At 40.2% G+C, this 227,498-nt stretch overlaps 2 protein-coding genes across 5 annotated transcripts; both read right to left on the bottom strand.

Annotated features, from left to right (window-relative positions):
• Window positions 1-8,294: 8,294 nt before the first annotated feature.
• Window positions 8,295-19,456, bottom strand: angel2 (angel homolog 2 (Drosophila)). Of its 3 annotated transcripts, none has more exons than XM_049589769.1 (9): window positions 19,279-19,456; window positions 16,428-17,452; window positions 14,872-15,092; window positions 14,061-14,130; window positions 13,460-13,890; window positions 13,199-13,334; window positions 11,166-11,235; window positions 10,698-10,828; window positions 8,295-10,199 (listed from the first exon to the last, which is right to left on the bottom strand). In XM_049589769.1, exons 2-9 carry the CDS (start codon window positions 17,443-17,445, stop codon window positions 10,036-10,038), a joined length of 2,241 nt encoding a protein of 746 aa, XP_049445726.1. In that variant the 5' UTR covers window positions 17,446-17,452; window positions 19,279-19,456; the 3' UTR covers window positions 8,295-10,035. The 3 variants fall into 3 exon arrangements, with proteins under 3 accessions (XP_049445726.1, XP_049445724.1, XP_049445725.1); XM_049589767.1 differs by lacking the exon at window positions 19,279-19,456 and adding an exon at window positions 18,352-18,491; XM_049589768.1 differs by lacking the exon at window positions 19,279-19,456 and adding an exon at window positions 18,352-18,491 and having other exon boundaries at window positions 11,166-11,232.
• A 1,457-nt stretch (window positions 19,457-20,913) lies between these two features.
• Window positions 20,914-224,366, bottom strand: galnt14 (UDP-N-acetyl-alpha-D-galactosamine:polypeptide N-acetylgalactosaminyltransferase 14 (GalNAc-T14)). Of its 2 annotated transcripts, XM_049589775.1 has the most exons (16): window positions 224,116-224,366; window positions 223,541-223,685; window positions 177,747-177,916; window positions 99,638-99,736; window positions 87,166-87,233; window positions 80,620-80,685; window positions 71,475-71,596; window positions 63,841-63,928; window positions 59,879-59,963; window positions 55,695-55,798; window positions 52,349-52,475; window positions 45,625-45,717; window positions 44,405-44,488; window positions 40,824-40,968; window positions 30,528-30,647; window positions 20,914-23,761 (listed from the first exon to the last, which is right to left on the bottom strand). In XM_049589775.1, the coding sequence occupies exons 3-16, from the start codon at window positions 177,890-177,892 to the stop codon at window positions 23,603-23,605; spliced, it is 1,506 nt and encodes a 501-aa protein (XP_049445732.1). In that variant the 5' UTR covers window positions 177,893-177,916; window positions 223,541-223,685; window positions 224,116-224,366; the 3' UTR covers window positions 20,914-23,602. The 2 variants fall into 2 exon arrangements, with proteins under 2 accessions (XP_049445732.1, XP_049445731.1); XM_049589774.1 differs by lacking the exons at window positions 223,541-223,685; window positions 224,116-224,366 and adding an exon at window positions 220,389-220,788 and having other exon boundaries at window positions 20,915-23,761.
• Between the last annotated feature and the right edge of the window lie 3,132 nt (window positions 224,367-227,498).

Here is a 227,498-nt window from a genome sequence, read left to right as displayed (position 1 = left end):
ACTTCTAGCAACACAACTCCTTACTTTAACTTCCAGCTGCTACAAACAAAAACAGCAACTTATTTTAAAGGCACTCTGTGAAGTTTTTGGCCACTGGTAGTGCTGTGGAGCAATGTTTTTAAAAGTGGGTGCTTGTTTTGTTAGTATCTCATGTATGCTAACTATTATGTGCCTAGGAATGCCAACAAAGGCAGGAAGGCTGCTAGCAAGCCAACAGGATGTTAACTGTGTGATTTAAAGTGATGTCAAAGGGTGCAGTTTTAACTTCACACCTAATGGAACAAAGATAATCTTACATATCTGTAAAGTTTAGGAGAAAACACTCCTCATTTTACTTTTGGTGTTTTGGTCACATCAGTCATCAGCAGGAGGGTTTCAGGAGTCTGTGTACAGATTGTTTGTGAATATTGTCATTTGATTGTTTTATCACTTTCCTTTGAATGTTTCACAGTGTCTTCTCGCTCACAGAACAAGTATGTTTTGTTGCCAACTGAACGTTTTATCCTAGCTTTTTGTTCCAACAATGAGCTATGCACACGCCGCATGGAGAGCAGGTGATGACAAAAATCCTAGTCTTCCAATTCAAACAGTGGAGGAGAAAGGTGTTTGTGGCTCAGTCTACAAAAAAAATCTAAAACATCTGTACAGAAAAACAAATCTTGGTTATTAAGAATAACTCGCCAAGAACCCACAGCTTTCCCTCTGTGCAGCTCCAGCCTGAGCCATTACCACTAAATCAAGGTGCTGTGAGAAAAAAGCAGAATATTTTTACATATTTCTGATGTTTGGCCAGCAGTGGACCATAGCACAGCCCAGAGACAGAGATCTGACACTCTGGCACAAAGCAACCAGCTCACCATGTTAATATTTGTATTGAAGCTTCAGTGTTGATAACTTTCTAAAGGCTCGATGTTTGTAGGCATACAGACGAAGCACAACGCTGCTTTTGCTTTTTGAGTATTCAAAATCCTGTTTCACACCGGGGTTGTGGACGAAACAAGACGGGGAATTGGTGCATTTTCACACTGAAGAAGCAACATATCTTGGAGTACATCTTTCAGGAAAGACGATTTTCTGACGTGTTTTTGGAACTATACAAAACGGAGATTCAACAGTTACCAAGGACCTAAAGTTCACAAATATCTCAATGCACAAATTATAATGGAAACTTTGGATTTAAAGACAAACATCAACACTGCAGTTGTAAGAATTTGACCCAAATGCAGTGACAAGCTCCCTGACTGCTCAGCAGGGACACGGGAACTGCGACAAGTCACGACAAAATACAACAACCCCAAACAGTGATACTCAATGTAGCAACTAAAATCTGTTTGTATGTTTGTTTGCAATAGAGACGTTTGTGCTTGACGGTTTTATTGAATGTTTTGTTTTTGGTTTTTTTTTTAATAAGATTCTGTTTGTTGTTTAACTTCTTGAAGACATTTGGGTTTGATTCACTGATTGTACACTATCATTTTGAATGAGACCATTTGTTTAAAAACCAAAAAAAGAACAGTAGTGTAGCCGATGTTCTTTTTTTATGGCCTTTGATTTGTTTCCAAAGTGCTGATACCACATTTCTCAACTCCATCCTGGTCCTGATCTTTCTGTACTGTAAAATGTACTGTGTGTTTGGAAATCAGCAATTAATGAGGAAACTTCTTGAGGCTCTGCTGTGGCTTGCGGCAAGCCCATCTGTGTAACTTCATGAGTTTGACATGAGTGAGTTCTATAAAAACTTTACACACTGAGGTTGCTCATCAGTTAAATCTCAAAGTTCCCCACTACATATGATAATGAAATTCTACTTTCGCAGTGTCTGCTGAATTGACAAAAAAAAAAAGCCGAACCAAATTCAGAGCAACATATCTCGACGATGTTTGACATATAAATATTTATTAGACATTAAAAATGTCCGTGTGAAGCTTCCAGTGCCTCAGCAGTGTGGGTTTAATCAGATAAGACTGTCCTTAAGTTTTGACTTTGTGTCTTTGGTGTGTTGTTCGGAGGAGTTGCCCATGTGCATTGTGCAAAAAAAAACTTAGAGTCTGTCAGCTATCCGCTTCTGTTCTTTATTTTCCTGATCACACATGCTCTGAAGTTCTTGACAAGAAAGAAAATGTTCTGTTGCAGTTTTTTGCCTGTTTCTGGAAACAATTTAAAAGCAGACTGATCTGCTCTGTGCTGCGAAGAACAAACTCTCAAATCTGAGGCGGCAGAAGACGAGCAAAAAATCAGTGTGATGTGTGTGTGTGTGTGTAAATCAGTATTTAAGTGTCTTCAACTGTGAGTGACTTTAATATGTGGAAACACCACAGAGCCCTGAGGAGCCCACACACACATACACACTATAATTATTATGATTATTATTGTTTCTAAAGAGAGCTGTTGAGGCTCCCTGTGTGAGGACGTGGTGTGGTTTTGTATTCCTTGTGGAGCTCTATAGTAGGAGAAGATGTGACCCTCAGTAAATATTATTATGTAACTTTCCTACTGTTACAGTATCAGTGGTCTGACAGCAGCTGTTTCTATCAACAACTGTAGCAGCATGTCTTCTTTTAATAAATGATCTATGTTTTTAACTCTGTGTCCTTTTACTTTTCACATCGACTTATAAGATTGATTTACTAATGGTTGAAAGTTGAAAGTATAAATATATTAGATATTTTTTTAACTGCTGGTGTGGGAGCAGTTTTATTTTGGGACTTAATTTTTCTGATGATTCAGCTACTTGTTACTCAGCGAGTTTATTTAACATAATATAGCTTATTACAAGCTCTTAATTTGAATGAGCCAGTTGCACATTAGAGCCTGATCATTAAATGGACAGGACCAATATTACTGGCTGATTTTATCTTATCACAAATATACTGGTGATGGCGTACATATCAGCTGGTAAGCAACAAGAAACTTGGGTACAGAAACACTAAAGATGGGGCACCCACTAGCTCACCCAGTAGAACAGATGTCCCATGTGCAAAGGCCCTGTCCTTGCTGCAATGGCCACAGGATCGACTCCAACCCATGGCCATGGATCTGTCTTGTCTAATAAAGAAAAAAATTAAACAAAAAAGGTCACTAAGAGGTCACAAAGTTGTTTAACTATTTGCCTGACATAGCGGTTCACCAGAGAGCACAGCCAAAATTATTTTAAGACTGTAAAATCATGTGCTTAGTACACTAAATAATTAGTTCACAAATCTGTTAATGTTTACTTTAATCTAAAAACACACAAAAAATGCTGACATTATGTCAGACTTCTGAACAAAAAACAACAACTAAATAACACAAAGTCAGACTTTTTATATTGTGGTAATACTACTAGAGTTTGTTTACTTTTTACAGTGTGACATTAATGTAATATTACATCGTAACTGATGCAAACATCACGTTTTTTCTGAAAGGATTTAAGTATTATGAAGCTCAGCGGTCTGGTCGGTTAGTTTGTTGGCTGCTGACTGAGTGATGAGCTGATGGGCTGATTTGGGGGGAATTCATCACATCAAACACAACATAAAGCCTGGCTCTGCTGTCAGCAGCAAACAGCTCAGGATCAACATGACGCAGTGCTCAGACTGCAGATCAGGAAGATGAGAGGGGAAAACTCAGGTGAACATTGAAAATGTAAATCAGTCACGTCTGACTGCCAGCTGAGAAACAGTCAGTGGTGGAAGACGTATGATTTTTGTATCATATGTTGTGTTTGATGCATTTTAATGTGTTTTGATTGGCTGCTACCTCGGCCTGGTCTCTCTTGTAAAAGGGATTTCCAATCTCAATGGCACTTCCTGGTTAAATAACAGTTAAATAAACAAATAAAATATAATGTTAGAAGTAAAAGTCCTGTATTCAAAAGTTCTCATGCAGAATGGCCCATGTCAGAATAATGTAGAATTACTGATGCATTAATGTGTACTATGTATTAATGTTGCAGCTGCTTTAGATGGAGCTATTACTTTATATACTGCTGAGTAGCTTATTAATAATATATATCATTAAGATAATATGTCTATGTAATAACTGATTTATATTTTGTTTAATTAATCTAATCTGCAAAGTAACTGAAGCTTTAAAATAAATGTAGTGGAGCAAGAAGTACAATATCTGCCTCAAAAATGCAGCAGAGTGGCATAAAATGGAAATACTCAAGTACAAGTGTCTCAAAACTGTGCATAAGTACAGTACTGGAGTAAATGTACTTAGTTACTTTCCACCACTAGAAACAGTTAAAGAAACAATGCATAGGCAGTGTGTTAGAGAAACACGTGGAAGCTGCAGTGACACTGCGATGCGAATGATGTTATTCCTTTTCAGATGACAGTCCTGTGTACACTCACATCACACAACAGCCTGGCTTCTGATAAAGTAATCTGCTTATGCCCCACTGCAGTGTGTGTGTGTGTGTGTGTGTGTGTGTGTGTGTGTGTGTGTTTGAGACAAGCACATGGAGGCAGCAGATTTACGGAAATAATCCTTCATTTCTCATCTATGCAGCAGCTTAGGGATTGAAAGGCAGGGGAGGCTCACCTCGCTCTGTGTGTGTGTGTGTGTACAGATGATTTCCGCCTCCCTCTCTGCTGTGTGTGAGGATCAAGCTGTTGACCGAGCTGTCAAGGTGAGACAGCGCAAGAGGCCACCGGAGCTTTTCAAAACACATTTAAAAACAGAACAATAATTCAGTCTTTCATTTGATGTGATTCATTCTTTAAGCTGTCAAAATTATAATTCATTACAAATCTTGTCTGCGGGGGTTGATAAACACAAAAACTAATTTTCCACCTCATGCTGTGCTGCAGACCCTGACCACTGCAGTTTTAACCTGCTCCCAGTCCTTCTTTCAGCAATAAAAGCTAAAAACACCTCGGTTTCAAAACCACAAAAGAATTACAGGATGACATCATTCCACTGGTCAGGGGAGTGGTCTGTTGCACCTGTCACCACACCCAACAGTGATGTCACAGTGTCCTGGAGACACCTGTGCACCACTGTGGCAAGTAATGAAGTTAAACCACTAGATGGCAGCAGAAACAAGATTTCACCTCCCCACAATCCTCCTCTCCTCAAACAATAAAGTTACAGAGAAAACAAAAATACAGTTACGTCGTGTATATAATGATGCATTACATTGCTTTACATCTGACATTGTGGATTTGTATGGAAGCACATTTCTGCCAGTGTGATGACTAATGAGAAACCTGCCTGAAGTACTCAGTAGGCTATTGTGTGTCATTACTTTGAGATACTGAGTTATTATTATTTCGAGATAAACTCATTATGTTGAGAAAGTTTTCCATTATTTCTAGACAAGGAAAGTGTTATTTTAAGATACTAAGTCTTTTTGTTTATTTTATTTTACTTATTTTTATTTTAAAGAAATTCAGTGCAGTCATTATGTTCACAGATTCAGCCCATGTGTAAATATCTTTTCAATGTCCGCAGACACAAACAAACAAACAAAACAGTCAAAAAGTATTATTTAACTATTAACTATTAACTATAAACTAACATATTAATAGTGTCTAAATTGGAGGTTAAATAGTCTGGTAGATCACATAATTTAAAAAGGTATGAAATAACAGGTGCTCATTTAGTTAGAAATATATCTGTTTTTCATTTTAGATGAGATACCAAGTCATTATTTTGAGATAAAATCATTATTTTGAAAAGTTTTTTCATTTTATTTGGATAAAGAAGTCATTATTTTGAGTTAAAATTGCTATGTTGAGAAAAGTTTTCCATTACTTTTAGATAAAGTCAATATTTTTGAGATAAAATTGTTATTTAGAGAAAGTTTTTCATTATTTTTAGATAAGCAAGTCACTATTTTGAGATACAAAATTGCTGTGTTGAAAGTTTTGTCATTGTTGAGAAAGTTTTTCATTATTTATCTATTTTTTTTTTTTCATTTCTTATTTAGAGAAAGTTTTTCATTGTTTTTAAATACTTACAGGATATTTTTTCCACAGGCTTAAATGTGTTTCCATAGCTTTGTTGTGTCAGTTGACAGGTAAAATCCCACACTGAGCTGCAACTCAGTTCCTACACCTGAGGCATGTACAGTGTAATACTGACAAAGAAAAATAATTTGGGCTTATCTTATTACAATTTGATATTTGTAAAACATGTGAGGAGGGGTTGGAGTGTAGCAGCCAGACATCCACAGAAACTGCTCCGCTGTTCACTCATGTGTTCAGTACTTATCAGTACCTATTTCACCAAACTTCCAGCTGTTGAGCAGTCAGAACACATCTACTCCTACTGCTCCATTACCCATTAACACAAAGTCCACTGCTGCCATCTAGTGTTCACCCACTGAACAACAACAAATAATTATTTCTCTGATTTACCTGCTGCAGGATGTGAGCTGAGCTCTGATAAGCACATTCACAGACATCACATAGTTACTATCTAATAATCTGGACAGAAACTAGTGGGATGTGATAGTGCATCTGTCTACACAGTGATACACGGGGGTGGACAAAATAATAGAAATACCTTACAATACAACAGCACAACACCAATGTCAATTTGGAAGTAAGTTAGAAGTGCTATACTTACTATAGAAATCACTACGACATTAAGTACTGCCTAATTAGTTTTACTTGATGAGAACTGAGCATTATCTGGGGAAGAAGGCCATGAAATGCACCAGTAAAAGCCAGTAAGTGGACCTTGAGTACTTTTCATTTTTACTACAAAATCTGGGATTTTTTTGTGTTGCTTCCATAATTTGTGTATTAAGGTCTACTGGTGTTTTAACTTAACAGCAGACATCAGACACTCAGGTGGGATTAGGACCATTGATGACACCCATAATTATTACAATTACAAGCAATCTTTTCTTCTAAGATGCTGATCACAGTCTGGACTAAATGACGAATATAAGTACGATTGCCATCAATCAAACTAGTGTTGTGTTTGCAAAATTAGCATCTCTTTAAGGATTAGGGAGAATGGTTGGCTGCATACTCAGGTGTTTTTTCCTCATTTTTCCTCATATTGTCCACTTTATTTTCAACATTTGCTTAAGTGTGTAAGATTTAGGGGATTAAGTGGCATCTAGTGGTGAGGACTGCAGGTTGCAACCAGCTGAACATTCTCCTGGTTTGAATTCCTTCAGTGTTCATTGTTCAGAAAGTTTTTACCTTGAGCCAAATTGTCCACAAAACAAATGGATCCAGTGATAAAAAGTGGCCAACGGTGGCTAAAGCGAAACTATGGATGGTACTATCTGGAGCCACAGTTTGGTTTGTCCTTTCTGGGCTATTGCAGAAACACGGCGGTGCAACATGGTGATATCCATAGATGAGGACCTGCTTCCTATGTAGATATAAAAATATCATTCTAAAACAAAAACATAATTCTTATTTTCTGGTGATTATACACTGAAGAAAACACACTTATTACATCATATTCCATCTCTGCCAATAAAAATCCTACACACTGGACCTTTGAGTTTACTAAGCTCAAATCACAGAGTGCAGGTCACACTAAGTCCCCAGTTAATGTTATTTCCTGTGTGTGAGGACGACAGTAACAAAAGGTATCGAGTCTGGCCCCAGAGTATAAGAACAGACATAAGGGAGCCTGTGAGGCCTGTTGAGAACCAGCCGGGTGTCTTGCTGCAGTGCAGAGGGATGCACAGAATGCCAAGAGGTCCTGAGTAGATTGTGTTTGTGAGGGGAGACGAGGTAAACGGTGCAACCATCTGTCACCATCACACACATGCGCTCACGCTGAAGAAGCCCGTTTCAGAGATGCATGCACTTTTCTGAGACATACAGAGGAAAAATCCTGTACGTCCTTTAAGAAAATACAGCTGCTTCCATTTAGACTAAACACAAAAACAGTAGTGTCTAATTATGCATGGCGATGAGAAAGAAACAGCTCTATCCCATCAGACTGAAGAGGACAAACAGTTGACTCCCTGCAGAACAATAAATGGGAATAAAACAACCATCTGCTGGTTTTAACAGCTATTTCTCTGATGACAAACGAACAGAGGACACCAGCCAACTCCCATTATACAGGAGCAAGACAAACAGCCATCTAAATTTAGGAACAAATACAACATTTTCTAAGAAACAGTGAATGCACACAGGAGCGAGGGGCGGCGGGAAGATCTTGGAGCCAAAGTCTTCCTCTGTCTGTCTGTGGGACAAAGACACCAAACTCCTCTAAAAAAAAAAAAAAATCACTGTATGAGCGTATGTTCTAGTTACATGTTGAATGACATCATCACTGATGCCAACATTAAATCAAACGCAGCCAGGTGTAGAAACAAATGTCCTTTATTTACAAACTATCAAAAAATGGCAGATTTTTCCTCAAAATGTTAGAAAAATACATCGACTCCTTGTTATTTATTGATTATGTATAAGTCTAAAACTATAGCACAATGTTCACGAGTACTGTACATTAACTTAAGACTGATGGCACTAAATTCATACTCCTGTTCCATTTGAGTCTGCAGGTGAAATGTACAGTGATGTGGTATTATAAATTATAAACATAAAAAACAATTTCCGTGGCAATGATACAGAAGCAACGTTCATAGACTGTTTTAAGAGGAATTTAACTACATAGCCAAATATGTTAACTGTTATTTCATGCATCTTGTTTACTTGTTCAAAGCTTCAAAAGACAAGTTAAACGCTCTAATTTTCAGAAACCAAATCTTTGGTTATGTCTTAAGCCCCCCAGGCTATGAATGATTTGGGGGTGATGTGAGTTGCGTTGCTCCTCCATCATGGCCAACAAAGATATCAAGTAGTTGTTCTCATCAGCAGCACTTTAACTTAAAGTGATAATGTTCAGGCTTTAAAAAAATAGATTTAAAATCTGTCCCTTCATAGATTCACCTCTCAGGAGAACACGGTTGTATGTTAAAAGGGAAGTACTGAACTTCAAGAACTTTTTTCCGCAAACAAAAAAAAATAATTAAATCTTCTCAACAGCAACACAATTGCAAATTGAAATATTTGTTTTCGTAGTGCGTACAAGCCATGTTCATAAAATCTTTACCTGATGCTTTTAGTTTCTTTTAGAGAAATGCATGACAGATAAAAAGGGACTTTGAATGTAAAATGATATTCATCTGCCCTGTAAAAATTATGAATACTGTAGATTTTCTTTTCTTCTTTAAAAAAAAAAAACTGTTTTAAACATTTCATCAAATGCAAAAAAATTATGCAAAATGTCCAACATGGACACATTTCAGCCATCAGCATCGTCTAAAATCTGAGCATTTAAAAAACATTTTGGGCACGCTTCATCAAAGTATTTGGATTTTACCTTGGACTTTTACACTTTGGGGTTTCCGGCTGTTACTGAGGTGTGTTTAGGATTTTACAGAGTGTTCAAGTGAATCAAGGTTCTTCTTGACTGCCACAGTTTTGGGAAAAATACTCTAAAAGAAGGTTCTTCCTGCAGAGAAGTAACTCACATACCTGCGCTACATGGCTGTGTGGTGGATAACTGACTTTAACAGTATTTCAGGCAACATGTATGAAAGTGTAGAGCTGCCACACCAGGAAAAACAAAAACTAATATGTATCATATAATAACATGAAAAGTTTCTTCTTATAGCAAAACATTTTTCGCAAGATATTTTCACATTATAACAAGAAACTTTTCTTGTATAGAAAGGAAACTTAATGTGAAGCGTTTCATGTTAATCAGGTTGTGTAGATGAACTATATTCCTCAATTTAGCCATTATCCAACAAGAGTTAAACATGAGTTTCATACGGTAACTTGAAATGTTTCATGATACAATATAAATAGTGTATTGTTATAACAACAGTTTTTTTTTCTTCTTTTACAAGAGAAGTTTCTTGTTGCTACATGAAAATATCTTGTAAAATTGTGAAAAACATTTATTGTTATAACAAGAAACTTTTCATGATCAGTTTTTGTTTTCCTGGCGTGGCAGCGCCACACTTCAGTAAACGTGTGAGAAAACAACTCCAATCGACATCTTGAACTCTTCCCTGAGCTACAGTGCTGAGGCGTCCCGCCGTGCGATCCACCTGGGTCAGTGGCGGAGGCGGAAGCGAGCAAGGAGAGGGAGGTGATCGGACGAATGATAGTGATTGGGCAGGCCGTTGACTTCCTCGAGCTCTGACTCGCCAACCAATGACAGCCTGCCCAGCAGCTGGAGGCCCTGCCCACCAGGAAATGAAGGAGGTGCGACGAAATCTGTGAAGAAGGAGAACAGGGGAAAACAAGAGAGCGAGATGGAGCAATAGCAGTGTGACAAGATTAAAGAAGACATAAAAAAAGGAAGGGGAGGAAAAAAGAAAAAAGGGAAGAAGAGAAAAAGAAAGACAGAAGATAAGTTATAAGATAAGAGATGGTGAAGAACAGCAGATGGTGACCATAATACTTTTTGAAAACTGTCTCACAGTTTAAATCAGATTCTTAATCTTCTTTAGTTTAAATCACATATGTCCTGAGCTTGTACTTTATTTAGTTAGTGTTAAAACAGCTATAATAAGGCATACATTTTAATTTGTTTAAATATTTTTCTCAATCGCAGACAGAAGGTTTGTAAGAGCAGTAAGGTATCTACAAAAAGCATTATTTTAGTACTGATGTCTAAACTTAGGCATCCAGATCAGTATCAATAATGGTAACACTGTGGTGAGGCATCGAGAAAGTGATTCTGCGTGTGTGTTTGTGTGTGTGTGTCAGTACCGGGAGTATACAGGATGTAATCCACTGTCAAGGCAGTGCGGGAGTGAGAGGTGGTGATCTCAGGTCTCCCATCAGCCTTCAGGTAGTGCTGGTAGGACGACTGCAGCTTCAAGCTGTGCTCGATTGTAGCTCTAAATACACACACAGAAACACAAACAGGGTTAGAGAAGACTGCAGAGTCTGCTTTACATTTATACTTCAGAGGTATTTATTCCACATTATTAAATCAAAATGATCAGAAACTTCTGAATGAGACTAATAAACTTTTGACGCCTGCCTGAGGCACAGACAGATTTTGCTGATATAAAAGTGAATGAGCAAATTGTGATGGAGGCACATTTTCATGGGGAGATTAGACTTTTAATTTACAGGTTTTTGCAACCAGATGATGTGAGAATTCAACAATGGGTTCAAACTCTGAGAGGAATGAAGGGAGGAGAGAGAGGAGGAGAGAAAGAAAGCTGTTACCTGTGAAAAGCAGCAGCAGCTTTAGTGGCGAGATCTTCTACAGTCAGATTAGAGATCGCTCCTTCTACTGCTGAGAGAGAAAGAGAGTTGATCAGCCATGCCGCTCGACATTCAGCTGACACACTTTACAATAAACTAAACTCGAGTTAAACTGAGCATCCGACCTAAACTGGATTAAATCACAACAAAACTCTAAACCACTCTTATTCTTAACAGGCCAGGAAACAGTCCGGTGCATAACCTACGAGTAATGTGCCGTTTTCTCCGCTTCAGTCGCTTTAGAGGGGCTGTTAGGCAGATTTTGCTCCTCTGAACAGAGCTAGGCTATCAGTTACCCTCAGTTTCCAGTCTTCGTGCTAAGATAGGCTAACCCCTGCTGTCTGTGGCTTCATATTTACTGTACAAACCTCAGAGTGATAATGGACTAAATTAGACTGCACAAGTAATAATCTGAAAGAATCTTGTCCTGAGCTTGAGTCTAACAAAAACACTACTAACTGAGCAGGCCACAATGTCAAGCTCAGCTGATCTCAAACAGCCCAATGAACTGATGGAGCAGCTGACTGATGGAAGGGAGTCAGCTGATAGATCACATGATTCCTGTCTATGCAACCAATTGGTGAATCTCATTCAGGACGCCCTATTTAAACTGCTCTGACCTGCCTACTGTTGTTGCTTCCTCTGCAAGCTGCTTTGCAACCTGCCTCCACCCCAAAAGGTATGAACCTGGCTAAAATGTTTTGGCTGGACACGTTGTGACTAATCTTTCAAGACAGATTCTGCAATTTACATTGTAGAATCTGTCGGCAGCCCTGTGTGAAAGACGACCACGGGGGGGAGGGCGGGGCTTTGAGTTTGAATGATGCTGTGCTTTAGCCAATCACAATGGAGGGGGCGTGGCCGAGACGTGCAGGTGTCCCCAGGAAATGTGTACCTACAGAAACAGCAAGCTCCGCGTCCATGGCAACTGCTCCACCCAAAACGCCATCTCGTCAACGTGAAAAAAAGAATTTTTTTCCAGCGGGTGTCTGAGTTACAGCATGACTGAGCTAACTGGAGTAGTTTCATGTCGTATCCGACAACGGGAGGCTTTTAACAGATGACGTCCTAATGTTAGCTTTGCTAACTGTCCCTGTCAGCTGCAGCCACTGCTGCTTTATCGTGATTTCCCATAACTGAGTAAATACCACACATAGCAACACAAAGCTGCTTTGCTAGCTCAATCATGTTGTAACTAAGACATCCGCTGGAAAAAATGTTTTGTTTTTTTTCACGGACCATTTATTGAGTTACTGAGTTACTACAGACACCGCTAACGGGGCTAACAGATTAGCCCAGCTAATCTACGATAATCATGTTATTAATTACAAAACGTGCACACAGAAATAGTAACGTTTGTTCAATTACTGTGTTTATAGACTTAACAAACATCAGATTAGTCTACACGGTGATATAGTGATGTGAAAAATGTGATATATAGCTAAAGTCTGCTGTTTTTCTACCCGAAGTATTTGTAAACAACACGGCGAAGTGAAGGGGTTGAGCAATCACCGAGGCCCCTGCACTTCCGTTAGTCGAAAAACTCCGGGCTGTGCCTCCAGAGGTAAAGGAAGAAAAAAAAGTGTTGTTTTTTTTTTTTTTTTTTTACATGGATGGATTTCCAGAATGCATTGTGACTGGTAAGACCCAATCAGAAAGCGAACATGAGTGTGTGCGTCATCATTTCCATAAGTCTCTATTTCCACCCATGTTCAAACTAAAATAGGGTCAGCAGTATTTTCAAAGGTGTCTATTTTAGTGGGTCCAAAATGCCACGCAGTGTGGACGCTTGGCTTAAATGTAGCGACAGTTTCAAAACAAAAATGTATTAGTGTGAATGTAGCCTCACACTGAACAAAGCTTAAATGTGTGCTTAGCTAAACTGCCTCCACTACATTAAAATAAATGAGTTTAAACAAGTGTTGGACTGTGAGCTGTGAGGTCTTAAATAAACTAAACCCTACAGTAAGTTGAGTTTAGTTCAGTGAGTGCACCTGTGGGGCTGCTGCAGGACTCAGCTGTGGGTTTCTCCTCGTACTGACACTTATAATTGATTCCCAACCTGTGAGACCAGGGTGGAGATGTGAGGAGACGAGGCTGACCTCTGGGAATGCTTTCCTGACCAGAGACCTGAAGACACAAACAACTAAGTCAGGCTTCGCTTTCACATACGATAAGTAAGCTCTTACAAACTTTGTTAACTGATTAACCAACTAATCACTTATTCTGTTAACAGTAATGTGTGTGTATCTCACCATGCTGCTCTGCAGTCCTCTGTACTCCAGGCAGCCTTTGGTCAGGAAGCTGTACAGCGGACTCCAAGGTGTGGAGTTAAAATCCCCACACAGCACAACCGGATTGGTCAACCCGTCCTGACGGTGGGACAGCCGGCTGATCTCTGCCAATAGGATCGCCAGCTGGGCCAGTTTGATATCCCCACGGCGAGGGTTGTACAGGAGGTGAGTGTTGGCAACACAGATGGAGGAGGAGGGATCTGACTGGCCCATCATGTTGTTGGGCTGCAGCAGCACAACCAATCCCACGTTGTCTCGGTCAAGGAGAGCATCACCAGGGCGGAAGAACTCGACGGGATGAGAGGAGAGGAGCGACAGGCGGGAGGTTTTGAAGATAACGGCACAACCGTCGGGTTTCCTTCCTGTGCGCTTCTTGTACTCGCACTGGTAACCTGACACACACCCATACAAACACACACACTTTAATGAATATACAAATAAATAGTAAAGGCAGAAAACACTAAGTCATAGTGTGTATCATTTTAAAGTAGAAGAATATTTACAGAAAAGGTTACAAATAAGAAAATACATTTGTGTACTTTAAACACACACACACACCTACCTAGTGCCTGAAGAGCAGGTTTGAGCTGGTTTTCATAGTGATCCTCCTGGACTTCTTGAAGACACAGGATCTAGAAAAAGAGATTTAACATCAAATCTTAGGTCTTTATCATCAAAGGTATATATTGATGCTCTTCTGTATACTTTTGGTCTGGGACTGTCGTTCATGGTTTGGGTAGACCCTCTATATACTTTAATGTGACCTGCCGAGGGACTACAAATGCAAATTAGCTTAAAGGTCCAGGTTGTAGGATTTTAGTGGCATCTAGTGGTGGGGCTGCAGATTGCAACAAACTGAAATCTCTCGTGTGTGCCAAGTCTGTAGCAGAACTACAGCGGCCAACCTAAAACACAAAAACGCAAATGGTCCTATCTAGAGCCAGTGTTTGGCTTGTCTGCTCTGGGCTACTGTGGCAGACACTGTGGGAGAAGACCTTAGCGATATGTAGATACAAACAGCTCAGATACAAGGTAAGGAAAGAACAACGACTCTTACTTTCAGGTGGACCTGAATGAAACATTGAACTAATGAATGAACTAATGAAAACATTATTATAAACATGATATATCATTTTGCCAATAGATGCCCCTAAATCTGTCGCACTGGACCTTTAAATCTACAATCTGGCACAGTGACATGTAGGTTTTAAACCATGCCTGGTCCCTTTTAAATTAATGAAAACAGTAGTCTGTCCACATACTTTTGACCACATAGTACATATCCTCCTGAATACAGTATGCTACATTCTGCTTTAACAGCCATCTTATTCCCACAGGGATCATCAAAGTGTCTTGTGCTCTAACTCACTCACATCAGCATTGTACTGCTTGATCTCAGCCAGCAGGTTGGGCAGCCGGTGTTTCCACGGCAGGACGCCAGGGTTACAGTGTCTGTACAGGTAGGTGTTGTCCTCCAGCAGCTCCTGAGACAAGATGTTGTAGGACATCACTGAGAAGTCAAATGCTGTGTTGTCCCCTGGTGGCTGGATGTCAGTACTGCAGGCAGGTGAGGCCTCCCAGTGTCTCTGAAGAGCTGAGGAGAGGAAGATAAAAGGAAATAATTCAACCTCAGACTCATTAAATACCAGAAAACCCAGGAGGCTTCATGTTCTAATGATTTACTAGATGTTATTTAATGATAAACTAATGTCAACAGCGTCACAATAGTGTCCTCCTGATATATGTTTATGACATTCAGGTAGACATTAAAAATAAGCCCTTGACTCTAAGGATTTAAAGCCACTATGTGTAGATCTTTTATGTGATTTTATTTCATTGTTTTCTGAAGGCCTCAGACTGGCTTGTAGGAAAATGACAGTTCCTCATCATAGAAGGTTCTTAATTAAACACACAGTAGTAAAAAATTACAATTACCACGGGATTTGATCGTATGTCTCCCTATCTGTTCCTGAGATATGACGGCCAAAAACAGCCAGAAAGGTGTTTCATGCTAAATGACGTGATGTCACAGTGAATTTAATTGTTTACCTTTGGGAAATAAAATGTCATCACTTCATTGTTTTATCCTACTAGACATTTATGTGAAGTTTTGTCATTGTAAGTGTAAGAATTCTTGAGTTATGGTCAAAAACATTTTTTGTAATGTCTCACTGACCTTGACTTTTGACCTTCAACAACCAAAATTTGAGGTATCGTGTTCACAAGAATAAGACAAAATCACAGTGACCTTGACCTTTGACTTATGACCACTAAAATCTTAACAGTTTATCGTCGAGTACAAGGGGACATTTGTGCCAAAATTCCCTCAATGTGTTCATGAGATACTGCGTTCACAAGAATAGGATGGACAACCCAAAAACATTATGCCTCCAGCTACAGCTATCGCCAGCTCTGAGGCATAAAAATATTTGTGAACATGTATCCCTGTGTTTCCTGTCTCTCTGTACTGTCAAACTTACAGATAAGGGCAAAGTCACCAAACAAAAAAAAATCTCTAAAATGTTTCCTGAACTGAGGCTTTTCAAGAGCTTTACGGTTTCAGACTTGGACATTCACAGTGTTCATTCATTTTTCATTCACGTAACCCCTTTTCCTGTTAGGGGTCTTGAGGGTATCTCAGCTGACATTGGGTGAGAGGCAGGGTACACCCTGGACAGGTCGCCAGACTATCACAGGGCTGACACATAGAGACAGACAACCATTTGCATATTTTTTGACATTTTTTTATGTCCACTGAAATGGATTATTTATTTAAAAACACCCAGAACAAAATGAACTAAAACCAAAGACTGCCTGTAAGGTGAAACTAAAAAACATTTAATCTGCTCAGTAAATGGTCAGCACTGTAGCAAACAGTATACAGATTGTAGTGAATAGTTGAAATGATGCCTTAGAAGAGTGACCTTACATTTCACTGGTTTAACATCTTCCTGTTTTCTGACAGGCGGGCAGGTTCCAGGTGGAGGAGGCTGCCTGTCGGCTCCTGCAACCTGCCACGGGTTTGGGGGATGAGTGGTGCTGCAGGGCTGGGATGGAAGGCCCATCCGCTGCCCTCCATCATTGGCTCTGTCCTTTACCTGTCCCTGTGGTGGTGGTGGTGGTGGTTTCGCAGTCCTCCCACACCACCCTCCCTGCTGCTCTGCACCCCTGCCTTTGAACCAGGGGTTGGGTTTGTGCACTGGAACTTTATCCTGTTCAGGGTTTGATTTGGGGGTTTGAGTCCTCAAGCTCACAGGCTGTGAATCTTTATGTCCTCCTTGCTGATGTGTACACCTCCCTCTGCTCGAGGTTTCATCTTGACTAGCACTGTCTTTTCTCAGTCTGTCTTTACTCCCAGCTTTAGTCCTTTCTACAACTTTATCTCTGCTGTTTTCCAAACTGACACCTTTTCCAGCTCCATTCTTCCCTCTGTCTCGACTTCCATCTTTGTTGTGGTAGTTTGGTCGAGGGCGGCTGCCTGCGCTGGAATCCTGGTGATGGTGCTCCTTCTTGGAGCCTCCATCCTTGGCCTTGCCACCACTTGCGCCTGCTGCTCCTCCTCTGTTTTCCCTCTCTTGAGCGCCCCTCCTCTCCTCTGCACTTTTTCTCCGTTTGAGAGGAGGCTCTCTGTCAGGCCGCTCCATCATGAGACCAGCAGAGGTGGAGAACGAACACCGACTTCCACCAAAGTTACCTGGGCTAATGCTCTGAGGGTGTAACGTCCTACCAGAAAAGATCTGTTGGGCTGCTGGGTAGGAGTGGGGGAGTCGAGGAGGCCAGGGGAAAAAACCCCGCACCAACCACCATGGAGGAGGAGCGGGGGTAAATTGGGGACGGTAGGAGGAGAAAGGGGAGGCACTGCTGCTCCTGAAGCCAGCCCTGCACAGAGCGGGACGGCTGCGAGAAAGAAAGGAGGAGCTGAAGGAGCTCAGCTGATGAAGGAACATCGGGTGGCTGAAGGGGGGAAAAGAAAGATATTAGAGGAGAGTCGATACAGAGAAAGACACTTCAATCTGCACAGCTTAAACAATAAGTTAATAAACATTTTGCAAACATTCAGGGCAGTAGCATATAATTGTAATATCTGTCAATATGTCAGTTTACTTTAAAAGTAACTGATTACTATTATTATTATTATTATACTCTAAACATTAGAAAATGGTAAAAGATTGTCACCACAAGCTCCCAAAGGCCAAGGTGTCAATTTCCAATAGCTTTTTGTGTCGATCAACACTCATAAACCACAAAGATACTCAGCTATAATTATATAAAAAAAGAAGAGCAGCAAATCCTCACATTTAAAAGCCTGAAACAAGTGAATTTATGATATTTTGGCTTGTTAAAATTGTTGTGTATTGATTTTCTATAGGATGACTAATGATGGATTGACTAAGCCTTTCAGCCCTGTGACTACAGAAACAGTGGCGAGGAAGGTGATGGAATAAAGACAGAAGCGATGGAATAAACTACTGATAAAGGAGATGCTGTATTTTGCTTTCTTTTTTTCTATTTTATTGACCCTCTTCAAGTTGGTGCCGCAGGATAGCGGTCAAATAAGCTAAATTAGCAGCTTATTTTCGGCTATGTGGAGTTTAACAAGTTGAAACAACACACATGTAACGTTATTTAAAATGTGAATTTCGCTACAACAATGTTGACAATAAGGCTCAAACCCTCAGGTGACAAGACAAGGTTACGTTTGCGATAAATACTGTCGTGCTGTGAGAGTTGGTTGTTTTGAAAACATCAGTCAGTTTACTACCGTCAGCTGTTTTCTGCCCCATTGAACATGAACACAACTCTAATAATGCCGTTATTATTTGACCCTGAGCAGCTAGCTCACATTAACTTACTTCTCTCCGGAGGTAAAAGAGACATTCTTTATGTTTCCGCTTGGATACATCTACACAAATTATTATCAGTGAACATTATCGATGATTTGACTCGGTGCGGCGCTGAATTCAAAACAAGCAGCAGATTCAGAGTCCCTTTCAAATGACGTAACAGCAAACGTAAACTGAGCGCCGCGAAAACGGGTGCTGCGTTCAGGGACTATGGCTATGCTCGTGTTTTCCAGAATATTCAATAAAATGGAGATTCACGTGCGACTGGACTGTAACGCCGGACTTAACACAGGCATTATACCATAAAACAGGCAGCATACACCACTCAGTGATACCTAGAACAAAATGAAGAAGAGGAAAAACATACCAATATCAACATAAGCAACTATAGTTGCCGTTATAAACTGTTACGTAAAGCTAAAGACATACAACACCAATAGTGGTTTTCTTTACCAGCGGCTTGCCTGCTAGTAACATACACAAAAAAGAAGCAATATGCTGTTTCATTTTTCCTTACTGTAAAGTCCAAGAAACGTCTCCTTTTGCGAATTTCCCGACGTATGGGCTTTTAAAGTAACTAATTCCAACATTTCTGTAAGCTTTTAAAAGCAGCATCCTGTTCTCCCTCTCGCTGGAAGTTGTAGTCTTTTTGTTCGTTCCCTAGACTCGAATGCATCGATGCGAAATAGTAAACGGACTACATCCAAGCCGGTACAGCGGAAATAGTGCCTGACTGGAAACGAACCTCACGACTACATTTTTTTTTTTTTAAATTCAAGAGCATCCTAAAATGTCACGACTTCATTTGTCGTTACGGCAAAAATCCACAAAATGCGTAATTAGATTAGAAATGAGTGTCGCTGCGCTCTTTTTCCATTTTAAAGAGCTGCTGTGTTGAAGATAAGGATGGCGAAGTGAAAAGGTCATTGTACTTACGTAAAAGAGACCCTCTTCTAGAAGACGACGGTGCCGTTACAAAAACGGTTTCAAGAGAAAGGTCAGCTTAAAACAAAGAGTAGCCTTGTAAAGCTGGGAAACAGGGTTATTATCCGGATCGGTGGTGTTACAGAGGAGGGGAGTCTGTACACATCCCCTCTCTCTCTCTCTCTGTCGCCTGTACAGTATGTGTATGTGTGTGTGTATGTGTGTGTGTGAGAGAGAGATCCAGCCCCTCTCCCACATCAGTTTATTATGCTTTACTTAGCATGAAACCAAAACACATGAGCTCCCCACATCTTAATTATCACATTCCCATAGAAGATCAAAAATAAAGGGAGTGCAGGTTCCTAAGAACATAACTTGCACTTGCTTTAGCTTCCTCTTTATGAGCATTGTTTTGGTACTTGAAATAGTAACAGTAATAGATTACATTAGTGGTAGCTGTATTAATAACAGCAGTATCGAAGAAGTAAAATAGCTGTAGCTATACAAGCATTAGTGGTAGTACTAGTGATAGTAGCTGTAGTAATATAATGACAACAGACAGTTACAGCAGTAGTAACAGTATCATTAGAGATAAGAGAAGCTGTTGCTTGTAGCAGTGAAGGTAGTACTAAGTACTGCACTAAGTAGAGTTACCTACTGTAGTAGTGACATTACCTATAGTGTCAGTAGTGGAGGTGGTTAGCAATACTGTAAGTATAATATTTTTTACTTCATATTGTGTTTAACTAACATGAAATGGTGTTATTACAACATAATGAAACAATGAAATACCCTAAAAGTTCAAGAAGTAGCCTGAGCTATTATATTCTTAAATAGCTGAAGTCAACAGGCTAATATGTGGGACAGGTTTTTAATTCCTTTCACGCAAAACTGTCTAAAAATTAGACTTTGAATAACAAATCAGTTACAAATCATTCATCTAATCTAGCTCTGACAGACAAAATTAATTTTTATGAAAAACCCTTTTCATTCTTTTCGTCAGAGGACCCTTAGACTAAACAAATATGAATAATTTACACGGTTATCGAGGATTGGACACGTAGGCTGGCATTGTGACAGCCTCAAAGGAAGAGAGTCATCACTTTTTCTCGTTTTGCCCGTAAATCTGAATTAGTAACTGTCTTTTCTGCTGCTCATGGTGTCAGTAAAATGAACTGAACGATTGAACTGTGAAGAACCTGAGCTAACAATGTGCAGCATGTCCATATTGACTAAAAGTTAAATATTTATATTCGTATGTGCGATCTAAACAGTTATCCATTGTTAGCTCAACAGGGTAGCCAACAACCTGGTTTTATACATCCAAAGAACTCCTCTAAAAATTAACTGCTAAGCAACTAGGCCAGGCCTCTGATTGAGACAGGCTTTTATTTGTCAAATTGTGTAGCCACACCAGGCTAGTAAAAGGGACTGGGTGTTTAACTGGGACTAGGCTTTTAATTTAAGTTTTACGATATACATTTTGACTTTTAGTTTACTGATTTAAAATGAAGTGTGTGTCTGCAATTTCTGTACCGGTTGCAGCTTCCAGTTTGCAGAATTATACCTGCACGTAAACACCACAGCCATTTCAATAAAATAGAAACAGCCATTATAAAACCTTTATTCAGGAGTCAAACAGGATATCAAAATGATGCAGTGGACGATGTCAAACACAGGAGAGCAGGAAACCATCTGCGGAGAATTTGTGTCTGAAATTAGAAATCCATCTTGTGAAAAACTGACTTGCAAAATGACTGTTAGGGAAGTTGAGAGAAGAATACTTCCACATAGGTCTGTAGTTCAGTTGAGTTGTGTTTTGACTCTGTTGGAATTTGAAAGAAGGCTGACATATGACTGGAGGATCGCAGGTTTGACCTCTACAGCAGCTGCAGTTTGTCCATCAGCAACAACCCCAGGTCCTGTCAGTGTGCTCAGAAATAAAACAAAAGGGTTGGTTGCTTCATCTATCATCAGGATTGTGAAAAGTAAAGAGTAAACACCTTTTCCTTGAGAAATAAACCCATAATAATTTATATAAATCCTCCAAAACTTGCACGAAAACATGACAGATGCTAACACCATAACTGCATTTAGGACTGAAAGAACAGTATGAATGAAGCTTCCCTCCAGTTTGATAAAGTTAACGTGAGAAAGAAAAAACAGACTTGTGTAAATTCTCACATGCACAGCAGCATTTCATGGGGGGCGTGCGATGTGAAGCTGCTGCAGCAGCTGCATCCTTGCTGCCACAGGAAACACTGGAATCTGCCAACTGTCCCCCAAAACATACAGAATGAGATGTGCTGCAGACATGCTGTTCTTTATTTATATGTTACCTCTGATTGTGCCTGTTTGTCTCTATGTACACCATAGCCCTTTTTACAATCTGTATTTGTGCTAATCCTTCTGTGTCAAACTGACGTCTTTTTGCACCGGGAGCTCAGCCAGGGCCTGTTAGCGTCACCTAAAATCCAGCTTTGTGTTCCCTCCTCTGTGTCTTTCCTTCTCCTCCATGCTCCGTCTTTCTTCCGCTGACACAGCCAAGGAAGCTGCAGCATGCAAAAGTTTTACAGAGGAAATTATGGTCATATGATCAACAAAATGTCTTGTCCACTTCTTTGCGTACTTCAAAACAGTAAAGGGACATATCTCCAGTCGAAGAATAGATAATCATAGAATAAGAAACCATCCCAAACAGTAATGAGTGAGGACTTATCCAGACTTACCAGCGTTAGATCATTTGGTCATCCTTATACGTCTTTTTTTGGTATGAAGCAATCTACGAGTCTGTCTTACAAAGCAGGGTTACTAATAATGTGTTCACATCGAACGCGAAGCAAGCACACAGCAAGACTACATAGCAAGTCAATGCAAAGACACAAATAGACACAAACTTGTGCCGGGCGGTGGCAATGACACCACACGAATGATGCAAAGACATGAAATTCGAGTATATTCGTGTATCTGTGCGGGTTGAAAAGTTTTTAACTTTCAATATTTGAACACAGGAAATTTGTGTGATTCACGGAAGCCTATCGGAGTACAGATGTTGCTGAAAAAATACAAAGAAAAAATTAATGTCACCATCTGTGGGCAACCAGAGCTCTTTGACTCAACGTCAGCACTGTACAGAGAAAGATCGAAAAAGCAGAGGACTGAGTGATTGTACGTTTTTATGTTGAGTTGCTTCTGAGCAAAATGCTCTAAGTAATTTAAGTTGGTCTTTTACTGTGAAAGATACACAACAGAAGGTGTGAAACGGGAATGTGCTGCTGGGACATTATGAGACATAATGAGCAATCTTGGTTCATGCTGGTTCAGAACACGAAGCCTTCATTTTTACCATGTTTAACGTCATTTGATTCCAGCTATCAGTTGTACTTTACTCCAAACCAAGTTAGCCGTAAGCTGCCCTCCTCAGTTAGCTAGCACAGCTGCTCAGGTAGAATATTTGCGAGTTGTGAAACACTCCAGCAGCCATGTTCGCATGAGTAACACGATGTGAAAATTCGCTTTGTGTTTGGTGTGAATATATCATGAAATCTGATGAATAAAATTGCAAAAAAAAATTTTTTGTTTGGTCAGCTGGGTTGAAAGACGTGAGTGAACTGGAACGGTGTGCTGTTCATCAAGTCATATGGTCACTGTACTAAGGTGCTAGCGTCACCACAAGTCATTAAGAACAAGAAGAGACATCACAGATTCTGTTCTGTGCTTTCAGTCACAGGTGAGTTCCTGATCAGGTCCCAAGAAGAATGACTTTCTCATCCGACAATCTGATCTAGATGCTTCTACTGCAGCAAAGACAGTGACAGTTATTTGACCAAGTAAACTAAGAACTTGAGTTGTGCTTGGTTTTAATTCCCAGATTCTTAAACATCCTCAAAAACAGACACTTTCAATGCAAAAGATTACAAGACACATTCTGATATTTTTTCTGTCCAACTGGAGTCTGTGACAGGTCAGGGTTTTAAGGTGCACTTGGTTTGACTCTTCCCCGAACTTCTCGTCAGCCTCTAACATACACACTTTGAGATAAAATAAACCAGACATTTCTGATGTGTCTCTTCCTTTCAGTGATGTTCTGATCCAGCACGGATCCTTAGTAAATCAGTATTTTAGATCCCACCGATCTGCACTTTTTTTTTCTCACGATCAACAGTGAAGAGGCGTCAAAAAGTCTTAAAAAACATTCCATTCAGCTGCAGCACTTTGACACGACGTGCTCATGCATCTTCACTCTGTCAGAGCAGCTGTCTCTGCGCAGGCCTTTGAGGCTGTGAATGGGTGACCGGGTAGGTTTGTGGGAGTCGAAAGGTTAGGGGGCCAGGGGTCAGGAGAAGGGGACTTCCCATCTCTGTGTGTACGCACTCAGTTCACAGGGGCTGATGACCAGCATTCGAGAGGAGTCCATCCCGTCCAGAGCCATCTCAGAGTCCAGACAGAACCGAGAGACGAGATGCTCCAGGTGAGTCCCCGACTTCTGCCATCGCTGGAGGCAGAAAAAGAGCAAATACTGTCAATAAACTGCTTCATGCCATCACATGTTCTCTCTTTGTATGTGAACTTATAATAAAACATTAATTAGAAGACATTTAGCAAAATGTAAAGAGTTTAGCAGAGATCAAACCAACAATTTGCAATTTGCAATCTATGCTTGCCATTGATCCCAAAATTGTCATAGCAGGAGGCAACGCTGCAGTATGCAAAAGCCGTAATTAAAGTTTTTATTAAGGTGCTGCTTGGAGGATCTTATTGATGCTGCAACCTGCAGTCAGCCGAGACCATCTCTGAAGAGGTCTTCAAGTCATGCTCTGCAGGGCAGGTACAGTGCTGTCTGACAAATGTGCGGAATGCAATGAAACATGAATCTGTCACAATCCGCAGTGAGATTTGATGTCACACTCAGTTAGTCATAATGGCCGTCTCAGGCGGCTTCTTTCTGTGTTTACTTTCAGTCCGACTCAGACACAAACATCTGAAATGATTCATGTAAGAACCATGTTTGTTTTGGAGAGCTGTACAAAAGATATATGTTGTTTTGCTCAAGTATTTGTGTCGTTGAATCTCTGCAATGGAGTGCAAAGTATATCATACACAGAATACACAGAGAAAGAGGTGGATATAGCGCAGCATTAACAGTCACAACCACCACAGATGAGATCAAACCTCACCAGCAGAAACTACAAGGAAAAAGACTGCAGCAGTGCAGAAACACTGCACACAGTAATCAGAGTAATTAGTGGGGTTAATTACACAGGACTTGGCCTAAACTGCATGTGTATAGAATTACAAAAAAAGAGGTTTATCAAGGAACGTGTAAAAGAAAAACGTGCTAAGGCAGACACCCTGAATGAGACATGTTTGTTGTTGATAAAACTGTTGTTATTCCATTTATGTTGTTTTTTCTAGTATTCTAGTCAAACAGCGTAATAGCTTATGTCAGATGCCTTTATTTTGGGCAGTATTTGAGGGTTGAATGTCAGGAGGTCAGGTGCAAAGCATCCTGGTGCATGTAGGCACTGTAATAATGGCTGTGCAAGAGGGAAAACTCAGCTTGTACAGAGGAATTTATTTGCTCCATTGATTATATTTATCATCAACATCAACATTTGTTATCAGACTTCTCCTTTAATGTGGTCATGAATACTAGTGACCAACTAACTGGTGATTCCTATCAAACACCACTAGATGGAGGCCTCTCCTGACTTTTTGCTTTGATCCAGTAGTTCTCTGACCAAACAGAGTTTGTAGAGAGCGTGTGTGTGTGTGTGTGTGTGTGTGTGTGTGTGTGTGTGAGAGTGTGTGTCTTTGTGTTTGCATGCATGTGCATTATTCATAGCTGGATAACAAAGCGGCAGATATGATCAGACATGAAAAGAGGCTTTCATCCAGCTGTGGGTGTGAAACCCAGTCATCAGAGACAGAGAGAGAGAGAGAGAGAGAGAGAGAGAGAGCAGAGATTGATAGATGAGAGAAGAGAACAAGAGAAAGTGAGGGAAATAAAAGAGAAAAGAGACAATCTGGGTGCGAGCATATGATATTTGTAAGTGTTTCTTTGTGTCTGTAATCTGAGCGTGCGCACGGATTAATGTGTGTTAAAAAATTTTTGCATTAGTGTGTGTATTGGCAGAAAGCGGCCATGTTGTGTTTGCTGGGCCTCTGAAGCGTTTCGCCGTCATGTATCTTGATCTTGTAAGGCCTTGTAACAACATGTACACACATGCACATGCGCGCACACACACACACACTGGCTTTGTTCTGTAGAGTCGCATTGTTGGTCCATTGCGGTGTTGTCAAGATGACACGCTCATCACAGTGTAGCGATGGGCCGCGGAGCTTTTTAATTGAAAAAAAAAAAAAAAAAAAAAGACGGAGGGATAATTAAAAGTAAATCAATTAGTATTCACCTCATTACTGAGCGCTGCAGCAATGCTGATGTCGGCCTGTGAGAGTAACACTTTGCATCTGTCCTTCTCCACACATCACTATCCCTCTTTTATATACCATTCTGTACATACATTAAAGCTTCTCAGTCCTTTTGTTCCTCTGCAGGGTGACAGCGGAGGAGACGGGATCCCAGGATGCACTGCGATCAGGTCATCACAGGGTGAACACAGATAGACCTGAAATCCCCTCCTTTGGAGCTTTTGCGGGTATTAAAATTTCATGACTACTTGGCTTTCCTACTTCAGGGGAATTCCGTGAGTTAGGGATTTGACTCATTGTTGTTTTGCATAAAAGAAGTTGACTACACTCCATTTGGTGCAGGAAACAGCAGTACAAGTGAAAGTTACACAATCAAGACGTTGTATTGTTGTTAAGTGGCCCATGTATAAATTACCCTGATCTTCAGTAACTAGAATGCACTGCTCAACATGCCTTGAATTCTACGGCAAATCTCTGGAGGATATGACAGAGATACCAGCATGTCCCAATGTTTGCTACCAACATGCTCTGTGATGCCATGGTTGTTGACATTCCCAGAAGTCTGTCTCTAGCTCCTGCTATCTCAATCGTGTTTGCACGTCATGAAAGTCGAGAAAGACCACATGAATTGATTGGACAGGGTTCAACATTTCTGATGTGTCTCTTGGCCAAGTCACATCAGGAATTTAAGCCATCTCCAAACACATGAATGCCATGTATGTCTTCCCGGGCTCAGAAAATCATGTTTGCTCAGCTTGGTGATGTGGCTCACACAAAACTGACTGGCGAGTTACAAGGTCTACAGCACTGCATCATTGTGTCGGAGAAATCATTTCTGTACAGCAGGTAACCCCGAGAGGTGAAGACAAGAGGCAACAACATGATAGAGATAGCTGTTCCTGATCCAGCTCAAGCTCTGTAATTATAGACTGCACACACACAGACAGAGGTAACAGAGCACAAAAACAGGCAACTCGGGAAATGTAGCCTTCACTGCATTTGACAGAGAAAGTGTTTGACAGTAAGTGCGTGTAACAGGAAGTTACACACACATTGTGCTACTTTTAAATTTTAATGAGTGGATACTGGCAGGAGTCTTTGTACATGACTAAGCAATGTGTCTTCATACAACAGTGCGTATATCTAATGAATTAGCTTCATGATATCTTGCAAATAACTAGCGCCCCTACCAGTTAGGTTTGAGAAAAGAATCATGGTTGGACGCTGTAATGTGAAGATATGATGCAACATACATACATAACTCAAAGTAAACTTTGAGCCACAGTCACGTTAAAAGTTTTTTCACTATGACTTTACTTCTTTTCCTCTATTCCCGCGCTCGCTGTGTCTGTTGTGGTCTGTTTAGTTATACTGTCTCCTCAACTTTCTGTCTCTTTTTGTCTTTCCCAGTGTCTCTTGTCCAATCTCCCTCCCCATCTCTCTCTCTAGCCTTAATTTAACCTCACTCTGCATTTTTCCCCTCTTTCTCTCTGTTTCTCTCAGCAGTGTGTGTCAGTATCTCTACCAGTCAGCTCTGGGCTGTGTTTCGCCAGTGGATCTTCACTCTAATTAGCTATCATCGCTCTACTTCCTGCCTCCTGACACACACACACACACACACACACACACACACACACACACACACACACACACTCTCAACTGGGACATGTTACAGCACTCTGTGTGTGTGTGTTTGTGTTGGTACAAAGGTTCACTAGTTTCAGTTACATGACAGTGATGTGCTTCAGTGGCTTAGCTTAAGAACAAACATAGCACACACACACAGGCTCTGGTGTGCGTGTATATATATGTATATGTATATTTGTGTTCTCTGTGCTATGCCTGGTAATACCCTGGTATCTTTACCAGTCACTTTACTAGACACACCTAGAAAGAGAAATAGCTAATCGGCCAAACATGTGGCAGCAACTCAATGCATTTCGCCATGTAGACATGGTGAAGACGACCTGCTGAAGTTCAAACCGAGCAACAGAATGGGGAAGAAAGGTGATTTAAGTGACTTTGAACGTGGCATGGTTGCTGGTGCCAGATGGGCTGGACTAGGTATTTCAGAAACTGCTGATCTACTGGGATTTTCACCTTCATTTTAAGAGGATGGTCTGAATAAGAGAAAACATCCAGTGAGCAGTAGTTCTCTGGGTGAAAATGCCTTGTTGATGGCAGAGGTCAGAGGAGAATGGCCAGACTGGTTCAAGATGATAGAAAGGCAACAGTAACTCAAATAACCACCGGTTACAACCAAGGTATGCAGAAGACCATCTCTGAACCAACAACACGTCGAACCTTGAAGCAGATGGGCTACAGCAGCAGAAGACCACACCAGGTGCCACTCCTGTCAGCTAACAACAGGAAACTGAGGCTACAGTTCACACAGCCTCACCAAAACTGGACAATAGAAGATTGGAAAAACGTTGCCTGGTCTGATGAGTCTGGATTTCTGCTGCCACATTCAGATGGTAGGGTCAGAATTTGGTGTAAACAACATGAAAGCATGGATCCATCCTGCCTTGTATCAACGGTTCAGGCTGGTGGTGGAGGTGTAATGGTGTGGGGGATATTTTCTTGGCACACTTTGGGCCCCTTAGTACCAACTGAGCATGGTTTAAACACCACAGCCTACCTGAGTATTGTTGCTGACCGTGTCCATCCCTTTATGACCACAGTGCACCCATCTTCTGATGGCTACTTCCAGCAGGATAACGCACCATGGCACAAAGCTCAAATCAACTCAAACTAATTTCATGAACATGACAATGAGTTCACTGTACTCCAGTGGCCTCCACAGTCACCAGATCTCAGTCCAATAGAGCACCTTTGGGATGTGGTGGAACGGGAGATTGGCATCATGGATGTGCAGCCGACAAATCTGCAGCAATGTGTGATGCTATCATGTCAATATGGACCAAAATCTCTGAGGAATGTTTCCAGCACCTTGTTCAATCTATGCCATGAAGAATCAAGACAGCTCTGAAGGCAAAAAGGGGTCTTACCCAGTACTAGCAAGGTGTACCTAGTAAAGTGGCCAGTGAGTGAGTGTCTGTCTGTCTGTCTGTCTGTCTCTCTCTCTCTCTCTCTATATATATATGTATATCAGTATGTGTGTGTGTGTGTTGTGTAGTACATCTCTCACATTTCTCTTTCTGCTCCTTTCCTTCACTTCCTTCCTTTGTTTTCTCCCCCTCACTCTCCCTCTAGCCTTGTTTTTCTTCCCTCCCTGTTCCTTCCCCTCATTATTTACCCCTTCCCAACCCACTTTCTTTTCTTTCCTACCTCTTCCTTCCTTTCCTCATTTCGTCCTGTCTGTCAGACACCTGCTCAGAGAGAAAGACACCATGGTCCTAATTTTCAGCTCTGACGCTGGTCGACATATTTTTCCTCCTACTCCCTTCTCTCAACTGGCATGTCTACCGCACCTTGACTTCTTGTCTTGTGTGGTGATAGCACATCTTCTTCTGTGTTTTTGTTGCTGCCATGGGGAAACCTATTCTCGAGGTATAAAAATATCCAGAGCCAGAGCAGGGAGAACTGGCTGGAGTAATACACAAAAGGCTCCTGAATCCAGAGTCCAGAGTCGCTGTGTTTGATGTATTATGCTGCTTATTTCGCTTTGAGGTCCTGTTGACGTGCTGCTGTGTATTCGCTGTGTGCTGCTGTTGTGCGTTATATGACGCATTACAGGCCAGTTTGTTTAGGATGTGACTTCCCTTTTCTCTTATTATCATCTCCTCCTCCTTTATCTTTATCTTATCTTTATCTCAGCTCCTGCTTTCCTCTTCACCATGTCATTCTTTCCATCCTGCTTTTCATTTCCTTGTCTTATTTCTTCTACCCTTTCATCTTATCACTCTCCTTGCCTTTTCTGTCCCTCTTTACTTCTTTATCTCTGTTTTTGTTTCTCTGCCCCTACTCCATTGTATTTATATGCCATCTAACCATGTCTTTTCTTTCAGGCTACTTCATCTTTCTCACCCGTCACCGATGACTCATAGATCAAATAATTGATAATAACAGTGATGACAAACACACACACACACTAACACACACTAGTACGCACTCTTTTCACGTCTGTTCATGTCCAGTAGATTTGTTTTACAATGCAAGAATACAGATTGGAACAAACACATTAATACACACACACACACACACACACACACACACACACACACACATCAGCACATATTTCCTCCCAGACTGAACAGTTGGTGAGGTGTAATGAGCTAATCTTCAGCTACCTCTCTCTCTCTCTCCCTTGACTCCCCTCCCCCTTCTGCTCTCCCATCTCTCCTTCTCTCCTCCCTCCCTCCCTTCCTCCCTTCCTCTCCTCTCCTCCTTTGTCTGTCTTGCTTCACCTTTCCACCTGTGCCTCTCCTCCTCTCCTCCTCTCCTCCTCGCTCTCTCTCTCAGGTGATTTATTGGTTGTCAGGTTGTTCTCTGCTGCAGGGGCTTCTGGGACACCGTCAAGGTGCCCAGTGGTCAGGTAATGACAAGTGTGTGTGTGTGTGTGTGGGTGTGTGTGTGTGTGTGTGTGTAAAAAGTATTTCAAGCTGGCTGTCCAAAAAAGTGTCAAGCATCTGCCCCTGCAGCGTGAATGTGTGTGTGTGTGTGTGTGTGTGTGTGTGTGTGTGTGTGTGTGTGTGTGTGTGTTTGAGTGTAACGATCATCTTTAGACAAATTTAGCTTAAGATTAATTAACATTTAGATTAATTTATCAGCCATATGATATACGGTAGTGACTCGCCTGCAGCTACACACCACAATAAATGGGTGTCTGTCCAAGTGTATATGTGTGTGTGGGTGAGTGTGCAGACCTGCTTGCCGTCAGCCATGTTGCAGGGCATCAGCAGGACCTGGGAGGCAGGGAAAGTGGTGGACAGAGACAGACAGTGCTGCTGCTGACGGATCTGCTGCCCGTGAGTGTACACCCACTCCTGGAGACAGAGAGAGAGACAAAGAGAGTTATGATTTTATATCAGTTCAGTGATTCAAATGTTGTTTGTCAGCTTTTGAAAATTGACATTTCCAAGTGCTTTGTTGGCTTGGTTTCTAATGAGCGGTCATGAAAGTAAGCAAGAAATGTAGTAAAGACACATTTAGTTAAATTGCAATTCACTTTATAGGTACTCTACTGGTGTATTCCTATTTCTTGTTCCTATACGTTTAGACCACTAGTCCGCTCCTGTAACAGCCTCTTCTCCTCTGGTTGCAGCCTTTCCACCACATGATGAGCCTGCTGCAGGGATTTCCTGACAATCAGACACAAAAGCATCAGTGAAGTCCGACACTGATGTTGAGTGATAAGGTCTGGCTCACTGTCGGCTTTATAGTTCATCCCAGACGGTGCTGGATGGGGTTGAGGTCAGGGCTCTGTGCACACCAGTGAAGTTCCTCCACACCAAACTTGGGAAACCATGTTTTTATGGGCTTGACTTTGTGTAAGAGACACTGACATGTTGAAACAAAATGGAAAAAAAAAATCTTCCCCTACTGGGTAGCAGGGCTCTATGCTGTACTTCACACTACGTGACTCTTCATATCAGAGGTGCTCGAGTGCTGTGTGTGACCTGTCCAAAGATGCAAAACAAGAGGCTCACCGGTGCATCACAGGCGCTTCCAAGATATCTAGTGTGCTAAATATTTGGACCAGTCAGCAGGGGTGTGGCACCGAATTATGGGTCCAACGCATAAGCCACCTCTGTGGCACCCTGCTCTTCCTCTCTTGATCCATGTCAGTGTGTCTTCTTTACCTTTTCTTTTTCTTTCTTTCTTTCCCTCCCTTTTTGAAGCCCAGTGTACGTTGGTACTCCAGCAGCATAATTCAATTCAATTCAATTCATTCATTCATTCATCTTCTAACCGCTTCATCCTCTTGAGGGTCGCGGGGGGGCTGGAGCCTATCCCAGCTGACATTGGGTAAGAGGCAGAGCACACCCTGGACAGGTCACCGGACTATCACAGGGCTGACACATAGAGACAGACAACCATTCACACCTATAATCACACCTACGGACAATTTAGAGTCACCAATTAACCTGTATGTCTTTGGACTGTGGGAGGAAGCTGGAGTACCTGGAGAAAACCCACAAGAACATGCAAACTCCGCACAGAAGGGCTGCTTTTCATGGGCTTCCCTTCCATTGGGGTCCTGTGTAATCAGTCCCACTTTTCCCCCAACTACAACGCCCCTAGTAGTCAGGGATCTTGTCAGCGAACTACAGCCAATTAGAGCGTAAGACACAGGTGGAGGCAAGCGGCACTTTCCAAGGTTTGTGTGTGTGTGTGTGTGTGTGTGTGTGTGTGTGTGTGTGTGTGCGTTTGTGTTGAGAGAGAGAAAGAGTGAAAGAGACATGAGACGAAAAGGTGGAAGGTGGACTATTGTATGCAATGTTTCTGTATGTTCCCAGTAAGTTATTAACCTAATGACTTGTCACTTTGTCACTTTTTTGACTTTGATATTTTCTTGTAAGCAACCCCCCAACCCTGGGCTGTGGTTAGACCCTCGCATCACTTGACACACCAATCAGGGATTCCTCCTGAGGAACAATCTTGTGGTGTGTGGCCCCCTGTCACCAGTCAGTCATGTAGTTCGAAAACCACAATGACTTCAAGCCTCCTGATTATTAGACAGCAGGTTGTGTGAACAGTGTGGCAATCTGACAACTTTGTCAGAGTAACATGGGGGCACTAGAGACATAGTTGGGGCTAACAAAACTGAGAGGGAAAGAGAGTGGAAAGAGCAATATTGAGAAGAGGAAATAAGGAAAACAGATTTAAACTTGAAAAAAGAGCTCACTATCCATGGTCCATTGTAAAGCTTATTTTAAAACCTAACACATTTAAAAAGAAAAAGGGAAAATAAAATTTTTCTAGCATAAAGTTACAGTATGCTATAATATCTTAGCCTATGACAGTGTAGAAAACACAATACATGTAGAGATGCAACCTCAAATGTTCAAACACACACAGGCACAGTGTCGTGGTAGCAGCAGCACTGATGTTATTCATAACCACCCTGACAGTCTGACATCTCTCTCTGTCTCTCTTTCATGCACATGTACACACACACACACACACACACACACACAGTTACAGGCAACACATACTAAGGAGGTCAAGGTTTAAAGGAACAGAGGCCTGATGTATTAATAATCATGTAGGAGAAAAACGTGTTGGGAAAGAAAATAAGGGCTGGGAGGAGAAACAAAGAGACACACATAAGCACACGCATGCACGCACACACATACACACAACATGTAACTAGGTCAGGGTTATTATAGTAGCTAGCAAGATGGTAAATTCAACCTGTCCAGTGTTTGTGTGTCTATGTGTTTTAAGGGCTTTCCACACCCTCAGGGGACAGACAGTATAAAGGTCAAACCAAAGTGAACCACATCTTGACACATCTAGAACACACACATGCACACATGCACTTCAATAGTCAGTATTATTACATTATTCATGATTAATATTGCTCATGATGACTAATGATTATTCTTTGTTTGTTGTTATTTTGTCTGACTGGGAGCCAAACATATGAAATACGTGATAACGTGAAACACATAAAAGCAGCAATGTCATATTTAAGAAGTTGTCACAAGTAGTGGAATGTGACAAAGTACATTTACTCATGTAAGCACTAATTTCAGGTCCCTCACTTCAGAGGAAATTGCCGTCCTTTTTTTTTTTTTTTTTTTTTTTTGGAACTCCATTGCCATTTACTTGACAGCTTCAGATTCTTCATTTTAAGTAAGGAGTTTGTATAATATAATGCAATGTTATAGATTTATAGCTAACTGCATACACAGCAATATACAGCAACACTCTGGGCCATTACTCTTAATTATGAGCACTTTTACTTTGACACTTTTAGAACATTTTGCTCATAATAGTCCGGCACTTTGAGTTGAGTAACATTATCAGTACAGAATTTGTATTGGACTATTTTCACATCATTACAGTATTGTTATTTTTACTTCGCTTGAGTAAAGGCTGGCCAGCTGGGGCCCTTCTGTGTGGAGTTTGCACATTCTTCTCGTGTCAGCGTGGGTTTTCTCCGAGGTCTCCAGCTTCCTCCCACAGTCCAAAGACATGCAGGTTACATTAATTAGTGACTCTAAATTGCCCGTAGGTCTGAATATGAGCATGTATGGCTGTTTGTCTATAGCCTCGTTTTCACCAAGCAGCATGGTACGGTACAGTTCAGTACGCTTTTTTGCATTTCCACTGTAAAAAGTTATGGATGGTACCAATGGAACTGTTCCGTACCGTCCCCATTTTTGGTCCCCTCTCTGTTGGGGTACCTAGCACACAGATCTGGTACTAAAAGGTGGAGCTGTGAACACTGCAGTCCATTGACTGGTCAACAGCAGACGGTCACTCTGCTCAGGGCTGAGCTGTGGCTGGTTTTAAAGCTTGTGTAACCACTGTTCATACCGTGGATAGTTATACATACGGTGCGTCATTCCTGTGGGCTACGGCAACACTAAACCCCTGAGCTTGCCTTAGAGGGACTAAATGCACAAACTTACTATCTTTAAATATCCCATGGAGAGAGACTCTCACTGCAGCCTGTTATATTTGTTCTGAAAATGTCAGTGTGCAACCTCGTTCTGTGGACGATAAATAAGGCGCAGATTGATAAAGAAGGAAATACAATGAGTGTGTGTGAGTGTGAGTATGTGTCAGCCCTGTTAAAGTCTGGCGATCTATCCAGGGTGTACCTCGTCTCTTACCCAGTGTCAGCTGGAAAAGGCTCCAGCACCCCTGCAACCCTGATTAGAACAAGTGAACATGGATAATGAATGAATTGAGTAAAGAATCTGAATACCTCCTTCACCACTGGGCATCACCAGCAAACTGTTTGGCTTGTTTACTTGATAAACAACTTAATAGACTAATCCATTATCAAAATAGCAACTGTTAATTTAATCAACTCATTTCAGTGTATAATGATGAGTGATCTCTTATGAGGAGATAATCAACAATTATTACATTCCTGGTGTTTCATCCTGCATTTCGAGGGACATATCAGTGCATCTTTACAAGTTATGACCATAATTACACTACTATAAGGCTGCTCATATGAAGTAATGGAGTGTGAGGGTTGGTTGGTGAAGGGACAGTGACAGTGGGAGGACCTTTTAAAGCAGCTCTATGATTTATGGAGTTTTATCCTGAATAACTCGTCGCTGCAGGGTTTATTTCACCGTATGATTGATTTATTGAACTGCAGCAAAGAGAATGACATTAGAGGTTAATTGGTGCTGTAGCTCAATATATCTTCTCTGCTGGAGCCTCCTGGGGAGCAACCTCGCTACTGAGGCTGTCGTGTGAACACATTTTAGGGAACATAATCAGTTTGTTACATTAAAATATTCACGAACGTGAATGTCTTTGTTTGGTTCCTTTTTAAACTTTAAATTTGTCTATGTTATTATTAATTTTATTCATCATCTTTAGTGCACACCACACCATAAAAGCACCTTTCTTGCTGCATACTATATAAAATTATCTTAATATATTCACATCTCATATAGTCAAATCAATATATTATTATATTGTTTCTATTTTCTTTCTATTATATGCATTGTATAGACATGTTCTACAAAATATATCATTAACTGTATGTTAATATAACCATATTAACTTATATCTTTATGTAAAGAGATATTGTTATGTGCGTGATAAACACTTAATTGCACTGTTGGTTTTACATAATGGCATTTTAACTCATTTTTTAAAATCTTTTTGTATATTTTTTCCATGTATCTGTATCCTGCTCCTACTTCCTATCTCCCCTCTTGTGCTGCTGTAATATTTAATATCCCAGGAGGTAAAAAAGTAGCCTTTTGTTATCTTATTCAGACACATCGAGCCGCAGTATTGTATTTCTAAACTAAAAAACACGACCAAATGTAGCGGACTGATGAGAGGCAGTGAAAGTGTTAAGTGAAAACACGATATGAACAAAGCTTTAAGAGGAATGAGGCTTTTTTTTCTGCCGATCACTTAGTGTAATCAGAGTTGTTGGTTTGTAGGTAACAATGCTCAGTGGTTGAAGCAGGTCAGTGCTGAACCGAAGCCTGTGTGCTCAGCAGAAATGTTCCCCGGCTGAATAAAGGTTAAAACAAAGTGCACTTGTGCTGAAAATAATGTTGACACCTGCGGCCCCGTCTACAGAGATGTGAATGTAAGCGATTTTTTCTTCTCTTTTGGACAAAGTTGACTGAGCTGCCTCGTACTCATGTTCACAGCCAGCAGTAGAAACGATACAGCGTCATGCTTTCACACTCATTACATTTGGGCCAAATTGTGTTCAGAATGATGTTTTTGTGGCTCAGTGGGTCGCATTTCATGCCCGTCACTCTCCTACTCCTTCATCTCTGCTATACACAGCTGACGCCCTTACATTTTGTGAAACTTGTAGAAACTTGTAATGGAACAGTAGAATATATCTGAATCCTAGATGACTGACATTACAAGCGTTCTGGTCTGTTTTCTGCTGGTATGGGTTTACAAATTGGTCTCTCTGCTTCTCTGCTATTGATTTCTCCCTGTATGTACATGCTGCAGCAATGTGGCGGCTTTAAAGAAATTCTGTCTTTGTTTCTGAGGGACTGAAACCAAAATCTTTATGTTTACAATGAATGTGTTGGATCACATATAAATGCTCTGCTTCTAGACTTGATTGTAGCTGCTAGAAATGTCTCCATAGGATCAATATGGTCTCTATGAAGCTATAAAGTATATTTTGCTGTTTTTACTACTTTTAAAAACTTGTAACTTGTTATCTTGAGCTTTCACCTCCAACTCAGTGGTTTAGATTAATATGGTTTAGGATTTATGTGCTGTGTATAATGCCCTGAGAAGCTCATTTTTCTTTAACCTTTAGTTCAGGTAAGCAATGCAAGCTCAGGGGGTCCTGTGGAGTGTAGCTTTAACCACTCACACACTTCATCCTTTGCTAGACGTAGGAGATGGAACCAGAGGCTTATTATCTAAGATACATTAACGCTTTATTTCTGTCTGCAAACCTCTGGCTATTCATCAGACCTGGTGTTGTGATCTTGGCTCGTCTGTGGATAACATTTGCTGGTTAATAGTCTGGAAGAATTTAGATGATTCTCAAAAAAATCCCAACAACAAACTGATACACTTCAAATTTCTGTATAGGATGCATCTTTCTCCTGAGAGGCTCCATGATGAAGCTCATATCCTCTCTTAAATGGGAGCTCTGCCATAATGGCGACACAAGCACATGTACTGGCATTGCCTAGGGGTAGTACATTTCTAGAAATGTTATCTACGGCCTCATCTGACCTACTTGATACTGAAGTACCATATTTTCCAAAGCTGCTCTTATTGAAGGATACCTCCTCTTTAGGTCTCCAATTTGACTAGAAGCTTTTTGTTGGTCTGACAGCAGCAACAAAAATGGTAGCACTTTTTCTCCCAGAATGAATGACTACAATCTTTATTAGCTATAATATATATGGAGATGTCAATAGCAGGGATGCACAATGCCAGTCAACCAAACATCTGTGCCTGGGTTTCCTTTACTGACAAGGTGAAAGACAAAAAAACAACAAAAAAAGTTGATAACCAAAAAAGATAATGGCCACGTTTCCCAGTTAAGAGCAATCTGGGAAACATGTTTTTCTTTCACGGGAGGCTTAAGAGCGCTCTTGAGAAGCTCTTAGCGCTAAGATCGATCTGGGAAACACGGCCAATATGGCTAGTTAGTTTGTGATACTTTTTTTACTATAACCACAGATACATGTGTTTATAGGGAAATACATGTCACACATTAATTGTCCAGGACAACACAATAATGTTGTAGTTTGTAGTTGTAGTTGTAGTTTGGTCCTACTTTTGATATCAAGGCTGGCAGGAAAATCTAAGCATTGTTGACATGTCACTTAATAGTTTAACACAGCAGTATAAAAATTCAACATCTTAAACTATAATTAACATTTAATTCTTGAAAAATCCAACAGGTAATTACCCAAATTCCCATTACAAAAATGCATCCTTCACAGATTAACAAACCCTGTTGATCCGATTACATTAATTACCAGTTTGACTCTAAAACTACTTTCCTCTTAAATGGACTGGGATTTTGTTTGCCACCTGTATGAACATATAAAAGTTCAGATTAGTCTTCATATCTAAACGTCCTGTTCACTCAAAAACACTGTAAATTAATTTCAAAATGATTCATTTAAGGAATACAAAAATGACTCAGGCGCGTTTTCTGAACTGTCGCCTCCATGGTTAAGTTTTGGTTCAGTTTAATCAACTAAAACTACTTGGGCTAACTTCATGTAAGACTGTGGGAATGGTTAAAAGAACTAGCACTGACTGTAGGTAGTAGACGTGATGCATACATCTGCCTCAAATGTAAAAGTCAAACACTGTGTACACCCCAAAAAACCCCTGCAACATGCTACTGTCACTTTTGCTTCAGGGATAGAATGGTTGATATTAGCACAGCTGCAAGAGGACCAAAAATGAAAATAGGTAATTTTACAGTATGTATTTGACAGCACATGTTGCTGTCCTGTCGGACTGTGTCTCAGTTTTGTTGCCAGTGATCAGCAATTAACTTGATGATTATAATTATACCTTGATAGTAATGATGGCCAAAACTGTAAGACACTAAGGATGTAAAAAAAAAAAAAATCTTTTAATGTGGATTTCTTCTTTTAATTAGATTGGCTAAGGATATTTACAAACACCAGGGGAGAAAAACTCACTTTTCAAGGCAAAAACCAACCGAAGAGAAAAATTAATTTAATTCTTTATGTTGAAAAACATTCCCACCTGGGAGCCACTCGGTTCAAACCAGACTTCTGAACATGAACAAACAGGGATTAAGAGCCTTCCTTCAGGGCTTCCACAGAAGCTGATAAGGGAGAGTTTCTCATTCACATACTCACACACACGCACACACACATCTCGGTGGTTCTCACTGTCAGTTCAGGGATTTGAACCCGCAACCTCCCAGCCAGAGGCCAGCCTCTCCAGCCTTCAGGCATTTCAGTTGCTGACATGTTCGCTCTCTGCAAGGCGGCTTGTTAGAGCGGATCACAGCCTCCACACTCGCTCTAAACACAGAATAATGAGAATCCTACGGGTATTAATTATGGCTGTGAGAAGGCAGGATGCACACACACATGCACGGACACAAGCACACACACACACACACACACACACACACACACACACACACACACACACACACACACACATTCCTGTATTACCAACAGTGGACTATCGTTCCACACCAACCACTTTTTTGGTCTTTTTGAAAAAACAATAAATTTTCATTAAAGTTTTCTTTTCATAAAATAAATGAAAATATATTTACTAATATTTATCTTTTATAGCTAAGAGGAGACTAGACCAGCCGGAGGATGTTTACCTATCGCAGAGGGAACCGCCAGCCTGCGGTGGAACTGTGTTTGTGGAACACAAACTTAATAATAAATACTTCAGATATATAAATGGGTGCAAAAACTTTCTTGAAGTCTTTCAAAATGAATAGTTTAATTGTATTGTTTTTAATATTTGAACATCTTCCTGTGGCACAAAATCACAGCCACTTCAAGTTAGAAAAAAAATTATATTTTAACAGTAAATCCTTAGTTACTTATCTTCATGCAGTATTATCTTAAACTTACTGAGAACTACAATATCAATTATATCCTAAAAATACATTGCACCAGTGACTTCTTTTTTTCTATTAGACGTATTCACATTTTTGCTGTGTTGCTGTATGTAAACATTATGACCTCTGTGGAGTGCTGGAGAATGTAACTTTGATTATTACATCTTATTTTTTCTATTTGATCTTAATTAATATAGTCTTTGTTTAAGGGGAACAACTTTTCACAAGTCTCAGGGTGTGGTTTCAATCATGCCTGGAGTCAAGGTGGTTGTAGTTATTTGAGCATCTCCTGAGCATTAATTTTAACCTCATCCATGAGTCAATATTCAGAGAAAGGATCCTGAATTAATCTTTCTTTAATAAAGACTATTCATAATTCTGATTTGATCTTCTGTCTCTTTGCATCCATACTGGAGTATTAATATCACTTCATGCTGGAGGGAACCTGTATCACATCTCACACACACAAACACACACGCCTTCTGCTGTAACCACATTATGTTATAGTCTGACGACTCTCTCTTACAGGAGTCTTGTTTACACCTGCTTATGACCAATGAGAGAGAGAGAGAAAGACGGAGAGAGGAGAGGTGAGCTGAGGTGAGTAATATTGCCTCATCCATCTTAATAGATATGTTGTTGTTTTTTTCCAGGAACCCACGACTACACATTCACACTTCCTACTTCTCATTACAGGCAGAGGCAGGTAGAAGCTCTTATGTGTCAAATCTTTCATGCAATTCTAACTGAATATGTTGTGTTAGCAAAAAATAACATTTAGGAGTCACTGAAGTCAGAAATGTTCTTGGGATGAACATGCCGGATGTTTCAGGCAGCTGGGAACTTGACAGCTGCATTCGAGGTGTCCCCCCTCCCCAGATCTCATCTTTTGGAACAGACTAGTTGATACAAGGTATCAATAGTAAATGTAGTAAAGTAAAAAGTATTTTACAGGTTTAAAAATATGCTTGAGTAAAGAGTAAAGTACAGTGGGCGTCAGTGGCTTAGTGGTAGAGCAGGCGCCCCATGTACAAGGCTATTGCCGCAGCGGCCTGGGTTCGACTCCAGCCTGTGGCTCTTTGCTGCATGTCTCTCCCTCTCTCTCTCTCTACCCATTTCACACTTCACTATCCTATCAATTAAAGGCAAAAAAATGCCCTAAAAAATATCTTAAAAAAAAAAAAAAGAGTAAAGTAGTTTCAAAACATGAAAATTACTTGTTGCAAAAAACTACCTGCCTTTGCTTCCTCCAAAAGTGAATTTTCTATGTCCATAATAGTTAATAATATATAAAATGAGGGACATTTCTTTTTATCGTGTCTCTAGATGTCTTCACCCTATATGTCTTCACTATATCCCGGATTTATCTGTCTCCCACTGGTTTGGAGTGAGGAGAGCTACAACACTTAATTGTCTTTCTAACTCTGAATTGACCCACCTGGTTGGGGGCAGGGACCCCCTCCTTTCCTATGCAGGGAGCCAGTGTAAGGACTGGCAGCTCCTGGCCCTCCACCCTGCGAGACTCCAGACAGTTCTGCCGCTGTTTGATCACCCCGGACTGAGAGTCAGAGTCGTCTGGGACCCTGATGGAGGAAGGACAACATAGAATTCATACAGCCAAGGGTTGATGGTATTGGAGAGACAGATATTGCAAACCTTAAAATAAAACCAAAACTGCATAGACACCACTAGAGGTAAGAGAGAAAATGTGATTTGAAATGACCCTTTAATCTCCAAAACCACATTCATCTAAAGTGGAAGCAACAGGATTTAGAGGATATATCGTCTTAATTTTAAGATACACTAACAGCCTCGCTGAAATGAGACAGAGGACCCCAATCATCTCCACCATGGTCTCATTAACTACATCAAGATATCACAGTTAATTTGACAGTGATTTATCAGCGTTTTCAAGAATGATGCGCTGCACCTTTAACAAATCCGCTGAAGGCCTCTAAACTCATTACTTTGGAAAGTTTCTTCCCAATCTTCCGCTTTGATAAACTTTCTCAGTCTTTCTTGTTAAATTCTCGGCCATGCTATAAACTCGGGCTTAAGCCCTGTAGCATTAATTCAATCTGCTATCTCTCTCTGTTTTAATAACCCGTTAAAGGTTATTCTGCGTTTTAAGGGTCAGGTCTGTCCTCCCTTGAGAGCAAGCCTGTTAATTCCATTCTGGGGGATTAACACCAGCCTCCAGTGGATAAATGGGTATTTAAGTGTGTGTGAGTGTGTGTGTATTGAAGTGTGTTTGAAAGAAAATGAGAGACAGTGTTTAAATGAGAGTGCTTATGTGTGTTAAGATTTGTATTAGCATGTTTGTGTGAATGTAGGTAGTAAATGTCTGTACTGTTTGTGTATAAAAGAGTCATCGCGCCAAGGCTTGTGATGTTATTAAGTGTTACTGTGTGTTTATGTGTGAGAGAATGTCCAGTGTGTGTGTGTGTGTGTGTGTGTGTGTGTGTGTGTGTGTGTGTGTGCAGACAGGGCAAGTCAGTCTAAAGAACCAGGGCCCTTGGGAGCTCAGCCAATCAGGACAGAGGGAGAGAGTTAAGACACTCAACGAGGTGCTCAAAAAGACAAACATGGACTGAGTGTGTGTGTTTGTGGTTAAAGGTTGGTGAACACTCACTGTGGATGAATTTCGACAAACAAAACACTGCATGCATTTGCGGACAACACAAAGCATTGCGCAGGTGTGCAGTGTTTGAAAAAAAAAAAAAAGTCAAATTTACAACCATTCCCACACTCTTCCCTTCCTGTGTGCTTTTCGCCTTAAAGTGTGAGTATATTTTGCCAGACAAAATACGTTTTGACCACATCATGAAATCTGCAAATTAACTAAACACAGGTTTGAAATCAAAGCTCTTGGTTCCCCTCTGCACCACTTGTATTGTTGCCTATGACAGAGTCCTATTTCAGGGTTTAGTACCCAATGGATGACCCGCAAAACAGGTTGATTCGTGGGTGGTATTTTGTCTTAATTTTACTTATAGGTTCAGTTATGGGTGAAAAAAAAAAAAAAAAAAGAATATATCCAAATAAACTACAACTAAGTTATAAAGTTTTAACCCTCTGACTGCACCAGCTGGAACATGACAGCCACTGTAACCTGAGGAGATGCACTGCTTAATATTATGAGAGTAAGCTGTCAAGTAGGGCTGTCAGCATTTACATGTTAATCGTGATGAAGGTCAAATCATAATGCGTTGGGTTTTTTTAAATTGCGTGTGCTGCTTTTTTTTACCCTAATCAAGCAGCTGCAGCGGCTCTCTGCTTCCTGCTGCCGCAGTGATGGGAAATAAAACCACTGTGCTTTTTTAATGGCTCATTCCACTTCAAAAACTTGACAGTTCAGTTGACAAGTCAAAAATAAAATGTACCTGCAGAGAAAAGGCTATGTGTGTTGCAGGGCCGCCACCGCTGTTGGTCAATTAAGTACGCCAGCTTTACCCTCGGCATCAGAGCGTGATGTAAGTCCATGTTGTTTAGTGCACTCATGGAAAGTTAGTTTCTCTCGGAGTTGCAGTCTTGAAAGAGTTAAGTCCGATAATGCAAACAGGACCGACTAACTGATTTACTGACTGGTCAGCGGTACTGTGAGAACCAGCTGTATCTTGTAAATCATTTCCTGTTGTTGAATTGTGAATATAGATGCTATTTTGTGTTTTGAGTTTCTGATTTGCTTTGTGGACTGGACTTCTGAGTTGTATTTTATTTTGGTGGTTAAAAACTGGATTGTGGGACAATTTTTCACCAAGATTGCTTTGTTTGTTTGCTGATTGAATACACCTTTTGAACTGAACTGAGCTGTGGTCTATTTGTTTGTGCTTTGCCTGTTTTCGGAGATGTATTTCACCATTTGCTGTGTGCTTTATTGTTTTGTGGCCTATGGTTAGACAGAGGTATTTTCTATTTTATAATTATTTGTCAGGCGTGACTCTGACTGGTTCCCAACTTTATTTAAAAGCATCAAACCTTGCATTAATTTGATTCCTAATCAAGACACACTAGTAAGAATTTCTTTACCTTGTTAATATTAACTTCAAAACTGTTATGAAATGTAAAATAACAGAATCTTAAACATGGCAAAAATGTGAATAATTGAGATAAACCATCCAAATTCTGTGATAAATTGCAATTTCACAAAAATATAATTTGACAGTCCTAATATTAACTGTATTTCCTGAATTACCTTTGTTTTAAAATCTATTACTTTAGTTTCACATGTATGAAATGTCAGAATTTTTTGAACAGCTCATGGGTATTAGCCTATAGGAATTTCTGTTTCAGGTTGTGCTGTGGATCTTGTGTCAACAGATCTGGTTGCAGGACTAATTGGTCATATGTGCAGGTGGCAGATGTGGTACTGCACATCACAGTTCCAGTCTGTGAGCAGGTCTTGATAAGCAGACCTTTGCAGGACTATGGCCTATCATTTATTATACCTAGTTTTCTTTTGAGGTCCCTGGGGACGTTGGGGGCATAAACCTGGAGGACAGAGCCAAAACCCAAGAGACAGATTAAAAACAGAATATAGACTTATAGAAACTTTGCAAAACTTGACTGTGTCACATCTTTCGAACACCAGTTCATTACGCTGGTTTTGCAGACATGATATAGCTCTTCCAGAGCCAGAAGACATCATACATATAACTGTTTTCACAGGCTGAGTAGTCCTCCCAATCATGAATACACTGACCTGATGTGTAAAGTCAGTGGCATTCCCCTTTAAAAGTTAGAAAACAAACAGACACAAACACCAAAAAAAGTAATAAAAATGATCTTATCTTTAAAACACTCCAGACAATAATAAAGCCAGATTTGGTGTCAGTCTTGAAATTTCTCTCTCTGTTGTGTGCTCAGCAGAAGCACTCCCTGGACAGATAAGACACACACAAACACACACAGACACAGAGACACAGACACAGACACAGACACAGAGACACAGACACAGACACAGACACAGACACACACACACACACACACACACACACACACACACACACACACTCTTACTTTAGCTCTGGATAGACGTTGTCCAAGTACCACTTAAAGGATTTGCACTTGAGCTTCTTGCGGAGTTCCACTCTGCCTCGGATGCTGGTGACACACACACAAATACACACACAAACACACAAACGCAGACAGTCAGATAAAGAGAAAAGCAGACAGATAGACAGTCAATCAGATAGACAGAAGCCTTTTCACTAATACTCAGACCTGGAGAAGTATCCAAAGACAGAAGAAAATTGTCTTAGATAGGGAAAAACGAACGTACAACCAGGACAAATAATGGAGTGTGTGATGTGAAAAGGCAGGTAAAACCTTACAGCTGTGTTTAAATGTCAATGTTTACCTGTGTCTGATAGATAAACACTGACATTTAAGCACTGCTGTGGGCTTTAATGTCTATTCCTGCTGTGTTTGCATGAGTCTTGTATTAAATCACATTGTGGGGACTTTCCTCCCATTTGGGGACAAAACACTGAACCGAGGTAAATCATTTATTTAAGACTTAAGACTTTCTGTTTAAAGAGTAACAAAATAAAAGCAATGTTTCAGTTAAACTTAAACTGGACATCAGCAAAAACATAATTTTCAGGGGCATTTAAGTTAACTCTTTAACGTTAGGGTAAATGTTCAGGGATTGAATTATGGCTCCCTATTCACTCCTGTTAGTATCTCTGGTTATATTAGTCCATTGTGAGCACTGTTGCAAATCAATATACAGGGCTACTTTATGGCCCTATTTGAGTCACAGGATTTTTGCATCATTGTGATGGAGTACAGCTGCAGAAGCTGTTAGGAGCACTTAACTCCTTTTAGGAGTTTATATTTCTGTCACCTTCAGCAAGTTGCAACAATCTGTATAGCCGTGCCAATCCACCCTTGTTTCAGATGAAAAAGGCAATTTATTAAAGTCTGTTTCTTTCATTACAAACAACAAATAAAGAACATAAAGGAGGACAACAAAGGAACCCAGCCAGAAACAAAGTGGGACTGTTGCAGTTAAATGGTATGCACCTTAAACCACTAGACATGGCAATTTGGCAATCAATCAAAAGCATCGCCACCAACATTACCTACAAAGCGCAGATTGGCACGTGTTTTTCCAACTGGACAGTCAGCCTTTAACAAGAACAACACCAGTCCTGATTAAGATGGGCAGAGAGGTCTGGAATCAGGCCAGTCACCAGTCTGAATATCAAGTGTGTGTCTATTGTGTGTGTTCTTACTCTCCGTAGGATTTCCCTCGTGCTGCAGGCCGAGCAGAGTAGTAAAAGAGACGAAAGTCATCCATCCACACCTCAGCTGTGCGACGTGTGTTCCTGTAACCACACACATGTAGAGTTAAGACCGTGGTACCTTGCAATCTAATTTCGTGCTACAGTATTTCCACCTCGTGTCATATTTGGACTGAAACTCATTCATGCTGGTGGCAATATTAGGGATGCACCGAATATTCAGTAACCGAATATATTCGGCCGAATATTGCAAAAAAACACACTTTCGGTATTCGGTGGAATAAGTGAAAAGCAAGGCCGAATAATAGTGCCGTGTTTTGATAATGCAATCAAACAGCGTGCGGTGTAAAATGTCGGCAGTGTGGCGATATTTTACTCCGTCCGTCACCACACTTGCATTTGCGACTAAAAATAGTTTTGTGCGAGCAAAATAAATCATTCAGCACACTGTACAAGTACAGATTTCAACCAGCAGCAGCAATACGGCAGCCATAGTGCTCTGCAGCGCAAGATAAGACTTACTGGCGACGGAGAAGTCCGGCTCCAATAATGTCCTCTTCTTGGCGTCATGACTGCCCAGTAGTACCTGCATGGCTGTTTCAAGACACTCTGGGGGCCCCAGGCAAGAGGCACCTTGGAGGCCCCCCCCCCTGCCTCTAGGGTGACTAGGTCCCAATAAACCAAATGTGGGACAAGGAGTAGGTTTGTGAGGGACAATGTGGGACACCCGCCCCAGCGCAAAGTTTAGTCATCAGAGACTTGTCCCGGACCCACGGTACGATACCAGTGAAATCATGGTTCTGAGTAGTATAACGATGCCACAACGAAAATGAGGCAGATGTGCCTTTTGTCATTTATAAAAAGATAAATCACTTTTCTATAATACATCAATGATATTTCAATAGAATAACTTACTTATTGACTTATTCATACTTCAAAAACAGCATCAATAAGTGATTAACATAGGGGGGATCAAAATAAAATAAATAAATAAAATAAAAATCAACCAGCCAAGTGCGGTGAGGTTTGTGTGCCGTTACCTGCCACAAAGAGAAAAATGTGAACGGCTCGTTTCTCCTCTGACACAACACATACCTGTGTGCCGCCACGGCTCGGCTGTTCAGGTATTTCTGGGCAGTCATGAAAGCAGCATATTGAGTGCCAGGTGGCCAGCGCATGCCGTTATTGACCAGCGCACGCTGTTATTGGATGGCGCATGGACACGCACCCTCTTGCGATTGGACTTTGAATTTATCCCACAGTAGTGGTACCGTGAGGTACCGTAGTACTATGGTACTCCAACAATGCTAGCGCGGGTGGCAACCAATCATGCGGGACATGGTCTCAATTTGCGTGATGCGTGAAAAGAGACAGAAATGCTGTGCAGTCCCGCACAATGCGGGGCGTCTGGTCACCCTTCTTCCACTGCCACTCGCAAGCAGCAGCTAGTAGGGGGCCCCATTAGGGGGGATTCCAACGTGTTGTCGTTGTTGCAGTGTCTATAGGGGTTCCATCATATTGTCATTGATATGGACCAATGTTAGCCGTCTCTGGGGGCCCCCTTCCAGCTCGGGGCCCTAGGCAATTACCTAGTTTGCCTGTCCGGTTGCGATAGCCCTGAGTACCTGGACAGCCGAGCCGTGGCGGCACACAGGTATGTGACGTGTCAGAGGAGAAACGAGCCATTCACATTTCTCTCTTTGTGTCAGTAACGGCCCACAAACCTCACCGCACTTTAGGGACTGTTCTTTACTTATGAAGGGACTGTTCTTTACTTATCAGGGGAGGAGGGTGGCTGGTTGATTTTTATTTCATTTATTTATTTTATTTTGATCCCCCCTATGTTAATCACTTATTGATGCTGTTTTTGAAGTATGAATAAGTCAATAATTTATTCCATTGAAATATTATTGATGTATTATAGAAAAGTAATTTATCTTTTTTTAAATGACAAAAGGCACATCTGCCTCATTTTCGCTGTGGTATCGTGATACTACTCAGAACCGTGATACTTTCACTGGTATCGTACCGTGGGTCCCAATTTTGGTACCGTGACAACACTAATCTGGAGGGGGTTCATCTGCAAAAACGAATGAAAAACTACACAACGGTACTCGGTATTCGGCCAAGCGTTTAATTTTATTCGGCTTCGGCCACAAATTTTCATTTCGGTGCATCCCTAAAAAACATAGGAAACTTTGCCATAATTTCATGATGCAGGTGTGAATGTGTTTGATGAAATGCAGTTTGGGACACTGAGGTAATTCATTAATCACACATGAGTACGAAAACAGAGTATGAAAACCAACAGAACAGCTTCATCACAAATAGAAAAAAAAAAAAAAAACTTTCGCTCCCTGTCAATGTTTGGGGATGATATGTGATGTTGGGTTAGGCAGTTTTACTTACACTGGTAACACTGTGCAACAATCCTATAATAACCTTTTAGCATGTTGTACTTCAAGTGGTCTGAGAAAAAACTAGACTCCTGCACCTCCTCTTGGCACGGTTTTCACAGGTCATTTCAGAGAGAGGGCATTTCTGTTAGCTGTTATTCAAATGCAGATGTACATGCACGTCCCTTCAGTGAAGGCCTGATTTGGCAGAGAATCCTGCAGACAACGTGGCTGTACCAGCATTGGTAACAACCGCTACACAGCAAAGCAACCCAAAAAAGGAAGACAGACTTATCAAAAATAAAATCTAAAAGAGAGTCTGACAATAAACAAAATGAAACACGTGTCAACATCGGAGAAGGAGTTCAGAGATAGAGAGAATATGTTGCTAATACTTTAACATTCTGCTAACCAGAGCCAAAGACTCAACACTGCGGCTTCAAGTTCATGTTTATGTAGCTAATTTTAACTAGAGCTTCGAATCAGTGTGTTCTCTGCCTCACTCCCTGCCACTACAGACCAACTTGCTGGGAGGAAAGCGGACAGCAGCTCTGGAGACAGACACCCAGTCAGCGGCTGCAGCAACCTGAATCCAGCCAGGACCGAAGGGACCCCACCACTCTGACTCCCCGCTGGATCACCAAACGTTCTGTTGCTGCTGTTACACAGGTTAGACCTGGTGCTGCTGCTGGCCACCAGTCCACTGTTACACTCATTCCTGTGGGGGGTGCGCTGGCCAAATTGAGCCGCTACAGCTGCCGACTGACGGTCTGTTTCCAGAGCTGCTACTCACTGTCCTTCCAGTGAAACAGTCCACAGTGGTAGGGAGCAAGGCAAAGAGACTGGGGTGGTTAGCTAGCTGATTCTTGTCTCAATTCTAGTCTGATGAACAGAGAAAGAGAGGGCGGGGCAAGGGGAGACTGAGTGAATGCTCTATGCACAACTTTACAATGACATAACATTAAATAAATAAATGTATGTGAAACACTGGGTTACTTTATGAAGCATGTGCATATGCCCATGCTCATCTGGTGTGAGGGGTTTAGGGCTTCAGCTTTAAATGCTGAAATGAGAAACAAGTGATACATGTGTGATGTGAGATGTGATGTAAGTCAGGTCTGTCCTCTCCATCAACAGTTTGGACCCAGCTGAATCACAGTGAGGTGGAGGAGAGGCTGCAGGAGGGAGGAGGGAAGGAAACAAGTAAAATCAGACATCAACAGTCATCACCTGCTGCCTTTAAGCACACAGCTCTGGTGCAGGGACAACAGTCTCGCTGATCTGATTGCATTCGATCACAACTCCTACCATTTACTAGTGTTTGTCCTTGCTCAGACAGGATATTCAGATACAGACTGCACGTTTATACCTGATGTAAATCCCGCCGACTGCTGTATCTCTCATTCGATTCAGATCTGTTCAACTCAGTGCGCTTTATTCACCCACATTGCACAAACAGCGGGGCACTATTTCTCTATCTCTCGCTCTTATTCACTCCTTTTTCCCCTCATTCTCTTTTTCTCTCTCTGTCTCTGTAGTAATTAGCTATTAGCTGAGTTTCTCTGAGCTGTGAACTATCTCATTGAAATGACAGAAACCCTCCATTACAGGCATTACACACGCTGGCTGTGGCGGTTTAATGAAAGGGGAAGAGAGAGAGGATATGAGATGCTTGTGGGCGTATAAACATAAATACGTGTCACACACAGGCTTACAATTAAAAAATCACTCATTGCACACACACATATACACACATACACATGAGGACACAGCAGCAGGCCTCTGCGAGGGAGGAAACAGCATAATCTTTGTAATCGAATTATTAAGCAGCTCTTTTTATTTAGCATATTCATAACCCAGACTGCCAGCGACGAGCCTCCAGCTAATTAACCGGCAGAGCAACACGCGAGCAGACAACTGCAGCTTTGTTTGGGAGATCGGCGCTGATCACAAACATCAGGCCATCGTGATACGAATAAAAGCCATCATCATTCGCACAGAACAGATGTTGCCTCGGTAACGGCCAAAAGGGAGCGGAATGAGCAACTGAACAGCCCAAAAAAAAAAGAAAAAAGAAAAAAGAAAAGTCTCAGTGTTGGTGTGGATTAGCTGGTTGACACAAAACAATAAGTTTATATGAGCCGTTTGCGGAAGCTTTGCTCCAAAGTGCTGTTCAGCAGCAGGGGCCCTCATTTTGGGAGCTGAACCCCTCCAACCTGGCAGCATTAGTGCCTTGCTCCGCCCATTAAGCCACAAAGGGAATGAAACTTCCAACCTCTGGCGGTGTTAATGCCTTGCTCACATGCTGAGGTTTAGGAATTACTGAACTGTTAAAGGAATAATACGCCGGATAAATCGTCGGTCTGTGGCTCTCTGTGGATCCCGGGAGTTATTTTGTGATGAAGTGCTGTAATTTAGTTTTCTGTGAACTCACTCTCTCCATCTTCTGCTACAGTTTGTCATTTACAGTGTTTCCCAGGATGCTTTTCAATACATGCCTCGGCTTGATATTGGTTTTTCTGGGTATATTCACCAACAAAAGGAGGAGCAATTTATAAAACATACTTTGAATATTAAAGAATGTATTTTTTCTTGTGTGACCTCGTGGAAGACACAAGTATTGTCTTCCAATTCCATACCATTTCTGTTCTTCTTCCTTACTATAAAACACTTTGATGAATACACCACACAACGATGTTGAAAGTGCACTCAATTTTGTAATCTGAATGGGACCAGCATCCTTATTGTAGCCATGATTAATCTATTTATATGAGATCAATTCACATGCAGTCTGAGCACATTAGTCCTGTTAATGGATTATTGGACTGCCTGTAAACATCTTTCTGTTTGAACTGTTTGAAAGGGGCAGAGAACAGAATACAGCTTATGCTAATAGGATAATATTGTACTTGCAGCTCAAAGGCTCCCAGGCAGCTGTAAATCCACTTTAACAATGATGTGAACAGCTTTCCGTGGCTGTGACACACAGCTCAGAGTGCAAACGCTGCACGTCTGTTTCCTGCGTATTATATCAGTCAAACTGAATCAGTGAGCAGGACAGTTAGTGGGATTATGACTTACGTCAGTAGGTTAGTGTGTGAGTGCACACCAAGTGATTTTTAAATATTGACAGACACGTCTGACCAATAGTTTGTTAGTTTAGTTCTAAAGTTAGTAAATCACGGGTTAATTTAGGACTCATGTCAGCTAATATGGGATCCACAAAATTATTAAAACTTAAAAGACACCTAAAGACTCTGATCTATTTCAAAAACTAGAGCTGCAATAACAATTGTGTTAATTCAGGAAAAAAGAGCTGACCTTTTTTGTTTTTCCTCAGGTGAATGCATTATGCTTCCAAGTAACTAGACCAGAAGGCAATGATCAGAGTCCTTAAAGGGGAACTATGCCCATTTACAAAATCCATACATGTTATTTCTATGGCTAAGATGGTCCAAATGTGTAAACAAACAACTCTGTCGCATATCCAAAACCTAGAGTGCTAAAACTTAAATGTGTGATGTCATAGGGTATAAAGTCTGGAGCTGCTCCATAAACAATGAATTGGGAAAGATGGTCTGGGTGACACTGAGAGCATCCAGGGGAGTGTTCTGAGAATATGGGTACAGTTTCTGTGTCAGAACTGAGATCAGTACAATAGAAGAAAGCTTATTAAAGTATAAAAAAGAGAGCAAACATTTGGTGGGTCCACAAAATCCGTCTCCCATTTACTGTGCATGAAACAGCTCCAGACTTTGTAACCTGTGACATCAGAAGTTTGAGACTTTCCTCTGGTTTCTAGCTTTGAGAGACAGCAGCTCAAGTTCACCTAAACTGACTGAACTTTCCTCGACCATAGAAATAACATAGTCAAATTCTTAATTTAGGTGGTGTTCCTCTGTAATCACCACGCACTGTATGAATTCAACTCAGAACTGTAAACACCAACTGACCCAGACTTGGTCAAACGTGGTCTGATCAGATGTGTACCTCAAATCAAGTAGGCACTCCTGGTCAAACTTCACTTACTTCCAAGGTGCATAGGCACAAGAAGTCAAAACTTGCAACACTTGCAGTATAGGGACAATGCAGATCACCCGCTGAAATATGTTGATCTCTAATACACTTGATTTTTTGTACTACAAGTTTTGCTGGAGTATAGACCTTTCCTGTGTGCTTTAAAGTGACAGAAATCAAGTAGACGTCTAATATAGATTCATTTATCAGCATATGTAAAAAATACCAAAAACAAAACAAAAAAAGAACTTAAAATGGAAATTCTGACATTATAATTAGTCAAAACACATCCAGAGACTTACTTAATGTACGTGTTGGCGTTACCCTCAGGGAAGACGTACGGGTGTTTCTTCCTGAAGACGTGACCCACTCTGCTGCAGGGCAGGATCTCCAAACTGCCGCCACACTGCCACACCCGGAACGAGATCTCTGCAATCAATTAAACACCCAACATTCAACCTGTATATTGTCTGTATGTTGTTATTTATTCTACATTTTTCCCAAGCCTCATTCTGGTGAATATAAATGGTGTTCTTCCTGCAACATATCATTGTTTCTTTTAATAGTCCAACAAAATGACAAACATCTCAACAAATCTCATCTCTGACACCATGTCAAGCATGTAGCTATAACCCTTTTTATGTAACAATATCTGCGTTTTTATTCTGATCTTTTTAAGTCTGTATTTTAGGGCTATCTTTACTTTGTGACACTCTGCTCTTACTCTTTCAACTAACTTGCTTATTTAAGATCATGGCAACTGGGTAACTTTACCTGCTCCCTTTGTGTGTAACCAGGATTGTTTGTTTGAGGCTTTGTCTTTTTCGTTCTGCGTCTCCTCGTTAGTTTCTTATCCTGCACATCACGGTTAAGTGGGCCAAACCTCCCTGAATATTTGATCATATGCTGACGGACTCTGATTTGTTTGTCTGATACTCTGTGTGTGTATGTTTGTGCAAGAATGCATATGTGTGTTGCATTACTGCTGTATATGCATGCATGTGTATTAGCCGACATGCATGTGTGTTCATCTGACCTGCTTACACTGTGCTCATTCTGTACATATCGTGTGTGTGTGTGTGTGTGAGTGTGTGTGTGGTAGATGTTAGTGTGGTGTAATTGACAGAGCTGCTGTCTGTCTGTGAGCTCAGAGGAGAGAAAGAGCAAAGTAAGAGTTTCCCCAAAGAACGAGATGCTGAGAACTTTACAAAGTTTAACAGCGACTGCGAGGGAGACAGAGAGAGCAGGAGGGAGGAAGTGAAAATGAGAGCATGGACTGAGTTTGATGAGGAAGAGGAGAGATGGAAGTAAAGATGAAACACCAGAGAGTACAAAGGAGAACAAGAAAAGTCAGTGAGATGCTGAGATACTGACACAGAGCCTGTGAGACTGACAGAAACATGACTGAGAGCAAATGAGTGTGTGTGTGTGTGTGTGTGTGCGTCAGAGACACACAGAGAGAGAGAGAGGGGGGAAAAAACAGGCTAACAGTCTTTCATTGATCTGAGAAAAGCAGCAGTACAGCAACCAGCAAACTGACTCCAACACTCTATTACTGAGCAACCACACACACACACACACACACACACACACACACACACACACACACACACACACACACACACACACACAGATGACTGCAGGCAGGTAGCAGCAGGAGAGCCAGATGTTGCTGCTGGATGGTTGTCAGACTGCTTAAAGACTTTTCCTGCTGAATGAAAAGTTCACCTTTATTCAGCTGTTACTGAAATACTAACATTAATGGCTGATATTAAATAACCTTTAGATTCTTATCAGTTAAGTGACCAGCATAATCATTCCTTCCTTTTTTGTTATCTTCTCAGCTGCTCTCAAGCCATTAGTGCTCTGTCTTATCGTAGCTGATCTGAAAACCAACCCTCCCTCTTACAAATTATCATAACAGTTTAATTCTGATTTGTTTTGTAAAATGTGTTTTAGAGGAAACATAACTGTTGAAAAGAAACTTATGTCCACAGTCTGTGCTCATGTCTTGTTTGGTTTAAGCCAAAACTAAGGTTAAAACACTTGGTTAAAGGAGCTTTGCAAGATTCAGAGCGTTTGAGGTTTGACACAGCTCTCATGGAGGTGGTTGAGCTGGCGGCTAGCAGCTAACTGTGCTAACTTTGTAAACAAACTCAGATTACAACACACACAGATGTAGTGTGACTTCATTCTCTGCTCTGGACCCCATTACTCCACTATATCTTTACATAGCCATAGTGGTTTGCTGCTATATTAATGCTTTGAATGTTGCACACAGAACAGAATTTAAGACTAATGATTGCAGATTTGGTTAAATGTTAGCTGGCCTCTTACCTGTGTCGAATTTTTCAATATTTAAGACAATGATCTGTTCCTGGACTTAATCAAGAACTTTGTGGTGCCTAATAACAACTATAAAAACATGAGTCTTGCATAAAGACATAGTGTCAGCGGTGTAGTAATTGCAGAAGTCACATTCCTGACAAGACTTTTAGCTAATGTAAAATATGAATGTAAATTTTAGAAGACAGGGTTGCTAAAATTGTAATGAACAAATTAGAAATTCTTACCACCAAAATTAGCATTTCTTATAGCTGCACTGAGCTCATGAGGGCTTTGTGTACAAGTATGAGCATGTTGTTAAAATATAATCAGAATCAAATCCTCAAAAATAATTGAATACAAGACTTTGATTGAGTCAAATAAATATAAGTTTGCGATACTGTTTATATTGAGGAATCTTTCTCTTAAATAATATCTCTAATTGAACTGGAACTTTGTCCAAATTAATGATCCTTTTCTATTGATGTATCAAAGTAAATTATTTAGATACTGAAGTCACCAGATTAACCAAAAGCAAATTAACCCATATGGTAATTTTATCCATTGATAATTTCTCAATTGATTTTTCATAACATCTACAGCGTCACAATATATGCTTATACTATGATTTAAAACTACACATACTGTGATAGAGGATTGTATTGCACTGTAAACCATTAACATTAATATTAGGATTTATTTGGTGATTATATTTCAGTCAGCATATCTTCCAATAGATTCCTCAGAAATGTTAAAACTGATTTAAGTGAAAACAAGTGACTCATGGTGGTATCTGGTGTCTCTCAGCTTACAACGTTTTTAACTAGTAAAATCAATTAAAACATTTCTGCTTTTGGATGCACTGTGTGGTGACATGGTGAGATTAGTGCAATTTTTTTTTTAAACTTTTACCAGCTCTGGCAGAACGATGAGGAAAACATACTGTCGGACTATCAAAGTTGCTGAAGCCAAAAAAAAAAAAAAAAAAAAAAAATCAATTACAGCTCAGTATATATTTAAACCTTTTGAATTCTGGCTCAGAGAACGTAATTCTGATGTAATCATCCTACAACTCCAAAGTGAGACTTTGTTCTTTTATTCTGAGTAAACCGAAAAGAGAGATGAGAGAAATAAAGAGGGAGAGGATGGATCCATTGATTTTCTTTTTGGTAAATAAAACTGTAACACTGAAACATAACTGCTGACATGCTTTGATGCAAAGAGAAGACTAATGACTACATCCCAACCACTACATTTTCCTGGTCTCCTGTGTAATGATTTGTCAAGAGTGGTCAGCAATAAGGCACGCTGCCACTGACTTACCGAAGTTCTCCCCGCCCCAGATGTCCATAGCAGTGTCGTATTTGCCAAGGTGATTGAACCAGGACCTGTCAATCACAAAGAGGCCACCCGCAATGATGGGAGTCCTGTCAGAGAGAAAGAGACAGAAACAGAAAGAGACAGTTTGTGTGGTTTCACATTGGAAAACACAGTAACAAAGTCTCAGTTGTGTCATTGTATTGAACAATAAATCTTTTCTCACTGACGTTTGTGCTTGAATTTATCCAGACTGCAATCAAATCGAAAAGCAGACAGCCTCATTTACTAATTTTGTTGCTCTCTGTGTTTTCCAGAATAGACAAGAGCTTGTTGGTTTGCTGCCACAAACACACATGCACACAATCACAAACACACTCATATAAAACTGAGGCTGAATCATGATCTGGACAATGTCACAAGTGAATAGCTGAGGGCCAGCATGTGTCATCAAATACCCTCTGTTTATCATCAATTATCCCTGTCACCGCCTGCAAATAGCACTCTGTGTGTGTGCGTGTGTGTGAGTGTGTGAGATTGTGTGTCTGTATGTGGGTGGAAGCACATAAAACCTTTTCAAGCTCAATTTGTCCTTGTGTGTTTAAAGGAGTAGGCTATGGATGTATGTAACACGTTGTGCTTTGTATGCGACTGAGGGAATTAAATAGCATAAAATAACTTGGCAAATAAATGAAATGAGACAAGACTGGTGCGTATTTGTGTGTGTGTGTGTGTGTGTGTGTGTGTGTGTGTGTGTGTGTGTGTTCCTATACAGTACTTCTATCTTTGTGAAGACTGATCCACAAAGGCCGTTTTCAAGGTACAACTCTGGAAATCTATTCATGGTAGGGCTGGGCAATATGGCCACCCATGTTCTCAGGATAACATTTTCACATCAGACTGTAAAGATAATCAGTCCATTATCAGAATTATCACGATAAATGGCTGAGCTTTGATCCTGAGTGAAAGTTGAAGAAACTAAATGGTTAATTGTGATTTAAAACTATTCTTTATTGTCAAAACATGAGAAATATTTGCCAAACAGCAGAACATTTCACAAGTATGAGGTAGGTTCAAAACAATTATGATCTAATAATGTCAATAAATAGAAGAATGAATAAACAAAGACCGACTTTGATGATGCTGTGAAGTTGCATTATGTCATTTCATTTTGAGGAAGTAACAACCACAAGTGAGGTAAGCCAATGAAATGTTAACTTGCTAATTTACCAATAGATATGTCGACTGCCTGTACTGCTACAGTAGCTAACGTTATTTGGTGAATTCAATCGTGGGTTAGCCCAGTACTGTTACCCATCGTCAAGGCAATCATGTTAGAAGTAACTTAAAAAACGAGAGAGTTTGTGACACTGCTGCTATGTTGGATACACTTAAATGGAGTACCTAGCAATGCCCACTGGCTGCAACTATATTTCTGAAAACATTTGATGCCAGAAATAGACAATGCAGTGACAGAATCTTAACTCATATTTGACAGTTTGACCACAGTGCATGAGCAGAATGACATGACTGACAGCTGCGTTAGAGACTCCTTGACTGACTGGTTGTTTACATTCATGTAAACCACTGTAGATACAGTGACAGTTCTAGCCAGTTAACATCTATGGCTTGTTTTTTTTAGTAGATGATGCAGGCACACAACAATTGAGAGACATGACAGGAACAACACAATGTGGGAGACAAGACAGGTGTAAAAAATAATTGACACAAAAGACAAACACAGGCATATTGGCTGATTGGTACAATGTATGTAAACAGTGTACCAAAAGTGCCAATTTTATTATATTATAAGGTGCAATTACATTTTAAGGAAATTCTGACATTATTAGGAGCTAATGTCTTCACAAATGTAGTTTACAAATGTGTGTGTGTGTGTGTGTGTGTGTGTGTGTGTGTGTGTGTGTTCCCAGATGGACATGGTTAGTCAGTCTAGCCCCCGCAGATTGACACTGTGCAGACATTGCAGCACACTGGCATCCAGGTCAAGACAGACCATAGTAATAAACAAGTTACAACATGACAAACACACACACACACACACACACACACACACACACACCACCACCCGTCCATCTGGAAGCGTTTAACACTCCATCACCACTAAAAAAAACATGCACAAAGTCAGACAGTCACAAGTTGGCACAGCAGTAAATCTGGGTTTCTGCCACCAATCTGACTTATGAGGAAGGAACAGAGCCAAAGTTTATTATTTATAAATCACTGTGTGTGTGTGTGTGTGTGTGTGTGTGTGTGTGTGTGTGTGTGTGTGTGTGTGTGTGAGTTAAGGCGGAGGCTAAGACTCCTGCCTTCCTTTGTGTCTTCCTTGCCCAGCAGGTGGCGCTGCAGTAATGACAGGGGGATATATTTGTTTGTTACTGATTGTTGCAGAAAGGATTTGCACCATTTGTCATTTTAGCAGCAGTCGGTTGCCACAGCCCTGCAATTAACCACCACAGCCACAGAAAATGAGACATAGTGGATTTATATATTATCTTCACAGGTTCATTTCTGTTTTTATGCTCTGCTGTAATAGTCTATGATTGTGGGTTATGCCTGCCACATTCACATACAGGTGTAATACTTTGCAATGCATAAGTATACAGCAGCTGATGTTTATGGATCATAGAGTTTTCTTTAGTGCATTTTTGATGCATTGGAAATAGAGAATGATTTATCATGAAAATGTGAGATACACCTGTGCAGAAACAGGTAAACTCTACATATGGACGTACATGGTTGGATATAACTTTGAAACCTAATGTGAGCAAACATTCATTTGGGAGCTGTACGACAGTGACTGGTACATTTAAAACAGTTTGGCCTGCTCCTCAGTCTCAATGATCTGTGCAGCTCTTTGCTACCGTAAGGCCCTGACACACCCAACCGACTGTCAGTCGTCGTACAAAGTTGGGCTATTGGCGAGTGTCTGTCGCCCTCGTTAGTATAATGCGCCCCTCACCGTAACTCCTAGTTGCCCCCCTTTGGCCCTTTTTGGCCGATTCAACATATTGAATCGGACCAAACGACACAGCGAAATGAAATCACTCTGATTGGCAGTTCAGCTGAGCACACGAGACGAGAAACGGAAGTGAGGAAAGTAAACAAAGAGAGGGAGTGAGACCAAAACAAACTTGTTACATAAGGTAAGATTATTTTTTTTAAACAACTGAGCACTTTAGCAGAAACACTTCGTGATGGTTTCTGTTACTGTTCACTGGTGGACAATAAATATGCTCTGTTCTTTCAACATTGGATTGGATTGTTAATGTGCTTACTGGCTAATTAACGTCAAGACCCTCTTCCGGTTTCAGATTCTGAATGAGGATTATAGATGACCGACATCTGTTGGTGTGGAAAGTTATTTACTCTCTGTCGACTGTAGTCTCTGCCATGTGTTCATGTCAACTTGTTTGGCTGAGACATGGTGACATCAGGCAATGTTGCAGGAAGCCTTCATCGCTGCTAGTGTTCTGAAGTCAGTGTGGTGTGTCAGGGCCTTTATGGACACTCAGTGCAGATAAAGACTGGTCAATGTATAATAAAAGAATATTGTGAAATGATTTCAGTGGATATCAATTTAAGAGAAATGCATAGCGTTTGTATATCTTGAAACACTGTTAGCTCAGTATTATTAGTTATATTTTTTCCTCCCTCTGCAGACTGCTCAAAACTACTTGTCTGTACAGAATGGATCAAGTGCACGTACGCGCACCCACACACACACACACACACACACACACACACACACTTTGTGCACGCAGAAACACTCAGACCACATATAGCAGCAATTAAAACTCTCCACTCAAGCTTGAAAACTGGAAGTAAGGATCGGGGTTAAACGCCCACGTCAAACTTTCTCAGGCAAGTTTTCATGTATTTTCAGTATCTACTGAACTTAACGAACATAAGGGTAACTTCCTCACTTTTTCTGTGAATAGTTGGAGGAACTTTACATGTTAGAAACCAGCTTGATCTTTCAGATTTTAAAGAACCATCAGCAGAGGTGTCGATTCTTCTGTGTAACCATCAGGATTGGATTCTATCCCCTTTCCCTCTTTCTCCCTCACTCCTTGCCTCCTTCTCTCCTTTCTGTTCTTCTAATTGGATATGTACACTCTCTATACGCACTGGCATAATAGTGTATGTTTGTGTATATGTCAGTACGTTACTTGATTGGCTGGGTCGGGTCAGTCCGAATGGCTCTTTGTTCAGGCGACAGCTGCTCCCACTTAAAATGGAGACTCCAATCAAAACCTGAGGGAGACAAATATATACATACACATTATACTGTAGATCATGCTGTGCTATACCAAGGCTTTACTAAATTAAGATAAATGATGTATGATGAGGGAAGCAGTGGTGAAATACCATGACAGAATGGAATTCTGGTAGATTCACAAGTGTACTGATTGGTTTTCTAATTTTGTTAGAATATTTATACTGAACAAAAATTTTAACACTTTTGTCTTTGATCAATTTTTCAAAGGTTTAAATTAAAGAGCTAAGCCTTTTAATGATCTAAATAAATATAGTTCTCTCAATTTTTGGTTACAAATTTGTTAAAATCTACATTTGTGAGCACTTTTCCTTTTCCAAGATAATCCATCCACCGTGACATATCAAGATGCTGATTAAATGGCATCATGACTAGACAGATGTGCACTGAGATGTTTACAATAAAAGGTCATGTGCAGTTTGATCACACAACACAATGCCACAGATGTTGCAAGTTTTGACGGAGTGTGCCATTGGCTTTCTGACTGCAGGAATGTCCACCAGAGCTGTGGCCTGAGAACTTTATGTTCATTTTACTACCCTAAGCCATATTCATGTTGCTTCTTTGAATTTGGCAGTACATCCAAACATCCTCACAACACCAGAGCACATGTAACCACATCAGCTAAGGACCTCCACATCCAGCGTCTTCACCTGCAAGATCGTTTAAGTGTCCAATATAGCTCATACAACTACTAGTTTGCACAACCAAAGAATTTCTGCAAAAACTATCAAATTCGTGACCAAAATTTGAGAGAAATATATCTATTGAGTGCATGAAAAAAGTCTTAGATCTCTACCTCAAACCTTTGAAAAATGGGAACAAAAAAACCCAAAGTGTTGCATTTAAATTTTATTCCGTATACATAACAAATAAAAATAATAATAAAATAATAGATAACACACATCCAGCCATATTTCCCTTTGCTGATATTGTGGAAAATACTCAAAATGTACATAGCAACATTCACAGTTAAAAAAGGGGTAGGATTTATTGATTTATTTATTGAGACCATCAGATAACTTAAATTTACTTTGATTTCTGTCTTTTGAATTATTATGTACTTCCTTTGTCAATAATTCATCTGTTTCAGTGTGTGTGGAAGTACGAACAAGCAAACAAACGTGTGTGCACGTGTGTGTGGGCTTGTGTAGGTGAGTGTATGTGTGTGTGTTTGCTGATAAGGCAGTCCAGCAGGCCAAGGAGTTGCTACCACAGCACTCCCATCCCCCATCTGTGAGTGTGTGTGTGTGTGTGTGTGTGTGTGTGTGTGTGTGTGTGTGAGTGTGTCTCAACATGCGTGTGTGAGTGTCTGGATCAATGAAAGTCCATCTTATAACCATCTTTTTTATGTTATGAGCGACAGCTTCATCTATAATTAAAATGTCCTTCGTGAGCCCGACTATCACCATCGATTTCGACAACCCCTTTGTGAGCATCTGTGTGTGCAAGAGAGAGAAAGCGGGAGAGAGCCACAGACAGGGCTATTATCAGCATTGATTGGCGGATCGCTGTTACCAGGAGAAGAAGATCAGAATAAGACAGGCTAATGGAAAGAGAGAAGGACGATGAAGCTCTCAGGAGAGACTGGCTTCAGAAAAAAAGTGAGGGATGACAGACAGGCGGAGAACACTGTTGTGTGTTGTTCTGGTGCGTTATCAGACCATTTGGTTTTAGCTCATCTGTAACTGCAGAATCTTGTCGAGCTTAAGAGGAAAAGGCCCTCCTCAGATTGTCTGTTCTACATCATCAATCTGTGATGCTCTGTGCATTAGAGGACAAGTTACTGATTCAGCCACAAAAACCTGCGTCCTCCACTTCCTCTGCTATTAGCGATTATTTGGTATAAAGCTTTCAAAACTGCATTTCAGCAACGCACAAATAATTATCCTTGAACTGGCATTTTCAAATAGAGGACACTGGCATATAAGTCATCTTTAAGTGGACAGCAATTTCTGATATGGTGGGCGAGCATAAAATGGAGGAGCATTTATATACACTCCCTGATTTTGCTATATATCTGTCTCAAGCTGCAAAGTGAGAGAAGCTTTTGCTGATGTCCAGGTTTTTGGAGGTGCAGTTCCTGTTCATTGTTCGTATAGGCAGGTGACTGACAGCTGGAGCACATCGACGGATGGTTTCTCTTGTTTTGTTTTATTTCAGGTGTAATGTCAAAATTCCTGTACATTAATAAAGTAAATTATGACAGACTTTGGCAGAGATAAAATGGATAGAATGGGATGGGTTTTTTTTCATTGTTATTTCTGTTGTTTTTACAGTCAAATAGATGTTGAACATTTAAAACAAATTAATAAACACAAAGAAATAGTAAAAAAATAATGCACTTTTGCAGGGTTTAAATCTTCAGTACAAAAGATGAGCAATGGTGTTAGAAATATCTAGAAAGGTATCAGACTGTGTACATAAAAACAGGTGCAAAGTCAGTAATGATTTACAACAAAGTTCTAATTTCAAACTCATCAAATACTGCCACTTTGTCAGTGATTTTGGCATCAGATACCACTTAAAGGCACCTTTTGCGGCAATGTGGTATGCCGCCGGGCGGCGGCAGGTTGTAACGCCACCAGCGACAACGTGATATAATGAGCTGAAAAGTCACTGTTGAGCAGGGAGGAGGTGGATGGGTCCCAAAACCTCTGGACTTTCACCCAAGAACCTGCTGTTTGGTTTCTGTAAGTCTGTTTTTTTCTAAACCTAATCACATGCTTTTGTTGTACAAGGAAATAAACAGAAAAATTAGGGGTTTTACTGGCATTTTAAGTTTATTTTGAAAAAGACTTTATGCATGTAACAAGCAGAAACTGTACATTTCATGTGAAAACAGAAATGTATTTTGAAAAGTTACAATGCATGTAACAAGTGTAAATTGAAACACCGTCTGTGAACATCAACAACAGACACAGGAAGTTAACTAGCACGTCATATTTAGATGTGAAAGTCCACTCACAAAGCGGCGATATTTGACAAGTTGGGATGAGAATGTTAAGTATTTTGATATGACACATTACATCACTAAACTTAAAATTCTGGACTTAAGATTATGCTTTATAGACATATAAAACAATCAGCATTTTAAATAAGTGTATTTTGGGATTCTTGGTAAGGTTAAGATACATTTCGCAACTTTTGTTTTGTTTCCACCTTTTTCACTGATTCATGCCTCTAAAGAATTTGTCATGACAACAGCAGCTGAGGTTGATATTGTATGGTACTGTAGTATTTTCAGCCACCTGTGACACCAAACTGATGGATTGAAATATGATTTTTGGGGGAAAAAAAACAGTTCCTTGACTTGTGTTTGTATGTTGAGGAATCATCAAAGGCAAACTATACAGTGGAAAAAAGCAGTAGTTTGTTCCAGTGAACAGCTCTATGTTTCCCTCCCAGCTCAATGGTGATGACTTTTGAAAGCCAACACAGTTCAAAATCAAGTTTCAAAGCATTAGCGTTGACCTGGGTGGAAATTTGGGGATTCTGGGGTGCTTAAAGCTGCCGTTACAAAATCAGAAAATGAATATATAGTTACATATAGTACAGTCTGGATATTTTTCTGTATTTTTCTGTATCCAGTAATAATAGAAATAAGATGATACTTCAGTAAAAGACTACTCAGGGTCCCTCAGAGATCCAACTTGAGGTTCACTGCTAGAAGCAAATGCCTTAAAGTGTTCTTGTTTGAGGTTCATGGCAGAGAAAACATGAACACATCATGAAGGCCTCCTTCATAAATCAGGAACCCTCAGGGGTTTCTCTCTGTCATCAAAAGACAGCCTGAAGATGCCTCAGAGCCATTTTTATTTCTGACAGTTTAGATAGAGTAAAGTATTTCCATACCTCCACGGAGATCAGCGGAGGCCGCCACATAGGCAAAAGTGTCCATGTTAATGATGTCAATAACCGGGCTGACCACACAAGTTGGGTCCTGCATACAAAGACATGGAAAATACACACACATTCATGGGTTAGAGGTGTTAAGCAAATTAAAATAACAAGAAAGAGCGTCAAAGAAATAAATGAGAAGGGAAAAAAGAGACCATAAACCTTGGAAAACAAAAATGCCGCAGAGAATGGCAGAGAGGAAAAAGAAGGCAAGAAACAAAGAGGCCGAGAAGGTGAATGTGTTTCTGTGTGCAGACCATCAATTTTCATTGCAATTAATTCATTTTACAGTCCAATGTGCGCGCACGTGTGTGTATGTGAAACAGCCTGTGTATTCCAAGGTCATCATACTGCACCACATTAAAAGGAATTTCAGTCATTCGGCACCAATCATGCACACAGCACATTTAGTGAGGTGAAAGTGACCTCTACCTCTGTTCACTTGAATTCAGTTCCATTTGATTCATTTTGCCGGCATTACTGTCAGACTGTTGAGCCATATGAAAATATAAAATGCTGAAAACTCTTCTAAATGAAAGGAGACTTCATCAGGACGCAGGAGAAAAAAATTAATAACTGTGAATACGGAGCCAGTGAATGTAAGCACACAAGAACATTGGCAAATCGGCTTTTCATTTTATTAGTGTCAGGGATATGAAGGGTAAGGAGATAAGATCAGAGCTGATATCTCAAGGATATTGAAGTCCTGACAGCTTATTGGTCTGATGGGAAACAACTACAGGGTCCTTTAGATGTTCTATGAACTTTTAACTGGATTTTATTGGAAAAAAAGAGGCACAGAAATGTTGAGAATTCTTCAGAAGTACATGATCACTGATTGAGTGATTTTTTTTTTTTCATTATTGTATAATGCATAAATAATATGCCCAACCCAGACAGGCTTACAAGACACCATTATTTAGAAAAGAGACAACTTTTAAGCACTGAATTTAACAACCACTTCATTCTGTCATTGTCACTGCACCAAAACACTTTGACATTATTTTAAATATAAATATTCTTACATGATCTTAATAAGGACACTACAGAAGAAAATGTCAGTAATTTGCAACTTCTTTTTGAAAGGCTAGGTGTCCTGACACATCCCCAAGCTTTACACTGCAGAGACACGAGATACTGAATAATCTTATTTCAGTCTACGCAAAAAAAGCAGATAACTACGTTCTTGTTCAGACTGCCAATCCAAATCTGTTTTTTGACATACTCAGATTGTATCTGGGTTGATTTTAAAAAGCTTGGGAGAGCAAAACATGGCATTAAAATAACTTTTGCAAATTGGAGTTATACATTTGGGGGTGGTTTGAAATGTGATCCAGTTGGATTTTTGTACAGAAGTATCTCAGTCCAGGCACTTCAGCTCCTCAAATCCAATTTTAAAATGTCTTTAAACACGACAGACATCGATAAAATCATATCCAGAGTGGCGGATGTGCAACATAGAAATCATGCTACTAGCAGAGCGCTATGTAGGACAACATCTAGAATCACAATTCATAGAGACACTGAAATAAATTTAAATAAATAGCGGCAGACTGACAGAGCGATTGTTGGAGGGTGAGATGATGGCCCTCCATTTTTCACGCTTCTGCACTGTAAAGCCATGTCTCCAGTGATGCTACATAGTTACCTCTCTCTGACTGTTCTCATACACTGTTTGTATGTTTCTCTACGAAAAGTAACGCACCCAAATTCATACATATCCCATGTAATCATGAGCCAGTAATTTATGCATAACCCAGATATTCTGGAAGGCTGTGATCACGTGAGCAATGTGCTGATGGGAGTAAACAAGGAAGTGGATCCAAGTGGTCCAGTAAGGAGGCTGGATGTGGTGGTGGATGGATCACAAAACACAGGACTTTCCCCTGGGACTTTTCCCAGAACACAGGTGTTGTTCATAACTGTGTGAACTCAGAGTCATTTTAAGGTACATCCTCACCATGTTTCTTTTCCTATACCTAACCTCCATAACCTCACTTGCCTAAACCTAACCTCCGTAACTTTACGTTAAGGATGTGACGTCATACGTGGGTTGCTAATTTGTAGGACATACGACCCGTTGTGTGCACATTTTCGTAGGATATTATACAAACTGCTTTATGAGGATACGTTGCGTCTTTAGTACAGCAACCCAGCAATCTGATCACTTGCAAATAACAGTGAGGACAGTCTGCCTTCAAGTCTGATTAGCCTGCAGTCTGAATGTAGCCTAAATTTCCAATAAAACGTATGCATTCAATTAGTGTCTAAAAAAAATACTATTTATAAGATAAAACCACGTCAGCAGGGTAAAGAAGAGAGAGGCTGGTGTATGAAGTGGCTTACATTTTAAATATATATGAGCACTTCTAAGTTGTTCACAAAAGTAATGCTTAACATTTGTGGATGGTAGAAATATAACTATACTAAAATTTAAGTTCACAGATTCACGATGACTTACACATCACTAAGTATATATACAAGTGAAAAAATATTAAATATTGATGCTTATCACTGCCCATATTGCTCATATCCCCCCTCACTGTTTAACCATCCATAGGGCCATACAAGTCTTATGGATTTAGCTTAGTTATTGCCTCCTTAACCCTTAAGCAGAGTCCAAAACCCCTGTAAAAGTAAGAACTGGCAAAATGTCTGCACTTGATTTCCCTCATATTTCTTTCTTTATGGCACCATTTGCTTTTTACAAGGATAGAAGTACAACACACACACACACACACACACACACACACACACACAAAAGCATGCCAGACTCCAGGTCCCTGTTAAATCATGGTGTGTCCCTCTATTAGTTTGGTCAAACGGCTGGATGCATCTTCAGCCAGTGATATTACAGAGCAGGTGGAGCGGTTCTGGACCATTAGCTGCAGGGTCAGTGCAAGGGGACACAGACTGCATCCCTCTACGGCTCCAGCCACATTACAAAGCACTGCGTCTGCTTTAATAGCTGTTACGGTAATGACACTGTGCAGCACTCAGGGTGAAGCATTCACGACATTACTGTTGTAATTGGATGAGTGTTATTCTCAAATCGCTTGGGAGCAGTTTCTTAATTTCAGCCATTTCTTCCTTTTTTTTCCACTTGATTTGAAATGAGAACATTTGATGACCGAGCAGAGAGGAAAACTGACCCCCCCAAACATCCTGCATCATCATCATCATCATCATCCTTCATGCATGTCCCCTGCATTTGTGCTGGGTTACACAGTTCTGCACTAAACATTGGGCATTATGACCACAAAAGATTATATAACAATGATTCAGGAGGTATAAACTCTCAGCTTCCATGTCCAAACTGCAGCACAAGAACAAGTGCCTCCAAACAGCAGTAAACTGGTTTAAGACTGCTCTTAGTTTGGAAATAACTTAACGTAACTTAAAGACAATTTCATATTGAAAGAGTGGTTGAGCGAAAGAGATTGCTATTTGTTCTAAGTCTGTAACCCATTGTAACTCAGTGAGGCTTTCAATGAGGCAGGTTAAAATGTGCTCAACTAAAAGACAGGATAAACATGTCAAGAATTAAAAAATGAAACTGATAATCTGCAAGCCTAATATCATGATGTTGGCTTCTGTGTTAAGAACTCCACATTGCACTCCTGTACAGGTTTATCTGTGGGTGTGGGGGTTTTTTTATCTTGAAAGGGCAGCGTACGTGTTTGCTGTAATTTTGGCTCACAGATACTCTTTGGGTTCACCTCTGTGCAGCTGAAATGACTCTGTTTCATTTTCTTTTATTCTGTAAATGAAATTGAATTTCTGTAAGTGGCATTTTCTTTGTTCATTAAATCCCGACACCTCTGCTGCTCAGGTTAATTATTCCAATCAAAGTTAAAACACGAAACATATCTCTTACTTACTCGCTTACAGACAAGATGTTTCCAGGGAAACTTCTGAAATCACTCACTATTATCAATCAACCTCTATATATTTTTTCTGTCTTTGTTTTTGAGACTTCTAAAACCTTATATCATGGAGTTAAATTATCTTACAGCACAACAGTGAACAAGCAATGTCACTGTACAAACCACGGTTATTGTCATCTCTTGATCATGACAAAAACTGTGCACTACTGTTTTGACAGATTACTTTAAGAATTCCACATATGCTATAGTGGGGGAAAAAAATCAAATTATTACAGTTTTTCCTCGACCACTGGGACACGCTTAATAAAACTGGAAGCCACCTCATCTTAATCATCACCATCGCAACAAAGTAAGAATCTTTTCTTGTAAATATGTTCAACACTTTTTCATTGGTTTCATACATTTTTTCATTCTTTTCAAAACAGTTGACGCAGATCTTGTATGAATCTCTGGTGTACCTGTATGAAACTCTACAGAGGATGCCACCTCTGTGTTGCTATTTGCAAGCATTGAACAAGGACGCCAAGGACACATAGCAAGGCTGTTATCTCTAGTAAAATCATCTTTGGAGAAAAGAAAAAATTTCATGCTTTGATATACTTGCTTGCCCTTTTTGGCACATACTTTACAGTTTTTCTCGTCTGCTTGAAAACATTTGTCCATTCAGAAATTACATTTTCAAAACAGTTCACACACACTTCTGCACAAAAGAACCAGTAAAGAATGTCAAACTTAGACATACTCAGAAAGATTTTTTCTATTGTACTCAATCAGCCTTCTTGTTTTCATACTTTTTAATTCAAAAAAGCTAAATGGTCTCTTCCTCTCCTTACATGCCCTTTCCCTCTTTGATCCATGATTGAAAATAGCAACACAAAGGTGGCATCCTTTACAGATGGATAATGACTGATGGCTGGCTGAAGAGTTGTGCAAAGTAGTTTCATGCAGATGCATCATAGATCATAATTCATTTCAAGTCATTTTTTCAAGTCACTTCATACTGATAGCTGTATTTTGTTGTCCATTGTGTATTGATTGAAAGAATATTTTAATTTGACCATATGTTGTGTTGCTTGATGGAAATATTTGCTTTTGTTGCATGTTTGTAATGTTGTGAGTGTCACAAAATGCGTCATTTTGGCCAGCGACTTTGACTCAACTCAATGATGCAAGCAGAACAGAAGTTCACCTGGAAGTTGGGCAGGACTTTAGCTCTCTATATCAACGAGACAGACTATTATTTTGAGAGGAATACAACTTTATGATGGTGTGGAGCTCTGCCTGTGTGTGTGTGTGTTTACCTCGATCAATACCTCATACATTTAAATCTAAATATATGACTACAAAATGACCGGGCAGACAGTGACAGATGACTCTCCTGCGCAAACACACAGGCACACACTTAAAGCGTGAGTATGAATATGGATGATGTTGGTACAGCTGCAGAATCTGATCAGACTCTGTGGTTTACTTATTGATCGCTGCTCTATAGATGGAGATCAAAGGTCTTTAATATCAGCAGAAACAACTGTTGACTTGATGCATTGGAGGAGGAGGAGAGACAGGTGAGAAAATGAGGAGATGAAAAGAAATAAGAGGACAGATGGTGTGAGGAGAGGAGAGGAGTCAGATAAGGTGATAAAAGAGGGGATGGTGGCAGGAGAGGAGAAATGGGAAAGGCGGAAATGTGAAGGGATCAGAGGACAGACGAGGAAAGGAGGTGATTGGTGGAGGAAAGATGGGAGGGAGTGTGTGAAGAGACAAAGGAAGATTAGAGGAGACAAGGGAAGGTAAAAAGAAAGACAATAAAATGAGAGAAGAAGAAAAGAGGAGAGAAGGGGAGTAAAAGGAGGAGGTCACATGTGAGGAAAGGAGAGGCGAAAGGAGAGAGCAAGTATGAGCAGTGTGGGAGGAAGATAAGGAGACGGGGGAGGTAAAAGGAAATACCAACAGGAGAGGAGGAAAAGTGGTAGAACAGAGGAAAAAGAAAAGAACAGTAATAGTAAAGAAAGACAGACAGAGGTGAATGGAGAGGTAGACAGAGACAGTAGAAAAAGAGAAGAGGGAAAGGGTTGTAAAAGAGGAGACAAGGAGAGGAGGTGTAAAGAGCAATAAAGGTAAAAGGATGTGAAAGGCGAGGTGAGGCCAGGAGGAAATGGGAAGAGAAAAGATGTGAAAAGGTTCAAGGAGAGGAATCACATAAGGTGATAAGATGGGAAGACAGGGAGGTGTAAAGAGAGAGGAGAAAAAAGGTGTGAAGAGAGAGCTGGTGAGGAAAGGAGGAGAGTACTGGAAGGAGAGACAGCAAGGTGGCAGGAAATGGGATGAGGAAGGGGCAGGGAGGACTCAAATAAGATGACAGTGGAAGACAGAGATGAGAATAGAAAGAGGCGAAGAGGTGAAAGGAGAGGACACAAAAGGAGGGAAGAGAAAGGTGTGTGAAAGAAGAGAAAAAGAGAAGATGTGTCTAGACAGCTGAATGAAAAGTAAAAGGAGAGAAATGATGAGAAAAATGAAGTGAGGTGGCGAGAGGGCAAGAGCAAATAAGAGGAGAGAGGACTTGATGAGAGGGGAGATAAAAGAGGTGGTAAATCACTAGTTTCATCATGATACGATATCATATGGATTAATTGGACAATGATACGATATTTGACAATATTACAAAGTCTGCAATGATACGATTTTAATGCAATGCGGGCCTGTGATCGATATGTACAACTAATGTTGCTGTGCTGCTGCAAGAAGTTGGTGTATTCAGATGCCAGGCCAGGCATGCCGTCTTTTATCTTGTAACAACATTGTTTACATATGGCATGTGCTTTGTCTGTTGACCCCTATTTTCTCCAAAATCTAAAGTATTTCCACACAGATAACGTTATCGTCATCATCTTTCTCTTGGCTGCTTGCCATAGTCGGCCTGCTGCTGTTCAAGGTGACACAGAATTTCAAAATAAAGATGATGAAATGGATCAATGTTTTCACTTTGCATCAATGTTCCTGGGTTGTTGATCGATATATCGATGCAGACTGATGTATCATTACACCCCAAGTATAGAGGGAACCAATGAAAAAGAAAGGAGGAGGTGAATAAAGACGTAAGAAAAGAGGAAAGGAAACATCAAATGAAGGCCAAAAAGAAGGTGAGAGGAGATGTGAGGGGAGGTAAGGACAGAAACGGAAGAAAGGTGAGAAAAGGGAGGATAAGCTGTCAAGCAGTAAAGAGTGGTGTGGGGAGGAGAGGAAGAGGAAGGCAGACGAAGAGCAGAAACAAACAGAGGAGAGCAGAGGGGAGTGGCGGGGTGAAGGAGAGAGTGCAGCACTTATTTCTTAATGAGAGGCAATCAGACCGACAGCTATTTTCTCCCATGGTGCTATTTCACCTCGACCACTGGAGTCATCTCAAACACACACACACACACACACACACACACACACACTCACACTTTTTGTAGTGCAGTGAAGTGCTCCATATTTTTGAAGTGGCTTTGCTGAAGTTACTGACACTCATGATCCCATTCACACACAAGTATAACGCTTACACACAAACACACACATGATCACACACACCCTTCTTCAAGGTTAGACATGAAAAGTGATCTGAATTATGTAGGATTTAACAGTAAAGCTACACACACACACACACACACACACACACACACACACACACACACACACAGATGTCAGAGCGGGGCTGGGATCTACCTGTTTGATCCTCTGCAGCAGAGGCGGCAGCCAGTCCTTGTTGACCTCACAGTGGCTGTCCAGGAAGGTGAGGACCCCGGCCCTCGCAGCGTCGGCCCCGCGCACTCTGGACCTGATCAGACCTGATGCACAAACAGAAATATGTTTTGGAGTGCTTATTACACACATAAAAAAATTATTCCCTTTGTAATATTCTGCTTCTCATTTTGACAAACAGCTCCACATATTTCCCGCATCTGTTTGAACTTATGTTACAATAATGTTCAGTTCTCGAGGCCTTGTGAACAACTGTTGACATTTTTAAAGCAATTGCAACAGTTCTTATCTCATAAGGGACTCAATAAAAATATCTTATGAAAGAGTCACACTATATATCATCATGTAAAACGAATCGAAATGTATCATTTGTTTTGATTGACATAAAAACATGTAGCAGCTTCTGGTAGTAGCATCCTTCTTTGATAAGCAGATAAACATGAGGCAGTAGACCAGCACAGTACGCTGCTCGTTGTGCTACAAAAATAGAACAAACAGCTTTGATTTTACTTTTTTTTATGACAGCTATGTATTTTAAAGTTTGTCCACTGAGGTTCTGAACAGTTTCTAAAAGAACAAGTTTAGTCTGTTTTAAATTAAATTGAACTTCACATTTTTACTAGTGTTTTCGCTGACTCCCATAGGGTGATCTATAGTATACTGGATAGCACTGCCGAGAAATTGTACAGAGATTATGTGATGTTGTTTGTAATGAACACAAATTATAAATACAGTTGTCACAAGTCCGCACTATGATTCGGAAACACCAGATGGCACATGATTGTTTATTGTCCAAGCTTATCAGAACAGCAACAGACTGCAGGTGCAAATTTGGACTTCCTGTCTTCAGTGGCTCTTTTGTGACAAGTTACCATATTAGTGAGGAAATTCTCTGTGATTTGCATTGTGATGTTCTTCTCCTCTAATTAATCTTTTATGGACTATTATAATTTTTCTGTAGGAATCAAAGAAATGTGAAAACGGAGAAAGAGGAACTATACATCGGTGAAAGTGTAAGGCCATTTACCACCGAAATTCAATTCATAATAAAAATTCAACAACTAATGCATCTGCTATTACTACTACTCCTAATCATCATCATCATTCTCTGAATAAAAATCAACATTATAATTAATGTAACAATCTTGTAAAATTATAATTTTTGTTTAAGTTTACATGCAGCCAATGATAGAAGAAGTAATCTCATTATGTACTTGAGCAAAATCAGCAATACCACTCTGCCAAAATACTTCCTCAGAAGTAAAAGTCCTGCATTTCTAACTGAACTTCAGTACAGAAGTATCATCAGCTAAATTTACTTAAAGTATAAAAGAACAATTTCCAACTATGCAGGCAAAATTGCTGTCGGAGATCTGTTGTTGTATATTCTACCACTGGATAATAATTACTGTGTTGCATTACTATCTAAACAGCATTTACATGTGGTAGGTGACTGATGTGGAGCTGATTCTATTTCATGGACTACTGTGTGGTTTAATATGCTATGGCAATGGTTCCCAACTGGTCCAGCCATAGGGTCTAGATTTCTCCTTAGTCGTTAGTTTAAGGCCCAGACAGTTCCAGTATCCCAGCTGACATTGGGTGAGAGGCAGGATACACCCTGGACAGGTCACCAGACTGTCACAGGGCTGACACATAGAGACAGACAGCCATTCACACACACATTCACACCTACACATAATTTAGAGTCACCAATTAACCTGCATGTCTTTGGACTGTGGGAGGAAGCCGGTGTACCTGGAGAAAACCCACACCTACACGTGGAGAACATGCAGAGTTCACCGTGCTGCCATGTTTATGCACAGTATTTGTGTAAATTTGATAATTTACTTTCCACCCCTGCATGCAGCTTGTTTTGTGGTAGCTGACTAGAGTTGCAGGTTTGAATCCCTCTTTTGACAAGTAGTCTTGATTCTTGTTAACTCTCCCAGTGACTCATTATCCTTAATACACTGCATGCATACATACATTCATCCATATTTTAACACCAAACCTTGCAGTATCCATATAGAACACATGCACTCTGATACAGCTGAAATCCAACATACAGCCCCAGAGCGGTCAGAGCTGCTCTCTGCTGAATTGAAATGCTCCTCTTTGCCTGCTGAAATTGATTCTTTTCAGAGCGGCAGATCGGATAAGACAGTATATATTCAACTTTCACGCTCTTGAGCTGTGACTATCAGTTACACACACACACATACACACACACACCCTCCAACCTCCTCCCACACACGCAGACATACACAGAATACTTTTAGACACTGGAAGGGCATGGAACCCTTCACCTTGGTATTGTTAGTGCCTTGCTCTTCCGATTGACATCCCCTATCTCTCTCCCTCGCTCACTTTCTCTCTCGCTGGCTCTCTCTCACAGTCAGTCAGCAAAAGGGAAAATCGATGCAAGGCTCTTAGAGGCCCTGTCAGACATGGACACAACCTTTTAACAGGCCCATCACACTCTGCATGTGTGTGTTAGAGGAAAGGTTTCTGTGTGTGTGTGTGTATGTGTGTGTGTGAAAGAGAGAGGAAGGGAGTGCAAGTGAAGAAGAGAGAATGTGTGTGTGTTGGCTGGTTGTGTTGTAGAAAGACAGAGAAAGACAGAGTGTGTGTGTGAGTGTGTGTGTGTGTGTGTGTGTGTGTGTGGGTTTAAATGAGCCTGTTAGGGAGGTCTCCCTGATGGGGGCCAGTGTTCTCCTCTATTTGGACTAAATGGTCTAATCAATACTCCCTGACATGGAGATGTACACTGTGTGCGTGTGTGTGTGCGTGCCTTTTTGTGTGATGTGTACACACGTGCACAAGGCTGGTCGTGCAATACTGTGTGTTTGTGTGTAACCGTGACTGTGCACTGGGCCCGTTGTGAGTGTGTGTGTGTGTGTGTCGGTGACATTGTACGAGGGGCCGTGAAGTCTCACGCTGCGCTGTTAGGCCGAGGCTCAGCCAATTAAAAATCCCATTTCATCCTCAATAAGGCTTTATTTTCTGGATGGATGGACACATGCGCACACATACACACACAAACTGGACCCACATGCAAGCATGCACACAGATACACGGGCACACTCACACAAGTGGACATTTACTCAGATACACACACTCACACACACACACACACACACACACACACACACACACACACACACACACACACACACACACACACACAGCGCAGGACAGGCTGACATTGTACAAGAGAGAGTTAATATACACTGATGACTCTTAACTGTCCCTACCTATCACACCTTTGTGCATGAGTGTGTGTGTGTGCGTGTGTGTGTTACTGTACTATTGCATGCTTGTGAGGACAAATTTGTTTTAGACCTACCCTGCATAAAGTAGTTAGGTATGTTCAACTCGCTGTTCTCAAAAGTAACACAAATTGTCAATACCAACACCAGAAAGGTGTCGGTTTTGTTCAGCAATCTATCAAGCACTTTGTTTGAATCACAGCAAAGCCTTTAAGTCTTGAGGATTAAAGGAATAGTCCACCAAGACTCTTTGAACAAATACTCACTGACTGAATTTGAAGTTTTGTAGGTGGCCCCTTAATTGGATGATGGCAGTTATAATGGATTTTAAGTTGTGACCTAGACTCACATCATAAAAAAATTATCTTTATGCTCCAAGCTGATCAGTATGCTCCAAACACATCTTTACACAAAGACATAGACAAACATAGACTACCTCTGGGCTGCCAAGCAGCCTCCTCATAGCTTTAAAGCTCTGCTGGTATAGCATATTTATTAGCAAAGCAACAGTTGTTTGGAACAAAATGCAGATGGACAGCAGAGAGAAGACTCCTCTAGGAAACTGATCGGGGATGCAACAGCTTGAATTGAAATTATTTAAACAAAAGTTTTTTGTTTTTTTTAATCTACAACTACTGTCTCGTGTTTGTATGCCTCCATGAACACTTCAGTTTGCAGTTACTGTTTACATCCATGTCTGTCCAGACTCATATGTAGTCATGACAGCTTACAATCAAATATGAATGATGCTACAAAGCAGCTACATATTCTAAAACATGGATGCTTCACACACACCTTTAACCCAACACCTCAGGAGATCTATACAATGGTGTTAAATAATGGCAAGAAAAGAGTTTTTGCAGAACATTATGATGTCACAGTGAAACTGACCTTTGACCTTTTGGATATAAAACGTTATCATTTTATTCTATTAGACATTTGTGTGAAATTGTTGGCATAATTAGAATATGAATTATTGAGTTATGGCCAAAAACATGTTTTGTGATTTCACAGTGACCATTGACCACCAAAATCTAATCAGTTCATTGTTGAGTCCAAGTGGACAGTTATGCCAAATTTAAAGACATTCCCTCAAGGAGTTCTTAAGATATGACATTCACAAGAATGGGACAGACAGATGAACATTTCAGAAACATAGGGCCTCAGGCCATGGATGTCACTGGGGTGGAGGTTTAAAAATCACAGCTATTCCGAAGCTGTAGGACTCTTTTTACTGAATGTACTTAGAAAAAAAATCACAAAACCAGACAGTCTGGTGGGGAAAAAGAGATAAAGACCTAAAGGTCCCAGTAGGTTTTGAGTTGAGACAGACAGCAAACAGATAAACACGCACATGAAACACAAACACACATAGTCAGTGGATTTGTGGCCGTTGCCATCTTGATTTTTTGACCATATTTGGGTGAGAGGGTGGAGCTGTGGAGGAGCAAGAGGTGGATCTGACATCCCCATGGTAGCAACTCTGAAATCAAAAAGTAGCCATGCCCTAAAACGAATCCTGCTTTATCATGTATTTTACTCCAAATGGGACCATAATTTACAAAATGATTATAATATTGTTTTGAGGAGGACTTCAAACTAGCAATTGAGATCACAAACTCATTAATAAAATGTTTACTGAGCTAATAAATAAAGTGAGAAGTTGGGCCATTTTCCCATAGCCTTAAATGTAATACAATTGTACTTCTTTTTACAACTACTGTAGTTGCCCTCTGATGGCCTTTAGAAAGAATGCAGGTTTTTGGCACTTCAGCACTGGCTTCACTTTTCAGACCCGGAGGTTGCCGCTTTATCTAAACTAGATTTGGCTTACGGCCCTGACACACCAAACTGACTTCAGGCAACAAGCGGCGACAAAGGCTCCCCTGCTACATCGCCTGATCTGGCTTGGTCTCGGCCAACAAAGTTGCACATGAACACACTGCAAGGACTACAGCCAACAGTCAACTAACTTGTATGTTCTGTACCTATGTAAGGATAAATAACTTTCAACACCAGCAGACAGCAGTTGTCTGTAATTCTAATTCAAGATGGGAAACCAGAAGACAGTCTTGACGCTAGTTAGCCATTTAGGACATTAACAACACAATCCAATATTGAAAGAACAAAGCATATTTATCATGCCCCAGTGAATAATAACACAAACTATCACAAAACCTTTCTGCTAAAGAGCTCAATGGCTCAAGAAAAATAATCTTATGTAACAAGTTTGTTTTGGTCTCACTTTAGCTATTTGTTTTCATTCCTGACTTCTGTTTCTCTTCTCGTACGCTGAGCTGAACTGCCAGTCAGAGTGATTTTATTCACCGATGGGCTCCGAAACCTGTCAGCCCCTGACCACTGATTCAACATGTTGAATCAGTGGTCAGGGGCTGACAGGGTCCAATGAAGGCCAACTGTGCAGGACTCACCACACCAAGGAGGGCGGCAGACGCTCTCCAACAGGCCAACTTTGAGCGGCCGCCGACCATCGGCTTGGTGTGTTGGGGCCTTTAGGCTAATGTTAGGAGTTGCATTATGCCTGTGATGGTCCTCACAAGTATAGGAAGTAAGTGCTTATGTGTGCGTGTGTGTGTTAGACAAGACATATAGTATCAGCCTAGTGAGTTTTTATGGGCATTAAAAAGACAATCAAGTCAGAAGGCCTGAAGCAATAAACTATTAACTAGCCGAACTGATGAACCCTGCCTGTGTGTGTGTGAGTGTGTGTGTGTCTGTGTCTGTGTGTGTCTGTGTGTGTATCTGTGTGTTTGCCAGTGTGTGATCAGCATGACTGTGCTATAATGAAATCCTTCAGTGACAGCATGTAGGACAAGTGTTCCTGTTGTTAAAGAGAGAGAGGCAGACGGCGAGGTGAGTGAGAGGATGGGAATGACTATGAAATACCCAGAACAAAGAGAAAGAAAGAAAATATGAGAAGGACAAAGAAAGTATGAGACATGCAGAGAGGAAGAAAGAAAGGTCCTTGCAGAAACAAGAGAGATATTAGTGAAGCAAGACTCGTACTTTGATTGTTCCTGTGCAGTAATCTGAGTTCAAATGGCACTGCTCTCAGCGAGTCGACAACAAGCACGTTAGAAGTGGTTTCTAAGTGTTTTCTACTTTAGTTTGCCCCAGTGAGAACAGTGCTATTTGAACTCAGGCAGCATCAAAATAACAGCAATGAGGCATCTGAAAATGTCTTTGTCTTCTTGCAGGAGAACTCTGCAGAGGTTAGTTCAGAGTGGGATGGTAATCCGAACCATCCAGAGAAGATGACGCTCAAACGGAAGGGTTACTCTGAAGGTTTAAGTGTAGGTGTGTCCACACTCGTACTTTAGACCTGGATCACAACGACAGCTTTGAACTTTGAAAGCCAAAGTTATTAGCTGAAATGGCTTTAAGTGTCTGTGTTTCCACAGGATATAAAAGACTGTTGGTCTGGTACTTATGTTCACTTGAATGAAGGAGTTCAGCTCCAGCAATTACACAGCTGTCAGAAAGTTTGGAACACTGTGATGCATGTTCTGTAGGTAAATCTTATGTTTCAGTAGTAACTAACAGGTTTCAAAAAGAGCTTTTATTGTACCAGTGGGTTTTCATGTTCTTTATGTCCATGTCAAATATGACAAGAAAAAAGGGTCATGCAATCAGAGATGGGGACTACATCCAGGTGCTACTTCAGCCAGAGGTGAAATATATATATTTTTAAATGTTAACACAAAATCTACAAAGGCTGACTTTATATACAGTACATAAGTTATTTGCACTCTTATGTTCGGGTTGCCTTTCCACATATATTTAAACCTACCAATGAGAAAATGTGTTGAAACAGCCCCTGCTGGCCACTGCACCATCAAGTGACAAAAGCCTATACCTTTCAAAAAAGGAGGACCACAAAAATTACTGCAAATGGATAAAAAAGTTTCACTTCTGAAGGATTACATTTTTATATCTTGCAGAATTAACTGAAACCAAGATTTATGAGGGAAGTGGAGAGACACTTAACCTTTACGGTAGGTCTTAGTAAATGGCTAAAAAAAGATCTTAGTTAGGCTGTTTTCTAACCTTTTAACACTCAACTTACTTTTAGGGATGGTCTGGCTAATCGAAAGGAATAAAATAGTTATTTATTTTAATTAATCCTGATACCCTTCTAATGAATTTGGACAAAAGTTTTCATAGATTTATTACAGAATTTCTTACAAAAAAGGTGAAAAATTAAGTAGTCCTATATTCAAAGCAGCTGCCATTCATATAATTTGTTGTACCTGGATTATTTTTACAACAGTGCATTCTTTTTGAAAATGACTACAATGACCAAAAAGGTCTTTGAGTCTTCAACTGTTGCATAAAGTCAGAAGTGTAACATAATTGTGATTGGCCCCATTTGCACTTCCATCTTTTCTTGGGGTCTCGTCTCATCCCAAACAAAAATGCACGCACTTTTCCAGAGGGCTGGTGGCCAGCGGCAGCACTGTGTCTAACCTGTGTAATGGCAGCAACAGAAAGTCTGCTGATCCAGCAGGGAGTCAGGGTGGTCTGGGATTAGACACCCTCCAAGGTTTGCACTCTAGGTAAGACTTAAATACACCGGTGCCGAATGGAGTGCATCAAAACAGCCGCCCCTATTACTGAAGTGAAGTTCATCCCTACCATCCTGCAAACCAGCCTCTAATCAGCCCCATGGACAGCAGCCGAAGTGCCAAATTATTTAATAATAAACTAACAGCCTGCCACGGAATTAAACCACCACAGCTGGTTTCTCCAAGCAGCAAAAAATCACCTTCATACATGGGATCCTGACAGCTTCTAGGCCCCAGCGCTCTGCACCTGTTGCACCATTGATGTTTACATCATTGCATAAAGTACGTTTATTAAAAATTAGAAATGTTGGGCAGTAGAATATTAGTGGATTAACACACCTGAAATCATCCACCTGCCTGTTTTAAATAACAACTTAACTGTCTGCGAGTCCTGACCATCAAATCGTACTTTCAACTCACAACTAAGAATCATGTGCAGTGGAGTAATAGTCCCTCAACCATGTGTTTAGTTCTCAAAATGTTCACGACCCCATCACATCGTCAAAGTGCCATGTTAATTCATGTATTGCATTCATTTGTATTCTATATTTGAGAGCATGGAGGCTGCTCCAAATGGATTACATAGAAAAATGATGTGCATAGCCATGACGCACAACTGTATTAAAAACTAAAATGAGGGACATCATCCATATTTAGTGTGATTGAGGCATTCACTCTCACTGGTTGTTGTTCATGCATTTTGCCGCTTTTATGCAGCTTTTCTGGCATTTTACGAAGTAAGAAGTCACATTTTAGGTTGTGGTCTTTTGCTTTTGAATTCGTGGTATATTTGGTTTTCAGCTGATGGAAGACATTTTCTGTTCAGTAACATTTCTTTTATGACAGTCTGCGTCTCTCCCTGCCTCTCTGTGGCTCTATTTCAGTAGCAGCTCCTGTCACTTCAATTCACTTCAGGTCATTTCAGTTCTGCAGCTCCATATGTAGCCAAAGATGAATGAATCAATTTTACTTCACTCACTGTCTGTCTGTCTGTCTGAGTGTGTGTATACATATGGAAATATTTAGGCGAAGGGATGCAAGGGCCAATTTATTCTATACTCACACATGCACACACTCAGTATACTGCTGACAAATTTATGGAGAGACATAAACAAAAGCATGCTGATAATTAAACATGCAAATCTGTTCACAGACAAACATTACAAATGCGAATGTAAATTATCACGTAGACATATGTATATAAAAACGTACACACACACACACACACACACACACAAACACTCTTCCTACCTTCCCTCTTGTTGTTGCGAAGACATCTGACTTTAGGCAGTTTGGTGAGAAGCTGGCAGTCACTTTCTGATAAAAAACAAAACAAAAATTCAAATAAACAGAATAATAATAATATAGAATTGAATAGAATATTGTATGCTGTGTAATATATGCTGATAATTTCTTTACTCTGGGGGGAAATTAGCTGCTTGTTGAAAAGCTCTGCAGCAGCAGGACAGCAATTCAAAGCTTTCAGTTTGACAACTCAGACATTTGTTTAGCTGCTGTTCAGCCGACGGTGTGCTCCCTGCTGAATTTTAGAGTTGAATTAATATATTATCTTAAATATAACTGTCTGCTGTAATACATGTTCAAAAAATACTCTGGTGGAAAAGTGTCAGAATGACACGAAGAAAGGGAAAAGGGGAAAAAAACAGAATAGCTGAGATATGAGTCATATACAGAAGTGAAATTAATACATGTTTTTAAACAACAATGGGTTTGGAAAATGTTGCCTGTTCTTACAACATGGAAATTAAATTTTCCAATTCCATTATTTCTGAAATACATACAAATAATAACAAAAGAGTTCTTGAAACCATTAACAACTGAGAATTAAAGTAACAAGAGATAAGTAAACCTGATTACAGTTTACCTCCAAGAGAAGGGCTGCAGATAACAGTTATTTTCTTAATTGATTAGCTAGATCAGCTCTATTACAATCGATATATTATTATCTGACAATTACACATACCAGAAAAAAACTTATTATACATATTATATCAATATCAGGATATGAGACTAGATATCGTCTAAGATTTTGATTGTAATATCTTAAGTTTTGTTTTTTCCTGGTCTTAAAGGCTGAATTACAGTAAAGTGATGTAATTTTCTGAGCTTACTAGACTGTTCTAGCTGTTCTATTATTTGCTTTTAACCACTTAGTCATTATATCTACATTACTGATGATTATTTATCAAAAATCTCACTGTGTAAATTCAAGTGTTTTGTGAAAGCACCAATAGTCAACCCCACAATATCACTGATTGCAGTATAAATATCAATATTGATAAAGGTATTTTGTCAAAAACACTGTGATATTTGATTTTCTCAGTATTGCCCAGTCCTATGTGCAAACACGATCCATCACCCCATTTTCATCCGCTCATCTGGGGTCAGGTCTCGGGGGCAACAGGCACCCCAGAGTCCCTCTCCCCAGCAATACTTTCCAGCTCCTCCTTGGGGTCCCCAAGGTGTTTCAAAGCCAGATATGTAATCCCTCCAGCATGCCCTGCGTCTGTCCCGGGGCCTCCTACCAGTAGGATGTGCTCGGAACACCTCTAATGGTAGGTACCCGGGGCATCCTAATCAAAAGCCTGAACCACATCAACTGACCCCTTTCAACGCTCTACAAACACAATGCTTTTAATAAATTGCTAACTGATACTTTTACTTAGTGTTATACTCAATTCTATTAACATTTAATGATCATTGAGGCCACAGGGAGATAAACAGTGACCACAGAAGTCCAAGTACTTATAACTCTTACTACTACTGCTTCTGCTCTCTCTACGATTGTGATATGAAAAGAACAAATATAAGAAAAAAATCTTTTGAAAAAAAAACAAAAAAACCTTCAGTCACACTGTGTCAAATTTTAGTTGCCCTGAATGACTGAAGACCTCCATCAGAGCCCTTTGACCCGGACGGGACGCCTGGTCGCTCTCCCCTCCACTGAACTTCTCCCTTCAAGTGAGAAAGTGTGAGCTCTTTGTGAAAAAGGCCAGAAAATACTTTGACCCAGACAGAAATCTTTTCACCCATTATATGGATTAATTCTTTGAAAACATTGTTTTTTTGACCTAGGATTCAAAAACAACAATTTTTCTCTCTAAAACTAAAAGTTGAGTTTGGGACACTCAATATCAAGGTTTCAACCATTTATTGCAACTACGTCCATTTTAATTCGGCAGTGTGGCCCATTGAAACACATTTAAAAAACATTTAAAACTGACAAGAAACTAAATGCTCAAACAGAAGGAGGAGGCTGGGGCATTAGGGAGTTAGCAGTAGCATCAGTTATGTCAGACCTGGAGAGTATCTCCTCATTGAGTGAGAGCAAAGAATGGCACTGAACAGTTTCTCAACAGAAATTTTTTTTTGCTCTTCGCCCATCTGGCTTGTGATAGATGCTGACAGACAGATGGTTCATCCAATGACCTGCCAAGTTTTTTTTGAAAGCCCCTGCCCCTTTCCAAACAGTTTCCAATGACAGCTTCTCTGATTCTGTATAGCAATCCATCTGGTATGTCAGGTTAGCAGCGAGGATGCAGAGCTCAGAGTTGTTGAGAGCAGTCTACAGAATGCTCAAAGGACAACTTTTTTGCTGTAGGGTAATGCTGAAGTTAGCATAGTTAGGTTCCCTTCTTAAAAAGCCTATGGGATTTTGAAATATGACAGAAAATAAGCTCTGAGGCAAATAAAGGTTCATGAAACATTTATGTGTTGTTTAGCAAGATATTATGATTTCTGAAGCCTAAATTAATCACCAGAAGTAAAAAGCTAATGTTAGGCTATCAATAAACTTTACGTTTGTACAACGACTTAACGTTGCCTCCACACAAGGCTGTAGAGTCGTGTTTGATATGATGACGTTCTGTAGTTTACTTGTTAGTAACCACCTTTTTTAAGGCACATAAAGCATTAAAATTCACAGTGGGATATTTCCTGATGTATTTTATGTCTTAGAACAAAACATGAAAGTCTCTTAAAGGGGCAATAAGTGGAAATTCATCCTTTCTAGATTGAAGGAATTAAAAAATCACTATGTGAAGAACTAGAGGTGTAATTTCATCTGGAGTATAGCATGACATCACACACCCTCTCTCTGTGTTGATCTCCAGCCCCTTGTTTACAAGCCGGTCCGGCTGCGCATTCATGTCCGTTCATGTGAATCACCGCCTCCTCCCTCCTCTCGGAACCCTTGGCCTTCCCTCCCTATAAAAGGCTACAGCCAGTGAGCAATGGCAGCGTGTATTTTCGAAGGGAAATGGCAGAGAGCGGAACGAAACGTTCACCTGAAGACGACCAGGGTCCGACATCACCTCTAAAAAAACAACAGTCGGTGGCAAAGAAGCTGTCGGATAAAGAAAGGGACAGAACCCGGAGTAACATTAGCCTTGCATTTCCAAGGTGGAGAGCACTGTGAAAGCTAAGGGGGCCGTCAGGCTAAAACATTGCTCTCACTCACGGAGAAGAGTAGGAATGTTAGCATTAGCTCCGGGTGTTAGTACTAGCCGGCAATGGATCCGACAATGGATGGCTCTAGCCGAGTCGGCTGGCACTGGCTACTGGAGTAACTTAAAGCTATGAAGCGCTTCTACCAGCTCTTCTAGTCACTGAGCCTCGCCTCCATCTCAGCAAATATATTAAATTTATCACAGGTACCATCATCATTGAAGTAGGCAAGGGAATAGCTAAACACAGCAGAGACCGAGAGTGAGTGAAAGACATCGCTAGACGAGGCGAGTGGGGGGTGGGAGGGATGGGGGTGGAGAGCAGAAGTAGAGGGAGGAGTGGCTCATGGCACACTTTGTTTTGGTCTACAGGCAGTGCACAACAGCAAACCTAGCGGTGAAATGATTTTGCTTTTTGCCCCTTTAAGATCATGTTAACCACAGACTTACTTCAGTAATCTTACCCAGAACCCATTCAACCCACTGACTTTGATGAGAGAATTGTGAGTGGTAAAATGCTAACTCATTTCCAGGCTTTAGGACTCTTGAGGACAGAAAATGGATATTTGTGATTAAACAAAATGACACGTGATGAAAAAATGACATCTATCTATCTCTCTATCTATCTATCTATCTAGATGTATAGATATAGATAATAACTACTTAATGTAAACTTAACTGAAGATGAAGGTCAGTTTTTACTAAACACATAAGGAACATGCTAGGTGGTGTCAATAAACGGCTACTTGAACTCATCTGATAGGACTGTAAGGGTCATGTTGTATGTCAGACAACAGAAAGTTAGCAACCATTTAAATAAAAAAAATTACATACATGCATACATTTTTCATAGCAGCAATATTAATAATCATGATCAACAGTTTTTCTGCTTGAGGCAGAAACATTCTACAGCAGCGAGGAAAAAAGTATTCATGCTAGGTCAAATATCCTAAAATAAATCACTGCAAGAAATTAGGATTGTAGCCAAAGGCAGGATATAAACGTTATTAAATGACACACTGCTGTGTGGGAGGAAATGAAGTTCTTGAACAATTTTTGTTGCTCAGCCTTTGCACTCAGTTGTGGGGCGACATGTTTCAAGTGTACATACAGTATCATTTACACTGTTAATAATGTTGCTGCTCATTTGCACATATTCTATCTTTGGTTGTTTACTTGCATATATCAGTCTCCAGTGCTGATTGCATCTCTCCACTGCCTCCTCATCCGTCTTGATCATTTCTTCATAGTCTAAATCTGGCACTATTTAACCTTCATCGCTTGAATATTCACTTCTGTACATGTGCGCGCGGCACCATCTGTCCAGATTGGCTGTCAGGTCGACTCAGCAGGTGTCTTTGATAACAGGTTGCTGTGAAAGCTTTGGAGAATCGTCAGCGGATAGCACTGAGCCACCAGTATCAGAGTGCATGTTCTGCAAAGTTGAGTTTCCTTTACTGAAATAATTGGTGCTGAAGTTTTTGTTGCATTCTCTGATCTTTCCTTGAAAACATTTAAACTGTAACTTAAAGTTACTGTGAGGAGGATGAATACACTTGCAACATCTGAGCAACCCTGAACAAACTATGTGTCGCTGAAGTTAGATAAAGTTCCAGAAACAAATAAAATCTTATAATCGGGTATTTGGTTCCACTGCTCCAGACACTGCTGTTTCGCTGTACTTCTATACACTGTCATTGACTTCTGTGTTGCGTGTTTTTCTTATCACTGCTGTACTCCCTCGCCATAAAAAGCAAAGCGCAGGCATATTGTTTTTGATCGTATCAAGGTCAGCTCAGCAGATATGGAGAACTTATTTTCTGGCAAGAGTGGAAAGAAAATTGGAAACTACAGCAGATCGGAATAATTTCTGTGACTGCTCCTCTTGTCCAAGTGTTCAAGGCTTTTACTGTCTATGAAGAAAAAAACTTTAATTGACTGTCTCTGTTCATTAGTGATAGAATGTTACTCACTACATTTACTCAAGTACTGTATTTAAATTCAATTTAGAGGCACACCCACTTAACTCCACTTGTTATATGTTGGTTTTAGTAACTTCTGACTTCCCTTATCTTGTCAGTCCCAAGCTCATTGGTTCCTACTGAATATATATATATATATATATATATATATATAAAGTTAAATGGTTTTAGGTCCAGTAACTTTCTAGTTAAGTTACTCAAACAGGAGGAAATAGTGCATTCGTTGGGGGCTATTTTCAGCAGTGATTTCACTGAAATTTGGTGCTCTGGTGAATATTTGGGGCAGTCGGATGGTGCATGTGGGACTGAGTCAAAATAAACTACAGTGTGTGTGTCCATGGTAATGAAGGAGCATGTCACCCAGTGCAACAGTGTGGCTCATTGATGTGTTTTTAGTAGTTTTATGACAACAATTGAGCTCTATGGCGCAGAGGAAGAAGATATATCAGGCTCTGATACACACACAATACTTCTTAGTAGGCACTGTTGATTTTGGCCAATGTCTGTACATAAGGATGGACAACATGTCTCCCACTGTAAAAAAAATTAAAGCCAAAATATCCCGAATATGGTCACGGTTATCTTGCGCTGGGGACGTCTTTTGGAGCTAGAGTCTGCACAGTAGCGATCACCGCACACGCAGCTGTCAATCGTGATGTCACATCACCCTTTTTATAACAACAAATGACTAATTCAAACCAAACTTATCAGCAAAACAAACACTTGAACATAAATAGCATGTTGGAAACTACCTAAAATGACAGAAATCAACTTTGGCAAAAATGTATCGATGTTTTAGTTTGGCCCACATCTCATCCACTAACACGTAGGGGTGGAGTTTATGTCCTATACTGCAGCCACCAGGGGGCAATTGAGATGTTTTGGCTTCAATCTGGGGATGCTGTCACATCATAAACCTTATCTACAGTCTATGGTTTTTGTCTTTTAGTGAGATTTGCCAGGCAATCACAAAAAAAATTGATTTGTTGACAGAAAAAACCCCCACTATCTAATCTAAAAAGAATCTAATGTTCAATCTTAACTTCCTTTTCTTTTGGGTCTATTTGGTCCATTTCACCTTGACTTTGTGTCTCTTTGGAGACAGAGAAGACACAGCTGCAGGCGAGACAGTGTTCACAAACAGCTTGTTAGTGTCTTTGACCCAGAATGGAGGTCTCTTTTCATCTTCATTGTATTCCTGAAACTGTGGACCCAGCTGTCGTGGACACATTCCTTCCTCTGACCTGTTATGTAGGTCTCATCTCTGTTATCTCTGACCTGGAAGAGACCTGGAATGTGTGTGTTTGTATATGAGTGTGAGCGTGTATGTGTGCCCAGCCGCAGCTCACCATCGTCACTGAAGTCATCCACCAGAATGATCTCGTGGATGAGATGAACTGGAGTTCTGTTCAAAACGCTGGAGAGACAAAAGAAAATATTAGTCTCACATATGCATAAACACGAGTATACAGTCAAGAAAAAAGGGATGTGCAATATACTGAAAGCTGACACGTAAATGCCAACTTACACACACAGACACTTGCGCGCGCGCACACACACACTCAGGTGCTCATGAATTCATTATGTACGCACTGCACGCCATATGAAACAACATATTGAAAATGTCAGCCCAAATTCCTGTTATGAAAATGTATGACGTGTCGCCTCTAAGAAACTATTTCATTAAAGAGGAAGATTGAAACATAAAAAATTCATAACTTTTACTGGAGGAAAATAAGAAAACGTGTTTTGTCCTGGGTGTTCTGCTCTATTTTATTTCATTATTTCTGCTATTCAATAACCTCTGTGTTCATCATCCCCTCGGGATAAGGCTGAGGAGGCGAGAAGGAGGAGGGAGGAAGTGAGGGTGGGAGGAAGGAGAGAGGTAGGGAGGACAGAGGAAAGATAGGTAGAGAAAGGGGCAAGACAATAGACGGGGGGGAAAAGGATGAAGGCAGGTGGAGAAAGAGACAGAGGAGGAATGACTGGAAGGAGTGTTGGAGGAAAGACAGACACATGAGAGGAAGAGGAGATTGAAGGGAAGCGGGAAGAAAGGGAGGAGAGAAGGCAGTGTAGAAGAAAACAAAGAAAGAGAAAAGACAAAGAAACGAAGCAAAAATATGGAAATGAGAGGAGTAACGCAAAAGAGAACAAATGACAGGGAGGGGAGAAGGAAGGAGGAGAAGGAGAGGTGGCAGGATAAAAAGAAGAGAAGAAGAAAAGATGGATGCCAGGGATAATTGGACACAATAAAGTGGACAGGAAAGGATGGAGGAGACTGGGATGAAATGAGATGGATGGAAGCAGAGATGGAGGCAAGAAAGAATGAGTAAGAGTAAGAAAAGGAAGGGTGGAGATAAGGGGAGGAAAACTACCATGTGTTATACTGTATACTGTGGCATTATTTATTGGTGGATGTCCACTGTACTATTTGGTGCATATCTATTATGTATATGAATTCTATAAGATGTGCTGTTTTATTCTGTTTCAGAGGACCTTTTCAACATACGGCCAGCAGCTCATTTACACTTCTTTTTTCCTACTTTCTGATGATAAATGAGCACTGTGTCCTTCAAATAAACTAATAAAACAAAACAAAATGTAAAAAACATTGAGAATATGTGAACAAAGGCGCAAGGGATCAGTGTACAGAGTTGAAATCTACAGGAGAGAGAAAGGAAAAAGAAAGGAGGTAAGGAGGAAAGGTGGGAGTGAGGGCAGACCGTTGGCTGATTGAGACAGATCAAGGGAAGGAAATGTGAGCGGAGAAGGATGGATGAAATTTGGGAGAGGTGGAAGTGAAGAAGGGAGCGAGGGAGGGGTGGAAGGAGTTGAAGCTGATAATGCAGAAGGAGGGGACGTGGAGCAAAGCTATGAGTCTCTGAGGCACCGGACCCCATCAGGAGAAGTGATGGATGCAGGGAGGGGGAGGAGGAGGAGGGGGAGGTGGAGCGAGATGAAAGAGTGAAGGATGATAAAGGAGGAGAGAGAGAGAGAGAGAGAGAGAGAGAGAGAGAGAGATGGCAGGCTAGTAAGGGAGACAAATAACCCTGATTGTAACTCTCCCTCGCTCTGTGTGAGTCGAGGGCCGATCAGGAGAGGTGGATGAATTGGATTGATGGATGAGATGGAGGGAAGAAGAGAGGGCAGGAGGAGGAGGAGAGAAGGTGTAGGGCAAGCAAATAAGAAAAGAGGGAGGAGCCAAGATGGAGGAAGGGATAAAGATGGACAGATGAGGTGATCAAGTAGAAAGATAATAGTGTGTTATTGTCATTACATCACATTAAATCCTCCACTGAATCTATCTATCTATCTATCTATTGGTCCGTCTGTCTATCGATCTATCTGTATTACAGTGGGGCAGAAAGACATGGATGGATGGACACAATCTCCTTTCATTCTTTTACTTTCTCTCCACCTCCTCTTCTACCTTTCAACACCTTCTCTCTCTCTCTCTCTCTCTCTCTCTCTCTGTTACACACACACTCACACACACAGGGGCTCCCATTCTCTGGTTCACAGGCCACTAGCTATGAGGCTTAACCTCCCCTCAGGCGTGCTGAGGGAGAAGCTATCTGCAGCTCACAGAAAATATTATCACCGCTGACAATACCGCAGTCGGCTGCCACAGAATAGCAGCTCTGTATCTGCGCCGCTCATTTCCAACAGCCGTATATCAATTTTAGGGGGGGAATTTTTTGAAAAATTTTCATTACCTACAGCTGCCATTTGGAGAGCGCTTTCATCCAAAGCGCCTTAAGAGCGTGCATTTTTAGAGCTGCGTGTGTGTGTGGGCCCCGGTGGGAATTGAACCCCACTCTCTGGCAGCCACAGCGCTGATGCTAAATGGGTGCTTCTGTAAGACTGCCAGGGTGAGGGGTTCAATTCCCTCGAGAGCTGCCCATGCTCTACACTAACAGTAGAGTGGGGCAATTTGGATGAAAGCGATAAAAGCGGATGCAAAAATAGTCCTTCAAAGACCAGAACCAAAACAACAGAGGTAATGTTACACCCTCCTTTCGGCCATGTTGCTCTTTGGTAGCAGCGAGGAGCGGTGGCTGTATCATCAAATGGACAACTACACCATCTCATCAGAATGAAACAGTCATAGAGAATTTCTTTCTGTTTGATTAATATCTGATATGTTTAATTGATTTTGTGTCTTGTCATTTGGCTAACGCTGGCAACCTGTCTATTGTGCGCCCAACTTCTTGCCAAGTGCATGCTGGGACAGGATCCAGCCCCCACACAAGCCCAAACAGGGTAAGCAGTTTCGAAAATGGACAGATGGATAGATTGTCAATTAGCTTGCTAACTATAGCATAAGGCTTGCTAAATGTGAAACAGGTGTGGACAGAACTCAAGTAGCAGATTTTATCATTTGCCGACACTCGACTAGAGTTAGGACTGTAGGCTGATGTCAAAGTCAGAAGCAGTTTTTATGTGACTTTGAATGAGGGATTTTAACTATATGGCAAAGTAAGCCAGAAGTGTCTGCAGCATCTAAGAAAGATGGAGAAGAAAGAGAAACATGAGATACTGTGAGATGAGAGCTTGGTATAAAAAGATGATTTATTCCACTACTTGTTTCATCACTACTGCTTTCATTTCTTTTATCTTAAGTTGTAACCCAAGGGGCACCTGTTATTTTGTTTCACAAGTAACTGTACTATCATTTTTTATCACATTTTTTAACAACAGCAGCAGCACGGCTCCATGGATGGCAGCGTCAGTGTTTCTACCACTTTTGTCCAGACAGAACAACTCAAAAACTTTTGGATGGATTGCCATGACATTTCCTACAGATATCCATAGTGCCCGGAGGATTAAGCCTAATGACTTTGGCAATCCCTTCACTTTTCCTGTAGAGACACAAGGAGGTCAAAGCTTTCACTTATCCGGTGAAATATCCAAGTGGCTGCCTCCGGGGCTTGAATGTGATGCCAATGTGGGAGTGCCAAAAAACTGTGATTCCTTGAGTGGAGCACTTGAGGCTGGCTCCCACAGTGAATCAATCCCCATGGACCCCTATGTTAAAAGGCCCAACTTTACAGCAGAAATAAACATATTTACAGCCTGGTACAAAAATGGTATGATCTCTATAGCTAATTTCAACATTATGACAACTGTACAGGGGGTAAATTTCCATATAACTCACCCATATAAATGTTACTAAGGTTTAAAGTTATGCATAATTAAGAGCATGGCCACTTTGAGTGACAAATGGGTGCAGTCTTTTGATAAATTGCTACCACTGTGACATCATTGGTCAGGTATTGTAACCATGGTGAAACCTCAGATCTACAGAGTATAGGCATAGCTCTCGCTATGTCAGTGTGTTTCCAGTTCATAACAGTTAATTGTAACATTTTGGTCGCCTATAAAGTCTTTTTTGGTGTTTAGTTGTACTACAAGACACTCTAAGGAGTGAGATATACAATATTTCCGGTAAGTACATTTAAAATAATTAAATAAATAAGTTTTAAGCTTGTTTTTCATGTGCAAAAAATAGCATGTTAATGCTATAAATGCACTGTGCTAGCCAAGCTAGCAGCTAGCATTAGGGTTATCTCCATCCTCTCATCCAAGTATGGTCACTTCTGCCTTCAAAATGCCAAACGTCTATGGAAATATCTCAAGATCTATACAGGTTTGACTGCCATTAAATTAGTACAAACATTCATGTCCTCCGCAGGATGAATGGTAAAGCATTCTGATGATCCCTTAGCTTTTCACTGAGCCCCATCAACAGGTCAAACTTAAATTTGTCCAGTGCTTTGCTATATGACCAAAATACCTGCAAAAACAAATGCCATTTGTTGTAATTCAATCTAGCTTGGAAATGATGAGATAAGGCTGTTTACTTGGAGTCCAAAAGTGGCAAATACAAAGTAACTACATCCAAATTCCTATCCCTTCTTATTCTTTACAGTCAATAAATTAACTTAAATGTATAATTGTCCTTTTAGCTCATTTCACATGTTAATGAAATAGTAACTTATTAATAACCCGTACATTAAACAAGCTCTAACTAAAATAAGTCACAACACCATTAACTAATGACATTTTATGTTGAAAAATGATGAAAAGCAGATTATGCCTTATAAAGACTGGAAGTCTGGAAGTTTGACTTGGTCTCAAGACTTAACTCGCTGATGACTTGTAAATGGATGGCCTGGTCCCACTTCTGAAAGTATCACTGGAATGTTGTGAAGATATACATATTAGCAAACACAATTCGTTGTTACTATCAGTCTGTTTTTAATGTTAACAGCTGATTTGCTTAATTAGCTTGCTAGCAACTGTAGCAAATAGCCAATATTAACAGTTTCCTCAGGCCTCAACAACCACTCAGACAACACCAGCTCCAGTTGTTAAACCATTTATTTCACCTTTGATTGTGCATCGACAACTCTCTGCTGGTCTTCCACTAAGGCAGTGGCTTTTGCTGAACATGTGATGCAGGTACAAAATCTCTATTACAGGTTTCAGATTGTCTTGCCACTCTGCTGCCCAAGATTTATGGATTTATTTACACCTGAGAAGTGATGCTTTCAACTGTTGTGAGCAAGATATCTTCTGCTCTGTTGGTTGCTGTAAAACACATTGCCACTCCCTCCTTTATGTGTATGTGGTGTTTTGTTTTACTTTTGATTGTAAATCAGCTGCAGAATTGTTTTTCACTAACACCACTCTCTACAGGTGAGGAGTCAAATTAGTTTCCACTGTTCATGCAGTATTTGTTCGGGGCACAATTTCTTTCTTTTTTTTATCCTCTCTAAAGCTTTCTCCCTTTCCATATTTCTCAATTTCGTACCTCAGCTTGCCCCCCCTTCCCCTCTTTCTTCCTCTCTCTCTCTGCCTGATTGGTTAGCTGACAGCCAGTTCTTCTATCCTGCACCTTGCTGGAGTAATTCATCACTCTTTTCTCACCACCTCTGCATCCACCGCTCTTCCCATTCATCCGCATCCCGCCATCTCTCTGCGACCAATTTAAATATCAAGACCTCTGACAGCTATGCAAGAATTCTACTGCAAAAATTAAATGTCCACTTTTTGGAAGAAAAAAAAAACCCTATTTATTCTTAAATGGATCTCAGGGTGACATGATTATTATTAAAAGTCCAGACATCTTAAAATGTGTAGCAATGAACATCATCCCTTACAAAACAGATTTTCATTGCTTGTTAAATCTTTCTTGCTTTGACAGAAAGCCTTTCCCAGCAGATCTGCAGAAACTGTTCTTGGAAAGAAATCCTGATTCAGCCACTCAATACGTTCTGTTCTGTCGAACCACCAGTGATGCATTATGTTATAGATCTGCAGCCAGTAAATACTGTCTCATCACTGCTGATCTACAGTGCTGTGCATCTACATTTATCAGTCCCAGTCCAGAGTTAAATGGTTAGTTTGTCCATGTTAAATACAGTCTTGTCGCTGCTAATTAACAATGATCTATATCTATATTCACTAATTGCTGTCTGATGATGTTTATTTAGTGGGTGCTGTATGTATGAGCTCATTAGAGATAATCTAATGCCTCTGACAAGCACTGAAAGGTACCTAGATAGAGTATGTAATGCTACACATCAGTATCCTGTAAACACTGTCAAATTTTGTTTTAACACAAGTGAAGCTGGATGCCAAATGTATGTATTTGGTGAATGCTAAGGTGACTATACGTTTTTGTGGACTGCATTCCATTGGCCAAAATCTGTCAAGAATCAGTATAAATAAATGTTTTAGTATGCAATATGTTTGCTGCAATGGTGTGCATAAAAGGTATAAAGGTTGAGATAGAAATGAGGAGGAGCAGGGTACAATAGAGTAGCACTGAATCCAATATAAAACAGTGAAACTTGCAGTAGAAAGCAAAAGCTATAAATCTACCTAATGACCTTCTCCTAATAAATCCTGAGTGATCAGTTGAAGAGGAAGAGATCCGGACTCTTTACTGTGCATTTTTAGGACCACTGAATCAGAAAGTGCTGAGCTGGTGCTGATCTAGAGCTCTCCCTCTCTCTTTTTTTTCCCATGACGCTCTTGTGGCTCCTCCATAATAATGGAACCTCTGCAGCTCAGGAAGCTGTTCTTACACACACACACACACACACATACACACACACACACACACACAGAAATATGAAGAACCAAAACAAACTAAACCGATTAAAACCAAACATGTCGTCAAAGGCTCCAGATCTCTTTTCTCTCCTTCTCCGCCTGCTTATCTCTCGCCCAACGGAGACGGAGAAGATGAGATCAATTTTCGGATCAGAGCTTGATTAAATATCGACAAGGCCCAGCTCCCCCTCAGAAAGCAACTCTTTGATCATGAGATGAAAAGCTTTCAAAGTGCCCATCATTGTCTCAGAAATCAAACTTATTAGTTTCGGCCTGCATATCGCAGAGCCCCAAAGGGCACAAAAACTCAGAATTATACCCTTTTATAATGTAATTGTAGGCAATACGCTTTCAGTGTTTTCAGAGTCCCCGGAGCAAAGCATGATTGCAGATACTAAAAAGAAAACTTATCTAGCTATTATCTAGCTATTCAAGGTTTTTTTTTTTCTCTCTGCTTGAAATCTGACGCTTGAAATTAGATTGCAATTTTTTGCTGTCTTTGACTAAATATCTTTAGAAGCCTCTAAGAAAAAGTTTTATGACACTGAATATCCTTTGTAAACTTTTTGGCTGTGATCCGAACACAATTGGAGAATAAGCAGATTGATATTTTCAAAAGTATTCACCCATAAAGAGTGATGATGAAGGTTTTTTCTCAGCCCAGTACTTCACTTCACATTATCATAGTTTCACATATTCACATTAAGGAGCGACAAACATTCTCTGATGTTGGTTGTTGTGCAAGTTAAATGCTGCTCAAGGGCATAGCTGTAGCATCTATGAGAACAGTAACATTGGTAGTATATAACACCTTTCTCAAGTTTGGGTCAGCCCTTCTTTCCTTTCTTTGAATAACATGAGTTTCTGATGAATTTATATGCTTGTGGGAATCTACAACACTAAAGATGTTTGAATTGGATTTGAATTGGATTTCTTGGAAGTCAGAGCATCTATTTTTACAGTGCCATGCAATTTTGTTCTGATGGCCCAAAATTACAAAGCACCGTCAGTCTCAAAAAGTCCCATTGGATGGAAAGTCTATAGCCTGTTATCCCAAAAACAAACACCCATTGCTCTGAAGTCCAGTTTCTCTGAAAATACACACTCCCTGCAGTTAGTTTCAATGTCCACTCAGCATCTGAGCCACCGATCTCACGTGTTTTTACTGACCCTTTGCGGCGTTTCAGCCATTGAACCCAAGTGTTTCTTTTATCAAACTGTCCCTGCTTTTCCAGCAGCTTTATTGCCAAAAATTTGAATGTTTTAAGCCAAAAACACAATCTTTTCCTAACCATAACCAAGTGGTTTTTGTGTCTAAACCTGATTTCACCACAGTGTTGTTGAGAAACGTCAAGTTTCAACGTATTCGCCACAAAATAATGTGCAAATGTAAGGTATCCATTGTCTACAGAAACATACAATGCTAACATTTTTTTCCGGTGACTAACCGCAAAGTATGTACTTTTGGAGAAAAAGGACTTCAGGGCATTGGGTGATAGTTTTTGGGATAACAGGCTTTAAGATAAATGGGGTTTTCAGTCCACGACATTTTTCGGACTAACATGGCTTTGGAATTTGGGCCGTCGAAACAATGGGTAGTTCCTATTTTTTTTTTACACGCCATAGAACAGTCTTAAAAATTATCCTTGCCCAAAACTGCAGCACCACAAGACAATAATATAACTTAAACAAAAAAATAAAGGTTAAAATTGTTCACTATGATAGATTACATATCTTAGATCATTTTCAAGTCTCTATACGTTTTATCTTGTAGTGCACTGCAATAAACTGAAACCACTGGTGGAAAATCAATCTAAAAATTGATAGTTTGCTTTGGCCCAGCAGCAATGTAAATTACACACAATTTGCAGTTAATGGGCCCAAACCTGCAAAACCACATGATGGTCCATTAAATGCCCTTAAGGAGGCATTAACACTTCCAAGTCCAGTCAAGTAACTCTAACTCTGACCTCTCTGTGGAGTCATCAAGTATAAAGGGACTTTCAGAACCAGTGAGTTCACTGTCTCTTAATGTAAGAAGAGGAAACACTGTCTCAGATTCTTACAAAAGCAACATTTTTGATAACTTTGTTTCCATATAAAGCCAACATCTCTATCAAAAAACAGTTGGATGTGCAGCTTTTGAACATTTCAAAACTCAACAAAACAAACAAGTTGTTCCACTCTTACGGGACCTTTACTCATTACATAACCATTTCTGTTGGCTGCTGCCTTTGTGTGATCCACTGATTCATGGAAAAACTGTAAATGTCAAGTGATTCTTGTAGCATTGTTAACTTTTTGTCATTAACTTTCTGTAAACCTGCTGCTCCTAACTCTGAAGTAAAACAGGAAATGAAAGCTTGGAAAAGTAAAATATATAGATAAAAATCTAAAATGTTCAAAAGCTGAGAGCTATACCAATCAGTTCCACACTGTCCAAATGCTGAATAGCATCTGAAACCAACTCCCCACACCTTTTCAGTCTGACACCTTTTTGGTGCTTCAGTCGGACTGTTGCCTCTCTCATGCACAACTGAGAGCAACAACATAAATGCAGGGAGAGACTGTCCAAAAGTTAGTGCCATTATGACTATTTGTACAAGTAATTACATTACCTTTCTCTATGAGGCCAGGCCTTTCACAATGAGTTTGAATGACGTTTTGTACTGTATAAACTAGTTTTTTAGTTTCAACAGGGTTCCTACACAATGTCCTTTTCAAAACTGCATAAAAAGTCCCAGACTTTTCTGCAAATATTTTACATTATATTTAACATCTGAGAGGGCGGCACGGTGGTGTGGTGGTTAGCACTCTCGCCTCACAGCAAGAGGGTTGCCGGTTCGATCCCGGGCGTGGGAGCCCTTCTGTGCGGAGTTTGCATGTTCTCCCCGTGTCAGCGTGGGTTCTCTCCGGGCACTCCGGCTTCCTCCCACAGTCCAAAGACATGCAGATTGGGGACTAGGTTAATTGGTAACTCTAAATTGTCCATAGGTGTGAATGTGAGCGTGAATGGTTGTTTGTCTCTATGTGTCAGCCCTGCGATAGTCTGGCAACCTGTCCAGGGTGTACCCTGCCTCTCGCCCGATGTAGCTGGGATAGGCTCCAGCCCCCCCGCGACCCTCAAGAGGATGAAGCGGTTAGAAGATGAATGAATGAATGAATGAACAGTACAATGAGTACAAATAGCTAGCTGTTCAGTCCACACACCTGTGCAGAAAGTTGAAGTTTCACTATCATACATCACTGCCCAAAGAGGAAGTAAACTTATTGGCGTTACCGACCCTTTTTTTTTTAGCCTTTTACAAATGATAACCAAAAATGACTTGAAAAATGTAGTAAGTAATTAATTTAGTAATTAGTTATTGGTCATGGCATCAGACACGCATTTCTCCACGCTGGTCGACAAGCGGTTCTGCTCCCAGCTGTTGTCTCCGTCACCCGGCTTGACACATTCACTCGCGGCTCGCGCAGAAAATAGACCAGACACCGAAACGATCGCTGCAGGGTGCGAGCCGGTCACAGTCCGGTGTTTTGAGGCTATTCGCAGCGCTTCCGCGGGCGGTGTGGTCACGGGTCAGAGAGGGGGGGCGAGCGAGAGGTCCACGGTCGTTTCTAACGTAATGTTATAGATAACTGTTTTATGTGTTTTAATGTGTAGGTATGTAAATGTTTTCAAAGACGTTTATGTTGAAATAAAAATACCTACAGGTAGTTGTGTTTCATATACAAGTATGTTTCCTTGTATTAGTTTGCCCTCTTGTGGACATAATGCGGAAAAAAAAATATTCGAATGGTTCGAACCTGAGTTATTTTTAGAAGGAATACTCGAACGTCATTTTTGAGCAATTTTGACAGCCTTAGAAGTCACAATGGCAAACAAGGCCACATATTACTCTTGACATTCATTTTAAATCCAGGAAGTTTTGAAAAGCTACAGTTTTTCATCTAGATGTAAAATCTTGTGCAACCCACTTTGTTGGTATGTACATCTGATAAGCAGCTTTAATAGGAATGATGAGGATGCCATTTTAGAATACCATATCCCAAAATACATCCATGGTAGACCTCCTTTCTTTCACTGCTCATCAGCCATGTAGCTGTAACGGTATGGTGCAGCGACCACTTTGTTTGTCACAAACTGTAGATATATAACACATATAAAGAGCATTTAACATTCAGAGAGCAGCGAGCATTCAGAACTGCAGGAGGAAAAATCTTGCTTTACTATTATTATTTTGTTATATCTATCTGCAGTCAAGGGCAGTAAAACAAACATAAAATGTCAAAATGAATGCATGATCTGCGGATTATCGCTGCCATCAATATCTTTTAAATAGAAGATATGTTCATCTCGAAATGTTTCCATGTCCAATAACGCTGTTTGCAGCAGTAATGGAACTCTCACCAGGATGCACAGAGGATTCTGTGCATCCTGGTGAGAGAAAATGTTCCAAATTCACAAACTAAAAATAAAAGGCAGCTAAACTACTTCCAGCTCCAAGTCACCACCGGCAAACACACACACACACACACACACACACACACACACACACACACACACTTACAGACAGAGAGCCAGAGCCAAAGGGAGCAGAGGGGCCCAGGGAGACAGATTGTCTTTTAATTGGTTGAAAACTGCAGAGCTTTGAGAAGGGCTGAAGGGGAGGATACACACACACTCATAGAAACACACGCACACACTTGCACACAAAACACACAATGTCCTCTGTGATAGTGAGGAGACGTAGCCGGTCCCTGCTGACTGACTGGTATAATGAGCTGAACCCCGGCCAAAACCTGGTGGTGTGTGTGTGTGTTTGTGCGTTTCTGTTTGTATTGTATGTGCGAGCGGCAACCTGCTGATATCATCAAACTAAAAGACAGAACGAAGGTTCAGAGATTGAGGGTCAGCAAAGTAAATGTGTGTGTGTGTGTTTGTGTGTGTGAAGGTTTGTTTTGCCGTACCATCACTGTATCTCTACTGTAACTTTTGGCAGCTCAGTGTTTCTTTGCTCTTCAGCCAACATTTACACTGACGCAGGTTCTCTGAAGACTGATACTCACAGAGGTAATTTAAAACTAAACATGCTGATAGCTAATATTTGGCCAGAATTCAATAATATTTTGCAATTTGCAATGCCAACTGCATCGTTTCCTTGCATAAAGAAATTGTACATGGCAATACAAACCAGACTTGGATGTACAAGCGTTGAATGTTAACATAAAATTATACCTTTTACCCCTTTAGGTGTTATAAATAATTAAGAGCCAAATCTATGTCTTTAAAATTACAATAAAATTAGAAAATTACATTTGGATGCATTATACACAATACCACTGTGACACCAGGTTTCCAACTGAATAAGGGAAGCAAAATTCAAATTGGAAGATGGCACCAGGGGCTGCTGCTGTGTCTCAAGCTTCTGCTGAACTTTGCTTTTTTTGTTTTATTTGTTGCTCATATTTTAACTTCTGCACAATTTCATATCCTACAGTCTCATTTTTTACCTGTGTAGTGTATTTTTTATACATATTTAATGAGCACTGTTGGAGAGAGCCTGAGATCTAAGATTTTCATTGCCCACAACTGTTTCTCTGCAATCGTTGTATAATAAATATACAATAAATAATAAATAATTTGAAGTTGTTGTGTGTGTGTGTGTGTGTGTGTGTGTGTGTGTGTGTGTGTGCTACCTCCTGATGGTGCGCAGCAGGGTGGATCTGGCCTCGTTGTGGAAGGTGATGATGATGGAAGTTGGAGGAAGATCAGAGTCATAATGAAGAATGGTGCACCTACAAAGAGGGAGAATAATTGAACGTGACATCAGACATCCATTGATCCAATAAAAGGCATATCAGATATTAAAGTAAAGTTACCACAATTGTAGTGAGTCATACTTCCAACATTTTGAAAAGAAATACATTAAAAAGCAGAATTAATGCTTACTGCTAAGCTTCTTTAGTGGCATTTCTTTTCGTTTTTCACTCTGTTTATAAGCTGCTTGTTTTATGCAACAGTTCCTGTATATATACACTTCACAATCAAATAAATGTGACTGTTTTCTAGAAACTAGAGAGAAAATGTATCCTGAATATAATTTCAACCTTTAAGATGTTGATGCTTATATGACAATATAAATGTCTATCTCAGTTTGAGCAGTTTACGTTTGTAAAGGTAGCTGGACGGAGCTTTCTATGAGGCGTCGAACACAATACGGTGTTGTACATGGTCAGTAAATCGGCATAAATGCAGGCTCTGTGGTTGAGGGTTTTATAGCTTACTTCCACTCCTTGCTGGTTGGTTTGAGCGGGCACTCAATGTGGCGGACCCTCTGTGTAAACTTGACTAAACTGAGTGGAAGTGGCTAGGGAGAGGGCAGTGGTTTGGGAAAGGCCCTATATGTTGTCAAATTAAAGACACTATTTTGCAAATTAGGCATTTTCTGATTGAATGTAGTTGGCAGAAGTTCTGAAATTAAGAATCCAAGATAAAGAACTGTTTTGACATGTGTGTACCACGTGTTAAATGAGCCGTGATGCTCTGTGCTGTGTGCGACCAAGTGATCAGACGAGACCTGTTGAAGATGAATTGCAGATAACCAGCGAGAGGCTCATTAAAATACACCACATAACAGTGTATGCGTGTGTGCTGCCTTCGCTGGGTCAGCAGCCTTTTCTTCTGAAAGAGCAGAGGCAGACACACACACACACACACACACACACAGTATAATGAGAAGACTGGCCTTTACCTATCAGATTGATGGATTGGTGACATTTTCAAACAGAAACAGGCTGCTTGCTCTCTTCTAGCCTTCATTTTTAAAAACCTCACCTTTCACAAATGTGTGTGTGTGTCCATGTAAAAGTTAACACAATGCACTGCACCATTAGCCAGCTTAACGCATAGTTCTCTGCTGCCTAAATCTCTACTCACAATGTGTGTTTCATTATTTGTTCACTGAAGGCACTGACAAGTTAGTGTTAGTGTTAGAAAGTGCCCTGTGTTACACTGCACCAACAGAAAAGTAAAAATACAAAATGTCAAATGTATTTGCACAACATAGGGAAACATGAAATATGAAGCATCATTTCCAAAGGTGAGAGGGCTAAAAGTAGCGAGTTCTGCCATTCAAAAACATTCATGACTAATTAATACAACAAATTACTATTGTTTTCTCACTGGAGTCATACAGCACTAAAACAACACGTGATCTTGTGACAAACAAAATGAATGTCAAATAATTTTACAAGTTATAAGACTAATCTTAAACTTAGATGAGCTTGATTTGCTGTTTGTAGGCACAAACACAAAAGTCTTTATTTACTTGCAGAAAGGTTTGGAAAGTTACAAACCCACATTTATAATAACCCCAACACATATCTCAGCTAGCCACTGACAAAATGTCAGGAAGCTCTTCTCTGTTGCTGCCACACTTTGTGGTTTAAAAAGATAAGATATATATATATATATATATATATATATTTTTTTTTTTTTTTTTTTTTTCACAGAAAGATTTTAGCTTTTGTAGGTCAGAGGAAAGAAAACCTGTCCTTCCACATCAAAGGACATCAAGAAAATGTTTGAACTGGCCAAACATTTTTGTGATTTCGCCAACCAGAATTCATACATGTAACTTCTTCTTCCACTGCTCGTATCATGTTAGGTTGGTTCTAATAATTCTGTATTAGATTCCCCAACTGCTGAATATGCACTCTAACAGATTTTTGGCTCAGAATATCCAACATTTTATGGCTCAGCTCCTGCAAAAACCCCCAGAGTGTGCAGTCGAAGTGTCCTTGAGCCAAACATTGAACCACCTCCTGTGATTTGCTGTAGGGTTAGAACACAAGCTCGGCTCCTAATTTGTTGTATTAACAGGTCGGCACGCAGGATCAGTCAGTGCACTCGAGCACCCGGCTGTGAAATAATACAATCAGCACCTCATTAACTCGCAATTTGATTTTTTTTAGTTTAGAGGCATGATGATTAAGTGGGGAAACAATATCGGCAAAGCAGATTACAGAATGTAAAAAAAAAAAAAAAGAATCAGAAACAAGTGTATGATTCACGCTCTTACAGCTGTAACGTGCACATGCAGTGTGGCTGCAAGGAGAGGGTTCAGTGTCCTGCTCAAGGGCATGTTGGCCAGTTTAAGTCGATGTTTGTTGGGCGGCTATTCCTTCCTTTCTTTGCATAATCTCTTCTTTCATCCTCATCTTTCTCATCCTGTCTTTCCTCTCCTTTTTTATTGCATCCAAATATCCCTGTCATTCTTTTTCTTCTTGCCTTCGTCTATATTTTCCTTGCAACCATCACTTCTTCCAGTCCTTCCCCTCTCTCTCTCTCTCTCTTCCTCCATTTTCTTCTGTCTCTTTACACTCACTCCTTCAGTTTTCGTCTTTCACCTTATCTTTCTTTTCTATCGGTCTATCCATCTATCATGATCAGTGTTGGGCTCGTTACTCTAAAAATGTAATATATTACTCATTGCTTCTTACTCTTAGAAAGTAATAATATTACTTTACTTATTACTCCCTGCCAACAGTAATTTGTTACACTACTCGTTATATTAGTTTTCCATTACACCCCATAAAATTGGTAATTGTGTATCTTCCCAAAATTCAGATGTGCCTCTATGTGAATGTCGAGGTAGTCAGCAGTAAGTGTAGCAAAGGCTAGAAAACTTTTTTATACCTGGGGTTTTCTGTTGCCTGAAACCAGTATTTTCCCAAGGTTCTGCCTGTAAGATTGAGAGTCACTCATGGTTTAACATTACATCCACCACATATCAAGGCACAAGCGTCATCACTTCTTTGTAGCTGCAACTGTCCACCAGTAAAATCCAGTTGTGGTTGTTTAGCCAGTGTAGGGCTACAGCCAACCTCTGCGGTTGAGAAAGGTTCACCTTTGGTAGGGTGTATTTTCTGGAGCTTCACATTGTTGTGCTGTCGGTCACAGTAGCCGAGGTGTTTCAGACCGGAGGTTTGAGAACGTGTATTTTTGTAGTAGAAAGAGTTTTAGTCCAACTACCTGCAGCAACAGTGTTCTTGTCATCTTTCCTTCTGACAAAATTATAGTAATGGGAATATTTCCAGCTGCTAAGGTAAGTGTTTTCAACTAGCTTGCTGCTTTATGACGTGCATGCACAGTACGACGATTACTAAAATTAGTCGACTGATGTGATTGCTGTATTTCAAGTCAGTAGTGATGTGATAACACAAGTAATGAGTTGTTTGGTCTGTGGTAACTGTAATATTATCACTGAAATCTTATTAGTAATTAGTTACAATATTTGTTAGTGGAAAAAGTAATATGATTGCCCAACACTAATCATGATTCTGACTGTCTTCCTTTCAATTTATTCTTTTCTCTCTTTCTTTTTCATCTTTTTCTTTCCTTTCATCCATCCTTTCTTTCACTTTCCTTATTGTTTTGTCTTTCATCCTTTATTTTGGTCACCTCTCTCACTTCAAATTCCTTGTCTTTGTCTTTTCCTTATTCCTATCATACTTTTTCTCCCTTCTGTCTTTCTTTCCTTTTCTCCGTCAGTCTGATATTTTACCATTTTTTGACTGCTGTCTTTTTCATTCCTCCTTTCTTTCTTGTCCTGCTTATTTTGTTTTTTCTTTCACATTTTCTATCATCAAAACATTTGATACATGAATAAAATTAAACACAATATGAGGACAGAAAGATATATAACATAAGATAGTATAAGTCTGGCTAATGGCACAGATTGTGAGTTTTAAATGCACACACACACACACACACACACACACACAGACACACAGACACACACACACACACACACACACACACACACACACACACACACTTTAGAAACCCGAGGTTCTTTAAATTGAAGGCCAGAGCAGGCTGCCAACAGGCTGTTGTCACTTTGCATTCAGATTTCTTTCCGTCTTTCATTGCTCCCTCCCATCTTCCGTTCTTCTTTGCCTTTCCGTTGTTTCCATCTTTCTTCAAGTGAGAATAGGAATATACACTGTATATATTTGTCATATCATATCCCATCATGCCCCTCTCTGCCTCCTCCATCCCTCTATCTCCTCGTCTCCACCTCTGGTTTTTCTGCAGTTGATTTATTCAGCAGCTCTACCAGAGAGGAACGATGAGAAGATAAAGACGAGCCGCTGCTGCTGTGTGTGTGAGTGTGTGTGTGTGAGAGAGAGAAAGAGAGAGAGAAGACCGAACGAGGCAGAGAGACACAGTGACAGACAGGCAGAGAGAGAGACAGACAGAGATGTACAGATAAAAGTTGTGCTGACAGATGACTGATGTTGGAGCTGATATGAACAAGCTTCCATACTCCCTGAGCGCATGTATGTTAGTGTGTGTGTGTGCGTGTGTGTGTGTGTGTGTGTGTGTGTGTGTGTGTGTTAACTTCCTGATACATCAAAGCTCAAGAGAGCACACACACCAGGAAGGAAGGAAACGAGAGGAAATATGGGAGAAAAACAGATCAAGAAGAGAATAGGGAAAGCAGGAAAAAGGGAAGATGGATATATAATGATGGAGGGAAGAAAAGGAGTCAAAAAAGGAAGTGAGAGGAGGTTTAAGGATTGAATAGAGAGAAGAGGAGGCGAGAAGAAGAATGGCAGGAAGATAAAAGGGAGGTGAGAGGGTAGGAGCAAATATGAGAAAGGGGAAGAGAAGAGAGATTTGAAGAGGATGTATGAAGGGAAAAGATGTGGAAAAGAGAGAGGTGTGAGGATGAGGAGTAAGGAGAGTGCCATGATGAGACAGGGGTGAGGACAGAGAAAGAGAGAATAGGAGTGGCAAAAATTCAGAAGAAAGGGGTAAATAAAGAAGATGGAAGAGGAGAAGAGACACGAACAGGGGGAAAATGTAGGAGAGAAGAGGAGAAAGTAAAGAGTTCAAGAAAAGAAGAAGAGAGGATGAGAGAAATGGGGATTAGAAAGAAGTGATTGGGGAACGGAAACAAAAAAGGGTAAGAGGAGAGGAGAAAACAAATGCTAGGGAGGAAGGACAAGGAGAAAAAATGTCTGCAAAATGAATAAAAGAACAAAAGACAGTGAGAAAGAACACTGGAGAAATTGTTAGGTAAATGAAATGAGGGGTAAATGTAGAAAAAGGGAGGAGAATACCAACAAAGAAAAGAGATAAACAAAGAGGAAATGGAAAACAGGTGTGAGATAGGAAGGAAAGAGGAAGTAGAAACATTGAGAGAAGATCAATGATGTCGCCAGAATAAAATGTTGGCACTTTATGTTACTGCAAACCACAGACAGGTTACATATCATACATGTTCATATCAACACGTCTGGCAATTTGACTTAAGATGAGGAGATAAAATGACACTAGGAGAAAGAAAAGAGAAAAAGAATAAGTGTCAAAATACATGAAAGAGAGTAGCTATCACTGATCATGTTTCAGTACAGCACTACCATAAATACCACAGAGGAATCTGAAGATACAAACAAAAAACAAACACAGCTACTCAATGAAAACCAGAGGAGAAACTGCTGTGTCTAATTTACTGCGGAAAAGCTTCTGCAGAGCGACAAAGAAGTTCGCAGAGAGCAGCAGAGATGCACACCTCCTGAAAAATGTGACTATGTGGCAGGCACCGCAAACACTGAAGAAGTCTGACTGGACATCAGGGCCTGAGGGTGGGATTTCCAGAGAAGTACCTCACATCCATTATAAAAACAACTAGAGCATGGAACAGTGGAAGTGTGGCTATAGGAGCAAGTTAGACGATACAATCACTTGTATGATCCCTATTCTAAATTTTATTTAAAGCAATCCTGGCATCTCCCTTTTATCATGCATAGGGAAATAGAGGATTGTTGTGGAGCTCAGTGGAAGTTAAGTTATGCAAACTTCAATAGCAAGTTTTGTTCTGTTGTTGTTACATGCTATGTGCAAACCGCTGTAGTGTAAGTTTGGCCCATGCAAGGGGTGCCCACCACACAGAATGCGTAGGTGCATAACCCTGGAAGTATAATTTAGACTTTATCTTTCACTAGTAATCAGAAGTACCTTTAGCATCTCCCAGAATACACAACACTACCTACTTTAAAGCCAAGAAAAGTGCATGTCTCCAAACTGCCCACAGGTTGGTAATAGACAGGAAATGAAGATAAGAAGAGGAGATGGAAACATGGAGGAGACAAAGAAGCAAAGAAAAGAAAGAGAAGAGCAAAAGGAGAAAGTGGGAAAGGAAAAGAAGAGGAAAAGATGGTGACAATAAAGGATACTGTAGGAGACGCGAAAGACAAAAAATAAGAGAAGAGAGATGAGTGTTTACTGTATTTCTGTCCAGATGGTGCGAAAATCATTCATATTTGATGAGCGGAGCCATTTGAGGAGTTGATGTTGTTTATCTGTGTGTGTGTGTGTGTGTGTGTGTGGTGGCTCATCAAAGTTCATGTGGAGGTGAGATAAACACATGAAAGGAGAGGTCAACACAAACGCACAGTCCCTCTCTGCGGGCGGTGCAGCAGACCTGTCAAAGTGTGTGTTCGTGCTACAAAATACTAATGGCCACTGATGTAGCCCTGAGATAGTGTCAGACCTTTTCTCACACACCCACACACACATACGCAGTACCTCCATACCTGCAGCCTCTGATTAACACCTCTAAAGCTCTCCTCCCGCTCCGTCCTTCACTTGTTCTGCCTCTCAGCTTTTTTTATTCCCTCTCTCCTCACTTTCTCTCTGTCTCCCTGTGCCCTGCCTCGCCCTCTCTCTGTCTCTCAGTTTCCTCTTGTTTTCTTTGTCCAGCTTTGTCTCACTCGTGGCTGAAAGGCTGGAAACATAAAGACAAAAAGACTTGGAGTTAATGTAACTGAGTAGTGAGTTACAGCGCTGGTTTGGGAGTAAATTCTCTCACAAAAGAGCTAAATGCTTCCACCTCTAAATCAAACCTCTACCTTAACAAAAGGAAAGGCTGTTTGCCATTGCATTCCAGAATAACCCGTAAGAGCAATTCCTGATCCAGAATGTCTATCATCAGGAAACATCAGTTTTAATTGCCTTTTAAAATATGTTATGGTCTGATTCAGTTTTGATAACGTTTATGGAAGTAAAACTGCTTGGTTATGGTTGGTTTCGTGAATTTTCACAGCTGGAAGAAACCAGTTGGTAAGAAACAGGATGTGAACAGCTGTCTCCAGTGTCAAGGACAGAAATGATCATTTCATAGCAAAGGCATGACCCACTCTACTCTGTCTTACTCTGCCTCTGATTGGCTTACAGTAGCATTCTTACCCTAACCAATCCTGCTCCTCTGCTTAAACCTAACCAACCCAACCAACCAAGGCAACACAACAAGTACTAGCCAATCAGAAAAAGAGTAGGGAGGGTCATGCATTTACTATCCTGGAAGACACAAATTTGTGTCAAGGGCACATGCTTTATAAAACCAACCATTCACTCCAACCCTCCTTCATGAGAAGTCTTGAGGAACTGCTCTTTTGTTGGACCAAACAACCAATGCAGCAGTTTTTCTGGTGAAGGTTATTCTCTACCAAGCATTGTGAAATCCACAAAAATAATTAGTTTTATGAGTTTAAAGTATATTTTCCAGTTATTTGAAAATGGTGCACATGTTTATTGTCATCTTTGGGGTCACAAAGATTGGATGAAATTTGGAAGATATGGGTGGTTCTACATTTTCAGTCATTTCAGTCCTCTGTGAGGTTTTAGCTGTTTTCCTTTGACATACAATAACTTTTCCAGCCACAAACACTTAAATGATAATTAAAACTATAACTGAGAGAAAAAGCCATTGTGTCAAATGTGATAATGTTGATCTGACTTGCTAGCCTTTGGAAGATCTGTAGACTTGAGACTGAATTTAACTTGAATCACAACAATTAAGACTCTATTTCACTTGATTCTCTGAATATGTGACTTAGCAGCAAAGGCCATGTGTAGTCTGAAACAGTAAGACTGAACTTAGGCCTACTTGGTACTTGACTCACTAATGACTTGAAAAACAGCTCAGGTCATTAGCATGTGGCTAACAGGATATTGATTTCTTCTCTTTGAGTTCAATTTTCTTAATTTCCTGGGTCCTGGTGTCATCCTGTGTATATCGCAAACTATGCATGAGTGGTGGAATTCACATGCAAAAATAGAAAATGAAAAAGTGCTTACAGTGTGCAAATACAGTACACACTGAAAAGATAATACAAAAAGGCGACTTAGGAAAGTATCACTTTTTTTTCAATGTGAAAATCTTCAAAATAAACATGTGCAACTGGAAGTAAAATATCATTTTGTTTTTACTTGGCCAGCGTGATATGAAACAATGTCAGTTTAAGCTGGGCAAAGTTGCAGCACGCCTGCTGGAGTAAGATATTTTGGTAAGCTTTTCACCTCTGGCCTTTCTTTCTCTTCCCACTATCTCTGTCTCGCTTCTATTCAGGTGTTCACAGAGGAGAAGATGGCCTAGTTTTGGCTGGTTAGGCAACATCCATTTACATATTTATATATATACACACACACACACACACACACACACACACACACACACACACACACACGTGCGCGCACACACACACACACACACACACACACACACACACACACACTTGCACACACACAGCTGGTGAATGAGGGAGCAAGGGATTTCTCTTCTCTTGATTGAGAGAAAGAAAAGAAAAGAAAAAAGAGACAGCGAGGGACAGTTGATAATACCTCATTTCTTCTTTTACTGGAAAATTCCATTAGGAAAATTTCCAAGCCAATGACTCCAATGAATGAATAGCTCAAATGAATAGTTCAGTGGATTCAACAATTTTAATTGAAGCAGGTTAAATCCCCAAAAGGAGAGAAGGAGTGTATGTATTCTGCAAAAGAAAAAAACCTGACCAGGCTGTGCCCTCAAATTCTTTGTATTCTGCTGCCAAAGTCAAGGTTTGAGTTTATTTTCTACTTTTATGAAGTCTATCACAATGTCGCTAACTCCCAGAACTCACACGCAGACCCATATAAACAGATTAAGGTACACTGAAACTTCAATTCTCGTTGCATTGCATCTCAGTACAACTGTTGGATCAACACAAAAATCTAATTACTGCATTAAAACAAGACTATGCAAGTTTTATATGATGACATAACACAAACTTTCTCTTACAAATAAAAAGTTGAATTCATAAGCAAGAAAGCACACCTCAGTTAATTCAGTTCAATACACTCAGTGGTTTTGCTTATACAGCCTTACTTGGTCTGGTACAAGGTTTTTTTTCTAGCTCTAAAAAGTAAAGCGAACACAGAGGGGCTTTAAACCTGCATTCTTTCTAATGGCCAGCAGGGGGCGACCCAACTTTATTACCTTAATAATCATTTTGATAATGAGTTTATGGTCTCAAGTCTTCTTAAATACAACATAATGTTCATTTTTTAAATTATGGTCCTGTCTGTCAGACAATAAAGCAGGGTATGCTTTAGGGAATGACTATTTTTGTGATTGAATAATCATTACGACAGTGGTGTCCTCTGGTTCTCTCGTTCAAATACGGTCACTTTTGGCTACAAAAACACAGGATGGCGACAGCCAAAATGCCAATCTCAAGGCTTCAGAACGTCAAAATGGTAGCCCAAAAACAACTGGGTGACATGATCACAGTGGCTACATCCACTTCTTTCAACAAGTCTATAATCTGATATTTTCATTAATGCTTGATGGCTAACGTGTGCAAATGTGAGCAAACTTCAGATATTGTTGTTTGACTGCCATTACTTTGACTCTTCACCAGTTATGGTACTGTTACAGTATACTGTAGCATGTACCATTATCAAATAACTGTCACTTTGCCACTGTTCCACAAATGCTATATGGTGTCACTTTAACTTTCCACCAGATCTTGCTGAAATCAATTAACAGAGGCTGTCCTCACCAGAAACATGTCAGCTCTGGTCATGGTTCAAACACTTTAACAAACCACAATCATAAAGGCTACAGATCAGAAGATGTGTATATGAGCTGTATAGGGAAGCAAAATAACATAGTTTGCTGCTTAGGTATGAGAAGTAGTCTTACAAACAGGCAGAATGAATGACTAAAAATAAAACTTCCTCAGGGACGTAGTGTGATATGGAAATATTCCATGAATATGTGATAGATGCAGCATTAGATAACTAGAAAAATATTTTTGTACAGTACATGCAGTACATAAATAACATATGAGATGCATGGTAAATGAGTACAGGAAGAAAAATCTAAATATTACTGCTTATTCAAGAGAAATTATAAGAGTGAAGAAGAGGAAACCCTATCTGGGTGGTGTGCCATTTCTCTCAATACTCTATGTGGTGTGCTGTACATCGCCTGAGACTACACTTACTTTATGTTTAAATGACTGTATAGAGGTAATTATTTCCATGTGTTTAAAAGACGGGATTGCCATCCTGTCTAAAATATTGGTTGTATTGCCCTTTACAGGACAACTGATGGACAACACTGCTGTCAGTTCAACTTCGACTCCCTCTGTGTGATCCTCTGAAGCATTTCCTCAAAATCAATTCTACTCAACACCTGATGTGTGTTCTTTGTAGCTGCTACAGGCTCAGTAGAGATGTAAGGCATAGACCTGCTTGCTAACTCTGATACAGGAGAAATACGTGTCTGACAGAACAGTGCCAAAAACAGATTGCAACTTTAGAAAACCCTAAAACCTACAGTACACTGTACAGTACAAACAACGCTGCAACTCTGAACTTTTAAAACACACCTTTAAATGTAACATAATAGGCCATTCAATAAAATCCATTTGAGAATTAGAAGAAGATTTCATATGAGCATTTTTGATTTGTGGTTTAGGCTTGGTGACATTTAGGTACGAGTACTTGTTAAACCTCTTCCACTCTGAGGACGCTGTCACCCTTGGCCAACATTACTGTCTTTCAGAGATTTAAAACGACAAGACCTAAGGAATCCATCGGGGCCAACCATGTCATGCTAGCTTAACAGGAAGGGGGTTAAATAACTCTCCATGTTAGGCTAAATTTTAGCGAGTGAAAAACTGGCAAGGCCATTTTCACAGGGGTCTCGTGATCTCTCACCTCAAGATATCTGAATGAAAACAGATTCTCTGGGTACCCACAAGTCTCCCCTTTACTGACATACCCACTTTATGCTAGTTTCTAGTGATAGTTTTTTCAATATCTATTTATCTAATATTAATTATACTTATTATTAAAAAATATGTAATATCTATCTCCCTAACCAGTGTTAGAATTACATGGATTGGGTATGTTAACCATTTCATTGTAGTGAGACCATCTCAACAGGGGCAGAGCACTTGCCACGGCAAGCAAACACGCCGTCTGCTGTCTTTTTGACTTGACCAATGGACTTTACTACAAGCCGACTGGATGTAGAAACAGGTGACGTGCTTTATGTTCTGAAAACCAGTCGTCAGCGATTTGACCAGCTGAGTTGCAGGTGACACCATCAGCCGCAACGTCTCTGCAACGTTCTAAAATGGTTTTGTCTCGTGGCAAATCTTTGGTCTGAATTGGGCTTTAATGTGGCATTTGAGAGGGATTTTTGACCATCTAATCAATTCCAGTGGTCAGAATCTTAAATCACATCTTCACAATCTTAAATCTTAAATTTAGCACCAAAACTGTAACAAATGGTATCAACTGAAACTGAATGCAACCACTTGTGAGAAATAATGGAGCATGGAATAGCCATCATACATTTCCATTATAATGTTCTAAGCCCCCATACACTCTAAACTTTCAAAGTTTGAATAGGTGTCTAATCAAAACACAATGTTTATTATATATTCAGAACTGCAAAAACTTGACACAGTGTTGAGCTCAAATTAATCTTCAGTTCCCAGCTTTCAGATGATGTTTACATGTATACCACTTCTACGTGGAAGTGGTATACATGTAAACTGTTGAAACTGAAGAGCAGACAAGGAGAGACAGAGAGCAACAACAGGCAGAGGAACATGTCCGAATCCAGCTAAAGGTAAACACAGACGTTAATTCCTCCTTTCCGTAATGTTTTTGGATAATTATACTAACAATCCGAGCCTATCTGTGTGAAAAAAATGCACTTTTAATGGACGTACATTGTTTGACGCTGTCTGAGTGCCCTATTATTTAATATAGCGTGCATCCACGGGCTGCAGGCAGGTCAGCCCAAGCTTCGTACTGGAGGAATGTCAAATATTGAACATCCTATCACTCATTTAGACAAAAGTAGATTGGAAAGTAGGGCCCAGGCTGAAAAAAACATTAGTTCCACGTAAACTGTTGGTAGCACTCAGTTTGTGTAAACCTGACCATCGACCCTGATGTCCTCCAAAGAGTTTTGTGTAGCAAAAAGCAATGCCATGCTACTTTCGTACCAAGTGAAATTGCTTGTCAGGAAAGTTTAAGGTCCCTGATTTGAACTCAACTGATCTGTATGACTTTTCTGGTAGAACAGTTTCTCAAACTGACATTAATGCCAACTATACAGTTTGCTAAAAAGTATAAACTGAGCCACCGGTTTGTCAAACTTGTGTAATCTAACCCAGTTGTAAAGTAAGGCGAATGAGGTTACAACAAAGAACAAACCCGAGGAAGCTATTTCATTCAAAATAAGAGTACAGCACTTTCTTTAAAATGACTTAGACTCTTACTTGCTGACACTCGCACGTCAGGATTTAGACAATGATGGTAAAGTCGTCAGAAAAGTCATCAGAAGTGTCATGGCTTTTAAGAAGTAGGAGATCTCATTTTGGATGCTTCATTATCATCACTCTACAACTGTCCTGCTGCATTATCACAACAGTTAAATATTCTTTCTGATGTGAGCTAAATTAGGCCAAGTAAACAGATTTCACTGCAGACTCTGATCTGATCCTTTTAAAAGGATTTCACCAAGAGACACCCTGTATGTTGTTTTTTGTTTCTGTGAGAGTGTCGTCATTTTATGCCTTTGTTGTTCAGATAAAAATATGAAACTTAAAATGAATAAATGAATAAAATGTTTAGGTGACATTATGCAGTCAGCAAATCACACGGAATCAAGCGCTCCAAATTAGTTCAGGATTTGTTTTATTTCCATCGTGATCTTTTTTAAAACTTTTCTTTTTGTTTTGACAGTATGCCATGAAGCAACTAAATTTAGCTGAGGAGGGGGCGTGATTGTCACACATACTGCAAATCCTAGCGAAGACTAAAGAGGGAGAGCATCATCCAAACTAACTCCAACACCCACTGTCAGATTAAAAAGAGAACGCTGTCACCCAGGAGGGCTCGTTTAGGTCGCTCCAACAGGCAAACCTGAGAAAGACGATGATCCCCACAGCGAGAGCGCTAAAAACGGCTTAAAGAGTAGACGCATGATGGCTTCAGAGCCAAGCAAAACTTGAGGACTAGTTGTTATTAGTGGAGTTAAGAAAGGGAAAGGGGAGTGTCAGAGATGAATAAAGGCAGAGATTTTCAGATACGACAGAAGATAGGATGCTTTTTTATTTTAACAACTCCCGGGGCTCCTCTGGTTCCTTGTTAGTGCTGCTGCGATTCCCCAGCGGAGCGAGAGAGGCTCGTGTTTTCCAGAGTTTTCTGACTGTTTAAAAAACATGAGGCTGGAACTGCTGGGAGAGATGCTTCACCCCTGTGCTACTTATATATTCATGCTTTACAGTTCCACAACTCTGACTGCCTCTGACTCTATGTGTGTGCAGCATTGGTGTTTATGCATAGGTATTCATACTTGTGAGAATACATATTTCATGAATTTGGGTTGGTGTATGTTGTCATATATATACACATATTGTGAGTGGTGGCGCACTTTTTAGTGGGTCTATATTTGAAGGTAAGTTTGTATATGTGGAAGTGTTTAACTGATATAATTGATGCATGCAGTGTTGAAACAAAAGATGTCTAAATTATCCAAACACTGAAGAACATGAAATTACCTGTTGTATCATATAATAATGCATATACAACCTGCACCATCTCTGACACTACAGGTATTTTTGGCGGTTTAATTGGCCGAAGACACAAAGGCGCTAAACCAGTCTCTCTGCGATCTCTTATTTTCTCTTCCACCTCTTGTGGGATCTAGTTAGCCGTCTTTCTTTTCTTTCCGTTTCATATTGTTATGTAAGTAAAGCTCTTTGAAGAAACTTTGCAGACAGACAGCACACATGAGTGGGCATCCGTGCCATGAAAGGAATCCCATGAGAACATTCTTCACTGGGATTTTGGCAACCGGTTTAAAGCAGAGCCAAGCTGCTGTATCAAATGAATACCTGTGATACTAATATGGTGATATAGTGAAGTAGATGCTTTTAATGTGTGCGGTATTTTATCTATACTACATTATTTTTGTACCTGCTGCTGTGAAGCTTCAAATTCCCTGTGTGGAGGAGAGAACGTGCATCTTATTACGTTACCGTTGCAACTTAACATCTGTTATTAAGTAAAGTGTGCTACTATCCCTTCTACAACTGATACTCATGTTACTTACTACAACTACTGCAATTACTTTCCTACTACTACAGCTATTTCTACAAATTCTAAAACAACTATAAACACAACTACTGCTTCTAGAACTGCAGCTACTGCTAAGGCTACTTTCATTACTTCAATACCCAGTAGTATTTATATCTGTTTTTTGAGAATGTGTGACAGTCACCTCTATGGCTACTGCTACAAGAACTATTATGACTACTGCTACTACTACTGCTTTTAACACCACTGCCAATACATTACCACTGCTGCTGCTTCAATCATGACTAATACAGCTTTTGTACGAACACTAAATAGCCTGCTACGACTATCACTACAACTACTACAGATACCAGTGCTTTTACGGGGTCTAAGAAAATACTGATTCACTTCAGTATCATGATGCTATGTTTTATGCTACTGTATCAATTTTAAAAACAACTGATTTCAAAGAATCTAGCGCTGTACCCGAGAATTATGTCAGTCCAACTGGATTTGGCTGTTCAATATGTATATTTCATATAATATAGTAAACAACCCAAGTTAGCCCTCTGAGCTAATGCCTTCTATCTACGCTAAAGACTGATGGGAAATGCTAAACAACTTTTTTTTTGCCGACACTAGATTTCAAACAAAAGCTAGAGACTATATTGTATTAAGCTGCAGTGAGCTGTATATTCACCACTTCTAGGCAGAAGGTAGAAGATAACGTTATCACCGAGCATAACTGGGCAAAGCTTCTCTTCCTCTGGGCAGCTGCATCCGTTTCACTCGGACTCACCCTGAATCTGGGTGCGCAGCGGCCTGTACCGGAAAGCAGAGCAGCATGAAAGTGAGGAGTGCTCACTCTGCAGCTAAATCTGGGGACCTAAACGTCTCCAGAAGTACAGTGCACACTTACGGACAAAAAACTAACAAAGAAAATTTGCTCAATTTGAAGGAATCTCAGTCTGAGGGGTTTCTGACTGGTGATTTGAATCTTCGAGTTTCAGAAACCAGCAAGCTTTTTTATTTGATATCCTTTTTACTGAAAAGACAAATGTTAATTATTTTGTTCAGATTGCACAAAAAGTAGTGGTATGATGTTTGATGTTACAGGGACTGTGATAAATACAAATGCTCCGCTCCACATGCAGACATAACGGGTGATTCTAAGGTAGCGAAAACACAAAGATTCTCACTTCCAGGTGATTATAAACTAATGAAAACACAGTCATGAATATTATATTTCATTTCTGCCAATAGATGCTCCTAAATCCTACACTGGACCTTTAAAACACACACTGCACAACTAACACTACCAATGCTAGTACTACTGCTCTTACTACAGGTGCAGCTGATACCAGTTCTACAACTACTCCTTCACAGTACAACTATTACTTCTACTAAATTAATAACAACATGGTATTAAGGCTACTACTGCTACCGGGTATACCACTGCTATTATTCACAAATGCACCACTGTGTACCGACATTCCTGCAGAGGGGTTGCTCAAGTATTCCAAGTTCTGGTGACAAAGTCTTTCTATATTCATGACAGGAACAAATGTAATTGGAAATTTCCACAGTACATGATCCTGTTTGTTAATGATAGAGCATGATTGATTGTTTGCTTTTGTTTTGTGTGCGCATTTGAGAGAGAACAGGACAGGGAAGAAGAACAAGAGCGAGAGCAGGGCATTAAAAGAGATAAGAAGTGACTGAACGAGTGAGTGCACAACACTAATGCTAACGGTACTATTGCTAATAACAATAATAATACCATAATGTCCCTGTTCACACACCCACCGTGTCCTTCCTTCTCTTTCTTTCCACCTTCTAATTCTTCCTTCCTTCCCTCTCACTGTCGCTGCACCTCGCCTCTGTCAATACCTTTGTCTCTATCTGTCTCCTTTCATCCTGTCATGTCAGTGCAAGGAGAAACCAGGATCCAAACTCAGACAAGGCTTTGAACAATAAAGCAGATGAAAGATCTGTCACTGAGAACGACAGAGAGAAAGAGGGAGTGTGTTCTGTTCTCTCCCTCTCTCTGTTTCACACCATTGTCTCTATTTCTGTCTCCGTATCAGCTGAATGGACTTCAGAGAGTCAATTTTGGGAGTTGGACGAAGAGAAAGACGGGTTGACAGCGGGTGGAGAGAGCAGGAATGACAGCAAAGGGAGATGAGAAAATGAAAGGCAGAAAAAGAGGAAGAGGAGGAGAATGATAAACTTGAATAAATCACATACAGGGGAGTGAGTCAGTCGAAGTGATAGAACACCAGAAAAAGAGAGTAAAAGGAGACAGGCAATGAAACAAAAGGAAAAACAACTGTAATATGATTTCATAATCACAGCTTAAATACCTTCACAGGACAGGAGTAAATGCTGGATGTTTGGCTTGTTTGTCATTTCAGTGCTTTATTTACTGAATAGTAACCACAGCAGAATTCTTTTTTTGTTGTTCTCAAATGTCTAAAAAAAATCTTCAGTATTATCATTCTGGGAGTGGTAGTCATTTCAGTGCTTGTAATAATCTAGTTCTCAACATGTATTTTTACACAGAGTGAACTGACATCTGTGAAGCTTACGCTTTACAGCTGGATATTACCATATTGTCAAAATGTCCTCTGTACTGCTCTCATTTAACAACATTAAAATGTTTAGTTTCTTGTCTCACCAATCTATTTCTGAGCTGTTAAAACAATACAGTTCAGACTCGGGTCATGAGACATCTCTGCAGTCTACCTTCTTGCAAGAACAAAGTGAAAGGTGACAGTTTTTCAGGTGAGATCAGCATGCCAGGTGGAGCCTGACGCGTAGCAGCAGCCTGCCATTTTTGTTGCCTGTGCACTCTTTTGTGCAGAGGAGTGAAGAAAAAAAAGTGCCAGAAACTGAATTTGGAGAAGAGCGCCTGGGAGGTTCAGACATTACAGGTTTACTGCAGCGAGGGCTGGAAGAAAACTTTGAAGCCCCACCTGTTCTATGTGTGTTGTTCATTGTTTATACTGGGTATGGTAATGCGCACATGCAGCTACAGCAGGAGACTCAAGAGTATCACATCTGTCAACATGTTTGTGGCTCGCCTTGCTAGTGCTGAGTCGAGCACATTTAAGAGTAAACATGCATTAGCATTCAGTCATGCTGCGATAGAGGATAAACTCAGTCTCTACTTTCAGTGTTAGGAGGCGCAGGTGCTACTCCATATTTACAGCACGTAATAAAAACAAAGTTTCTTATTCTGTGGAAAAATGCAGCAAAACATAACGACATGAAGTTACATATTCAGTGCAACGTGTCAGATTCATCTGTATGGTAATCTTGAACTTTTCTTGTCCTGTATAGACAGCTTCTGACACCTGTCTTCCTGTCTTTTTGCTGCTGTTGCTGCATCAACATGAACTCTAGATACAATTCTGACAGGATGACTCACTGAACTTCACCAGCCTGGAGACAAGGCCTGGGTATGAGGAATTGGTCTTGAAACAGATACGATTTATATTGTTTTCATTCTTCCTGGAGCCATAGGTGCATCAACGTATAAATGCATAGTTCAGTGCCTCTCAAAGGTCTGTATAGGACAAAGCATCTTTGCTGCAGCATGTTATAAAAACACAGCAGATTGAGGCAAGAGTCACCACCATTTACCATATCTTTTCTGTCATCATCCCATCATTTATTTTAAAAAGCTGAAACATATCTCTGTGGTTTTCTGTCTATACTCTGCTCTAAACGTGAATCTTATACTGCGCTGGGCAGTAAAAGTTAAACACAGTGACATTCAACAACTACAGCTCCCATGAGTTTTTGACATTATGCTGACAGCGGTGGGATAATGGGGCTTGTGGGATATGCTGTTAAATGTTTTCTTAACCACATTGCCCCAGATATGTGTAACAAAATTTTTGGATGTTGCATTTCAAAAAGTAGGGGTCATGTTATATCATCACTCCCAACTTGTCAAATATAGCAGCTTATTCAGTGGCCCTTATGCTTAAAACTATGACACTAGGTAGCCCTCTAGCATCAATTTTGGACTTGACATTTTCTGTGTCAATTTTCATTCGTTACATGCTACAGTTTCTGTCAAAATATACTTCCATCTTCACAGGAAAAGTAGGTTTTTCCACCAAAACTACTCAGGGTTTAGGCAATAAAACCACTTGTTTAGGTTTAGAAAAACCATCAAGGTTTGGGTCAAAATACTTAAGACTGTTAATGAATATGGTGCTTGATGAATATGTTATGTGACGTAAACCGGAAACTATGTTATGTGGTTGAAAAAGCTTAAGTTGACTTTTGGTTTCACACTGGACACAAACACTGGTCTCCTGGGTGAAGGTCCTGTATGTGTTTGACCTTTCCACCACCCCACCCTACCACCCTGCTCCGACTTTCTTGCTGTTTCTACTTGTTACTGGATTGGATCACACTGGATGCACACACAAGTTAGCTGAAAGCCCAATGCCTCTTACACAGATGCTGTAAGGTGCCTTGTGTGTCAGTCTGCTGGCCAGGCTGTCGTATCTGACATCCTGAGAATGACAAAGGGTTGGTAATATGCCTTATCTGGTGTGCAGGAGGCTTTGGCTCCAGAGGTAGAGCAGGTCATCATGGGTCTGCATGTTGAGGTGTCCTTGAGCAAGACGCTGAACCGCAAGCTGCTCCTGGGCCTTGCATGGCAACTTGCCACCACTGGTGTATCCACGTGTGTCAGTGGTTGAACGAGAGGCACATTATAAAGCGCTTTGTCTGGCAAGCTACTAAGGGGCTATATAAATGCAGTCCATTTACCATGGCTTTACTGCATTAATGAACCACTGGCCGTATCATCTGACCCAAGAATTACCACCATAATAAGGAATCCAAAAAGACAGTCTGAAAAATGTTACTTGCTGCAGAACACTATGCCGACTCCTTTCAAAAGACAGACAAGTATATGAGTGCGTGACTAAGCTAATGTGAGATGTATATTATACTTAAACTGAAGTATTTCCTGTGTTACTTTTATGAGAGAAAGGCTTAAAGGATGAGGACAACTTTAGAACATCATAAAATTGGACCAATGCATTTTTATTTGTAAGTCTGACAATATGTTCAAGTTTTACTCTTAAGTATAGTATCAGATACCGTCCATTTATCTTAGAGTACGGAGAGAAACCCTCAGCAACATGTTTTAATATTTAAAGACTAATAAAAGAAACGTGAACCCACTGAGTCATGAAAGCTAGTGAAATAAAGGCCTTCACTTTAATGTTTATGACTCCATACATATAGATGAAGTTATAAAAACCATTACATATTTCAATATTTCAAACATTTTTACCCCATATGTTTGCAAATGTGATGGCTGCCAGCAGCCTGACAATTTCCTCCTCTCAACTCCTGCTCACATTACAATATACGGAGGAGAGACTGTCAGCATCCATATATTCTATTACTATGCTCATGTGTGTGTGTCAGTTCTGACATAGCTGCAACTCTTAAGTCAGTTTGCTTCACACAAGCAGGAAACCATCACTCACTCTCTAGCCCCAGGTCGGACACACACACACACACACACACACACACACACACACACACACACACACACACCCTCTTACCCACATACAGTAGTAGATGAATGTTTGGAGGCAGGTTTTCCACATGGAGGGTTCTGTACAATGGATTTGTGGTCACTCTCCATCACACAAACACACACAAAATGCATGAGGAGACACACACAAAGTATACTGATGCAAAAAAAGTACACACACAGACACAGACACAAACACAAACACAAACACAAACACACACACACGCAGAGCGACGACAGTGTGTGTAGGTTCTGCTGGGTGATGAATGAAGCAATATTTTAGTCTAAACCAGCATCCCACCACAGATGGTGGTATAGAGAAATGCTTATACATTACACACACACGATGGCACACACACACTCACACACTAATTTCCTCTCTTTTTCCCTCTCCCTCTCTCTCAAACACACACATACACACACAATATGCTATGAAAACCCCATCTGTCAGAGTGCGACAGGGTCTGGAACAGAGAAGAATCACCTGTCTTACTACTACACACACGTACTCACTCGTGAATATGCCTATTAATGCACATCTATATGCAGACAGACACACAGAAAACATGGTCTCTCTCTCTCACACACACACACACACACACACACACACACACACACACACACACACACACGCAAACAGACAGACGGACACACTCATTAAACTCTGCAGAGGGTGTTGTGTTGTTTCATTGTGTTAGACGAAAGCCCAGAGGGTAAGAATCTCAGTGCCAGGCAAGTATTAGCAGTACCTCACACACACAAACACACACACACACACACACACACACACACAAAATTACGCTGATAAACACAGGCATACAAGCTAAGACACACGGGTAAACAGGATCAGACACACACCTTTACATTCTCACACAAACACACCTACAACTACACACTGACAAGTACGTTCACACACACACACTCACATGCAAAGACAGACACACACTGTCGGCTTAACAGCCTGTGTGATGCCAGGTTGCCTGCAGGTCTGGTAGCAAGGGCCTCTGCTGTCCTAGTTGTTTTCCATCCAAACCTCTCGCTCTCTCTCTCACACAAACACAAACACACACACACACACACACACACACACACACACACACACACACACACACACACACACACGCACACACACACACTGAAAACTGAGGGGTGGGATGTGCAGAAGCAGAAGCACAGACAGCTATTTTAGAATACCAGCATGTTTCATTAATAATTTTCATAAATGACTCTCAGTGAAATGAATTTTTGATAACACATACTCAGCAGCAGCAGCAGCACCAACAAACTAACATCTACCCTCTCGAGATGCCCTTGAGCAAAACACCAAATCTGCTCCCACACAAGAAACCGGAGCTTTAACTCCCAACATCTGACCTCGCGGTCCTTAATGGAAGAAGAAATAGGAACTCATCATCAACAAACTTAAAGCAGCACAAGACAGGAACTGTATGTCACTAATTAAGCGACTGTCGATTTGTCCACCGAAGACTTAACAGATGCAGTCAATCTTTTTTACGTACTGGATGTGATGAATCAAATCAAAACAAAACAAATATCAGCAGCAGGTGAATGCCTTGTCCATCTGGCCTCACCACTGGATGCTGCACCTCCTCAAGAACCAAAAGAATAAATCAAGTTTGCAGGTACCATATAAAGTACAAAAAACAAGTTAATCACAACTTCAGTCTTGTTGTTTTTTTAGTTTGGGCCATCTGTCAGTAATGAGAACATTGTACTCACACAGTTAATTAGTTAAATCTGAGAGCACAGTGACATCACTAAAAAACAGTTTCATGGGTCAAGAAGCAGTCACACAATTAGACAGATTGTAAAGGAACACCAAAAATATTCCTTATGAGAAAACAAAATCATACAGTGAAATGATTACTCAAACTGTCTGTGTGTATTTGCAGACAGTTTGAGTAATCATACAGTGAAATGATTACTCAAACTGTCTGCAAATAGTTTACAGACCAACTATGACAGAATATAGTGGTATAAGCAATTACCAACATTTTTTTGGGTGCAGTCACTGTCTGTTATATGTACAAATAAGCAAGTTCTGATCAAGAATTTCCGACCTATTCTGCCTAGACATTGTGACGTCAGCCTACTTAGGTAGAGTATCAATAATCATGGTATTGCTGTTGGGGACACGGCAGGGATTGATGAGAAAGCACAGACAGCTAGTTCGAGGTTATTTCTGGAAAAATATCCCATGACGTTTCATTATTATATTCCAGTCTCTGTTGTAAAAATTATATCGTTTTCTTGCAGCCCAGTACCAAATGTTCTGCGGCTTGTGGGAAACACTGGGTTAAATAATCTGGCTACCCTGGTTTGTTTGAAACCTGTCTGACTGTGTGACTGGTGGTGCCTCTTGACATGTCAAACTGTTGTAGCAGTGTCATCACAACAACTACTTAAATTATCATAAACAATCGAAATAAAGCTCAGTTCGGACCAAAGATTTAAGACGAGATATGCTGAAACAGGCAACTACTTAGGATACGCCGTTCTGCAACTTTCTAAAAACCTGCCGGTTCGCACCAATGCAACTAGATCAGATGGTTTATCATCTCTATGCAACACCTCTGTGCTTCTGTTCTGTTTTCCAGCTTTTCAGGCTTATTTTGTGGCTGAATATAATTTGTAGCTTCTTAAAATATGAATGAGGGTAGTGATAGTGAGATACTGGCTGCAGTTGAATTTGTAGTAGTGATGAAGTGGCAAAAAAAACAAATAATAAATAAATATTAAATAAATAAATATAAATAATCAGCATCCATTAATTAGTCATTGAGAATGTGTGTGTGGGGGGCATAAGCACATACAGCGAGCAGCAGCAGATACACCGTCTGACACCGACACTGTGAGGATGGAAACAGAGGACTCAACATTCTAAATCAGTTTTGTTTATTGCAAATCTTTGGTCTGAACTGGGCTTAACACAAAAACAACACCTAAGTTGTAATAAAATGGGACTTTCCATTACAGAGTTAAAACTTCAAACTAAACTTAAGTTTTAAAACTTTTCCCTGCTGTTACTAAAGTATGTAGTTACCTGGTGCACCCATAAATGCTGACAAAGTAAAGCATAAAGACTGTTGTTATAGAAAACATACTCAGTGCTGTGCTGTGTGTTTTTACCCACTTCAGGTTTGGTGTTTGGTGTTTTTTTTTTCCCCAAGTCTTGTTTCATTGCAGCAGTTTTTCTTCTTTAGAAATTCATTTCAATAACACATTTTTCACCATTATTTATGTATTTGTTGTTGTACCATTTGCTTCCTGGATGAGCTTTTATGTCATTTGGATCTGTTTTTCATTTTGATCTCTTGCGGCGAGATGCTTTTATGAAACCCTTGGGGAGGCTTTGTGTCTCATTTGCACTGTTTGTACATGATATCCTTTCATCTGTCTTCTTCCCGGCATAGATGCATGTTAGAAGCCATACTTTATAGCAATAACTGCTGTAACTGGTATAAAACTTGTCCAAGAAATTGTTTACGTGCTTTCATTTGGTCCAGTTCCTGTATTTACTGGCCTGTTTCTGCAGTAAGACATGCAAGGTGGAAAAAGTACACCAACCATCCAAATATTGCCAAATCTGGTCCAACTGCTTTGGCAGGTAACCAGCCAGGCTGTTCTCTGCTTGATTCAGCACTTTGTCTACTGAAATACTGAAAGATGTGGGTGGAATTCAGAACCTATTAACTTGACTGGTGGAAAAAAAAACAAGTCAAGGCTAAGAAAGTTGGGCAAAAGTAAATACAGGAAAAACCCTCTGTGGTGGGAAATAAGCTCAAGCTGCCAGGTATACATCCTAGGAAAATTTGACTTTCTTTTCTACCAACTACTATCATTATGAAGTTATTGGAAAATCTGTATTTGAACAGTTTTCTCTCCCAGTGTCACAAAAAATAATCTGAATGCAGCACTCTTGTTGAGTCTCAGATGTTGTTTTACTGTTTATGCAATGTTTGAATAAAATCAAATGCTTTTGCTGATATTTTAGTCCTGATCTGCCCAAGAAAGTGCACATAGTATGCATAAACATGTTCAACAACACCTGGATTCATAGTCTTTCACTATCACAGTATCCCTATCCAATAAGACCAGTCTTTCCCTTAACAGCACTACTGGAGCTAGTGGGTGTTAAGTAGCTTTGCTCAAGGACACATTTTTACCACATATTTACCAAAGAAACAGAGGACATTTTGTTATCCTCTGTTGCCGGCAACCAAATGGCAACCTCCAGGGCTGAAAAGTGAAGACAATGTGGAAGTGCCAAAAACTGCAGATCCTTAAATGGCGACTTGAGGCCGGTGCCAAAAGCAACTCAAAGTCCATGAAATCCAATGTTAAAATGCCCAACTTCACAGCAGAAATGAACATGTTTACAGCCTGGTACAAAAAAACCAGTTGTGGTCCCTATGGCTAATTTCCCTGTTCATGACGACAGTACGGAGGTGAAGATTAATATAACTCACTCATTTAAATATTACTAAGGCTTACAGTTATGTGTAATTACGGGTGTGGCCGCTTTGAGTGACAGGTGGGTGCAAGCTCAGATTGGCCATCGGGCAATTCTAGCAAATGCCAGATGGCCACCAAGGCTACCACCAGGAATGAAAAAGACCTGCCAAAAGCAGCCCACCTGATGTTGGAACAGCTTATCTGCTTAGGGGTTAAAGTAGACTGTTTCCTTATTTAATTTCAGAGGTCAGGCAGGAAATAAAAAAAATCAAGACAAAGTGGAGTATGCACTGAAAAACAAATTAGATGAATAAAAGAGCTAAAATGAATGACAAGGTGCGGCAGAAAAGGTCACAGACAAAAAGACAGAGTACTGAAGCAGCAAGCTGATAGAGGTGCAGTAACATTACAGACCAGAGGCAACAAAAGGAGGTCACTGCTCGCTGTTGAGAACGAGCAACAAGACAACTTCCCAGCAGATAATACTGCTACTGCTAGGTTAGCTCGTGTAGTGACAGTTAAGTGATTGGTAGCATTAGAGTCGGCCCAGAGGAAAAGTGGCAGGGCCGAATTCTGTTCCCAGTTCGACCCTGGGTGAGTGCTGTTCATTGACAAGGTGCAGCCACAGTGACAACAATGGCTAGATAACATAACCATGATGTATAAATGTAGCCATCGCTACTTCAGTGTTTTTTTCAGTTTCTGAAAGTCTATTGTGACATTATGGTCACCTAATAACATCTCATTCAGTGTTTGGTTGTACTAAGTGACCCTTTAAGAAGTCTGATGTTCAGTTTTTCCAATAAGTACATTTTGTTTTCATGGCTTTAAGCCTGTTTTTTGGTAGTAACAAATAGCATTAGCATTATAACAGTTAATCATAGCTGTAAAAGCACTGTGCTAACTATCTAGCAGCAAGTGTTAGGGTTAGCTCCATCCTCTTGTCCACATATCATCACTCTTGGCTCCAAATATCCAAGATGGCAACAGCCAAAATGCAAAATTCATGGTAGCTATGTTTATCATTTCATATAGTCTATGTCAGTGGCTCTAATTTGAAAATTCAACCTAAACTTACAGTTGATTTCAGAGAGGAAAATAAAAAATAACAACTTACAGGATAGTTTATGATGTCTGGATTGAGTTTTTGAAATGTTTTGAGCAGGGGCGAAAATCCCATTTCATAGTTGGGGGGACAAATAAACAGTAACATTTTAGAGAATAATTCCAGGAAAGGACAAGGAAAAAAAGTTGTAGTCTGTCTTTTATACAGCATCTTTTACCGCAGTTTAACGCATTAATCTTCTCTCTATCTCTCACAGGCAGGCATAGGACCTTCCTTAGCACTGGCTGAGTCCACTTGCACATGTCCAGATTTAAAACAAAATGACTGAAATCAAATTAACATGTACACGTCGACAACAGTCAGGTGCACCGTGCTGTCCAAGGTGCTGAGTGTGTCTGGAGCAGAGCAGGTCTCCCCGTGCACAGTAGTGTGAATATTTATGCTGTTAAGTAAACGGAGAAAACATGTCTCTCATTGTTTAATAGCAGCAAAACAATAAGACTACATTCATCAAAGACAGAAACTCGGATCTCTCTCCTTCTCTCCCTCTTTTTTCTCTAGCTCAGGTTTGTGGAATGGATCCTTTGTCTCTGGCTGGCTGGTTAGTTTTTTTTTTACCAGCAATGAGATCATAACTTTTAAAAATGTTTGAAAGAAAAGTAACCAAAGAAAATGTGAAATACTGAATATTTTGTTTGTTTACTGTTTAGACTATCACTAAACTCTGAGCCTAATCACCTTTTAGCTTAGCAGCACTCGTAATTGATTAGGCTTTTGAACAATGCAGGAGAAATGTTGCAGAAAGTTTATATTATCAGCCTGGGCCTGGGGCTTGTTGTAACAGTAAATGGGATGTGTTGTAACTAGGGTTGGGAATCTCTCTGTGATAGACGATTCGATACGTATCTAGATACATGGGTTACGATACGATTCAAAAACGATATATTTTTAATACAGAACAATTCGATATGATTCGATACAGTGTTGGACCGATACGATTCGATTCAATACGCTTCGATACGATTCTATGGTTAACATTTGTTGATGTAGACATTAATCATACATTATAAAATAAAGAAGCCAATTCTATTAAAGTGACATTCTTACAGTATTTTCAAATTTGTAAAAGACCACATCCCCAAGCATTGTTGCTGTATGGCCCTTGCAAAAATAAAATAAGAAGACATGGACCAAAAAAAGTCTTGCTGAATGAACATCATTTTGTTGGATGGGATCAATATAAAAATGAGAAGAAGTTTTAAATTTTAAGTGAAGTGAACTTTAAGTAAAATTTAAGTGTTTTAAACCTACTTGTTGTGTTGTTTTTATGGTATTGTCTGTGTTTTTGCATGTATCTTATATGGACTTGAGTCTGGAATAAAGTTTATCATAACGCTGTACAATATAAACATAAAGCAGAATAAAATAATAACATGCAATGTAGGGGCAGAATCTGACATCTCTTGTTATTAGTTGATATCATGGACTGTGATGACTAGCAGCTTATCACTGACAGCATTTCTCTGTGTTTGCTACACTCTGTGTTTGTCATTTATAAAAAGATAAATCACTTTTCTATAATACATCACTGATATTTCAATGGAATAAATTACTTATTGACTTATTCATACTTCAAAAACATCATCAATAAGTGATTAACATAGGGGGGATCAAAATAAAATAAATGAATAAAATAGAAATCAACCAGCCACCATCCTCCCCTGACAAGTAAAGAACAGTCCCTAAAGTGCGGTGAGGTTTGTGGAAATATGAACGGCTCATTTCTCCTCTGACATGCCACATACCTGTGTGCTGCTACGGCTCGGCTGTTCAGGTATTTCTGGGCAGTCATGACACCGACGAAGACTTCTTGGACCAGGCTTCTCGGTCGCCAGTAAGCCATTATCTTGCGCCGCGGAGCACTATGGCCACCGTATTTGACAGGAATACGTATTTCTGTCTGTCTCTGTGACCCCCGTTCAACCCACAACCGACAGGATTCGCCTTTAGTTTCTGCTGCGGCTTGGCTGCTCCCTCCTTTATCCAACCAGCATTAGCTTCTGTTCCTCATCTCCACCGGTCAAGCTGGCGCTGATGTTTACATCCATTATCGTTAATGCATGCTACGGTCTGGAGCATGCCACCGGCTCTCACGTTGTTTTAGAGATGCAAACTGTTAAAGCCAGTCAACCGATTGCTAGTCTCGCGATACCCGAATCCATGACTCTACAATCAATTCATCTAAGGATTCTTGGCTGACTCGTATCGATTGAGGAGGCTGCTACCAACGCAGCCGTATCTCTCGCTTGTCAAACCGGATATCCGATTGTATCGGTTATAATGTGTCTGTGTGAGTGTACATCTTACCCCGTGATGCGCGATGTGGGCAGCCGGGTCCAGCATAGCCCCGCCCGTTGGAAAGAGTGTGGGATATACCACTACTAGGAATGGGAGGGGAGGGGGACTAAATCTTTTAAGATTTAAATTGCACATTATTGCGCGATTATAATGAGCACCGCTCAATACATACTACTGCATTGTTCAAAAATTATTAATTGTGTCTCAAATTATTCTAGGGGGGACAGCTTTACTGCAGAGGGGGTCATGTCCCCCTGTCCCCCCCGGGATTTCCGCCCCTGGTTTTGAGTCAGTTTAGCCTCAAGCTTGTTAAACTATTTTGGGGATGAACTGGTTAACATGACCCAGTTTACTGTAGTAGAAACATGCCAACCAATCCTCCTCCTCTCTCTTGTTAATGCTAAAGTAGCTGAGGCCTGTTTTAAACTTCATCTGACAGTTTTTAAATAAGTTTTCCTATCAAGTGTCATATATAATAATAATTAACTTTTTTTTCTACACTTTGCTTAATTTTGGTAACTGAATGCCGACTGAACATGGATGCTGCTATCAGCATGACACTGCCTGACATTCACACAGTTTTGCACAGTTAACCCCAGGAGTACAACCAGTCCATTAATGATGCTGGTTGAGTGCCTTGCTCAAGGTTACTGCAGGAAAGGACGTGTTCATTTTTCTCCCGCCCAGCATGTCACATCCAATAAAGCAGGAGATGCCTTGACAATAACTTGTGCAAAATAAAACGACAGGGCTGGTGAGTTATTTTTGAGGAGGAGTGAGGGAGGTAACGACTCGCAGGGGGGTCTGAGGTACCTCAGTGCAACTGCGGATGTTTGAAGTCAAACTCATTTCACCTCCTGGGACGCTCAAGTTAATCTGACCCAGTTTGGTTGGAACATGCCAGTGAGTGATGATACCTTGTGAAAACCAATTAAAAAGCATGGATTCAAAACCAATTTTCACTTCAAATGCTCACGAGTGTCGCATTGTGATAATGATTTAGAAATAATATTTAGCTTTAATTTGTCCAGGGAACATCCACTGAGGCGCAGCCTTTATCAGAAAACTAATTCATTTCACTCAGTAACACACTCTTTACTCCTGAGAGTTGCTACTGTTGACATGAATATCTCTAGCTAAGCTGCAGAGGCTGCAGTGCCTTTCTCAGGGGCACTTCAGCAGTAGTTGAAAGGAAACAGGGAAAAAGTTCTGAAGCCTCTAAAAGTTTTAGAAAAAAGCTTTAAAGGGACAGTACAGCCCAAATTCAAAAGACTGTAGAGGTGTCTGCCCATTCTTGAACATAAAGGACTTTCATGGCACTCGGCTTGTAGAAAAGAAACAGTTTCAAAACTTAACAGCGATGTCTCTTTCCAAAAGTCATGTCCCAGTTACTCAAAATAACCCACAAACTATTTTATGAGCAGTTTTATGTAGGAACTATTTACTTTCTACTGGTCTATACCTGCTGAACATCGCTGCGCAGAAGTAAACGTACATCTACTCATGGACCAGAGGCTTCTCTTTGTGACAGCGCATGATGTAAACATTAATGGCGTCCTCCTCGGCTGAGCTGTAATGTTAGCTAGCTCAGTATTGCTAGGTCAGCTAGCAGTAGATGCACCCTTCCCTCTGCACAGTGATATCGTTTGTTCATGACAAGGTCTGTGGATTATCTTTAGTAACTTGGTCATGATTTCTGTAAAGAGACATTGCTGTTGAGTTGAGTTTCAAATGTAGTTTTTGGTGCTTTGAGCACCACAAGCTGAGTGTCATCTAGTTCCATTACATTTGAGGAAAGGCAGACATCTCTATGTCCGATATCTCCAACGCTTGGATTAATATGCATTAAAAAAAACATTTGAGATTTCTACCAACAGATAAAAGTAACGCCTGGCCTGCCAAAATGTGCTGAATAACAAAAATATACAGAACAATTTAAAAGCAAACCTTAGGGTGAATATTAGCTAAATAAATGAACACCATAATCCTTGATTTAAACACTACTACAATAAAAATTAAGTGTCTTTTGAAACAGTGCTCTTGAGCAGCATTTCTGAGTGCTGGGTCGCTCATTATCGACATACTCTCAAACACACACACACACACACACACACACACACACAGTGCAGTGTAAAGCAGCGCTTTCTAATATTTCTTGGATCTCCCATCTGTGATTCAGGTCTCGTCTAGTGATGCCTTGCGGCTGAATGTTGCAGGAAGTGATGCTGAAAAAGAGTTGTGTTTCTCCCTCTGGCCTTCTCCTCCTCTCATCTGTCTTACACACACACACACACACACACACGCACACACACACACACACCTCTACTGCTATACTCGTGAGGACAGTGTGTTGACTGCAACCATAACTGTGTACTCAGTTGACAGACGAGTCCTCACAATGGGATACACATAAACACACACACATATAGGGACATACACTTCATGTAAGTCTGAATTTTAAGTAGAATTTCCACGAGGATAATTAATTCCACATAATTAACAAAGACATGTAAGAACAGAAAATCTAACACACACAGTTGGCTGCAGGCTGAGAGCTGTGTGTTGTGATGAGAGTCACAGTGTGACCAGGCCACAGAGCTAAAAGTGGAACACCGCTGACGCTGATCTATGGCTAAACTCTGCAGCTCGCTCCAAAAGACCTGAACCTAATGAAAGTTAATGATATTCTTTACATTCACTGTTAGCTTTGAAAGTACTTGGATTTTTTTCCTAACTGCAGTACTCTGGTGATTTCTGCTAAGTCTTTCTCAGAAAACACGCAGTCGTAATTTGGGGTTCAGTATTTTGCTCATGGGCTCTGCGGAGAGGAAGAGCTGTGGATTGAACTACCAACCCACTCCACCACAAAACTACGTCCCTTTTGTGTTTCAGCAACCAAAAATAAAAAACTGAAGTCCTCACATGTAAATAATAAAATCTTATATATAATGCATCTGTCATGGTTGATAGTGTTGTTTAACATTATGAATAACTCAGCGATTACTCGTCCAGCTGCTCATTTTCCGGATCATGTATTCTGTTGTCAAACATGTGATGTTACGCATCCGAATGTGCTCACGGTAAGCCTTGGCATAGCTCAGCTGCACTTTGAGATTGATGCTAACATAGCATGTTAGCATGCAAACCGTAAGCATATTTACATGGTAGGCTGGGTTTAGGGCTGGAGGCACAGCTGAGCCTACAGCTGAGACTGACAAAAACAATACAGAGTCTGAGCTTGGCTTGTGCTGCTGTGGTGCTGCATTGCATGTTTGAAAAATACAATATAAAATGCAATTCATGTAAATCTGGCTTCATTTTTTAGGATGAAATGTTGATAAAAAGAAAATAGACGTGAATGAAGGTTGTGGCACCTCTGGTCGGTTTGTGATGAACTGCCTCTTGTGATCGCAAAGAAACTAACACCACTTTCAGACACTTTGGGTTGATCCCTGCAGGCCTTTCAAAGCATTTTCACAATAATTGACCCAATTTGAAGAGAGTACTCTGAACTCACAGTTCAAACTGGTACATGCGCTTTTGTGTACATATTGGTAACTATTTTGTGTGTTTGTATTCATGAAAGTGTGACTGTGTCATATGTAGCTGGGTCTTTGCACAGATTTTTAAATGTGTTTTTTCCCCCGTCTCATACCATAGTGGTCATGGTGCTTCTTCACATAGCCAGACATATACACACTCTCACTCACTCTCTTACACACACAGACACACAGACACACACTCACACATGTCCTCAGTTCTCTTGCAGCCAGCAGGCAGATGACCTTCTCTTCAAAGTGCTGATGTCCTGTTTCCTCCAAACCCCTCAACACTTAGCCAGCAGAGCTCTGCAGAGGAGCCGTCGCTGCTCCTGCTGTTGCTATGAGACAAATGGAAATCGGTCGGGTGAACAGTGCTCCCTTTCCCTCTCTGAAGGTCCAGTAAAATTAAATATTGGTGTGTTGTAAGATAAAGAATCCTTATCCAGGCAGAAAGTCTTACACAGCAGATACAGGGTCTTGTTATTCAAATTAAGCTAATGTGTGTTGCTGTTTATATTTACAGTTACATCTATTGATATCAGGACTATGCTTAATATGACTATTTGTACAGCTTCCATTTCAATGCACAAAACTGTCAAGCTCTGACAGCTCATCCATGGGCCACTGATTGAAAATGTTTCAGTAAACAAAATGGCACTACATGATTCTCTCTACCAAAAGGTATCATTGTCAGTGTTCAATTGCAGAATACTTAAGACCCCTGCTTAAACTGAGGCTCCAGTGTGTAGATTTAGTGGCATCTAGCCGTAAGGTTGCAGAGCTGAAACTTCTCCAGTGTGCCAAGCATGCAGGAGAACTATTGTGGCTGACACAAAAACATAAAAAACACAAACTGCCCTATCTAAAACCAGTGTCTGAATTGTTCATTCTGCTGCAGCTGAACTAGCATCCTGCTAACTATTGTACTATATACCTCGTTCAGGGGCTGCTGTAGTGTGGTGCCTCCTGTGTAGGGAGAAACGACCCTGCAGCCATCTTGTTGAGGTGGGGATGTGTGGACAGTTAAATCATTCCACAACCAGAAGCCATGGATTACCAGAACCTTCCAGATAAATGGACAACAATAAAGTAGCAGCCAATAATGTGAGAAGACACAAAAAGGACTAAACGATAGTACACAGGTTAAAGTAGCTGATGGGATCACATTTCACTAGAGTTTTACCTTGTATAATTCCATGTGACAAATAAATCAATCAATCAATGTATAAAAAATACACAATCTTCCATTATGTTAATTTATTAGTTTAAAATATGCTTTCATGTAAAAGTCTGGGTCTAAATACCACAAGTGTAAGTAAGAGTCTGGTTTATAGCAACACTTCATAAATATTATAGAAAATTAAACTGCTTTTAACACCTAAAAACTAAAATCGTCAAAGTAATTAGTGACATCAAAATAGAGTTGAAAGCACAATATTTTCCCCAAGAAATGTTCTTCTCTAAGAGGAAAAATGATAGTAGAAATATTTAACCTAAGTACAAAGTGCTGTAATTCATGCTATGCTATTATTACACAACCAGCTAGAGGGTTGAGAGTCTTGATCGGGGACATTTCAGCGGGGTAAAGTACTGCTGAACCCGTCACCTTCAAGGTTCAGGACAATTTTAGCCAGCACACGGCCATCTGGCTGCCAGTTTATAGAGCCATGTGAAGCTATTAGAACCTCCACCTCTGTGTCAGCCAAAGATCGTCTAATCAAATCTGATGGTGAGGAAAAGTGAGTGACAGTATGTGAGAGTGTTGACGTGTGTGTGTGTGTGTGTGTGTGTGTGTGTGGTCCTCCAAATTTAGTGGCAGCTATCTGAGGTAAACAGCTGGTGATTGGAGGGGGGACGTCCTATTTTGGAGAGCTTCCCAGACACTCATTCACTCACAAACACACACACACACACATACTCTCAGAGAGTGACAGTGAGAACAGAAAAAAAACTCTCCTCGTTCTAATATACTACATGCCTCATCACTTCCCTAAATACACACGTACACACTAAATCACACTCTGAACTGTGAACACACACTTCAGCCGAAGCACATGAATAAACAAAGACAAACACAATAACAGGCCACCAGAGTCCACTGTGGCTACACACACACACTCTGCCATTACAAAAGACTGCCATGTTCCCAAAAACAATATTTATCATTCAAGGCTTTCACTGAGCCTCACAATGACTGTCATATAATACAAAACATGTCATAACACAATACAATACCACAGCAACATTTCCAGGCTCATACTGAAAGTAAAAATTAGAAGCTGGAGGAATATTTTACCTTCACTGAACAAGACTCGCAATGTCTCCTCAGAGTAACTTTCCCCTTTAGATTTAAAGTCATACTTAACCCAAAATGATGTTAAAAGTTAAAAACAAACAAACACAGTACACAGCGTATATACAGTATATATTGTGCTGCTGAGTCACTGAATAAGCAGTGTTGAAACTTTAAAAGCACATTTTTTATGCAGTCCAGCAGACCAGCAGTTTCCAACCTGGGGCTGCACATGATTTATTGAATCCAAAACCGTATATTCCTAATATGCAAATGTCTCACCATGTTGTTAATCTTGGTGATAAATGCCCTTTTCCTGTGAAATAATAAATGCTCGCAGCCTCTAGGCTTCCTGCTTTTATTATTTGTACAAAAAAAGCAAATTGCAGTATTTGGTTTCTGTTCAATGCTTTGTGCAGCCGGTCAGTTCAGTCGTACAGTTGGTCCACCTGTCGTTAAATTAGTCATTAACCAACTCAGCAGGCTCCTTTCCAAAAACAGAAAATAAAACACAACTTCAACCTCATTGATTTTATTGTATTACTGTTGCCATGCCATCACTTAAAATCATCATCAGTCTAGTTTGCCTAATTTCCTTTCGATGTAGCGGAAACACAAACAAGATCAGGCCGAAGGAACTCTTAGCTCTTGCGGTTAAAAACTGGAAGACTGTGTGTTCGGCAGTCTGTTTCAACATTTTGGGTTAAACCCTCTTAAACATCATGTGAAATTCACCAACATTCACCTGAAATGCAGAACGTAATGTGGGACTAAAGAAGTGAACACAGGCCCTCGTTGGCTTACGCAGGCTATGGGGTGGGAATGGAGGCTCTTAGTGAGGTGTCAATCAAAAGGTCAGGAGTTTGCCAACATTTTGATACAGAGGAGTCAGCATACTTACATGCAATCAGAAGAAGTTATGGATGATGTGGAGAATTATAAAACTATGCTTGAAACTATGCAATGGCTTGTGCATATCCATGGATGTAATAATGTGTTTGGACTGAATATTTCACTGGGTTTAGATCCTCTGGACCTTTGGGAGTGTATGAGAATTCTGTCAGCACTTTTTTTTTTTTTTTTTTTTTTTTGGCATAATATCGATCGGTGCATTAAAATCACGCTTCCTTGGTGAGTTATAGCTTAATCGTTTTTTTTTTCTCTGACAGAAGCGTTTACTGATCATGCTGTGATTGTTGTATGACATAGTTTGCATCAATCGAATCTCAAGGAGCACAGCTTTAGAATCACAGGTTGAATCAGTAACAGCAGCTGTTTACCTATCATAATCATCAAATAAAACCTTACAAGGCCCATGGGCAGGCAGATTTCTCAAAGTTTATAGAGATAAAGAAAAGAGCCAATGTTAGGGTGTATTATATATTTGTTTGATGATTTCAGATGCAGCAACTGTGACTTGTTTTGCCGAGAGATGTCACAGAATTTACTGACACCAGACTGTGACCCAGTGTTTGACACAAAAACATTGGTTGCAGCATTCATGCCAATCAAATCCAGGTGATTTGAGTGGCAGCTTTTCCAGTTATGCTTTTCTGGCATCATCCATGGTCTTTTCTTAACCAGAGTAAGTAGCTTTGTTGCCTTAACCTAACTGCCGACTAGAGGCTGACATTTTTTTGGGAGTCCCACGGGTCACGTGATTCCCGTGGGATTCCCACAGGATGGGAATCAGCTTCACTATTCTTCACTTGATTGGGACGGGATGGGGAAAAAAAGTAAACGGGAGCGGGCGGGACTGGGAATCGTAATTAGGCCTGTCGCGTTATGCGAGTCGGTTAATTGCACAGTAAATTAAAAGGGATTAATTGCCATATTCATGCGTGTTTGTTTTCCTTGTCTCTCTCCACCAAAGAGACTGGACGACAAGAGCGTTCACTGCCGTGCATCGTCTGGCAGCCAGGTGAGTTGGTTCATTAGCGTAATGAACGGAGGGAAAGCTCTTGTCATCAAGTGTCTTTGTCTCTGTGGAGGAGGCGGGTCTATGGGCTACACACACACACAGTGCGATATCCATGAGGGGGAGACGAGGCGGAGAAGAAAACAGAGAGTTGAGCGTAAGAGAAAAACATGGAACTTGTTCCTAAACCAAATGCCACGGCCCCTGTGTGGGAGTGTTTTGGATTTAAACCAAATGGCAGAGGGGAGCCCAGTAATTTGGACGAGCCGCACACCTGCTACAACAGTAACATGCTGCTCTAACACTGATGCTTCAGTATTAATAATCTAATGATGTCATATATAATAATATCAGTCAGAGGAACCAAACACTACTTCTACTGCAATACTTTAACTACATTTTTCTCTCTCAGAACTGGTGCTTATGATGTGTTGTCTGACCACATCAGAAATCAAATGTGTTTATCATTCTGAACAGCCTCAAGGTGGAGTGAATGTTAAAATAATTAGGCAATAAACATCAAAACACAATATTAGATGTCATATTTGGGTTTATATTCAACTAAGGTAGGCATTGTGTGAGCCAGTAAGTCAGTCAGTTCACCAGTCAGCGAGTCAGTTCATTAGCCTTGGAGTGTCACTGTGTTCACTGTCACACTGCCTGGTCGGAATGAAATGGTTGTTCTGTTGTTAAGGAACATGCTCATTAGGCATAAAACACACACCCTGACACACACAGAAAACACTCACTCCCAAAAAGAAGCTGCAGTCCCTGTGGACCTATTAGTGCATCCCCTTGTCATCTATCTGGGCTTAAGTTCTCTATTGTCTGTGACAGACCAGACACACACACACACACACACACACTTACAGATGCTGAGATACAACTATGCAACTGCCCCCTTGACACACGCATGCACAAACACACACACACCCACAGCAAACACTGCGGCACCTGTCAGTGCCCCCTGGGAGCTACATCGGTGTTTAGGAGCAGCCGTTACAGAGGCATATAGGCTAATTAAAACACACTCCTTTCTCAACAGGCTACACACACACACACACACACACACACACATACCAACACACACTACAATCAGAAGAAGGTGTCTGTGAGAGAAGAGGAGAGCTGGAGAGGGTGAAAGACAAAAGTGTGTGTATGTGTGTGAGAGAGAGGTAAACCAAGAGAGACAGCAGTAGGTAGCTGAGGGCCACGCCAGGTGGTGGATGTGCCTGTTTGCTTAAATCACAACATGTTGATGTGTGTGTGTGTGTGTGTGTGTGTGTGTGTGTGTGTGTGTGTGTGTGTGTGTGTGTGTGTGTGTGTGCGCACGGCAGATGGTGCGTGACGACTGTATTGCTCCCAGCAACACAGCTGTCCGAGGCAATACAGCCTGGACACACACCTCTTCATCAAGTTAAATAACGGCTACACACACACAAACATACAAACACACACAGACACACAAAACAAACACACCACAGCCATACAATAATTTTATTTTTAGAGGATTCACCCCCAAAAATTTAGATAACAAAGGCAGGAAACGTTAGCTACATTTCCAACCACCTGTTTTTATGCACTTTTTAAATTTGTGAATACAAAGAGTGGAAATGACAACATGTATAAAAGCAAAAATACCACCATAAACGTTAAAGCTTGGCTGAGGTGGAAAAGTTGACATATCAAAAACAGAGAAAATATACCAATTACCAATGGCAACACATTTTGGGAATACACCTTGAGGTTTTGAATGCAACCACTAATTAATTCATTAATTCAATAATTAATTAATTCATATTGATTCTACCAGCGTTTCTAAAAGTTAGCATAAAACTTGTGCAACACTAATGAAAACGTAACTTTAGTTGTTGGTAACAGGAGCTTTGGGACACAGACACCGATATACATCAGAAGTGTGGCTGACAGTTCCAGAGACACAGCAGCCGACAGTGACTAAATTCATCTGATGAAGCGAGAGGCATACGGTGCGACTGCTTACGCTATTAAGTGGGATTATTTACTTGCAGTGTGAATCTCTGTGAATCATTTAACAGGCGAAGAGGGAGGAAAATGCTCACTGACACGCTCAATAACACACATTAAACATTTCACACCGACACATGAAAAATAAAAACATCACAAGATATTAAACAATCCAACAGCCCTGCTGCCACACAGAGGAGGAGGAGGAGGAGGAGGGAGAGAGGAAGAGCCAGCTGGAAGAACAACAGTGATTATGATAATAATAAGAGGGTGTATTAGTTCACTCGGTGCTGCCCACCTGCTCTCCTTTGACCACAGCTGGTGAGAAAGTATGATTTATTCTATTTTTAATTTTAACATTATGCTGGCATTGTGTGGGAGGGCTGCAGTCAAACCTGTATCGTCCTGTGTAACCAGCTGCTGAACCCACCTATGATTCAGGATCCAGAGGATAAAGTCAAAGTGTCACCATGACACTTTGAAACTACAGTTGTTTACCATCTGCAGCTGACCTCATCAACAAGGCCCATCCCACTTAATACACACCATGTTACATTAATGTGAAGTCTCAACATTTGTTCATTTTAAAAAAAACAAATGTTTCCTATTTTTTTTTTCTACTTGGCAATACACCTATATTTGATTTCTGATTCTGACTGCTCTGTAGCTATTTCAAACGATTCTCAAGTTCAAGAAGAAATGCAAAAAGTACCTATATTCTGAAGAAAAGAAATTACTGGAATTTCAAATTTGATGCCTCAGTATCCTGGTCTGAATTAAGAAACGGAAACATGAAGAAATTTAACAAATATTTAATTCTATTGTCTTGAAGTTCTCACAGTGCAGTCTCTCTTTTTCAGTTGTTTGAATCATTATGTGTATGTCACACTACAAGTGTCTGAGCGCACAAGGCCAACGCTCCACCAATTATTTCTTTCCAAGTAAGAAAATAGAACATTTTAGTTTGCATAATGACCTTTAAATTCATATAAATTTTCTTAAGGCTTGAAGATCCCATCATCACTAAAGCTTACTGTACGTCATGCAAGACAACCAATTAAAAATAAATGAATAAATATACATATATATATATATATATATATAAATAGTGATCAAGTTGTCATACTGACATTTAAGCTGCAGTGACTGTTCACTTTCACTCCCAGATCATCAAATAATGACACTTTGGGTTGGTGGTTTGGTCCGACTACCAATTCCTGTCGGTATTTGATGACCTGGGAATGAATTAATAATCTTTCTGCATACTGCACCTTTAAATCATGTTGACTGATTCAAGATGTCAGCTCGTGTACTGAGTAACATGCAAGAAACATTTCACCTTAAGTAGGCCGGTAGCCTTTGAACAGCACAATAAACTGAATTATTTTTTTCTCAGTCTATAGCTCGCCAACTGTATATGTAATATGCATCAGTGCATAACTCACAGTTGCTTTATTTATGATATATTTGCAAAGAAACATAACAAAGCCAGCCTGTTAAACTTGGCAAGCTTGTGCTGCATCCACAATGCTGGCAGGAAATAAGAGCTTGCTTCGCTTCATTTTCATTGTCTGGTCTATTAGATGAGTTTGAACTCTGCCTGCATTGCAACTTTTCCTCAGATAGGACGTTTCAAATGCAGCTCATTTGCTCAACACAAGTGAATGAAAGAAATCATTTAAAACACAAACTTGTGTTTATTCACCTATTCAGCTTAACGTCACTCTTGGTCCAACCACTACATACATGGTATCGCGTAATACTACTGAGCTAGATGTTGGTTGAGTGCCGCATAATGTTATACAGTCCATCAAATGTTGATGTTGTCGTTGATTTATTGTGATCAGTCACAGTTAACTTATGTGTGTTAATTTGCCAGCGTAGGAATAGCATTGCACCCTTGTACACCAAGTCTGGGACTGAACTCTATCCTTCAAGATGACAACGCTTGCCCCCACAGAGCAAGGTTTATCAGACACTACCTCCAGAATTTAGGAGAGGAGAAGATGGAATGGCCTGCCAGCAATCCTGACCTCAACCCTGACCTCAATCAGGCACCTGATTGTCAGCATCTGCGGGTACCAGAAGCTCAAAACAAGAGTCGATAGCAACAGCAAAAAAAAAAGCTGTGTGGCAGTGGCAGAGAAGATTTGGCAAATTTTTCATGGGCGCAACCCACATACTCAGCTCTGCCGCTCATCCCACAAATGCATGTTCCTTATAAATGTGGCACCATTTAAAGGGGAAATAAACAGGCTTTCCAACGTACAAGATTTATTGCCAGGAAGCATTGTTGCAACAAAGAAATAATCTACCCAACACAATTTTCCTTCCTTTAGTGAAATGCTTCTTCTTCATGTTGATAGCAGTTTAATATATCCCCACTTTATGTTTTAGCCCAGTCCCCCAAAAGCTTTGTGTATTCCTTTGGACTTAGAAAACATTCAGGTTCAGCAGAAGGATTCTCCAATATATTCACTCATTAACACATTGAGTCTTTTGCTCAGAGTTTAAACAAGACAGCAGAGCGTTTATTTCAACATGAAGCAAACAGACTTAAACTGGTGCAATTAACAGGGAGCAGAGGAGAACAAGTGGAAACAGCAAATGTTGTTGAACCGGGGTTGAGATATTGTTCTAATGCACATCCCGTCCTGAAAATTTAATTTCCATTTAAACATGAATAGAGTCAAAACTAATCTAATTTAATCTGCCCTCTCCTCTCATTTCCCCCGCCGTCTCTTCTCGTTGCCACCGCTGTCTCCACGGCTCCTCTCCATCCTTTCATATCCTCCTCTCCTCTCCTTTTATCTCCTTTCAACTCTTCACCTCTCTCCTCTGCTTTCATCTCTCTCCCCTCTCCCCTGTTCCTTTGCTTTCCTTCTCCTTTCCCTTTCCTCTTCTTTCCATCTTTCCAATCCTGTCCTCTCCTATTTTTACCTCGATGAGGCCTTTATTAATGAAGTAGAGATTTATAAATAGAGTGATGGAAAGTGAAGCAGAGATATAGATAAAGTCAGTGAGAGAAAGAGGGAGAGGTGGCCGTTGGGTTTTTATAATTGGCTGTCTGTGACTCAGGGAGGGTGACTACAGTATCCCCCTGCCTCCACACACACGGACGCACGCACGCACGCACGCACGCACGCACGCACACACACACACACACACACACACACACACTCACACACATACACACACTCTCAAAGAGATCACATTTCCTCCTCTTGCCTCCCCTAACATGACATGAAACCAGCTTCTGAAGCCTCGGGGCTCTGAACATTTAAATTATCTCCTATCTCCTCGACTCACTGTGGGCTAAAGATCACAGATTCAGCTTCACAGCAGCAGCACACACTGTCATTTCCTTCTGATTCGCCTAATTAGCGTCGCTAACGACTTCTCCGTACAATGTCCCCATTCTAACCTGCGTATTAATCCATGCAATATTGTGAGTAGCTTATTGATGGAGAGATACCACCGCTGTCAGCTGTGCATAGTGTTTTTACCTGTGTGTATTTACAGTCAACTTTTGAAAAGAACTGTAAGCAGTGTAGCGTAGTAATACTGCAATAATATCATGCAGGTGTATAGTGTCTGTCACTCATGAGGTTTTCACCTTGTAACCAATCATAACTTAGTACATTTACTCGCTGTACAGGGGGAGGGCTGCTGGCAGGAAGGACCTAGGTCCTTGTCACAGCAGAGCTGGATCAGTGTTACAGAAAGTGCTCCATTGTTTGATCAGGAGGTCGTAAAGAGGATGTGAGGTGTTGTCATCCTCATCTCCACCACTACCTCTATCAGCTCCAGGGTAGCTGTCAGGACAGAGTGTGCCTTTCTGATAAATTTGTTCAGTCTGCTTTGGTCGCTGGCTCTGATGCCACTGCCCTAGCACATTGCAGCACAAAATATTATACTTGCAACAAATGGTAAAAGATCTGCAACAACTTCCTGTATACATTAAAGGAGTTTCACACTAAGTCTGCTCTGTGTTCTCCCGTAAACAGACTTTTTCAGTCAGGTCTGTTGTCAAGGTGAGGTCTTGGATACTTTTATTTGTCCACCTCCACTTTCTCTCCTAGAATGTTGATGGGATCAGTAGGAGTCCTTGTTCTCCTGCAGTGTATGACCATCTCTTCGGTTTTGGTCACCGTGAGTTGAACTGAACGTTTGAGGTGTATAGGGTGAACAGAAGAGGTAACAAAGCGGTTCCCTGCAGTGCTCCTGTGCTGCAGATCATGGTGTCAGACAGCTTTGCAGCCACACAGACTGCAGCCTGTCTGTCTGGTATTCAGTAATCAGTAAGGAGATGGTGGAGGCTTCTATCTGCAACCCAGAAAGCTTCTCACTCAGTAGCTGGTGCTGGTAAATGATGGCATCATCAAGTCCAACGTGGGAGCAGTAGGCAAATTGTGGCAGGTCCAGAGGTCCATGATGGGACAAGACCAGCCTTTCCATGATATTCATGTCGTGCAATGTCAGTGCAACTGTCATTGAGGACTTGGGAAGACCTCTTCTTCAGCACCCGGACCGGGGCTGATTCAATCTCGGCCTGCAGCCTTGCGCTCCCACAAAGGTTATATGTAATGTAAATATGGTTTTCCTGGTAAGATAAAAAAATATGAATGCATCATTTTTGGTGTCTGTATTATTAAGAAACGTGATAAAATTTTAGAAACCTAAAACTGCGTTTTGATTCCAACTATACAAAAAGTCCTAAAGAAAGTCCTAAATAAAGGACACAAGGGACCTCATTTTTGTGGTGACTCAGTGCCAGTGGGAGAAGTGCAAATAATAAATTGATGATTAATATTCATCAATCTTATCACAATGTTCTGTTATGATTTAGGTGAAAAACATAGGAATTCTGGCTTAAATCTGAAATACGATTAAAAATCAAACCTTTAATGGAATGGAACCTTTCATCATTATTTAAACGTGTCAGTCAGAGTTACAGCCAATGAGGTACAACTCAGGTCTACAGGGAGTGACTGAGACAGAGTGATACGGACTTAAAGAGAGGGAGCAGAGAAAAAACTTGTGCTTGTGAAACATCCTACATACATCAGACTCAGTCTGCTAGGTAGCTGCTTCTTAATATTCCCAAGGTTTTCACAGATGTAACTAAAACTGGCTTTTCTTGTAATGGACCCTGGGCAATGGAAGGAAACATCTACAAGGCCTAATTAAACAAGACACACTACCTTCTGCTCAGGACTTTAAGAACCACATTAAAGTCACTTTCACAGGAAGTTGGTGACATTGTTTCTGATTCTCCCAGACAGAACCCTCCTCTTCCTTTATGTTCAGCTGGGATTGTTATTGATGACACTGCTGTCCTCATTTTGTCTGTATCTTGCGAACTCCCTTGTAAAATAAAGGTTAAATAAAAGTAATCGATAAAACAGAGAGAAACAAAGCAAACAAAAACAAATTCAACTCCCCAGGCAGTGAGAGGGAGGGTGTATATTATGACTGAAAGTTGGTGTTGTTTTGTCAGGGTGGAGCTGCTGTCGCTCTGTGGTCAGACAGAAATGTAGAGATACCGTATAGATGTTTAGCCCAGCCGTCTCTGTGGGTGGAGTGCATACTGTGGTTGATGTGAACTATATTAAAACTGACCAACAAAACTAGCCTGCTGCTTCTGGACAATACAAACTGCACATTTCAGGCATATTGTCAATTAGAAAAAATAAATAAAAACAAAAAAAGACAAATGTCAGTAACGTGATCTAACTTTCTACCATGTAAGACTCTGCCTTGTTGATGATTCTTTAACTGTAGCTTTTGCTTGTTTATACAAGGCAGGCACAGCGAATTGAGTAAAATGAACCTCATGAAGGCACATTGTAGCACGGCCCAGGCACTTTGACCATAATGTTTTGATTCAGTATCCTCTACAATGTAATGTACATGCTAGTGCAGTCAGATATTAGCAGTCATAAACACTCTATAGCTTTAGTTATTAATTGGCATGGTCCGAATCTGTCTTTTTTTGTCCTGTTATTGACACAATTAGGTGATGCCGTCATGTTTGAGATGTTAAGACCACCTCGGAACGTAACAGGCTGTTCTCATGCACTGTTTGTATGTATATGTATGAAAAGTAAAACACCAGAATTTGTATATAACTCACGTAATCATAGGGCAGTCATTTGTGTGTAACCCACTTATTTGGGAATGATACGATCATGTGACCAATGCGCTGATGGGAGGAAACAAAAAAGTAGTCCCTGTAAGGAGGCAGGTTCTGGTGGATGAGTCACAAAACATAGGACTTTACCCCAAGAGAGGTGTCCGGAACAATATGAAACCAAGTGAGCTTTGAGTTATCTTAAGGTACGATGTCAACACGTTTCTTTTCCTGAACCTAACCTACATTTTACATTTAGTACAATACCTTACATCAACTACGATGTGTTACATTAGCAAGTCGCCATGTTGGCAACACTGAGTGCACTACTGTCAAGGAAAGGGTTTACTATATTTATAACACAAGACGAAAACAAGAGCATCATTGTGAAACAGAATGCGGCACTGTAATCATTTTATCTTGTATATCCCGTAGTCTTTATCATTTTTGTTTGTCCCATCTGTGTTGTAAAAGCCGAAATCAAACAAAATATTCAGAACAGTCTGGAGCCTGAGGTTTTCCCACAGGAATTACGTTTTACATACATTTATTGTTTCAAAAATTAGCAACCTTTAATATGAACATCTACCACTGTAACCTTACATATTGAAAAAAAGAAAAGAATAATAGCTTCCCTTTAACAGTTTACTGAAACCTTAGAGAGGAGAGAAAATAGTTTCAACTTTTTTTTCCTAGTCTTCCCTGTCCACACTGGACTTACTGGAGTAACTTGATGGACCCCATGTGATGAAGGGGAGTGTTGCTGTTGCATTCACAGAAAAAAAGTCTATTTAGCCCAAATGGACTGTCCACATTCAAATGATTATCTGTAAATTTGATTAACACATAATGACTCACCATGCTGTGAAGCCAGAGAAGTGTCTGAACTGGCATCAGAAATACTATCAGAGGCCTCATTAATAATTTACACTGCAGCCTCCATAATTCTAGACCCAGAGGAAGAAGAAAAAGAAACCAAACAGATGCTAAGATACTGATTCACATGGGACTTATATTATGAGAAGACTGCTGTGTTTGGGGAAATATGGTCAGTAATTTGTGGTGGAATTTTTAATTCACGGATTAAGGCCATGGCAGATTTGCATTACATTAAAAACACAACCTCTGCAGTTATTAGATATCACTGAAGGACTCCGAGGAGGACTAGTCCCATGTGAGCAGGGATTTTATTTAGGAGAAGAGGCGCATTTGCTTCCTTTGTTGCTGTAATTATAAAGAAGTGGGTCATGAACAAAACTCTTTACAATCATATGTAAAGAGTCCGAACCACAACCAGCCTGAGCAGTTTGGCTGTAGTCTGAACAAATTCAGGTAATCCTTGACGCCAGAACTACATGTCAAGTTTTCTTACTGAGAGAGCCACAACTCCACAACTTCCCTACATCAAACCGCAAAGATTGGAAGCTGTGAAATGGCATTTCATTGAGTGCACACCGCACAGCCTTTCTTTTTCAAAGTCACGCTTTTCAACATGCACTGACACAACATCCAAGACTTTTTCTTTTTTACACTCTCAGTTTTTCTCACTCTACTTTTGCTTGGTAAATTCATTTCTTTGGTGAAATTGTTGACAAGGAGATGCTATAAATGGATTGCGGCAGAGCCAGCAGGCATCAGCCGATTCTGTCCTGTAAGACTGTTTTTTTGTAAATTGATTTCCTGATACAGTAACTGAAGATCATGGTTCAACAGGTGACTGGAGCTGTCCTGAAAACCAAAGACTGAGGAAAAGCTCAGAGTCAGATAAAAATCACAGAATGTGTTCATAGTGTTCACTTGTTATGTGTGGGTGTAATGTCAATTTTGTTATGAAGTTGTTTTTGCTTCCTTTTTTTTTTTGGGTATATGCTGTGGCATGTCATACGTACTTTGTGTTTGTGCGGGGGCCAATTTTGCAGCAGGATAAGGTGATGACAGAGTACTGGAGATAAATGCAACTCAAAATAACAAGGGACAAATCTACCAACAGAGTGGCTGTACAATAATAACTCATCGTAGATCAAGCTACTTGCAGAAACTTTAGAGTTCAGTTATTGACTGGGATACCACGTCTTCAACAAGGTATACCAAACTGGAATATTTAGTTGGTCAAACTTCTGAGAGGAATAAGTCCTCTCCCAACTTGCCCTTGCACGTTATGTGTTATGGTCTGCATGTTTATAGCTCCCCGTCTACCTTGTCTTGGCTCTGTAGTGACAGAGGTTACGCTAACAATCCGTAGCGTTACTTTGTACTGTGTTACTTTGCGTTGCGTTACTTTGCGTTGTGTTTCTTTGTACTGAGTTACTTTGTACTGCATTACTTTGCACCTCGTTACTTGGTGTTGCCTTAATGGGGGTTGCATCAATATGGGTGACTTTGCTTTGCGTTACTTTGCGTTTTGCATTTCTTTGTTGCATTACTAAACATTGTGTTCATTCACTTGCTGTGTATACATTATATTATGACTGGAAATGAATAGAAGGAAAGCGAACAAAACCCAACAAAATGAGAAAATCTAAAATGCTAACAGAAGGTAATCATGGCAAAGCTTAACACAAATCAATGCAAAACTTTTCTGTAAAGATATGATGGGCAAAACAAAAAGCAAACTACAAACTCTATCCCTAACACAACACATAGTATACAGTATATACATACAACGCCACAGTTTTCGATGTATATGTCTACCTATTGCCTGTTTATCTCCACTGTCTCGCTGCTCTGTGTCTGCCTGCAGCTGAAACAAAACTCTGGCCCGGCGGCGATCTCTGTAATTGATCCCTACAACGGAATAAATGACAGTAATTTTTCCTTTTCACATCTACATCATATTCAACCCTGCAGCATCCAACATGCCCCCTAGCATGTGGAATAATGTGTTCTCTCCCACACACATAGACACACACATACTGAGCAGAGAAATAATATCTTCCTGTCCTGAGGACGAGATATTGACTGTTGCGCGCTGAGCACAGAGTTTCGATTTACACATTTAGATTTTGACGACAGCCGTGTCGGCCATTTGCCTGTCGTTAGCAGCGAAATGCTCATAACTTACAACATAAATGGCTCAACAGGAAATATAAACCACTGAGCACTTTGCTTAGACTAAGAGAGGAAAGGAAAGGGAGAGACAGTGAGAAAGGGGAGTTTGTTTGAGTGCACATTTATGCAATTAAAACATGTTTACTATCACTGAGCAACACTGTTATGAGCAGAAATAGTTTTCTAGTTTTTTCCTCTCTCTGTCTCACATTCATGGCTGTTAGGAAGCAGCAGAAATACAAGAGGGTCATTTGTACTTGTGTGGGATGTTTGTTTTCCCTGTTCTCAGCTGTGCGGCTATTGCAGGTGAGTGTATGTGGGTGCTGACGAGTTGTTTTTGTTTACAATTGTCCTCAGTTTAGCTGTGAGATGTCTTATTAAAGACCAACAAAAGTCCCTCTCACTAACAGACTCCTTGTGCCTGAGAATTGAGCAACAAAAAAAATTAAGTAATGAATTCTTGGAACGATTGCCTTAATGACATCCATCAAGCCCGAATTCATTATAAGGTGCTTTTTAAATGGTTTTAACACACTCACACACACACACACACACACACACACACACACACACACACACACACGCTCATAAGTCACACGCACAGAACAGAAGAAGGCAGTTAATAGTAAAGTAATGAAGAGTTACGGCATAAACTCTTTATAAGCCTCTCATCGCTCATAAATCACTTAGAAACCAATTTCATACCAAAGCAGGGAAAAAGAGAGAGGAGGAAGAGGTCTGGATTGAAGAAAAGAATTAGAAAGAAAGCTGGAAGAAAAGATGAGGCAAAAGAAGCATAGATTGATGCAGAGGGTAGGAGGGAGAAAGGAATGAGGACTTAGTTTGAGTAGGAGTGCATTTAGAGAGGAAGAGAGGAAGGGGGAGAGTTAAGTCAAGAAAAGGGGGAAGCAGAACTGTTGGGACAAGAAGACAGAGAAAGCAGATCAGAAGGAGGGAAGGATGGATGAAATGGAAGGAGTGAGTCAAGGATTATGAAAGTGCTTAAGCCACAGAGGAAACACGTAAGGAGTTTGGGGAAGGAAGGGTGCAGTGGAGGGAGGTAATTGGACAAAGGGAGAAAACAAGATCTCACAGAAAGAAGAAAAGAAATGCACAGAGGTGAGGGCATCTTCCTGAACTGAGAACTAAGGTAGGAGTGCCCTTGAGCAAGGCACTTGACCTACAGATGTTTGTGTCCAAACAGGAGACAGTCATTTTGTTACAGCTCAGTTAAGATTACAGAACAAATTTTCTCTGTTACTCTATTTTAATTGATTTTATTTTCCTGTTATTTCGATACGTAACTCTGATGCTTATCTTCGCCCTATGTGATTTAACAGATTTTGCATTTTGACAGACACCAGATGTCATGTAAGCACTAATTATTTCTATTATTCACGATGATCACTTTGCAGACAGTCTAACTTTCACAATTTTCTGGATATTAAAAAGATTTTAGCTAAACCTTTACCACTTTCCCCAGAGGTTACTAATGGTGAGGGCTGTAAACCGTAGAGAAATCAACCAGATGTGCCACCTGTTGCAAATTTAGCATTCGATGTTTTAAAAGAAAACTACATAAAGTGGATGAGGAGCTCCAAAACTTGTCTGATGTCGATGTGAGTACCTGTGCTGACAGCTTCAGGCGAATAAAGCGGATCCTCGCCTTAAAATTTATAACTTCATTTCAAAAATTAATCTCATGGGGTCTCCAGCTTAGTATAACACAAAGCAATTTCATTATTCACCCACTGCTACCCCCATGATATTAAGGAGAAAGCACAGTCATGTGAATGGGTGCATAAAATGACATACGCCCCATGCTGGAAATTATGTCTTAAATTATATCTTGATGAGGAAAAGAAAAAAGTCCAGTCTGAGTTAGACTTTCTAGTCAGTTAAACAGGTGTTTTTCTTGTTGCTCAGGTGGATGTAGAGGTGGGAGTTGTGTGCTGCAGGAGCACAGTGTTGTTGAAACTGAGAGCACTGCTGAACAAAATGTTTAATTCATGGATAGATTTAGTCTCTGCAGTTGGAAAATCCATCACAGGTGGGAGGATGTGCAGCTAAGTGCGAGTTTGATGCTTGTTTGATTTCTGTTGTGCAGCTACTCAGGGTTGAAGGGGCTTTGTGCTGCCTCAACGGTGCAGTTACAAAACATCAGCAGCGACAAAACACAGTGCAGCCTCCATTTAACATATGTCATCTTAATTGTACATACTGTAATTTTAGTAGTATGTTGGTCTGTTTTGTACACATGAAACACTGCATGTCTGTCCATCCTGCACCTTACAGTAGAGATAGTCTTACACAATAGTTTTCGTTGAACTTGGTTTGTGTACATTTCTAAAGACCAATGCATCACTGCCAAGGTGTCATACCTGTATCTTAACTATGAACAAATGAGACAACACTTCAGTAAGATTAATAGGTCTTTTTACAAAAAGCACATCACAAATAACACCACCAAAGTGTGTAAACTTCCCCCAAGATGACGGCTGTTATTGTACATGTGAGAAAAATTTACCTTGGAAGAGAACTTGAAAAATGCCGCACTTTAGCATATGTACATTTTACTTCATTAAATGTCTTGTTACATTCACTTATATGTTCTTGTCTTTTTTTAAATGATGCATATTAACTACCCTATTAGCCCCACTGACTGTATTAATATGGAGAATAAGTTTCCACTTTGCCATTACTTTACTTTTGTTAGCACTCACAGTAGCAATTTCAAAAAAGACTTATTTCTCGGGCAACTTGCCTGGTTAATTCAGGGTTAAACATATAACAAAGACAGAGAGAGATATAGCTGAGCAGGCCAAAAGAAAATTTCACTCACACTTACACACACACACACACACACACACACACACATACAGAGTCACAGACTGGAAACGGCTTGGAATAGACCTTGTATTAATCTGCAGGCAGAGCCAATGGAGAAGCTCCTGGGAGGCTATTAGCTTTAGGACTATTCAGCGCTCCATTTGGATTAGGCTGCGCTGGGACAGGGATTAAACGAACTCTGCTGCCACATTACAATAGATCCAGCAACCCTCGCTGTACCACTGAGTCACCTTTGCTGCTTCTGTCTTTTGAAAACAGAACAAAGACCTTCAGATGCAGAAGATATATCATAGAGTTTTTAATAATACTGTAACTTTTTTCTGGTGCAATATATTTGTTTTACAGCCATGTGCCATCCAGTCCACCCTTATTTATGTTCTTTACAGTGTTTGATACCATTGCCACTGCAACCGTTAGAGGGGGCTTAATGTTGTATAAATAAACCAACTTGCGGCAAGTCGATGTAGCTGAGATGAAGTTTTACGCTGGATTTCCACTGGATGCGTGTCCATTGCGGAACGGCAACGCTGGTTATCTGCTGCGTGCTCCGCCGTCCGTCAATAACCACCGGCTGCGTTTCCTGTGCGGTGCAGCTCCGCCAGAAGACATCTCGGTGCACTGCCACGATTAATATCTCCTCGTCCATCGTGTCAACGGGGTGAAATGACGTTTGAAAACCTCTGACCTGTTGACTTCAGGCCTGCCTCTGCCCATTATGTAGTTTTCAAGGTGTAGTGCAGGGAAATATGATCCGCCGTGAACACTGTATTTTATTTTGAAAATTAACGGGATGTTTTATTGTGTTTCTGTGCATGACTTCCTGCCCCGCACGATCTGCTCTGTGCTGAATTGCTGCGTTGTGCTCCGGCGTCTGGCAAAAATACAAGTCCTGTCTATCTGTTGTGGAGGGCTCCAGAGTGCCGGAGCTGAGACGGAGCCGGAATGCAGCACAGCGCAGCCGGTGGAAGCTCACATGTTGACTAGAATTGAATCCTATCGGCTCCGCTGCCGTGCCGGAGCGCAGATGCAACCAACACGCATGTGGTGGAAATTGGCCTTTACAGTAACGACCAGATCAGCAGTGGAGTAGTAACGTTATGTTTTCAAAAAAGCAATACTTTACTTCTAAAATATTACCTCATCTGTTTTTTTCTCAGTTTCTTTTGTTACCCTTAATTTCACATTGGCTGTTTGTTGAAATGGGGATGAAGCGTGTTGATCAGCATATTTTTAAATCCGACTCTGTGAATTTAGAGTTTATTTCAACCAAAGCAGAGCTGGTGATTGTTGGAATAGTGGACTGACTAACTAGATGACTGACAAGACTAACTAAAGAGGCTGTGCTCATGCACTGTTTTCCTATTACATATCCCCAAAATGATGAGCCAGTAATTCATGTATAACCCACATATTTTAGAAGGCTGTGATCTCATGAGCAATGCACTAACAGGAGTAAGTGGTCCAGTTAGAACACAGGCTGGGGTGGTGGACGAGTCACAAAACACAGGACTTTCCCCCAGGAGACTGGTGTTCAGAACTAAGTGAATGTTTAGTGAACTTTGATTCATTTTAAAGGTACATCCACACAATGTTTCTTTTCCCAAACCTAAACACAGGAATTTTACTTGCCTAGACCTAACCGACCTAACTTTACATTAATTATATAACTTCACGTTAAAGATGTAACGCCATTCGTGGGGCCATCCTTTGTAGGATATCATATGAAACAGTGTATGAGGATATGTTTAACTGAAATGGTTTTGGTGAGTTTTATGTTGTTTCTATCAAGTTTGAATGAAGTGTGTTTCACAATAAGTTAAGAGGGCAATTAAGCTACACTCTTAGTTATTAATAGTTTGGTGAAGAGAAACTTGCATTGGTGTACGGTTCTACTTTTCTGTTTAACAGGGTCAAGGGATGTAATAGTCCAAAACTGAGTCCTCAAACTAGTGAGTGTGACACACTTTACGACCTCACTGACATGTGTGGTCACCACAACAACTAACAACAATCACCATCTTCTTTTGTACTAGACAAATGACCACAACAAACAGTTCAGTGTCCTTTTTATTCATTCTAATTCTATGATGCAACCCAACCAACAGTTATTGGTGATTGATATCCTGTTTTCTAAATTCAGATATTTTGTTATTTTTTTGAAATTACATTTAAAATCTTCCTTGTTTACCTCATTATTAAAAAGCATTTTAAGCAAGTGTAAAGTCATATACAGAACTGTATATTAGCATTTTTATTATAACTGTTTAAACTGTATAAACAGCCGGTGCAAGTGGGGCCTTTACATTCATGCTCAAAGGCACTTCAAATGGGACAGATGCTTGAAGAAATGGTAAAAACAGATGCTTTGTCAGTTAATATTCAGGATAATAAAAAATAACAACACCAGCTGCCAGATGATACCTTTAACAATAATAACACGCAGCACTGCCTGTAAGAAAACTAATACCAGAGGCAGTAAAACCATTGTGTTGAAGTCCTAACCCCACTGAGGACGTCCCTAACTGTGATTAGAGGTCCAGCAATGCGGCTGGTCTGCAGCACCAGAGTGCCCATAATCACAGTTAAGGACTTCCCGAGGAGTATTATGGTTTTTTATTCAGCAGTCACCCATGCATGTATGCTGACTGAACCATTTTCTTTAAAGAAGTGCGCATACATTACGGTGGGGGCATCCAGAGCAGCTCACACAAGGTTATTTATTCACGCAGTACAGTAGAGTAGAGCTTCGGACTGGCATTTACATTTTGAGTATTTCAAGGTCCAGATGAGTTTGTTTGTCTTGCCTGAAAGGGTTGCAGCATGACCTTAAACACAAGTGTGCTATTTTACTTCCAAGGACAAGGGACAGCCATGAAAAATTAGTTTAAGATAGAGAGATAAAGAAAAAAAAAGAGAGGAAAGTTCCGTTTTCCAACATCAAACCGTCTCTTTTATCTGAGCTTCAGCAGTCACTTTGTCTATCAGGCCATCTGCCCAGCAGTCAACACCGGCTCCCTTCATTTACATCCCTTTATCTGCCCGCAGGGAGCACCAGAGAGAAAGAAAGAATAAAAAATGAAAAAGGGGTGAATGAGGGAGAAAAAACAACAATAAAGGGAATGAGGGAGGAGCAGGAATGTAAAGAGAAAATCACTGGGAATCACAGGGAAACAATCAGGGGCTCACTGCTCATTTCCTGTATCATCTTCAGAGGGCAGAGCCCAAAAAAGAAGTGAGCATCGTTAACATGTAAAAGTCTGTCTCCTTCGCCCTGACAGCCATGCAAGAGTCCATTTGCTTCACTTGTGTCATTGACACTTTTAAGACAACACCACACAGACATCTGAAGGCATCATTCAGCAAGAACGGTGTCATCACTTGCCTCACAGCTATGAACACAAGTTGCTCGGCAGTGAGAAAGGGTAGTGAGTTTGACACCAAATAGTTCCCGATGACAGAGAGCAAATGAGAATGGGTCCTTCACCTTCCCTTTGAGCAACACATTTAACCTACAGATGAAGGCATCACGCAAGTCAAGACGGGTAGCAGAATGCCATTGTAATGGCCTCAAAACTCAAAAACAAGCATTAAATCCTGACCAGGAACATTACAAATTGTCACAGCACAAGCACAGCGCAGGACAGAGGGGCTCTGTAGTGGCTGATTAAAACCACCCATCATTGGTACCCAGTCTACCGAGCATCAGTGATAACTGTGAGGCACGGTGCCGGTGCGGAGCCCGAAGGGGCCTGTTCACACTGCTGCCAATTCAGAAGTATCTGCTGTGCTGCTGTATCACCAGACTACAGGGAAGCTTCTTTCCTCAGGCTGTGAGATTTATAAACTTATCCGCTGTACTTCACCATGACTACAGGACTACAACTTGCATTTTGTGTTGCAACCCTGTGTTATTGAATGACAATAGAAATGCACCTTGAACTTTGATTTTTGTTGTGTTTAAAAGTAAAATTTGCCAATTTTCAACCAGGTCTGTGTCACTGCGGTATGTGAAGTGAGTATAAATGAACAGTGTTAAGGCGCCCCCTGTGCCAGTAGCACTGATATATCCCTACTGTACCTGTGCCATGAGCAAGAATCCACAGGATGACGCCAAACATGTCATTTCACAGCAGATTTTGATTGGCAGACAGGTAGAGAGTTCCAGGAACTGGAGATATGGGGGGCAACTTCACACCATTCATGTGCACACATTCCCCACATAGCAGTGACACAAATCTGGTTGGAAAACCGGCAAAGTATCCCTTTAATGATAAATTTAACTACAACTATCCCCTCCCTTGAAATGACTGGTTAGAGAAATGATTTGTAACCGAAACCTTATAAGGCGGAGTACGCTACAAGCAGTGAGAGCTGAGAATATTTTACCCAACTAGTTTAGATGTCTTTGAGCAAGGCATGTAGTGCTAAGCTGACTGTGGAAGGCAGCAAAGCCATCAAATTGTAAATTAAACTCCACAATTAAACCAACACTAAATTTTTTTGCCAAGCACTTAAAAACATTTTGGTTTTTATCAAGTCCTTACACCGACCATACTATGAAGGATCATTTTTTTCAGTGATTTGTACATTTCTGAATTCACTCATTCACGTTCATCCCCGAGCAAAACTAAATACTTCGACATCCAAATCTGTAACTGTATACTCTGGAATTTAATCAAAACAGAAAAATGTTCCAACTTCAAAAAGAGGTACATACAATTATCACACTTCTACAGCAGTAATAATGTGAATAAACTGGGAGTTAAAGTGTCAGAGTGAAGCAAACCATCTCTAAAATTCTGAGGCACTGTATGCTCTTTTGCAAAGGTTTCAAAATGGGAACAAATATTAAAAATTCAGTGTGATATATCAGAAGTTGTACTGTATTTACGTGTCACTACATCTTTAGTTTATTGCATTAATTTGTGTTATTTAGTATATTTAGAGTTTTTATTTCCCATGACAGATTAAATGTTTGAAATGACTTTCAAACATGACATTAACAGTCAGGCAAGACATATTTTCTACAAATACTTGGATTTTTACCAAAATTACATGCTCCTCTGTGGGCTGAGATGATTTTCAAAACTACTGGGGCAGCTGCAACCTTTTCATCATCAGATATTCAAAAAATGAATAGTGCTCAGGCTGTAAACAAGTTTTTACAAATTCCTAAAAGGCTGAAAGGAGGCTAAAAAGATACATAATCCAGTTACACTAATTTGTATAAAATTTAAAGTATTGTCTGACACATACTCTGCTCTCTTTCTGTCTCTCTCTCTCCTCAATCACACACACTTTAATACAGTAGTGGACTTGATTAGAGGGAATTAGCGCTCCGCAGCCCTCAGCTAGCAGAGGTTGAAGCTTCTGTCACTGGAGGGCAGATCGATGCTCAGTTAGCTACTGTCAACGCAGCATGTTAACTCTGCACCACCTCACAAAGGCCCACAGCCCTGCACTTCTGTGTAGTCTAAAGATTAAAGGCCACGAGCAGGGATTAACTGTCATATTTAATAAAATTAAACTCACACTCACTGAAAAGCTGCTAAGGTCTTTTGTCAAGGAAGGAGATGAACATGTTAATCATTGGATCCTTTAGCACAATGAAAGGTCATGAGGAGTATTTATCTATTCATGTTATTTCATATGACCACAAATGCTCAAAGGACTTTATTTTATTTTTAATTTTAGTTTTTTACTGTATTGTAGCATCAAGCGTTAATGAGAAATGCATCTGGAAAAACACTCACCACACCAGTGCTGTGTGGGAAGAACTTGCAATGGTCTGATTTACAATTACAATTACGCCAAAGTGTTATGAATAATTTGACCGAAATAAATTAATGTTTAAAATGCTACAGAGAGCACCTGCTGAATCCTGAGTGCAGCTGCCAGTCAGTCTGTCAGTGTCCTGCATGGAGCTACAGTCAGTCTGCTGGCTGCTCCGACCCACCAGGCTGACAGCTATTTTAAGATGCGTCATGCTTTCTGTTGTGTGCGTGCGTGTGTGTGTGTGTGTGTGTGTGGGTTCTATATTGGGGGAGTGACAGTATGTCTTGTGGTAAGACGAGAAGCTGTTTTCTCTGCCAGCAGAACGTGACCCAGTCTGTTTCTCCACTTAACTACATGTCCTCTCTCTCCCTGTTCAGTTCTGATACACTTTTGCTGGCATGAGGTAATTTGCAGCTAGACATGGCTAACAAGACAAAAATCTCTTGACTGCACTTCGCTTATCTGAAAGTCTCTCACAGTTTGATTTAATTTGCTTAATTTTCTACAGAGTTGATGTCATTCACCTGAAACCAACAATTGACTTGATGTCAATATATGGAGGAAGTTACTTTATAAGAGTAACTGAAGAATCATAAGAGTTAGCGACCTTAGCTCCACTTGCAGAAAGGTTTCATCTCCGTTTTAATTTCAAAGGGCTATTGAATCAAAATGTGAGCAAAGCCTGGACTGATATTTCAGTCAGAAATTGCATCTCAGGAGGGACTACTATATTAAAATGATAACCAAGCATTACTATTGATTAGTTAGGCTAAAACATTTTGTGCATATACTGCTATGTCACCTAGCTCCACTAAGCTAGCCAACGTTACTGCTCAGCTGAGGACACCATTAATATTTGCATCTCACTGCACACTCTTGTGCTGTGATATGTTTGGTAGGAGTAGTTTGGTAGAAAGAAAATAGTCCCTACATGAAACTGCTGCCAACAAGGTCTGTGAATTAATATAAGTAAGTTGGTTGTGATTTCTAGAAAGAGAGATTGCTGTTGAGCTTTTCAAATGTATATTTTTGGGGCTTTGAGCGCAACAAGTTGAGAGCCATCTCGTTCCATTATGTTGGAAAGGGGGCAGGAAAAATAAGTATTTTTGATTTTGGGGTGATCTGTCCCTTTAAATCAAAATAACAATTTACATAAGATAGCTACAAGACATAGATCTAATCTTATATAAGACTAGATATGCGTTCCACATTTGTCTTCAAAACTTGTTGCATGAATGAACGTGTGCACCACATTTCATTAGCAAACCATCCAACAGTTGTTGAAGTATTTCAATAGAAACAAACCTGATCAAACTCATAGTAGCACAAGAGGAAAAGTCAGGGGACCAGCAAAGTCATACAAATTCATCCACTGAGGATCATGAATGTCTCTATAAAATTTCACAGCTATACATCCGACCAGAAACCCAACAGGATTATTTTGATGTGCAGATGTACTTGTACTTGTAAGATTATGTTGGTTGTATAACTGTGGCTATAAGGGATATGTCTGCTCTTTAGGCACTTGAAGTACTGATGACTCAGAAATCTGTGACACTGAATGATACATATACTTGTAATAACTTCTTTTAGATTTTTTCCCCAACAGTCTACAGCTTATATTTAGAATATATCCAACCTGACATTATAGCAGCAGCAGCAGCAGCAGCAGCAGCAGTGTAACCTCGCTGCTGATGGGAGGAGCTGAGGAGAGACGCTGGATGCTGGTGTTATCTCTCCACCTCCTCCACCCCCTCCTCCCCTCTCCCCTGTCCCTCGCTCTATTAACCCGAGCTATTTGCATGGACTGTTCCATTAGACGGCTGGACAGCAGAGCAGATGAGACCAGAGAGAGAGGGAGAAAGAGAGAAGAGGCCGAGAGACAGCAGCTGAAAGCATTGCAGGATAATGATACAACACCCGGAGATCCTGACAGAACAATTTCCCCTACCTCTCTCTCTCCGTCTTTTTTTTCCATCTCTCTCTCTCGCTTTCTCTCACACACACACCGTTGTCTGATGAGGCTGTCATGTCAGGAGATCGGCTGATCCATCTCTCCTTCTCTATCTTTCTTTTTCTGTCTGTCTTCCTCCCTGTCTCTCCTCCCTCCATTAAACTTTTATTACTCCCCCTCTCTGTCTCTTTCCGTCTCTCCGAGCCACTCAGTCCCCTTTCCGTCTAATTCAGAAAATTACAATCCATGAATTTATAGAAGAATGTAATGTGGAGGGAACGGCATTATCACCTCCGGTCAGTGATCCCGGCTGAATGGCTTTTATTTCTTTTCTTCTTTTAATCCCCCTCTGAATTATGAACATTGATCTGCCATCTATAGAAACTAATAGCTTATTATTTTAAGATGTGTTCTGTCTGCATGCTGATCAGTGATAATCAACTCTAATCTTTTCATTAGTCTGGGGTCAAAGGTGAGGACCCATCAGAGGTCACAGTGAAATATAATATGACTGCATCACTGATGTTTGAACAAATACAGATATTTTAAATCACTCTCCTGGTGACATTAATGTTAGTCCGTATTAATGTTGCCTGACCACATCAATAATTTGTATTTAGTCATTAAAAAAACTGACTTGAGTGTTTGCACTGTTGCACATTATAATTTTTGCAGCTACAATAACCTAATTTTCCCACAGAGAGCCCTGAAGTTGAATCTAATCAACATTAATCGGATCTAATTAAATCTAATCTAAACAAGGATGCAGTTCTATCCCACCACTGAATTTCTCTGGGTCTTGTAATCCAGACGGACTTTGCTAATTGTGTTAATCACCATGTTGAACCAAATGGGATTAATGATGCCGCAGCTCTGTCTGGATGGGATTAGTGTTACATGAAAAACATTACCAAAGTAACTATGCACACTGCACATCAGTCATTTTAAGGAGAAACGCAAATGTCATTCATGTATTACTTTAACTCGCCTATAAATCCCTGATCTGGGGGGTTAGGGTTAGGGTTCTGCCAATTAGTAATTTAGTGTACTTATATTTTAGTTTAGCTGAAACAGATTTTTAAAAAAAAAAAAATTGAATTTTAATTTTTTAATTTCTTCAATATTATTTTTGAATGGGACATAATTTGCATGGCCCTGAGGTCAAAACCGAGCAATCAACAGGTTGCTGCAGCTGGACAGCAGCTTATATATAATGCATTTGTTCCACCCTGTCTTTTGCCAAGGCTGATGCACATGTCTTAAGCTTCTCTACAAGCAACAAGTGCCCTAACATCAGTAACCTATAATTTAATGGGGTTAAAGTACTGTATACTGTTTGGTCATTGCCGTGGTAAAACCCTACATCATGATCTCAGAGGTTGTGAATGTATCAAACTAGAGGCAGACGGACAGCAGACAGACATGTGCCAAGGACGGTTTGAGCCAGTTCTCCTCCCCGCCTGCCAAATAGCCCTGACCTGCCTGCGTCTGACTGAAACTGAACAGTGTCTGAGTGGGTGCCACTCGTCATCTGAAAGCCCCTCAGAGCTGATTAGAGTAGAACTGCTCGGGCCTCAAATTTCAGCCTGTGCTCCACTTGGCTCGATTCATCCCAGCCCGAGCCCAATACAAAAACATTTTATTTCAAGCTAAACCCAATACAAAGCCACTGAAACAAAATGATCACTGTAGGTAAGTGGCTTTGAAATATATGCCTCCTTATGAGAATAGAAAAGAAATCTCCTTTTTACCTCTCTTGTCACATCTCACTGTGGTCTCAGAGGGTTTTTGCTTGCATTAAAGGAACACAGGCAGAGGCCAAAGTTCTAAAAGGCACTGACTCTTAAGGCAGGCCCTTAAATACAGGTGCAAATTAGCTTCTAATAATGAAAATCAGAAGTAGCCTGGTGTATTTAAACTTTTGACCCACTAAAAATCTGTTCTGGTAAATAAAAGCTGAAATACATTTCTTTCTTGACTATTAATTTTGAAATTATCTCTTATGGACATAAAGTAGATACCCTACAGACCTTACATGTGTACTTAAATATATGGCTTCAACTGTATGGATGAATCTATTCTCTTGTTTCTGTGACCTCTGACCCCCAACTACTTTCCTTAAGTGGCTTATAATGACACTGATCTGGGATATGGAGCGTTCTCTGCTGTTAAACTTCCTTGTTTTTAAAAAACAGCAATGGTTGTGCACCTTAACTTAAAAAAAAAAACAAAAATAACAAAACCACTGGGAGCCTGAGTGCGCTTGTTTCAACATCCTTGTGTGGGTGTTAACTTGTGTTTGACAAAGTCTTCACGCCCGAATGAGCCACTTAAAAGCCAGTCAGCTAAATGTAATGTAATGCGGGGCGATGTTTCACTCAGCTAGAACATCTATATATTTCACCACGCTCGATTTGAGCTGATGAACGGTCGACATCCGACGTTAGCCGCCACGATGATCCATCTGCATTCTGCGTATTTCTCAGCTGTCATTATTGATCACTTCAGACAAGGAAAACACTCTCTGAACTTTCTCCCCTGTGTGTGTGTGTGTGTGTGTGTGTGTGTATTTTCAAATCTATATTTTGTGTCTTTATGTACAACATATATGTTGTGCAAATGCCCACACATATTAAATGTGTAGAATTATATGTTTTCCGCTTACTGACCTGGAAAATCTGTTTAAGTCTAACATGTTTAAATCTCTCTGGTCATAATGTCCAGTAAAAATATTTCCATCTGAGAATCTGTGTTGTAACAGTAAGTAAGCGTCTCTCTTTCTCTCTCCACACTGAATCTGTTAAATATAAACCACATAGAATATCAGCTGTGTGCTTGAGATCATACTTTACAAATAACTACTTAAAAGATGAGAGAAGAGAACTTGCTATCTTCATATGTTTGTACTTTTCAAACAGAAAACACTTTTTAAATTGTGACATTTACTGGAAGTGACTTACAGTACACACAACAACAAGTAGGCTGTCATTAGCAGTGGTCATTACCAGAAACTTTCAGCTCCAGTTCGTGGGTGGATTGGCCCTTAGAACGAGCTGGGCTCCTACTGGTTTTTGAAAAACCCTGACCTGTGCATCACTAATGGGCACAGCATTTAGAGGAGGTCAAATTTATTTTGGGATTACAAAATGGGACTACAACAACACACTTTAGGTGCCAGTCCAAATTTGGGCCTTTTTCAGAGCCCTAAAAATTTAACAAGTATGATAGATACATTTGGGGCCATTATATAGTGGAGATTTAATGGGTTATTTAATGGTAATCTTGCTTCTTGCTGGGGCACTAAAAAGACTTGTGTCTGCGTGAGCCAGGATCTATACGAGCTGTCCAACTGTGCCCTCTGTGCACTTCATCATACTGAGCGGGAAAATATTGCAGTTGTTTGACAAAAGCCGTAAGGTGGAAACAAATTCAGGGGTGAAACACTCTAATCGTTACAGACCAGCCAAGTGAAACAGTCAGGCAGTGTGTGTGTTTTCATATGAAAGCGTGGGCTTTTATAATCACTGCAGGTATGTGTCTGCATGATTGTCTGTCTGTCCATTCAGTGTGTGTGCATGTGTATTACATAGTAACAGGAGGAAAATGGCTTTATAGTCTTGTTTCAATGAGCTGCTCGACTCAGTGCGATGCGGCAATGGCTCAGCTGACCTTGGCTCCGAGGACACTGTTTCCTGCCCCAGGTAAAGACAACAGGCATGGAGGTTGCATGACATATCTACGTTTAGGGTCAAATTGGATCCAGAGATTGCTGGTTTGAACTCTGAGACTAATGGACAGTACACTACAAACTATGATCACCTTTATTATTAACTGTGCAAAAGCTGCATTATATGAGGTAATTTTGTGAAAGTATGCCTGAAAACAAATGCAGGGAATGAGCCAGGGAGAACTAGCTGAACATCTATAGTTTGTTTTGTCACGGCCATGAATCAACTCAACTCCAATACAGTCACGATGTGAGGGAAGCTATTTTTGGGATCCCCCGGTTCCTGAAATAAAGCCCTTTTCATTTTTCCCACAGACAATGATATGTGACTCACAGTTGGAACACTTCTACGATTTGGATCGGCATGAAATTCTCCTGGTTGAATCGTGAGTCCATAAAATTAACTCCTACGTTAGACAATATCTGGTTCTTCGACAATTAGTGGAGGGCACAAGCCAGGAAAAAACACTTCCCTCCCATTTCGGCACTGCTAAACCATCATTAGGACAACACTCCACACAATTATTTATTCTATTTGTTAATGCACAGACATTCTGAGTGGAGGCCAGTCCATCTCCGCCCCTATCTCCAAGAAGGTTTGTGCTCATTGACAGCTGTTTCCCTTTGTTCCAGAGCTCTGTAGGTCATCTGATAATAACAGAGATAAAATCATGATAAGCATTTTCATTTCCTTTGAGTTGAAAGGTTTTGGCAGTCTGATGTTGACTTCATCTATTGTGAATCTGATTAGCTGGTCATTTTGTGCATGCTGTCACCTGTGTTCATTTTCTCCTTTGTTTACTTCCTCGCTTGCACGTTCATTTGTTAATTATTCATCTAATCTAGTTAATCAGTTCATTTAATTATTTACTGACTTATTATTAGTTTATACGTGTGTTTTAGGTTCTGTTTAAACGGTCGATCAGCTTTTGCATTTTTGCATCTTTGCAGCTTCATCAGCTGAAAGTTATTAGTGAACTCTGCATGCTGCTTTGAGAACAGAAGCCCAGGAGCTCCAAACTGCAGTAAAACTCCACATTCAACTCCACACCACAGTGTGTGTGTGTGTGTGTGTGTGTGTGTGTGTGTGTGTGTCTGTCTGTCTGTCTGTCTGTCTGTCTGTCTGTCTGTCTGTCTGTCTGAGTTTGTGTGTGTAGGTGGGTGTTTACTGCAGAGTTTTACTTGTAATTATCAACAGCTCAGCAGGGGAGACTGGTGTGCTTTTGTGTGCAATTGTGTGCAGGTTTTGAAATGTGTGCGTATGTGTGTATGTGTTTGTGCTTGTGCACGTGCATAAAGAGATTGTTGGAGGGCTTCAGCATGAAGTTACATCCAGCTGTTTTGCAGGATCACCAACAGTAACCTTGCACTGCACAAGTCCAGACGAGCACAATGTGTGTCTCTTTTAACTGAAGACACTTAATGGACACGCTGAGATAATACATGCAGTAATTATAACAATAACAATACTAACAATTATAATAGATGTCAAACAGTGACACAACAAAAGAGGAAGGAAAAACCTCTTCATTTCCCCTTCATAGTAATATAGAAGGTTTTCCCCCTGAATTATATCCAATATAAAAATATAACTTTACACATTTTAACATCAAATAATGACCAAACCCAAATGTTTATCATTCAGCTGGTCAAATTTTTGAGATCTGGTATCTAGAACTACAGTCAATATTGGGGGAATTATATCAAATTGTAGAATTTGGCACTAATCCATCATTAAAAGCTTGTACAATATAAAATGGATGTTTTGGCCTTGATAAAAATATACTCAAACAATAAACTCAAACTTCTCCTGCAGAACAGTTCAGATTATGTTGCTGTTTGAACATGGAAACATGGAAACATCCCATGATAGCACTTAATAATCTCTTACTGTCTTGTACTTGAACTGAAGCACCAAACATGCTCTTAGTTGCTATTTCCGAAGAGATACATTTAAAGCTGAAGCACTTAATTGAAGCTTTGGATAAAAACTTCAGTTTAATGTATCAGGGATGCACCAATCCAATCCACAATGGCATTAGGACATCGTTAAGATGACTGGGTATCAGGTATGTGTTTGTCATATGTTGTTCCATGTAGCGTGGTGGATTTTTAATCTACTAACACTGGATTGGAATTCAGTATCAAAAGATACCCCGAGTTAAGGTAACAGAATCAGTATATAGAGGCAGAAAAACGTAGATCTTTGTATCCCTAAAATGAACATAATGTGATAATGTAAATCTCACTCATCTCTCTCTTTTCTTTTCTATAAAAGAACATTCTTGGACTCATAAAATAAATAATACTACATAATGCTGCAACACATCCACGGCAAAAATGTAATGAAAACTGGATTTGTATTGCTGGCTCATTTGGATCGGTGTTGAACTCACCGTCTATCTCCCTCTCTTTCCCTCTCTGTTTTCTATCCATATCTGACTTTTAGATTTTTAAAGATGCTAACACACACATACACACACCTGCAGGGATCAGGCAGTATTGACTGTTCCCTGGCTCCAGCTCAATTTAAATATGGCCTGAAGGGCGGAAGATGGAAGAAGACAAAAAACAGAGGGGGAAGAGGAGGAAATAGAAGAGTAGAGAGAGAAAAACACCTGAAAAGAAAGAGAGAATGAAGAAGGGATGAGCGGAAGGATGGTCCAGACTGTCTGGCCACGAAGGGGATCAGTGCTGCTCAATACAAGACACACACACAGAGCAGAAGTGGAAGTAACAGCTATCTTTCTTGTGAGGAGTGGCGGTGAAAGGATGGTTGACAGGCACTTACACCAGCCAATCAATGAAGATGGATCAATATGTGACTGGGCCAATCAATGACTGTCACAACCACTGTGAGACACACACATTCATGTATACTGCCATTAAGGCCAATTTCCACCAGATGCGTGTTGGTTGCGTCTGCGCTCCGGCATGGCAGCGGAACCGATAGGATTCAATTCTAGTCAATGTGTGTGTTTCCACCGGCTGCGGTTGTGCTGCATTCCGGCTCCGTCTCAGCTCCGGCACTCCGGAGCCCTCCGCAACAGATACGCAGGACTTATATTTTTGCCGGACGCCGGAGCACAACGCAGCAATTCAGCACAGAGCAGATCGTGCGGGGCAGGAGGTCGTGCACGAAACACAATAAAACATCCGGTTAATTTTCAAAATAAAGTACACAGTGTTCACGGCGGATCATATTTCCCTGCACTACACCTTGAAAACTACATAATGGGCAGAGGCAGGCCTGAAGTCAACAGGTCAGAGGTTTTCAGACGTCATTTCACCCTGTGAACACCATGGACGAGGAGATATTAATCATGGCAGTGCACCGAGATGTCTTCCGGTGGAGCTGCACCGCACCACACAGCCAACGCAGCCGGTGGGTATTGACGGACGGCGGAGCACGCAGCGGATAACCAGCGCTGCCGTTCTGCAATGGACATGCATCCAGTGGAAATCCGGCGTTACACAGCCCCATTTGAAGCCATGTCACGGTAAATGGAACATAAATTTCACATTAAAGTGTGAAATAAGTGCAGTGTGATGATAATTATCCTATGTAGTAGAAATTAATTTATTTTCAATACAGATATGTTACACTGGTCCACTGTATGGGCCAAGAGGAAGCCACGTTGGATAACGCTGAGTACATATATTGACTGTGACATGCACGAATCCTGCAAGCTGACACAAGGCTCAGTCAGCTGTTGTTAATGAGAGTATGTTTTTCATTTCATACCTCTGTCATGGCTGCACGTACTATAAACAGATCATGACTGTATGTTTTTAATCTCAATTCCAGCCTGTGTGAAAATACATACAGAGTTACTGTGTGATACACAAGTAGACTTTTTACATTCAATTAAATGTAATGGATGAAAGGTTGACTTGTGTGAAGATGTTTCCATACAGGGAACAAGGGATCGCTGAAAGCTTTGCTGAGTACAGAAATCCTTTGAATCATATGAAATGGCCTTCACCATCACCAAATATCAACCAAATGTATTAACTACAGCTTTTGTTAGCCTGACATCACCAGAGCAAAATTAGTCTGGAACCTCTCTATTTGGATTTCCAAGTGGCTATAGACCAAAATGTCTGTTGACCCAATTAGACAGACCACCAACCAATCATGGCATTGAAACGTTTAACAACGGATTGATGGGCAATATGCAAATGTCGACAGAATACAGTGTGCAGAGATGATCTGTGACGGTGTGGCATCTATATGTCTATAAACGAGTGTTGCCGTTTATTGCCATCTGGTAATCTGTATGAACAAGAGGGGGGCCAACGAGGAAGACAGCACTCTTTCTACAATCATCATCAAAACACCAAATGAGGGAATATGTTAGAAAAATGGCGTTTAGCCCTCCAGTCCAGAGACTTCTATATCAGGAGCACTGAAGCTTGTTCTGGGGGCATGCGGTGTCTGTGAACTGTGACACCTTATGTTGGCTTTTCTTGTACTTAATCAGCCATCTGTACATTGAAAGGAATACTGTGGTGCAATAGGTGGCTCGAGGATAGGTTTTATCACATACTTGAGATTCTCTAGATCAGTGGTTTCCAGACATATTGGTTTGTCCTCGCCTAAAACAAAGCAACTGTGTGTCTGAGTTGTAACCAGTTTAACCAAAAGGTGACTTTCCTTCTCAGATTAGTTCATTTGAATAACTTGAAGGCTTGAAGTGTGAAATTATTCAGTAATTCCCAGGAAAAAAGCAAAGTCTGAAAAATGTAAGATAGTTTTGATTATTTTTATACTGTGTTAATAATCCTGTGAACTCTAAGATTGGTCTCACAGTTTGTAAGGAGGGTCCAGACCCCCGGGCCACACAAATCTAAATGCTAGATATAATCAACACTATCATCAGTATCTATCTTTTGTGTAAGTTTGTGATGAGATTTGGACTTTGGACTGTTCTTGTGAAACCTTTATATTCAACCTGCTTTGTCTATTTCTATTGGGAGGAATAAAACACCAAACAACACAATGTGCGCAGCAGTGCAAAACACAACATCAATAGCTGTGTGAAAGTGTTTCAGGCTGGACTGTTTCTTTAAGTTTCACTATCCATGCCTGAAATATACGAGGGCTTAAAAATTCTGTCTTTAATCTGCCTCCTCCCCTTCTCCTCCATCTCGCCTCCACGACTGAAGTGGATTTAAGAGGTGAAATCAATGAGACATCAGAGCTTCACAAGGATCCACCGTCTCAGTCTATTTCCAGGACCAGCTCTGCCTCCTTTTTCAGACACTCTGTGTGTTTTCTCACAATGTAATTTTCTGTAATTCTCTGCACTCATCAACAAAGCACGTAATACAAAAGAAAAGTGGGAATTTGGAGAAGAGCACTGCAGAAAAGCTGCAAAAAAAGGACAGAATCCAAAAGCACTGAGGCGAAATGAGAGCCAAACAAATCTAATCAGGTATCAGAGCAGATACAGTTGTAACGCCGTCTGCTCAGTGATTGTTTCGACATGCAGTCGTCTCGGAGGCAGAGCAGGACGGTTAGCTGAGGCGCTAGCTACGGTAAAGCCGCTTAGCGTCACTGTCACTCTGTGCTGTTGTAGAGCACCGGGGTGCTTCAGAGCTCAGGTTCCACATCAGCAGATTACCCACAATACACCAAGGGGATTTCCTCGCCTCACAGAGAGCTTTCTGCTATGGTTTGTGCTATTTGTTAAATTCAGTGTAAACAGCGGTAAATGCAACACAAGTCATCATGTTTTTTCTGACAGAGAAACTTCTTGGACAGGTAAACCAGAGCTCAGGCTCAAGATGAAGACAGTAGATTTTGTCTTAAAAGAGTCCCATATGATCAATACAATGGTAAAATGTGAATGTCTGAAACAGAGGGACACATACTTGAATATTCAGAAAGTCACACAGCTGGATTTAGTCAAATTTAATTGGCTAAAGTAGGAATATTTACTACTAATATAGTATGTTTTTCAGGGGTGCAGATTTCATTTTGCAATTTGAAACAAAATCAATAAAATGTCATGTGTACGGTTTCTGACCTGAAGGGGAAAAACATTCCTAGATTTCTCTTAAGAAATAAATTATTTTTTTGGTATGCCCATTTCAACTTCACCAAGTAAAATGCACTGAAAGGAATTTAAAAATCATTTAAGTTCATAATTCTGAGGGGTTTGAATTAACATGTCTCCACACCTCTAAAACTTTGCCCACATCCCAGGTTTTTCAGCAACTCCAATATGTCTGGTGCCTACTGACAGCTGTTTTCACAGTTGTCATCCTGTTCCAGATACACATAAATAGTGTCAGAAAAACTGCCCCAAAAATGGCGACAAGGGTGGATGAGTTCAACACAGCCAGACAGGTTGTTGTGAATCAACTTACAGGAATAACAACGCTTGAATCTGCAACTTCTGCTTCTGCAGCAATAAAGTTGTTAACTGAAAATGAAGTTGATTTGATGGATACATCATTCAGTCGCTAATGACTGGGTAAAAAAAACAACCCTTCCCATAAAGAGCACAGCTCACATGATAAAATGGTAAAATGAAAATGAAATGACAGTACAATGTGATTATAAGGCTATTTTTGAGCTTAAAACACTAGTTGAACTATTGCAATTTAAAAGATATCTAGATATCTTGGTTACAACTGGACATCCAGATCTCATCTGGTTGAAGTAGATGTTCTAAATGGACGGCAAGTGATTCACAAACGTGTCAAGTTTGTAAAAATCGCACTTTATTTTGAAGTACAGTGAATTTCCAGCACAGAATTTTTGTTCTGAAGTGCTTTTTCTGCTGTAGAGTGAGTGACTGATGGACAGCTACTTGGCAGAGACAGCAAACTAGCTTTATGACATGACAAAATGCAAGTATGACTCTGAATATATTAAACTGTGTGGACCTTGAACAAATGACTGAGGAGAAATCTGCACTCCATGGCTGGACCAGTTGGGAACCACTAGTCTCGATGACATGTAAGCAATGGCAGAAAAGGTATTCATATCTTTACTAAAGTAAAAGTTGCAATACCTCAAAGTCGAATGACTCAGTACAAGTAACATTCTTGCCATCAAAATCTTACCTTAAAAGAAGTAAGCAGCAAAATGTAAGTATCCAAAATCAAAGTCATCATTAGGCAGCAGAATGTTAATGTGACATAATATTATTGGCTTATTATCACATGTGCTTTAAAAACTACAGTCAGGTAGTCTAAAACAATCAATCTATAATGCATATTTTATAAACTGAGCACATACGTTGTACAGGGCTGCAACTAATGATTATTTTCATTGTCAACCTGTGAATTCTTTTCTCCACTGATCAGTTTGTTGTAATATAAAATGTGATATAAGATGACGTCTTCAAATGTCTTGTTTTGCTCACATCCCAAAGATATTCAGTTTACTAACACAGAGGAGTAAAGAAACCAGGGAATATTCACATTTAAGAAGCTGGAAAAGAAAGAAGAAGAAAGAAGTTTGACTTATTTTCTGAAAAAGTACTCAAGACGATAAACTGATTATCAAATTAGCCGGCGATTAATTCAATAGTTTACATCTGATCAATTAATCGAATAATCATTGCACCTGTAATGTCATATGTAAAACCTTTATCTTCAAAGTAACTGGTGACTCTACAGTAGCTGTCAGATAAATGTAGTGCAGTAAAAAGTATAATATTTCCCTCTTAAATATAGTAGAGTAGAAGTATAAAGTTGCATTATAGCACGTAGCGTTTTCTCTAGGAGGGAAGTGGTTGCAGGGCACTGGGGAATGCCTCCTCCCAGCGCTTCAAAAAAGACTGTGTTCAATGGGTATTTAATATCACCTAATATTGATTGCAGAACCCTGAATCGTATCAAATCGAAATCGTATCATGGAAGACTTTGTAATATCGGAAAATATTGTATCGTTGTCCAAAGAATCGATACAATATCGTATCGTGATGAAACTGGTGATTTACATCCCTAGTTCCAACAACAACAATACCCTCATATTAATGTTAGCTAGGTAGCTAGTGTAACATTGAAACAGAGGGTTGACTACACAGTTAACAATAAGTTTACGTGTACGGTATTCTGCTCCCACAAATGGGCTTTTCTGTCTGTCACTAGTGCCTTTCTGAGAAGCTCAGATATTCACCGAGATGCAATCTCAGCAGCTGCACAAAAACCATGAGCACTCTGAAAAAAAAAAAAGACACTGTGCACGCATGTGGCAGCATACGCTCTCTATACACTGGGGGCAACTGAAAAAGATGCCAGAGCAAAAGCAATAGGGCAAAAATGCTGTGTGGACACAGGCCCTAAAATTGAAAAACTCATGTTAAGTATAAGTACCTTCAAAACTATACTTAAGTAAACGTACTAATTTACATTTTACTACAGCATGTAAGAATTGTTTCCACAGGATATAAATGACTATATTTCAGCATGTTGTCAGAACCTGCCCGAAACTAAAAATACAATCAATGTCAGCAGACTGAACTAGTATATTGTTGTCACTTTATTATTCATTCTGGCATCATGTTCATGTTTGCTTCTTCTGTGTTTGGGAGTTTGCTTTTCCGAAACAAGAAAATAGTTGCAAATGAGCACACCATCAGACCTGTTTAAATCAGTGAAGAAAGTCAGAGATGATGTGGGCGGTTTTCAAACAAATTGGTTGAGACAACAATTTTATGTAATCCAGACGTCTAAAAAAAACTTTCACTTTCCAACCACACTTAGCCTCTAATCTTTAATCTAACCGTCTACACGTATATTCAAATGCCAATCACCACATCAGTGTTTACTGGGAAGCTGATAAAGAAATGCAGCGAATGAGGTTTAAAGTTTTTGGAGGTCAAATGTGTTTTCAAATCCTTTTTGCAGAACATCGGTTCACAGCAAATCAAAGCCTCGAGGGTGTTTTATGTTTCTTCCATCTGCTTTTGACACCAGACTCTTTGATCATCCATCACCGGAGCAGGTAATCGAATAAACGAGCATGACGAGGGAAAATAAAACTCATCCAGTGTCAGAGTTCAGATGGTATTTTTTCTTTGTGTTTTTCGGGACTTGTGATCTGAGGAGGATGAGGAGCGTCTCAGCGTGGGAGGCACCAAAGCTAATACAGTGATTAATGTTTAGCTGCATGTTGTGATTCATGGAAACATGACTAAGTGGTTGACTGAGTGTGAAAGACGCTGACGCCACTCTATACGCAGACACATACTTCGCATACACAAACACACACCACTCACATGGACGGGGTTATTGAATGAATGCATGATCTAGTTCGTGATAAGTGTTCAAGGATCACTGGGTCACAATGCAATGCAATAATTAGTAACCAACTCAGTGGACCGTCGATTTTTTCCCCCCTCTACAGCACAGGCCTGTGTCTGGTTGCCGATGGTTACAAGAGGATGCCTCCATTTTGGAGCAGTGACAACAAAGCACTGGAGCGTTATCACATCTCCCGCCCTGGCAAAAACAAAGAAAATGACAAATGTGTGCAGGGTGGTGTTTTGTTCAGTTGTGCCTCAGAGGAGAGAGAGGTGATAATTTTACACCCTTTTAATGTCACTGCTTCAAACGTGGTGACATTTCTCTCGTGACCAGTGGACGCCTCTGTTGTTTTAGTAAAAAGATGCTTTCTTGTGCTGTGCATGAAAATGCTATGACTAACAATGTGTTTGTTGCTGAGTCCCACTATTGTCTTTATTCAAACATCCCTTAACATGTATTTGATCGATACCTTTATCTTTGATACCTTTCTCCTAAAGTTTATTTGAGACACAAACTGGGATGGAATGTAAATAAGCACATTGCACTTAAGTACTGTACTTAAACACAAATTCAAGGTACTTGTACATTACTTCAGTATTCCCATTTTGTGCAACTTTCTATTTCTGCTCCACTACATCTAAGAGATTAATATTGTACTTTTTGCTCCTCGTGTGTCTGATCCTGCTGGTGTCAGAAAAATAACCTGAACATCAACAAAACTAAGGTGATGATAGCGGATTCTGGAAAGAAGAAGCAAATGCACTCTACCCCCATAATATCAGCATGTCCTTGATGAAGAGGGTGGCCAGTTTCAAGTACCTTTGTGGTCCACACTGAGGGCCTGACCAGGGTGCTGCATACTGACTCAGTGGTGAGAAAGGCAAGACAGAGACTGTTTTACCTGAGACACCTGAGGAAATTCTGTATTTCCCCTTAAATATTGAGGGATTTTCACTCCTGCACCAACGACAGCATCCTGACGGGAAACATCAGAGCCTGCTATGGAAACTGCACCAAACAGGACCACAAGGCCATGCAAAGATCGTTCAGCTGAACACACTACAGGCGCTGCTTCACCCTGCATAAAGGACGTTTACACCAGGCACTGCAAAAATAAGGCCAGGGCAATCATTAAAGATCTTAGACACCCACATAACAGCCTTTTCTCCCTGCTGAGAGAGGGAAGAAGGTACCAATTACACCAGGCCAGCACTGAGAGGGTCAGAAAGACCTTCTACCCTCAGGCCACAAGGATAACTAACTGAAGACCCTGCCTGTAAGACCCTCCCACCCTTTATATAGACATTTATTTATCATTATTACACTGTTTTAAAAGCACAAATTGAAGGAAGTCACAGATTACCTTTCACTGAAATTGTGTACGTATGATTTCATGTGACGAATAAACTGATTGACTGGATAATGTGATGAGGATGAAGTATTAACTTGAGCAGAGGGAGTTAAAATTAGCACAACCCTAAGTAAAATGCAACATACACATTAACCCAACAGTAATACTGACTGAGTATTTTTACTTTTCATATTCTAAGTGCATCTTACTGATAATACTTACATACTTTTACTAAATTAAGGTTTTTAAAGAATCTGAATACTACTGAATTTAAAGACAACGAAACAAGGATCTCGGGAAAAAAGACACTTGAGGTGTTTTTCTTATCAAGGCACCTTCAGAGTTTTCTCACTCTGCACTGTATAGAACAGCTTGGTCACCATTTATCTGAGATCGTACAACACTTTGTCTCTTGATGTTCCTTTGTCTTGCATTAGAACATTTTCTTACGCAGTTCGCGTTGCCATATCAACCCACTGTGTAGTACTGTAGGAAATGTTTCCTCTCTGTACTGTATCAGCCCATTGTCTTCACGCTTGGATCTAATCCCTGCGGTGGAGCGGCTGTTGGGCTTATAGACTGCCTGTCTGTCGGAGAGCAGACGGAGGGAGGTTCCCCTGTTCACCGAGATAATAGCAGAGCACTGGAGTGGTTTATACACTCACACATACACACACACAAACCAACACACACAGCCTCTCAAGCTCTGCATGTGGCAATTATCTCTCCTCTCAGCAGCTTGTGGCATCTCCCCCATCTCCTCCTCTTCTCCTCCACCTCTCCTTCTCTCCTCTCCCTAATCTCTACTTGACTTTTCTTCCTCATCCTCCTCCTCATCCTCCTCTTTGCTCCTGCAACCACCTTCTTTCCTCTATCTCCCCATCTTTCCCTAAGCCGTCTATTGCAATCCTCTCATCTCTTTCCTCGTCTCCTCTCTGCTCCTCCTCCTCTGAACTTGAGATTGTGACAGAGCACTCCTCCCATACACAATACCGACCTGAACAATCTGCCCCCACTTCCCCCAAAAAATAAAAGAAAAAGCTATCCACACCTCCCTGGTCCCCCTTCCCAACTAAAAACAGCACTGTTTTTTTCCTAACTTTGTAACACACTCACACACAGGAGCAACACGACTGATCGCCTGAGTGAACGGACACTTTGAAGATAAATGTCAAACTCAGACAGCCAAAAATATAAGTGGTTTCTGAAAGCACACTTCCTAACTTTGTTTACTTTCTTTTGGCTTTGTAGGTTACTGGAGCCTACGAACCTAATGTCTATTTGACAATTAAACAACATTAGTTTGACACAGATACACACAGAAGATGTAAATGCTCAGGGGCCTCCCTTTCACTTCAATACTGTAGTTCTAAGTTTAACCTTTAATTTTAACTTTTTTTTTTTTTCTCTTTTTTGTAGCCAGCACCATGTGGCTTTGGTTTCAGTGTCCAGGCACCTGTGGGCCCGTTTGACAAAAAAGGCGCAGGGAGTGACCTACAATTGGATTTACATCAGGGGTACTCAACTAGCTTTCCACAGTTTTCCACTTATGAAAGTGACAGGAGACCAGGGGCTGGTTGCAGCAACCCCACACAGGTCAGGTGTAGGTAGGGCCATTTCTACAATTTGAGAACATCTGGGGTTAGCCTGGACTGCTTATGGGGGGTCTGCAGGATCCTCCTGTGGCAATTTTAATTCTGTTTTTAAATTTTAAAAAAAAAGCTATATTTTGTTGTTTTTTATGCACTCTGGTGTCTCATTTGCATTCAAGCAATAAAAAAAAACAATCCATCAGAAAATGGTTGATGGGTCACCCTATTGTGGGGTGGAGGTGGAGTTAAGTATCACTGATCTACATGCTTAAATGTTTCTAGAATTTGTGTTTGTGCTTCCACCACATACCAAGAAATGCTGGTATTAGGAAAGTCGACCAATCATGGAAATAAAAGCGATGACTTTGCTTGATTGTCTTATGCAAAAACACAAAAATAAATCAATAAATAACACTATGATAGAGGTGTTTGAATTATATACCTGTTGGAAAGGGAGCTTAACATAAAAAAGGGATGTAACAAGCCACAATTATAAACTACAGCTAGACTTCACTCTCACTAGTTTATACTAGGTATAGCCCAGGGACAGAAACCGGATTTAGGTTCTTGTGGTAAAACCGCAGGCACTGTTCCTGAATTTCTAAAAAATGTTCGAGTTAATGAAGCTGAGAAAGTGTTGTTGGTTGCTGCTTCACCAGGAAATGTTTGGTATTCCTCCTCCCATCTCTAAAGTTTATCAATACGTAAATTGTGCCCAAAATCCCAAAGACATTACACCTGCTTGGCATTTATCCATGTGGAAGTCGTCCAGTTCACCCATAGTCTCTTCCTATTTTCCAGATTTCTTGCAGCCTGCAGGCTATACTGAGGCCAGCCGTGCATCTTCAGGTCAAAAGCTTGTTTTCTAATCTTTAGGTTATCGTTGCCCCGCTGGGAAAATAACAGACCTGGCGCCTCCTCTCTAAACCTGCTGTGCTTTCTCTACAGGAGCTGTGCTTCAGAGTGGTAATCTACCAGGCTCTCTTGTTTTGGTATCTTTATTCTGTTTTAAGGCAAGGTGTTTCTGTAACTACATTACCCAGAAATCACCTGTCAATCACACAGCATCTTTCCTTGAATTTTCTAGTGGCAAGATTTGAGTTTGTCCTGAGTTTGAATGTTTTTCTTTCTACAGATCTTTATCTATATCAAACTAAACTGTAGAATTTAAGAGTTATAATGTGATAATGTGAAGTTTAGAGTTTTAATGTTAAGAGCAAATTCTTGAACTTGGATACACTGACACTCTCGCACCTTATAGTTGGCCACAGACCATCAAAACATCACAGCTTGGTATTAAAAGGGTAAATACACTGTGAATGATTTGGCCAACTGACTTCAACAAAATCTGAACTGGGCTTTAAACTTTTGGTAGCCAACTAGAACAACAAAATTAACTGCTACTTCAGTCCACTAGATACTTTTTGCTGTAATGAATATGACTGACGTGAAATGAACAGACTGAAAACTTGATCCCATTAGATAAAACAGATGTTGACAAAGTTTTCCTTTGGGGATATAATTTGCATTTGTTGAAAAAAGGTGATAAATCGCAGTGCATGTTATTGCAATACTCACCATATCCAACAACATTCAGTATCATAATAATATTGTAACATAAGGCCTCTGGTGATTCACACCCCTAATGGAAGGTAGTAGAAGGCTCGTTGCCAATGGCTGGGAATCCAGCTGCAGTCATCACAGGTAATCACAAATCCTCAATAACACCATAAATTTAAAATGCTCCATTTCCAAATCTCCTCCAACCAGTCCTGTCCCTCACTTTTTGTGCCCTTTCTACAAATTTCTGTCATACCACCTTGAATTTCCACCAAACGCTCCCCTTTGGGAATGGAGCCAAAGTGTAGGAAGCACCTTAGTGAGTCTGCAGAAGAAGAGAAGGTGTTTCTAAGAATACAAAACCTCAGAGGCTTCATTTGAGGATTTCACTGCAGTTTTTTTTTTTTACATCCAAACAGAGTATGGGGTGCTATCATTTCCCCTGCCAAGCGCTCCTGAGATGTACAGCTACACGGTAACTGAGTTAACAGATAATCACGTAACAGCAAACCCCCACCCGTCCCCACACACACGCGCACACACACACACACACACACACACCCTTCCTTGCTGTCCTATACGAGATAAATGAGCACTATCAGCCCCCTACCTCCCTGCTAGCAGATTAATGTGTAAGCGTATCCCTGGTTTCCCGCCTCCTACACACACTTCTCACTTTCTCTGTCTCACACACACACACACACACACACACTTCTCCACCGCCTTATGTCAGCTCAACAGCGAATTTCCCTCCTCCGGAAACACAGCAGATGATACAGGCGGCCGACACATTTAGGCACGTTACCATACACATGTGAACATGTAGAAACACACACACACACACACACACACACACACACACACAGAGTTTGACACGCATAGTGTCAGAAGCTATGATTGAGTCAGACATCATACATCCCATCATCTGCGGGTACATCTTGAAAATGTCACACACACACACACACACACACACACACATAATGATGTACGTGCCAGTTATGCTAACAGATTTTAGCTTCCTACGTGAGTCGTGGAGCCGTACCCTGCTGTGCTCACCACCAGCCGCAGCAGCAGCAACCTTCCAGGGCTTAGTCATGTTCAATGTAACTGCCAAAACAAACAGCCACCCAATTAACGCCCACATGCAGCTTCCTATTAGAGAGCTGGGTCACCACGAGCTGCCTGGTAACCTTTAATCACACAACCACTATCGGCTTTAAGCCACGCTGTCACAGCAGGTAAAATGGATGTCCCAGAAGGATTTGTTTGTCTTTTGCATTAATCTAACTTTTTTGTACTTTTACAGACAGAACAAACAGTGCCAATGGCACCTCTAAACAAAAGTATGGGGGGTTTAGGAAAGACAATAAAATGAAAAGTGTAACCTAGGCACCTAGAAAAGTACATTAACCCTCTTAGAAGATAAGGATGGTATGTTTTTAAATGGTCAACAAACCCCATTAAAAAACCATAAACAAGAATTTGTTCATCTCTCTCAGTACTTGCTGACTTCCCCATCATGCCTGTGGAGTTCAACCCCAAGCCCACTGCCTCCTGCTGCAGATCCAAGTCTTTACTGGTTTCCTAAAACAACTGCACACTGTAGTTTTTGTCAAAGAAATAGTGCATTTGTTGGGGACTGTTTTCAGCAGCAGATTAATCCACATTTGGTGCTCCAGTGAGTATTTGTGGCAGCAGGACGGCATCTGTGGGACTGAGTCAAAACAAACTACAGTGTGTGTATTCAGGGTAATGACGGAACATGTCACCTAGTGCAACAGTGTGACTCACTGATGCGTTTTAATTGGCACAGAGGAAGAAGATAAATCAGGCTTTGATACAGACACAATACCTGTTTGCAGAGACATCCACTGTTGGTAAAATCCACACACTACAGAAGTAGAATAGTTTCATGTGATGTAACAACAAAATGCCTCAAGCATGAACATTTCAATCAATGAAGATATAAGCTAGATATAACAGTGTTTTTTTCCTAATTGAAGAATGTAGAATCAAGACACTAAAAAATACTTAAAATCAAACAAAATGAACACCCCTTTGTGAATGTATTCAATAATTCATCACAGCAAGCACTGATATTCACAGTGCTTTTGATAGATAATCACATGTCAAAAATTATAAGAACAAAAGGCACATTATAAAAGGCGTGAAGAAAGATCAAAGTACTTAAATGCCTTGATTGCTGACAAAGAATCATGGAAAGCGTAGTTCAGGAAGATGTGAGTATGCGTGTGTGCTACACTGGACCTCTCCACGCTTTCCACAAGTGCCTGGAAGTTTTTATCAGCTGAAATGTGTAAGAAGGCGGCTGCTGTCAAAGCAGACGAGCCCCTTATCTTCCTGCTGAGCGTCTTTCCAACAGACGAGGACGGGCGCTCCACTAAGAGGATTTCTATTTTGGTGTTTAATTTAATTTCTTTGCGGACAGCCGGATTGTAATTTGGTGGTTTTTCTATGAAAATGTGTTTGGTTCCATAATCTAAATTTGTTTTAGTGCAGATAGGAGATTAATTATGAGCTCAGAGAGCTGCTGCTGTGTTACTGTTTGACCCTGCGTGTGTGCGTGTGTGTGTGTGTGTGTGTGTGTGTGTACAAAGCGGTTATACCGATCTGTACTGTCATATGTGTGTTCTGATGGGTTTGTTTGCACCTGCTTGCTATTTGAGTTTGGGTTTGTATGTGTTCTGATAAGCTTTATTCCTATGCAGTACACACGGACTGATTCATACATCACATTATAGAGAGTGTGTGTGATAAACGTTTTCCTCCAGCAGTTGGATTGAACATGCTTCGCCAAACAGAATAGAGTGTTTCCAAACACATCTGACATCTTAAACGCTGATTCAAACAAATGCAGAAAGAGCGGTGTGTGTGTACCTGTAGTGTCGTGTGTCTCTCAGGGCTCGGTTGCTGGGGATGCGTTCGCTCTCTCTCTGGTTGAAGGCGTAAAGGGTGTATGGGTCGTCACCGGGCTTCCAGCGCCGAGCACTCAGGTAACCGCGTTCATCAAAACCCTCCAACATGTCCTCCCACTCTGCATCTGAGATCTGTCAAAAAATAAATAAAGCAGTCAGTTAGTACTATAATCAATAGTTATTTTCATGTCATCTGTCGGCAGTTTTTTTTTTTTTATTATAGTCTTTAATTTGCTTGTTTTATCCAATACCCAAACAGATTTAATTTGCATGATCTACAGTTAACCAAATTTCATCAGGGGCTGTACGATAGATCTATTTGTATGAGGAACAAAACGTTAACTTGGAGGTCATTTTTCATGACTTCAAAAGAGCAATACACAGTATTGTTTTCCATGTAAGCCAACACACTGTGCTCTGACTAAATGCAAATCATTGCAAGATCACGTACATCACCACACTGGGATACACCACTGACGTTTTTTCCAGCTGTGATACTTCAGTAGAGCAGCAGTTATGTCAAATCTGCACATCTTACCTATTGTACCCAACTACATCTTCTAATTTTAATATAAATAATGCAGTTCATTTATATAGCACTTTTCAAAACAAATGCTTTACATGGTTGAACCAGGAACAAAAACATTTCAGGACTGCAATGACATAAAATCAGACAGTTGCAACAGTACAAAATTATAATGGAAAAAAACCCCAAACTAATATTAAAAATAAAAAACAGCAGCATTAAAGACAGATGAGACATGTTGGAAATAAAAAATAGTGTGCCTGCATTACTCAGAGGTCACACATACATTAACTGCAGGTGCTTGTTACCAGATATCCATATAATTAAACTAGTATTTTGTCAATACATCTGTTAAATTATTTAGATTTTCTCTGTTCAATTTATCAGTCTGTCAACCACCCGATCAATCATTACGTACAATAAATTAGCAATTAATTAGAGACCCTTTATTGCACAAAGAGCTCCCCAGTGTTCGAGCCAAATGAAACACCTCAGAGCAAAGAGAGTTTCTTGGTTTGAAGCAGTTTTAGGTTTTGTTGACTGACATTTTCTTTGCATCAGTCATCAGACTGGATGACAACTGAAGATTTAGTCATAAATGTCACATTCTGAGTCTTTGGATTGTAACCTGTGATTATCCCCCAAAGATATGCTGAGTGTGTATGTGTATGTGTGTGTGTGTGGCTGTCCGCGGCGAGGGGCTCTTTAAAAGCATCAGGAGAGCTTTTAGAGGTCATTTTACTAAAAGAAGATTGAGAAGGGTTTTTATAGTTGCTGCTCTTTGGTATTTAACAAGATGAATGTTGGACTTCAGTTTTTCATCGCCGTTGTTCTCTCCTTGTTTTGTGACTAAATGCTGCACTTTGTCTCTCAGCAGCTTTTGCTCCACTGATCTGAGCTGTCCTTGAGGCTTTGCATTGGTTTGTGCTTTCAAGACCCTATTCTTTATTTTCCGATCACAGAAATTTGAGCTTGATAAATACACTAATAAAAGAAAAAAAAATTCAAAAGAGGTTATCATAAATCAAATTATATAGATCTATTTTCCTCCTGTGTTTACAGACATTTAAAGGTGTACACAAATCCCTAACAGTATTCAAAAACATTAACAATGTAATACTAACTTAAATCAATTGGTTTCAATCCCATGTTTTGAATTTTGTTGGTGCTTTTAGTTCCATCACAAATTGTAACTTTAATGTTTACATCTGTATGTTATTGCACTGTTGCACTGCTGCTCAGACTGTAAAGGCTTTTGATGGGGGTTACAAAAGTTAACCATTCAATACATTCAGCCAATCAATCATTCAATCAGTTCTCCAACCTAATATGAAGCTGGTGCTGATTATGCAATCACTATTCACAGTCACAAATATTCGCCTTCGTACACCTCTGTTCAGTGCAAGCAGAGGGGCGAAACATTTACATAAAACATTTACTTCTGGTGGCAAAGCAAATCCTCATCTTCACATTGCTTGGAGTTCAACTTTGGTGAACTCTGACCGACAAAGTCACAACGCAATATGTGGGGCAGGGACATTTCTAGGATTTGAGGACACTGGGGGCTCAGCCTGGACCTCCCCTGGAATTTTTTTAAATAAACAAGCTCTATTTGGACACTTTTTATGTATGTACTTTAGGGCTGCCACTAACGATTATTTTCATTGTCGATTAATCTGTCGATTATTTCTTCTATTAGTCGACTAATCATTTCATCGAAAAATGTGTTAAAATGTTGAAAAATGTCGGTATGTCTCACCCAAACCCCAAAATTACATCATCTAATGTCTTGTTTCATACTCACGCCAAAGGGTTTTAGTTCACCGTCACGGGAGAGTGTGTAAAGTTGCCAATATTTGAACGTAAGAAGCTGCAGTAAGAGTATTTTGGGGTACTTTTATAGTACTTTTCTATGAAAAATGACTCAAACCGAATACTTGACAACTAAAATAGTCATCAATTTTAAATGCAGTATATACTGCATTTAAAATTAGCTCCATCTTTACCAGCTGCAACAAATTTATTACCAGTACATTCTCTTACATGCGATAACGAGGGTTTCAATGCATAACTGAAATGACGCATAATTACATCCAGGGCTCTTTTGAAAAGTATTATTCTTTGGCCTATACTTGATTTTTAAAAGTATACATACAGCCTGCTGAGATCCAGGGATATTCATAAAACATTTGGGGCTGAAGCCTCGGACGCCCAGGCCTAAAAACGCCACTGGTGTGGAGGAGACAAAGATTGTTGCCGTGTTCACCAACTGTTGGCCATGAAAAATGCAAACTGCCCCACATGAGAGATGCGGCCTGGCTGGCAGTGAGACTGCCATGCAATGTAAGAAAATGGTATCTAACATCTTATTTCACCCCCATTTATTAGCAAGCTAGCTAACATTAGCTTGTGCGTTTGCTTTGTGTTTGTGTCACACCCGGCACTGCCCACATTAGCTGAGCACTTTCTTAAAGCTCAGTATTGTTTTCACGCCTGCAGTTTGGTTTATTTGGCCCAGAGCAAATCCCAGAAAAAATCGTGCATGTTCTTGGGCTTCATTTACAGTGTGACCATTGCGTCAAACAAAATGATGCCTGAGAGAGACTTGCGCAACTTCCCACAAAAAAGTTGTGATCTATAAATCTAATTTGACGGGGAATGTAAACATCTGTATGCAAACTCTGACCCACGTGTACATATGTATGTGCCATCTAGCAGTGAGGTTGCCGAACTGAAAACTCTCCCATGTGCCAAGCATGTAGCTATTTCTACATTTTCTACATTTCTACATATTTTACTTTATATCACACGTCACTTATAAATCCATCATCAAACCAGCAGTGTTTCTGATGCTTGTGCTGGTGAGCCTCAACTTTTCTATAAGCTCTTTTCAAAATCAAATTAAGGCGACTTAGATCTTGAATCAAATTCAACTCAATATTTCATCAGTGCTGTCTCATCATCACATTCCCCCCGGAGCACAAAGGAGAGGGCTGGACTGAACTGACACTCAATTGTGAAGCGCACCGTCTGCAGCTGTTGAAATGCCAGAATGATGCCAGGATGTAACAGGTGGCAAGATTCAGGAAAGTCTGGCTTTCCTTCACCTGATATTAACATACTGAGTCCCTTCCCTTTTATCAGTAAGACCATTAACTGGTCTTACTGATAAAATCGGTTATAGCAATCAAAGATAACATCAAACAGTATGTAAGAATCGAGGAACGTCGAGGAGTGTCACTGGTTTGCAATATCATCAAGTAGGACTTCATATCAGCACATCTTCATCATCTGCACATAAGGATTGTGTAAATCAGCAAAGTCTTGAAATAAAGAAAGTGACAGAATTATTACCGTCCATATCCTCATTATGAGTCCCAATCATATTGATCAGCAGCACTGATCAGAACTGAACATTCATAAGGTATTTGACCATTAATGGGACATGAGGCTGGTCTACATTTTAAACTTTTGTGCACATGTACACTTCTAGTAAGGATTTTACGAACTGTTTTATAAATAAGGCTCCTGGTCTGTTTTGAGTAAATTCTCATGTATCACACTTGGGAAGTCACTGCCTTGACACTTTCCACAATCAGCAGATGGATTCAGTACTAGTTTAGCTTGGCATCAGACTAAATGAACCCAACCAAATGGGCAAACACACCAGAGTCTGTTTTAGAAACCAAACTCACACAAGGTTTTGGATTCACTGGTTTCAGCTCTCTCTGTAATGTATGAAAATCACATGCAGAGACCTAAAAACATACTTGAGATACAGAAGGTAATCCATCTTGCCTTTAGCTTTTTGTCACTTATCACTCAGTGGTAATGAACGTGCATTCAATTCATTTTGACATGTGAGTATTGATGGCTGGCAGCTGAACTGCACTGCAGTCATGGTTTTTGCTGTTGGAAAATCAGCCCCAGAGGACAAATGATGAGCACACGTTGATGTTGTGAAAAGAATACTGAGAACAAAAACCTTATTTTGGCAATACAATTAATATAACTAAATGTTCACCATGATGAATGTCTGAGCTCAGGCTTTGACATCTCTATAGGTTAAATTTTTTTGCTACAGTGAATAAATAGAAATCAGTATGACTGCCTGGAAGGTAGGAAATCAACCTTAAAACCTACAGAATACTTTGGAAAACAGGCTGCAATAATGTAAAACATGCGCAATGTGCAGTTAATGAGCTGAAGCATGCAAAAGCAGCTGTATGGCCCTTTAATATGCAAATCAGAGGCCAAGTTCTCAGTGTGAGTTCCAGTAAAAGTCAGTCCTGCTCCATGTTATTCTGCAGAAGCACCAAAATGATTTCCAGCGTCGCACAGGGAGGAAACAACCAACTCTGCACAAACCCCCGCTTCTCCAGAAAGTACAAACGTTATAAAATAAGATGTAAAATGTTAATGTAGCACATAAATCCTGTTCAGCTCCAAACAGCTGGTGGAGGAAAACACAAGGTGGCAACTACTTTAAAAAAGAAAAAAAAAAAAAGCTACAGCTGCACTTTCTGTCTGTCGGAGCTCTGCTGTGAGTGTAGTTTAAAAGAGAGCGTATATCATTTATGAGACAGTACAGATGTCTGTTTGCATGCAGGAAGGAGCGTGCATGTGTGTGTGCGTGTGTGTGTGCGTCAAGCGACCGAGGGAGTAAATGTGTTTGTATCATTTATGAGTGTGTGCTTGTAGGTATCTTTGAGAGGCTGAGGAGAGTGTGTTACAGATGATATGAGAGTGCGTGTTCCCGTGTGTGTCTGTGTAATGCATAAGAGAGCGAGAAAGAGGTTGTGTCTTTGAGGGTGAGAGATATGAAGAATGTACATTAGGATTCTCTCTCTCTCTCTTTTGCCCCATCATAAACATAACACAGGAGCTTCAGCAAAAACCCCAGAGGCCATATTTCTCCCCAACGACCACACACTGACGTATAGTGGAGATAAATGCTCTCTCACACACACACACACACACGTGGAAACACAACACAGGGTGACAGCGCTGATGATGTGTGTAAGAGAACAACATTTACTGTGGAGCAGCAGTCTGGATGGAGGGATGCGGAAAACGACTGACACTCCTCCTCATCTTCTTCTTCTCTTGTCCTCTTCCTCCTCCGACTTCTTCTTCTCTCCTCATTATTCAGCCATACGACTTGCTGATGCGACACATTGTCTAAATGGGGCCATTAGAGGGCTGGGAGTCAGACTCTGTGTGTGTGTGTGTGTGTGTGTGTGTGTGTGTGTGTGTGTTTGTGTGTGTGTGTGCGTGTGCGTGTGTGTTAGTCTGTGTTGCTAGTTCTTCCCCTGGTGGCTGTAACAACGAAGCATGAAGAACAAGAGGGAGGAGAGAGAAGGAAAGAGAGAGAGGAGAACATAGGGATGGAAAAGAGTGAAGCAGAGAACAGAGGAGAGGACGACAAAAGAAGAGGGAGGAAAAGCAGGAGGTGAAGAAACAAGAGAGAAAAACAGAAATATGGAGGAAGTGAAAGGGTAAGGGGTAAAAGGAGGAAGAATGATGGTAGCGGGAAAAAGGAAAACAAAAGAATAGAATAAAAAATGGATGAAGAGGAAGGAGGACAGAGGAGGAAATAGAGGAATTAGTAGAAAGACAGTAGGAGAGGAGGAAGGATTGGTACACAATTTCACAATTAACTAGTCAGCATATTCTCATACAGTTCGTATGATATCTGCACACACAATGGTTTGTATGATACTGCGCCCCATGAATGATGTTATTTACTTAATGTAAAGTTGTATAGGTTAGGTTTAGGAGAAGAAACATGGTGACAGTGCACCATAAAATAACTCAAAGTTCACTTAGTTTCACGCGGTACTTAACACTGGTCTCCTGGGGGAAAGTCCTTTATTTGTTTGACCATCCACTACCAAAACCTGCCCCCTTACACGGACTTTCACTCTTAATGTTACTGTGTTCTTTACTCATGTCAGCGCGCTGGTTACGAAATTGCAGCCTTCCTGATTACGTGGGTTAAATGCAAATTGCTCACTCAAGATTATGTGAGTAATATGTGAATTTTGGTGTATTGCTCTTCATAGGTATGCGTACAATGCATCTGAACAGCCTGAACTAGTTGCTTATTAGCATGAAAATTAGTAGCATATTGGCTCTTTATTAGTCATTATAAGAGAGTGGTTCTAAATCAGGGGTCCTGGGACACCCAGAGTTCCTTAAGGGAGTTCCAGGGGGTCCCCAGAAAAATGGGAAATAGATTACTTTTATAATTTAATTCACTTCAAGTGAGCTTAAGTATGTCATAAGAATGACTATTCTGCTCATAGGATTTGCTTCAGCCATGGTTATATCCGCTAGTGTCACTGACAACTGTAGAATTCTTGTTTATTATATTTATCAACCAAAATCTTTTTAGATGGAGGTAGAGCTGCAATGATTAATCAATTAATTGATTATTTGGTTACCATTTAATTAATCGCAAATTATTTTGAGAATTGATCATTCGATTTGAGTACTTTTTTAGGGGAATATAAATCAAAATTCTCTGATTCCAGCTTCTTAAATGTGAATATGTTCAGATTTCTTTAGTACTCTATGACAATAAACTGAATATCTTTGTGGAAAAACAAGACATTTGAGCACACTATCTTGGGCTTTGGGAAATATTTTTGGACATTTTCTCAACCAAACAGCGAATCAGCTGATTGAGAAAATAATCAAAATACCAATCAACAATGAAAATAATCGGTAGTTGCAGCCCTAGATGGGGGTCCCTGAAGCAAAACCTTATTAAATGAAGTTAATTTAGGGGTCCTTGACACTGAAAAGGTTGAGAACTTCCGATATAAAGCTCTTATTAATGCCTTATTCTGCATGACCATATTCTACAACTACAAGACCAAGAGTTTTCCCACAGTCACCTCCTAATTACTGCTCAGTGATAGCAAGTAAGGGGGCTGTTGTACATGGATTACAATTTTAGTATGATTTGCTCTGTATAGGCCTTATGAGGTGGCAGTACTGAAAAAATAGACAGTCTCCCTTAATATTACTAATAAACATGGTCTATTCTTATGTAACAAAACACAAAACTACAAGTCTTACCAGTGTCCAAATAACTCTAAAATAAGTCAAATTTAGAATATGTTCCCCATTGCAGTGTGACGTCTTGCCCATAACTAATTATGAATCCATATAGGTTCCCTATTCTAAAGTTGTGTCCTTTTCAAACTAGGGCCAGCACGATTTCAGATTTTCACTTTATGATTCTCACTGCCAAAGAGTTCACGATGACAATATTATCGCAACATCTAAATGAAAAATATATTATGTCAATCCAATTCACCTATAACTTTGTTAGTTGTTTGTTTTGTCTTCTTTTTTTTTTGGTAAATGAATTACACTCCAAATACAAGTGTAGAGAGATTAAGAGAGAGTCTGCAACTGTAAATGAACAAAATTGTACAAAAAGAGCAATTTCACAAAATAGATACTGAAAAGGCAACCCGCTTGCATTGTGTGAGGGAGATACAGTGAGAGCAGAAAGAAATGGAAATGACTGAATAGGCACTGGAATATTTACACCATATTATCATGTGTATTATTAACAGAATATTAATATTTCCTTTTTAAATATCATGGTTATCAGCAATGCAGGTATATTGCAGCAACCCAACTTCACACTAAGTAAATCCATTACAGCACACAACAACTGCAATAAACCGACTATTCTTCAGTGATGGGTTACACCTTTGTAAAAAAAAAAATAAAATAAAAATGGAGGTCTATGAAAAGAACAGTTTCTATTCCCATTCAGTGGTAGAAGAACAAAGTCAGCACAAGCAGAAATATCTCCTGTATTAATGGACCACTTCAGAGATTTTCAGAAATATCTATTAAAAATGTACTGCCTTATCCCCCATACAGAAAAGGGGACAGAAAAGGAAGAAATTGGATAGAGAGACATGAAAGAAATAAAGAAACAAAGAAGAGCAGAGGAGGAAATGTAGAAATGAGAGAGGAGAGGTGAGTAAGAGAGAAGAAGAGGGACAGACAGAGGAATAGAGAAGGACAAAATGTGAGACAAAGAGAAGATAGGAGGCAAGAAAACAGGGGTTGCTGCAAATGGGAAGAAAGAGAAGAGATGGATAAGTATAAAAAGAAGGAAGTAAAGAAGTAAAGTGGGGGAGAATACAGAGCAATAGGATGAAGAGGAATAGATAGAAAATAAACAAACGGAAGAAAGAAGAGAAAAGATTAAAGAGAAAGAAAGGACATGACAGGAGTTTAAAAGCTGTCAGGGTTAAAAGGAGGAGGAGGAGGAGGAGGAGGAAGATAAGGACTGGGAAGGTAAAACGATAAAAAAGAGAGAAGAGAAAAAAGATAAAAATTAAAAGATAAAGACTTCCAGAGTATGAAAAGGAGGACAAGAAAGAAAGGAAGGAAAGATGGAGAGAGCAGATGAGAGGAATAAAGGAAAAATGGCGATGCACTCAACAAAAAGTATGAGAAACAAAATACAGTGAAGATAACATGGGAACTATAGAAAAAGGGAAAAGTGGAAGGAAGAGAAGAAGAAAAAGACAGAATACAGAAACAAGTGGATGTGACTGAAACAGTTAAAAACGAACAAGAAAACAAAGAGATGAGGAGGAATGTAGGAAGGAAAGAGGAGAGGAGACAAAAGATTAGGAGAGGACAAAGTTAATAAAGGATTAAAGATATAGAGGAGGGGAGTGACTGAAAAAGAGAAAGACAAAGAGAAACAAGAAGAGATGAAAGAGGAGAAGGACACTGAAGGAAAAATGCAGAGGAGAAAAAAGTGGACAAAGAAAGAGGAGTGCAGTAGAGAGAGGAGACAGAATGAGAAAAGAAGCGAGACAACAAGGGCAGGGTGCGATTAAGCTTGTCTGAATTTCACTCACACACCCACACACCCACACACCCACACACTCACACACCCACACACACACACCTGTGGCCTTCTCGCCTCTGTAAGATTTGTTTGCGTCTCGTCTCGCTAGGAGCTCAGGAGAGGCTGCGTTCAAGGTCCTCTGGACTCTATCCTATTTACAAGACTCACACTAACATACACACACACACACACACACACACACATAGCTTGTCTTCCTAATGCACCGTGGCATCCTCTCAATGCCTCTCACGGCCTCTTACATGAACACAGACATTCAATTAACGAACCTGAGGCACGAAGCGCTGGACAAACAGAGAGTGTGTGTGTGTGTGTGTGTGTGTGTGTGTGTGTGTGTGTGTGTGTGTGTGTGCGCGCGTGTGCCAAGCCACCAAGGAACCTATTAATTCATCCAGTCGAGACAGACTGATACATTTAGAATCATAATGAGAAAGCTGAAGCCTTCACATACACACACTGTCACACACACTGTCACACACACTGTCACACACACACACACACACACACACACACACACACACACACACACACACACACACAGAGCGGTGTCACGGCCATTGCATACTTTTTGACAGCTCACATTGGAGAAAGACAGCACAGGTAAAGAGAGGGAATTGGAGAGAGTGGTATGAAGGTCAGTATACTGTGTATTAAAACCTACAGGTCTTGCAAAAGGTGGGCGGTCTGAATCCCAGACCAGTTTGAAAACTCCAAGCAGACAAACATTCTCCTTCTAGCAAGGCCTAGATTCCTGTATTAGTGGTATTAGTGTTACTACAAGTTATGGTGGGACCTGGTTTAATAGTAAGCCAAACACAAGTACACCGAATTTTACCACTAGGTTACAAAGTTGACTTACCGGCCGTACCCGGGTGAAACACAGTAAGACAAAGAGCCCATGAATGTGAGTGTCGCGACTCCAGTCCACTTGGTGGCAATAATGCTTTTTTCCCTGCATTTTTAACTAGTGTTGTCATGATACTGGGATTTCTAAATGATACAATACCTTGAAAATATCTAAATTTGATACAATGGTAAAAATGAAGTATGGCTTTTCTATTCATGGTTAGTAGCAGAGAACAGCAGAATGAGAAAGCGCAGCTGGTACCGTTGTATCGACACTGTGGAAAATGAGAAGTGAAACCGTTTCAAATATTCAGTATCAATATGTATTAATACATCAATTCACAATTTTGACGAGACCAGTTTACACGTTGGCTTGTCTATGTTTTTGTTTAAAACACTATGTTAAACATGTTGTGATATTGCTTATTATTAATGCTATACAAGTTGGATTCAGAGAAAGAGGCTAGCACTGCCTGATAGTATTGTAAAAAAAGAAATAGAAAGGAATACATGAATATAAATTACCACTTATTGAGAAATTTGAGGCTGTTTCCTCACAACTACTGCCACACACATTCCAATTAAACACGATGGGACATTGGACTTGCACTTTTTGTTTGCATAATCATTAAAATACTAACACAGCCAACAATATAGCCAATACTTTCTGTAAACGTGTGATAACCATATCAAATGTCCATTAACATAAAAGATTGCCTGTCTTTAAAATACTGGCTTCAGTGTCTGTGTCACTGTAGATGCCTGCTGCATGCCCACTCTCTAAACAAGGGAACAACAAAACAAACCCACGGTGCATGCTGTGCCAGTGTCTTGGAGACTGTTGCTAACTTTGGTTGATGCTGGACAGTATTTGCTGAGTTTTTCAAAGCACAGTAACCAAACACTGTTTTAAAGGGGACCTATTAGGCTATTATTAGGCTATTATTATTATTAGGCCGCCACCACCTCCAACAGTGTCATGACTCAAAGGGTGGATTTATCTCGCTGCCACTCAGATGTCCCACAATGACAAATAATCCCCCTCTGGTGTCTAAGCGCTAAAGACGTTTGTTAAATCTTATCAGCACAAATCATCTGTTCATCAGAGTCACTTAAATCACCTTTCTTCCCCATTCTGATGCTCAGTTTGAACTTCAGCAGGTCGTCTTGACCATGTCTACATGCCTGAATGCATCGAGTTGCCGCCACATGATTGGCTGATTCACTATTTCCGTTAACAAGCAGCTGAACAGGTGTACTTAATAAAGTAGATGGTGAGTGTAAATACACAATACAGAAAAGGATAGTAAGTCCCCTTTAATATAATTCAAAATTTAGACAGTAATACTAACAGCTTGGAATTTTACCACAGTTTGTTATGAAACCAGTGACTGTTTCATCCCTAGCCGCAGGTATCTACTGTAGTACTCCTTAACCTCTTGCATCAACCATAAATCTGACTTATATAGCGAGGATATTAAATGTTAATACTGTAGCATTGATACTTAAAATAGTAGCAACGATCATAATAGTACTACACGGAATAGTAGCACTGGGGATGATGCTCACTGTGTGTCCTAGCACATACTTTATGACTACAGTATCTGTATTCATGTCACTACCTGTATTAGTATCAGTATCAACATTAGTGTTCATATATTCAGTGTGTCGCCTGAGTAACACACAGAGAAGCAAAGACTGAAAGAATTACAGAAGAAAGACATCAGGACTGCTGCTAATGAGTACACTGCTCTTTGAAGACATCCGTGTATGTGTGTGAGTGTGTTTGAGGGATGAGAGAGTTAGGTTTAGCTATACTTGTGAGGACACATCCAAATGTCTTTCGTCACATCCTCTCTGTCTTTGTGACATAGTGCTTTCAATTGGCCTCTCATTCACTCACACACACAAACACACACACATGTTGATACTGATTTATCAATAAACACCTGCACTACACTGTCACGGTGTCTTCTTATCTTATTAAAAGCCCTGACACACTAAGCCGACAGTCAGCCGTCGCTCAATGTTGGGCCATCAGCGACCGCACCGTTGGCCCTCATCGGATGTTTTGCAGCCCATTCAGCGTGTTCAATTGGGGCCAGAGATGGTGGAGACTGTCAGTGAATGCAATCACTCTCTGATTGGCAGTTCAGCTCAGTGCAGGAGAAGAGAAACGGAAGTAAGGAGAGCAAACAACAAGCTAAAGTCAAGAGGGAGTGAGACCAAAACAAACTTTTTTCTTTAGCCATTTAGCTCTTTAGCAGAAACATTTCCTGATGGTTCGTGTTATTGTTCACTGGCGCACAGTAAATATGCTTTGTTTTATCAACTTGGAGTGTGTTGTTCATCTGCTAAGTGGCTAACTAGCCTCATGACAACCTTCCAGTTTCCCTTTTTGAATGGTAAATACAGACTACCCCAGTCTGTTTGTGTGGAGACTAATTTCCTCCCACACAGGTGCACAACATACGTGCTGGTTGGCTGTCGGCTGTAGTCTTTGCGGTGCATTCATATGATACTTTTAGGCCAAGACACAGGAGACATGAGGCAATGCAACAGTCGGCTGTTCTTTGCTACTAACCAAGAAAAAATGCCTGAGTCATGTTGTAGAATATATATTATATATTTTTATGTTTTAATGAAAACATTTCAAATTCTATGGCCTCATTGTCATTGGTATCAGATGTGGTATTGAATACTGATATTCAATACCACATCCCTGTGGTATCAGATGTGGTATTGAGTATTGATATTTTATCATGGTTAAAAATTCTTGTATCATGACAACACTAACATACACACACAGTGATGGTGGAAAGTTATCATGTAGTACACAGGCCTAACCAGGGGCAATTGGAGTTTAGTGTCTTGCTCAATCCTGTTATACCTGCACAAATGATTCATCTCAAATGTGGGTGCTAATGCACAATATTGTGCAACTGTCTCCACATCTGGTGCAGTTGTTAACATTTTTCTTCTGATTTGTTTCCATCTTTATTTTTTGGATGTTGGCCTGTAGTCAAGATTTTCTCTGTGTGTATTCAGGTGTGTTTTTGTGTACCAACATAACAAAGACGATGAAAGATATAGTGAGAGAACAGGGTGTAGTTTGAGAAAAACAGACATTACAAATCAAGTTTTCAATTTACTGCTGCTCTGCTGTTGTTTCTGATAAACCATACACTACTAAACTCTCACTCTCCTTCTTTCTCAGCGTCTCTTATCCTTAACATGTGCCCCAGAGTCAGATGATGAATTACCCATTACATCCAAGGCATAAATCATGTATGAACTGTGTGTGTGTGAGTGTGCGCCCTCTTTATTATCCCCCGTTCATGTGCACCATATGAGCAATGACCTCCCTCTCTCTCTCACATACACACACATAAACACACACGTCAACCCCTCTATTATATTGTGATGCATCACCTCTGTAACAACTGTAACAAAGCGGCAAAACAAATGTGATATCTCCATTATTTTAGATTTCTTCGTAAATGATCTGTTCGCTTTTTCACGGGCAAATTAAACCCGGAGAGTTGGCAGTTATCATATTACGTAAGTAATCCTTCATCTCCTCCAATTTCAAAATTATCTGGCTCACTTTGCAGAGGTGGGATTAATGTAGAAAGGAGATTATAATTTGTTCCCTCCTTTTGTGTTTCATACGCAGTTCCTTCTTTTCCTCTTCTCCTCTTTCTTACTTTATTCTTCCTTCAGTGAGTCTTGGTTCTGTAACATGCTGACTTGGTTCAGCTGCCATTTTGGTCTAAAAAAGAGATTTAGGCCTCAAGAGTATCTCCTCTAGCTGAATAATGCTCAGATACAATAAAGTAAATACGTAAAAGGTGGAATAAAAAAACATGCTGAAAATGGTGAATATTTTTTCCTGAGCTTTGGTCATGCAAAAGAGGCAAAAACCCCTCTCTGCAGCAGTAAGACAAACATATGAATATGCATTATCAGTTCCACATTAAGCATTATGCAGACTGACAGTGAAATCCATAATTCAGAATATCCGACAAAAACAGACAAGAGACAAGCATCGAGGAGATTATACAGGGTAAAGAGACAAAAAAAAAAAAAAAAGAAAGAGAACAGAAAAAAGGTGGGATTACTTGCAGGTCAGACACTGCACGAAAACATCCATGTTTAAAAAAAGACTATTTTTCTTCTTTAAATTACTCACAGCACGACGGACCTGATTTACATAGACTCTGTTCTAATCCTGTTATCTCAAGCTTGCCAATTAGTTTTTGTGTCACAACGAGGTTTCAAACTTTTGTTATCTTCAGGTCACGACTAACTATCTTGTTATCCTGTGAAACTGAAAACTGTTTTGTCAGATCGAGACTTTAGATCTTTAGATCGACATCAGAGCGGCTCGGGGTGGCGTCGCCCTTTATAGTCCGTCACACTGAAGAGAAACCAAAGCAGCGGAGGCGCAGTCAGAGGAAACGATTGATCAGCGCTTCACATCCTGCTTTAATCAGGGTGGAACTGCACTGAGCGCTTCTATTATAGATAAAATTCAGAGTTCACTTGAAGTGACGGCTTTTATATTTTGCTGTCTTGAGATAATGAGATCACTAAACCTTGATCGAGAAAACAGAGTTTGATGTGTTTTGGTAATGATAATTTGTAAAAAAAAAATACATGCAAATACTAGTTAAGAGAGGGACAGTAAGTTCAAAGGTTTACATGTCTGAAAACATAAGTTCACTCTTTAAACTTTGCATCCATGCCTCATAATGTTTTTAAATAAATAAAACAGATTTTTGTTTTGTTTTAACTTGTTCTACAGGGTTCAGTGTTAATGTTTTTCCCTCACTTGCCCAGTCTACTTGCCCAAAGTAAAATGTAATGCCCCTATACAAATTGGTTTTATTTAAATTTATTTTTATTGTACCTTAAGTTAATTGTCATGTTTAATCTTAATGTAAGTAAATGAATCAAAACCTGGCTCTTGTTATTGCTCTCCAGTGACCTTTTTGGGAATCCTGACCTGCCTTTGAAAAACAACCTTGTTTTATCCTCCTTGCTCTCAAACTTGCAGCAACCTGTACAATACATAGTTGGAGTTTCATATACATTCTCTGAAGCCACCTAACAAAACTCCTGTTTCCAGGATAACTGAATTGCTCACTTGCACTTAAGTTAAGCTTTGTCTTTACCCATTGCCATTTTCTTGTGCCCAATCAGTACTGAGCATGTGCAACTTTCAACAGAGATGAGAAGAAAGCAGATGGCTCATTTCTTAGCTACTTCCATAATCACCTTCGGAAAAGTAATGTGTTTAATTTTTGGGGGGGCAAGTGAATTGCTTGATTAGCTGGTCCAACATTGACATATTATTTGCCCCAGGCAATCCTTGTTGTTGAGCCCTGACCATAATGCCCAGCAAACAGTTGTTGTTAGCAGGCTCTCCTTTAGCATTTATACATTATGTAAATGTTTCTGATAAGCAATGTCAATTCTGACAGCTATTTTAGATTTTGTCTTAGTCTTGAGATGAATATGCTTATTGGGTTTTAGTCACATTGTTAGTCACAAAAATTCGAAACATTTTAGTAGACAAAGATTCATGACATTTTAGCCAACTTTTAGTTTGTTTTTTTTTTAGCAATTTTTTTTTACAACTACAACTAATTTCTGCACACTAACAAACTTGCATTTCTCCAGCAGTTTTTGACAGGTTTTTGTGACAATCTATGCACACACTCTTACTGATTATCATTTGAAAAGCTCAACATCTCTCTATTTATAGTCTCAAAAACTTTGACACAAATAACTTACTAACTAACTATGATTTGTACCCAGGTTCACTGTAAACTCTGACTTATCGATCTCACTGTTGAGAAGCAGAAAAATAACTTAATTAAAGCCTGAATTCTCTCTTAATCTTCAACATGTTCGTCTGGAGGTTTAAACTTGAGTCCTCTCAGAGTTGGTGATTAAAACTAAAATTTCATCTCTGTCAGAGAAAACTGATCTGAGTTCAGACTGTTTACTTACAGCACAGCTACACTCACCGACAACTGAGCCTCCTACCGGCCTGTCAAACAGCTTCAACCCATAAACCTTCTTGAGTCCAAACTGAGGGGAGATCTATGGGGATCTGGGGATGGCTGGTGGCTGCTTGCTCCACTGCCGTTCAGCTGCTAACGAGCAGAGCTAACTGCTAACAGTCACAGAGGATTATTTACTACTGAATTACAGCTCATAACTCACAACGGCTGACGCTGCTCTGATCTGAGTGTTTTTGCTGGCTAGCAAAACATCCTGGCGCAGACTGTTTACTGGAGTTTGTCAGCCTGTCACTAATGCAGGATTTGAAAATAATTGCAAGCACAGCTGTTCTCGCTATTGTGACGCCCCTCCCAATGTCTTTGAGAATGTTTCAGCCAGTCTCATCAGGCAGCTGGCATGGGAGGGTCGTTACCTTGATTAGGCTCACCTGGGCTTCCAAGCTATAAAAGCTGCCTAATCTGTTCACTTGCTCTCTCCTTTCCTTTCAGCTAACATCCACTGAGCAGCTTTGGTTTTGGTTTGCACCTTCAACACCTCCACAGAACACCTGACACTCACCCATGCATGGTTTTCATGACTGACTTTGCTGATCTACACACTCCATTGATTATTAAGTTAATTTTAGTTTAATAAATTTGGCTTGTTTTAAGTAAATCTTTTGTGTGGACTCCCTTCTTGTCACACACTCTGAGCCAGTTTGTGACAAATGAGGGCTTGTCCGATCCGTTTGGTAAGGCTAAATCTTGCCTTAGTGTTACACATTAGGCTTGATTTGTTATATATGATCAATCTGGTTTGTGACTTGTAGTTTGTGAATGCTAAAATGAGTATAAGCACTTTTGAGTAGTACAGTTTAAAGTGTTTTGGTATTAGCATGGTGATTGAGTTTTTTGGGAGTATCACAGGATTTTTGTTTTAGTTCTTTGTGGTTCATTTTTGTGGATGTTGGAAGGGAGCAGCATTTGTTTCCCCCGTTCTTTGATTGCAAACCCATGTGTTTGGAAAATTGAAAAACAAAAGTACTGGTGCATGTAACTGGTGAATACAGCCACATTAGTTTGAAGAGCCATGCATCCCCTCTGTAGGCTGAAGTGGTTGATCTCAACAGGAGATCAACCAGTTTGTTGTTTTCAGTTAGTGTGGTGGAGAATGTGGTTGAAGACATTGTCTTGGGAGCATTTCCCTGGCTTCCTGAGGGTCGCCAGTTTCTGGTTGCCTTTTGGGTTCCGGTGGAACCAGTGCGTAAGTACCCACCACCAGTATCTGTCCAAAGACTACGCCCGACTGTCCACCACAAACATTTTTGTCACGTTTCGTCAACGAAAATGAAACATAGATATTGTCTTAGTTTTTATTATCAAGATCTATTTTTAGCTCATCACTGTCTAGTTTTCATCATGGAAAAAAGGTTGAAAATTCATCAGTTTTTGTTAATGAAGACTGTAACTAGAACCCCTGCAACACCCACTGAAAACATGCTCCCTTTGCACACAGGTGTGTCTTATCAACATGTGCACGAGGAAAGAGTTTTTGTGGCAAAAAACAAAACAAAAAAGGTGTATATTGTTCTGTTTTTCTGCTCAAGACAGCCATTACCTTGTCTTCGGAAATTTCTAGGTGCGAGCTAAATAGGTGGTACGATTTTTTTATTTTTTACTATGACAAACCCACCTTCTTCAGTCATGTGTGTTTATGATCAATGCCATGAACATACAGATATTGTTTCCCTGTCCCAAAAGTTAGAACACCTCAGGCACTTTGTTCATAGGGTATTTGCAAAGCTGCTTTTTTTTTTCAAATATTTTGAATTTTGCATCTTTTTCATCTACATATAATCAGCTAGCAATCTTGTTCACTTTGTCTTGATCTATTCTTATTCTTCCCAGACTTTTCTTGGCCTATTGCTATAATACTTAAATTTTTGCATTAATATTACCAACAGTTGATCAGCGGAATAGCTTGAAACCGTCTGCAGGAATTTGTATTGTGCCAAGTGTAAATAAGACTTCATCTGCTTCAATTCAAACTTAAAGAAGTGCCGCCCCCAACACACACAGAAAGTGTCATGCTGCGGGGCATCAACCGGAATTCTATTGCACACTCCACTCCGCTAGTTGGTGGTAATGTGACTAGCTGGTTGCTAGACGAGGAAGAAGACGCAGGAAGAGAAAGAATGTATGTATGGAGTAGTATGGCGCCAGTGTGTTTTGGCCTTAAGTTGTTGGAGCTCACAGAGAAGCATGAATTTCCCAAATGTCAACAATGCACTGTGTGGCATAATGCGTCAAATAAGAGGATTGGGTGATAACTGTTGAGAGACATTAACATCATACAGATCATTAAATCTGTACAAAAATCTGTGTGCTTACGTGCAGAGAGAAAGGCATTGCTCAAAATGTTGCTTTATAGCACTACTAATGGTTAAAAAAAATCCACACAGGGGCTTTAAGTGACAAGTCCATACCAAACACCTACAAAGCCAAACCAGATGGCTGAACTGTGCGTACATGACTGGAATGATGTAAAACAAACAGAGTTTTGATCTCAATGATTTTCTCTGCAGTAACTTGTTAGCATGAGAGACTGAAAACAGGAAAAAAAAAATCATGGTTCTGTGCTTGAACACATCGCTGCTCGTCTGAGATTAAAAACCTATGTCATGATCACACCAGCTATAAGGAGTACATTTTCTCTCTCCTCATTTCCTCATTTTCTTTTTCTCCATCACTTCCTCTCCCTACTCATCTCCCCTTCATCCTCACCTGCATTTCCTGTCTTACTTCCTCCCTCATCTGCCCCTCTTTCTGCCCACATAACTTGTTTTCCACGGTTATTCTACGCTGCCTTACTCCTCCCTGCTCTGCTATTCCTTCATTTATTTTTACCTCCTCGACTTTCCTTCCTCCTCTCCTCTCCTCCTGTGTGAAGTGGTTGCTGTTTGTTTGAAGTCAGGGCTTATTGAGCTCAGGTCTGGAGAGAGCGCTGCTACGTCAATACTACACACACACACACACACACACACACACACACACACAGGCAAACACCTTCTTTGCGCTCTCCCTCCCTTCAATGCTGTCTTACACACAAGCACAGGGGAATGCACACACACACTGCTCAGTCATCAATTAAGAGTGTGTATAGATCTCTCCCTGCAGCAGCGGTGCTTGTTTGGTTTCTACATTGTTTTCTGTTCCAGCTCATACATCTCTGTCTATGACACACACACACAAACACACACACACAACCACCTAAACACATTGACAGACTTGCGTACCACTACATGATTGGCCTTTTTTGCCCCCTCAAACTAAGGTTGTTTTCCTGAAACCTTTTTAAAAAGTCAGGAACTTCAACCCCAAGTGTCCGCAAGAGTGAAATTTTAGTTTTGGTTTTGGGGACCTAAGAAGTTCTCGCTTCCCTTAAATCAACACTTCTGAGATATGACTGACTGATAGCTCAGGGTCTATCACAGTGAAGTCTGCAAGGAAGGATAATTTGAACATTAAATTTACACAGAGCTGTTTTGCTGACTTCCTGACTGGTCTACAAACAAGGGTAAACAAAGCACAGTGAACATATTATGTATTCACGTAACAGAAAAGTACCCAGGAAAAAAGATTCTCTGTAGGTCATAGTTAATTTGCAGTTTTCATTTCTGCATGTCTCCTTTCAAACATCAGTTCAAACAACACACAGTCGCATAACATTAAAACAAAAAGTACAATGACTCTGTGTTTTGAATTTCTTACCACTAACAGATCAAAATGTGACAACGTGGTTTAATTTGTTCACAGCTCTTGAGAAGCTGTGCAAATTCAAAGATGATGCACTAAAAACAATCGCACACTGAGCATGTTTTTCTTATTTCACATACTTAAAGCTGCTACAAGGAACTTTTAACTGGATATGCAAAAGTCTCTCGTTTCTGCTGATGTCTGTGCGTGACCTACAACAGCAAATGAGACCATCGGTGTGAAGATAAGCTATTTCTATATAGTGTATATCCATACCTTTAGAAAACTGTCTCCTGGTCCGACCCAGGTCGCTTCCAGGACGAAACGATTTACGGCACTCAGACAGCACAGGTCATCTTACCTAGGTGCTTACATTTATAATGACTCTTAAAAATAGTAGCTATTCCTCCTCCTCGACCCGACGTCCGCGGGGAGTTAAAATAGCAGCAATCATCGGGTAAAAGTTCTGTGAAAGCACTGGACTCACCAACAGTCAGCCACGTCTCAGTCACACAGAGAAAATCCAGTCCTCGGGAAGTCAGGAGATCCTTCAGGATAAACGTTTTGTTCGCTAGCGATCTAGCATTTACCAGCCCAATCCTGGCAGGCGGGTCCACGGCATTAGCTGTCCGGGGAGCCACACACAGAGGCCGCAGGTTGCGCAGATTCACCCCGCGCCAGCGGGGACGAGGAGAGCAGGGGCCGCGGGGCTAGAACACCTCATCCGGGCCAACGACAGGTACCAGCCAGGCGTCGACAGGGTCCAGCGAGTGCCGAGAAATAAAGAGGCGAGGCACCGCTCCATACTCAGTCCAAGAAGCTGTGGAAGTGCTCGCCAAACAGGCCTTCAGCCTTACCAGCCGACCGCTGCGTTTACCCCGGCGGCGGTGGCGCTTACGCCGGAGAGGTAGAGCTGGGGCGCGGCAGAGGTGAGCTGGGATCCCCGATAGGAGCGGGGGGAAAAGTTTTCCCATCTTGTTATTTCATTCATCCCCAAAACGAACACATGCGCGAGCCAGGTAAGCGTCTTTACGAAAATATGCGCTAGAGCTCATGGGAAATGTAGGCTTCGTTCCAGCAAAACACTACCGCTTTTGTCCACAGGGTTGCCAAAATCAACTCAAAATGAAAGTTCCCTGTAGGGGCTTTAATGTAGAGCTGAAATGATAAAAAGAACAGAAATAGTCACTGAACAGAAAATCATCTGCAACTATTCTGATTTCTCATGTGTGATTTTTTTTTTCAAACAAAAATACCAAAATAACGAGGCAGCCCTATTTCAATGTTAATCTTTCCACCTCTGCACATCTCCTATTCAGCATCCACTCATACAGCGCTGTCACAAAACAGGAAATTACAAAGATTGACAAGATGCCTCTTTGTTATTGTCTCACTGGTTGCACAAATTACGCTGCTTTTTAATTTGTTATTAGTCTGATTTTTCTAATCTTAACATGAAAATCAAAAACAAATGTGCTGTTGGAACTTTTAACTCCTAACAGTCCTGGGGATTATTAGGTGAAAAAAAACTGTAATCTTCCTCCAAAGAGCACACAAATATATACACACATACTCATATCATATTTCATAGCACAGACGCAGAACTCTCCACTGAACCTGAAGTGCAATGAATCATGGGAGCACAGGGACATGAGAGGAATTGGTCTGACAGCAGTTGAGTGGTATGCAGTGTGTGTGTGTGTGTGTGTGTGTGTGTGTGTGTTTTCTATCTCTATATCTATAGGATTAGGTCAGGGGTTGAAAGCAGAAAACACTTGTCCTCCCCTTAAAAGCAAAGAGATGGTTTTTGCGTTGACCCAACATGCATTACTGCCATACACACGTAGTGGAACTCAGTCACTGTGCATTTTGGTTAAATGAAAATATGTCCAAAAGGTTTGTTTCCCTCTAAATTTTACCTTAAATTTTGTTCTCATACAGAGGAACACACATATTCATCCAGTTCGGACTCTGGCATACACACACACACAAAAACAGACATTTATCTTCATTTTTCACTATATGATACATCAGAAAGAGAGGAAGGACTCATACAATGTCCAAAATAATATTCAGTAACAGTGATGCAGCATTTTTTCTACCACATTACATTTTTTTTACTAATTGCATACCAATGTCTGACCCAGTAACCAAGGAGAAACTTAATCTATTGATATATTCCAAATACAATCTATCTCACTGTGATGTGTTACTATAACAAGTGCCATGCCAGCCACCAGGCTAATGGGTGCAGTAACTCTACAACATTACAACATATTCAACACACTTATGAAACCAGCTATGCTGGTATTGTTTTCACCTGTGAGAGTGTGTATGAGTGTGTTTGTGTGCCATCATGGCAAAGGAGACACCTTTTGTTACAGGAACTACCACAGAAGCCGTTTTCAGTGTTTTGCCAGGTGTCTGTCTGTCAACTGATATTGTCACCACAATAGCATCACAACCTTGCAAGCTGTAGCCATAAAACTTTACAGGTGTGTACTTGAGATCAAAATGAAGCTTGGGTTCAAAGATGCGTGTCGTGGTCGAAGCAAGGGGGTTGAAATCATGGAAATGACCACGGGCCCCCCAACTTAACACCCCTGGCCCAAATTTGTTTTACGTCGTGGATCACTGTTGTTTTGCAACTGGAGCGATTCTATCAGAGGATCGTTTCTAAATTTCAGTAAGACTGTTTAGACCACGATAACAGCACTGAGATACCCCACCACTGAATCTGCCACATAACGTTAGCTACAGTAGCCGTATGGGTAGTCGACTCATTTAATGGCAAGTCAGCAAGTTAATGTTACCTTAGCTAACATTAACTTGTGGCTATTTCATTATGAAATATCATAACTACTCTTGCTACCGTAGTTCATGACACCCGTGTTACACACCGTTGGCCTCGGTTGCCCACCACCCTCATGTCTTTGTTTTTCATGTAAATAAAAACCCATTAATTTCTGCCACTTCCTTTTTTTTTTTTAAAGGAAAAGAAAGCACTGCCACAGTCACACCAACAGTTTGTGTTGTTTAAAGTAAAGGGAATCTAACATTTCATCTGAAATGTCACAAGTCACAAGTTTATTAACTGGTGGCAAAAATTCCTCACCATTGCATCACCAAATATAATGTCAATAAATGTGAGTGAATGTAACGTGAATAAAACTTCATTCCATTTCCTCATCAAGATTTCTGCCTGAGTCACGCCAGATGGACTTAAATCTGCAATGGTGGTAGTTTAACATGAAGACATCAAATCCCATGATGCCATGTCACTTCCCAACATCATCAAAGTCTAGAAAGGAAATTAAACACCTAACACATCTAAACCTGTCTCCTTCTCTTAAACAACAGACATACAATCCAGCTAAAGTGCCGTTAAGCAATGGACTGAAGGTGTTGCAGCCCCAGGTAGTGGCTGCTCTGTAGCAGAGCCTGACCTCTGACCTCTGACCCCCCCAGTGGAGGCAGCAGGGCAGAGATGAGGCAGAGTTTCCCCACAAGGATCAAGAGAGGATCACATCGCATATTCATAGTAGAGCAAAAAGCCAAGGATAAAAGCATCCACCAAAAAGCATACAGAGAGAGAGGAGGAGAGTGGTGGAGAGAGGAGGCGATAAACAGGGAGAGAGAGAGAGAGAGAGAGAGAGAGAGAGAGAGAGAGAGAGAGAGAGAGAGAGAGAGAGAGAGAGAGAGAGAGAGAGAGAGAATGTGTTTCTAGGTGTTTACTTCTAAAAATTCTCCTTGAATTTAAAGTATTTTTCTTCGCAGCTCGGCAAGGCTTTCTGTCGCTGTTCAAATGAGCTCAGAACTGTAGAGGAAAAACAACCAAGGCTGTTCGTCTTTGTGTGCGTGAGTGTGTGTGTGTGTGCATGCATATGTATGAGGCGACAGATGGGGTGTAATTTAAACGTTACCTTGTACAGATGCACATTTTACCCTTCACATACATAAGACGCCTCAGACTGAAAACTGATGCCAGAAATACAAACTCAAATACTTTCATAGTCACCATTTAAACACTGAGATGCTGTTATATACTACTGATACACTGCTACTCAGTACTGACAAGCTATGAAAATACTGTTATCTATACTACTGAGACAATGTAGTACACCTTACTAAAATACTATAAACAACACTGAAGCTCTACTTATAAAATGTCAGTAGTCACAAGCCACAAAAGATTGATCACCATTATCAAATATTTATCATATATACTATTTCTACGTTACTGGATGTACTATTATTTTGTGTCGGGAAACAAATATGTGCAAAAATATTAACCATTCCATTTATTCTGGCAATATTATAAGCAATATACTTAACTCTAATGTGAGCAGATATTAAAAAAATAATCACAAAAAGAAAATCCAAACAGCCTCTGCACTGTGCCTGATTTTTGGATACATTCAGTATCAATGACAGTAACTGAAGTATGGTTTATGTTGTAGGCGTGCTGACACGCAATAACTCCAATGACGACACATCTGGTGCCTGTTGGTTAAGATCAGGAAAGGATCTCTGATCATAGTTGAATGATAAAAAAAAAAATGATCCTGCAGTCTGTGCGACATTTGTCTCTGAAACACCCTGCAAACTCAACATTAAAAATAAAAATGTGAAGCTTTGTGGCTGGAAAATAGAATTGTGTTATTTTTTTCTTCATGTTGTGGTGCAACAATGCAACTAGTCAATCACCGCCATCCTTAAAACAAACCAGTATGGCTTTTAAAATTCAAACAAAACTCACGCTTTGACTTGCAGTTTTTGGTGCTTTGTAACCACAGTGTCTGCATGTACAAGGAGATGGAGAATGTGCTGGTATTGAAGACTGAGTACAAACACATACACCCTTCCCTCCATACTTCCGCCCGTTCTCTGTTCTGAATTAACATCACATTACATCCTGCATCGTCACGGTATACTGTAAGCGAATGTAATCAGTGTTTTCAAACTGTCAGGTTACATTTGCTTATGCACAACACTGTACACACGTTTCTGAAAAGCAGGATATTTCCCTGCCTCTCTATAAAATAAAACCACTTTAACAATTCAGGTGCTGTTGCTGCCATAGAATATTACTGCTCTTCCTCTCCCTCTCTCTCTCTAATCCATACATATATCCCAGTGGACAGCAGACTGGGAAACTGTTTATCCAATCACTGCTGCTCAAAATTCCTCACCTGCTCCCACAAAGCCTACCTTCACTGGTGAATATGAATGCCTATGACTTGGTGTGTGTATGTGTATGTGTGTTTGTGTGTGTTGTGGTGTAGTGCGGGATGCTTAGCAAACACTGCAGAGCAAGCAGTCTAGAAGCAGAGCAATAATTCACCCTCTGCAAAAGCCATGAATAAAAACAAACTTAAGAGAAGCGACAAAATACAAAATGTGCTCATTCTTCTCCTCTATTTCTCTCTGTCTCCTCCCCTCTCTCCTCCTCTCTCTCTCACACACACACACACACACACACACACACACTTACACAAATTCTCTCACTTTCTCCTTCACCTTTCCTTGGCATCAAGCGTCCCTTCAAGAAAATATATTTTCAGAATTTCAACCCAGGTAACTTACAGAAATGAAATAAACATCATGTCAAAACAGCACACACACACACACAAACACAGTGCACCACTATCAATAGACAAACAGGAGAAGTAATAAAAACTAATAACGACAGAGAAGTATGCCCTCTCTCTGAAAACACACACACACACACACACACACACACACACACACACACACACACACACTTAAGGCCGTAATCGCAACAACACACACAGAGATTCATTATTAAATGTCCTGACTGCAGCTGTGTATGTGTGTGTGTTAGAGGTGTGTGCAGAGTTTAGAGCTTTCAATCTAATCCCTTTCTTTATTGGCCTCAACCAGTGGGGCCAGTCGGGGAATACACAATAGTGTGTGTGTGTGTGTGTGTGTGTCTGTGTCTGTGTCTGTGTGTCTGTGTCTGTGTGTCTGTGTGTGTGTCTTTGTTGCAGAGGAAGAATGAAAGATTTGAGTTTTCAGAGGGGAGTTGAGCAGGAGGAGGAAGAAGAGGAGGAGGAGGAGGTGGAGGAGGAAGAAGAAGATAGGGGCAGCGCTCGTTTAAATCCTCCTGGTAATATTGCTTTCTTCACTCTCTTGGCAAAGAGATTAACTGCTAATGGAGAGGATATGTCTGCTATTAGCCCCAACAACAACAACAGCAGCAGCAGCAATGACAACACCGACAGTAAGGGAGTGCGACGGTGAAGATGACGACTGCAACGACCGCAATACACATGCAGAGAGACAACACCGTGTTTTCTGGGTATGACAACACGGGCCAACATAAGTTTTATAAGGTGCAGCAATCAAATGAGCTTCAGTTCTGAGATCACAAAGGCAGAGGTGAAGACTCAAGTCAAGACGTATGGTGTTCGTTTTGTACTCGGAGGTCGGAAGTCGGAAGTGGGAATGACGTCACCTCCAAGGTGACAACAGTTTTTGCATTCTAGTTGACAACAGTGGACAAGTCGGAACAAAACATGGACATTACCATTCTACCGTTGGGCTAGCCGTAGCCACTGTTAGCAATATCAGTTGATAACAATGCTCTATCTGGCATTTTGCACATACAGACAGCATAGCAACATGCCCATGGATAAAAATTTAACAGTACTATGGGTATGGCTGACCTAATGTAAAACAAATGAGACAGAATTGCTATAAACAGTACTTTAACAGAGTGATGTATGGAGTGGGTTGATGCAGTTGCTCTAATTTTCCAAGTTGGAAATCCGACCTGAGGGTGCGTTCGAGTTTAATCTTCCAACTGGGAACTGGGAATTTCCGACCTCAGAGTACAAAACGAATGCAGCATCACATAACAAAGATGAAGATTTGATTGAGGTAAAATCCGCTTGACTCAAATTGTAGACTTACAAAGTATAAACTTCAGATAGGTGCATTACACATTTTGTATTGAAGCATCTCATTCATCCAGGTAAATGAATGACATGAACCTTCATGGATTCTGAGACTTAACTTGGCTTGTCGTGAGACTTTAAAGGAATAGTTCCAATAATTCCAGAAAGAGTGTTTTATGAGGTGCATTAAGGTGAGCGAAAGCAAATCAGTGTCCGATTAAAAAATGACAAAAGGTTCTTCCATGAATGGACACAAGTTAAAGTTAAAGTCAAGTCAAAGTCCCACTGATTGTCACACACCTGAGTGTGTGAAATTTGTTCTCCACATTTAACCCATCCCCTGAGGGAGCGGTGAGCAGCAGCGGTGCCGTGCTGGGGAATCGTGGTGATCTAGACACTTGGAGCCAATGATGCACAGCCATTTTCAGAATGGTTTTAGACATTTTATAACCTTATCTGCTGGGGGGTTTTTTTTGGATTTCGTCAAATTCTGCCTTTAACTTTTTGGAGACTCCGCTCTCCTTATTGCCATTCGATAGAGGACCTTTTCTGAGACCATACAGGGCCTCGATAGGAAAATGCTGTGTACAATTTATATTGTTTTGGGGTGAACTATTCCTTTTAGGCAAAAATAGTCACATCTAATTCAAGGTTTGACCTGGTAAAATACCAGTACAACTAAGACAAGTACAGTAAGATGAAGACCAGGCAGGTAACGTCTCCTCATACAACAGTTTGTCGGATATCATACGAACTGCTATATGCGAAAATGTACACACAGTAGTTGGTACGATATCCTACAAATTAGCTGCCCACGAATGACATCACGTCCTTGACATTAAGTTTTGTAATTAGCATAAAATTACAAAGGCTAGGTTTAGGAAAAGAATCATGGTGTACCTTAAAATGACCCAAAGTTCACACTGTTCCGAATACCTATCCCCCTTGGGAAAGTCCCGTGGGAAAGTCCTGTGTTTTGCGACCCATTCATCGCCCCAACAAGACCACTCTGGACCGCTTCTTTCTTTAATCTGATCAGCGCGTTGGTCACATGATCTCGGCCTTCCAAAATATGTGGATTATGCACAAATAACTGGCTCATCATTATGTGGCATATGTACAAACTTTGGTGCATTACTTTTCATTAAAAATGTGCGAACAGACTATAGAAATACCCTAAGGCAGGATTGCATAGTACATCTAAATTATTATACTTTTAAATGGAAAGACTTGGTCTTGGATATATACATTATAAATGTACGTGAAAATGTTCAAATGCTAAATGGATTTTTTTTCAATATTTGTGCCAATCTGAGTTTTGGTACAGATAGCGAAACACAGACTCCAGTCTGAGTCCTATTTAGTTTTAGCTGTCATATCTATCTATTATAACATTATATGAGGGATTTAATCCAACATTTCAGGAGCACTCATTTTTCAAATCAATAACATGGCTAATCTGGCTGTTTATGACCTGTGCAATCTAAACACTTGTGTCCTTTCCCTGTAGTAATGCCACTATTTCTTCAAATCTCAGCAAGGGAAAGTAAAATGTTCTAAGTTAGAAAGATGACCTAAGTCAACACATAACACAAACAACGTCCAATGACTTTTTGTTATTTATGTTTTGTGGTATCTACATCAACCATTTCCTGGCACAGCAGATCAAAATGGAATAAAAACTGACTTAACACACCTGAAAGACTGCAACTGTGTAAGTTAGAGAATCATGAAGAGTTGTCCTCTGCTGAGTGTCTTCTTGTGTGTTTCACCTCAATACATAAACCCACCGTGCGGTTTGGTAGCAGTATTGATACTAGCTTGTGCTAACACAGGCAGTGACAGGAGAAGCTGGCTGTAACTGGCACTGAGCGGAGAAATGACACATGGAGCACAAATGACTGGTGACAGCGAAAACAGCTTGTTCTCTGTCTGCTTTAAACCAGTTCATTTGCTCCCTGTCGTCTCACTCTTGTTGTTCTTGTTGTGTGTGTTGGCTTTTTCTCCCTCTACTTTTGTCTCTCTTTTCCTCCCCCCTCCACTATATTTCTGTATTTTCCTCTTTTTTTTTGGTGTCTTTTATCAATTTTCTTTCTCATTTTGGTTCTCATCTTGCATCACGCTCTCCAATTCTTCATCTTTTCTATTCTCATCTCGTATTCACTTTGTCTCTTAGTTTTCTGTCCTCCCTTTCTGTCACTGCTGTTGTCTCTCATTTCTCTCCCTTTATTTGGCTCTCTCTCGCCATGTTTTTCCATCTTGCTCTCCGCTTTGTGCGCGTTCCCTCTCGTCTCTCAGTTTTTGACTTTCCTCTTTGGCTCCCTCCCTCTCCCTCTCCCCTCTCTCTCTCTGTTATCTTTCTCCCTCACTCTCTTTATCCTCACTTTACCCTCCGCTCTCTATAAACTAGATTGATGGCTTAATCCTACATGCATCAAGGTGAGAATTACAATTTTCGCACCAGCACACACACACACACACACACACACACACACACACACACACACACACACACACACTGCAGACAATGACAGACCTATTCACACACTCACTCCCTTTAACTCCCACACACACACAGACACACACTATCCTTTCCTGTCTTTGACTATGGTGACATTCACAAAAGTAACCAGGTTACAGGCAGAAACAGGTTTAAGGGAGGAAATTGGAGAACATGTTTACTTGGCAATAACCAGATATCTTTGCTCCAAACTCCATTTTTTTAACCATGACAGGCATATTGTAAATTTAATGGTACACACTGGCTACTAAAAGTGCCTATTCCTGCTTGGCTTCCAAGTGTTTGTTCCAACTTTGGTTCAGAGTTTAATAAATATATATCAGCAGTTTGGCTGTATTGATACAGACCAAAGATTCAACCAAACCGATATGATATGATAAATATATATATAATTGTATAATGTATATAATTGTAGCATCCTTTCTCTGACTAACTATTGATGAAAAAGAAAAAAGAAAAACAACGGAGGGGGCAATGGGAAATGGGAAAGTAATGTAATTGGTGTAGGCCAGAGCACTGAGCAACACTGACTACTGCAGCACGTCTGGAGCTGGCAGTTAGCTTGGTTAGCTTGCTAATGTCTCTGCTTCTCAAGCGTTCCTACAACAGTAGCCTGCAGTACATAGCAGTGTATCCGCACCGTCCTCCTCTAAAGGAGTGGTTTCAGTGTAAAACCACATCACACTAATTTCCCTGTTGTAATTAGAGAGAACAGTCATTATTCACATGTCCACAAGAGGTCACTTGTCAGGATAACACACAGGTTATTAAGCTTTTGAACAAACAACCAATGCTGTCATTTATTTGCTGAGGACAGTAGCTTAAACACAGCTACACTGCAGTGCAGTGCTCTGAAATAAAAGGGCTGATATTTTCTACTGTATGAATGTCTGATTGTTATATGCTGTTTATTTTTTAGTCTTATCTATTTCACTTTTTCTTTATATCTTGATATAAGTTTTAGATTAGTTTCAATTTTTCTTTTTTTTTTTTTTCCAAGACGCACCGCTATGATTTTTCCTTCCATGCATCTGTGCTGCTGCTGCCGGAGCATTCCTTCCCCTGTCTGAGGTCATTATCACGCACATGCACTCTGCTAAAACCCTGTTAGAGACCTGTTTACTTGACTTCATTACTCAGATATCAGGTTTCTTCAGCGGCCATGTTAACCTGGTTTCTTTTTATCCTTAAACCAAATTAAGGAAGCCAGGTTTCTGAAAAAACTGAAAGCTGACAGTAAACTGATTTAAACACACGAGAACATGGTCTTTCTTGTGCCCAATCATCATATGAAAATGTTGGCATTCTATGTGTCTGCAAACGTTTCATATGTATCATATCAACGGTTTGAAAGTGACATAGTTCTGAGTATATGTATACGAACCGACTGTCATCAGGAGGTCAGTGGGATGGTGGATGACCCAATATCTCGGCAATATGGCTTCCAAGCTGCAGACCACTGCAAACCACTGTTCAAGACCAACAAACGACGGAATTGGGGGTGGGGTTTTTCTTCTGTTTGTTTGCTTTTTAGAGAGATATTGGTGCCATGTTTAGTGGCAAAAGTGCCATGAAAAGCAAGTGTTTCGAGCCAAAATATGATCTTTTCCTAACCATAACCAAGTGATTTTTGCATCTTAACATTAGCACACATTAACCATAGCTTTGCTGATTCATAAAGTTTTAACATATACACCACATAATAAAATAAATAAATTAAATTAAATAAAATGTTACATATCCGGGGTGTGCAGAAATCTACAATGCCAACATTTACAATGGCGACTGGGTTGCTCCCTTTCTCTCTCTTTCAAACACACACACAAACTGTAGCGTAAAGGCATGCATATATAAATATATATAAATAAAATACATAACATAATTTCAGTACATGTGCATTTGTGATTTGATGCTGTTGTGCTAATCTTCAACTGCTTTCAGTCTATGTCCTACGTTTGTGTTTACGTTTAATGTGTGTGTGTGTGTGTGTGTGTGTGTGTGTGTGTGCTTGTAAGGGACCCACACGCAGTACACTTGGATAATTTTGCAGTCAAAGATGCTTGATTATGCCGCATCCTCAACTTTAAAAAATCTCATTTATGCTGATTCTTGCTGTTTTTTTCTGAATCGCCTGAATCATTTATAAAGGAGGTAGAGATGAGGAGGGGAAAAATGCAAAACACACTTTCTTGTGCTTTTGTGAGAAACGTGCTTCTTAATGCTGCAACTGCACGGTGATTGCAAATTGCCCGTCTGTGTATAATATCAGAGCAACTGTTCATTTAGCTGAAAAGCCACAGAGGAGCAAAACAAGAAATCACCGGAGCCTGCGTCTAAAACTCTTCACTTACTTATCTGTCGTCTCCTCAATGAACACTTCTCTACCATCACAACACTGAGCTCTACGTATCTGGTAACCTTAGACCTGCAGGCTGCTTCTGCATAATGCTGCATTTACTTTTTAAAAGCCTAAACAGGGACAAGAGCTGCAAATTAACTTCAGCTAGATGCATTATATTCTGCACATTGTACTTAACTGTAACATCTCTCTCTGCATTGTCCCCTTTAAACAAATAAATTGTGAGAGACTGGGGCAGAAAGAGTTTTGGAAGTAAAGCATCAAGATATCTAAATTTTAAGACAGAAAATAGTTTCTTACGAACCTGAGAAAACTAAAATGAAACACATAAGCTCCAATTCTCAAGCTGTATGGAGGTGATGATCATTATTTTTAAAGGTATACTATTCAGGACTGTCTGCTACTGTTTGGAAAAATACTTGCCAGCAAAAATGAAAGCCCAGATTCACTTGTTTGGCATTGCACCTCACTATATTTGCATTTTTTTCTGTGTTGTGTCCCTTGGATGCCTGCTGCTTACAGTCTGGCACCTGGTCGCTACCTTACAGGTACACACCAGTAAACATCCCAAACACAGAACAAAAAAGTAAAGACAAAAAATCAGGCAGTGGGTTGAGTTTCTGCAGATAAATATACTGCCACATACTTCTAGTGGTTCATAAGAGATGATTATTTCTGCATGAGTCAATACGTTGTTTTTTTTTTTTAGGAAAAATCCTGCATAGTTAATCTTTAATATTTACAAAGTGGTAAGACAATGCAGGATATAAATAATAGGTGCAAGGTATAAACTTCAGTTTGTTCCATTAGCAGGACAGATATACTCACAACATGGGGTTTGTCACTTACTAATATACTGAAGAGAAAAGGAAGTACATTCATCATTAAGCTGGTACACTGTTTGGCATTTATCCAAAATCACAACTTGTAAACCTTCCAGAGTTTAACAGCGGTGCCATTCTATCAGCTGCTTGAATCAAACTTCCTGGTAATAAAATCCACCCTAACAAAATGACGAGGACCACATGAATGTTCTGTAGGCCTTTTTCAAGCCTTTTCAGAGTGGGGAAAGCACAGGTGTAATAATTTATCATTTAGACGTGTCTGTTCCTGGATCCAGGTATTGATCATGTTGGCTCAGTCACTGACATGACTTACAGTGGCAACTTTAAAGCACAGGGCCATCTTTAATGTTATTGTTATCTCCTGTGTTTTTTTCTTCTATGATGAAAAAGGTCTACTTACTCCGGCAAAACAGTGGCTTCTGCTGCAGTAAGAAATGTATTTCCTCGGCCATTTCCGGATCCATTTGCTGCGCCTTATCTGTACTAAAAATACATGTTGAAAAAATTTCAGTAAGATTTTATTTGGCCCTTTGTAAGTAATCCAAGTCAGTAAAGTCCTAACGGCAACATTTCCTTGTCTTTACTTGGATCCCTGCCTTAGTTCTGTTGATTTTGGTGCACAACAGGCACAATATGAATCTGTATCATGATCACATTTCATACAGATCTAGGAACTCCTGCACCAAACAGCTGCAAGGATTTTTTTTACTGTGAAGCGACTCAGGATGTGTTGAGATGCATTAAATTTGGCTTATCTCTGCAAACTACGGCTGTTCTGCAGAAGGTAACAGCCTCTATGAAATGTCAGGGCTCAAAAATAAAAATGGGCATGGGAGAGTGAAATAAATTAATTTTATTTCTTGTGTTTGACTGAACATTTTATTAATTAAATCACCCTTTCATGACATTTGTAATCTCTGGAAGCCCCCTAGTCATTTAAATTTAATTTGACCTTTAATATTGCTTTAAAAGGCTGGACTGCTGCCATTTAAGCTCTCCTGTCCAACACAAATTATCACAAAAAAATAAACCCTTAACAATTTCATTTTATCTTGAAAAATTCAGCTAATCTGGCAGGTGATTCTGATTTTACATTCCTCCAAATCGATGTACTCTGGCTGCCACAAGAGCAAAACTGGCAGGTGACTTTTGTGATTTATCAGTCACTGTAGCTGTTGAACCACAGTCGGGTTCATTTCCCCAGCGTGTTTCACAAATGAGGCCCTCTGTGCCAGAGGCCAGTCTAGTTAGCCAACCTGTGGGCCCTGCTGTACAGAGAGCCTCATATAAAACATTATTATTATTATTCCCTCCCTGGGAGCTGGTTATAGCCGCTCTGAAAACTCATTTCCCTCTCCTCTTGTCCATGTGAATACCTCCTGATAGGGAGAGGGAAGGAGAAAGGAACAATAACTGCATTTCATATGACGGGGAAATGAATAATTTCAATTGCGTGTGTGCATGCAGTGTGTGTAAATGTGTGCGTAAATGTGTGGTGTAGGGCATTGTGTGTGTGTGTGTGTGTGTGTGTGTGTGTGTGTGTGTGTGTGTGTGTGTGATTGGGCATTGTGATACACAAGGCGAGCACACAGATTGGAGCATCGATCTTGTTTCCTCGAGAAGTGAAAGAGAGAGAGAAACTGAGACAGAAACTAAAAAATGGAAAGAGAGATTCGGTTGCAAAGAAAGTTGCAATAAAGACACAGTCCATGAGTTCAGAAAATCGTGCTTCGGAATATAGAATCCTATTTTGACAATTCGCACTATAACTGTTTTTATGTATGATCTCCCTTAAAGTCCATTTTAGTCATATCCAACTGCACGTTGTCACTGACACAGGCTGAAAATCATACAGGGAAGGAAATGTATAAAAAAAATTAAAAAAGGAGTGAGATATCAACATAAAATTCTGTGATTCCCTTTACCGCCCTGTCTCTCATGCACATGCACTATCTCCATAAAGATTGTGGTACACTGTTCACAGTCAAGTCTGATGCTGTAAGTTCATCAGCTCATGATGAAGTAATGGCGAAGGACTGCAAATATTAAGATAAACAGTATTAATGTAGCACTAAGCTTTAGTTTACCAAACATCACACACACAGACATCACCTGCTGATAAAAGACAGACTACAGTAATTATGATCATGCTCAACAGGTAAACAATTCCTGTTATGCTCATTTTTTGGGTTCATGCTTGTATTTTGGGTTTCTAATAGAACATCGTTACATGCTTCATTGTTTAAAAAAAACAACATATTTTACACATGTATTCACTCCCTGAAACGCTCCCTATTAGTGCCTGTTTCTTTAAGCCCCTCTCCTGAAAAAGCCCAGTCTGCTCCCAATGGCCAGTGTATCCAGGTATCCAAAGTCCCCCTGTCCCACCCTACAGTGGGGCTTGCATACCTCACATGCGCTGAGGATAAGTAATTACCAATCACAGCACAGTAAATTGGGACTATGTAGAGCATGCTTGGGGAAAAAACATCTCTCAGCCACAGGAGTAATTATAACAGAATACAGCAGTGACTACTGTGAAAAAATCACCAACAAAAGCTTCTCCACCAAAATTTTGTCAACTGGACATGTTTCAGCAGGAATATTATCTGAGATCAGGGTAAGGTTAACAACATCGGCAACCAAGATTAGCCTACATGTTTCCTGACGTTAGCATGTACTGTAGCTACATGTAGCAGTGCGGGCTATATAGCATATCCTAAAGATGACGATATGGATTGATGTTTTCTCTTTGCATCAATGACATTGAATCGTTGATCACTGATATATTTTTGACCAAATACCTTGATAACGATATTGTGACAATATTGTAGGGTTGCCTATTGGTGCTTTCACAAAATATTTACAAAATTACATTTTTGATAAATAATCATCAGTACTGTGGATATAATAACTAAGGAGGTACAGGCAAATAAAAGAACAGCTAGAACAGTCTGGTAAGTACAGAAAACCGTACTGTAATGCAGCCCTTAAAGCCAGAAAAATACACCATTTAAGATATTACTACATCCGAAATGTAAGACAATATCTATGCTTATATCATAATATCAGATAATATCAATATATTGCCCAGTCCTAGGCGCAGTAATACTGTTGTTATGTGGTCACAGTTATTTGCGTATGGAGTATTTTATGATGACTTTGAACGCAGCTCAACCAATCATACTCAAGGACCAGAGCTATCTGTTATATAAATAAGAATCTTAGACACTGACATGAAATGATGCAGAAGTCAGCCTAATATGAGTAAAAATATGAACATAAAATGAAATATAGTTCAGTGATAGGCTGGTGTATAGCCGTGATAAAATGAATAACCAAATATAGCCAGGATAAAATAAATAAATACATATGTACAGGTATAAACAGGTCGTAGTAGTAGTAATTGCAGTGTGAGTAACTATGGTGTATCGTATTGTAATTCTGATATAGACAGCAATACTTATGGATCACAAGGTCATGTTCAATAGAAATATTTCTTATGAAGTACCTCACAAACATCCATTTGGGAAGGGAAGTTTTTCCACCAGCCTCAAAACTTCAAATGACCTTAAAATGATTCTTTCTGGGTGGATTATAAGCAACATTTTGTTGATTTGACAGGTTTTAAAGGTTACAGGCAATCTGAGGGGCAGTTAGTTCTGTAGCACACAAACCAACAAAACACAACAAACTAACAGTCAGTGTGTGACTGCAGTCAGCCACAATGTCAGGTGTTAATGAAGCACTAGAGCTGACAATCTGCTGAGACACACAGATGGTTTTGATGGCAATGCTCTCATCACTTAAAAGGCAAACTTTTGTATAAAATAACTATAATGTCTTAAATTGTGTGATATCTAATATTTTCTGGTCTCCACCGTACAGCACATCCTGCTTGAATCCTGATCAAACACCTGCCCACCTGCCCTGGGACGTTTCACATCCATCTTTAACAGAAAGAGAAAAAGAGAGAGAGTGAGAGAGCAGCGCGCACAGAGCGGCAGAGTGTCCTTCAGTATTCAACGAACCAACAGATTGTTTCCTCTCATGTTTGGACTTCTGAAGGCAGAAACTCCATAAAGATCCCCTGCCAACCTGCCTGAGGACACGGGCACACTCCAACCACACTGCTTCAAAGGCTCTCCAAAGGCTCTCTCAGGGTGTGTGAGTGTGCGTGTGTGTTTGTGTGTGTCACTGTGTGCGTGATCTCCCCTCTGTGCAAGAAATACCAATTTTTCTTGTGTGCACATGCAGATGAGGGTGTGATCCTGCATATAAGTATTTCTGTGTGCGCGTGTGCATGTGTGTGTGCGTGCGTGTGCAAACAGGAGAACCGTTCCTTGTACAGGAAGTAGTCGTGCTAGGTAAACAGGAGTGCAGGCTAATCCTGTGAGAAATGGGAACTCTGCATTAGCATTTGAATAGCGCACAGTGCCACAAGTACTGCTGACAAAACTAACACACATCCTCTGTCATGGCTTAGACTCGCACACAAATACACTGCAAATATTCAGAGCTGGATGAGAAGATTTTTCATAGCAGTCAGAGACATGTAGCTTATATGTACACAGGATTCTTCAGAGAAAAAAAAAACCTATTTGCCGTTTGTTTTTGACGTGGTTTTTCCACAGGAGGTTTCACATTAACACACCTCTGCACACTTTCACTTGCAAGCTGTCCAACAAAACCACAGGCTACATTTACATGCACATTAATAATATGATTATACTGTAATTAGGCCGATAATGAGGGTAAGAGCCCATGTAAACAACATCTGATTATGTGAAATTATGCATAATCATAGGAACATGCTGGTGTCTGGATGAAAACGTTGCTTTACCAAATTTTATTATCTGTGCTACCGTGCAATTATGATCGAGTTTTCCCAAACCTCAAGGATGAGATCCAAAAAGTGATGAGTTTTAACCTTTTCCAGAAGACCTTTAGAAACTCGGGAGTTTTAAATGCATTTTGGACATTTCTGAACTTCAATTTGGGGTTTTGGGTCATAATTCCTGCCATCCAAAAGTTCCTGCTTCAGAATAACCTGATGCCTGCGTTGTTTTTAGGTTTATATTTGTTGTCCTTGTTTTAAAGTATTTTATGTGTTCTTATGAAATGTGCTCTGTGTTTTAGTTTTAATGTATTTCATGTGTCTTTTGTAGCTGTCACTACAACCTCCCAGGGAACTGCATTTGAAATTGGCAAAATGGATAAACTGGCACATTTACAGAAATGTCTTTAATTGTGCGCTGTCCCTGTGACTTTCAGCTGTGTAAATAAAAATAAAAGGTGGATTTCACAATGAGCTATCAGGGTGAAGTTTGCCATGCTGAATGTCACTGGTCAAGCACAAGTTGGAAAAAAAAACTTGTGTGCAGCATTCGGCAAGCACTGGTTACAAATTCTCAATATTATTCAGCAGACTTCAGCAAAAAGTTGTAAAGAATAATGTGATGACTTTGTTGTTGTCTAGGTGCATACAAAGAACAGTGTCTCAAACAAAGCTTTTCAGTCCTTTATGGTTTTAGTTTAACAAATCTGAATGTGCCTTCAGATGTGCTGAAAACAGAACAGAAACAGGAATGCACAACAGGGACTTTGTAGTTCCTGGGGCTCAATCATTCATAGTATTATTTGGTAAACAAGAGACAGGTGAGCCAGGACCTATCAGGGTGATGTCTCAATGACAGGTTAAACACACAATGGAGACTGCTTGTATAAAGCATATGTCCAAGGTGCAAACAAGTGCTTTCACTAGTTGGTTTCCATCCATAATGTCATGCAAATTTTGACCGAATTTTCAGAAAATCAGCAAAAGAAAATGCAAATCCATCTTTTATTCACAAATTGAAAATGTGCATAAAAACAGTAGGATGGAAACAGACACACTTATGTTAGTGTTAGACCTTAAGTAAATTACATTGGTTGTATTGCTTTCTTTGGGGGAGATAAAACAACCCAAAGGTTGGCATTGTGCAGGTGAGGAGCAGGATAAACAACAAACCAGACACTGACTTGGACAGCAGATATTGCTCTGCTTATACTTGCAGACTGAAGGTACATGACGACACGTGTGAGCACGTCTGCGTATGCATGCACCCTCACACACAGATGGGCAGATAACGATTTTAGAATTTAAATACTGACACAGAAAGTGTATTTCTCCCTTAAGGGAACAGCTAGCAGAGTGCAAATGAAGAAGAACGTCAGGTTTTTACATTTACAGTGTTTTATCCAACCGGCAGTCTCCGAGGCTGGAAAATTAAAGCCATGGAAGTGCCAAAAACTGCAGTTCTTTGACTGGGCACTTGAGGCTGGCTCCAGAAGCAAGTCAACCCCATAGACCTGCTTGATAAAATGTCTAACTTTACAGCAGAAATAAAAATGTGACAAAACCTGGTACAAAAAACAGTCTTGCTCTCTACAAGCTGTCTGCTGATTGTGTCCGCAGCTTCTCAGTCAGATCCACCCCTTGCCCCTCCGCAGCAACAGCCTCTCGTCCATGTGTATGTTCACTCTTGGCTCCAAAACAACAAGATGGCAACCACCGAAATGCCGAACTCAAAGATTCAAACAGGAGTCCATGAACCAATGGGTGATGTCACAGTAGCTACACCATTATCTTTACAGTCTGTGGTTATATCCCTTTAAATTAAAGATATAAGACTAAGCACCCTTCTTGTTGTTAAGTTCAGCTCGGCACACACACACCTTTCATGTTTTTTTAGAGAAACTTGCTGTTTTGGTTCAAATGTTTCTCTAATTAGAGCTGCATCATATTCCCGATCCTGTTCTAACTCATGTTTGAATAATGTACCACTGCACCAGAAGGGCCCAATTTAGGTTTCTTTTTTTATGATGGGAACAGACTGTGTGCATGGTAATGATGATACAAGGCGGTCTCTACCTGCTGACAGATCCTACAGTTTTACACTGGGTGTGAAAACCGTAGGATTAAGTTGGCATGTCTGTATCTGGCAAGGGTATTAGGCGAGGTGTTTTACAGCAAGTGTGTCCTGACTTGAAAATGATTCTCTCGCTCTCGCTCTCTCTCTCACACACACACACACACACACACACACACACACACTGACTGTCCTGCTGAATGAACGGAGATTCTCTCATTAGCCTGTAGGCTTAAATCTCACAGAACAAGTCCGCACTAGACAAGACAGTGTTTTTTTCTTCTTCTCTTTCCTCTTTTCCTCCTGATCGGCTAAGTGGTTGCAGCTGTTTCTACCCCTTCTACTCAAGTACTTTAATTACATTTCAGATTTCATATTTGAGGCATTTATCTGGTCAACTTACAACGGGAGCAACAGCCGATTAAGCTTCAATGCCTGATTTATGCAGCATTTGAAAAGCACCTCCTACTTGTACAAAATTAAGGCGAGCCTCAAATTGAAGACAAACAGTGGTTCCTCTTAAAGAACTGTTGACGTCTTAAGAGCTTTGTTGATGCATAATTATTACACTTTGCTGACTGGATTCTCTGTTTTTCACAAATACTGACTTTTGCTTATTACTATAACCTTTTGTGCTGATTCAACTAGTGGATGAGATAGATGTTAAGTCATGAGATCACTAATTCAGAGAGGGGTTCCACCTCTGGGCACAATGAAAATCTGTATCAAATTTCACAGTGATCCATCTGATAGTTGTTGAGATACTTCAGTACGGGCCAGAGGCGTGACCAACAGACTGACATTGCCATCTCTAGAAAATTTGACCTCACTACACTGGCATCACAACTTGGCATTTGAGTCCAACTTTCTGATTCAGTATTCACACTTGTTTCAGGGCCAAGCTCAGCTCTATTTAATAACTGGCTGCCAAGACAGGCCTCTGTTCAAGAGTTGGCTGCATGTTTCGGAGCAGTGTAGTGGCAGAGTGTCACTGGTCTGCTTGGTTTTGATCCTTTTAAAATAAGTGTAGCTGTAAAACCTCTGAAATGTGATACATCACACATGAACTCAAACTGTTAGGAAGACACACACATGCTTTTGACTGTAGGCGATCTAACAGTAATGTGTGTTTAAGCTGTTTACTCAGACCCCTCTAAAAGCTTTCATTCAGCCTGCATTTACATTTCAGCCGTTTAACTGACGCTCATATCCAAAATGACTCACATTTGAAAGAACACCAGAGTAAGCTTTCCGTATTACAAGCAACCATGAACAAGGAGCTCAGGGAGGTCAGAGGTCACAATATGCTGCTGATCAATACAACAAATAATCCTGTATATTAGGAAAGTACAAGGAACACAGAAAGCTGAGTGAAGAACTATCAGATTTTCTATGCAAGATTTATGTATTTCTGTTGTCTCTACATAAATACTTGTCACTGTGACACAGACTGCTGAGTCTCAGTGTGTGGCGGGGGAGCTTAATATGCAGCAGCCCTCTCACTCACTCACACACACACACACACACACACACACACACTGATGGGCTTTGCATCTAAAAAAAATTTGAAATATACAGTGAATCTATGCCATTATTAAAGTAGAATAAACTGGGTGGATTGTACCTATAATGTAAAGTGACTCACAAATAAAGCAGTAAATTCTGATAATGGTACAAGTAAGTTTCATTATTCAAATAGGTAGCAGCAGAGCACACTGCTTATCTTCAAGGCTGAGACCTCATACACTGTTTACCATTCTTTCATAATAATTATTTATAGTACTTATGCTATATTTCATGTCCTCTCATCTCACAATCTTTCTACAGAAAAGCATTTCTCAAAACTGTGGGCTGTTCCAGGATTTCTACAGTGTGTGTGTGTGTTTGTGTGTGTGTGCCAGTAGTTCAATAAAACAAGGTAAGAGAGGCATGATCAATACAATTTATCCCACCAGCCACAGTTAACATGCTGCAGGTCTTTTGCATAACAGACATCCTGCAGTGCACACTGGGCGCAGACACCAAGCCGGGTCGAAAATGAACCCAATTATCTTCAAAAAGGAGCCACAGCAATCTGATCACGATTTTATACTGTGATAGAAGCCCCTGTAGTGGCTGTATGAGCATATTATGGAGATGGTACTTAGAGTATATTCAAAAAGAAATAAAAAGTTGAGTATTGAATCACAATCTATAGAGACACTGCAGACAGGAATATTGTAGGATTAAATATGAATATCCTGTAGGTAAATGCCCACTGATACCAAGATAAAACTGGAGAGAATGAAATATTTAAGTAACGATATTGCAGATTTTCGGACAGAAGAAACACGACAGAGAGGGACTTTATCCAACTTAAGTTCTTAGGGTTCGACATTTATGGTGTTTGAATTTAACATTTGCATTTCACAAGGAAATGTACTTTATACACCTCTGCATCACTTACAGACTAAGTTGTCACCTTCAAGCATGAAAAAGTCTCCAAATATGAATCTCTGCTATCTAAACTTCTCATCAGTGCCAACTACAACAATTAAACAAACATAGTGCATTCACTGCTCTGACATTAAACCTTGCATAACTAGTTACATTTTACTGCCAATGTGCTTTTACTCAGTTTCAAATATGGGAGTTTTACTTGTAACTGAGCACAGTTATTTTTTGTTGTTGTATAGTTCCATTCACTAAAGACCTCAAATACTTTATCCAGCACTGACAATCAAACTATCCCTGAGGTTTGAAAGAAAACTACAGAGACATCACAGCCAAGCTAGAAGTCTTTACAGGGATGTAAACGCCATAAAACAACCACTAATGCCACTATAAACTCATCACTGATGCACTTCAGGATATTATGGCTTTACTACAAGAGATAATAGCCTGCAGTGACTGCTGTTTACTCAACACACACGGGGACATCGCTGCATCTTTTCTTTCGGACACACACACTCAGTGTCTGTCGCGCACACACAAAGTAAGAGAGGTGGTACTTCACCTGGTTGTACGCTGTCTCTCCGCCTCCCGCTACTCCTCCTCCTCCTCCGCCCCCTGCTCCTGCTCCGGTACCGAGCTCCGGCAGCTTCCTCCGGCTCAGCACCAGCAGGTAAACCAGCGCCCCCAGCCACACCAGCACCGCCACGGCCACCGCCAGCCTCCGACAGAGACGCTTCATTTTCCGGTCAGGAGGAGCCGGCGGCGCCCGCAGCCCGGCTGCTGTCAGAATCCCATTTTTAGAAAAGCGAGCAAACAAATAAAACAACCAGACTCAACCGGACAACCCTCACTAACACACACACACATACAAGTCTGTCCGGTCCTGCTGACGGCAAAACACTGACTACACAGCGCGCGCTCTCTCTTTTTCACTCTCCCTCTCCAACTCACAGAGGCTCGAGCGCTTCTCTGACACGCCTGACAGCCGTGCGCGCGTGCATGCGTGCACGTGTGTGTATGTGTGTGTGTGTCTGTGTGACACAGTGTGTTTCGCTGAGGGAGTCCTGGACCCTCCTAAAGGTTTGAATGGGAGAGCATGGAGCTCCACCTGCCGACACACACAACTACTCCAGCAAAGTAGAATAGAGAGGACGACAGAAAAGCACAGACAGAGAATAAAAGAATAAAAAAGCACATCAACAGAAAATTCATCTGCAACAAATCTCTCTTTTGTTTAGTAAAGACACCAATAATTCACTCATCTTTGGGTATCAGTCCACAAGGAAGGGTATGCTTCCTAACACAACCCCCAAACAGCCATGACATAACAATAAATTTCCAAACAAGGGTTGTTGTGGGAATTTAGATAAAGATAATAAATACAGAGGGTCGGAAAAGAAGAGTGAAAAATGAGGAAGAATGCACACTACAAATATAGCTCAATATAGCATAGACATAATACCAGATTAACCTTTCTCTTTAGTTTTTGTTTATGTGTTATTTTATTATTACTGCAATGTTACAGCATCGAACCAAACCCTTGTCTTGTGTGTCTTTATGCCCATGGATACTGGGTAAAACCAACCCATTATTGCCAGTATTACCCATTGATTTTTAGTGTGTAGGCCAAGAGAAAAAGGACGGTGACAAAGAGGACAAATGCAAAAAAAAAGTGCCAAGAAGAAAAATGAGAGAGAAGAGAGAAGGCAGGAGAAAAGAGGAAGAGAGAGGAACTGAGATTATACAAAAAACGTAAAGAAGAGGGGTGTGGGGGGAAGAGGAGGAGAGAGGAAGGGGTCAGATTTCTTTTTCTGTTGCAGTCACATGAACCGACAAGTTGACAAGAAGTTATCGCACATTTTATCTCAGTAAATTATCAAATGCACCACTGGTTCCATCTTTTTGTTATTAATTAAATACTTGGAACAAAAATAAAAAACGATCCCTCTTATGAGAAAAGTGAACCGGAGGAGAATCATATTTATTGTCTTAGTGCGCCATCTAGTGTTTGAGAAGAGTACCAGTCCTTTCTCCATCTGTCTCCAGTGAACAGTGAGTGGAGTCATCTTAACCACTTTATTTGAGTATTTCCATTTTATGATACTTTATTATATGTCACTATATTCCACAGTTGAAATATTGGTACTGAAGTTTTTTTTTCCTACACTACATTTATTTGACAACAATAGTTTAGAGTCTTTATCAATTCCGATTAATATTACATGTAATAAAAAATATAAAGCAAATATTCAACAATAATTAACTAATAAATAATGACATATTATTATAGATTAAGCTATCTGACAGTATATAAATTAGATCAAATTTGTTTCACATTTACCAGCTGCAACATTATTATGAGTTATGTGAATATATTAATGCATTATTAATTATATTCCAATAATATGATGCATTATTCTGAAATTAGCAATTCTGTATAGGTAGTTTTACTTTTGTTACTTCAAGTATATTTTGATAACAGAGTATTTCCCATTGTTTCTACTCTGTGGTTTTACTACTTTTATTCAAGTAAAATATACATGTACTTCTTCCACCTTTGCTAGCCATCCACATGTTGTATCTTTTACTACAGTGCGGTACTTCCACTTTCAGTTAAGTAAAAGATGTGAATACTTATTCCACCACTAATGACATTGAAATAAATATGTCTCAAACACTATTATAAAACTCCACATCTCCACACCACATGGCAAAAAGTAACTCCCGCTCAAATATATACACACCAGTGTACATGCTGCAATGTCAGGCTCAAGATGATCTACTGACAGAAAAATGCAAAATGTGTCTCAATATTTTAATAGAGTAAAAGTTTTAGAAACAACTCCGACATCAGTTTTACAAATGGAGAGTTCAAGCTGCATTGTTGTAGGTGCAATCTGAAAGCCAAAGGCAGCAATTACAAACACTGAAGTGGATGAAAACTGAGTTTAATTAATACAGAACCTCCAGCATTCGTTCAGATTAAAGGTGAGTCACTTGTGTTTGCGGACAACTTTACCCGTTAATATTAATCAGACTGTAATATACATTTACATCACCCTCCTTGTAATTCCAAGTTAGAGATACCAGAAATTTTGGACACTGACAGTATCTGCCACTTGGTAAAAATGAACTACAGAACTGTCAACAAACCAGTGGAGAAAGGCTGCTGTTGCTGACAGTTACATTAAAATAAAATCTAATATTAACTCCTATTCAAGAAATTCAATTCATATATTCTCACAGGAGCAATAATGTTTTCATCTGGTTTTGCATGATATAAAACACTTAAAGTATGTACTAAGGTATATAACTGATTTAAAGATGGCAAGCAGTGGGGTTAACCATCTTGGAATATGCAGCCTTACACAGCCAATGCTGCATAAGTTTTTTGTTGCCTTCCCCAGATCTGTGTCTCGTCACAGTCCTGTCTCTACAGATGGTTCCTTCATTCTCATGGCTTCGTGTCCAGTCAATTGAATATACCAGCTGGACATCAATCAAGGTGTAAAGTCATCTTTTACGTTGATCAAGGGAAATGGGATGTACATTAGCTAAATTTAAAGTCACAGCAAAAGGTCTGAATACTTATGTCAATGTGATACTTCAGTTTTTAAAGAATTTTCCTTTGTCATTATGAGATACTGAATTGAGACTTATGTATACCCACTGTATGTACTGATTTGGGAGAAACACAATTTAAGTTTTCTGTACCTTTTAAGGTGACTTTTCAGCAGCTTCATTCTTCAATTTGATCTTCTTTCCCTCTCTGGGTGTTTGAGTTCACCAGGACTGAAGGTTAGTGGAGAAGCACCCAGCAGAACACTGAGCACTAAAATGGAGATGTGGGGTTTATTCCCTGCAGCAACAAAGGGAAGCCAACAAATAAAATAAAAGACAAAAGAAGGTGAGTCTTCAACACTCATGGACTATTAAAACTTAATGAAAACTATATGACAGTAACAGTAGTGGAAAAAGTACTCAAATGCTTAACAGTAGCAGTACTAGCGTACAGAAACTCTCCACTAGTACTCCAGGTACAAGTCCTGCATTCAAAATCTCACTTAGGTAAAAGTATATAAGTATAATTAGCAAAATGTACTTTAAGAAAGCTAACAGTTGAGCGCTAAAAGCATTTTGTGACTTACAACTGTAGTTCAGCTTATTATCACTTCTACTTTAATAACACTCACCTTTTTATATTGCCTTACTTTTTTCATATCTTATCTTACAGTCTTTATGTATTACATTTTCTTATAGAAAGTGCAATATTAATAAATGTACCTTACCTTAAGATAGCCAAATCACATGAACTGCTAATATTGAGATACAACTAGCTAACGGTTAGCTAACGTAATTGTCGAACTTTAAGACAAATTTACTAAGTGGTCCAGGATTAGAAACGTTTCACTTTCCTTTTAAGCTGTTCAAGGCCGCTGTATTAACTCGGTGAAGAAAATTCCTACATGTACAATATTAGCCATTTTGTACAAACACTTTTTTGTTCATATGCTAACGTTAGCTGCTAACCTAGCTTCTATCTGACTAATTAAGCTAAATAAGATGCAGGTGTGTGGCCCCGCCCCCTGCAGTTAACCCAACCAATGAGATGCGTTCTGAGTCTAACACTTCATTTATGACAATGTCCACTTACTAGCCTGCTCTGGAATTTTCTACAGTAATACATGGTCCTCATCCACAGATTGCATTTCTGTTGCAAAAGAGCTGAAGATGTCAGTCCTGTAGCAGGGTCTGTCATTTACCTGAGGCTTTTATTGTTATTTTTACTACTTTTTTCTTGTACTACACCAAATATTTCAGATGGAAATACTGGACTTTTTCCTCCAATATATTCTTCTGACAGCTATATTTGCAGGTTGCTTTTTACATTAAGATTTTATGCATTTTACACAATTAAAATTTGTACTACATCGACCGTTAATACCATTTTAATTATGCTTACGTTATTGGTAACAATAATTTGATATCTAACATCGCAATAAAACACCTGCTGTCTAATAAGTACTACTGACACCAAGTACATTTCATAGAAATTTTGAATGCAAGACTTTTACTTGTAACATAGTGTTTCTACAGTGCAGTACTTGTACTTTTACTTGAAGGATGTGAATACTTCATCACTACTTTCATCCATGCTGACATCACCGATGAGCTTCATTTCTTATTCCTAACATTGGAAACAGCAGTTTATCAAACAATCAACTCAAGGTCCACTTACTTGCTCTTGAGCTTTCATCCATATTACACAGTCCTCATCATCCTGTTTCAAAAATCAGCTACGAAATACACACAAATAGTGTTTCTGTATTCTAAATAATTTCTTAATTAGTATTATGGTGAAGCTGATTTGTTTAAAACTGCAACAACTGGGCTAAATGATATCCTCATATGACTTTTTTGGTTCTATATTTAAATAGGAAAAGTTAAGCTTTAAAGGCAACACTGCAAATTTCATTAACATATTTGGTGGAGACCAAATTAATTTCTCACCCACAAAGCCAGTGAATTAGAGCAATTAAAGCTCATCAGTCAATTTGGTATATCTGCTAAAGCTCCAGACTGTGACCCGTCACTCTGCGTTATTATGCTTTAATGATCATTACACCCTATCATCAGTGTAACAAGTGAATCCTAAAACCTTTTTGGCAAGCGATCTAATACTGAACCTTGTAGGTCTTCTTCCTCTTACACCGGGCAGCCACATAGCATACAAACATATTAACATACATATTATTTATGGAAAAAACAAAACTATGGTGGTTTAAGATCATGATCTACATGCGTTTCAGCTCTGCTAGACAGATATTTAAGATAATAATAATGAACTCTAAATTACATTCTGGTCATGGTTTATTTTCAGAAAGAAAACCCCTGTTTATAACAAATGTAAATATGGCAAAAAGAAGCACAGATTAACACACCACATCCTCTAATCCAGTTTATTTTCCTCAGCAGAAAATGGAACACGATAAAATTAAAAGGAGAAAATAGGACAGAATTATGTTCTTGCTTTTTTTTTTTTATACATTTAACTAAATATGCCACTCTATGCTAGGGTGTAAGTAACTCAAACTGATATAAGGTTAAATAATTTTTTTCTCTAAAAGGTACAGAAAGATATTCCATTTCTTCCATTTCTCATTAGCACTCAAAAAAAGGAACAAGTTTTTCAAAATATCAAAATAAGAACCAGCCGTGACATTTCTCCCGAGCTCCCTTTATGCTTCGCTGTGTTCTCATTGGAAAAGACGAGGGGTGGGGAGAGGTGAGGGGGGAGAACAAACAATAAGTTGTGCATGAGGATTAGCATAGTTAAGTGGTGTCTGGTTATAAGGGCTCTCAACCTGAATCAACTTTTCCAAAGTTAATTTGCAAAAAAAAAAAAAATCTGCTGCTTCACGTTTCCCCAAAATTGAAAAAAAACAAAAACATACAATTCAACATCACCAAACTGCATTTCACATGATGCTGCAAAGTACATTTTATGGAGATTGCGTACCTGTATTGAACAAATCACAACTTGTACTTTTAATGCACCTACAATGTGTGCTGAATGCCAAACAAACAACAAAAAATTTAATTTGAGAAGAAAAAAAACTTCTGCAACATCACAAACAAAAAAAAAGTTGATTTTGGTAGAATAAACCTTTAGGAGAGGAAGGAAGAGAGGTGTGTAACTGAACAATATGCACAGCACAAAGTCCAAGCAGTCAGACTGTGAAGGCTGATTAAGAGCAGGGTTGGAAACAATGCCAAAACAGAAACATATGAGGAAAGGGAAAACCACTCAATTTAAGAATTCACGTTACTTCTGCAGCCAAAACCAGCTGAGGCGTCATTACTGGAGAGCAGTTTGTATCTGTGATGTCAATAGATGTGCAACCTCCACAGGGTCGACACAAGAAATACACAATGGACCTTTAAGAGTCTTAATTTCACATCTCATCTTAGACCTGAATTACATAGCAAAACTGGACTGAATTAAACCAATCATGCTTAATTACTTTGCTTAAGTGGAGAGTTAAGAGCTTAACTGTCCAACTTTGGTTTTATTTTTGCTTTCGGTGTATAACATCTCCAAGTTAACCAACTTTTGGTTAATTTCTCAGCCTTAAAACCAATTTTCACTTGTGCTGTGTATCAATATGACACCACTGTGGAACAAAGCTCGTCTCTCTTTGATTTAGTGAAAGCTCACTAGCAGAAATGACGCCCCTGGGTGGCAATCAGTGTATAAAAAGAAAAAGAAATTATAACATTTTAAGATTATCTTTCCCCGATCTGAAAATTAAATGACACCTAGTCCTACCCACAAAACACAAAATAAGAAATAAATTATACAACAGCTTTAAAGGGTAGTACGTAATTTATGCATTCAATTTAGCACTCTCGACTGATCGTCCACAACCACAGAGACACTCAGTAATGAACTTCAGGTATTTGTTTTTCTAAATGAATACATGGCGTTTTGGCGAAGAACTTTCCATTTGAATACAAAAATTCAGTCGCATTCCCCTTTATGTAAAACAACAGTACTACTCAGTAAATTGAAAAAAGGGGGAGGGAACAAGGGAGAAGAGGATCTGCTACACAGAGGATTCATCCAAGTGATTCTTGTCCATTAGTGTGGTTTTTCATTTTTTAATATTTA

Source organism: Epinephelus fuscoguttatus, linkage group LG11 (assembly GCF_011397635.1).
Source record: "Epinephelus fuscoguttatus linkage group LG11, E.fuscoguttatus.final_Chr_v1".
NCBI lineage: Eukaryota > Metazoa > Chordata > Actinopteri > Perciformes > Serranidae > Epinephelus > Epinephelus fuscoguttatus.
Note: the sequence above shows the minus strand (reverse complement) of the source record. Positions and strands in the feature narration are given on the sequence as shown.

Excerpts from the sequence above, each read along its gene's own strand:
- angel2 (XM_049589767.1), bottom strand. The coding sequence starts at position 18,401 with ATGTATCCAAGCGGAAACATAAAGAATGTCTCTTTTACCTCCGGAGAG. Across the intron at positions 17,453-18,351 it reads TCTTTTACCTCCGGAGAGAA|CCACCCGATGTTCCTTCATC; the intron begins GTAAGTTAATGT and ends TCCCCCCTTCAG. Across the intron at positions 13,335-13,459 it reads GAGGACTGCAGAGCAGCATG|GTCTCTGGTCAGGAAAGCAT; the intron begins GTGAGATACACA and ends TTGTGTCTTCAG.
- galnt14 (XM_049589774.1), bottom strand. The coding sequence starts at position 220,565 with ATGAAGCGTCTCTGTCGGAGGCTGGCGGTGGCCGTGGCGGTGCTGGTG. Across the intron at positions 71,597-80,619 it reads TCGCAACAACAAGAGGGAAG|GTCTGATCAGGTCCAGAGTG; the intron begins GTAGGAAGAGTG and ends TTTGTGCATCAG. Across the intron at positions 63,929-71,474 it reads TGCTGCAGAGGATCAAACAG|GACCCAACTTGTGTGGTCAG; the intron begins GTAGATCCCAGC and ends CTTTGTATGCAG.